This window comes from Trichosurus vulpecula, chromosome 9 (genome assembly GCF_011100635.1).
Source record: "Trichosurus vulpecula isolate mTriVul1 chromosome 9, mTriVul1.pri, whole genome shotgun sequence".
Classification (NCBI taxonomy): Eukaryota; Metazoa; Chordata; class Mammalia; order Diprotodontia; family Phalangeridae; genus Trichosurus; species Trichosurus vulpecula.
Genome location: NC_050581.1, coordinates 44,665,391 through 44,953,748, shown reverse-complemented (window position 1 = coordinate 44,953,748; position 288,358 = coordinate 44,665,391). Strand labels below are relative to the sequence as shown.

General features: G+C 39.4%; 1 protein-coding gene across 1 annotated transcript; it reads right to left on the bottom strand.

The window, feature by feature from the left end:
* Nucleotides 1-160,370: 160,370 nt before the first annotated feature.
* On the bottom strand, nt 160,371-285,373 carry LOC118832094 (protein shisa-9-like). The gene is made up of 3 exons (XM_036739538.1): nt 284,790-285,373; nt 277,273-277,413; nt 160,371-160,614 (listed from the first exon to the last, which is right to left on the bottom strand). Exons 1-3 carry the CDS (start codon nt 285,371-285,373, stop codon nt 160,371-160,373), a joined length of 969 nt encoding a protein of 322 aa, XP_036595433.1.
* Between the last annotated feature and the right edge of the window lie 2,985 nt (nt 285,374-288,358).

Genomic DNA, 288,358 nt, shown 5'->3' with positions numbered 1-288,358 from the left:
ACTCACTATTCCAAACTAGTTACTGCTCCAGCTATTTCCCAACAAAGGATGCTCCATCTCTTTGCATTGGCTGTACCCCATTCCCTAAAGGTACTAGAACCTCACTTCCTCTTTAAGGAGTATCTTATTTCCTTCAAAACTTTGCCCAACACATTTTGAAGCCTTTCTTGATATCCCACAACTGCTAGTGCCCGCCCAATTTACATTGCATATATTTGGCTCATGTTTGTTTATGATACATAATGTTTTCCTACACGTAAACTGTAAGTTTCCTGATGTCAGGATCTTTCATTTTTATCTTTTTATTCCTAATACCTACCATAGGGACTGGCACATAGTAAGCACTTAATGAATGTTTGTTGCTGGATTTCCAGTAAACCTTCTACCATATCACAGGGTAAAATAATTGCCCTACAACACAAGATTTGTCCCTTGTTTGCCCTCTATTCCCTATAGTGCCCCCTATTTTCTTTCTGATACTTCTGATGCAACCTTAGGCAAATTGTCTTTCTTCTCTGGGACCTCTCTCTTCTTCTGCAAGATAAAAAGGTTGGCTTAGACCAGTAGTTCTTAACCTGGAGTCTCTGGATAACTAAAGGATCTGTGGATAGATTTGAGGAAGTCTGTGGATTTGGATGGGAGAACAATTATGTCTTTATTTCAATATAATGGATTTCCTTTGCAATCCTACGTATTTTATTTTATGCAGAGAAAAGGTCCCTAGGCTTGACCAGACTAATCAGTGGGTCCACAGCACAAAAAAATGGTTGAGAACTCCAATTTAGGTGATCCTTAAGGTCCTTTCCAATCCAAACATTCTATGTCTTGAGGAGAATGGCTCTCTCTTTCATAAGTGGAAAACTTACAGGGTTTCAGGGTCATTATTGGTAAACGTATTTATTATGCCAGGTTACAGATGTATAATATACAGGCAACTAGCCTGAATCTATGGTGGTCGCAGGACATTCCTTTGAGTCTATCTTCCAAAAATCAATTAATTTAATAGACATGATATCAGTTAAGGGTTTTTAAAATATGCTTAAAAACCCACAAATGACACAAAAAGTAGCATTAATTGAAAGACAACGGTTGATAGATCTATGTCCAGTTAATTGAGGTTCTTCTGCCAAGTCTGTTGTTTTCCTATGTGCTTTGCCTTTGCTTTAAGGGAAAACCAGCTCCTTGAGCCTTTATACTGATTGGCACTATTTTTCTCAGTGGACCTGAAGAACTCTGCTGTACTGAAAATGCTGCCATTCTTCCTGCCCCTGGTAACAGGAGTTAGTCATCAGAGATAATACCTGAAATTACCCAGGACTGAGCTCAGCACAGCTCAAGCTTCTAACTTCTTGAAATTCACCCTGTGCCATGAATATGTTGGCCTGCTTTGCCCAAGTGAGTGGGATTTGCTGGCCACTGCTGTCTGGCTGCTATCAAATCCAGGAGTGGCATTGCCTGCCACAGAGATGGTGGCAAGCAGCACCCAGGCTATTGCCACAAGAAAGAGTGCTGACAAACTCTCTAGCACATTTTGGAGTTTTTTTATAACTAAGATTTTTTATTTTTAGTTTACGATGCTCAGTTCCATATAATTTTGAGTCCCAGATTTTCTTCCTCCCTACCTCTCCCCCTCCCTCCCCAGGACAGCGTGGAATCTGATATATCTTCTACATATACCTTCACATTAAACTTATTTACACAATAGTCAAGTTGTAAAGAAGAATTATGACCAATGGAATGAATCAGAAGAAAGAAGAAAAAAAACAAAAAAAAACCCAAAAAACAAAAACAAACAAAAGAGAAAAAAACAAAGGGAAAAACGGAGAGCAAACAGTGTGCCTCAATCTGCATTCAGACTTCATAGTTCTTTCTCTGGATGTAGATAGCATTCTCCATCATGAGTCCTTTGGAGTTGTCTTTGCACCTTGTATTGCTGAGAAGAGCGAAGTCTATCAGGGTTAGTCATCACAGAATCCATATGTCTGTGGTTGTGTATAATGTTCTCCTGGTTCTGCTCCGATCACTCAGCATTATATCATCTAGGTTTTTCCAGGTTGTTATGAAGTCTGTATTATCCCCATTTCTTATCGCACAATAGTATTCCATTACCTTCATATACCACAACTTGTTCAGCCATTTCCCAATTGATGGGCATCCCCTTGAATTCCAATTCTTTGCTACTACAAAAAGAGCTGCTATAAATATTTTTGTACATATGGATTCTTTTCCCATTTGTGTGATCTCTTTGGGATACAACCCTAAAAGTGGTATTGCTGGGTCAAAGACATTTTGGAGTTTTAGAGCAGGCTTAGAGGTTGACAACATGACTAAACTTGGGACATTGGTATCAGTCCATTAACACTTCCTGATTTACCCACAAAGTTTCATTTAGGCAAACTGGGGTAGGGAGCTAGCCAACCTTTAACCCAAACCTACACAAAGTTCCTGTCCCCCATCACCTTGAGGGGGTAATTTCCTTTACCACACTCAACTCTAGATCCTTATCACTGGGACAACACAGTACAAGGAAAAGTGCATTAGATACTTTGAGAAAATAAATTACCTTCTCTAAATCTTCCTTCCTTATCCTTAAAATGAAGGGGTTAGGCAATAAGGGAGAGGGAAAGGAAAGAGAGAGAGGAGAGAAGAGGGAGAGAGAAGGAGGGAGAGAGAGAAAAGTAGACTATGACTATCAGGTCCCATGATGAATGACCTTGGTTTGTCCAGGTGAGTTGATCAGTTCATGGTATTTTATTGCTTCTTGTTCTAAGGTCTCTTCCAGCTCTAAATCTATGTGCCTGTGATCATTCCTTATCCGCTTACCTAGGAATGGATGTCACAAGAATGATAAATAGATCTGGAAATAAGCCATTTCTTTCTGAATGTGATGTGTATATCCCATCTTCACGCCTTTCCTTGTGCCATTTCTTTTACCTGGAATGCCCTTCTCCTTTTTCTCTAACTATCCAAACACTGTCTATTCTTCAAGGGCTAAGTCGGGTCACAATTCCATGTAATCTCTGCTCACTCTTCCAATCTAGAGTGAACACGATCTCTTCCAAAAGTCATAGCCCATGTTGTCTGTATCATGCATTTGGCAAAAAGCATTAACTACTTCGTGATGGTTCCTTGCATGCAGTGGAGAGAATGCTGCACTTTGCAGTCAGAAAGACTGGGTTCAAATCCTGCCTCGGTTAATTTCCAGCTACATAAGCCTGGGCAAGTCAATTAGCCTCAGTTTCTCCATTTATAAAATAGGAAGAAGAAGAAGAATGCCTGCTTCCCAACTAGGTGGCCCAGTAGATAAAGCACTGGGCCTGGAGTCTGGAAGACCTGAGTTCAAATTCAGCCTCAGACACTTACCAGCTGTGTGACCATGGGCAAGTCACTCAATGCGGTTTGCCTCAGTCTCTTCCTCTGTAAAATAAGCTGGAGAAGGAAATTGCAAATCACTCCAGTATATTTTCCAAGAAAAGCCCAAAATGGGGTCAGATATGACTGAAACAGTAGATAAAGAGCCCACCTTAAAAGTCAGGAAGACTTGGGTTCAAGTTCTACCTCTGACACATACTACCTGGGTGACCCTGGGCAAGTCACTTAAATTCTTGGAGAATTTCCTGGGGTATGGGGAATGTAAGCACAGGCCTGCATTGGTACAGGGAGTTCCATATACCCATGAAATCACAAGTCTTGTCCAACAATATTTTAATAACTTGGTTAAGAAAATATAGTTAAAAAAGAGTTTCTTCTGAACCTGCTTTAATGAAGAGATTTAGAAAAATATTACTAATTACCCTATCAGTTATTGGGATGTAAATAAGTTTTTCTAATATGCTTGAATATCATTTGTTCCCTTAAATGGGTCAAGCATTCCCCCCTGCAGTCTTGTTTATATTCCTAATTTGCTTAGCAAACGCTTTCTTCTTGATAGTGAAAAGGTGAACTTTCTGAGCCTGAGCCAGAACATCACACACTTCCAATTAGTGGGCTCTGAGTCCCACAGTTTCAACTGTACTTTTTAACTCTTTTGTGGCTCTAGGTAGGCCCAGCTCTACCTGAGTGCCTTGTAATGTCCCTTCCTTTTAGGCCCCTCGGTTCTATTGTGCACCATCAAGTTCTACTCAAATGGGGGATGCATTTTGGCTGCTCTCAGTCAAATACCAAATACACCGATAGTCATCAATCCTTACAATGGTTCCAAAAACCTATTTGTTTCACGTTCTGGGGCTCAAACCACATTGTATTTCCTGTAACACCACCGCTGTGATACTGACTGAATTTGCAGGCCAACATTCTATGCTCTGCTGACTTCCTATGATGTCCATTCCAAGAAACAGATTTCTTACAACTCCACTCAGCAATTTCCAGGATCCCACAGAAGAGCAACAAGGAAGCTGGGATTGAGCTGGTACAACACAGAGGTTCCCCTTCACCTTTGATATGCTTGCAAGTCCATGGAAAGCAAATTGGAGATTTGTCCTGAGATTCATCAGTGTGCTGAAGTGCACTCTAGACAAGTCACCCAGATGTGGGAATTAAGGAATAGCGGTCTTTGTCAACCACTGCAAAGTTGTCTAATTGCCTAATGCCTACCACCCCGTTATCACCCCTCATAATAAGTACCCAACATGACAGATTTAAGTAGTGGGACTTCTTTGTATATTTTACATATACTATGTCGGGCCAATAACGCCCTCTCTTATCCTCTCTGCCTATTTAGAAGCTTCCTCAATATTTTTTAGAATCCAGTTTATGCCATACTCCAGCTCACATGCATTTTCTTTTGCTCTGAAATCACATAGCATTTATGGTCCATACCAACCACCACCAGCCACCATTTGGGTTGCTTTCATGGAGATGCACACTCAATAAATGATCCTAGAATAGCTAATCTAAGGGTATCCCAGAGCCAGGCCTGACACAATTAGAGTACAGAGTCCCTATAATCCAGTTCTTGAACCCTCAAACTGTTAATTGGTTTGTCTCCTTTTCCTAATTAGATGGTTTTAGTTTCAGCATAGTAGATAATAAGATGGCCTTGGAGCATTAAGACCTGGATTCAAGTACTGCCTCTGATGTATATTATACACTGACTCTGTGATTCTGGGGGAGTCACTTAACCATTCTCAGTGCCCCAAGCAACTCTCTAAGCATCTTAAGTTTCACAGCAAGTGCTGCTCTGCAGAGGGAAATTCCTCACAGGGAGTCCCTAAAACCAATATAATCCCCAGTCTGGTCCCTTCCCCCTACATACCACCAAAGAAGAAACAGGGTAATTACACTAACACTACTCGTCCACCAGTTTGTTGTGTTTTGTGAATCTTATAGAAATGAGTTATTATCAATGTTATAATAATCTCACTCCTCAGGTACAGTCACATTGAAAGTCATTTTGGGATCATCGATGAAGAGCTGAAAGGGATCGTTGTGGCCATTTATCCAAATCTCTCACTTTAGAGATGAGGGACTGAGACCAAGGGTAAGTGGTATGACCAAGGCAACACAGTTGATTAATTTCAAAAGAAGAAACTTGACTCCAGGTCAACATTGAGCAACATGGAAGATTCCGATGATATAAATGTACAAGCTAGTTGGGGGGAGAGGGAGCATGACAGGATATACACACACAATAACAAAGAATAATCTCCCTGACTTGTTGAAGAAAGTGAAGATCTGGGTAAAATGGACCTGGAGTTCTGTCCTGAGGTGACCCGGGCATCATCAGTATGAGCGGCAACACGGAATGATGGGAAGTGTACTGAATGGGGAGCCAGGAGAGCTTTTTTCTAATCTTGGCTCTGCAGTTAATTTGCTTTGTGATGCTGAGCAAATCACTTCACATTTCTGGGCCCTATTCCCTCATCTGTTAAAAAGGGTTTTGGATTAAATTATTTCTAAAATTTTCTCCAACTTTGGCTGAGAGATGTGGAAACTTCTACAGAAGCTTCTATGTGACTGAGTTGTCAGAGGTCACAAAAAGAAAAAGAAAAAAAGGACTTGACTCACCAGCACTGATAATGGAGAGTTTTATCACTAATCACTTAAAATTACTATTTAATAATATCTAATGTAAAGCATGACAATTTATCCCTCGACCACTTGTTTTGAGGAAGCTAGATGGCTCAGTAGATAGAGCTTGGGACTTGCAATCAGGAAGATCTGAGGCCAAATGCATCTTCAAACATGATCTGTGTGACTCTAAACAAGTCATTTAATCTCTCTTGGCCTCAGTTTCCTCATCTGTAAAATAGCACCTACCTCCCAGAGTTTTTGAGAATGGGGGAAGTGAAAGGATGAATCCTGCCCAAGGTTACACGGGTATGTGTAAAGGGAGGACTTGAGCCCAGATTTGTCTTTCTCTGAGGCTAGCTCTCTAGACATTATCCTACCCTGCTTGATTTTCCGACCCTGATAGTATCCCTTCACGGTATTATTTAATCAGTGAATTTGTATAGAAGAGCATACAGGGCAGCTAGGTAGGGCAGTTGTATTGGGGATCCTTGAAGAGTTTGACTTTTGTTTCCTTTGATTAATTCTGTGTATTTCATTGAGTCTTAATAGGTGCTAAGCCCCAGTCCCAAACCCCTATTAGGTGCTAAACCTATGTGGGTGTGGATTGGTAACTAAGGTGGGGCCCAAGGTGGGGCTAACTAAGGGAGGCCTGATTAGATCTTTGCTCCTAAGTTTGCCCCAGACCCCTAATGACTAGGTGCTAAGCCGATGTGGGTGTGAAGCTTCCAGGGTTCTAAGGGGAGATGCTAACTCCAGAGCCAATGATAGCAGCCTAAGTTCTGGTCATTCAGATGAGGTTTGGTGACTTCTGAAACGGTAAAGAAGAGAAGACAGAGCTATTTGCTCAGGGCTCTCACTCTTGGTGGTGTGCTGATGTGGAGACTTGGGGCAGCTGTAGTTAAGAGCCCTCCAGCTTGCACCAGATGTCCGGACTTGGTTTTCTTGGTAACTATGATTGTATTTGGTGTGTTTGTAATTTGTTTGTATTTGCTCTGAAGTTCAGCGTCCTGGCTTTTTTCCCTGAACTAGATGAGTGATATTTGTATGCTGGATTAAAGTAAGCTTGTTAACCCCTTAACATTGCTTTCCTTAGTAAAGCAGATCAAAAGAATTTATGCTGGCAGCATTCTTGTTGTTGGGCTTATGTTGGTTTTGTACTCCCACAACAGCTGCTAGCCAGATTGTTGAAACAGCAGTAAATAAAGTGCGGGTCCTGAAATCAGAAAGACTCATCTTCCTGAGGTCAAATCTGGCCTCAGACACTTACTAGCTGTGTGACCCTGGACAAGTCACTTAGTCCTGTTTGCCTCAGTTTCCTCATCTGTAAAATGATCTGGAGAAGGAAATGACAAACTACTCCAGTATCTTTGCCAAGAAAACCCCAAATAAAGACACAAATAGTAGAGCACAACTAATACAAGTGAAATTTTATGAACCTGACATATTGTGAAAAAATAGCTTGCACTACAAGAGGACATATTTATTGGTGAACTCTATCTTCATTTACCATGAACCTTGGAATACAAAGTACCATCCTCCCTTTCCCATTTCCTACCATCAGTCCTGCTTCAGCACCAAAATCTGCTTGGCAGAAAGCGGCAGGGATCCCTCTTTTGCCAACTCATTTTTCTTTCCTGCCTATACCTGTGGCCTTCATCTCCATCCACAAGAAAAGGCACTGATTTATTTCAGAGTCTAACAAAATAGAAGTTGAGAGACTGAAACAAAGTTTTAAAGCCTCATCCTAAGCATTCTGTAAACTTCAAATAAAATGTCACACCATAATTGCCCGCCACCTTAGAGAAGCAATCTCTCTAGTAACACAGGTTGTTATCAGGCTATTATCTCCAGGAAGGAGTATATGCCCCATCACTCCCTCTCTCCCTGTCTCCTGAGCAGTATTGGGTCCCAGTGCATTGAGGAGGGGAGGTGGAGAGAAGAATATTGGTGCTGGTTGCCAAAGCATTGTTTTGCTTAAAGTCATAATATATGCATAGAGCAGGAAGACGTGGATGTAGCCAAATCCCTTCCTACGGTACCTTCAGGAAAGTGCCCTTATTCCCCCACTGAGAAATGCTGGTTTCTTTAATGAGGGCCTCCCCTTCCCTGGGGAACTGGTGATGCCTCAAAGACAAGCAGAAATGAGGATACACAGTCTGAGGAAAGGACTTGGGAGAGGGAGGTGTAAGGAAACCTGTGAGTAGGGGAATGGGGTGCATAACATTGTCCTGCTGACAGCTTCAATCATGACTTTCCTAATTTCCTGAAATTCTACATTGGAGTGAAGGAGAGGAAGTCTGGAAATATTATTTTAACAACTGCTTAATCCACCACTGAAAGCCCAATTATCTTAATGAACTGAGATTTTTGGAAATTCAGATAACATCCATCTCCCGCCTTACACACACACACACACACACACACACACACACACACACACACACACTTTCTTCCTCAAATTCCCCCTTTTTGCTTTTCTCAAGACTTTTTTTTTGCTTTATTTTGGACCATAGCCATGATCCTATTGTCTGAAAGGGAACTCTTATTGAGGAAACTCCTTGTACCAATGCAGATCTGTACCTGGTCCACATATTGTAGCCTTAGAGAACTACCTGGGACACTCAGGGATGGAGTGACTTGCTCAGATTCACACAGTATATGTCAGAGTCAAGAAATGAACTTGACGGATGCTACCTTTCTCTCCAGGATGCCAAGATGCTCATCCTTTTAAGGAATCATTCTCTTGAACATCAAGCTTCCTTTTTCCTCATCAAGGGACAACTCATTTTCAGAAGATGTAAAACACAGTAAGATCACTGTATTGTGTTAGTTTATTGGCTGAGGACAAGTTAGCTGAAATTAAGGCATTGGAGACATGAAATGGACAGAAAATCAGAACTAATAGATGAAATTTCCATCATTGCTGTTTATAATTAAATAGCATTTTAGGACTGCAAAGCATTTAAAATACAGGATATCGCCAAAGTCTTAATCTTACTATTAAATAGTAAAAAACAAAAAAAACAGAAACAAAAAATCCTACTTACACTTATTTAAGCTATTAAAGCTTAAAACTGCACTAAGGCTTTGGGGATACCCTTTACACTATCCCACTATCACGTCGGATTCCCACAATAACCTTGTGAGTGAGGCTTAGAGCGGTGAAATATTTTGCCCACAGTCTCATAAGCAATGGAAACATGGCTTGAATCCAGGCTTTCTGATTCTTTGTCTAGAGTTCTAAGGCCCCACAAAATAAAACCATTCTCCTTTATTATTCTGATTGAGGGCAAGTTGGAGGGGGGAGGGAGGATGAGGAAGGAGGAGGAGAAGCCAAATTCTTTAGTTTAGTGTCCCTGTGTCCTTGGAGAGAGGCCATGGGACAGTGGATAGAGTCAGGAAGATCTGAGTCCAAGTTCTTCACACGTGATTATCCTATGACTGTGGACAAATAAATTAACCTCTCAATAACCCAGGCAAAATCTCTAAGACTACATATTAAAAAAACAGTTACAGATCCAGCTTGTTAATCTATAGTACTGCTGTCACTTGAACTAAGGTAAGTAATTTTAGCATGCCCCTATTTTAGTATGTTGGTCCCTAAGAGGACAAAAAAATGAAATTCCCTCTTCCTGTAGCATGGTGGACTATGGGAGAGCATATGGAGAGGCCATGGAGCATACGTGAGAGAAGAGGTATTAGACTGACTACCAAACTAAAGGTCTACAGAGCCGTAGTACTGACCTCATCATGGTATGCCTGTGAAATCTGGACAGTCTACCAGCGCCATGCCAGGAAACTGAATTGCTTCCATTTGAATTGTCTTAGGAAGATTCTGAAGATCACCTGGCAGGACAAGGGACACTGAGACACTGAGGTCCTTTCTTGAACTAAACTGCCAAGTCTTCAAACACTGCTTCAGAGAACACAACTCTGATGGGCTGGCCATGATGTTTGAATGCAAGATGTACACTTCGTACACTTGCCAAAAAGACTTTTATGGAGAACTCACACAGGTCAAGCATTTATATGGTAGTCAGAAGAAGTGATACAAAGACACTGTCAAGGTCTCTCTCAAGAACTTTGGAATTGATTGTGTGATATGGGAGACATTGGTACAGGACCACGCTCATCATGGCATGCCCACATCAGAAAAGGTGCTGTGCTCCATAAGCAGAGCAGAATTGAAACAGCTCAAAGGAAACGCAGGAGGTACAAATTTAGAGTATCCACCCCAAATGTTCACACAGACTATTTGTGCTCAACCTGTGGTAGAGCACTCCAAGATTGTATTGGTCTGATCAACCACAGTCAGACACATTGAAACTTCACTTTAGTATAGTGACATCATTTTGATCCTCTTTCAGAATGAAGAACAACAAACAACCAAACAACCAGCACAGTGGAGTGGAAGGAGTTATGGACCTGGAGTCAGGGGTTTGAAAACAGGCTCTGCCATTAACTTTGTGGACTTAGGCAAGTTACTTAGCTTCTCCAGCCTCAGTTTCTCCATCTGTAAAATGAAGGGTAATATGCCCTTATAAGTGGAGGATCACTAATATTCCTTCTAGATTAAAATTAATGATATGACCAAAAATAATGATATGACCTCTTTCCACAGGCCAGGACTCTGACCAATTATGTGCTATAAATGTAGGCCATGTGTCAAAGGAAAGAACAACAGATTCTTTGATCAACCTGGTCTCACCAGAAGATGTTGAAGTTTCTGAGCCCCCCAGCAACTGGCTTAGGACACTCATCCCAGTCAAAAGAACAGCCACTTCTCTAGTTCACATTTAGCCCAACTTGTGACCCATCCATTCATGTTTGCTCCTACAACCTTGACCTCAAATCCTCTCCCTTGATGACTACTCAAGGAATGGACAGAGACTGAGGTTTTTTTTCTCCTGGGGAGGATGCCAGTTATTGAAAGACCTAAAGATTTACTCCTATTTATTGAATTAAATTCAATAAACATTTATTAAGTGCTTACAAGGTAGAAGGCACTTCGCTACATCCTGAGTATTCAGTGAGAAAAAGAAGTAATAAGATCTGACCTCAAGGACCTTACATCATACTAAGGAGCTACAACATGTGAAGAAATAAACAAATATAAAGCATACATAAAATAATACCAAGAGAGAGTGATTGCAATTAACTGAGAGAATCAGAAAAGACCTCATGTTGGGTCTCATGAATTAGAAGACAACGGTTAGTCTGGTTAACAGAAAAGCACATTTTAGTCATAAGGAGCCAAAAGGAAGACAAGAAATTTGCAGATATTTTTACACATAGATTGAGGACAGAGATCCAGAGAAAAAAGGGAATAGAAATGACCATAGAGGGAGCATTGCCATGTCTTCAAAGAGAAGACCAGAAGGGGTTCGATATTTAAGGCAGCATAGTATGATGGACAGAGTGCTAGACTTGAATGGGTCATTCTTTGGAATCTACCACAAACTATCTAAAATGGAGCCCATAGGTCTATACCGCAATACTGAGCTGTTGTAAAAATATACCCTAGGAAGTCAAATGCTTGTGAATAGAGACCACTACAGATGCCCCCAATCTTAGGATCATATATTTAGAGCTGGAAGGAACCTACAATGCTGTTGAGGCCAAACTCCTTTTTACAGTTGTAAAAGCTGAAGCCTCAAGAGATTAAGTGAACAAGATCACCCAGGTGGTAGGTCATACAGCTGGGTTTTGAATCCTCTGATTATAAAACAGTGCTCTCGTCTTTTTTCAAGAGATGAAAAATAAGGGATTATGCCAATGCATTTATCGAATACAAGTTGGGAACTGACCATGTTGTGTCCCTGGAAAAGGACATGTATAGAAGAACGAAACATTTTCATGACATATAGAAGACACTCTACTTGACCTGGGGCATTATGGTGAGATTCCTCAAATATTAGCTCTATGACTCTCAGCAAGCCACTTAAACTCTGCTACCTCAGTTTCCACATCTGTATTATTGACATGATACCTCCCAGGTTTGTTGTGAGGCTAAAGTGAGATAAAAATTGTAAAGCACTTTTCAAACATTAAAGCACTATATATTTAAGGAAATGAGTGGGCCCCACACGTTTGAGAGGAGAGGATGCTGTCGCTGTCATTGTGCGTGGCTCAAGGGAGGCAGAATGACATCACTAGCCTCTTCTTCCCTCCATCCTTTTCCAAGGGAGGCTTTCATTTCTGCCAAGAGGCAAAGCCAGAGGTTGAGGCTGGAGGCTACTCTCTGCTCTCCTCAAAGAGGAATAGGATAGAAGTACATCTATCTGCTCCCTTAAATAGTTTTCCTAGGAAGTATGATCAGGTTCAAGCTAATTTTTGAATGCTTTGTCATTTGGGGGGGAAGAGGGACAACAAGCTCTATATCCAAAGCTTGACCCCTTCCCCACTTAATACCAGTTTTCCAATGAAAACACATAGAAAATAGTAAAGAAACTCATTTGTTCAAATCATTGCAAAACAAAAATCAGAGAAGGTATACATAGAAGAATGTATACAAGATAATACAGATGAAGGAGCTCCCTAATTAGGAGTGAGATAGCTAAACTCTATGAAGAAAGAGGATCTAGATCTCACCCAAGAGGGAATTCCCCAAAGTCTCCAGAGCAGCAAGCTGGGAATAGGGACATGATAGAGATTACCAGCTCTTCTCATGTTTTCCCAGAGTTTTTTCTTTCAGAAACTTGAAGTGGGTTTGGCCTCTTCTATCTTTTCTCTTGAAGCTATCAAGCCATTTTAATGCTCAATGAAGACCTTAGCTTGAAAAGTCCCAAGAAGGACTCAAAAGAGACTCTTACTTGTAGAATCTCAAAGAGGGACTGCCTACAAAATGAAGCTCTTGGCTCTTGACAACTCTAACTAACCCCTCAAGCAGGGCAGGACCTTCATCTCCATCAATAAGGATAGAGTGCCATACCAATGAGCTTTGGGACAGTGGTTACATATAAATGCTAACTAATATCATCATCATGGTCGTCGCCATCATCATCACCCACTAAAACCCATAGGTCAGCTAAGTGACATGAATAGAGAGAGCACTGGGTCTGGAATCAGGAAGACCTGAGTTCAAATCTAACCTCAGAGACGTTTTTTACCTGTGTGACCTTAGGCAAGTCACTTTATCCTTATCTGCCTCAGTTTCCTCAACTGTAAAATGGGGGTCTTAATAACAACTACCTCCCAGGATTGTTGTCAGGATAAAATGAGACACTATCTGTAAAGCACATAGCACAGTGCCTGGAACATACTAAGTGTTTAATAAATGCTTGTTCCCTTTCCTGTCAGCTACTTTGCAACCCCTTTCTTCTGATCTTTTAGGCTTTCTGGGTCAATTCATCTTCCAGACAATGAAAAGTCTCTGCTCCTGCCCTCTAGAGAAGTGTTCTTTACCTAGAAAGAGTCTGTGATTTTCCAACCAGGACCTTGCCGGGGATTTGGAACATGTAAACATGGCATATTTGCACTGGTGCAGATGTCTCCTTGTGTCTACAAAGTAATCCCCAACACAGCCTGCTCTCCTTTGTATTTGCTCTATAATTCTGGACCTGCTCTGCTCCGAGCTCTACATAAGTTTTACCTTCACTTTGCTCTGCTCCTGTTCATGGCTTGCATTTTGCCAGCAATGAACCATCGGCAGTCTGCCATCTTGCTTTTCTCCCTGCAGGTGACAGAAGTCCCAATCTGGTTGGGTGCTCAAATCCCTTTCTCTTTCCCTGGCTCTCTGCCTGACTTCAGTTTAACCCTTCTGGAGTTCTGACATGTCATAGATATAATAAGGTGACAACTCCATCACCTGGTCTCAAGTCAACTCCTTAGACCCCTCTTAGTCCTCAACCAGATTCTTGGAAGCATTTGGATGAACTGTTCAAAAGAAATCAACCCAGTGGCTATTTCACTGAATTAGAATTCTGAACACATTGCCAACAGCTGACTTTGTGTGTGACCTTGGGCAATGTACCAAATTAAGGTAGGAAGGTCACCAGTCAGAACTGGAGTCCGCAGTCCAGGGTTCAAATTCTAAATTGATTATTTATTCTTTTGTGACCTTGAGCAAGTCACTTAACCTCTCTAGTAATCAGTTTCCTCATCTGCAAAATGAGGCAAATTGCACAAAATGGTCTTTGAGGTTCCTTCCAGCTTTAAATCTAGGATTCTGACATCCTGTGATCCCTGGGGCTCAGTTGTTCCATTTGTAATGGAAAAGAATCACATGCACTCACTCACCCCATCTGCCTCTGGGGGCTTGGAGGGAGCATAAATGGCATGATATCTATAGCAGGCAATGCACACCTCAGACCCAGTGTGTTAAATGAAGTGGTGGGGTGGTTTCTCTAATTTACAAGCTTCCAATTAAACTTCTGGCAGTGGTGCATTGAGGGTAGAAGCCTGAATATGCAGCATGAAGTAAAAATTTTGATTGCAGCTGGTTTCCAAAGACACAGGCAGAAAAAGGACACTTTTCCCTCTTCAAACGACAGCTTTGGCCAAGATCCCTAAGCTGAACTTTCCAAAGTGATGATACCATTATAATCTTATGTTGGACATCAGCCATCCAACAGTGCCTCCTTCCTTCCCATGGCATCTGCATTCATTACGTCCTGCTGAAAGATACTAAGTGGGCTTTCTGAAGTTTTCTGAAAGCTGACAGGATATTGGGAATCCTAGTGAGTGAGTGGTCACAAGACAGATGATCTGGAGGCTTCGACTATACTACAAGCTTGGTCGCTAACTAGCTATGTAACAAGTCATCATAATATAGGGAAAAGGGATCTGGTTCTGGAGTCAGAAGGTCTGGGGTCAAATCCCAGCAGAGCACTCATTGTCCTCCAGATCCCCTTTTGCTCCTCAAGAAGCTTCCCTGCCATAGAGACTTCCCTCAAGTCCTGGGAATCAGGGAAAGCTTTTATCCAGGGCTGCAAATTGCTGAGCTCTACAGCTGTCTTCTAAACAGTTCAATCTTTTCAGTGTTAAGTGCTTAGAAGGGCTCTCTCCATTTTTTTCCCTGAGTTTCACTCCTTCCAAACTCAACTCATCCCCATGTTGACAGGCACAGTTTTGACTAGATGTGTCTGTTGCTAAATGCTGATTTTGGATCCAGTTGGGGCTGCTCCTGTCACAGAGCCAAAATGTGAATTCTTTTTTTCCTTCCCCCCCCGAACCAAGCCCTCCATCCCCTAACTAAACTGCCACAGAACCAGCAGATCAGAATTTTATGACTGGAAAGGGCTCAGACATTACCTATCCAACTCCCTTGGTTTACAAATGAGGTAACTGAGGCCCAGACTCCCATCCAGTGAAACAGCTGCTTCTTCTGTCCATAAAAATATCAGACCCAGAAATCATGGTCAAATCCTAGCCCAAGTGGCATAATTAACAATTGAGCCCAGTGGCTGAGATCATAGAGGGCAGATAACAAGATCACCCCTGGTTTGTATTCCAAAGTAATGGCCAGCCAGTCTTGGTTTAGTTTCAATTCTAAAGAAAAAAGAGTTAATACCAGCAACTCTCTATTAGCCATTGGCATAGGTGATGAGTTCTTTGGACTAACCGCATCAAATTTTAAAGCCCCAAGCAGGTTTTCCTCTCCCGCCGCGCTTACTTCTAGCCAAATTCTCTCTGCTGCCAATTGGTCTGTGCTCAAGCAGCAAAACTCATTTTAATATTTACTTGGTACTTTGAAAGAGCTGTGATTGTGTTGATGTGGGCACCCACTCCACAAATCAATCAAGAAGCTTTTATTAAGTGCCTGCTATGGAGCTAACACTGTGCCAGGTGGTGAGAATTCAAATACACAAGTAGGACAAACCTTGCCTTCAAAGAGGTGACTTTCTACTAGGGGGACAGGAGACATTTACAGAGAAGTAAATATAGGATCTATACAAAATACATAAATACATAATGGTAGGAGAGACACTATCACTGTGGGAGGAATCAGGACAGGCTTCTTGAAGGAGGTGGTTCTTGAGTTGAGCCTTGAAGAGAGCTAGAGATTCCACAAGATAGAAATGAGAAATCAGAATATTCTAGGCATGGCAGGGAAGCTGGGGGAGGGGGAGGGAGACACAATCTGAGCAAAGACAGAGAGGTAGGAGATGGAATATTGTGTGCCGGGAATTTTATATGTTGCTGTGACCAAAAAAAAAATTCATCACCTGGCAGCCACCTTTAGAAAAAGAGCTTCTCTGAACTGAGCTAAGCTGGTCCATCACTGCGTCCTTCCCAACTTGGTAAGACCTTCCAGCACTCAGCGGCATAGCCCTCAGAAACCCATGGTCACCCCCAAGCTATGACAAAAAATCAGAAGAGTACTTTTGTAGAAGATCTCAATATTAGCCAGAACAAAACGTAATTCAAACCATAAACTTAGCATGCACACAAAACAAAGACAAACATATCCTGTACTCTAAAGCCATATTAAAAGATTTTTTTCATTATTCTGTCATAATATTGGTATAGAGGGTGTCATTAGAGACATATAGGACCAGAAAGAGACAGTGAGTCAGTCACATGGTAAGAGCAAGAGATAACTATTGGTAGTCATTGGCACTCCCCTAGTGACAAGAGAACTAGAAGATATTGAGCAGGTCTCCTCACATGGAATATTTACAGAAATTCAGAGGTAAGAATAGCTCAGGATGACTATTGACAGAAAGGTTGTAATCTTCAGAGTTCAACAGAGTATCCACATCAATGAAATCACACAATGAAATCATTAAAGTATAGAGACAGCCATCATGGCATTACCTATATAATTACAAGTCGACCACAACTGTAATTTAAATTTGGTTACATTTTACAATTTTAAAAAAACATCTAAGTTGTAAAGGACTCAGCATGTTTTCATGTCCTTTATCTCAATCACTCCATACGGAAATCCCAGAGGTGGGTAAGAGGATATGATAATCATGGGTTAGAGGGTGTTTCAAGATTACCTACTCCAAGCATTGCTTTTAGTGGATAATTAGCCATAGAACTAAGGGTTATCAAATGAGTCTTCAAAGGCCAGACCTAATTCAAGCTTTACCAGAACCCAACCTCCATTTGAATCCCTTCTACAACCGACTAAACAAGCGGTCATCCAGTCATTCCTTGAAAAGTCTATTGAAAAAAATCTCACTTTCTCCCCGAGAAAGTCCATAATTTTTAAGAAGTTTTCCTTTGCATTAAACGTAAACTTGCATCTTTGTAGCTTTCACCTGTTGTTCCTAGTTCAACCCTCTGGAACCAAGTAGAACAAGTCTAAATTCTTTTCAATGCAACAGCCCTTCAAATACTTGAAGAAATCAACTTAAATGACATCCGGAGACGCCATTATTTCCCTAGCTTGATGCTCTATAGTTCAGAGTTTCCCAACAAATTTATGTTGCTGTTGGATGAAAATGATGATGGTAAAAACCAGATCTAGAAATAACCACCCACCCAGTTCTACTTTTCGTGTTTTTGTCTTGAAGCAAAATCTACAACTTGAATGAGTTCAGAAAGTAAGGGGGGATTTTAGCCAACGCCTGTGACGTTGCTGTCCAGGGTTATTGGAAAGAGAGTTGTGATCTCTATCTAGATTATAATGTTAGATATATGACCCTTCTCTCTGGGCCTCAAGAACTCCTTTGTAAAATGAGGAAGGTTGGACTAGGTTACTTCTCAGTCCTGCCCTAAAAGTGTTATCTAATGTTCTATGATCCAATTCACTCTTCTCCCACTCAAATAACTTTGAACCACTGTTCACATAGGTTTAGTACCTGACACTCTTCAAAGCTCTTAAAACATGATTAGGAATATTACGAATATTTGACAAACATTGGGTTGCTACCTGATTGAGAATAAAGTCCTCTTAGGTGCAGAATTTCTATAGAACCCCAGGAAGTTTCACTCTTACAAGAAACTACTCACTGGGCTTTCTCTTAGTGGGAAAATCTAACCATTAAGCATGATTAGTCAAGTAGAGCCCCCATCCCTATACTTGAGGTTAGGTTCTGTTGGAGTAGGGACTCAGGCCCAGACAGGGACTCTTTGTTGGTGCACATGTCTTTCCTCAATTATTTTAGAGCAATTAAGTAATTAATCCTCAGCTATTTTTTTAAATAACTAGATCATTTCAAACAGCATAATTAATTAAAAGCAATTTACAGAGCTCAAGTTCAACATGTCCCACTCATTAAAAGCACAACTGTTTTCTCTAAAGCTAAAGCTATTCATGTAAATCCTAAAAAGCGCAGAGAATAATCCGCTCCCCCCTCCACTTCCATTTCAGCAGCCCTCAGCTGCTCTGGATCCATCCCACAGTGTCCTTTCTTAGCCAAGGAAGGGGGAGAAGAGAGGGAGGACCCAGCTCTGTCTCTGGGTATAGCCAGTGATTCCAGGACACTCTTGGATACCACCTGAGCTCAGTTCTACAGGGAATTGAGGGAAGCAGAGCAGGAGCAAAGCATTAATGTCAGTTGAATGCACATTTGGTTCAGCTACTCATGTTTATAAGTTCATAAGCTCCCTGAGGGTAGGTATAGTGCTTCACACTTTGTGTTCTCTAGACCACCTAGCATAGGGCCTTCTACACAGTAAGTGCCCAGTAAATCTTTGCAGAAATGAAGGAGTAAATATTCTCTCCCCAATCCATTCAAACAGAAATCATGCTTACACACCTTCTGTATGCAAAAAAACCTGTCCTGAAGGAAGGCCAGACAAACAGGACAGCTTTAAAAGCTATATGTTAATCTAATTAAATAATTGAACACTAAAGCCAGCTGTACATACATGAAATTTCATATATAATTCTCTTTTACTGTTCTAATATGTATATGCAAAGGCAATTCTATTTGATATTTAAGTTCAGAACAAAAATAAAAATTAAAAACAAAAACAAAAATCCGTGTATTGACTAGGTAGTCGGGGTAGGGTGTTGGCAGCTCATCTACTATACTAGGGGTTCTTAATCATTTTTGGCAGTCCAGTAAAGCCTATGGACTCCTCAGAATAGTGGTTAGTACCTATAGTCATAATTTAAGAAAATGATGAATTTCAGATCAGTGAAAACAGAGATTTATTTTTCCCATGTACCCCCAACTCTGCTTGAAATCTATGTTCAGAACCCCTGTACCATACCATTATGCTTCTGAGATAAGATTTAAATATATGAAATACTCAGAGAACTGTACAGAACAGGTGATCATCATGGTCTTAGGGTAGTAGAAAGCTCTAAACCTTGGAGATAGGAGTTCAAGGCCAGTCTCTGACACTCAGCAGTGATATAACCTCAGGCAAATTTTTTAACCAGTCTGGGTCTTAGTATTCTTATACATCAAAGGTAGGTCATAATACCTGAACTCTCTAACTCATGCAACTGCTATAAGGAAACACTTTAATAAAGCATACAGTCCTATGTAACTATAAATGATGATGGTGATGGTGATGGTGATGACAAAGATGACAATCAGGGAATGAAGGATTATACATTGATACAGAGCTGAATACACAATAGAACTTTATTAGAATTCTGGTCTTGAATAGGCTTCCCCTGTCACAGCATGAAATGTGCCATACATCATCTTGTTTATAAAAGAGACTTGACCTACAGTATATCTCAATCTGCGATATAATGAGATGTCTCCAGTTAGGGATTTATTGATGCGTGCATACTCACTAGATTCATCAACGCAAAAGGGAAAGTCTTCAGTGCCAACTTCTTGGTTCATTTGTATGCAGGATAGAAGTTGGGAAGAAAAAACATGGCTAGTGGGGGTCCATACAAATGTGTGCTTCCCAATACACACACACCTCACACGTGCACACACACACACACACACACACACACACACATACAATGGCACATATCCCTAAAAAGATAAACAGAAGCAGTTCAGATGCAAGTCCACACATAGGAATGTACAAACAGCTACACAAACACAACTACATATGAAAACACACACACTCAGACAAGAGTGTGCACCGAAGAGGAAAAAAACATGGGTAAGGGACCATTTCAGTGTTCTCTCTCTCTCTCTCTCTCTCTCTCTCTCTCTCTCTCTCTCTCTCTCTCTCTCTCTCTCTCTCTCTCTCTCTCATAATATATGTAATACACATGCATATATATCTATATCTGTCATATACACACACATATAGATAGATAGATCTGTCTCTGTCCTTTCTCTGTCTGTGTCTTTTTGTATATGTCTCTGTCTCTCTGTCACATCTACACACACATACAGAGGCACATGCAAAATCTCAGATACGTGTACACATACAGGAGTCAACTAATAGCTACAAACACAATCAAACATGAAAATGCACATGCCCAGATAAGAGGATGCATAAACACACACAAATGGAAACCCACAGATTCATGTACACAAGGCACAAGCCCACACAGATATATCAGAACTCCTTACATTCCTTGTGTGCACATATACCCAAGGAATAGTGTTTCAGGCAAGAGAGATTATAATGGCTCCATGGGAACCAGAGCCACTTAACTGCATTGCACAGTTGGACATCACTCTGTCCTTCTGCCCATCCTCTTTCCTAAGAAGAAAAATAGTCAAGAGAGCAGGCTGTTGCCTGAGCAGACCTCCTGGGGGACCTTGAATTCAGGGAAGGAGCTCAGTGAGGAGGCCAAGCTACAAACTCAGGAACTGTAAATGGAGAGAGACCACAGTATGCCACAGGACCCAAGGAATTCTGCTGCCAGGCTGGGGTCATCAAACCCTTAATATTAATGAAATTCCACTTGAGCATTTAATTGCCTTAATAGTGCAAGGTTCAAAATAGTCCAGCCTGTGAGAAGCACATGAAAGTTCCTATTCAAGGAATCATGAGCCATTAAAGCAGGGAAAATTACTGAATTTAAAGGCATAATAACTGCAATTCTTAGAACAATAAAGGTCAGTGGGCTGTCATGATATGGTGCCTTTTCCTCCCAGTTTCCCCTTTCCTCTCCCTGACTCAGGGCCATGTTCTCTAGGCAACCACTACCAACGGCAGCCTCTTCCACAGGCCAGTGAAAATGATAGCCCCTCCTTTTTCCTTGTGTAAAGCCACCTGAGTTACTGAGAAACCTTTTCCTTTGGCTCTTTCATTCACCTAATACACTCTAGCACCTAGCACAGTGAATTGCATAGAGTCAATGCTTAATCACTATTTGTTGAATTAATGCATGAATTAAAAAAACAGCAAGCGATCCCTCATTTCTTCCTGGAGAAGCTCAGGGACCAGTAGTGAAGGATCATGACTTCTTTTTTCATTTGAATCTCCATCCCTTTCTATCACCCAGCCCAATGTGCTGGTGTTAAGGTCTGTGGATCTGCCTGGAGTGATAGCAAAGCTTTCTCTCCCACCTTACATATCAGGAAACTAGAAATTGGTATATGGTAGGAGCCAGAAGGTCATAGGTCACAGAACTAGAGCTAGAACGGATTGTAGAGGTCATCTAGTTGAACACCCTCATCTTGCCTATGAGAAAATGAAGAATTTTGCTTTGGCAAAAGCAAAAGAAGAAAATGGAATTAGAAGGTAAATGACTTGTCCAAGGTCATACAAATACTGACTGTCCAAGGAAGAATTTGAACTTAGGTGCTCTGCCACAAGAGCCCAGCCCTCTTTCCAATTATTTAGAGGCTCGCCTTCTTGTCCTTTCCATTCTGGAGACATTGATGGGAAGGACACCATGATTGATCCAATTTGACACAATAAGCATTTATTAAGCACACTATGTTCACGTCATTGTGCGAGGTGCTAAGGATAGCATAGTTTATCCATCAAATTAATGTTGACTGTTTAAGTAGAGAGGGTGGCCTGGTGACACAGTGGATAGAGTGCCAGACCTGGAGTTAGGAAGACTCATCTTCCTGAATTCAAATCTGGCCTCAGACACTTATTCGCTGTGTGCCCCTGGGAAAGTCACTTAGCCCTGTTTGCCTCAGTTTCCTCATCTGTAAAATGAGCTGGAGAAGGAAATGGCAAACCACTGCAGTATCTTTGCCAAGAAAACCCCAAATGGGGTTGAAGAGTTGGACACAACTGACAACAACAACAACATTTTAAGTCGATGATTATTTTTTGTTTCGCCAAAACATGTGATTTCCTGGGTACATACATATCCCTCTGCAAAGGAAAATCTACAATTGCTCTACAATTTAGAGTTTAAGTCACCTAGCGACCCTAAGTGTGTAATTAACTAAACCAGGGTCACAAAGCCAGTGTGTGTCAGAATTGGGCCTTGAACCCAGGTCTTTCAGATTGCAAGGCTGGCTTTTTATCAGCTACCCCTTGCTGTCCCCCTCCTTAATAGGTTAACCCTCTATCCTAGTCACAACCAAGATGGACAACCAGCCAAATCAGTAGGTAACTTGAGAGGGACAAAGGGTCAGAGTGACGTAAGTCATCTTACTCACCACGATCCCTACCCGGTATATCCTGGAAAATTCACAGGTATATTCCAAACTCAAATAAGTCGGGAGATACTGCTCCAAATGAGTCATGGGCTTCCAGAAACCTAAAATCTGGCTTTGGATCCCCAGGCTTCACACTCCTCACTCGGCTCAGCCGACTCAGTCGTCATTGTGGTAACCCCTCTCTGAAGTCTTTTTTTCTCTCAGCTTGAAAAAACTCCAATTTGGTTATTGTTCATTATCCCCCCATTTAGACAATTTTCAACACACAGTGGAACCTTTAAACAGTGTGAACAATGTTGTCAATCTTTCTGCACGCTGGCTCCGCAAGACATTAAGAGGTAAATTTACTGCTCAGCGGGAGGGGAATTAGGAACACAGTTTCCATTAATAGTAACCAGAGAAGCAAACTTGTCCCCTGAGTCTGGCCCTGAGAGCATGTACAATAGAGCCCTGCACAGCTGCACCCAAATGTGGCGCTGAGGCTGGGTAAGGCACATGAGGTCACCAAATCTGTCATCTCCCCATCAGGGACTAACAATTGTAAAGTCTTTGTCTTCCCTCAGACCACAGGGATCAAGGAGAATGGTTCACTTCCACATTTCTTGCTGATTTTCTACTTCCTCCCCCAATCAGGGATGGTTTCATTACAGTCAGACCAAGAGTCCCAGCTTCAGAATACTCCATCAGCCAACTGGAAATCATTATCTCTCCAAAGCCAATCTTGCACTAGAGCAAGTCTAGTCTCAGAATATCTATCAAGCATGGAGTAATAATAAGTAATGATAGCTCACTTCCATAACACTTGAGTTTGCGGAGTGAAATCCTCAAAACAACCCTGTGAGGTAAAAAGTGCAAACTTTATTAACCCATTTTAGAGATGGAGAAACTGAGACTCAGATTAAGCACAAAGTTAGTGAGGGGTGGAGCCAAGAGCCAGGACTCAAACCCAGGTCTTCAGACTCCAGATCTTGTGGTCTACTACATGCTAAGTCCCCACTCTAAGCCTTTACTTACAAACGATACTCCCGTTCTCACTTATTGCCTGTTCTTCTTATATAATATTTGCATTATTATTTAACCATTTCATGTCTTATACCTAGAATGTAAGCCTTGGAAGGGCAGGATGCACATCTTTCGCTTCTGTTATATATCCCTTTAGAGGCGGCTCGGCGGAGAAGATAAAGAGCTGACCTTTGACTCAGAAGGACCCAGGAATTGATTCCTGTCTTTGACACATACAGGCCCTGTGACCATGGCCAAGCCACTTAATCTCTTAGGGCCCCAAGCAACTCTCTAAGACCTGCTGAGCTGCCAATCTGCACCAATGAAAGGAATTTCCACACTGGGATTTCCCTACACCAAGAATCTCACCCTGACAACATCACAGGTCTGGACACTCTACTTCCTTTCAACCTCTCCTCTTTACCTCCCTCCATGACTTCACTCTGTAGCATAGCACTACATTATGAAGTCTCCATCAATACTTGGTGAATGAATGGAATTGGTCAATCAAGTGTTTTGGGGTTATCATCTATGACCTAATTTTTTTTTTCCCTTTGCTGTGGTTTAGTCATTTCACAGTTGATTCTGACTCTTTGTGACCCCATTTGAAGTTTTCCTGGCAAAGACACTGGAGTGGTTTTCCATTTCCTTCTCCAGCTCATTTTACAGATGAGGAAACTGAGACAAACAGGGTTAAGTGACTTGCCCAGGGTCACACAGCCAATAAGCTTGTGAGGCCAGCTTTGAACTCAGAACATTAGTCTTCCTGACTCTGGATCTGGCACTCTATGCCCTATGGCGCCACCTCACTGTCCCTTTTTTCCTTTAGGGAAGATCTTTTCAGTTGACCGCTCTAATTTACACATGACCTAGCATGTCTTTTTTTTCCTTTTTTCTTAACAGCATTGACTCCCCATTTGCTAGCCCCTTGTCCCCAATACATATGTAAATGAGCCAGCATGGTTAAGTGGACGGAGAGCTAAAGTGGGAATGGGGATACCTGTGTTCAAGGCCAGGCCCCGACACTCTCTAGCCATTGAACTTTTGATAAGTCAAGTAACTTCTCTGGGGTTCAGATTCCTTAATGCTCACTACTCATCTGCCATGTTCCCCATCCCCCGCCTCACCAGGCAAGAGACACTTGAGGGGGCCAGAAAGAAGGAACGAAAAGAGCAAGTTCCATCATTTACTACCTGTATGACATCACGTGATAGCGGGGAAAGCACAGCCACTCTGGAGTCTGAGGATTTGGGTTCAAATCTCACCTCTGACATTTACTATGCAATTTTGTCATGTTATTTAAACTTCTTGAATCTTCCTAGATGCAACTAGGTGGTTCAGTGCATAGAGCTGGACCTAAAGTCATGAAGACCTGAGTCCAAATCCAGCCTTAGACACTTGCTGTGTGGCCCTGGACAATTCACTTAACCTTTATCTAACTCAGTTTCCTCAGCTTTAAAATTGGAATAAGAATAGCACCGACCTCCCAGCATTGTTGTAAGGATCAAATGAGATGCTATTTGTCAAACGCTTAGCACTATACTTGGTATTTAATAGTTACTTAATAAATATTTGTTTCTTTCTGTCTTTCCAAGCCTTAATTTCCTCATTTGTAAAATAACAGAGTTGTTTTTTTTGTAACCTTGGAGATCAATAAATTTGGGTTTTTTAAAATATTAAATATTTTTTTAAATTTTAAGTATTTCAATATTTTAAATTGATATTTATTCAATATTTATTTCAATATTTTAAATATTTCAATATATTTGAATTTTGCAATATTTCAATATAATTGGCTTCTTTCGTAATTCCATCAATTTCATTTTATGCATTTAAAAACATTATTCTGAGAAAAGGTCTATAGGATTTATCAAACTGCATAAAGGTTCCACCGGCATAAGAAAAGGTTACTAGAGAACTTCCGGGGGTGGAGCCAAGATGGCGGCTGGAAAGCAGGGACTAGCATGAGCTCCCACTGAGTCCCTCCAAAAACCTGGCTCTGAACCAATCCTAGAACTGCAGAGCCAACAAAACAGCAGAGGGAAGCAGGGCTCCAGCCCAGGACAGCCTGGATGGTCTCTGGGTGAGGTCTATCCCACACGGAGCTGGGAGCTGGGAGCTGGAAGCTGGGAAAAGAGCAGAGCAGAGCCCAGCATGAGCGGCTCGGACCAACCAGACCAGGAGCCAGGCGGAGCGGGCACTAGCACCCTGAATCAGTGAGCTGCGGCAGTTACTAGACTTCTCAACCCACAAACACCAAAGACAGCAGAGAAGGTTAGTGGGAAAAGCTGCGAGAGTGGAAGGAGTTTGCAGTTAGGCCACCGCCCCTGGGGCATCGGAGGTGGGGCAGCTACAGCTGCTGTTGCTTCCGGCCCCAGGCCCACCTGGTGGGAGGAATTAAGTGGCAGATCAGAGCATGGGTGCACAACCTGCTGAAGATCTAAGTCCAGCCCAGGTTGGGGGTTCTTGAGGAAGAAGGAGTGCTGCTGTGGAAGAGCTGGCGCATCCCCCCAAACATGGAACATAGAACTCTTTAGTCTACAAGCAGTCATACCCCGCTGAAAAACTCAAGGGTCAAGTTAGTTGGTTGGGAATATGGCCAGGCAACAAAAACAAACCCAGATTCAGTCTCAGACTTTGGATTCTTTCTTTGGTGACAAAGAAGACCAAAACATGCAGCCTAAAGAAGTCAACAAAGTGCAACAGTCTACACCAAAAGCCTCCAAGAAAAACATGAACTGGTCTCAGGCCATGGAAGAACTCAAAAAGGATTTGGAAAAGCAAGTTAGAGAAGTAGAGGAAAAATTGGGAAGAGAAATTGGGAAGGATGGGAGGAAAACCATGAAAAACAAGTCAATGACTTGCTAAAGGAGACCCAAAAAAATACTGAAAAATACACTGAAGAAAACAATACCTTAAAAAATAGACTAACGCAAATGGCAAAAGAGCTCCAAAAAACCAATGAGGAGAAGAATGCCTTGAAAGGCAGAATTAGCCAAATAGAAAAGGAGGTCCATAAGACCACTGAAAAAAATACTACCTTAAAAATTAGATTGCAGCAAGTGGAAGCTAGTGACTTTATGAGAAATCAAGATATTATAAAACAGAACCAAAGGAATGAAAAAATGGAAGACAAAGTGAAATATCTCATTGGAAAAACCACTGACCTGGAAAATAGATCCAGGAGAGATAATTTAAAAATTATTGGACTACCTGAAAGCCATGATCAAAAAAAGAGCCTAGATATCATCTTTCAAGAAATTATCAAGAACTGCCCTGATATTCTAGAGCCACAGGGCAAAATAGAAATTGAAAGAATCCACCAATAGCCTCCTCAAATAGATCCCAAAAAGAAATCTCCTAGGAATATTGTCGCCAAAGTCCAGAGCTCCCAGATCAAGGAGAAAATACTGCAAGCAGCCAGAAAGAAACAATTTAAGTATTGTGGAAACCCAATCAGAATAATCCAAGATCTGGCAGCTTCTACATTAAGAGATCGAAGGCCTGGGAATACGATATTCCGGAGGTCAATGGAGCTAGGATTAAAACCTAGAATCACCTACCCAGCAAAACTGAGTATTATGCTCCAAGGCAAAATATGGACTTTCAATAAAATAGAGGACTTTCAAGCTTTCTCAGTGAAAAGTCCAGAACTGAATAGAAAATTTGACTTTCAAACACAAGAATCAAGAGAAGCATGAAAAGGTAATCAAGAAAGAGAAATCATAAGGGACTTACTAAAGTTGAACTGTTTTGTTTACATTCCTACATAGAAAGATGATGTGTATGATTCATGAGACGTCAGTATCATAGTAGCTGAAAGGAATATGCATATATCTATATGTATATGTATATATATAAGTGAATGTGCACGTATGTATATGTGTATGTGTGTATATATATATATAGAGAGAGAGAGAGAGACAGCAGACACAGGGTGAGTTGAAGATGAAGGGAAGATATCTAAAAGAAATAAAATCAAATTAAGGGATGAGAGAGGAATATATTGAGAGAGGGAGATAGGGAGAGAGAGAATGGGGTGGATTATCTCGAAGAAAGGTGGCAAGAGCAAGCAGTTCTGTGGGAGGAGGGGAGAGGGCAGGTGAGGGGGGAATGAGTGAATCTTGCTCTCATCAGATTTGGCCTGAGGAGGGAATACCATACATACTCAATTGGGTATCTTACCCCACAGGAAAGAAGAGGGAAGAAGATAAAAAAGGGGGGGGGATGATGGAGGGGAGGGCAGATGGGGGTGGAGGCAATCAAAAACAAACACTTTGGAAAGGGGACAGCGTCAAGGGAGAAAATTCAATAAAGGGGGATAGGTTGGGAAGGAGCAAAATATAGTTAGTCTTTCACAACATGAGTATTGTGGAAGAGTTATACATAATGATACGCATGTGGCCTACGTTGAATTGCTTGACTTCCTAGGGAGGGTGGGTGGGAAGGGAAGAGGGGAGAGAATTTGAAACTCAAAGTTTTAAAAATAGATGTTCAAAAACAAAAATAAAAGTTTTAGCATGCAACTAGAAAATAAGATACACAGGTAATGGGACAAAGAAATTTATGTTGCCCTACAAGAAAGGAAGGGAAAAGGGGATGGGAGGGGAGTGGGGTGACAGAAGGGAGGGCTGAATGGGTAACAGGGCAACCAGAATATACGTCATCTTGGAGTGGGGGGAAGGGTAGAAATGGGGAAAAAATTTGTAATTCAAACTCTTGTGAAAACCAATGCTGAAAACTAAATATGTTAAATAAATAAATTTAAAAAAAAAAGAAAGAAAAGGTTACTAACCCCTGGGCTAGCTGATCACCCTAGCTGCTTCCAACTCTGAGAGTCTAAGATTCTATATATTTTCCTGTTTCTTACTTAGAAACTATTACCTTCTCCCCTTCTCTGTTCCATAGATTTGTACAGCTCACTTGTGTTGAAAAGATTTCTCCACCTCCCAGAATTCTAGGAAGGACATTGTTGGCGTGGAATATATACCTAAAGACAATACCTCATCTGAAGCCAGGAACAATTTATGCATGATTTAACAGGAAAGAAGGTTGACCGTAGTTCTTTTTTTCCTAAATTATAATACCCTACCCTTTTAAGGAAAAAATAAAAGAAGTTGGAAAACACTTGGGGACACTAACAATTAGCTAGATACATTCTCAAAAGAATATATCACTCTTTATCATCGGACTGATCATTACATGGTTTAAATTCCCTTCTAACAAGCCCCATGGCAACAATGCAGCAATGGAAAGGCGAGAGAATACAAGACAAGAAGTCAGGGCCCAATACTAGAGGAAGATATGTCACCCAAATTCAGGCCCTTATCACTTCTCACATAGACTATGGCAAGAGCCTCCTAATTTGCTCTCCTTTTATCTGTCGCACAGCTGCCAAAATAATCTTGCTAAGGCACAGACCGGATTATGTTATCCCACATCAAAAACAGTCTTCACTGGCTTCCATTGTCTGTAGGATAAAATACAAACTCCTTAGCCAGGAGCTTTCTACCTGCCTTTCCAGCCTTACTTCATATTATTCTCCCTTAAGTACTCTTTGTTCCAGTCATAATCGGCTATTGTGGCAGGTGAAGGATGAAATGACTGAGGAAACAAAGGTCTGATCTGAGCGGATCAATTTATTAAATAATGCTTCGGGACCAGACACCTTCCTCAGCTTAGGGATTGGCCCAAAATACAGGGAGAGGCCAACTTTTATAGACTAAAAACAATTACTCAAATAAGGCCATTTGATTAAAAGAAAACAATGCAACATGAGGGAATCTGATTTTCCGTTGGATGAAATATTAGGAACTATCCAAGTTTGGGGTGGAGCAAACAGGTGTATTTTATTCCCCAAATTTGAAAACCTATCTTCTTCTTCAATGCCTTTGTGCAAATAAAAGACGGCATGTTGTCTACAGGGAACAGCTTGTAGATAGGTTTGGTCAGACCATGGTATATATGAATAAGAATCATATGGAATAAGCATGGAAAGGTATACTGCAGCCAGATTGTCAAAGGACACCAAAAAGAACAGAAAGACAACACAAGGGAGAGTCTAAAATCTAGGCAAAAATGTGGTGGGGGAAAAAAGAGGCACAGACAACAAGAAGATCTTCATACTGATGACTTTAACCCTGGGCAAGAAGCTTCTCTTAGTGCAGTAAATAAGCCAGAAATGAAGAAAGCTGTAGGGACTAGATCTGCAGCTCCATTATTTAATTAAAAGGAATTCTTCTACCTCGACAAATGCAGGTTGGCACCTTCTCTACAATGTATAGTCATGTTGAACTCAAAGAGGTTAAGCGATCTGTCTAGAGTCACACAGCTCGTATTTGTCCCCGTATTTCTCAGAGGTGAGAACCAAACCTAGAACTTCCTGAATCTGAGTCCATCTCTTCATCATTCTATGGCTTGACACCTCTCTAGCAGAGGAGGTGGGCCTAAAATGCAGCAAGTCTCCAAGCCCAGTAGACCCCGATGACAATGGCTCACCTTGCATACTTTAGCACCGCCCAGGAAAGAAAGTCATCTGAATTGCTTTTAAAACAGAGTTTGATCAAAATTCCAAGATTCCTAAACTGGTTGGCAGAAACAGGTTAAAACAGGGCTGAGCCCAGCCTCCCCGCAGTGAATTAACAAGTGCAAAGAAGTCCTCAAGAGAGAAAGGTGTCATGCACCCACTATCTCCCGGGGCATTTTCTTTCTTCTAGTTCCGGCTTCTTTTGTAGGTTATTTTGCTTTAGTGGGCCATTTGGGAGCTTAAGACAATTTAGCTTGGGTCGTTTCAGGCTGTGTAACGGGATAGATAGTGAAGGGTAATTTCCAATTGATGGCAAGCTAAAAGTACTATACATAGTTCATGGACACTCCCCCTCAGGTTGTGCTCTCTTCTCCTGGCCTACATTGCCACAAAATCCACAAAGAGGATAGCTGCCTCGTAGAGCAAATATCATTACTATCTCGAGTGGGATAACCTATACAGCATGTTGCCAAGAGCTAAGCAGATGCTAATTTGCACATTGTTCCCATCTTATAGATGGGGAAACTGAAGCCCAAAGAGATAGAGTTATCTTCAGTCACCCAGTTAATTCAGGGGCAGGGCTTAATCTTCAATTCAACACCTCTAATATGAGATTCAATTCATTTTTCACTGCACTGCAGCTGCCTTTGACAAGTATATTCTTTCTCCAAAGAGACTGAGTGTTACAAGGATAAAGACAAGAGAAAATACTTCTAGGGTATTCTTCTTCTTACAAAATTTATTGTAACCAGATGAGCAAGAAGCATTTTGGGGGCCTGTGGTGGAAAGAATACTGAGCCTGAAATCAGAAAGAGCTGAGCTCAAAGTCTGACCTGAGTTGAAAGTTTAGGACCATACAGCTAGAAAGTCCCATAGGGGTTATTCAATTGAAGTCCCTCATATGATAGACGAGAAAGTTGAGCCTCAAGAAAGTTAAATGATTTGTCCAAACTCAAACAGGTATTAAATGCCAGAAACAGGATTTGAACTCAGGCCATGTGATTCCGAGTTCAGTGTCATGTGGACTCCTCCATTTTCTCATTGGAAAATGGTGACCAATGCTACCCTTGGCATTTAACTCAAAAGGTTGTTATGAGGAGCAAATGCAATCACGAATGCAAAGGGCTTTGTAAACCTAAGCTATAAACGATTGCTTTATTTTTTTCTGTGGGTCACCTGCTGGGCCACAGAAATCGATTATCTCTGTAGAAATCCTCCTAACAATGGTATAGTGGGGGAGGGATTTTACTTGCATTCAGGCATTTGGCATTTCTAAGCTGACTTACTCTAAGAAGGCCATAGCCAGACCCTACGGGGATTCTCATTTTTTCTCTTCTCTCCTCCACTGTCAGGCCTCCATGGCTCACTCCTGTCCTTCCTCTCAGCATTTTTCTCTCTCATAAATATTTGCAAAAAGTCAGGCTGCTCTGTTTCATTTTATTTTCACGCCTTGTTTTGCCACCTTCTTAGTTGAGCTGATTTGACATAAATATTTATGTGCAGAAATATGTTCTTGCAGTCTCCGGTGTTCTCTTATCCGCAAAATCCCACAGGGAAGTCTTTAGAATCTCCTACTAACATGGCACCAGATCACCCGCCTTCAGGCCTCAATGAAAACTGGGCCACACATACAGTCTTAACAAATGCCTGATGGAGTTGTGCTTATTGAGTACTAAGAAGGGGGCCCAGGCTATGGAAGCTTCCATGGAGAAGCATAACTAGGGGGGAAGTGGTCCTGAGCACAATCCAACAGTCCATCTTTCTTAAGTATTCTTCTTTATATAGAGACAATAGTAATATTTTCATACATGCATATGTCTCAATATATAAACAATGTGCATGGATGCTGTCATTTCCTGATTAATATTAATATTGTTCCAATCGCTACTATTGTTGGCATACATTTGCATAACACTTCCAATTTTTTCAAAGAGCTTCCACATATCTCTCCCTTTTGATCTTTCCATTAATCCCATGGCAACTAGAGTCAGCTAGGTGATGCAGTGGCTGGAGCCCTGGGCCTGGAGTCAGAAAGACCTGAATTCAAATATGGCCTTAGACATTAACTAGCTCTGTGACCCTGGGAAAGTCACTTAAAAAAAATAAACTTCTGTCTTTCCCAGTTTCCTTGACTGCAAAATAGGGATGATAATGGCACCAACCCCACAGGGTTATGGTGATGACAAAATGTGCCAATATTGTGAAGCACCTGGAGCATGTTTGACACAGTAGATGCTTAATAAATGCTTGTTTCCTTCCTTCTGTAAGCATTTATTAAACACCTACTATGTGTCAAGCATTGTGCTAAGTGTTGTTATGTGCTAAACCTATTAAAATAGCTGCCTCATTCCATGTAGCTAGAGAAGGCAGAAGTAGGAGCAATGAGTAGAAGGAATACGGTGAAACGGATTTAGAGTTAGAAGATCCATTTTCAGCCAATTAATAGCTGTGTGGCCTTAAGCAGTTATTTTATTTCTTTAAATCTCAGTTTTCTCAACATAGAAAATGAGGGGGTCAGGCTAGATGACCTCTAAGATCCTTTCCCTAAAAAGTAACAAGGAGATAGACTTTGATTCAATATAAGATTCAATATAGATTAAGATATTCTTTAATCCAATTCTTTAATTATTTAATAATAAAGATAATTTTTTATCAATATAGATATTCTTTAATCTAATTCTTTAATTATTTAATAATAAAGATAATTTTTAATTGAATCAAAGTTAGACTTTGATTTAACATAAGGCTTTATAGCAACTAGGACTGTACAACCACAGAATGGATTGCTTCATGAGGTAATAATGATACTAAGCATTCATGTGGTGCTTTAAGGTATACAAAGTGCTTTACACAGTCTCTCTAATAATCTCACAATAACCTCGGGACAATGGTGCTATTATTACCCCATTTTTACAGATGAGGAAACTGAGGCTGCCAGAGGTTGAGTTGACTTGCCCAGGGTCATGCAGCCAGTGAGTAACTGAGGCTGAATTTGAATTCAGGTCTTCTGGACTCTTAACTCTGTCTCCAACTCCAACAGTGTGTGTTGTGCCACCTAGCAGACTCACGTAGGTAATGAGCTTCCAGTCACAATAGAAAGTGACAGGGATGACCCCTTATCAAGGTGGCTCAGTGAATAGAAAGCTGGGCCTGGAATTAGAAAGACCAGAGTTCAAATCTTGCTTCAAATATTTACTAACTGTGTGATTCTGGGCAAGTCACTTAACCGCTTTCTGCCTCAGTTTCCCTAACTGTAAAATGAAGATAATAATAGCACCTACTTAAATAGTTGTCACAAGGATCAGATGAAATATTTGTAGTGCCTAGAATATTGTAGGCACTTAATAAATGCTTGTTCCCTTCCTTTCCCCCAGAGTCATAAAGCTAGCATACGTCAGAAACAAGACTTGAGTTCATGTCTTCCTGACTCCAGGATCAGACCTCTACCACATCACATTACCACTCACCCTGGAAAAGTTTGATATCCATAATCTACATCCATATCTAAATCTCTGCCTGTCTCTGTCTCTGTCTCTCTTTCTCTGTCTCTTTCTCTCTCTTTATATATATATATATATATATATATATATATATATATATATATATATATATATATATATATATGTATATGCATATATACATATATATAAAAATATGTATGTATGTGTATGTATATTGTGTATATATATGTATATGTATGCATATGTAGATGTATGTGTGTATGCTTTATGTATGCATACGTATACGTATGTGTGTATGTATATATAAAATCATCTACTTAAAACTCTTAATTACTCTTTGAATAAAGGAATAGTGTCTTCTACTTCTTTTGAATAAATCCTTCACCCCCAACATACACACACACACACACACACACACACACACACACACACAAGTGCCTAGCACAGTGATATATATATATATATATATATATATATATATATATTCAATATATGTATTGAAAGTTCTCAATGAATATCCATTACAGTGAGCACTCATTAAAAGGGCCAATACCAGTACGGTCCCCACCCCCACAAAATTCTATTCTCTATCTGGCCTGCATCACCGCCCGTGTGGAGTATTGTTTAAGGAAATGAGTTCTGGCAAGAGTCGCTGTACCAAACTGCAGTATAAGCCAGAGAGAAAACCCCATCAGCTCACACAGACAGTGAATCCTATTAGCTATTCCCAGCCATAGGACTTTATCCGTGCTGTTGGGGATTCCCTGAGAGGATTGCAAAGATGCAGGCGCTCAACCCGACCAATTACTCACCAGCCCAAACCTTTCCATGCTGACAAGCAGGCAGTAGCAGCTTTGGCCCACAGAGAGGTCTGAGGCTGCTGTGTCTTTGCTGCTGAGCTATGCTGGGGAAACCAGAGCCAATGATTAAAAATGCTTTGGGTGCTGATAACAGTAATCACAGTGGTAATAATGGTAATAGCCATACCTTTGAAATTTATTTTCTATTTGTAAAAAGCTCACATATCTAATTTTTCATTTTATCCTCCCTTATATTCTATGTTATATGGTGTAAACATAATTGATTAGTCTCATTTTACAAGAGAGGAAACTGAGGCACAAAGCAGCCAGTAGCCTGACCAAGGCCATACAGTCAAGCGGAGGTGTGAATATAGGTCTCTACACACTTAATCAAGGGTTCTAATCCAAAAATCACAGAATAAATTGGTTGTTCCTTCTTGAAGTATTCAACATTTATCCCAAACCTCAGTCATCTTGGAATCTTCACATCATGTCGCCTTGGCAATATTGTAAACCCTAAAGCCTGATAGGCATTCCTGAACTTAATAAAGAAATTATTAAACTATACAAGCTTAGCAATAACCTTATTTTACATTTCTGTTTTTCTACATAGTAGGTGTTCAGATTTATTTTTACCGGACCTGTGATTTCAATACAATTCAGGGAACTCCCAGAAAGGCATTCTCTCTAGGAATGCAGATCAGCACCTATTCCGTAATTCATTATCTTAGAGAGTTTCCTGGGGGCACTGGGGAGGTTTCCTGATATGCCTAGCATCACTTAACCAGTATATGTCTGAGGTAAGACTTGAATTCAGGTCTTCTAAAGTCAAGGCCAGCTGTCTATCTACTCCATCACATTTCCTTTCATAAAATTCTGGCTAATTAATTGATTCCTGGCCAACCCCATCAGAGGTTTCTGTCCAGAGAAAGGTAGAGGTGTATATGATCTTAAAGGTCATTTAGCTCAACCCTCCCCTATTTTTCATATGAGGAATCTAAGGTAGCTACTCAAATGACTGTCCTTGGAAGTGACCTAGAAGCTCACTGCAATCTCTGTCAATAAAAGGATGCACATTTTTGTTTTGGTGTTAATTTTTTAAAGAGAAAAATCTTAAATAGCACTTATCTCTCCCAAGCTCTTCTTCAAAAATTTATTTTTAACATTCTTTTCTTTTTAAATTTTAAATTATAGATTCCCTTTCCCTTTCCCACCCCTCCCCCAGTCACTGGGAAAGTAAACAAAATTATATTAATTAATGATACATGTAAAATCACATAAAACATATTTCCATATTAGCCATATCAGAAAAAAGTAATGAAGTGAGAAAATCATACTTAAATTTGCACTGAGTCCTTTTTCTGTGGTGGAGAACATTTTTTTCAAGAGTCTTTTGGGATGGTCTTGGATCATTGTACTGATCAGAGTAGCCAAGTCTTTCACTTTTGATCACTATTACAACATTGCTGTTACTGTACGCAATGATCTCCTGGTTCTTCACTTGACATCAGTTCATATAGGTCTTGCTATGCCTGCTTTGTCTGAAATTACTCCCCTCCTTGTCATTTCTTATAGCACAATAGTACTCCATCACAATCGTATGCCACAACTTGTTCAGCCATTCCCTAATTGATAGGCATCCCTTCAATCTCCCTGCCACAAAAAAGAGCTAGTATAAATATTTTTGTACATATAGGTCCTTTTCCTTTTTCTTTGATCACTTTAGGGTACAGACCTAGCGGTGGTATTGATGGGTCAAAGGATATGCAGTTTTATAATCCTTTGAGCATAGTTCCAAATTGTTTTCCAGAATGGTTGAACCAGTTCACAACTCCACCGACAGTTCATTAATGTAACTATTTTTCTCCATCCCCATCAACATTTGTCATTTCTGATGGGTATGAGGTGGTACCTCAGAGTTATTTTAATTTGTATTTCTCTAGTCAATAGTAATTTAGGGGATATTTCATACAACTATAAGTAGGTTTGCTTTCTTCTTCTGAAAAGTGCCTGTTCAAATCCTTTGATCATTCATCAATTGACGAATGCCTCTTATTTTTATAAATGACTGAGCCCTCCATATGTTTGAGAAATGAGGCCTTTATCAGAGAAATCCCCTGCAAAAATGTTTGATATCCTTTTATCATTTATGGTAGTTTTTAGCAAAATGTAATTAACCTGATTATGTCTTTTAATTGGGTCTATCTTTGTTTTTGCTTTGTCTGATATCACAATTGCTACCCCTGCCTTTATTACTTCTGCTGAAGCATAATAGACTTCACCAGCCCTTTATTTTAACTGTGCACGCATCTTTCTGTTTCAAATGTGTCCCTTGTCAATAACATATTGTTGGATTGTGGTTTCTAATCCATTTTGCCATTTTTTTTGTTTCATGGGTGACCTGATCCCATTCAGATTCATGGTTATGATCATTAACTGTGTACTTCCCTCCATCCTATCATCTTCTGTTTATCCTTCTCTCTCTTTTTATTCTGCCCCTCCTTGTTTAACTTCTGACCACTGCCTCCCTTATTCTGCCCTCCCTTTTATCACCTTTGACACCTTTGACACCTCTTTTCCCCTTCCCTTCTTCTTTCCCTTTTCTATATCCAACTGAATGTGTATATATATTCTTTACTCTTTGAACCAATTCCATTGAGAGTAAGGTTCAAGCATTGCCCCCATGCCCATTTTTCACTCCATTATAAGCTCTTCCTTGCAAACCTCTTTTATGTAAGAAAAATTTCCCCATTCTACCTCTCCCTTCCCTCATCTCCCAGTGCATCCCTCTTTCTCACTCCATCACCTTTTTTGCAACCTTTCCAACATAATTGACTCACACTCATGCCTTCTATCTATGTAGACTCCTTCTAAATGTTCTGATAATGATAAAGTTCTTAAGAATTATTTGTATTATCTTCCCATATAGGGAAATAAGCAATTTAACATTATCTTAATTACTCTTTCATGTTTACCTTTTTATTCTTCTTGAGTCTTGTGTTTGAATGTCAAATTTTCTATTCAGTTCTAGTCTTTTCATCAGGAATGCTTAAAAGCCCTCTATTTCATTAAAAATCCATGTTCCCTGAAGGATTATACTTAGTTTTGCTGGGCAGATTATTCTTGGTTGTAACCCCAACTCTTTTGCCTTCTGGAATATCACATTCCAAGTCCTCTGCTCCTTTAACACGGAGGCTGCTAAATTTTGTGTGATCCTGACTGTGGCTATTTGAATTATTTCTTTCTGGCTGCTTGAAATATTTTTCTCCTTGATCTGAGAGCTCTGGAATTTGACTATAATATTCCTAGGAGTTTTCATTTTGGGATCTCTTTCAGGAGGTGATTGATGGATTCTTGCAACTTCTATTTCACCCTTTGGATATAAGATCTCACGGCAGTTTTCCTTGATAATTTATTGAAATCTGATGTCTAGGCTCTTTTTTGATCATGGTTTTCATGTAGTCCAGTAATTCTTAAGTTATTTCTCTTCAATCTGTTTTTCAGGTCAGTTGTTTTTCCAATCAGATATTTCACTTTTTCTTCTATTTTTTTCATTCTTTTGACTTTGTTCTGTTGTTTTTTGATGTCTCGTGGAGTCATTAGCTTCCAGTTGCCCAGTTCTAATTTTAAGGCACTATTTTCTTCACTGAGCTTTTGTACTTCTTTTTCCATTTGGGCAATTATAATTGTTAAGGAGCTCTTTTCTTTGGTGAACTTTTGTGCCTCTTTTGCCATTAAGCCAATTCTGCTTTTTAAGATGTTATTTCCTTCAGTACTTTTTGTGCCTCTTTTACCAATTCTCTTTTCATAATTTTCTTGAATCACTCTGATTTCTTTTCCCAATTTTTCCTCTACCACTCTTATCTAGGTCTTTAACTCTTCCAGGAATTCTTTTTTTATGTACTGGAAAACTTTTTTATTGTAGATGGAGTGGGATAGCAGAACAGTGTTCAGATGATTCCAATTTTGTTGGCAACATCTAAAGCATCACAGTCTGGAGCAAGTCGGACATAGGCCTTCTTCTCTCCATCAGGCCAGATCAGCGTGTTGACCTTGGCCACGTCAATGTCATACAGTTTCTTTATGCTTGTTGGCTTTGATGTCCACAAGGAAGACTGAGGTGTTGTTGTCGTCCATCTTCTTCATAGCAGGCTCAGTGGTCAAGGGGAACTTAATGATGGCATAGTGATCAAGCTTGTTTCTCCGAGGGGCACTTTTCTGAGGATATTTGGGCTGCCTTCGAAGTTTTAGTGTCTTGGGTCACTGAAAGGTGGGGGATATTTGGATCTTCTTCTTTTTGTGGCTATGGACACCCCTCAACACAGCCTTCTTGGCCTTTAAGGCCTTGGACTTGGCTTTTGCTTGGCGGAGACAAGGGCTTCCTTCTTTACCTTCGGCACCATCTTGGGGGAAAAGCTCTTCCAGGAACTCTTGTTGGGCTTGGTTCCACTCAGTATTTTTTTTGAGGTTTTGTCAGCTCTTTTCACGTTGTTTTCTTCTTCGCTGCTACCACAGTAGTTTTTTATAGTTAACATCTTTCGTTGCTGTTGTTGTTGTTTGCTCATTTTCCTAGACTATTTCTTCACCTTGAACTTTATGTTAAAGTTTGTCTTTACTCACTTGGGGGTGAGGAAGTCCTGTGCCAAGCTTCAGGCTTTTTCATGTTGCTGTTTTAAGATCTAGTTTGGGAGGTCTGAAAGGTTTTGGTGCTTACAAGGCAATGCAAACCTAGGAGAGGTGAGGTCACTGCTCTCCTGTTCTGTGCTCTGGTCTTTACCTCTCCTGCAGCCACAAGTGCTAGTGCCCTTCTTGACCCTGAGACTGTGACCAGGAGCCTCACTCTCCTGCAGCCACAAGTGCTATCACTCCTCTTGACCCTGGAACTGTGACCAGGGCCCTTGCTCCCTTCTGACCAATTATGAGCACTCCTCTCTGCCTTGGAACCGCAACCCAGCACTGCTATTGGGCAATAGACTTGCCAGTCAGTGGCAGCTGCACCAAGTGCCAGCAAAGGATAACCTCTTTCTAATCAGTTGTCTTACCTCCTTACTTATCTCTGGGCTGAGAGCTCCTGAAGCTGTTGCCTCCACTGCTGTGGCACCTCCAAGGCCCACTGCTGGTGCTCCTGCCACACTCCAGGTCAGCCCCCACCCTGGTGTCACAGACCCTAACTGGAAACCTCCTAAGTTGTTTTAGCCTTGAAAAATGTCTCACTCTGACCTTTGTTTTGGCTCCATCACTCCAAAATTTGATTTAAGGAATCCTTTTCAAGTTGTTTGGAAGGGAATGTTGAGAGAGTTCAGCTGGGTGCTTCCTGTACCCCACCATCTTGGCTCTGCCTCTACTCTCCATCCTTTTCTTAGGATCAGGTTGAGAGTTTAAAGCATTCTTTTCTCTATAAATTGGAATCACCCTGTGACACTATTTATCATAGAACCTAGACCTACACAAGCAAAGAAGGCAATTTAAGAAATGTAAAAGACATAGTTTCTGCCTTCAAGGGGCTTATAATTTAGTCATATAAACAAAACTGATATACCTAATACTATATGATGGAAAAGACTAGTTTTCATTTTTCTTTACATCTTCAAAACCTAGAATAGTGCCTAAGAAATGTTTGTTGAATTGGTAGGCAGAATATTTGTAAAACATTTCACAGAAGAGAAGGTGGAGATAGAGCTGAACTGGAAAGGTGGATAGGATATAAATAAGTGCAGAAAGGAAGGAAAATTATCCTAGGTTAAAGAAACAGAGGTGGTCACACACATAAGAATTAATAGAATAGACAGAAAGGGAGAAAAAGAGGGAGATGCTTCAATTGAGCTAAGCACCTAGAAGGAAGTTGGAGAAATAGAGTAATTATTCAACACGCCTACTTTGGCTACTTTCAAACTTTCTCTGAAAGGGATGAAGAGCAGACCCAGGAGACTCTTATGGACTTTCAGTGCTTTGATCCTGTGATATAGTTTTATTTCAATCCAACATGGCATGTTGCACATCAACCAATAGTTGCTGCCTAGTGATCAAATCATCTCAAGGTCACTTGGGCCATAGTTACCAAAGATGGCAAGTGTAGCAGGAGTTAGTACTGGTAAAGTCATTCAATCATCAAGGTCTCAATATATCCCTCCCCCAGATATCAGGACTATGTTGAAAAGGTGTAGTCCAAAGTTCTTCAGGGTTCTAGACAAGGATTCTAAAGGACAAAGTCAGGCAAAACTAAAGAAGAAGCATTAAGATTGTAGGATTTTTAGAAGCCAATGGATTTTAGCAACCAGAAGTGGTTCTTGATGTTGGTTCCTCTAACAATTTCTTGAGAAACTTCTGTTGCCTTCTCAGTTTAGGTATGCATTCAGCTCCATAATGATTATCGTATCAAAGGGCTCTCATTTATATCTTTATAATAAGGTAATAGGATCTTAGAGCTTGAAGATCATTGAATCAAAGCATCATAGATTCAGAACTGAAAAGAACCTTAGAGGCCCATCTAGTTTAACACGGTCATTTTACAGATGAAGAAACTGAGTCTCAGAGAGTTTAAAACACTTTCCCAAGATCAAACAGGTAGTACCTGAAAAAAAGAGGGATTTGAATCCAGGACATCTGATCCAAATCCAGTGTTCATTCCAGTGCACACTGCCTCAGTGTTATCTCTGACCAGGAATCTGACTATCTCTGTCATTTGGTAAGACTATGTCCTGGGGCAATTAGGTGGTGCAGTGGATAGAGTGCTGGGACTGGAGTCAGGAAGATGAATCTCCCCGAGTTCAAATCTAGACTAAGACACTTACTAGCTGTGTGACCCCAAGCAAGTCACTTAACTCATTTGCTGCCTCACTTTCCTCATCTGTAAAATGAGTTGGAAAAGGAAATAGCAAACCACTGCAGTACCTCTACCAAGAAAACTCCAAATTGGGTTATGAAGAGTTGGACACAAGTGAAAAAACTGACAAAGAACATCAGTAAAAGTCCACGTCCTTGGGGAAGACCAGGAAACTCAATGAGGAGTCCAAGCCACCTGGAGCTCCAGGCCTCCACTTCTTATGGCTGGGCAGGGACTCATAGACTTTCAATACCTCAGAGGCCAGGGACTCCAACCCCTTCATTTTATAGATGAAGAAACCGAGGCATATTCCAAGTCCAGTGTCCTACCTACTATACCACATTGCCACTTATAGATATATCATTATTAAGAAGGGGAGGAGGCCTGATTCAGTTGCTCCCATGATATACCAGGTTTGAAAAGTGAAAGAAAAACTGGGCTCAGTGGATCCAGTTTCCTCATCTACAAAATGAAAGAATGAACTAGAGGAGAGGTTTTTAATTTTTTCTGTGTCACGGACCCTATGACAGTCCAGTGAAACCCACAGACCCCCTCCCAGAATAAGGTTTTTAAATGCATCATAAGATAATATACATAGGGTTACAAAAGAAGTCAATTATGTTGGAATAGCTATAAAAATATTTTCAAAACAAGTTCACAGACTTCAGTGTATGAACCACTGAACTGCAAAGCAGCCCTGACATTTTATGATATCTCAGTCCACAAGACCTCTCTGGTTTGGGGCTCGGGGGTCTCTCTGAGACCAATAAGTCTAGTTTGTGGTACAGCCTTCCTCATCTATGAACATGCTCACCTGCAATGTTAATGGAATGGGAAGATTTTTCCCTCACGTGGAGCCCATTGGGTAAGGGACTTGCCTTAGGGGGAGGCTTGCTTGTAGGAAGGCTCACACCTTTTGCTAATTTCTAATTGGGCACTGAGTCCAGAGGATTGTGATACCCTCTGGCTCTGAGAAGTGTATATATACTCTGCGGTGAGGTTTTGCTTTGGGGGCTTGCTTATGAGAAGGATCTTGTGATTCACCAGTCGAGACGTTGAGCGGCCATATGTTCTGACCCCCGTCTGCTCAGAGGTAAAGGCTCTCTCGATCCAGTGATGTATGTAAAGTGTATAGCCATATTGCTTTGGTTCAGGCAGTCAGAGGCCTGTCTATTGGTCTTTATTTCTCTGTTTGTATTTTCTCTGAAGTTCAGGATGCTGACTTTTCCCCTGAACCAGTGAATGTAATTAAAGATTGTTGACCCCTTAAACAGCTGTCTTCCCTAGTAAAGCAGATCTAAGAACCTATGCTAGCAGCCATCCTGGGTGTGCCAGTGTGGTTGCCTTTACATCACTTCATCATGCCCCTCTCTGGGAATTTACATAGGCAATGCTTACTTTGGTAATCTCATTTGGTAACCCTAATAGCTTCTTGCCTATGATATCAGAGATGAGAAACTTACCCCTCCCCACTATCAAACCAATGGTCCATGCCTGGTTTTTCAAGTTCCTTTTCATGAAGCTAACAGAACCTCTGTTTTCCCACACATCAACCAGCAGTTGTGATGAAAAGCTGGCAAAACTCCTTCATAAGAACTTAATAAATGCTTTTTCATTCATTCATTCTGGCATCACTGACCATTTTGCCTTTTTTTTCTTCCTTCTTTGGCCTGAAAATTATTACACCCAAGGTTCCAGGTTGTATCTTTGCTGCCCGTGCTCACTCATGGGCAACAAGTTTCATTTCAGGCCTTGGATCTTCCCCTGTGAGAGTTAAAACATGCCAAACTAAAGATCTATTGCTTTATACATCACTGGCCTGTGTCTTTTGTGAGAACTTTCTCTAAGTCCCCAGACCACTGGGATAGACCAGTATATATGTTCTGAAATCTGAAGACCTCACTGGGACCTAATCAAGCTACAGGACAGTCTTACCAAACAAACAAATAAAAACCACATGTTCCTGAGCTTTGAGCTTGAGATGCCAATTTGCATTTTATTTCCAAAACAACTGAGACTCAGAACTTGCCCTTGAGAGCAGCTCTGGAAGAGAATGCCTCCATTCCTGAGCTAGTCAAAGCATTTGTGCGGAACAAAGATTTCTCCTCTTCCAAGGAGGAGTCAGATGGTTTACTTGCATGCAACCCCACAAGAGTTTGCATTTTCAAAGAAGCAGACACGGGCCTAACAGCCAGTTGGCCTACTGCATTATGGTGAAAAAGGGGAGGAGGGGAAGTGGAGGAAGGGACAAACATGGGAAGCTACTGAGCTGCAAGAGCAAATTCCCTAATTCAGACAGAAAAGGGCCCAATAAACTCAACAGCCGTGCAAACAACGGCTGGCCAAGGAAATTGCTTCCCTTAAAAAAGCAATACAACAAAACAAAAAGAAAGCCAACTTGTTCCATTTTGAAAGTGGGTCTGGAAGGCAGAATTGCCCGTGATAGAGCGTTATCTGAATACACTTTAAAGAAATGTCAAGGTCCTTAACTTTTGCAATAGTTCCCTTTGTTTCTTAAAAAAAAGTCACAAGGAACATAGTTATTACATATGCATATATATTATATGATATGTATTATATGTACAAATACACATACATACATATATATTATATATGCATATGTGTGTGTGGAGAGAGGAGCTTTATGATTTGCAAAACATTTTACAAATATTATTTCATTTGATTCTCACAACACTGGGAGGTAGATGCTATTATTATCCCTACTTTACAAATGAGGGAATTTAGGAAAATAGAAGTTAAGTAATGTCTTACTTAACATAGGTAATAAGTGTTTGAAGCTGGATTTGAATGCAGGTCTTCCTAACTCCAGCTCCAGTACTTGAGGTCTAGTGGCCTCATTATGACTTCGGCGACCATGTAACATTCATTCAATAAACATTAATCTGCTATGTGCAAGATATTGGGTAAAGGTGAAAAGTCATGTTTTCTACCACTTGTCTTTTAGTTACTCCTCTATGAAGTTTTCTTTGGAACCCAGACTGAACATCAACTCAGAGGTCCTTTTGTGATCATTCACTGATTTACCCATATTCAGAGAGAGTTGCTTCATATTTTATAGGAAAAAAAAAATGAGGCTGTTTGTCATGAGCTGCCTCCTCTCTCCTCTTCCTTAGCTGTCTTCTGCCACTAACTCTTCCTTCACCCTTGTCTCACACAAAGAGGTGGCCCCACTCATTATCAATACAAACCCCTCTATCTGTGCAAATTATTCCTTCCTTCATGACTCCTCCAACAGATTGCCTCCTTGGTCATCCACATGCAATCCCTCCTTGTCTACTAGCTTCTTCCCTACCACCTACAAACATGTAGGATACCTCCCCCATCTTGAAAAAACCTTCATTTGATTTTTCCATCCTTGCTAGCTGTCTTCCTCTGTCTTGTTAGCCCCTTGTAGCTAAGCTCCTCGAGAAGATCATCTACAACAGATGCCTCCACTTTTTCTCCTCTCACTTTCTTCTTACAGTCTAGCTCCCTTACAATCTATTTCCTAATTTCATTGTTCCACTGAAACTGCTATCTCCAAAATTACCAGTGACCTCCTAATTATCCAATACAATGACTTTTTCTCAATCCTCGTTTTCCAAACTTGCCCTACTTTTGAGGACACCACCATCTACCCAACCCCTGGGGCTTACACTCTGGGCATCATCCTCAATACTTCACTATCTCTCAGCACCTATATCCAATCTGTCACCAAGGCCTATCAATTTCACCTTTGCAACATCCCTCAAATATGCCCCCTTCTCTCTTCTGATGCTGCTAGTTGTAATGGCAAGCAAAGTGGAACTTTTTGCTGTTTTTTGTTTTGGGGTGCTTCTCAGCACTACTGCAATAAAGGGCCTTTGATTGAGTCTTGCCTTTGTTTGAATCAAGAGTCTTTGATTGAATCAAGAGTCCTTGATTGGAAGCAGTATATATATACTCTGAGGTTAGCATTTTGCTTTGGGGCTCATGCATTGGAAGAGTTTTGGAGTGATTTGACCAAGGGAGACTCTGGGTAGCCATTAAGGAGCCCCCCAACTTTGAAAACCCAGATGCTGGTGCTTCTTTCTCTGGTAACTATGTATGTACTGTCTTTATCAGAGAGTTAGAAGCCCTGTCTGTTGATTTGTGTTATTTTCTCTGTTTGTAATTTCTGTTTGTATTTGTATTCTGTTTATATTCAGGGTGCTGGCTTTTCCCCCTAAACTAAGCGAATGATACATGTATGTTTAATTAAAGTAAGATTGTTAACCCCTTAAAGTTGCTTTCCTTTAGAAAAGCAGATCTGGGGCAGGTAGATGGCACAGTAAGTAGAGTACCAGCCCTGAAGTCAGGAGGACCTGAGTTCAAATCCAGCCTCAGATACTTGGCACCTTGACCAGCTGTGTGACCTTGGACAAGTCACTTAACCCCAATTGCCCTACCTTCCCCCCTAAAAAAAAACTTAGAAAAGCAGATCAAAGAACCTGTGCTAGCAGCCCTCCTGTGTGCTGGTGTTATTGGCCTTATACCTCCACAGTAGCTGCAAGTAACATTGTTGTTGCACTACTACTCTAGCGCAGGCCCTGAATTACCTGATGCTTAGACCACTGCCATAGCCTACTGGTGGGTCAGTCTGCCTCAAGTCTCTCCCCACTTCAATTCATCCTCCGTTCAGCCACCAAAGTGATTTTCCTGAACCACAAGTCTGACTATGGTCCTCCCTACTCAATAAATTCCAGTGACTCCATATCACCTACGGGATCAAATATAAAATATTCTCTTTGGCATTCAAAGCCCTTCATTACCTATCTCCCCCATGGCCCCACACACACACACACACGTTTCCAGTCTTCTTATACCTTACTCCCTAGCAAGTACTTTAATCCAGTGACACTAGTCTCCTTCCACAAAGAAGACATTCCATTTCTCAGCTCCAGGTATTTTATCTAGCTGTCCCCAACACGTAGAATGCTCTTCTTCCTCATCTCTACTACCTGGTTTTCTCTCAAGTCCCAGGAAACATGTTTATGCAACATGCTTGTTTGTAAACATTCATTTGCTTGCTGTCTCTCCTATTAGATTGTGAAGTCATTGAGGGCAGAGACTATCTTTTGCCTCTTTTTGTATCCCCAGTGCTTAGTACAGTGACTGGCACATAGTAAGTGCCTCATTAATGCTTGTTGCCTGACTAACTCATTCATTCAGGGAGGATTTGTGTACCACTATTACAGGGCTAGCCTTGTGCCTAGGAATTGTGCAGAACACAGAGAAATGGGAGGCAGCATGGTGAGGTAGGAAGAGCTGGGCTGGGGTGAGAAGACCTGGGCATGAGTCCCAGCTCTGCCACTTACTCCCTAGGTGACCTTGAATGAGTTATTTAACATCTCTATACTTCACATTGGCAAAATGAAAGAATTAGACCAGAAGATGTCTAATGCCCCCTCCTATTCTAAATAGATAATCCTATGTTCCCGAGTACAAGCCAAGTTTGGGAAATAAGACATGAACACGTGTAGCAGCAAGCTCCCTAGTGTATCCAGGATGGCCTGCTAGCACAGGTTCTCTGATCTGCTTTTCTAGGAAAGACTGCTCCAAAAGGGGTTAACAATCCTACTTTTAATTACATTCACCAGTTCAAAGGAAGGGTCAGCACCCTGGATGTCAGAGAAAACACAAGCAGAGAAATTAGCATGAAGACCAACAGATAGGACTCTTAACTGCCTGAACCAAGGCAATATTGCTATGCACTTCACACACACCACTGGATCAAGAGAGCCTTTACATCTGAGCAGCCAGGGGTCTGAACATACTCAGAGTCTCAACCAGAGAATCACAAGGTCCTTCTCATAAGCAAACCCCCAAAGCAAAATGCCAACTCAGAGTATATATACCCTTCTCAGAGCCAGAAGGCAACACAACCCTCATGACTCAGTGCCTAATCAATTTAGTACCAAAAGGTGTGAAAGCCTTCCTACAAGCAAGCCTCCCCTAAGCACACTTCCCTTAATGGGCTCCACATGAGGCTTATTAATGGGCAGAGAAGATCTTCATATCCCATTAACATTACAACATATGAAATGGTTCTGTAACAACACAAAATGATAAATACAAGAATTGCTACAAGTCATGACAAGCCATATTAATTTATTATCAATCAGGACAGTGAGTTCCAAGGATGGGAAAAGGCCATTTTTATGAGCTGGAAAAGTCAGGGAAGATTTCAGGGAGGAGGGAGGATTTTAGCTGGACCCCTTAAATGCTAGAAAGTAGACTTGTGCAGTGAATCAAGAGCTGGAATTAGAGACCTGGTTTTAAATCCGAGCTCTGACATTTACCAGCTATTTACTTAAAGGAAAGTCTTTTGGCCTTGCTTTGACCTCAGTTTGCTCATCTACAGAAGAAGGATGATAATATCAGGACTCTGAGGAAAGAATCTTAAAGTAGAACATGAATGTCAGATTTTATTTTGATTGTATCATATCTTATAATTTATGGCTGGGGAAGGAGGGGCTAGACACAATGAGTTGACTCGGAGTCCTCACCTTCTTCATTGGAGCCAATTTTAAACACATAGCTCACTAGCTGATTGTTAAGTCTGCGCCTGTGGGTCTTTGTAGTTTGTAGGACAGTTGTGTACCAAAAATGGGTGGGGATGGGGGAGAGTGTTAGCATTTCTCTAAAATATCTGTCATAAAATTAAAGATCTAAAGGGAAAATCAGAAGCTACCTAGTCCAACCCCCTCATTTTAGAGGTGAGGAAACCAAGGCCAGACAAAATAAAGCTCCTTGCCCAAAGTCACACAAGTACTAATATCAGGGGACCAAGGTTTTGAACCCAGGTACCTTGAACCCAAAGCCAGTGCTCTTTTTTTCCTGTACCATGCCATTATGTGTGTGTGCGTGCGCATGTGCGTGTGCGCGCGCGTGCGTGTGTGTGTGTGTGTGTGTGTGTGTGATCATTATCCAAAAGATAATACACAGTTCTCTGACAGAGGAAAATAAAGACAATTGCCTCTTCAAGAAAACCTTCCCTGAGGAATACACCCTGATTTTGCCCTGATCACTTCCTTTCTCTTTAAATATTTGCATGTTCAATTGTTTGGATCTTTGTTGTCCTTGTTAAGTCCTAACTCTTGGTGACAGCTATTGAGGTTTTCTTGACAAAGATACTGGAGTGGTTTGACATTTTCTTCTCCAGCTCCTTTTACAGATGAGAAACTGAGATAAGCAGGATTAAGTGATTGGGCCAATGTCACACAGCTAGTACGTATCTGAGACCAGATTTGAAATGAGTCTTACTGACTTCAGGCCTGACACTCTGTCCACTTCATCACCTAGATGCCCAATGGGTTCTTTCAGCAGGATTCAGACCTGTGATTTCAGTGGTCTAATAATCTTAAGTAAATCGCCTCTACCAATGCAGATTAAAAAGTGTTCTTCAATTTAGGGTTTTAGAGACAGGTTAAGTGACTTGCCTATGGAGACACAGCTACTAGATGTCAAGAAACATGATTTGAACCCAGACCTTCCTGACACCAATGCCAACTCTATCCACTACATGAGGTTTGGCTCACTTCTTAAACAGCCCTAGTTGCTGAATGGGTGTTGTCTCAGTCAAAGTGAGAAGTCAGAAAGACATTAGCTGAAAAAGGCCAAGTTCTCCCACTGCATCCTGGGCCATCTCCAGTTCTCCTGATCTATATCTGACCACTGGACCCAGATGGCTCTGGAGGAGAAAGTGAGACTTGTGACTTTGCATAGTCCTCCCTCACTGTAATCCAATTCACTTGCAAGTCATGGCATCATCCTCCTGATGTCATGGTCCTCTTTGAGAAGGAAGGACAAACCACACACAACACCAGGTTATTCCCTGTCCCCAGTCTATACAATCCTGTTCTTAGGTGAACTTCCTTTGGATGTATCCACGGGTAGTGGATGGCCGACCCATGGCTTATGAACTACCTACGACTCTTCAGAGCGTCATGCTCAGCCCTTGAAAAAGGCATGAAGAAAAAAGAATTGTCACTATGAGTTGTATTGATGTTATGATTAGATATAATACCAAATCTTTTGAAAGAACTAAACATTATAATGTAGACACACAGAAACATGCTTATCCATCAGCATGGCATTCTGTATCATCAGTGGTTTAAATTTTCAAATGCTGGTGGGAAAGAATCAGGGGCGGGATTACAAGTTATTTTTCAATAACACTGGTGAATTCTGGCTCTTGACATCTGTCAGGCTTGTCATGCTTGATACTTACAGTTAAGGAAACAGAGATGATCCCTGAAGGTGACCTGGCCTGGCCCCCTCCCATATGTCAGGGCTCTGTAACTCATCGATCTTTCACCAGAAGCTCTCCTACCGTTGGTGCCCATTCTGCTGCCACTGTCTTCTAGCCCTGTAAGCCATCTTTGGTCTTTTTCATCACCATCCTTTGCTCCTGGTACATACTGTGGCTGCTGCCCTCATCTCTGCTTCACTGTTCCCTGCTGTTTAGTTATCTTAGAGCAGCTGGACCATGGAACAATTATGCTAGAGCTTCATTTGAAAGTGTTATTGCTTTTTCCTTCCTCGGGGTCATCAAATGCCTCCTATTTAAATCTTCCACTGTTTTCAATGTTCACTGTAGGTCCCACAACACTGCCCTCTGCACAAAAGTTCTCTTCAGGTGGCTCTGGCTACATCTTTTTCACCCACCACTCAAATAGGACTATTTTTGACACTACAGTGGTTCATAGCAAGTCCATAACTAATTATGTCCTTTTCCCTCAGTAGCTGGAGAGTGATTCTCTCCCTCACATTAGCCCCAACCCTAAGTTGTTTTTTGGGGGGGGTGTTAAAAAAGGCACTTTTGCTCAGTCTCCACTTACCTTTCTGTCTTTCATGCTCCATGGCTGCTGAGCCAGTTTATGTAAGTTACCCAAGATTACTTCTCAGAAGGGATGGTGCAAACAGTATATAAGGCTGGTTTTCTGGGAAAGGGAAAATTCTTCCTCCATTATAATATACATACACATATGTATATATGCATGCACATATGTAAATACACACAGGCATACATACACGCACACACACAAACATATATCCATACTATACCAGCATCCTAATGAGGAGCCTTTCCAAACATAGTTAGACTGGTTCATATATGCTAGATATGCTGCTCATTACTAGACCCATACTCAAAACCTTTCCCGTTTGATGCTACCTGCCAGAGTTTGTTGTTGTTGTGTTTGTCCTTCGTTCTCAAAGAGGATCATGACATCAGGGAAATGATGACATGACTTGCATTTGACTTTGATTTGAGTGAGGGAGGGCTGTGCAAAGTCACCAGCCTCAATTTCTCCTCCAGAGCCATCTGGGTCCAGACCAGAGTTTGTATTCCACTGACATAGACTTTAAGGAACCAGCCACCTTCATTCCATGATTAAGCTTCAGAGTAGAAATACAGTGGAGGAAGAATTATATAATCAGTTGCAGATCACACAGAGGAATAAAAGAGAAGAGGCTGGACTCAAGATTATCTCAGTTTACACTTGTGATCCATGTGGACACACCATTCAGTAAGAGGAAGGACATGTACCATTGTCTATTTTCTCTATCCACAGTACTTTTTCAAGTTAGTCTCTTGCTATAGAACTTAAAAGTCCTCTATTGCCTACTGGATCAAATCCAAAATCTTGACTTTACCCTTTAACCTTGACTTTAGGGCTCCACTTTATTAGTCCAAATTTAATTCCAACAATTCTTCAGAATAGAATCTCTACTGCAATCAGGCCTATCAAGTTATCTCATTCCTACCTCCACACCTTTGCTTATATTATTCTGCCCACCTGAAATACCCCTCCCACTCCTTTCTGCTAGTTCAAATCCAACACATCATTTATTCAATTATGTGCTGCCTTCTGGTAACATTCTTCAGCACTTTCATTTACATATAAATATCTTGAATCTCCAGTAAGCTCCACTGGGACCAAGCGTTACAGTTATACAGTCCCTAGTCTCCCTCACACTACTGCCAAAATGCCAAGGATGTTATTATTTCACGGATGCATCAAGCATTCAGTGAATGTCTGTGGAATGAAGGGATTATTCCCTGGTGCCAACTTAGAACACAGGTCTTTTGAATACCAGTCATCTAAGAAGGAGATTATCCTCTCACCAAAGATGATTAAAATGTAAGTGGACTACAATAAGATGGTATCAACTACTTTGGAAATCAAGATCCATTCTAATAGGAACTGTCCCAATGGAAGTACCTCCTTAAAATCTAAAAATAACTTAATGATCCTCCCTTCCCCCTGCCAAATCCTCTGACCTAGCTTCCTTCTCTTCTGTCTCAAATTCATAGCCCTGTTATTTTTCAAGGACACTGGGCTCCATTTTGAGGGAAGTAATTATTTCCAGGAAATTCTAACACAAGCAATCTAATCCCTTTGATTTAACTTCTCTGCTGTGCTTGGTGTCTCTCTATGTGGGTTTGTATTGAGAATAGAAGTAGAGAAAGGGAGCTCATTCATCTCATCCAATATGAGGTAGTATGGGTGACGATGATGATGCTAAACATTTATATAGTACCATAAATTTTACAAAGTTTCCAACATATTATCTGATTTCATTCCCATAAGCAACCTTATAAGGTAAGTAATATTATTATCCCAATTTTACATCTTGAAAAGCTGAGGCCCAGTCATGTTAAATGTCTTATGCAGGATCGTAGAACTATTAGGTGTCTAAGACAGGATTGGAACTCAGGTCTTCCAGACTCCAACTCCAGCACCCCATCCATTATGCCACTCAACTGCTTCATCTGCCACATAAAAGAATAATTCTCATTTCATAGGATCAAAAACTTAAGAGTTAGAAGGGACTTTGTTATTATTGTTGTTCAGTTGTGTCTGACTCTTTGTGACCCTATTTGAGGTTTTCTTTGTAAAGATACTGGAGTAGTTTGCCATTTCCTTCTCCAGCTCATTTTACAGATGAGGAAACTGAGGCAAACAAGGTTAAGTGACTTTCCCAGGGTCACACAGCTAGTAAGTGTCTGAGGCCTGATTTGAACTCAGGAAGATGAGTCTTCCTGATTCCAGGCCTGGCATTCTATCCATTGTAACACTTAGCTATCCAGAAGGGACCTTAGAAACTATCTAGCCTAAGGCCCTTATTTTACAGATTAAGAACTAAAACAAGAGGGTTTAAGAGATTTGCCTAGGGTCAAACAGCTAGTAAAATGAGTCAAGATAAGAACCCATATCTTTTTGATTCCAAGTCCAACCTTCTAACATGTTGCTTCATGATTAGAGGGCAGATTGTGGGTTCAGGCTTATGGGGAGTCAGCTGTATAGACCAAGTGAACACTTTAGGGAGAAGGATATAACTAACCTGATTTACAAAAATCATTTTTCCCACTTTGAAAGCTAGGTCTTGTTCTGACTCTCATGGTGTTTATACACTTCTAGGTCTTGTTCTGACTCTCATGGTGTTTATACACTTCTATGCCCTAAAACTTATGGGTCTTAAAAATAAAATGAGAACAGCAAAGATAATAGCCAAAGACAAAGCCACTGAATTTCAGGGTGTTCCTAGAGCAACAGCATATTAACTCTGACCTTCTTAGGGCAGCAATTAAATAGTTTCTCTAGACCTTCCTGAAGAGACACTTTCATATAGTTCCAACCTCCCATTCCCGCCCAATTAGTCCACGCCTCTAGGTCATCTGGAAAGTTGGCTGGCTGTTGTTCACCCACGACATCAAGCAGAGCCTGGATTCTCTCCCTCTTGGCAGTGAAAAGGGCAAATCAAGCATCCACATCAATGCTTCCTCATGGATGGGTGATCCCTAAAAGAAAACTCAGGCTCAGTCAAGAAGACCCACAGACCCCCTTTCTCAAATGCCTCCAACCACTCTCACTTCCCTAGGTCTCTCCATCCATAGCAGGACAGCATCTGAACTGAGGGAGAACACAAAATAGAGCCAAACAGAGTTCAGTTCAAATTGGAACCAAGAGTTGAGAAGCCATGCATCTTACATTTGCAGGTGGAGTCCAGGAGTGCAAATAGAAATTGTTGGATCTGTTTTTTTGATTTTGGGTTTGTTGGTTTGTTTTGGGGTTTTTTTGGCATGACTTCCAAAAGGGCTATAGGTGTGTGAAAAGGAGAAATATTAACAATTGTTTTGGTTTTCCTGTAAAGGAAAGGGAGGGAGGGAAGAATTCTGGAGACCAAGAGCTATGGGGCTCCAGGGAAGGCTTTGATTTTTCTCCAGATGGAATTGTACAGCTCTACCAGGTTGTAAATCACTGGGTACTATCCAAATCAAGGATTTGAAGCAACCAAACTGTGAACCAAAAACTAGAACAAACCCACAGTGATTTACCGAACCCCAAATATGTTGTTCTCTTCTGCTTTTAAACTGAATTACACACTGCACCAAACATTTTTTAAGTCAAGAGTACAATGGATTTAGGGTCAGAGAGTCTGGTGCTAAATTCCAACTCTGCTATTTACTACTGTGTGGTCATGATCAAGACCCTTAAGCCCTGTAGACATCAGTAGGTAAAATGAAGGAATGGTATAAGATAATTTATATGGTGTCTTCTGGCCCTAAATCCTATGACTCAGGGCACAACCTTTATTTTCACTAAAACTAAGCTAGCCCACCAACATGTTTTCTACCCTGGACCAAAATTTAATTTGGTTTTGATTCTCTAGCTTTCTATACCAAAACACACAGGTTATATGTAAGTATGATATAAATGAAAAAAAATACTTTCCCTCTCTTGAACTCATTTTCTTCATTTATAAAATAAGAAGGTTGAATTAAATCCTTGCTAGCTTTAATTACTTTGACACTTACTACCTAGGTGACCTTGGGCAAGTCACTTAATCTCCCTGGGCTGGAGTTTACTCAACTATAAAGTGAATGATCTCTGAGGTTGCTCCCAGTTCTATATTTATAATCCTATGATTTCTTCATCCCATTATTTTCCTAATATTCATATGTATACTTATATATACATATACATATAAGTACATATGCATATGCATACCTTTATTAATATGCATATAAAATGCTTTTCAAACTTTAAAGAAATTAGCTATCATAATTAATATTATTTGAGCCACATGCAAATGTTAGAGCTCTGCTTGAAGTATGAAGTAGGACAGTATTTCAAGCAGGGCTTCTTAACAAGGTATCCATGGATAGATTTCACTGAGTTTGTGAACCATGTTTCCTACATTTGCAGGTGAAGTCCAGGAGCACAACTTGGATGAGGGAAAGAAAATCAACATTATATTCATTGACTTCTAACTGGAAATTAGCATTTACTTCAATTATTTAAAAACATTATTCTGAAAGAGAATCCATAGGTTTCACCATACTGCCAAAGGGGACCATGTTACCAAAAGGAAAAGAACTCTTGTTTTAGAGGCTGCTAATATAATTCTAATTCTCCTGCATAAGTGAAAAATCACTTACTATTGCCTTCTACAGATTCCTCTACTCTTTCATCCTCCTTCACATCCTGCTCTCTCCCTTTTTTCTCTCTTCTCTTCTTTTCCCTCACCAATTTAGACCTAATACTGTATCTTGGAATGGAGGGAACATAGTCAGAGTTGACAACGGATCAAGAGGAGGAAAAGAAACTTTTTTCCCTCCATGTTTTGGACCGTGATTAATGTGTCATTCATTTAATTTGTGTAATTGTACAACATTAGCCTTGTCACCTGTAATGTGACAAGAAGGTCCTCCAAGGTGGGATGGGGTCTGTGCAGCTGCTATGCCTAGCCCAGCACTAGGCCAGGAAAGAAGCTTCATCAGGGCTCTTTGGTTAATTGGCCAATTGATAGGACTCATTTCCCAGTCAAACTGTCAGGAAATCCATTTCCATTTCTCTCGCAAATTTCTCATTCAGAGGTTCAGGACTTCACTATCTGGGCTTTAAGGATTAAAATGTATCCCAGGAAAAAGGTTGGTGTTTAGAAGGATTGTTTCTTGAATTTGTCCAGAAAAAAAGAAGTAAACATCTGATGCTTTTCATAAGGAAGTTCACCTTTTTAGCATTAGATACATCTTCTTATCTCTGGGATGAAAAACCTTTTCAATGGGAAAACATCATCACTGCTTTCATAACCCCTGTCAGGTGCCCATCTGGTGGAAGAGATGAGCTTAGACAATTGAATTCTTCTATAACTACCCCTTTTTTCTTACAATTTGCCGGTGAGGGTGAGTGTTCCTTCCAGAGAGAGCCTGGTGGCTCTCACGAATGCATAGTCCCTGGCAGTGGAAAAACCTAAACAAGATTATGTGGTTTTAGGCTACATTAAGTATAGGGTTCTGAACGAGGGAGATGATGGTGATAGGAAATGGACCTTCGATTTCACCAGTGAGGTTACTACTCCCTCTACCAATGCAAGTTGGCAGCTTCTCTCCAATTTACGGCCTTAGCTCAACTGCAATAAAATAAGGTAATATTTGTAAAGCATTTAGCACAGTACCTAGCACATGGTGGGAGCTACATAAATGTGTATTCCCTTCCCCGCTTAGCAGCCTAGAAGGCTGAGAGGTTAAGTGATTTGTCCAAGGTCACATGACCAGTATATGACAAAAGTGGGAATCAATCCCAGGTCATCTTGGCTCTCAGGCCAGTAATAATGATTTGCCTCTAAGGGGAGATGATACCTTGACCTTACCAGACCACACCTAAAGCACAGCATCCAATCCTGAAAGTCACATTTTACCAGGGAAACAAACAAAGGAGTATTAACAAGGGTAACTAGATCATAGAGGCATTTGAACATCATGGCATACGTGAGAAGCATCATGGTAAAATAGAAAGAGAAATGGACTACCTGTATGACCTTAGATGAGAGCCTTCTCTGGGCCTCATTTTCCTCCATAAAATGAGAGTAGAAGTAGATAGCCTCTAAGGTTTCTTCTGGGTCTACACCTATGACTCATCTGGGCATGGACTATGCTTGTTCTGGCAAAGAAGAGATTTGGAGGGGTTAAAAGTATTGTCTTCAAGTACTGGAAGGGCTGTCCTGGAAGATCAATTAGTTCTGCTTGGCCCCTGAGAACAGAATAAGGAATAAGGAATGGGGAGTATAGAGCTAGATTTAGGCTCTGTGTCAGAAAAAAAATAAGAAAGTACTCTGCAAACATTTGGTTGCAAAAAACAAAATGCAATATTAATGTGAAGGGTGTTTTTTGGTCTGTTTTAGTCCAAATCTATACCTTGCTCGTGGTAGGGAACTCCTAGTGAGGAAAATCCTTCCACCAATGTGGATACCAACTGTTCAGCAACTTACAATCTTAGTTGCCTGGGGTGGTGAGAGCTTAAGTGATGTTAACACAGTCAGAATAGGTCAGAGAGCAGCTCGGTGGATAAAGTGCTGGGCCAGGAGTCAGGAAGACTCATCTTCCTGAGTTCAGATCTGGCCTCAGACACTTACTAGATGTGTGACCCTGGGCAATTCACTTAACCCTGTTTGCCCCAGTTTCCTGATCTGTAAAATAAGCTGGAGAAAGAAATGGCAAACCACTCCAGCATCTTTGCCAAGAAAACCTCAAATGGGGTCATAAGAGTCAGATGTGACTGAAAAACGACTGAAAATGTGTAAGAGGACAAACACGAATTCTGGAATCTATCCATTATGCCATATTGCCTCTCAAATGCACATTATATAATTATAACACTTTGATCTGTAGACTGGGCTCCTTCACTGGAGATATTCAAATAAAGACCACTGACCACTTGTCTGTAACACTGTAGAAGGGGTATTAATCCAGTGTAAATTGAACCAGATGGTCTCTGAGGTAGGTCCATTACAGTCCTGAAATTCTGTGATTCTATAAAATATTTGGAGAGTTGTAACAACATAAGGAGTGGACTTTTGCTGTATTATTCCAGATGTCAGAATTAGCAGCAATAGATTGAAGTTATTAGGAAGTTTTTGTTTGTTCGTTCGTTTGTTTTTGAGGTCACAACTTTAAAAAGGCCTTTCTAACAAAACAATCTGTTCAAAAATAGAACAACTTCTATCAGGAAGTAATGAGTTCCCCATCACTGGAGGTACTCAAGGGCTAGCTATGTATCAAGGATGATATAAAGAGGGCTTCTACACTGCATGGTGGGTCAGATTAAGTGACCTCAATTTTCCATTCCAATTCTGGTCATCCAGATTCTTTGGATCTATACCTTCTGGGTTCTCAACAAATATTAGATCTTGTCAGTATGTGACAAAATGCTGAGAAAATGCAACTCCCTAGCCAGTACCTTCTCAGGAGATTAAGGTCACATCACAGATTTCAAGGTGGAAGGAAACTTAGAGATCAAGTGAGGCCAAGAAAGGCTAAGTGACCAGTTTCCAGCATCACCTAGATAGTAAGTAGCAAAGTCAGAATTCAAATCCACATCCTTTGGACTATACACCCTTTCTACTGAACAATAATACAAGGTTGCGACAAGGCCCCTGTTTTCAATACTCTGAACAATTTTAAAGCTGCCTCCTCCTAAGTTTGTTTAATTTAATAACACACCCCAAGGGCTGTAGGACAGGTATTTATTTTTAAAGCTTAGATAGAAATAAAATGAATGCTGCTTTGAGAATGCTCTTAAAATAACAAGAGATACCCTGGGATGATGAAAGACCATTGTGGAGAGTCATAGAACATTTATAGATGGAAAGGACTGCAGAGATCATCTAATTCTTTTTTTATATGACAAACTGAGACATGGAGAAGGGAAGCCACTTTTCCTGAGGCCACATAGCTACTTAGATGGAGCCTTGGATTTAAACCAAATTCTCCAAATCAGTACACTTCACTGATTATTACTGAGCCTTGTTGAGTGTTTCTTCCAGGTAAAATACAGTAATGAACATAGTACCAGGTCCTACCTGGTCCCTGTTATTATAGGGTTAATATGTGGTCAAAAGTACTTATCGTATAGGGAACACCTGACTCAGCTGGCAGGATCAATCAATAAAAATGTATTAAGTACCTACTATGTGCCAGGCACAATTCTATGCATCAGGGATGCAAAGAAAAAGCAAAAATAGCCCCTACCTTGCATTCTAGTAGGGGAGAGAACCTATACGTAAATAGATACATAAAAAATACATCCAGAGCAGATACCTTAGAGAAGAAGAAGGAGCTAGTAGCTAGGGGGATGGGGAGGAGGGCTAAGAAAGGTATCTTCAGCAGAAGGTGCTGAATTTTGAAGGAAGCCAAGGAATGCTAAGAGCATCCTTGAGGTGAGAGGTGACAATGGAAAGTATTCCAGCCATGATTGCCAGATATTGAAAGGCATGGAGATGAAATATAGGGCATCATGGATGAGGAAGGGCAAGCAGGCCGGTACTACTGGGCAGTAGAGGAATATGTAAGAAGACTGATATTCTAAGCCAGGTTTAATCTAGGCCAGCCAAATGATTCAGGTTTGAGGACTAAAATTCAGTGAAACACTGGAAGACCACTCCGACTCTAATCCTAAATGAAAAATCACTTTACTAATTTAGAGATTAAAATATTCAACTTTGAAGTTAAGAAATACAAAATGCAAAGGTTATTTACTGCACTCTACCAATTTAGGACCTCAGGAAAATGTTCTTAGAAAGCTGCAGGAACTTAAGGTGTATCATCTGAGGCAGGTAGGTTCGGTGTTCGGCAGATATAGTGCTGGGCCTGGAGTCAGGAAAGCCTGAGTTCAAATTTGGCCTCAGACATTTACTAGCTATGCCACCCTGGTCAAGTCCCTTAACATCTGTCTGCCTTAGTTTTCTTAACTGTAAAATCAGAATCGTAATATCTACTTCCCAGGGTTTTTGTAAGGATCAAAAGAGAAAATATTTACTTAGCACAGTGGCTGTCACATAGTAGGCCCTTAATAAATGCTTGTTCAACCAGAACTCCATATTTTCCTGTCCCCATCCCCCCATTTGCTTGTAAAGACAGTTATGCCTCGGAAGGTTCCTTCAGTTATATAAAATCCTGTTTGTGAAATGACATCATTGCGCCATTCATAATTCTTGTCTTGTTAGAGTTCTTCCAGTTGATAGGCTGAACTTTCAGTGCCCCTGCTCTTGAAAAGTAGAAGAATCTCAATTTTGGATAAAGTCATGTTTTCACCATTTTATTTTATTGGGATTTTTTGCGGAGCTTGTCTTTTTTGTTTGTTTTTATTTTTTTTTAATATATTTTATTCTTTTTTAATTTAAATTTATTTATTTAACATATTTGGTTTTCAGCATTGATTTTCACAACAGTTTGAATTACAAATTTTCTCCCCATTTCTACCCTTCCCCCCACTCCAAGATGGCATATAATCTGGTTGCCCTGTTCCCCAGTCAGCCCGCCCCTCTATCACTCCCCGCCCCTCTCATCCCCTTTTCCCTTCCTTTCTTGTAGGGCAAGATAAATTTCTACGCCCCATTGCCTGTGTATCTTATTTTTTAGTTGCATGCAAAAACTTTTTTTTTTGAACATCCGATTTTAAAACTTTGAGTTCCAAATTCTCTCCCCTCTTCCCTTCCCACCCACCCTCCCTAAGAAGTCGAGCAATTCAACCTAGGCCACACATGTATCATTATGTATAACCCTTCCACAATACTCATGTTGTGAAAGGCTAACTGCATTTTACTCCTTCCCAACCCATCCCGCTTTATTGAATTTTCTTCCTTGACCCTGTCCCCTTTCCAAAGTGTTTGTTTTGATTACCTCCACCCCCATCTGCCCTCCCCTCCATCATCCCCCCCTTTTTATTTTTTTTTTCTATCTTCCTCCCTCTTCTTTCCTGTGGGGTAAGATACCCAAATGAGTATGTATGGTATTCCCCCTCAGGCCAAATCTGAGAGCAAGGTTCACTCATTCCCCCCTCACCTGCCCTCTCCCCTCCTCCCACAGAACTGCTTCCTCTTGCCACCTTTATGTGAGATAATCCACCCCATTCTGTCTCTCCCTATCTCCCTCTCTCAGTATGTTGCTCTCTCATCCCTTAATTTCATTTTATTTCTTTTAGATATCTTCCCTTCATCTTCAACCCACCCTGTGTCTGCTCTCTCTCTCTTTTACATATATATATATATACACACACACATACAAACACATATATATGTATATACACATACATACACATACACATATATATATAGATATATACATACATACACATTCACCTATATATATACATAAACATATATATATATATGCATATTCCCTTCAACTACCCTAATACTGAGGTCTCATGAATCATACACATCATCTTTCCATGTAGGAATGTAAACAAAACAGTTCAACTTTAGTAAGTCCCTTGCAATTTCCATTTCTTGATTACCTTTTCATGCTTCTCTTGATTCTTGTGTTTGAAAGTCAAATTTTCTATTCAGTTCTGGTCTTTTCACTGAGAAACCTTGAAAGTCCTCTATTTTATTAAAAATCCATATTTTGCCTTGGAACATGATACTCAGTTTTGCTGGGTAGGTGATTCTTGGTTTTAATCCTAGCTCCATTGACCTCCGGAATATCGCATTCCATGCCCTTCGATCTCTTAATGTAGAAGCTGCCAGATCTTGGGTTATTCTGATTGGGTTTCCACAATACTCAAATTGTTTCTTTCTGGCTGCTTGCCAAATTTTCTCCTTGATCTGGGAGCTCTGGAATTTGGCGACAATATTCCTAGGAGATTTCTTTTTGGGATCTATTTGAGGAGGCGATCGGTGGATTCTTTCAATTTCTATTTTGCCCTGTGGCTCTAGAATATCAGGGCAGTTCTCCTTGATAATTTCTTGAAAGATGGTATCTAGGCTCTTTTTTTGATCATGGCTTTCAGGTAGTCCAATAATTTTTAAATTATCTCTCCTGGATCTATTTTCCAGGTCAGTGGTTTTTCCAAGGAGATATTTCACATTGTCTTCCATTTTTTCATTCCTTTGGTTCTGTTTTATAATATCCTGATTTCTCATAAAGTCACTAGCTTCCACTTGCTCCAATCTAATTTTTAAAGTAGTATTTTCTTCAGTGGTCTTTTGGACCTCCTTTTCCATTTGGCTAATTCTGCCTTTCAAGGCATTCTTCTCCTCATTGGCTTTTTGGAGCTCTTTTGCCATTTGAGTTAGTCTATTTTTTAAGGTATTGTTTTCTTCAGTGTATTTTTCAGTATTTTTTTGGGTCTCCTTTAGCAAGTCATTGACTTGTTTTTCATGGTTTTCTCCCATCCTTCCCAATTTCTCTTCCCATCCTTCCCAATTTCTCTTCCCAATTTTTCCTCTACTTCTCTAACTTGCTTTTCCAACTCCTTTTTGAGTTCTTCTATGGCCTGGGGCCAGTTCATGTTTTTCTTGGAGGCTTTTGTTGTAGGCTCTATGACTTTGTTGTCTTCTTTAGGCTGTATGTTTTGGTCTTCTTTGTCACCAAAAAAGAATCCAAAGTCTGAGACTGAATCTGGGTGCATTTTCGCTGCCTAGCCATATTCCCAACCAACTAACTTGACCCTTGAGTTTTTCAGTGGGGTATGACTGCTTGTAGACTAAGGAGTTCTATGTTCCATGTTTGGGGGGGGAGGTGCCAGCTCTGTCAGACCCTGCACTACTCCTTCCCCAAGAACCCCCAGCCAGGGCTGGGCTTAGATCTTCAGCAGGCTTTGCACTCCTGCTCTGATCGCCACTTAATTCCTCCCACCAGGTAGGCCTGGGGCCAGAAGCAGCAGTAACTGTAGCTGCCCCACCTCCGCTGCCCCCGGGGCTGGAAGCCGAACCGCGAACTCCTTCCACTCCCGCAGCTTTTCCCACTAACCTTCTCCGCAGTCTTTGGTGTTTGTGGGTCGAGGGGTCTGGTAACTGCTGCAGCTCACATATCCAGGGCGCTAGGGGCCCCATCCGCCCGACTCCAAGTTTGGTTGTTCCATGCCGCTCAGGCTGGGCTCTGCTCCACTCCGTACCCAGCTCCCAGCTCCCAGCTCTGTGTAGAATAGACCTCACCCAGAGACCATCCAGGCTGTCCTGGGCTAGAGCCCTGCTTCCCTCTGCTGTTCTGTGGGTTCTGCCGTTCTAGAATTGGTTCAGAGCCATTTTTTTATAGGTTTTTGGAGCGACTCTGTACGGAGCTCATTCTAGTCCCTGCTTACCAGCCGCCATCTTGGCTCCGCCCCTTTTGTTTGTTTTTAAATAAAGCTATATAAAGCTTGTGGATTAAACAAAATAAATTTCTAAATTTAAAAAAATAAATAAATGCTCATTCATCTTTTTTCCCCCATGTCACCCCAGACAGACCTCTAAGCAGCCTCTGCCCTCATTAAACAACCAGCCTAGCTCACCTGAAGAAGGCACAACTGACCAGTATATAGAATGCTGAACAAAGTGACCTATAGAAAAAGAGAGAAGAGGAGGGAGAACAGAAGCAAAAGGGAAAGGAAAGAGAAGAGGCAACTAGTGTACACCTGGTGGGGTGTGCAAACACAGCCCTGCCATCTGCAACAGGCAAGCATGGGAGCCTGGTTGCTTCTCTTCAATGACAGCCACCAATGTCCCATTCATCATCCACACAAAACCAGCACAGCTCTTACCACACCTGGAAAGATAGGAAGGGATCAGCTTGTAAAAGACATTCAATACCAAATAGGGGCATTAATAATGTTTGAAAAAATAGGAAGCCACTGGACTTTATTGAATATGGTGGTGACATGCTCAGACCTAGGTTTTAAGAAAATCATTTTGGCAGCTGTGTGGAGGGTGGATTGGACTGGGGAGAGAAGAGACATGGAGACCAACTAGTAAGTCAGTGCACTATTTGGTGCTTTGGAATGCAAGGAACACTGGTTGGGGGGTATGTAATTAGTGATAACTAGAAGGAAGGTAAAAAGAACAATGGTGAACCAGCTCGACTGCTTGGAGGATAGAGCACTTGACATAAGAGTTGGGAAGAGCTGAATTTGGATACTCCCTCTAAGACTTAGCTGTGTAACTTTGAGCAAGTTAATTAACTTCTCTCAGCATCAGCTTCCTCATCTGCAAAATAAAAAAATAATAGCCCTTACCTCCAAGGGTTTTTGTGAGAACCAAATTGTCTCTTTACATCTCACGGCCACAGACAAAAAAGCAGCCTTTGGCCCTGATCCTTGGGGACCAAAAGCCCCAAAGTCATGTAGTTATAGTGACTGACTCCTTACCAGGCTGGGGGATATATGTAATACATACATATATATGTAGCAGGTACACATATATGTGTGTATATACACATATATAAAGTGCTTTTTAAATCTTAAAGCGCTGTAAGTGTATACATAGATGTGTGTATGTATATATGTATGTATGTATGTATATATGTATATATATTCCTGTGCTCCTTAAACTGGATGTCCTAGAAGAAAACACTCTCTAGATGCCTATATAATCTCCTATAGCAGGGAAAGCAAAGAAACTATATCTATATCTATATATATATATATATATATATATATATGTGTGTGTGTGTGTATGTATGTATGTATGTGTGTATATGTACATATATATATACACATATATACACATACATACATGTATGGGTGTATATGTGTGTGTGTGTGTATGTATCCCCCAGGCTGGGAAGGAGTCAGTCACCAGAACTAGGTGTATTTGGGGATTTTGGTTCCCAGGTATTAGGACCAAAGGCTGTTTTTGTTGTGGCTGTAAGTTATAAAGAGACAAACCATGCATATCTCTTCTCATCAGAAATGCTGATGAGAGTGATTTTTTCCCTAGAAATGCATCTATTGTTGGAGTAATTCACACCATCAGAAAATTTCTGCAGCCAAAGTAACTTCATTCAGCTTTCATATAAGACACATTGTCCATGATCTTAAGTGAACGTGCCTATCAGGATCTGCCTGTCAGAAGCTGCTGCCTTCTGCCTCCTCTCTGTCTCACACCCTTTTTACCTCATCAAGATACTATGCTTACTCACATCCACAGGACTCAGATCAGCCAGGCTAGGATTGATTTTGCTTCAATGGCCACTGTCTATAAAAAGCTGCCTCAAATAGTAAAGTTCTGCTTACTGCAAGTGGCCTATGTCTACTCTATGGTGACTCTAACAAGTCCCTTAATCTCCCTGAGCCTCAGTTTCTTAATCTGAAAAATAAAGGATTTGGATTAGATGACTTTCTTCAAGCTGTCAATCTGAGGTTTCTTCCAGCTCTCAATCTATGATCCTATGAACCTAAGATCCAATGATCTTCTGATGTAATGGATTCAAAAAAGGTTGCCTACTCTGATCTTCAGTAGCATCCAGATGTTTTAAGTCTTCTCTGGTGGTACTGCCTACTTGGACTTGCTTCCTTGACTCTGGATCCATGACTACCATTTAACCAGCAGCCTCTGTGCCCATCCCCAGGCCTGAGCCTCTCCTATGCCTGCCTATTGTCCTTACCTTCCAACAAAGGATGATACCAGAAAGCTGCCTCTTTGGCCATCCTTGGCAATATCCTAAGTTATCAACTGACACCCAGTTGCCGTCTAGCTGTGTGGAATCATGATAGTTTGCTCTTCCTCTCACTTGGCTCCAGCCCCTCAGTCAATAAACATTTATTAAGCACCTTCTACATGCCAGATGCTGTGCTAAATGCTGGGGGGGTGGAGAATGGTCCTAATAAGTCATGCTAAATTGATTTCATGAGGTGGGGGGAGGGGAAGCTTTCTGTCCTGAATAGGACAAGAATTCCTTGATTCATAACTGATTTTTTAGTGGAAAAAGAATATCACTCTCCTGACCTTCAGAGCTGGCAGGATTTTGAATATAGAAGATATACTCCAATCCTTGAGAAGGCCAATCTTAGCTGGCAAATATTCTAGCAAGGAGCAATATAATTATGACTTCGACTAGGTAGAAGCAGTAAGTGTGTTGTCTTCAAGACATAGGTCTTGTGGGAGAGGGGTCTTTCACTTGACTTTGCTCTCTTTCCTTCTGGTGGACTAGGTGAACAAAAACTTGGCTCTATTCTTCTCTCTTTTCTCTACTTCATAGATAAGGGAAGAGAATCTTTTAGGTTCTACCTGCTCAGTCTTAGCTCTCTCCTTTTCTGGACCACAGAGTAATAGAGAGAACGTCATGGCTCCTCATCTGCTCAGTGAATAGGATAGAATGTTGCTCTTCTAATGGGCAGAAAATTGACTAGCAGTCATTTTCTCATCCTCCCCTCCTTTCCCTTTTTTGTGCCATTTTTTCTCTCCCAGTGTTCCCTTTTCATTTCCCTCTTTTGCTGTCTCTGCTTAGAAATGGAATGCCTATGTGGCCTCATGTCAAGGAATGCCCAGCTTGGCTGAGGATAAGTATCTGTTGCCATCCTCCTTTCAGAAATAATTGTGTGGGATGAATATTTACAAAAATGTAAATTGCTCAGATAAACAGAATACTTAAACAAACCTATCTTAGAAAAAGAAATTAAGCCATAAATGAGCTCCCTAAGAAAAATCCCCAAGACCAGATGGATTCACTAGTGAATCTTACCAAACACTTAAAGAACAATCAAGTCTACTACTATATAGACTATTTAGGAAAACAGGCAAAAAAGGAGTCCTACAAAATTTCTTTTATGACACAAATATGGTGCTGATACCTAAACCTGTAAGGGCAAAAACAGAGAACAACAAATATAGATCAATTTTCAAAATAAATAAATAAAATGCCAGCAAGGAGATTACAGCAATATATCACAAAGATAATAACACTATGAGAAGGTGGAATTTATGCCAGGAATGCAGGGTTGGTTCAATATAAGGAAAACTAACAACATAAATGACCATAGCAATAAAAAACAACAAAAACCATATGATCATATCAATAGATGCAGAAAAAGCTTTTGACAAAATACAACACTTATTCTTACTTAAAAAAAAACAGTAGAAAGCATAGGAATAAATGGAGTTTTCCTTAAAATGATAAATAGTATCTTTCTAAAAACCATCAGCAAATATTATCTGTAATGGAGATAAGCTAGGTGCCTGCCCAATAAGATCAGAGGTGAAGCAAGGATACCCATTACACTTTTATTTATTCGATATTGTATTAGAAATGCTAGCTATAGCAATAACAGAAGAAAAAATAAATAGAGGAAATGAGGAATCAAAACAATCACTCTTTGCAGATGATATGGTGGTATATTTAGAGAATCCTAGAGAATTAACTAAAAGAACTAGTTGAAATAATTAACAACTTCAGCAAAGTTGCAATATATAAAATAAACTCATGTAAATCATCAGCATTTCTATATATTACCAACAAAGTCCAGCAGGAAGATATAGAAAGAGAAGTTCCATTTAAAATAACTACAGACAATATAAAATTCTTGTGAATCTACCTGCCAAGACAAACCCAGAAACCATATAAACACAATTACAAAACACTTGTCATACAAATGATTTAAGACCTAAATAAAGAAATACTAATTGCTCATGGATAAGCCAAGGTAACATAATAAAAATGACAATTCTACCTAAATTAATTTATTTGGTGCCATACCAAACAACCAAAAAGTTATTTTAAAAGCTAGGAAAAAATAATAACAGAATTAATCTGGAAGCATAAGAGGGCAAGAATATGAAATTAATCAATGAAAAAAATTGAAGAATTGTAGACTAGCATTATCAGGTCTCAAACTGTATTACAAGATGGTAATCATCAAAAGAATCTGTTACTGGCTAAGAAATAGAGTGAACATGATGGAATATGATTATGATGGAATGCTATTGTGCTATGTAACAAATTACATGTAGGATGGTTTCAGAATAAGCTGGAAAGACTTAAATGAACTGATGCAAAGTGAAGTGAACAGAACCAGAAGAACATTGTACATGGTAACAGCAATATATTACAATGATCAACCATGAATGACCTAGCCATTCTCAACAATACAATGATCCAAGACAATTCCAAAGGACTCATAGTGAAAAATTCTATCCATCTCCAAAGAAAGAACTGATAGTGTCTGAATGCAGATTGAAGCATACTATTTTTAACTTTTTCTTGGGGTTTTTTGTCTATTTTCTTTTGCAACATAGCTAATGTGGAAATATGTTTTGCATGACTTCACATGTATAATCTATATCAAATTGCTTGCCTTCTCAAGGGGGAGAGGTAGGGATTTTTCAAGACAAAATTTAAAAAAACTAATTTTAAAATGTTTACATGTGACTGAGAAAAATAAAATAAAAAAAGAAATAACTATGTGCCTCATATCTTTAGGATTATTGTTTAAAACTCCAGTCTCATTAAATAGGACTGATTTTTTATATGTTAGTACTGAGGTAGAAATTTCCCCTGTTCTTAGTGGTTCTCATCAAATACCTTTCTCTATTTCTTGAGCAAAATTGTATAGATTTAGTCAGTGCAATTCAACCCACCAGGTGCTCTGGTGGCCACTGCTGGCAATGATTCCTAGGGGAAAAGAGTATTGGTTCTTAGAAGATTTAACATGCTGGGTCATCATTAACAGATAATTCATGGAAGGATGAGAGTATTCAGATAATTGGTGGGGAAAACCAGTCAACCTCATTACCATTTAGATTCTCTGGTCCCACATCCTTTCTCTGAATATACAACCTGCTGTTGTCATGCCCTAATATGAAAATATCTATCCAACTAAATTAGAAAATGAAGAAACTGAGGTACATGAATGGGGATGCGACTTACCTAAGGTCACATAAGCAAGAGGTAACAGATATGAAATTAGGATTTAGTGCTGTTTCCCCAGGGCTACCTTGTGTTGTATCACCCAAATTTGATAAAGCAGTGTATTGAAAGTCAGGAGACATGTACTAATTCCTAGCTCTATATCTTGGTAGCTGACCCTCATTTTCCCCACCCTTTAAAATGAAGAATTCAATTGAACTCTGAGGTATCTTTCAACTCTAATATTCTGATTCCATAATACTAAGTTTCCCCACTTTGCCAAACTGGAAATTAAGAAAACACTAAATTCAAGCCCACAAAGTACTTTTTTTTAACAGTCTTACTACACACCTAGCGCTATGCTAGGCACTCTAGAAGGATACTAAAGAAACAAAAGATATGATCTCTCTGTTCAGTTGTTTCCAGTCATTCTGATTCTCCATAACCCCATTTGAGGTTTTCTTGGCAGAAATACTGGAGTGGTTTGCCATTTCCTTCTTCATCTCATCTTACATATGAGGAAACTAAGGCAAACAGGGTTGAGTGACTTGCCCAGGGTCACACAGCTAGCAAATGACTGAGGCCAGATTTGCACTCACGAATATGAGTCTTCCTAACTCTAGGCCCAGTGCTCTATCCACTGTGCATCTGAGTTGGAAAACAAAACAATCATTAAATTGACATTCGTATCAGTTCAAATGGATCTATGACCTCATGGACTTGGAGAGTCCCTCTAAAGGTATATATCAAAGCCCATCCATATCTGCCTATTCTATACAACTCTTATCTTGTCCTCCCATTAATTCATCACAGAAAGTCCACCCAATGTGCTGAGGGCTTTGTCGTTTTTTTGACACTATACGAATCTCAATGATACAAAGCTCTAATACTTTTATCTTTCACTCTTACTGCTTGATTAGTTCATTTTCTTTTGTTCATAAGGTCTTTGATGGCATCCTTTCCTTCACTGCTCCTTTATAATTCATTGTCTCTAGGGAATTGTAGCCTACTTGTACCCGTCACATGTCTCCTCATTGCCTTTTGGGTGAGTTTCAATTTCAGTTTTCGGGAGATTGTCACTTTCTCCAACTTTCAGCCCAACAACAACAAGGGTGAAATAGTGGTCTTAAAAAGATGAATCTTTGTTTCAGGAAGAAGCTTTGGCTCCTTAAAAAAAAAAACTTCTCTATTTCTCAAAGAAAATCCTGCCTTCTCTTCTTCTTCAAGGCTATCTCAACCCCAAACAATCGCTATTAAGAGAAATATAAAGAGCCAGTATATAATTCAGTATTAAGATATGTTATAGATTATAAATTCCATTGGAATTCAGAGAAAGGAATGAGTAGTAAGAACCAGAGTAGTTATGGAAGGTATAATGGAAGTGTAAGCCAGGATCAAGCCAACCTATTGCATCAGCTTGGCATGAGAGAAAGCCTCTCCCTGAAGAAAGCCTAGAACCCTGTATGCCCTCCTTCAATGCACTTAGCCAGAAGATAATGACATCTCTTCTCCCAAGTTCTCAACAATTCTGCTCCTCACACAGATGAGGAATATTCAGTAATCATTCTCCAACATTGAAGAGAGTCATATGTAAACAAGCTGAAGCACCAGAGTATAGAAGGGTTAGGCTTTGAAAAATAAATTCAGAGCAAAGGCAAGATTTGGTGAGCATGATTTGGAAAATGGGAAGTCATGAAGCATAACTTACTAAATTGAAAAGTTTGTGAAAGGGAGTCCTTAAGTATCAAATGTCAGTTAATCACAAGGAGAAGCTGGACTGTTGGTCTCCACATGAACTGGTATCTCTCACTCAGAGAACTGAGTTCCAGTGCTCTTGTGTCCTATCTCTTCAGCATATCCAACTTGCCTCAAGATCTAACCCTCCTCCCTTACTATAAAGCCCTGAAAAGCCAGGTCTGCAGAAGGTATTTTGCTGCCAGATTTTGCAAAGAGCAGTTTTGTTATTGTAAGCTCTCCTATGGAGGGGTGAGTGTTATTTTTCCTGACAGCAAAAACAACTGCTATGCACAAAAGGAAACTGGCTGCTTAGCTAAGTTTTGCTCCATTTTCTTGCTCCATATTTTTTTCCTTCCCAATTCAGAATGGCCATCCCCACTGGCACTCACCCAGACCTCCAGAATTGCCATGATTAGTCTAATTGGGAGCCAACAGGACTTCCCCTAGTTACTTCTCTTTCTTTCTTCTTCCAAGCCCTCCCAATATGATGAACTTTAGTCAAAAAGGAAAAAAAAAGCTGAGGAAGAGAGAGAGAGACTTGTTGCATGAAAAAAAAGCAGAGAAAGTCTGAGTCTCTGAAACACATATCTTTTAAAAATGCTTCTTACTCTCTCGGGAATGAATATTAGCTCAGAGTTGATTCTCTCCTTCCCATTTTTTGTCAGCTATGCAGAATTCTTATTCCCTGCTTTGCTTCCCATCATTCTCTGTTCTTGCCATTCACTCTCCCACAGACATTTAAAAGGTTATATGGGCAAGTTGCACACTATATAATTCACTCCAAGTCACAATCATTTCCCTTTTATATAACCAAGGTCCCATAAATCAGTTAAGCCAAAGGGTGATAAATCATCAGTCTCCCACCCAGAGCCCAGTGCTATTGTAAAAGAGGACTTTGTCCCATTTCTCAAGCTAAACAAGGACACAAGGCAGAATGCCTGGTCTTAGGCAGCCACCCTCCCTGGCTGCGATAAACCAGCAAGACTGGAGTAAGCCACACTAAACAGGCTATGATCCAGAAATTCAGCTCTGATTGAAAAGCAACAAGTGGCCAACAGTACCTGTCCATGGTGCTGGATGATCAGGGCCTCTTAATTTAGCAGATGACTGAGATCTTCAGGGGCATTACTATTTGGCTTTGAATGAAAGTTTCTTGCTATTTTGAAGGAATAGAGATCTGTGTGGGAGACACTGAGGAGGTTAGCCTAATAGGACAGAGAGAGTAATAGAAGGGAAGCTGGATAGGCAGGTTATGATGAAGTATGAAAGAAAACACAAGATTCAGTATTCTTTCCACTATTTAAAAACAATTATCATTTTCTACTAGCTAAACATTCCCATTTCTTTCAATCAATTCCAGCATCATTTTAAGTCCCTTTACAATTTGGGTTGCCATCCTCTAGTCTTGCTAGACTTGTCCATGTACTTCCTGAAATGTGAGTTCCAAAATTGACCCTGATGTTCCAGATGTGGCCTTCATCATCACCTCCTTTATGCACGCCATGTTTCTTTTAATGCAATCTAAGATAGCTCTTCTGGTTTTAATGTCGCACAGTCCACTCATTGAAATCGCCATCCACTAAGACCTAAAGTTCAGTAACCCAGAGGGAAGCCAGATGAGGAGAAGGGCTCAGGGAGAAATCAAGCAACTTAATTGGTTCATTTACAAACTTGGGAGGCTCATCAGGCCACTCAATTCCCCAGCCCTGTAAATATTATAAGCTTACCTGGGCACAGTTGAAAATGGAAAGGGCTTCTTTGTTATACCCTAATTGGCCAAGGGGGAAGAAAGAGCTTTCAGTTGAAAAATCCCCAGCTAACAACTGCCTCTTCAGGGTATTTTTATTTTTATGATGTACATGGTACACATTGTTATGCAGGGCCTGATGAGGCATTGTAGAGAGAGCTGGAAGCATGACAGAGAGCTTGCCTCAGCCTTTACAGAGAGAGCCAGGAAATTCAGGAGCCTGAATTCTTCATTCTGTTGTTCATGGGAAACAAAACTGGGAGGGCCACCACGCTTGTACTGAGGACATGGATGAGGCTAAGGGCCACTGTCCTTCTGGCAAAGCCAAGCTCCAGAAATTAAGCCCAAAAATGCTTCTGCAAAAAACTTCAATAATTGAAAAATTCACAGAGGCAGCTGATGTACAGGGACACCCTTTTAGTGCCCAGGCTGTTATAGATTTAATCCTTCCTGTTGAATAATTAAAAGCCCTGGATATAAATAATGTCTGGCACTATATGGAGATATTTAAGGAGTAAATTTGTGTCTATTTACCACTGTAAATTCTCCTGAAGGGCAAGCAGTGACCTTTCTGTGTGCTGCTTGGGCCTGGTGAAGAGAGATTTGTAAGCTGTACCAAGGAATCTAGCCCAAAAAGCAGCTACAGATAAAGCAAGAAAGCCACCAGTCCTGAGGATTCATCTTATAGGTATATCCCACATAGGCCCATAGATTTAGAGCTAGAAGGAACCTTGGGAGGTTTATAGTCCAATCCCCTTCTTTTTATGGATGACAAACTGAGGCCCAGAGTGATTAAGTGACTGGCTCAGAGTCACAAAGGTAGTAATTGGCAGAGCTCACATTTGAACTCAAGTCCTACTATTTCCTATATCAATGTTGTTTCACAATGCCATTATGAACTCACTAATATATCCCTAAACCCCACTATGATGTTCAGTCTGAATAAGATGATCCCACTATTGAAACTTCTATCCCCTATAATACTATTTTCCCTAATGTGTTTTCAAGGACACAATGCCACTAGGCAGGGCTGTCCTTCCTCACCTCTAACCTCTTGGAATCTGTTTCCCTCAAAGATTAACTAAAGTTCCACTTTCTGCTTGAAGCCTTTACAGACCCTCCCTGGTTACTAGTTCCTTCCTGCTTAATAAATGCTTATTCATTGATTGATAGCAGAGAATGTAGTAAGTGGGAAGGACACTAGAGACCTGGGTCCTATCCTAGCACTAGTACTGACTCTAGTTAGAACCCACTAGTTGTTTTTTCTGAACTTAAACACTAAGAAAATGGGTATTTCTGAAAAGAGCTTTATACATGAAACTGTAATCTCTTATTCCAGCTTGCTTTTTTTCAATTATAATAATAACTTCAACTTATAGCTTTCATATTTCCAGTTCACTTGTAACTTCCCAGGCTCCCCTGCTTGTCTGTGAGTCTTTCTGGCCTTCCTTTAGTTCTCTTTTAAAAAGATGTTTCAATTACTCTCTCTCTCTCTCTTTCTCTCTCTCTCTCTTTCTGTCTCTCTGTCTCTCTTTGTCTGTCTCTGTCCCCACTCTTTCTCTTTTCTCTTTCCTCTCTGTTTCTTCTTTTTTCACTTTCTCTTTCCCTCATCATCCTTCTCCCCCCTCCTACTCTCTGCTTAGAAAAAAAAATAAAAATAAAGCCCTGATTACAAATATGCATAATCAGGCAAAACAAACTCTATTCCAAAACAAACTCCCCATATTTTTGTACATATAGGTCCTTTTCCTATTTCTTTAATATTACTGGGTAATAGTATTTCTGGGTCAGAGTTGAGTCCCACTAATCTTATCTGTTAAAGAGGGATGATAATGTCTAAACTAACCATTTTCCATTGTTATGAAGATCAACCATGATAATACATGTGACTCACAAAAGTTTAGAATTGGAGGAGATCCTGAAGGCTGACTTACCAGAACCTAAACAAGGATATCCTGAGCAAAATATGTAATAGTAGCCAACAAACCTTTGCTTAAAATCCCTAAGTAAGGAGTAATCTCTATTACCTCCCAAGGCAGCCCATTCTACTTAAGAGATTAATATAATTTTTAGGAAGTTTTTCCTTACATTTGAGTGGAAATCTGCTTCACTACAACTTCTCTCTAAGACCAAGCAGAAGAAATTGAATCCTTTCCTACTTGATAGAATGTCAGACTTGAAATCAAGAAAACCTGGGGTTCAAATACTGCCTCTGACAATCATTAGCTGTATTACCATGGACAAAGCACTTAACCTGTCAGTTTCTTCATCACTAAAAATGGAGATGTTGTTATCTGTAACATCTACCTTATAGAGTAATTATGAGGATCAAATAAGATAAAGTATAAAAAGTGTTTTACAAACACGAAGGTGCTACATAAATGTCAGTTATTATTATTCTATCTGACAACCTTCCAAACCCTTTAAGGTAGTTATCCATTGGGACAACTAGGTCAGGTAGTGAATAGAGCACCAGGCCTGGAGTTAGGAAGATCTGACTTCGAATCTGGCCTTATAAATTTACTGTCTGTGTGACCCTGGACAAGTCACTTAACTTCTCTTTCCCTCAGTTCCTCATTTGTAAAATAGGGACACATTGGGGAAGGAAATGGCAAACCACTCCAGTATCTTTGCCAAGAAAACTCCATAGACAAATTGTCCATGGGATCACATAGAGTCCAACGGAACTGACTGACTGAACAACAAGGAGTTACCCATTAGAATATAAGCCCCTGGAGGGCAGGAAGTGTTTTTTCCTTTCTTTATATCCTCAGTGCATAGCACAGTGCCTGGTACATAGTAAGCACTTAATAAATGTTTTCACTCCTAAAAATGCTCTTCTCCAGAAGGAAGGCAAATAATGAGTTAAAACTCTACAATTTATATTCACACACACACAAGTGTGCACACTTCTTGAAAAGTATTAAGCCCTAATTTACTTACAAGTGTAAGGAATCATTAAACAGTCTCTCCCTCTTGCCAGAGCAGCTCCTTCTTCCCATTCTCCCTCCCCCAATATAGCTAGGATATCATTCTGCGCTAATTTTATGGTTTGTAAAGCTCAAGAGCTTTGTTGATCTTGCTCTCGCAATTGTCCTATAAGGAAAATCTTCAAATGCAGGTATGCATCTTCAGGCAGTTCAGAGGTCACTGCTTCTCCTGGATATTCTGTTCTCATTTCCCTCTTCAGCCATTATTTATTTTTGTGGATTAACCCTACCGCTTTGGTAGCTACTCTGAAGAGGTCTTGGGGATTAATAAAGGCAGATGGGAATTTCAGCCAGGAGACAAAGATGATATTGACTCTGACAGCTTATCTCAGAGACTAAAAGTCTCTAACCTTGCTCATCATGTTGCAAGTCATGGGCATTTTTAAAAGGACCTACAAGTCTGGACTTTGGTTGCCTAGGTGTTCCACCGCCAGCATTGATCAAAACCCAAAATAGTTGGCAGATCCGATGTCCTCTTCTACATGCATAATATTGCATTTTCCCAGGGAGGTGGTTCCAATCTATCTGGCCCTTGGGGGAGCCAAAAACCAATCTGGGCCAGAACCTACTTAGCAGAGTTTCTCTGGTTTGTTGCCTGACATCTCAGGGAGCACAATGGAGCAAGAAGCTGAGATGGGAAATATTAATAGACAGGTCCAGGAGTGGATGGACTGCCAGGGACCATACTTCACATATCTTGACAATGACCCAGGGCTCGTCAAGTTTCTATTTCCTTTGCAATAAATCCACAAGGTTATCATTAAGGTGTGCTCTTAACAAACGCATTGCCTTTAAATAATAAGTGCATTTGTTGTCTCTTGGTCCCTCCTCCTAATTCTTTTCTAAAATCCAGTCCTTATGTCTTTCTATCTCAAATATTTATCATCAGATCTTCTCCAGGGAAATTTTGAGATTTGTATTGGCTGATATGCTACTGAGAACATACACAACACCCCATTCCCAATCCAAAACTATTTCTTGGGTATCACAAATTGGAAGGATCACCCTGAACCCTAAGTTTTGTTGTAGACTCCATTGATGGCTAGATAGTGTCATTTGCATTTAATTAACTCTCCCTGACCTCAGCTCAAAGTAGGATAGAGACAACTAGAGATTTGTCCCTGGGCATTGAAATTTAGAAAGCACTTAGAACTTTAACATAAGAACATAAGAACAATGGATCTTAATTCCTGGTTAGCTAGAAATACAGTGTGAAACTATCAAATAGAATGCTTCTTTCTCCAGGTGAGTTCCCCTGGAGCTTATTGCTTCCCTTTCCCCAACAGCGGCCTTGAGGTGTCCCATAAGGTCTATAACCATAGGAAGTAATCTCTCTTTCCATCAGGAGACAATGTCCTAAACTCTCCCTACCCCACTCCCCCGTCCCCATGGGCCTTGTGTACCAGGTTATCTCAGTCAGTCTACATATATTTATTAAGTACTTACTATGAGTCAGTCATCATGTCAAGGGCTGGGGATACCAAAAAAAAGGCAAAAACAGTCCTTGACTTCAAGATGCTTATATTGTAGTAAGGAAACAATGTGTAAAGAGATATACAAGAGATGTTTAGAGTATGTAGATGGAAAGTAGTCTAAAAGGGGGAGGCACTAGTAGCTTGGAGGACCAGGAAATGTCTCTTGTGGAAGAAAGGAAGGAAGGAAGAAAGAAAGGAAGGAAGAAGGAAGGAAGGAAAGAAAGAAAGATGGGGAGGGAAAAGAGGAAGGAAGGAAAAAAGGAAAGAACAAAAAGGGAAGGAGAAAACAAGTATTTATTAGATGAGATTTGAGCTGAGATTTGAAAGAAGCCAAGAGAACTAAGAAGAATAAATGAAGGGTAGAATATTCCAGGCCTGGAGGACTACCATGCTTCCCCAACAGGATTTTTATTAAAAAGTTGAGTTGAGGGCACATTTTTATTGATAATTTTTAAACTTTTATCTTTGTCTTTTGTTTTTACATTATATTGATTTATGAGTGCCTTTTCCCCTTCTACTATTCAATGAGTGGTCATTTGTAACAAAATTGTTGTTGATTTTTTTTTGATTCAGCAAAACCAACCTCTGCTTTGACTATCAGACAAGATATGTAGCCACAATTCCCCTCTCTTGGTGGAAGGTGCATTTTCTTATCTCTTCTCTGGAGGGAACTAAGCTTGTTCAATATGATTACCTCGTATTCACTTTCATTTTATTGTTCTTTTTATTTATCTTGGTGTAGTCCTTGGGTATATTTTTCCCCAGGTCTGTTTAATTCATTCCATGTCCTCTTACATGAATTTTCAGATTTCTCTAAATTCCCCATATCTGTCATCCTTTGTCATAAAATAATATCCTATTACATTCATGGACCGCAACTTATTTAGTCATTCCTGAATCAATAAGCAACCATTTGGTTTACAACAATAATGATAGCACTATTATGTTGCTTTAAGGTTGGCAAAGGACTTTACACATGTTGTTTCATTAATTCTCACAACAAATTTGTGAGGTAGATGCTATTATTATCCACATTTTACAGTGAGGAGACTGAGGTTCAGAGAAGCTACATGATTTGCCTCTGGTCACACAGCTAGTAAATGTCTGAGACAGGATTTGAACTCAGGTCTCCTTGACCCCAACTCTCTATCAACTGCAAAATCCAGCTGCCTCTTTCTTCTTTGCTACTACCAGAAGTGCTACATTGAACATATTGTTTGTACATGGAGCCTTTTTGTTGTTAATGACCTCTTCTGGGTATATACCTTAAAATGAAATCTCTTAGTCAAAGAATATAGACATATCAGTCAATTTCTTCACATATTTCCAATTGCTTATGCCTTAGTTGAGATTATCTTGGGTTCTTTTATTGAACAGAATGGTTGGATGATTCACATCTCCACCAAGACTTGGGTGGTTACCAATTGACATCATGATGTTGGAGTCAAGGTACAGTATGTCCAACCACAGGTCAGGCACAAATAGTCCACATGAACATTTGGAGTGGAGATGTCTCTAAGTTTGCCCATCTCACCTTTCTTTTGAGCTGCTGCAATTCTGCTTCACTCATAGAGGTCAGGGTATTAGCAGCTAGTTATATATCCACACACACACACACACACACACACACACACCCATTACTGAGGTAAAGCATTGCAATTGTCCCTTCCCCCATCCACAACCCCCTCCCATACACACACACACTCCAAACTGCATATTGACCTTATACGACATTTCTTCTCCCTTCAAGGCTACCCCTGACATTCATTTTAAACTGATTTCACCTGAATAAAAATGAAAAGTGTTGGGGTGGGGGGAAAGGGGTTGACCACACAGAATGATTTGTCCAGGCTTCCTAGGGCATTCCTGTCCAGCACTTTAGAGGTTCCTCTGAAAAAGAGGACCAAAAGTCCATTTGCTGGTTATGGAGTTCTGCCGTCCAGCACTCCTAAGTCCTCAGAAAAGTGATTCCTAAGTTTGATTGTGCTTCCAGGGACAAAGCCTCCTAGCCACTATAGCCTCCTGGTGTCTTCTCCACATTGCCCTCACTGGTAGATCTGCTTCAGGCCCAGGCAAATTTTGCTCTCCCTTCTCTTCAAGATCTCCATTCAGTTCCTAAAAAGTTAATTGTATCATGACAAAGTCATCTGAACCAGAGGAAAATCTACTGCCTCATTTTTCAAATGACCATTCTTATCCCCTACCGTGCATTAGGCCTTGTGATCCCCAATAACTTCAGCTCTCAATTAGAAATAATGAGGTTTTTCACTGGCTGAAAAAAGAAAATTTCCATTTAAATGTGTAGTTAGAAATTTTTAGCCACCCTACCTACCCCCAACCCTTCCTCCTTAAGAATGGTAAGTCTAAAGGTTGAATTAGCAATTCATCTTTTGAATTAAGATTACTTTATGCGCACTGAATTCAGACAGAATAATAATTATTTTGTACTAAACACCAATTATGTTGGATGCAACACATTGATGGAGGATTAACGGCACTAGAACAAGTCATGAGGGTAACAGTTAATTCTGCCCAAACATGAAGGAGAATCAATGAAGCATCATACTAGCAGGGAAAAGAGGAAGGATGGGAAGAAGAGAGAACAGAAGGGAGAACAACAGGAGAAAAAAATCAATTACTATGTCATGGATGAAATGCTTTCTAAGCCCCAGCCCCCAATTCTGAATTTCCTTTGTGAGTAAGAAGTCTGCATTAAGTCATCAGCTAGAGATAAACAGAAAATCATCCTTCTGCCCTCCGTCCTGTCCTACCCCACCCCACTCCCAAAAAGAATATCTTGGAAATGTAATTTCAGAGGGATCCATGCAAAACAAATACACAGGTGAAATATGCTGAGATCTCTCCAATTCTTAACAAGATCATAATTGCCCAGGACGTCAAATATGGCATCTCCTTCCTCTCTCAGTTCTGAGGACTGGGCCTCCATCCTATCCTCCAAGAGGGATCTGGGGTTAATGAAACCAAATCTGCCTCCTCTGGGCCCACAGTGCAGTTCAGACATCCCCCAAAATAGCAGCTTCATGGAATTCCATCTGATTGTTTCTCCTGGCCACTCTATATCGAATGCTTTAACCAGAGACAGACATCATTGGTACTTACAGTGTGTAGGCCAGCAGGAAGGGGATTTTGAAATGACTGGTCAAGTATGGAATAAACAGACCAAGGAAATCCTGGAGCTTTAGCCTTCCTAGGAATGAGTAGGTGATCGAGTAGCAGGCGATATTTTGGAGTCACAGAGCAGTAGCCAGCAATTTTTGTGATTTGATCAATCACCACAGACCCCATCCAAGACAAGCTGGGGAAGTTGCTGCTACATAAGAGAGACTTGAGCAGGGAGGACGTAAGGTCCTACTTGGGGAACTCATCACCTGATCACTTTTTAATTTAATTATTCTTGCTAAGTAATTAATTGTTAGATTAGAAGTTACTGAGAAGATGCCAATCGGCTTTGTTTTTTTGTTTTAGCTTAATATTTTTTCTCCCAATTACATGCGAAAACAATTTTTCCATCTTCTTTGTTAAGAGGAAGTATGGTACCATGGAAGAAGCACTGACTTTGAAGGCTGAGAGCCTGGGTTCAAATTCCAGCTCTGTCACTTACCATTATTGTGTGACCTTGGGTAAGTGATTTCACTGCTCTGACTCTGTTTCCTTATCTGTAAAAGAGGGGTTAGGGCTGGATAACATTTAGGGTCTCCTATAGTTTCTAAGAGTTCCCTATACTGATGAAATCACACCTGGTCAAAACAAAACAAAACATGTGTGTTTGTTCTTGTTTCAAGACTCCTTGTTGAAGGACTACTAGTGTTCTTAGTGACCTTTAAATTTGCCTCTCTGAGGCAAAGTTCTGGTGATATATCTCTAAACATGATACAAGAAGCATGGGATTTATCCATTAGCTCCTGGTCATAACCCTAAGTCAACTCCACATTTGGTTTTAATTTAATTTTCTTGTGAGATGAATGCATACATTGCTGTGAGAGTCACTGTGTCAGGGATATCCAGAATCAGGAGATCCTCCTTTTCTTCTTCTCCTTCTCTGTCTGCCAAAATCTTAATCAATCTTTAAGGTCTGATTCAAGTTCTGCCTCTTCAATGCCCACAGTGACCTCTGCCTCCCCTGGGTCATAGTACTGAAGCCTTCTGGCCCTTCGCGTCTTGACCTTTAATGTAAATATGTAACTAATAATGGTATGTTAGCTTTGCCACCTCAAGTAGAGTAAGCTCCCATAGGCCAAAAACTTAAAACATTATGTTTCTTCTGCGTCCTCCACAGAGCCTTCCACAGAATTAAGCACATACTCTTAGTGCCAACTTGAGCAAATCATTTAAACACACTTGGCCTTAGTTCCCTCATCCATAAAACAGAGATAATACCAGCACCTAATTCACAGGGTTGTTGTCAGGATCAAATGAGATGATTTATGGAAAGCACTTTGCAAATCTTACAGCACTATATAAATATTAGCTATGATTATTATATGGCTATTATTTCAAATATCCATTTCAATACACAGGTGATTCCAAGCTTCTGTCAAAAGCCAAAGGGTTAACTTTCTAATACAAACACCGATGCATGATGATTTTGAATGACACTCTCTTCCCAAGCTGCATTTATAATTTTTCTAAGGCAACATTATTTTATGCCACAACTCTGCATGGCATATTAAAATGATAATATGGTATTTCAGTGGCTCACAACATTTTCATACCATCTTCCCACAAAGGACTTTACTGACTCCTTCCTTCTGAGACTCCTATCCCTCTTCTGCCCCCAAATGTATAGGACATCCTTTCTGATGACTCAGCAAATCTTTTTTTTTAATTTAATAAGTTAATTTATTTATTTTTAGTTTTCAACATTCACTTCCATAAGTTTTAAATTTTCTCCCCCCTCTCTTCCCTCCCCCTCTCCAAGACAGCATGTAATCCAATACAGGCCCTACATATACATGCCTATTAAACATATTTTCACATGGGAGTAACCATGAGAAAGAAAAACATAAAACAAAACAAAACAAAAAAGGAAAATAGTCTGCTTTGATCTGCATTCAGACTTCATATTTTTTTTTCTGGATGTGGATGGCATTTTCTATCATGTGACTCAGCAAATCCTAAAGGGTAAGAGATAGGAAGGGAGGAAAGCAGAGAAAGGGGAAGACCCAGGAGATTAGAGCAAACTGGCCTACCCCATTCACAATACCTGTCCTTTACTAAAATTACTATTAAATAGCTGTTCTGAGCTATGCTCATCTCAGTGGCACCTTGAGGATACCCCCATGGAAATTCTACCCCTCCATTTCTCCAGGAGCTTTAAAGGCCTTTGGGGTTCATTTGCAGACTCTGTTTGCAATGATTTCACTACCTCTGAGCTGCTACCCTTTTCTCTTTTCAACTTGAAAGCAGATCCAGTTTGTCTCTAGTGAACAATGAAAAAGGTCCCACCCCTTACTTTCAGAGAACAAGGTTCAGAAATCTATAAGCCAGATGAAAAGAACCATGATGCCAGGAATTCAAAAGAAAATTAGGATGCTTTGGATGTACTGAGATTTTAATTAATATGTATGTAATACAGTACTGTCAATATTGTGTAGTAATTAAGAAAAAGAATTATTTCATTCTATACCAGGAAGTACACAACTCATACACAGCCTAGAGTTACCTATTAATGAGTGGCTCTTTCATCAAAGTCATAAGGAGGCATCTATTCTCAGGATAGGCCCAAGACAAAATGGTAAAGCAAGACATAATTATCTTTCATGCTCCTTTGTGCCCCTTTCTGCCCTTCCCCCTCCTTTAGGCATTCTCCCATAGCACTAAACTTCTTCATTCTTTCTGTACCCAAGGACACCGAAGATTATTCAAAAATGCAGTCCAGCTGAGCCATCTTCCCTAAACAGTGCTCCATGGATTATAACCTCCTCCCTCTACAACCTGACTCCAAAAGCCTATCGGTGCAGGACTTTCACCTCATTGGTGGAGATCAAGGCCCTGTGCCTGTGTGAAGAGTGGAACAGAATTGGTGAGACTTAGAAAGAGAAGTTCATTCTCTTCATGCTCGGGAATCTTTTCAGTCTCTTCAGGTTTCAGGTACTTCTCTGGCTTCCAGTTTCAAGAATGAAGATGGAAGATGCCAACCCCACTTCAGGTTACTAAAAGAAAAGACTCTGAGAAGAAGTTAACATGAGAGGAGCTGGCCATCTCCATCATGGCCCTGTCCTCAGCTTGGTATCTTATAGACCCTGGGGAACTTCCCTTGAGTAAAATCTAGGACTCTTATTTCATAGACCTGAGTTCCTTGTTTTCAATGGGAGAGTGCCTTTGCTCTCTATTGTCCGGTATATATTCTCCTATGCATACTTCCTCTGGTTTCTGTTTTTTGCTATTCCACTTGGATAAAGGGGTTTTCTTTGCTACCTATGTGTGTGTTCATTGTGGAACTGCTGTTTGGTAGGAAAGGGTCAAACCTTGGATATAAAGCATGTTTCCTCCTCTTTCCTCCATTAATGAAACAGTGATAGGAAGTTAGATTAAACCTGAAAACCACATCCCACAGACTAGTAATATTTAAGGGAGCAGATAAAATTCTAGGTGAGCATTTCTCTCTCTGAGAAGAGTGGCAACCTCTGATCCCAATTTCCTACTTCCTCTCTGTAAGGTCAATGGGGAATAAGATCTTTCCCATCCATCAGTAGGCCTCATGTGGCGCCCATTAAAGGAAGCTTGCTTGCTTGTAGGAAGGCTTACATACTTTTTCTTCATTTCGAATTAGGCACTGAGTCAGGAGGATTCTGGCTCTGAGTGTATTAGCTGAAAGAGTAAATATTCTGAGAGGTGAGCTTTTTGCTTTGGGGGATCCCTCACAAGAAGGACCTTGTGATTCCCTGGTCAAGACTGTGTGTGGCCATATGTTCAGAGCTCCCCGACTGCTCAGAGGTAAAGGCTCTCTACATCCAGTGGTGTATGTAAAGTATACATAGCAATATTGTTTTGATTCAGGCAGTAGAGCCCTGCCTGTTGGTCTTTATTTCTCTTCTCTGTATTTTTTGTTTAATTAAAGAAGGCCATTGACCCCTGAAACAGCTATCTTTCCTAGTAAAGCGGATAAAAGAACCGGCATTAGCAGCCAGGATTTAAAGTCTCCCCTGTAGAAGGCTGGGAGAGAGAAGAAGCTAAAGATGCCTACTCTCCCTTTAAGCAAAAAAATGATGCCTTCATGCTATATATGGGGAACAGGCCTTGCTATACCTCCATCACAGCTTTTCTGCCCTATGTCTCATTCTCTCATGATAGCAAGGACAAGGAGAGACAGTGCCAAGTTGACAAAGACTAATAATGTTTTATATGTTGTCCACTGATTCATCTATAGAGATCAACCAGGCCAACCTCCTCGTTTTATGGATAAGGAAATTCCAAATAGAGGGGAAGCAACTTGCTTGAGATCACACAACAAATTAATGGCAAAATTAAGTCTACAACTGAGGTTTCCTGACTCCCAATTCAATTCTTTCCATTATGTTCATTCATTCATCAATAATACATTATTAGAAACAAAGCAGTAGGTGCTAGATACTCAAAGAGATACAAAAATAATTAAGACATAGCTCCTGCTCTCATGGAGCTTGTAGTATAGAAGAGCAGGATGCCACAAATATAAAAATGAAATATTATTCAAGAAATGCAGTGATAATAAAAATTAAAGAGGAAAAAACTGAAAAGTTCTATATTTTCCTAGTAAGAAAGTAAATTTTCAATAGAGGAAACAGAAAGGACTTCTTGGCAGAGTTGATATTTAAGCTAAATTTTGAAGAATGAGTATTATTTCAAAGGAGGAGGCTGGGGCATTTGGAATACAGAAAATGATGAAAGCAAAGGATGGTAGAACAGAAAGCACTGGCCATGACAGGGGGAGTAAATAATCCAGTTTGGATGTAAAAGAGTGTACGTGGAAGGGGTTAATATGAGATATTATTACAGGGGAGGTAGGAAAGTTCTGGGTTGTAGGTCTTAAAGAACATGATGAGAAAGTTAACCTTTATATGCTGGGAAATACGTAGTCATGAAAAGGTTAAGCAGCAGAGGAGTGGCATGGTCATCTCTGTGCCTAGGGAACATTAATCAAAGGAGGGAATGAAGGATGGAATCAAGATAGTGACAGACTGGAATGGACAAAGCCCCAGATTTAAAGACAGGAAGACCCAAGTTTAAAGCTCACCTCTAACACTTACTAGCTGCAAGCTACCTTGAGCAAATCACTTAACCTCTCTAACCTTCAGGTTCCTTATCTGAAAAATGGAAATGCCAACAGCCTTATCTTACAAGGTCATTGTGAGGGTCGAATGACAATGTATATATTGCACTTGGATAAATGGGTTTTCTTTACTACCTATGTGTATGTTCATTGTAGAACTTTGTAGGCTTTGCAAACCTTAAAGTGTTCTATACATGCCAATTATTAGTTTTATTATTGGTTATATTTGAATTTCTACAAGTACCTTTAATGTATTCTAAAGGGCTAAATAATTTGAGAACTTCAGGCACTTGGGAACTTCATGGTGATGAAATAGCTGGAGGCTGGAGATATTTGGACCTTGCTCCACTTTGTTTATGACCATTCATACAGTTGGCATAGTTAGGCAAACCCACAAAAGAAACTGAGGGTATAGCTAGTCTCACTTCCTAGGCCATAACATGGGACATTTGGGTCTTGGTCAGAATTGTTTTGGTTATCAACCAACCACCATGCTACGAAGAGGCGATCAGGTCAAATAATATGATGATAAATGAGATATTTGTCCCCCATAAAGTCACCTCCTGGGAACTGCCTAGACTGGAAAAGGAGACAAAGAAGAAAGGAGGTAGGCCAAATGAAGTCATGATCCCTTGGGCAAATAAATATTCCTTTATTAATTCCAATGGTCTTCACTTTTTTATTTTTGTATTCCTATCTGTAAAAAAATTTTTAGAGCAGGTACACCCAATGTGTGTATATTTAATTATAAATTACATACATGAACCATTGGACTAATATTTATGTAACTATAAAATATGAAAAATGGAAATTAAAGAAAGATAAAACAGTTGATACTAAAGTCAATGGATAGCTTCTCAAATTCATTGAGTAGAGAAATGACCTGGTAAGACCTTTGCTTTAGGAAAATCACCTTGGCAATTGTGTGGAGAATGGAATGGAGAGAGGTGAGACTTGAGGCAGAGAGACCAATTAGGAGACTATTTCAATAGACCAGATGAGAAGTGAGGAGAGCCTGAACCAGGATGGTGACTATATTAAGTGGAAAGAAATCAACAGATGTGAGAGAGCTATAGAAGTGAAAATGAAAAGGTCTGTAGCTAATTGGATATGTGCACTGGGATAGAATAAAGACTAAGAGATGGCACTAAGCTTCTGAACCTTGGTGACTACCTGGAAAGATGGCAGTGAGAAATGTGGAAGATAGAAGGGCTCAAGGGGGAAAATAATGCGATAAGATATGCAGTGTCAATCACAATCCATCCATATGTGTTCCTCCTGAGTGAGTTCATTCTGTCCTACCCAAAAGGAAAAGGAGTGAGAAGAGGTTCTTATTCACTGGTCACTGGTCCAAGGGATGACTAAGGTGGGGAGAATATCCCAGGGAAGGAAAAGACAGGAACATTCACAAAGGCACTAGCACAACCCTGTTGTGAGCACCCAGATAGCGGTTAGGTAAACTGAGCGTCCACTGAGGTACCAGTTCCTGGCTCATAAGGGGGGATGTTGTGACTATACACAGTAGAGGGAAGGAGTGTGGTAGGGGAATTTGGGGAGATAAAGGTAAGTGTCATTGTATCAGATACAAACTTCATTGGATGAGACCCATCTTCCTTACTGATTGATCAACCCTTGAAGTAGGACCCTGTCCCTCACTTTGGACACAACTACATTATTTGATACAGTAGATGTCAGCATAAAGAGTTAAGAAAATCTGGTCCCCTCTAAAGAAGCTCTAGGTCTTTCATTTACTCTAGGTCCTCTACTTACACTAAGCCTTAACGGATGGGTCTATTTTGCTCATTTATTCAGGGCAAGTCTATTTTATAGCTGAATGCTCCTAAGTTTTATGATTTGGTGTTGCTTGGATGAGGACAGGGCTCAGTGATAAATTGTTGATTCTTAGGGTATGGGGGCAGGCTTGGATGGAGAAGATTCTATTGGGGCTGGACTTTTCTATAGGCATATTTTCCAGAAAAGATTCAACATAGATCCCTGCAGAAAGGGAAATTGGTTCCAATCAGATTGATCATGGAATCGCAGATTCCATGACCTAGAAGGCCCTAGAGAGGTTATCTTTGTTGTTCAGTCTTTTCAGTCATGTCTGACTCTTCATAACCCCATTTGGGGTTTTCTGGGCAAAGATAATGGCGTGGTTTACCATTTCTTTCTCCCCCTCATTTTACAGATGTGGAAACTGAGGCAAACAGGGTTAAGTGACTTGCCCAGGGTCGCACAGCTAGTAAGTGTGTGCAGCCAGATTTGAACTCAGGAAGAGGAGTCTTCCTGACTCCAGGTCCAGCACTCTATCCACTGTGACCCTTAGCTGCCCCAGAGAGGTTATCTAGACCAATCCAAAACAGAAACTCAGAAAGTTTAAATAACTGACTCACATCCATCTCATAGCTTCCCTAGCTTTCTTCAAATTTCAGCTAAAGCTCCACCTTCTACAAGAAGGTTTTCCTGCTTGACTTTAATTCTACTGCCTTCCCTCTGAAATAGTTATTTGCATGTTATCTTTTCCACCGGCCTATGAACTCCTTGAGAGCAGGGATGATATTTTTTTTTCTTTCTTTATATATCTTTCTTAAGGTCTTATGGGACATGGTAGGCACTTAATAAATGTTACTTGATCAACAAACCAACTTACAAGGTCACCCAGGTTGTAAAATGATAAAGCCTGGATTTGAATCCAGGTACTTTCATCCCAAATACAATCATCTTTCTACTGTACTAGTATTCCTAAAAACAAAATATCCCTCAAATAAATATTCAAGTGGACAACCTAGTATATAGGTATTCAACAGATGTTGAAGACAAACGTTAAAGCTAAGAAGCTCCTTTGAGAACATTTGGTCCAAATCCCTCATTTTACAGATGAGTAAACGGAGACCCAGAGAAGTGACAGAACTTGTCCAAAGTCACCCAGCTAACTATGGGCAGTCACGGGACTTTAACCTGGGTCTTTTAGTTCCTAAATGTTTTTTTTCCTCTACACCAGGTTTCCCTACTTCACAAAAAACCCATGACAGAGGCCCTGCAGTCATAATTCCTGTTTTCTCCAGGGACTATAGAAGTGTGGCTGGAATAACAATCAGAAATGTGGGTGCTTCAGGGTAGACCTAAAAGACTGATAAGAATGTTGGTGGCTTCTTTGACATTTTTCTTCAAGAAATGCCAAACTTTGGAAGTATCTGAGATACTATTATATCCAGAATCTTTGTTAATATAATAAATTAAATAATCAGAATGAATTTACCCCCCTAAAAAATAAACAAACTCTAGCCAATGGGTCATGAACCTGCCTCCCCTGCACATACAGTTACATATAAAAAACAGAATTCACTCTCCAGATCACAAAAACATTCGCTTGATATGAAATGCAAGTGTTAGGGATCTTGAGGTTAAGTTCAATTAAATACTTTCCTCCTCATATTGTTAGACTCCATTGGAAAGATTTTTTTTCTATTTTAGCTATAGTTACAGCCAGAACAGTCAAAGTGAATTCATTTGTTTTTTTTATTTTTACTTTTATTTTTTGCCTAGTCATCTGTAAACAAGATCTATTAAAATAATTAAATGCAAATTCTGTAATTTCCGCAACATTTAACTCAAAAATAGCAGATTTTGTAAGAATGAGTATATTTAGCACTAATTTGGCTCTTAGCTTACTTTTGTCTAATGGCATATTTTAGAGTCATCTTCTGTGGATTGGGAGTTGTGCTACATATTTTGTAAACTACTTCCTGGAGCTTTTTTAAATAGTCCTTTTTTTTGAACACAACCTGTGAAGTGTGTAAAACATCTTATTCCCTTCTCCCTCAAGAAGGCAGTATTTCTTTTTCAAACATCCCATTTGTTGTCCAGGTGGAAAGAAGACAGAGAAGAGAGAGTTCACACTCTGAGGGAACTACCAAGTTTGTGTTCCTAGTGATCAAAAAATGGCAGTGGTTCAACTCACTTCAAATTCAGTATATTTCTTCTCCTGAACCCAACCAGGAAGGAGACAGAAGACCAGAAAGAACAGATGAAACATAGGAGTGTTGGGGACAGGCAGAGAAAGACTGGGAGAGAGACAGAGACAGAGAGAGGCTAGAGACCAGTGATACTTACTTAGACCTCTATGATAAGAGACTGGACATCTGAGTCAGTGCCAATTTTATCTGAACTAGCTTTCCCTCTTCATCTCCATCTTTTTCTCATTCCCTCCTTCCTTCTTAATAGATAGGAAGGAAAGAAGGAAGGAAGGAAGGAAGGAAGAGAAAGAGAGATACATACACACATGCACACCTTGGCTGCCACTATAATGTCCACACCAGGACACTTTGTATGATATATATTTAGAGATATAAAAACAGAAGGAGGAGGAGGGGAGGGAAGAAAAATACCACACTTAGACTTCCCAGGAAGTTTTCAAAAGTGTGCCTGCAGCCTCCAGAGTCACACATGGAAAAAAAAAATCTAGTGCTGAATTTAAATAAGGTTTGGACCAAGGAAAGAAGGACTCTAAAAACAGGTTATTGCAGTTCCCAAGGGTCATATGACCTGAAACTTTCTCATCCCCTCAGGTATACTTTAGAAGGGCCCATTCTTCCCTATAAGTACATAAAAGTATAACCTCACCTAACCTCATTGATTGGTTCCATGAAAATACAACCTTAGATATGGTGTAAGAAATCATTTAGTCTACAGCAACAAGGTTAAAATAAATGGAAAGTATACGTCTACATATGGATAAGAAGCATCATGATATGGCGCCAAAAGAAAATAGATTTTGAATCAGAGGACCCAAATTCAAATTCCACCTCTGTCACTTATCTGTATAACCTTGGGCAAGTAAGTCACTTAAGCCTTCTAGGCCTCAGATTCCTCCTATGTAGATGGAAGGACCAGAATAGATGGCTTGCAAGGTTCCTTCTAGCTCTAAATCTATTATCAATAAACTAAGAGGCCAAAAGAAAGACTATAAAAGCTTAAAATCTATTGAGAGAGACAATATGTATGTACATATTCACATTTTATATATGTATACATATATGTATGTATACATACATAAATATGTATGTGTATATATACAGATGTATGTATAGGCATGTATGCATGTGTCTACAGAATAAATAGAGGGTAGTTTAGGGAAAGAAGTAAGTTCTAATCTTTTCAAAGACCTAAGAGAATTGTAAGGTGTCTCTGCTCTTAGGTTGGACTGAGTTGGATGGGAATACCTGGATGAACTAATAGCCCCAAGGGTCCTGACATCTATGAATTATCAGAGGGATCCCTGGGGTTTGCAACTGGTAGGCATCCTAGTGGAGAAGAAATTGGGGTTTCACCAGAGAATGAAGACAAAAGATCAGGGACCAACAAGTATCTGGGAAATTGGCAAGTAGAGTCCAACCGCTCAAGATTCATAGGTTTTAGATTGGAAAACCTTAGAGATCAACTAGGTAAGTGCCTAGGTTTTGCAGACGAGGAGACTGAAGCCCTAACAGGAAACAGGCCTTGCCAGAAATTAAACAAATAGTGAGGAGGAGGGAGCTAAGATTTGAACCCAGGTCCTAGGGCAAGTGTTAACAGGCTCTAAATTAGGAGGTAAAGAATACAATGATGTCCTATAAGGAGTATGTTAAAATGGAACTAACTCTTTCTTTTCAAAAATCCCCAAACCCAAAATTTAACTAAGCAATAAAGACTCTCAGATGAGTTCAGACAATTCTTCTCAAAACAACAAGCTATGATACGTAACTGGGGAACAAAGCAAAAGCAAAATACTGAGCACCAATGTAGCACATGGAAGAGAAAAAGATAATTGATTAGAGTTTGGTCCTGGTTGGGAAATTTAGGAGCCAAATCTTTCTTAGTCCATATAAGAGACTAGAGAAGGAGTAGAATCCAGTGACCGAACTCAGAAAAGTTGACTCAAAACTAGAGATTTGGGAGCTCAGCACAAGAAAATGCTGTTTAGATATTTTAAAAATCCTAAAATTTGGAAGAACAAAAGGTCAAGAATTTCAAGGGAATTAATGAAAATAAATGTGAAGGAAGGTGGTCCAGTTATACCAGATCTCAAACTGTATAATAAAGCAGCAATTATCAAAACTATCTGGGACTGGCTAAGAAATGAGTGGTAGATCAGCAGACTAGATTAGGTACACAGGACTGGGCAGTAAATGACTATAGTAATCCAGTGTTTGATAAACCCAAAGATCCCAGCTTTTGGGACAAGAACTCACACTTTGAGAAAAAGTCCTGTTTTGCAGGGTTATCGTGAGGACCATGTGAGACAATATATGTCAGTGAGATAATATATATAAAATGCTTAGCACAGTACCTGGTACATAATGGATGTTTAATAAATGTTTGTTCCCTTCCCTCCTTTCTCTTTTGTTGTTGTTCAGCTGTTTTCACTCATGTCAAACTCTTTTTGACTCCATTAAAGGTGGTCTTGGCAAAGATACTGGAGTGGTTTGCCATTTCCTTCTCATTTTACAGATGAGGAACTGAGGCAAACAGGGTTAAGTGACTTGCCCAGGGTCACACAGCTAGCAAGGGTCTGAGGCCAGATTTGAACTCAGAAAGATGAGTCTTCCTGACTCCAGGCTGGGCACTCTATGCACTGGACTGAATGCTTGCTGGTGGATTGGGGAAAGGATTCAGGGAGGATTGTTGCTTGCTCAAGGTAGCTCAACTAGTTGGGAGGAGGATGAGTCAAGACTTAAACCCAGTGACAGTTGTATCTGAATTCATTTGCCTAGATCTACACAGACACTTGGGCTTTTACAGTAAGGAATGCACAAAAGCTCATCCAGGCTAAAATATCAGGTCTGCTGTGTGTGATCCTAGGCAAGTCACTTCTGACTCTAACACAACCATGAAAACTGTGCCTCCTAGGCCATTGGTTTTCCCGTAACACCATACTGGCTTTCTTATACTATATACTCTCAAAGTCCCTTCATTGTCATCCATTTATACAAAGGCTGCAAGGCAGGGTTCTAATATGTTTGGATCCTGTTCCCCTTCAGATTGGCAAGCCCTTGAGGACTCTGTAGCCCCTCCATTCTGAAGAGACAGGAATGAGATACTGAAAGAGAAATACCATTTGCTCCTTCTCTGATTGCGGCTTTGACAGCCGTTTAGAAGCCCAATTGTTGGCTGCCAGCCCCTGAATCCTCTTGGGACCGTGAAATGCTGGGCCACCTCACACATCTGCTCTTCTTTGGGGGTCTCTGTAAGGTATGAGCAACTGCCAGCAGATTGGCTTCAGAGAAATAAAATGGCCTGGAGAGGGGCTGGTAGAGAATTCCTGGTTAAGACAGGTTAAGACAATAGAAGTCTCCCACACACACACACACACACACACACACACACACACATACACACACTCCTATGGAGTTCTTCCCATCTAAATATCTAATGCACTAATTAATTGCAATATATTAAAAATTACAAATAATCACAATTAATTAATAAATATAAGTCCCATGTCTTCTTCCTCTTCAGTGGTTACCTTAGTTGTTGATATTGGTGGGGGGAGGGGGGGGCGCCAAAATTTTTTTTTTATTTTTTAAGTGATAGGCTGACTACAATAACATATATTTTTAGCCTTTAGGTTATGTTTCTGTGCTTCCAAGGTAAGCTAAAAACAAAGCAAAACAAGTAGCCAATATATTACAGCTGCCTCTTGGAATGTAACGCTGAGCTTCTCCAACTATGTCTTCCATTATCCTGGTTCTAAGAGCTGCCTGCTGATCCTCAGCTTGGAGTTCTGAGAGCCTATTCATCCTAGTTCAATTCATTCAAAAAGCTTTTATTAAGCAGGGGAAGGTGCTGGATTAAGGGGACATAAAAATAGATAAGTCATAGGCCTCATTTTCAAGAAGTTTACAATCTAATGGGGAGGAAAAGAGTCCAATAATACAAGGAAAATGAGATAAATGGGAAAGAAAGGTCCAGACAAAGTGTTAAGAGAAAACCAAGGAGGGATAAATCAGTTTCATCCAAGGAATGAGGAGGAAGAAGAAGAGATAGCTAGGAGAAAGGCTTCTGGGAGGAGGTGGTACCTGAGTTGGGCCTTGACAGCAGGGAGAGAATTCAACAAGTTTCAAGGGATGTTTAATAACAATAATCAGGAAATAAGTTGCATTCACACCTCACTTGGATGTTTGAATAGACACAGTACATTAAACAGTATCCAGTCTGGTTCTTGCATATTATTTAGGAAATTTACCATAGGTCTCCCTGAGGGAGATTTGTTAAATTGGCACAATTTGTCTTCAGCATCCCTACTCTTTCTTTGCTGTACTTTTCGCTCAGAAGCAACTCTTCTTTCTACCTTGGGTATCTAATCCCTTCTCTATTGTCTCCCTGACCAAAACAAAACAAAACAGTTTTTAGGAAAGGATCCAATAACTTATTTGTGGTAAAAGAAATCTCTCTTGAGGGGAAAAAAGAGGCAATTCATGACTTAGTACATAAGTCCTTGAGCAGGATTTTTTGACCTAAAGTCTGTGAACTTGATTATTTAAAAAATATTGATAACTATTTTTTAGTTTCCTTTGTAATCTATGTAAGGTTTTATGCATTTAAAAACATTATTCTGAGAAGAGGTCCATAAGCTTCACATGGGTGTCAAAGTAAAGTCAGCAAGCATCTACTAAGCATTGGGAATACAAGCAGAAAGAAAGACAGTCCCTGCCCTCAAGGAGCTTACATTCTAGTGGGGAGAGATAGCACAAAAGGGAACTGAAAGTGAGTAAGTGGGAGTAGGAACAAAAGTGCCTTTTAAAAAGTTTAGGGGCACGATAGAGAAAGTCTGGTGGATATGAATCAGGAGTGTGGCCTGGAGAGGAATGAGGACATGGTTGGCCTGGGCCTCCTCCTTAAAACAGAGCTATATGATCCACACAAATAAAAAAATCAATGAATGAATGAATGAATGAATGGATAGATAAATAAATGAATAAATAAGTGAATGAATGAATGAACAAATAGATAAATAAATGAATAAATAAATAAATAAATGATTAAATAAATAAATGAATGAATAGATAAATGAATGAATAAACAAATAAGTAAATGAATGAACAAATAAATAGATAAATAAATGGATGAATGAATAAATAAACAAACAGATAAACAGATAAATAAGTGAATGAATAGATGGATAAACAAATAAATAAAGAGATGAATAAACAAATGATTAAGTAAATAAATGGATAAATGAATGAATGAATGAATGGATAGACAGATAGATGGAAAAGGTTATACAACCCTGTCTTAAAAGTTGCTTCAGAAGCACAAAGGTTAAGTGACTTGCCCAGGGTCATATAACTGGCAAGTATGTTAGTTAGGATTTAACTCCATCCACTTCAGACTAAAGCCAAGGTCTCTTTTCATGACACTTAGCTGTTTCTAATTTCTTTCTTTTATTTAAATGACCAGTGAATCTAGAAGTATAGTTATCCCTTCCACATCATGATTTTCCCCATCATGGTTTCACTATATCATGGGTTGGCATAAGAAATTAAACGGGAATTTGGGGAAGTTTTGTGGAAGCTGCAGATGACACATGAAGGCCAGCAGAAGACACAGAGAATATTTAGAAACTCAGAAATGCAGAAAATATATGTATAATATTGCATAACATCAACATATTTTATCTTTTAATACCATAATAATTCAGATTTCTTCTCTGGTACGAAAGGAGGGCCAAAACTTTTTACCTGGATTTTCTAGATCATGGGGACACTTTTACCAAAACCATGTATCTCTGAACCAAAAGTATCATCTGTAATTGTGTAACTGAGGTACCAGTTAGCCAGTGAAGAAGATCTTTTTTTTGGTGGATGAAATCCAAATGCCCATGAAATCACATGATTAAGACTTATATTCTACCTATTTATTGGGCTGGCCTGCCATTTATATATAGTAAGTACATCACTGCCATGTGTAAGTTAATCCAGCAGGACTTCTTCAGCTCCTCTCCTGTGAAGGGGAGAGGGGCTGAAGAGTTATTGATGTCCAGGTTCACACAACAAACCATGTGAATAAAGTAGAGCAAAATAAAGCATGGTCCTATGCTCAAGGAATTTACAATTAATTTTAGAATCATAAAATCTTAGCACATGAAGGGAACTTCATGTCAATCTCATTTCCAACCTTCTACCTTATATAGGAATTCCCTCTACCACGTATCTGACCAGTAGTAAACCCACATTCTGCTTAAATTTCTCCAGTGATGGGGATCTTATAATGTCACAAAATAGCTGATTTGTAGGCAGCTCTAATTATTAGGAATTTCTTACACTGAGCTAAAATGGGTTCCTCTGTAACTGCCCACAATTGATGCTAATTCTGTTCCCTTCTCAAAGAATCAAGCCTACTCCTTCCATATGACAAACCTTCACATATGTGTAAACAGCAATTATGACCCCTAGACTAAATATTTTCTTCTCTAATCTAAACATTCCCAGTTTCCTTCAAGGAACCTCATATCACCTGATTTCTATATTCCTCACCATATAGTTAAGAGAGATAATTGTAAAAATAAGAGTTGATATGTCCATAACACTTTAGGGCTTGTAAAATACTATTCATAATCAGTCAGTCAACTTATTAAACAGCAAGCACTGGATCAGCTACCAGTTACAAAAGCAAAAATGAAACAATCCTTGCCCTCGAGGAGATTACAGTCTATAGAGGGTATATATGGGTGTATATGATGGTATAACAGGATTGTGAAAGATAAAGGAAGCAGATCAAGAGAAGTCAGAAAAAAAAATTAAAATCATGGCATCCAACCTGGAGGCATCAGTGAAGCTTTCAGAAACTGAGCCCAAAGTATATCAATAGAACAAGAAAGAGGGAAAATTCATGGGCTTTTGCCTTCCAGACTAGTATTTCTTTTCATGTATGAGATTTACTGTTTAAAAGCACATATACGCACAAGTATTCGCAAGTGTTCATATGTACACACACATACATTTTGAAATGAGAAAATTAATTAGAAACAAATAAACAACAAAAGCATTCTTCTTATTTGAGAAATCTCTACTCTTAGGCCCTCATCACTCCGTATCATAAAATGTTTCCTGGGAGATACCACGCTAGTTTTAAGGTCAATAAAAAATTCCCCATCATCATTACCATCCACAATGATGTAAGATATTTCTTTACTAGAGCTTTTCTTTTTGTCAAAGGTGAAAATCCTATAAACAGATTCTCTTCTTTTCTTCTAGTCCCATGCTGGAAGTTTGATCTTTAGGTTTTGTCTGGGAATTAAGGCCTATTTCTATGTTCATCCAGAACCTGATCCAGAACCCAAACCATCAACCACTTTAGAAAAGAACCTTGGCCTTTCATAGCTACCTCCAGAAAAATGTTCTCCCTTCTGTTCTCAATCCAATGTCTTATCACATTTATTGCTCACAACAACCCTGTGAGAGAGGTATTGTAAGCATTATCATCCCAATTTTACAGAAAAGGGAACCAAGTCCCAGAGATGGTAGCACGACTTTGCCATAGTCACACAGCTAGGAAGTGCCAGAAGGGAAAGGAAATATCTTCTGGCTCCCAAACCAGCTCTCTTTTCGCTCTACTGTGCCCCTTCTCTCTATGAGAAAAGGCACAAAACATGCAACATGTTAAATAATACCAGAACTAAAAAAAAATAGTGTAGGACAATAATAGAAGATCTGTGACAAGGCAGTGTCTGATTAATTGCCAAATGAATAATGCAAACAATAAGTGATATGGGGGTTCAGAGAGAGAAGAGAGAGAGCACTGTGGGCTGGAGTAGTCATTGTAGACTTTTTGGAAGAGCTAAAATCTAAGGTGGATCTTGGAAGATGACTGGGAACTGAACAGGCAGAATGCAGAAAAGATAGGGTTCTAGGTTGGTTCTAGATTCTATATTTCTAGGTTCTAGACTTTGCAAGCAAAGGTCTGGAAGATGTACTCAAAGGGATATTTAGTTGATCAATCTGGCTAGAAGGGCATGTTCATTTAGGGAAGTGGTGGGACAGAAGGAGAAGGGGAATGAAAGTGAATGAGGATAGCCCTGTAGATGAATCTTCTCAAGGGCAACCCAGATGTGAAAGAGGCAGGAGGAGGTATTTTTCCAGCTGGCCCAGTTATTACCCAACTGAACTTTGAAGGCATCTTTAAACGTGTACTTCCACAACTCTCAGATAAGTTTGTATTCTACTTTTATGCATTTGCTAATACAGAACAAAAATGTTTAACCATTTCTAGTTTAACCAGAGCTCTCTATTAACTGGCCCTTCCACAAAAAGGAACAATATTCTTTTGTTCAGCAGAATAAAAAAGAGTTTAAAACCTTACATTTGCATTCTGCTTTTCACTTTTCAATGTGTTCTCATATGGTATCTCATTTAACTTCCACAGCCTTGGAAGTAGGTATGATGCAGGGGTAAGGAACCTGCGGCCTCCAGGCCACATGTGTCCCTCTAGGTCCTCAAGTGTGGCCCTTTGATGGAATCCAAACTTCAAAGAACAAATCCCCTTAATAAAAGAATTTGTTCTGTAAATCTTGGATGCAGTCCAAATGCTGCAACCAGGGACCTAGAAGGTCACATGTGGCCTCAAGGCCAAAGGTTTCCCACCCCTGGGGTGGATATTATCTCTGCTTTACATATAAGGAATTTGACTATTGTGCTGCCTCTGTGAAGCCCCAAAACACTGCAGGGACTCCTCAATAAAATCTATGATTACTAAAAAGAGATCAGCCTAGCAAAATATACAGGGAAAACTAAATGGATGAAAAAGACTTTTGTTCAAACAGTGATATACAGTTAAGAGGTCAGTCCATTTAGTTCATCCATACACATGTCTAGAACAAACAGTGCGAATGGGCAATGAACTGAGCCCAGAAATGAATAGGAAGAAGAAAGAGGGATAGATTTCATTTGAAAATTGCATTGTGACTTTAATGATTCTAATCTACTACTTGGCACAAAACCCATCTTTTTAATAGAAATATTCTCCTATTATGATTATGAATCATGAAACATTATAGTTTCAAAAGAATCAAAGTGGCAGGGGACCCAAACACCAAGAGTGGGAACAGAGAGCCACTGTACATTTCCAGTGATGGCATGTGTTTAAAAAAGGTGGGGGGAACAGTGAGGGATTATCATTCATGATATGAATAATCAGAAAAGGGGGTTTGTTAGTCATGCAGTGAGATCATGGGATAACAGAATGGACAGCCCATATAATGCATTGGTACCTGTCAGATAGAAAATGACCTAGAGGAAGGGCTATAGAGAACATAAATAATCTGTGGAGAATTTATAGACAATTATGACTGAGAATCATATAGGATAAGAAGATATAGGTATCAATTTGTGCTAAAAGAGGGAATATCCACATTGATGAGATAAAGTCTGCTTGAGGCATTACTCTCTTGAGGCCAAGAGAGATTAAGTGATTTGTCCAGGTTCACACAGCAAGCTGCAGCCAGAGCTGCAACTACGTCTCTGGGCCCAATTTCGAGTCTAGTGCATTTTCCAATTATCATGCCATCCGCACTGTAACATAATATTCTAATTAGCCCAATTTTTAAATAGTTATCCATATGTAGTACACATATATGGTTATTGTCATCACCATAAAATCTGAATAACCAGAACATCTCAACTTTAACAGATAATAGTGTTTATGCTATGATGTTTGACATTTCTGTAATGCTTTTAACCTCTCGAAGCACTTCCCCATCCACGTATTGTATCATTTGATTCTCGCAACTGCTTTTTGAGTTAAAAAAAAAGTGGGGAAGATTATACAGATTAATAGCTAGAAGAGACCTCAAATATACCTTTTCTTTTTTTTTCTTCCTTTTTTTTGCAGGGGGGAAGGCAGGGCAATTGGGGTTAAGTGACTTGCCCAACGTCCCACAGCTAGTAAGTGTGTCAAGTGTCTGAGGTCATATTTGAACTCAGGTCCTCCTGACTCGAGGGCCAGTGCTCTACTCACTGCACCACCTAGCTGCCCCCAAATATACCTTTACAATGTGTTCTCATATGGTATCTCATTTAACTTCTACAACCTTGGAGGCAGGTATGATGCAGGTGTGGGGAGCCTGCGGCCTCAAGGCCGCATGTGGCCCTCTAGGTCCTCAAGTGCAGCCCTTTGACTGAATCCAAACTTCACAAAACAAATCTCCTTAATAAAAGGATTTGTTCTCTAAGACTTGGACTCAGTCTAAAGGCCATACCCAAGGACCTAGAAGGTCACATGTGGCTTCAAGGCTGCAGGTTTCCCAACCCCTTTCATTTTACAAATGAAGGAATCAACACTCCTGGATGTTGTGATGAGTCTAAGTAATCTGCTGCCCAGGTAGCAGAAGTCATCCCAGAGGTAGAACTGGGACTGGGGCCCATATTCTATGGTTCCATCATACCATGAAGCCTCTTTTCTAAATATATATTCAGGGCAGCTAGGTGTTGCAGTGGATAGAACACTGGGAATGGAGTCAGGAAGACCTGAGTTCAAATATAGCCTTGGACATTTCCTAGCTGTATGACCCTGGGCAAGTCACTCAAACTTGTTTGCCTCAGTTTCCTTTTCTGTAAAATTGTGTAGGATCAAATGAGATAATAATTGTTAAATACTTAGCAGTGTCTGGCACATCGCAACCACTATATTAATGTTGGCTATTATCATTATCATATCATCACAACTTTACAGACAACGAAACTGGGATTCAGAAAGGGGGAAACTTACTTGAGATTGTGTAGTTAACGAATGAACATGAGCTAGAAAATTCAAGTATCTTGAATCCCAGACCTTGTCTCTGTCCACTAGACCATACATTATATATTCCCTTTTGCCATTTTATGGCTACACGTGTAATTTCTGCTTAAGTTTAAAATGGTCCAGGACCAGGAATCATATTTCCAGGTCTTTCAGCATTCTTCAGCAGTTCTAGGTAGAAGGCTCGGCATGTGGTTAGCACTTATATGGTCAATGTTATTGATGGTGAGACAAAGAAAGTGAAAAGCCAATTCTAAAAACAAAGTCAAGCTTACTTTCCAAATCTCAGAGAAGAATGAAAGGTTCAGTTTCAAGTTTAGACCAACATACAGATGATAGGTTTGGACCTAACCTTACCAACTTCCTACTTCCATGCACAAATCAAATAAATCCATTGAAATACTAACTTCTACCAAGGAGCCAAGGAAAGTTTGAAGTAACTTTTGTGATGCTGATCACATGTCTAATTAAGCTCACACAAATTAGCCCAAGAATACAAATAACGTCAAAATGAACGAACAGTGACAGGGGAAAATGGATCTTCTAGAAGAAATGTATTGTTTACAAGGAGGTTTGATTGGCATAAAAGTCCTGTTCTTGTTAGGTACTTTTGCAATAAATTGAGTGTAATTTGTTAATTACGCAGTAGATCATTTAACTATGGAACATTTTTGTGTTTGACTTGTTTGGGGTTTTTTTAATGATGTAAGTTTTCCCTTTTCACTATTACTTTGTTTTGCCAGACCAGAAAGACAGTTAAAGAGGTGTTTGTTAATACTGAGTAATAATAATAGCTAACACATAGTGCTTTCTATGTGCTAAGTACTTTACAATTATTATCTCACTTGATTCTCACAACAACCCTGAGATGTAGGTGCCGTTATTATCCCCATTTTACAGATGAGAGCATTGAGGCAAACAGTGATTAAGTGACTTGTCCAGGGTCACACAGTAAATGTCTGAGGCTAAATTTAAACTCATGCCTCCCTGACTACAGGCATGGTGCTCTATTCCCTGTACCACCAAGCTGCCTATAATGAGCATCAGCAAAGAACCCAGATAATTTACAGGCAGACCCCATCCCTTCCGACATAAAGGTACAACCAGGGGGCACAGATAAGGTAAGCACTAAGTGGGCCATCAGTTCGACTACCAGCATCAACCACCACAATGTTCACTCTGCCCATTGTATTTGTCCAAATTACCATAGTACTCCATGTTACCAATGGTAGAAATAAGAGACCGCAGAAAAAAAAGCTGGAGATTAATCTAGACCCAAACAGGATCTATTATTGGTGTTGTAGCAGATAAGAGGCTGAGTCATTGATTGAGAGAAATAACATGGATTGAGGGAGGAACTGATTACCAAAGTAGAACCTTGGAGGGAAGTGACCACTCTATCTTAGATTCTGTGGTAGAGAAATAGAGGGGAGCCAAGAATAGTCAAAGGCGGTGCACTTTCTATTTGAGAAGAACAAATTCCAAAGGTTCTAAGAAAGAATAGGTCAGATCTCATGGTCTAAAATTCTCCTAGGGAAGTCAGGACAGCAGGAATGAAAAGCACTAAAAAATGAAATCCTGAGGACATAACAGAAAAGTAATTCCAAAGAAGAGTAAAAGAGCCAGTGTCTAAAAATACTGGTATGGATGCAGAGAGAACTCACCATACCAAATGGGGTTTTTCAAAGACATCTACAGAAGAAGAAGCAAGGACCTATAACAGAGATTGAATATAAGTGAGCAGCACCGTCCCCTAAGAAGAGTGTCAGGAATGCTAAAGCTCAGAATGAGCTGAGGCTCTTGAGGAAAGCTAGGACGGTAACAAAAAAAAGACGACAACACAGGTATTTTTAGCTATATTGATGAAAAGAAGAAACCAACAATAATTGCTAGCATTTATATAGCGCTCTAAGGCTTACAAAGTACTTTATGTGTTCTATCATTCAGTTCTCTCAACAACTCTGCGAAGTGGTTGCTATCCTTATCCCATTTCACAGATGAGGATACCGAGACAGAAAGAGGTTAAGTGAATTGCTCAGTCACACAACTTAATCTGAAGCTAGATTCAAACTCAGGTTTTCCTGACTCCACATCAAACATCCTTCCACTGCACCATCTAGCTACTTTACAGTCAAAGAAAGCATTGGATGGTGTTTTGGAAGGACAGGATGATGGTAAAAAATAGTAGAAAGAAGGAAAAGGTGCTTAATTCTTATATTGTTAATGTTTTCTCTGTCAAAGGTAACAATTATAGTGAATAGGTAGGTGATATTGATGGGGTGCTTGTGTGCTTGTGCTTGGACCCCAATTCCAAGATCACATTTCTCCCTAGCTTCAAAACACTATCCCTGATAATTTTCCTCCCAGCCCAAGGACACTATGCCTAGCAATAACTCATGAGTGGGTCCCAGTAAAACAAAGTATCTTTCCCCATCACAAGAACAAGCTGACCTCTGAAGAAATTCTCTTGTATAAACAGGACTATCTCGTAACCACGGAATTATCATGTATTGATTCCCAAAATTATCATACACAATCCAGAGGTCAAGCTATAGACATCAACTCTCAAAGCTATCTTGCTACAGACATAACAGACCAAAGGTACACCCCTGAGAAACCCTTTCCCCTGGTTTCCAGTAGTGAATGATGCCTGTGACTAGGTTGTAAGTTATCACCTAACTAGCATATCTGCCAGATAATGCGCTACTTTTCCTATATAAGCTTTAGCATCATTCCTGTTAGGTTACAGGTTCCTTAAGAACTCTTTCCCACTGAAAAGTATAACAGTAAATCTTTGCCACCTTGATTTAAAGAATGCTTGAGTCTGTGAATTCAGTCCAGACATCCCTATCTAGTACTTTGGTCCTCGAGGGGTCCCTGAACCTCTCAAACCCCCCTCAAACCTCATCAATATCCAAGATAAGAAAACAGATAGGTAAGAATACTTGATAAGTTCAAGTCAGCTGACTCAAATGAATGACATTCTTGGATATTGAAAGAACCAATAAATGTAATTGCTATACAATTATCTGTGATCTTAAAGGTCATGGAGAACAGAAAAGGTACTGTAGGACCAGAGAAAGAGGAGTTTCCAAAAAAGGAAAGGAAATGATATATGCAAACTATAGGCCAATGAATTTGACTTTAATTGCTAGCAGAATTCTAGAACATATTTTTAATATTTTAGATGGTTAGTGAACATCTAGGGAAAGAAAGCAGGGGTTGCAAGGAGCCAATGAAACTTCATCACAATCCAGTCATGCCAGATTAATTTAATTTCATTTTTATTTGTCAAGTTACTAAACTGGTAAGTTAGGGGAGTTCTATGAATATAGATTACATAGATTTTAGAAAAACACTTGAGGAAGTATCTTGTGCTAATTCTTTTGGGGAAAATGGAGGGATAAAGGCATGGAGAAGAGAAGACTTAGGGAGGACGAGAAAGCCATCAAAAGAGGGATTGGATTTGTTCTGCTTAGCCCCAGAGGCAAATCAAGGAACAATGAGCAAAGTTGTAAAGAGGAGGATTTTGGCTTGATGAAGTCAGGAATGCCAGAGTTCATATCCAGGATGGGACATTCACTAGCTGTATGACCCTGGGCAAGTCACCTAACCTCCATTTGCCTCAGTTTCCTTGACTGTAAAATCAGAATAAGAACAGCACCACCTCCCAGGATTGTTGTGAGAATCAAATGAGATGATATTTGGAAAGCACTTAGCATGGTGCTTGGCTCATGGTGAGTACTATTTAAAATGCTTGGGTTTGCTTTGCTGCTGTTTTTTAATCAGTGACCTAAAATTTACCTTAAAGGTAGTAAATTTTCCTTCATTAGAGGGTTCTAAAGGAAGACCAGACACTTTTAAGGCATATTATAGAGGACGCTATCAAATGGGGGTTGCATTAGGTGGCTACTGAAGTCCCTTCCTGCTCTAAAATGCTTTGATTCTGCTGTAAAGACCCACTGGGTGCAAAGCACAGTACTTGATAACTGTACAGGATACAATAAAATAGGGTAGCCAGTCCCTGACCTCAAGGAGCTAGTGTCAAGGTTATATCAATCTGCATTAAGCCTCATTAATTTAGATTCTCCATCAATTATGAATTCTTGTTAAGTCAGACAAGGGTCACAGCTGGTATATCTGAAAAATATAATGTACCTTATCCTGTAGTATATCTGTGGGAAAAGCTGAACAAACTGTGTATAAACAGAATTTCAAAGCGCATATTTAACCTATTAAAAAGGGGGGAGGAGGATTCTATTTTCAAGCACATTATAATCATCCATGTACATTCAAAGAACTGATATTTTGATTAATAATAATTTGTATCCATTGATTAAAGTAGATCTTCCAAAACATCTCTGTCCAAATGTCATTAACACAATTCAAGTTATCATCTCACCTTAAAAGTAACAAAAGCATATTTTGGAAAAAAAAGAATTTCAGACTTTTAATTCATTTATACTAGTCTTTTCCCCAAATTAGGGAAAATCATTGCTATTTCACTGGAGTTTGAATTAGCAATGTTGATCATAGGAAGGGTGATGTAACCAGACCTCCTTTCAGGGCACAATTACAAGCCCTCTTCTCCACTTGAGCCAAGTGCACCAGCAAGCCATGGTTGAGCGATTGTCCCTTTGATTGGAGAAAGTGAATGCCACCCCACCCACCAGACATGGTATTAATATTCACAAACTGTAATAAATTCAGGAAAATCTTTCAAAGAAAACTAAAAGTAATTGGAATGTAAGGTAAAGAATATTTAAAACCATCCCTTGCAAAACATTGCTTGTGTATTTGTATGAAGAATAGGGAACTCATATGTAAGAGCCAACAAAGACAGTAAGAGTGTGTCACTTACTGGAAATGGGGATGCCAACATGGGCTACATGCAGTCAAGCCTTCCTATTTCTCAGATTTGAGCTAAGTAGAAGCAGAGATTTAAAGTTTGAGAGGAGAGAGTCCCTAGAATCATCCATGGTGCCCATCTTTACCAAAATGTCTCTATCCATCCCATACTCCCATATTGACCTGGGAAGCCCTCATCCATCAGGCTAGGGCTCATTAATAAAGAGCCTCAAGTTTCTAAAAACCTCTCAGAGTATTTAGTTAGGAGGTGCTTATGAAACAATATCTTTCAAGGCCAAACAAGCCAATGATTGTTCCCAGCTGGAATGGGAAGATTTATTCCTCTTCTCTGGCCTTCTGTTTGGGGAACGACACCCTACTATACATTGAAAGAGAAGAACATGGCAAATAATGGAAACTTCTCAAGTATGTAATTATGTTGCATGTTGACTTCATTATACCATCCAAGCAGCTTATTAGGAAATTTTCATGCACCACTCTCCCTAATCAGTGGTTCTGCCTTGCAGATGTGGGTCAGGGAGTCTAGCCTAATGTGCCTCAGCTGTTCTCTTACTAGTGCGGTCTCCTGACTGGGGCCCAGCACACAGAGGTGCACCTGTTGGACCTTTAAACATATGCATGTGTCTAGGTGTCTGTATATAGATGTGTACAGATAGATCAAATATGTATTTCATTACTCTGCCAACTATGGTAAAGGAAAAATGTTAATAGGCAATTAGCAATAAAAACTATTCCTTTTTAAGTACAGGAGCCAAAACTAATCCCAGATCCTGGCTTCCTCTCAGGAGTATGGACTTGGTTGGGTATGTTTTCTGTCTCACTTGGCGTGATAGACAGGAGTGTATGTGTGAGAGCTTTGCCTACAATGAACTGCTGGCCCTCTTGGCACACTCTGTGTAGCAAGGTGATTTTTTTTAAGCCCATGGGATTGGCAGAGCAGGGGATATTGAAATACAGTGTTCACAAGGTGGTTTCTTTTACCTTGGAACTTCCTCCCCAGATCCATCAAAGCCCTGCATTCCGCCACACCTGCCAACCTGCCGCAATTGCTCCAGAACTGATGATGACAGGTAATCACACTAGACGTTTCCTGACTTCCTTGTATTTCCTGAGGATGTGCCTCATTAGCTTTGATCTGGCAAGCTTTCCAGCCCTGGATCATGGGTTTATTTCCAGGCTATCCTTCTCAGCATCGCTGGAACAGACTTTGACACTTTGAGGACACTGGGAGCTGGCTTGGGAGGGCAAACTGCCCCCACATTGGGAAATGGTTGGGACTTGAGCCTCGGTGAGCAGGTGAATCAGCTGTGAGATGGGAGGATCTGTCTCTCAACTCTAGGGAAAAACAGGATCCTCTCTTCATTAGCTTATCCACTTCTCTGGCACTGTAGATATTCTAATGAAATGAAATTAGCTGTTCCAGGGTGAAGTGCCTTTAGATAAATCTGTATCTCCCCTCCAAAAATAGCCCAAGAAATAAATTAAAAGGTTTAGAGACACCATACCCTGTTCAGGACATCCAATTTCTTCCAGAAGCTAAAATTGGAGCTCTTTAAGATGCCAAAGGCTGGAGGAATGAATGAAACATTTGCTCTTCCCTTCGTAAAAGATTTGTAAAATTTGATCTGTTAGGCACTATTTTTGTCTGCAGTTTCAGTACTTCCAGTATCACACAGTAGGTCCCAGCCCTTTGAAGGTCCCTAACAGAACTCAGGTTCTCTCTGAGCTGGATGCCAATTCACTTCGGTCAATGCCACCCCCACTGGCATGCATGTCTTGACTCCTGATAGAAGTGATAAATAATGCCAGCACCAGACTGGAGTGTTGAACAGGGTAGAGAGAATGTTGGGGGGTCATTTCCTCTATACCCCTACCCCAAAGTGTCATAATAGTCACATCTATTAATTCTTTCCTTGGGAAACCCCAGAGAAAACAATTCCATAGACTCCTTGGTGGAAAGCTTTATGGACTCCAGGCCTCAGAACATATGCCATTTTTTTTGCTAATTTGTTGGTTCAGACTCACACACTCCCTTCCCTCCTCATCATATGAACTCCTTCCCCTCCTGAGAGTCTGTACACCTCCCCTAGAGCCTGAATCCTGGCCAGGAAAGAGCAACCTGCCAGACTGGGAAGAGTTCTTTTCAAGTTCCAAACAAAGGCCCCTGTACAAGGGAACCAAAGATCGTTCTGAATCTCCTGCAGGCCCATCGATCACCCAAAAACTCTGCCCTCCACCTGACAGTCAGTCACCCAGCTTGGCCAATCACAATCCACCATCCAGCAGTGGTTTCCTAGGTAACCAACACACTGCTTCTGGCACACAGAGGGTGAGGGAAGCCAACAGGAAGACAAAGGTACTATGGCAGGAAGGAAGGAAGGAAGGAAGGAAGGAAGGAAGGAAGGAAGGAAGGGAGAGAGGGAGGGATGGAGGGAAGAAGGGAGGGAGGGAGAGAGAGAAGGAAGAAAGGAAGGAAGGAAGGAAGGGAGAGAGGTAGGGATGGAGGGAAGTAAGGAGGGAGGGAGAGAGGGAGAGAGAGAAGGAAGGAAGGAAGGAAGGAAAAAAGGAGAAGAAAGGAAGGACGAGGGAGTGAAGAGGGAGGAAAATTGTAGACTTAGGTCCAAAGGGAACCTTTGTGGTCATTAAGTCTATCCTTTTGTTTTACAGATGAAGAATCTGGGAACCAGAGAGCTTAAAGTTATCATTTGTCCAAGTCAAACAATCAGTTATCCATTGTCTGAGGCAGGATACAACCCAGGTCTTCCTGACTCCAAATCCAGTGCTAAATACCCTTACTTTTATAAATTAGGAAACAGAGGTCCAGAGTTAAGTGACAAGCCCAAAGTCACACACAAGTAAGTACCACGGCAGGGATTCGAGTTCAAGTACTCTGAAAGTGTGATACAGTGGAAAGCATGCTGTCTGTGGAGTCAGAGTCCCTGGGTTCAAATCCTACTTCTGATATTTACTACTGTATGACCTTAGGCAAGTCACTTAACCCTTACAGGCCTCAGTTTCCTCATCTGTAAAATAAGGGGTTTTGACTAAATTATCTTTGAGGTCCTTTTCAACTATAATCTTTTATTTTCTTTCCACCACGACATGCTACCTCACGCTGACGACGAGACTTTGTTTTAGGGTTGAACACTTCTCCCTTCCAAAATAAAACGAAACTCCCATTCTGCATGTTCTATTTCCTAATTGCTATATGCTCTGAGGCTTTTTTAAAAGGGACGGTAGCAGTAGCTTGTTGTCAGTGATCTTTGGGACAGGTATAAGATAGACTAACAAAGTTATTCCTCAGAAAGAAAAATCACAGTAGACCTTCCAGTCTGTCTCCAGGAATTGCTAAACCATCCAAACAATCCAGACCCCATGGACTTCTTGCAAATATCTCAGGGAAACGTTCCACAAACTCCCTTAGTATGTGAAGAGACAGAAACGGAAAGAGCTTTTTGCACACGCACAAATTTTAGATTTACAAAACAGTCTGGTCACCTGCCAGCCTTTGAAGTAGAGTGAAAACAGATCTTTATCCATTTTTTATCCCTACTCACCTACAAGTCTTTCCCCTAGCCCCTAAAGCATCCTGACATTTTTTCTGCTGCACCTCCTTCCCCTCAATGCTGGTGGCTCTCGAAGTAGTGCCCGAGCTAGAGCTTAGCCATGGGTGTGTTTCCACACATGTGCCTGTGTGTCTGGATTCAGGTTTGACATGCAGTAAAAGTGGGGTGAGGCAATTATAACTAGTCACTCAATAGGCTTGCCTCCTTTGTATGCCGGCAATTTACATTTCAATGCCTTGTATTTGGGGCACCTGTCATTTCTAACAGGGAATTGTTAGTGGAAGGGAAAAGGGGGCCTTTTCTTTCACCGGAATGGTCTACTCTGTACACCCATTGGCTCCACGCTGACCCCGCTGGCAATGAGGACGTTCTCAATTGCTGTGATTAGTTCTATAGAATCTGTCATTGCAAACATAGTGTTTGCTGAAAAGCCATCAGGTTCTGGAACAGGTAATGATGAGGGAGGCAGCAGCCTCTAGGAGAGTCAGCCCTGTGGTGGAAATCAGGAGTTCTTGTCACAGCTCTGCTTACTGAGAAACCTAGGGAAGAAAAAACTCAGCATTTCCATCTCAGTCGAGGGTAAAACAGGGGTGATAATAATAGAATCCATGGTTTCAAAGCACATAGTTAAAGAGGCTCATAAAGGAGTCTGAGCTGTTAATCCTAATGCAACCTTTTATAATCCCTTATTTCCAGAAGGCCTGAAATGAAGTGAGAAAAAGTCTAGCTCATTGATTCCATGATGAATCTCAAAGTAATTGATGGTTTGCTTGGACAGCTCTCTTTAAAATGTCAGGGTTCTCTCCAAGGCTTGCCTATTTTTCTAATCCACTCTGAAGCGAGCATTTGTGGAGTACCAACTACAGACAAGTCAATGTGGTAAGTGCTCAAAGACTAAAGGTAAAAGAGACCTTGTCCTCAAGTGGCTTCCATTCTACAGGGTCAGTCAACAAGCATTTATCACTCATTTATTATGACTCAGGCACTGTGCTGTGTTGGGGATGCAAAGGAAGGCAAAAACACAGATCCCTGTCCTCAAAAGCTTACTTTCTAAGGGAGGAATCAAGCATGCAAAAAGTATATATACAAAGTATATGGAATGTTATCTCAAAGGAGAGGAATAAAGAAATCTCCCTGCATAAAGTAGGATTTGAGATGTCTTTAAGGAAGCCAGATAAGCCATGATGTAGAGATGAGATGGAGAGCATTCCAGGTATGGGGGACAACCAATACAAAAGCATGAACTCAGGAGTTGGAGTGTCAAGTGTGAGAAACAGCATGCAGGTAAGTGTAGCTTAATTGAAGAGGGTATAGAGTGGGTAAAGTGTGAGATTTGAAAAGTACTAATAGATCAAATTGTAAAATGTTTTAAAAACCAAACTGAGAATTTTATATTTGATCCTGGAGGAAACAGGGAGTCTCTAGAGTTTATTGAGTGGAAGAGTGGGGAATGATATGTTCAGATCTGTGATTTAGGGAAAAAGTACTTTGGAAGCTGAATGGAGGATGAGTTGGAGCAAGGGAGATGAGGCAGGAAGACCATTTAGAAGGCTATTGCAATAGTCCAGGGGACAGAGGGATGACTTCCTACACCAGGGTAACTGTCATCTGAGTGAAGAGCAGAGGAATGTATTTATAGTGGTGGGATTCAGCCAGTTTGCACTGGTTCGGTAGAACCAGTACCTAACTTTAGGTTTAGTTCCTTGAACTGGTTGTTAGCGAGGGTGGGGCCTGGGCCCCCCATGTCAGTGGCAGGAGCGGCACCTTGGCTAGTTCTGTGCAGAACCAGTTGTTCATTTGAATCCCACCACTGGATATATACATCAAATACTGTGAAGGTAAAAGTGACAAAATTTGACAACAGATTGGATATGTGAGATGAGTGTGAGTGAGGAGTTAAGGATGATACTGAAGTTAAAAGTGTCTGGATGACTAGGAGGATGACAGTGCCCTGGAGAGTAACGGGTAAATTAGGAAAAGAGGAATGTTTGGGGGAAAAGATAATGAGCTCTGTTTTAGACACATTGTTTAAAACATCTATGGGCATCAGATTCATCATTCCAACAGATAATTATATGTGTAATAATTTGTGAGATAGAAAAAAGTACTAACAACTAAAAGGATAAAAATGATTTCTGGTAGGTGGGTCTTAGTACCTAAGGGGAGCATTGAAGGAAACTAGGGATTCTAAGAGGTATGAATAAAGAGGGAGTGAATTCCAAACAGGGACTGATAGCCTGTAGGAAGATATGGGGAAAGGATACGAAGTTTAAGAAGGAGCAAGTAGTCATACTGAGTATGACTGAAAAGTAAAGTACATTAAGCCTGGTAAGGTGAGCTAAAGCCAGATTGTGAAATGCTTTAAATGTCCTGCTGAGAAGTTTGCAGTTTATCATGAACAAGGAGACACTTAAGGATCTTTGAGCTGTGCTTGAAAGAGGGATGGGAAAATTGAGGTATGATGTTTTCCTCCACGTTTTTGGAAGATAATTTAAAATTACACTGCTCTTTTCTATAGACTTCAAAAAGGATTAAAACTGTGGGTAAACTATTCCCCTTCCTTACTTCTTCTATCTCAACACACGCGCGCGCACACACACACACACACACACACACACACACACACACACACACATACACACTGTAACTGAAATACCTGCCCTTTAATAGCATAGCAACTTAACAGAGAGTCTAGATTTGTCCTGTGTTTAAATAGAGATAGAGAGAGAGAGAGAGAGAGAGAGAGAGAGAGAGAGAGAGAGAGAAAATTGTCCATATCCTTTAACTCAATGATACCACTTTACCACTTTTTGACATATGTTCCCCAGAAAGTTTTTTTTTTAAAAGTCCAAAGACATTTGATAGAAAAGAACTAGAAACAAAATGGATATCCAGCCAAGGCTGGACAGAGCTGAAAAAATCATGGTATAGGAATGTAATAGAATAATATTTTGTAGCAATAAATGAGGAATGTGAGGAATTCCAAAAACCATGGGAAGATTTATATGAACTGATGCAATATAAAATAAGCAAAAGCAAGAGAACAATATATACAAAACTACAATGTATAAATAAAAGATAAGGGAACTGAACACTGCATAACTAGAATCCAACAAAAGAGCTAGAAAAAGGAATATGAAACCCTACCTCCCACCTCTTGGCAGAAAGGCAGAAGACTACTAGAAGAGAATACTGTATATATCATCAGATGCAATCACCAAATTGAAAGTTTTTGCCTAACTTTTTCTTTGTCGCAAGGGAGGATTCCAGCTGAACGGGGTAGAGATAAAAAGTACTGTGATGGGGCAGCTAGGTGGCGCAGTCAGTAGAGCACCGGCCCTGGAGTCAGGAGGACCTGAGTTCAAATCCGGCCTCAGACACTTGACACAAGTACTAGCTGTGTGACCTTGGGCAAGTCACTTAACCCCAATTGCCCTGCCAAAAAGCAAAAAAATAAAAAATAAAAAAAAATTACTGTGATATAAAGTCATCAATAAAACTTTTTTTAAGTTACAGATTAGGATTTCAAATTCCTGGAGAGCAGACTGTATACTTTACACAGGATCCAAGACCATTCCATGTAGATGTTAAGTACATAAGAGTTGATTACGCCCATCATCTTCTTAGGTACCACTAAACACCTCCATAAGTACATAGTTCAACTGAACTGTAAGCCTTGAGGCTAGGGGCTGTGTCTTCCATTTATGCATGTTTCCATCACACAAACACACACACACACACACACACACAGCCTAGGATAGTCTCTTCATAGAATATCAGTCGATAGGTTTTAATTGATTATTTGCTCAGACAGAAGCACATGGGTGAAGAAACAGCACATGTCACCTTGGGTTTTGCCATTTCTCTTCCACAACAGAGACCTTCTACTGGTAACTGAATTACTCTGAGGTTTCATGAGAAGAAAATAAATGCCAATTTTCCCCTTAAAATATGTGTGTATACTCTAAAAACCTGTGAGAGATAAATAATAGTAATGTAAGAAGAAAGCAAATTAAAAGACCATTGGAAAATTTCCAAAAAGCTGCAAATATGTAACTTTATTATGAGTTAAAATGTGGTTTTCACACATTCCTTTCTCTCTGTTAATATAATTAGTGTTGGCTTTGCTAACATAGTTTTTGTCTTTCCCAGGCTGCAAAGAGAAGGGAAGAAGTGGCATGAAACTATAATGAAAAAAGCAAATAGCAAAAGCGGCTCTGAGAGGAATAGGACAAGAAGCCTGGTTCAAAAACGCCAAGGCTTCTTTTAAGTCTCCTCAGTATATAGCCTCCTCATAGGACAAATCTAGATTCTCTGTTAAGTTGCTATTCTATTAAAGGGCAGGTAGTTCAGTTACAGGGCCCTGACAGTCCAGCCACTGCTGCTTGGAGCCCAACTTATAAAGAGTAATCATCTTCTGCTGTGATTTGAGAAGTGCTAAGAGAATAACCAAAACAAACAAACAAACAAAAAACTTTAATCACAGTACCTGAAATTCCACCATTAGAATTCTACTACTTTGCATTAAAGAGTCAGATTATTTCATTTCCAGAAGGCCAGCGTTTAAATATATAGAGAAATGATGCAATATATTTATTCAACATAAATTGAATTTAGAGTTAACAAGACTGATGCACATGAATAGAGAACTCACCGATCAATGTGGATTCCACAAAATGTATAGATGACGGAATCAAAGACAGTTAATGACTGATGAATACAAAAGTGAAACAGTTCTATGCAAAAATGATCATGACTCACTATTTGGAAAGAGCTTTGCGGGACAGGGGGAAGGAAAGAAAGCTCAAGATACAATTACTCTAAATTATTTCCCTTAGAAATCTCATAAGTTTCTATGGACTCAATTATTATATTTATGTAGATGATTTTTAGATTGATTTATCCAATCCAAACTCCTGTGCTGACCTTCAGTCTCACATCTCCAAATATCTGTTGGATATCTCAGACTGTCCTTGTAGACATCCTAAATTCAAAATGTCCAAAACTGAACTCATTATCTCTTCTCTAAAACTTTCCCTACTTCCTAACTTCCCTTCTATTATTGAGGGCAACACCATCTTCCAATCATCCAGGCTCACAACCTAGATGCCATCTTCAACTCCTCACTCTCACCCGCCATATCCAGTCTGTTGCCAAGTTCTATCGATTTTACCTTTGTAACATTTCTCATATATGTCCCTTTCTTTCTTCTGACACTACTACCAACCTGGTACAGGGCCTCATCACTTCACACCTGAACTACTGCAAAATTCTTCTGGTTGGTCTCCCTTACTCAAATCTCTCTCCACCCCAGTCCACCCTCAATTCAGCTGCCAAACTGATTTTCTTAAAGTGCTGATCTGACCATGTGACACCATATTTGATAAACTTCAGTGGCTCCTTATTACCTTCAGGATCAAGCATAAACTCCTTTTTGGCTTTTAAATCCCTTCATAACCTGGCCACCTCCCTACCTTTCCAGTCTTCTTACACCATACTCCCTTTCCATATAATCCAAAATCCAGTGATTTTGACCTCAATACTTCTCCTTGAACATGGTATTTTTACTGTCTGTATCTCGTGTCAGTTCTCTCCCTGCTCATCTCCATCTCTGGCTTCCATGCTGAAAATCTCACCTTCTGCTAATAAGCCTTCCCCAGTCCCCCCTTAATACCAGTGCCTTTATTCTGAGATTTTCTCCAATTTATCACATATATATATATATATATATATATGTATGTATGTATGTTTTATATATATACATATGTATATATATATTACATATATATACACACACATAATTTATATATAGTTGTTGCACATCTCTTCCCTTAGACTATAAGCTCCTTGAGGGTAGGGATTTTTTTTTTTGCCTTTGTAATCTCAGTACATAATGTTGTGTCTAGCACATAGTGGGCCCTTAATAAATGCTTGCTAACTTGTTGACTTCAAGATGAGTAAATAGTGTGGCAGAATAAACAAGAAAAATGTGCTGCATTTAGAGGCATAGTTTATAGCAATAATGCACTGTTAGTCTCAATGTACTCTACCCTGGTTAGACCGTACCTGCAATACTGTGTTTTATTCTGAGCACCATATTTTAGAAAGGATATTGATGGGCTGGAGAGCATCTAGTGGAAGTGACCAGGATGGTGAAAGGACTAGATATTATGCCATATGAGGATCAGTTGAAAGAAGTGGAGGTGCTTTTAATGGAAAAGACTTAGGGGAAATATGTTTGCTCTCTTAAGAGCTATCATGTGGATAGAGACAAGATTTGTTCTGCTTAGCTAAGAGGGAAGGGGGAACTAGGAAAAATGAGCAGAAGATACGGAGAGGAAGATTTAGATTCATGTAATAAAAACTTTCCTAATAATTAGGGCCACCCCAAAGTGGAATGAGCTGCCTCAGGAAGTAGCTGGGTCATGATCCTTCCCTTGCTCGATGTGTTGAAACAAAGGTAGGATAACAACTTGTCTGGTTTGCTGTGAAGGAGCTCCACATTCATATCTTCACCCCTAAGTAGACAGGCTCTGAGGTTTGCTCCAACTCTGGCATTCTATGATTCTCTAATTGATTCAATGGTTTCATTTTTTCACTCATTCATCTTTGTGGAATACATTAATTACAAAGTCTTGTGCCAGCATCTATGTGTACAGGCCAGAGTGGGGCTTACAAGAAAGAGTAAAACAGTCTCTGCTTTTAAAGCCCACTACTAGCTGTGAAACACTTTATTAGAAATTAATTTATCCCAAAAGAACCCTTTAAAAAGGGAAATGACACATAATTTTAATAAGCATGGTGATAGGAATTGGTAAAGAAAAGGAAAAGTTCCACATATAATGAATGCCTAGGGAGAGTAATCTCAGATATAGTCTAACAGTAGGAATCAATCAATAAACATTTATTGAGGGCCTACTATGTACCAGGTTTTGGGCCAAGTGCTGAGGATACAAAAAGAAGCAAAAGACAGTCCCTGCCCTTAAGGAGCTCACAATCTAATGGGAAGACCTAGAAGACTGAGCATTAGCATAAGGGAGAGACCGGGAGGAAAAGAAGAAAAGTCTTAAAATAGTGAGTGGTAGAAAGCCAAAGACATATTTCACAACTTTGTCATAACTTCACAATTTTGTCGAGGGCTAGCCCTAGTTCCATTGTAACTTCCACAAACTGTATTGTAGCCTTTCAACTGGAAAAATGTTGGGCCCATCTCAGACTTTCTCTGAGGAGTTTCAATTACTGATGCTTTCCAAATGATTTCATTATAAGGTAGTTTTGACCCAATTTTCATAGTATGGTCTCTGAGTATAGTGTTAGAATAACCTTCCTGCGTAACATCTTAGCTTATGGGTCTAGATTCTACCCAGACATAGCAACTACCTTTGTACAAGTTAGGTCTCTCTAAGGGCTATAGACACTTTTTCAGTTTATTATAAGACTATTTAGGGAACAGAAGCATTCACTGTTTCCTAAATAAACACATATCTCCAGGGAGTAATTTTCATGTCGGGAAAATATGACTCCAAAACTCTGAAAATTTAAAACTTGCTACAGAGTATTTTAGTGCATATTTTGCACAGAAAATATTGTTGTCTGTGGGTCTCTTTTAACCTGAAAAGAGGACCGCAGTTTCCCAAAGGTTCTCAATCCCAGGCAGTAGCTTTCACACTGTGAGAAGCTGACACAACAAAAGGTATTTTTTTCTTTAAAAAAAATTTCTCTCCTTAAAAAGTAAACTATAAAATCTATAAAATATGGCTCTATGTAATTGGGTCCTTTGGAAAGGGGAGGGATGAAGCAACAAAAAATTTTATAAGAATATACAATTACAAATTTAATTATAATGTACTGAAACTTGATTCTTTATAATATTTTTCTTATATGTCCCTTCCTTTCTACTACTAATGCCATCAACCTAATTCATTCTTTCATCAATTCCATCCTAGACTATTTTAATAGCCTCTTAACCTCTAATCCAATCCAATAATTATTTACTGAGTGCCTGCTATGTGCAAAAAAAAGTTTGTTTTAGGCATTGGAAATACAAAATCAGGACAAAAAAAATTATTCCTGCCCTTAAGAAGTTTACAGTCTACAGCCTGTTTCATATTTTTCCAAGTTCCAGAAAAAGGAGAGCTGTGCACTTGGAACAGAGAGAGAGAGAGAGAGAGAGAGAGAGAGAGAGGTGGGGGGGGTGGAGAGAGGGAGAGAGAAATCTGACCTTCTTCCGGAAGAGGAAGGACCTACTCCAAGGAGGAAGTAGATACTTATCCTCCAAGGAATCATAAGTAGACCCTCAGATCATGTCGATTGACAAATCATCTGGTAGGGGTCATAGGAAGAAGGGAAGAGTAGGAGTGGGTGGCTGATATCTTCCTGCTCAGAGGTACTAAAGTAGCTAGTTATTTGTTGTCTTAAAAGTAAAGCACTATATAAATGCTATTTATCATCATCATAATCATCATCAGGAGCAGTAATGGTAATAATAGTAATAGTAGTCATAGTAGTAGTTATAGTTGTAGTCATACTGATGGGGTGCTTGGGTGCCTGTGCTTGGACCCTAATTCTAACATCACATTTTTCCTTAGCCTCTGTTGGGTGCCTGTGCTTGGAACCCAGTTCCAAAATCACATCCAGTTCTAAAATCACATCTCTCCTTAGCCTCAAAACACTATCCCTAGCAGTTTCTCTCTAGCAAAACAGAATGGCATGCCCTAGCAAAATGCTTATCTCTCCTCCTGATACAGTGGACAGCTACACCTATAGAATTTGTGTGTCCCGCTCCCTATGTATGTGCTAAATTGGCTGTGCACTGGGCCATAACGATATTTACTACTTCCTGACCTCACTGATATGTATCCTAGACATAGTTAAATGTATACTTCCTTAAATTTATCATGTCTAACAAGACATTGATGGAAGCAGCCCGGATATTCCCAGTCACTTTGACTGTTAGTTGACTTAGTGACATTTCAGGCCTAAGACCACACCTCCATGTAACCCCTCCTTGGGCTATTTCCCAGTGAACTCTGGGTAAGATACCTGTGCAGTAGATACAAAAAGTGCATGTTCCTTTAAGAACAGACCACCCCTTAACCACTCCCTAATCCCACTCCAAAATGTCTAATTAACATATTTGGCAGGTTTTACCATCAGATATCCTATAAAAACTTTACCTGCGCCCCTGTACGGTTGCAGGTTCCCTAAAAACTCTTGCCCATTAAAAAGCATAATAAATCTTTGCCACCTTGACTTAAAGAATGCTTGAGTCCTCAAATTCATTCCAGACTACCCTGACCCTCTCCAGTACTTGGGTCCTTGAGGGGTACTCCCCCTCAACTACCCTGTCTGGGAGCTCCAGTCTTGGAGTTCCTGGCCCTCCTCTCCTCAACCCTCAACAATACTATTCCTAGAATACATATCCAAAATGTAACCAAAAAATCATAAGACTGATCAAAATGGATGACCATTACTGCTTTCTGATGATTCACATTGGCATAAAAATGCTATGCCCAGAAACAAAGGGATTAATTATTACTAAGGATGACAAAATTTAGAAATTATAAAAGTGGTATCAAATGGGGGCCACAAAACTGTACATAAGGATCCCTGCAGGCCATATTTTGACTTAGAAAATCACACCTGTTTGTAGTTTGTTTTTTTAATACATTAACATATTTAAATCCCCCAGGCTGCACTTATAGGTCTTTGGACTATGTGCCCTAAGGTCATATGTGTGATACCTCTGCTTAATAACAAAAAGGGCACAGGTTGTATTTTCCTCTCTGTTGCCTACTGGAGGTAAGGTATGTAGAAGAGAAAAATTGACTTGAAATATGAACAGCTGGCCAAGAAGATGGTGTACAAGAAAGAGTTTTGGATTTCTGGACAACAGTTTAAAATATAGGAATGAAAAGCTCCTAGCCAGGGATGAAGTATGCCTGACAAATTCTTGTAAGAATGTGCTTCCTGTGTGGCTTGCAAATCTAACAAAAAAAAAAAGTTATGCAATGAGAAAAATAGGGAGTGAGTGAGAGAAAAAGTTATCTAGGTATAGTGACCATGCTAAATATACTCTAAAATAACTTCCATGAAGAAAGAATATCAGCTGAGATGCTTAGAGGTTCACCTGGCACAAGAATTGAAAAAAGGGAGTAATTAATAAAGTTCTTGGCCTTGAGATCAAATGATCAAAAGGTAAACAAAATAAAAGGAGGCAAATTTGACCTCATAGGTATTACTGAGGCTTGATTGGATGAAAACTATGATTGGAATATTGCTCTGGATGGGTATGTCTTATTTAAAAGAAAAAGAATGGGTAAAAGTGGCACTGTATCTTAAAAAAATATTTTCAAGTGGAGAGATCTGGTAACCAAAGAAAGGAAGTATTGTGGAGAGAATTTGGGTGAAGAACAATAGAGGGAGAAACCAAAGCAATTTTGTCCTCAAAGAATATTACAGGCCACTTACATGGCGCAAAGCCATTACAAAGTTGTGATGAGAGGACTTCAATTATCCAGACAGAGCTCTTATTCTGCCAAAGCAAAGCAACTAATGAATTTTTGACTTGCCTTGATGATGCCATGTGTCAAAAAGTGAAGGAACCAACAAAGAGAAATTCCATTCTGGACCTAACTTTCACTAACAGAGAGAAATTGGTTGCTGGGTTAGAAATGACGGGAACTCACCAACCAACTTGAGAGTTTTAAGAGATGTGTCTGGTAGAAATAAAACAAGGATAACAAAGAATGAATATGGGAATGTGGCAAGGTCCCATAAAAACAGTGTCAGGGGTGCTAATGTGAGCTGAAACCCATGAGCAACTTCAACAAAAAAAAAGATATTTTGAGCTATGTTGAGGGAAAAGAGAGCATCAAAGATGAGAGAAAATTTTGCTTGGGGTGTATGGGATGATGATCAGTTGAAAAGAGAGAGAAGGCAGAGATGCTTAGTTCTTACTTGGATTCTGTTTTCTCTGACCAGAGAAATTAGCTTTGCACTGGGAATGCTTGGACAATAATAACTAACAGGGCATTGATACTCAAGATAAGTAAGGAAATATTCTAAAAGTATCCACTTGCCTTCGATGAATTCAAGTCATAATATGATAGATTAACAAGTAGAAGGGACTTTAAAGACCATCACAACCAAAACCTTAATTTTACAGATGAAAAAACTAAAGGAGAGAGAAGGAGGAAGAAGAGGGAGTGAGAGAGTGACATTAAGTGACTTGCCCAGGGTCACATAGTCACAGAACTAATAAACGTCAGAGATAGGATTCAAACCCAGATCCTGCTGATTCCAAGTTCAAGGGCCAATCCATTACATCATGCTGCCTCTCTTAAATGTTCTGGCCTAGATGAACTATAGCCTGGGTATTGAAACAACCAAACAGTTGGATTGCTGAGCTTTGGTGATATCTGAAAGCTGGTGGAGAGCAAGAGAGATATAGGAGCAAAGAAGAGAAAATGTCCAGGTTATCCAACATGAGAACAGAATAGCAACTGCTAAGTATAGCCAGTGACTTTAATTTCAATTCTTGAGAAATTTTTAGAATAGATCATTAAAGAGATAATGAACATTTAGAAGAGTTGGTTTTAAAGAGCCATCATGGCTTCATCAAGAACAGCTCATGCCAGACTGACCTTATTTCCTTTTTTAATAGGGTTCTTAAACTGCTAGATGAGGAGAATGCTGAAGGTATAGTTTACCTAGATTTTTAGCCTGGCATTTATTAAAGTACTTCATAGTACTTCATTCTTGTGGGAAAAATAGAGAGATGGGGACTATTCAGAAATACAGTTAGATAGAGAGTAGTCTCATCATTAATTGGCAAGAAGTTTCCAAGTGATTGCTTCTCATGATATTTCTACAGTTTTTTGGTTACTAACCCCTCATGTCTCTCCCCACTCCAGTCCAGTCTATACTCAACCATCAAACTGATCTTCCGAAAACACATGCCACTCCCTTATTCAATAAACTCCAATGGTTTCCTGTTACCTACAGGATCAAATATAAAATCCTCTGTTTAGCTTTTAAAGCCCTCCATAACCTATCCCCTTACTACCTGTCCAGTCTTCTTATGTGTTACACCCCATCATGTATAATCCAGTGACATTAGCCCCCTTGGTGTTCCTTCCACATAGCACTCCATATTCTCCACTCCATGCAATTTCACTGGCTGTTCCTCATTCCTGGAATTCTCTCCTTCCTCTTTTCGAAGTCCTTCCAAAAACACAACCCTCCCTCCCTCTGATATATCCTAAGATCTCATTAGCTCTACAGCTGCCATGCCCTTCTCTTGACCCATGCTTAACTTGCAGTATTCTAAAACCACAACATCTTTTTCACATTAATTGTTCTCTAGTCATGCTTCCCTCAAACTGCTTTATGCAATTGATATTTTAATCAAAGTATATATTTTGTCCTATTAAATTTCATTTTATTACATTGGTCTTTTTTTCCTGGCCTATCAAAATCTTTGTGCATCCCTATTTGATTATCCAGTGTTAGCTATTCTTTTATTTTTATGCCATACATAAGCTTGATAAGCATGTTATCTATGCCTTCATCCAAATCCATCAATTAAAGTGTTGACTGCAACACAGGCAATAACAGATATTACACATATTTCTTTAGAGACCTCTCTCCAGGTCCACAGAGATTCACTGTATTGGGTCTCTGAGCAAGGATGTGAGGAACAATTTAATTGGTCCTTACTCTTTGTATCTAGTAACTATGGAATCTTTAAGTGATAAAGAAAGGTTAGCTAAACCTCACTGGAAAAAAGAGATCCTAATTTATTTGAGAGATTTGGAAAAAGAGGAAAATGTTTAATAATTAGCAAGCACAAGAAAATTTGTAGGTCAGTATATCATTAAGGCAGAATTCATGACTTCAAAGATAACCATGAATATGCCTGAATGGTACAGAATCACAGGATATAAGGAATTCTCTAAGTAGAAGGCAGAGGAATTAAAGCATTTATTGAAACTCAAAAGTAGCAGACCCACTGACCAGTGTCCCCAATTCAACATCCTGGCAAAAACCTTCCAAAACCAGTATGCCCATTTCACAATAGTGACCAGGAGGCCACAGAAAAACATTATGGCAGCAAGCCAAGTGATAGTGGTGCTTCCCCACCCCAAAGCCAGGGCCCTGCAGCAAGAAGACCACCCACTGGCCTCAAGCCCCTGCTCAGCACTCTCTGGTCTCCATGAGGGTCAGTCCTGCTTTTTTGTAATGCCTGCCACCGTCGCCACCACTTCTGCCACTTCTGCCTCAATCTCCAAACTGTTCCGGCTAGCTGACTGCTTCCTCTCTCCTTCAGTTCTTAACTGCTCTCACCAACTGCCTCACCAACTGCCTCTCAACTCTGCTCCAACCGTTCAGCAAGCCCCTCCCACCACAGGCTTCATGCCATCACATGGACCAGAACCCAGGCACCTACCATTGGCTCCAGTCCTACCCACTCCCCCCAGGACCCTGCTAGTCCCACCCCCAAAGCCCACTCAAATGAGTGGGGGAAGATCTTCCCATTCACTGATTGCCTTTACAGTCAGTACAACCATGAAAATCCATTAAAAATAACCTATAAACTGAGAATATAATTCTTAACACTAACTCCAATGATGCAAGAAATACAATCATTCCATCAAATACGATTGCATTAAACTAGTCTTTTCCTGGGCCCAACAATAAAATGAGAAGCATTTATTAAGCAGCTACTACATACTAAGCAAGGTGTTATGCACAAGGGATAGATACTAAGACAAAAAGGAAATTGAATCTCTGCCCTTAAGGGGATTACCTTCTATGGAGAGATCTAACACATAAAGAGTTAAGTAAATACAAGACAAAGAATGAGCTCTAACAACTAAAGGGACTAGGGAGCATTTTCAGCAGGAGATAATAGCTGAGCTGAGTTCTGAGGAAGCTAATGATTCTCTACTGGACTCACTGTGACAGGAGACCCACATTTTACCCTGGTTGGTAAAACCAAGGAGGAAGAAATGGAGAAAGGGATAGAGGGAGGGAGTATAGAAGGGTGGAAGAAAGGTGGAAGGAAGGAGAGAACTAGCTGGAGAAAAGAATAAGGGGAAAAGAAGATGAGAGCCCTTAGATTACTCATCTTTCAATTCCATTCATGACTTCCAGTCTAGTTAAATTACATTCAATAACCTTTTTTCTTGCTAGAGTCTTTATAGCCAGCTCCTCTGAACCTTCCAAGGATTTAAGGCAGCATCATACTTTCTGCATTCTAAACTAGGTGCCAGATTTAAAGGCCAATGAAGGGACCATTTTCAAGAAATACTTTTGAATCAAGGAGGTCCAACCTTGTTAACAAAGGAAAGCCACCCCCTCAACCCAGTCACATGATTCATTGCTACCCACTTTTTCCTATTGTTCCAGATGGTGATGAATAAGGGAGGGGCAAATTATTAAATCCTCTCTTTGAAACAGCTGGAAGATAATGAGATGTCAATTGGTAATTATGCTTTTACCAAGGATGATTACTAACTAGTCATTAAGCTAGTCCTGAATCAACCTAAATATACTATCATCCGGCTCACATCTATATCTTATTCACCAGTATATTATAAGAAACTGTCAAATTCCTTGATGAAACTGAGTTATTCTATGTGTATGACAGTCTTCTTTTATTATCTAGTAACTGTGAAAAAAGAAAATTAGGTTAGTCTGTCTCTCCATATGTTAATGAACCCATCCCCCTTCCTCCAGATAAGGTCAATACAAACTATCACATATAAATGAAATCTATGAAAGGCAAACTTGGTATATTATACATTATGTGATCTGTCTTCCCTGATTCTTGCATTAAAAATATATTCCTCTTATATTGTCACTACCCCAAAAATAACATCCTTATGGCACTCTCATGTCAGCAGAAGCTTCAAAGGGACGAATTGTTTCTTTTATTCAAACATTCTTTATTAAAGGGCTTAAACCAGTATTTTCCAACAAAGTCCAAACCCTGTAAATTCTTCACACGAAAGACATTTCACAAACCTCTGTGAAACCTGGGTAGTAAGAGAAGCCCTGACTTTACCACTCCTGAGCAGCTATGTGACCTTAGGCAAATCATTTGACCTCTTTGTCCTTCTTCACCTTTCCCATTTATAGCCTTTTCCCATCTTCAGTTTTTCCATCTATAAAAGCTAGTGATGATCCTTGAATTAAGTTGCAGAGAGAGACCTTATATTAGGTGCTATGAATAAATAGCACAGTGCCTGTGGCATTGCCTGTGTATATATGGGTTTATCTGTTTATCACTGATAATATTTAAGATGCACAGACTAAGGATGTTCAACCATAATCATAAAGGTAAATCCGTGTACAAGCCTCAACCACAGATATAGAAGGAATGTACGGACTATCAGACAAACAAAAGGCAACAGCACAATAAGCAATGTTCATTGAGAAATCTTCTGTAGGGAATAAGACTGCTCTTGTACACAGACCCTTTTCTGCACACTCCCCACACACACTCCACTATCTTTCTGCTTCTACATGTACTTCGATGTAATAAGTGCTATGCGTTTTCTAACTCTGCCATAGCAACATCTTTGAACTAGAGAAGATAAATTAAGGAGGGGAAGAAATTAGCCAAGCACTATTAAGTAAGACGACAACATAGCCTATTTTTCATGTTAACAACCTTAGACTAAATTGATAAATAAATGTGAACTGACCCTCTAGGACTTCAATAACTTCAGTTAAGTATTTACTAGGCAAGCATCTGGCAATTAGCTCCTTCTCTGACTAAAACATATATCTCCTTCACAGCTATTGTCACAAAGTCTAGCCTCAGAAGTACAGACTAATGTGTAATAGGGTGATTACATACAGAACCGTTAGGCAGAATAATAGGATATGGGCAGCGTGTCACAGTGGACCTAGGTTCCAACACCAGATCTGCTAGTTATTTCTTGTATAAATCACTTAACGTCTGGGGGCCCCAGTTCCTCATTCATAAAATGAAAAGTTTGTATTTGATTATCTTTAAAATTCCTTCTATTTCTTAATTTTTTCATCCTATGGGGCTCCTTGCATTTAGGAGATAGAAGCAAAAATATGGTGCATTATAGAAAGAGGAATGGATTTGAAGTTGGAAGACCTGAGTTTAAAGTCTGGCTATTTATGTGAGTGTGGTCAAGTCAATTAATCAATCTGAACCCCATGTCCTCATCTACAAAATGGGCATATTCTTCCAGAGAAAGGACTTTGTACCATTTAAGGAGACACAGAAATGTGTATTATTACTAAAAATAAATGTTTATAGCAGAATCAAAAAGACCCTTTTCAGGAGCAGAAAATAGAAAAGTAAATAGGAAGGTAGGAAGATTGCGGGGGCAGGTAAAGTTATAACAATAAACTCATTGTTATACTGAAGTACAACTGTCAAAAATCTTCCAAAAACCAGACCAAGGGCCAAGAATGAAACAAAAGGGTAGAAAGAAGTCAGTGGAAGGGATGGTCCAGATCCATGAGGTCCATGAAAGCCAAAGATCAAAGCAGCAGTGAAGACATCAGGCCACGGAAACTTACAGAATCTGTAGGGCAAAAGCAATAGTACCCAATCAAGGAGTCAGGAATCAGGGAGAAGTCAAATAATGTGGAAGATGGAGATGTCAAGTTAAAAGTCAGATAATGAGTCAGAAAATAGCAAGAAGCAAGCAGTTGAGAATTATAAATATATAGAATAAAAAATAAGTAGATAGAATGAGGTGGACAGGATGGCCAGATTCAGAAATAAGGTGCCTTAAAAAATGAAACAATTCCTACTTCAGAGAGGAAATTTCTTATATGATTCTTACTATATTTATATTCTTAGTTGGCCCAGAATCTGGTTATAAGAACAATTATTTCCTGTTGACAGGCATCATGGTGTAGTAGAGAATAAGCTTCAGTGTCACAATAACCTGGGTTCAAGTCTTACTCTAATACATACTGACTAGGTGACCTTTGGGGAAGACCTCATGAAGAAGGTGACTTTTGAATTGAGTCTTAAAAGAAGCCAGGAATTCTAAGGGGCAGAGGTGATCACAAGGGCCCCGTTGAGGTTAGGTAGCATAAGTTTGTACTGGACTGAGTTAGTCTGATTCCATGATTTCCTCCAATCAGTGGGAGCAAAGGAGTCACAAAGTAGGAGTAACACAATATCAGGGTTTGGTAAGGAGTGATTAGCAACAAAGCAAATGATTTAAGAATAGAAGAAAGTGTAGAGTTGAGCTGGTTCACCAAAGGGTCAAAATTGGGAAAGGAGGAATATAGAGAGAGAGAGAGCAGAGGTATTAGCTAAGAGATCATTAAGTGGTAGACAGAGTGGAGGGGATGGCAAGGATGAAGAATAGGACCAGGAGAAAAGAGGCATATTGAGAGATATAATGATAAAATATTATAATAAGATATTGGATGTATTTTATTAGATCATCATAGTATAAATACAAAAGAGAGAATCTTAACCTTGGTCCATGAACTTGTGTTTTTAACATTTTGATAACCATATTTAAATATAATTGATTTCCTTTGTGATCCTGTGTACATTATTTTATACACTTAAAAACATTATTCTGAAAAGGGGTCCTTGGACTTCACCAGACTATCAAAGGGGTCCATAACACAAAAAAAGGTTAAGACCCTATGCTATGAAGCAATTAGGGCAGATATCCTTACTTCTCTTTTACAAATAAAAAAAAGTGAGACACAGAGATATAAGGTTTTGCAGAAGTTCTCATAAGCAAGTCAGAAGCTGAGTTTGTCCTGTGTCCTTTTCCATTGCCCCATCCTGATTAAGAGATCAAAAGGAAGACAAAGGAGCTTAAACCTGTAGAGACATTAAAAAGGCAAAAAGAAATCATAATTTTTGTCCACAGTATTTATCTGTGTTTCCCAACTGTCCTAGGTCTGGATAGATTAGTTTCTTCACTGTGTGAGTCACCTTACTGGCCACAAGTAATGACAACAAATGAGTAGCCTTCTTCTTCAACCCAGCCTGAGCTTCCCAAATATTTTCTCCAAAAAGGTCACTATAGACCCCACCTAGGTCCACATTCCATTTAACCCCAAGAGTTAGTAAATCTGAAAAGGTCAGAGGTCCTTTAGAAGCCTTTCCACCTGCTTAGCCCTTCCATCTCACCATCAACCTTCAATTTCCTTCATTCTGCAAAGATGTATTATATAACTCTGGATGGTAGAATAGTCATAAAAAATATTTCCTTGCCTAACATCATCCTGTTATTATTTTGACATCTGTGTAGGCTGTGGAATGATTCTTTTAATGCTGTGTGTGAGGCATATTTATATCTCCTCCTGTAGCATACAGCATATGCAAATCCTTCTGAAACCTGCCCTAGTAGGTTATACTTATACCCGTATCTAGTATGATGTGAAGTCAGAGATGTGCAGCCCTGGTGTTTACTATGTTTACTGCAGGTTAACTCTGTAGACACCGGGTTAAAATGGTGCCTGACATTTCTGCATAGCAACTAATCTCCTTTTCCAGTAAAAATAGAGGTTAATGTTGACGCTTAATTGCTCTCGCCTTTGTTTGCATTATATATATATATATATATATATATATGTATGTATGTATACATATATATATATATACCCAGCCACTTTATGGAAATGGCATTCAAAAGGAATGACAATTTTTCCCTTGCATATCCCTTGCATATCAGTTCTGGTCATATCAACAATTAAGTATGAGCCTACTATGTATGGGCAAGTTACTAAGGGAGACACCAATGTGAGTAAAAGATGAAAAGCTTCCTGACCTGGGGAGCTTACTATCCAGCAAGGGAGAATAAGAAAAGTGTGGTAACAAATAAAATAAAAGAGACAACAGAATAAGTATCCCAGGAGAGGCAAGGATGTAGGGATTCAGAGGAGGGAGAAGCCATATCATATTGGGAAAATAGTAAGGAACAGAAAAACCTATTTGGAAAAGGTGGCACTGGGCTGGGGGCTGGACCTTGAAGGACGGGTAGAATTTCAAAAGCTAAGGACAGGGATTGGCAAATACTAAACAAACCGAACAGCACAGAAGGTGGGGTATCAGAAGGGATATTCCAAGAACAAAGAGTAATCCAACTGGACTAGAGCAGAGGCTACATGTAGGGGATTGGTGAAAGATAAAGCTGGAAAAGGAGAAATGATCACAGCTCTATGAGTCTTAGATGGCAGGGGATAGGGAGCCATGGATAGTTTTTGAACAGAAGGATAAAATAATAGTATTGCTTTTGAAAGCTTGATCTGTCAGTAGGCCAGATTGAGATGGGGGTGGAGAAGGTGAGAACTGGAAGCGATTATAGGATGATAGGAAAAGAAGGATGAAAAATATGGAGTTGGAATCTATAGTTTTTGATGAATGGATGTAAGGTCCAGGAGAGGGGGAAGGGAATAAGCATTTCTATAGTGCTTATTATGTGCCATACTCAGCTGAGTGTTAAATGCTTTAAGAAAAAAAAGTATTAATCTCATTTGATCCTCACAACAATCCTGTGAGGTAGGTACCATTATGATCCCCATTTTACATTGGGGAAACTAAGGCAAACAGAGGTTGAGTGGCTTGCCCAGGGTCACAGAGCTAGGAAGTGTCTGAGGCCAGATTTTATTTCAGGATTTCCTGTCTCTAGGCCTAGCGCTCTATGCTGCATCACCAGCTTCCTCTAGGAGAAGGAAAAAGAAAGGGTCAAAAATCGCCTGAGGAATTCAGACCTGAATGACTGGGAGAATGATGGTGTTGTAAAAGAAGGTGGGAGAGAGGAAGAGAAGAAGAAGGAGGAGGAGGAGGAGAGGGATGGAGAGAAGAGGGAGAGAGGGATAGGGAAAGAAAGAGAGAGACAGAGACAGAGAGACAGAGATAGATTTGAAGTCTGGAGAAAGAACTGGTTGAGAGGAAAATGATGAGTTCAGGAGAGAATCCAGCAAAGGAGAAAGAGGCAGTAGGAGTGCAGTACTACAGCAGCTAAGAATGAAAAGTTTCAAGGAGATAATCAACAGTTTCAAATGCTAGAGAGTTCAAGGAAAATACAGGCTAAAATAAGGTGACTAGGACCATAGATCTAGAATTAAGAAAACATCAGAGGCCATCTAATGCAACCTCTCATTTTACAGATGAGGAAACTGAGGTCCACTTATCTGTGGTCACATAGGTAGAAGGTCATTCATGAATAAGTAGTTTCATTGGAAAGCTCAGAAGAAAATGAGATTTAAAGCAATTAAGAATGAGTGGGGAGGAAGTCATGGACAGTAATTATTCTTTGAAAAAATTTGCTGATAAAGGGAAAGAGAAGTAGAAAAGGGACAATAAGATTGAAAGGAAAGGTTGTTTTGTATAGGTGACATTTTTTAAGGATAGAATTTAGGCAGAAAGGAAAAAGTTAGTAGAAAGGGAAAGTTTCATGAGAAATCAAAAAATTGATGAAGCAAGATTCTGAAAGAAGCAGAACAGAATGGTATCAAGAGTAAAGAAGACGGGCTTAACTTTGGCAAGAAGCAGAGACTTTTCTTCCTTAATGACCAGAGCAGGGGACAAAAAAGGAAATATAAACATACAGATAAATTTCAAGGTAGAAAGGAAGAAAGTTAAAGGAATTCTCTTTAGATGAACATGCCAGTAGGGGGCTGAAGTGGAGAGGAGATAAATATCACTGTAGTTGGAAAGGTCAAGGAACCATGAAGGATCACCAATATGGTTTCCTGGAGGTCAACAGGCAGACGAGGATAAGAAAAGAATTCTCCAAACAGATGGTATGAACTTTTTAAAAAAGAAAAATTATTGAGAGAGATAGAACAGTAATCTAGAAGTAGCATCATGGTACCATAAAACCATGAGAACAGAGGACTAAATAAGCTTCATTCATCCCAAGGACATGGTGTCACTGGTGAAAACCAGGTTTCGATTAATTTAAGGCCGTGAAAGTTAATCTAAAATAAGATAATAATAATAATGCTTTATGCTTTCAGAGTGTTTTATAGTTGACAAAGCACTTTAACAGATTTATCTCCTCTGATTTCCACAACAACCTCCTATGTTAGTGGAGCCAGAATGAACATCCCCCAAAGGTCATATGGTGAGTAAGCAGTGAATTTGGGACTCAAGCCCAGGTCTTTTGACTCCCGGTCCATTGTTCCTTCCATTATAGCATGCCGCCTTCTGCCTTCTAACTAATCTGTCACAACACAATCGAGTACCAAATGTTTTTGGCTGCTTAGCTCAGCTGATTAGTATACAACATTATTAAATGAGGACCAGGTTTCAGATTGGATATTGGGCTGGTTAATTTCATTCTAGCTAGACTAGACCTCAAACAATGGCCAAGAGTCTTACAAATATATGACCTCAAGAGAACCTGTCAAGGACATGCGGGCTGTGTCTCCGTGGATGTATGAACTATTTGTAGAACCAACCACTGACACTATCCCACTAATGGACAAGAATTGATTTTGTTTACAAAAGATAAAATATCATTAAATCCAATAAATATTCTGATATTACATAAAAGGAAGGGAACAAGCATTTATTAATCACTTACTGTGTGCCAGGCACTGTGCTAAGAGCTTAATAAATATTACCTCAGTTGATCTTCACTGAGAATTGGGAGGTAGGTATTATTATTACTACCTCTTCTACAGATGAGGAAACAGGTTAAGTGACTTGGATACAGTTACAAAGTATCTGAAGCAGGATTTGAACTTAGTTCTTCCTGACTCCAGAGCTCTATCCACTGATCCACCTTGTTGCCAATAAAAATTTTTTAAAAATTTTTTGGAATATTACAACTAAAGAAACATTATAATCCTTGTTTACTTGTGATAAAAATATGAGTTAAAGGTGAAGAAATTTAGACTTAAACTCCAAGTGTTGCCACTTACATAGAAAATTTCTTGGAGGGAGAGAGGTTCACAACCATATGCTTATGCCACAATAAGCATGTTCCAACACTATTTTGAATGCAGTTTGTCAGACATGGGCCCTAATTTAGTATAAGCAAAATTGAGCATGCAAAGCTTTATGCGCAGAAAGCATCTGAGAATGCCAGTGGTTGATGTCATCATTCTGAGTTCCCTGTCTAAACAGGTAAGAGTCCATTTGAATGAGCTGCTAGCTCCATCCTGCCCTCAATCTCCACCACTTGCTTAGGAGTGGGAGCCTCCTAAAATTATCTCTCTTAAGTCAGCAGGGATACAAGGGAAAGCTCACTAGGTAGGGAAGATAGGAGGGATCAAGACTGTGATATAAAATCAAGAGGCATCAATTTTAAATAGCTTTGTAAGAGCCAATAAGGAATATAATTTTATTTTTGATCAACTTTTGGCTTCCTCAGAACCAAATCAGATTCCAAAGAATCTGGAAATGAATCGATATTCAAAAATATCAGCCATGCAGTCATGAATGTTGGTTCACCAATCTAGCCAAAGATTTCACCACCACCACCCCAGCCCCTGTTTTCTGTGAATAAACTGGAATGTCCTTGGTCCCAGTACAGACTAATTCTTAGAGCTTTTGATGGGAGGAGGAGGAGGGAGGATGCGAAGCAGCTCCTTATCCAAAGACTTCCTTAGCACACTGATCTCTCCCTACCTTCTCCATTGCAGTAGCTCTCCAGTGCATGGAATGCTACCATTCCTCAAATCTACCTCTTGGAATTCCATGTTTGCTACAAGACTCAGCTCAAGCTGCACGTTCTTAATAAGAGTAAGAATCATAATTGCAATAATAATAATAGCTGACATTTATATGATGCTTTAAGGTTAGCAAAACACTTTCCATTTCTTATTCTCCAGATACTAGTGTACCATCCTCCAAAGTTACCTATATATAGTGCTATCTTCTCCATTAGAATATAATGAATTTCCTGAGGGCAGGGACTGTTCTGACTTTTTTTCTTGTATCCTCAGTACTTGGTCAGTCAGTTAATAAAGATTAAATACATACCATGTGCCAGGCTCTGTGCTAAGTGCTGAGAATACAAATATGAAAAAAGAAAGACGGATTGTGCCATCAAGGAGCTTAGAATTTAATGAATGAAGAGAACACACAAAAGGAAGTTGAAAATGGGGGTGGGGTGGGTGGAGAGAGAAAAGGTACCTGGTACAAGAGCATAATAAAGTCCAGAGGGAGGAGAAAGTGAGGCTGGTGACCTTGCACAGCCCTCCTTCACTCAAATCAGAGTCAACTGCAAGTCATGTTGTCATTTCCCTGAAGTCATGCTCCTCTTTGAGAATGAAGGACAAGCATACGCTGTGAGTAGTTTCTCCTTCCCTCTCCTGTCCTCTCCTCACCTGAGGGGGCTTTGCCCAAAGGAAGGTACATTTCCCTGACTTTACTGGCTAGATTTCTTTCTCAGAAACCAAGCCTTAAACCCACCTCACTCTGGATTGGACAATAGGTCCCTGCCCTCCCAGCACAGAGTGAATGCAAATACTAAATAGAAACTGTTTCTCTTTTGGTCAGGAACCCTGAGGGTCTTCCCTACACAGTTTGAATTTTTTTTTTTGAGTTTTTGATTAAAGGGGCCATCCCTTCATTAACTTCTTAAAGAGGCCTATTCGCTGAATGGGCATTACCTCACTCAGAGTGAGAACCTGAAAAGACCTGGAAATGCCAGGGTCTCCTAATGCATCCTGGGCCACCCCCAGTCATCTTGGTGAGCATCAGGCCACTGGACCCAGATGGCTCTGGAGGAGAAAGTGAGGCTGGGGACCTTGCACAGCCCTCCCTCACTCAAATCAAAGTCAACTGCAAGTCATGTCATCATTTCCCTGATGTCATGGTCCTCTTTGAGAACAAAGGACAAACACAACAACAAGTAAAGTCGAAAGGAGTGTAGCCAAGTGGGATATGAAGAGATGGCCAGCCTGGGTATCCTCCTTAAACAGAGGTTACGGGAAGAAGTCTCCACTCTCCAATCAGAGGGAGGGTGATCAGAGGCAGAGGGTATTGATGAGGTGTGAGTTCCAGGACTAAAGTGGATTGTGTCTGGCACATAGTAGGTACTTAATAAGTGCTTGTAGATTGATTAATTTAATGGACAAGTGGAATTTACACTAATTTACAGACTGGATCATCTATGTGTGTGACTCTCCAAACTTAATCCACTATGCTGTTCAACCTGACCCTTGGCTCATTCATTACATGTGTTTCTTCTTAGGATTTGTTTCCATCTCTCACTTTCCTAATGTTGAAAAAGGAGGGGAGTTTTAAATCCTCCTCATTAATGTATGGTTTTGAGTAATTAAAGAATAATTGTCCAAGAAATGCCCATGTGGCCTGAAAGACAGTATTTCTCTACAACAGCACAACATTACAGAATTTTAAGTCACCTAGTATGACCCTTTCATTTTTACAGATGAGGTAAAGTGAGTTTCTTTGGCAGTCAAGCCTAAGAGCTGGACCTTTGGCCACCTATCCAGGTGCTCTTTCACCTTGTGCTCATAGACTCAGAATGAAATAGAACCATAAAGAGTATGTCCAGTCCAACCTCTTCACTTCAAAGATCAGATGGCTGAGGGCCAAAGAGTTTACATATCTTGCTTGAAGAACAATGGTTAACTATCAGAGTTGGGATTAAAACTGACTCTCCTGACTCTTTCCCAGTTGTCTTCATGTGACACCACATAGCTCCTGACCCTTCCCAGCGATTGGATCAGACCCATTCTTTTATCTTGTTGGTTCTATTTCCCATATAAAGCACTTCTTCACTCTGTTTACTTTTATCAAAATGATTAGATGCTATTTGATTATAAGTTTGTTGAAGGCAAGGACAAGATATGTCCTGTTCATTTTTTAATTTCCAGCACCTTGGGATGAAAATACTATGCCTTGAATGTAATTGGTGCTTAAACAAGATTTGTTAAGTTGAGCTGAAAAAATCAATGCTGGGAAATGCTTACAAGTCAACCCCCTTCAGATCAGCCCCTTTGATCAAAGTCTACATTGCTAAGTATGCCTCCTTTCTGTATGCAAAGTAATTCATGTAAGTGCTAGACTTCAGTTATTAATTATGAACACCTGTGCATGAACATGAAGATATTTGAGTTTAATGTAACATGTGAAAAACAAAAGTTTCCTGTTAGTTCTCCCAAAAGCCAGTACCACCATTAAAATAAACAAGACATAGGACACCACCATTGTGGTAGTATTTTGACTTTTTCAAAAGATGAAACTTCTGTAATGACACATCCAACACGCTGATCTCCAACTTACCCTCCTTACCTAAAGCATCCCTATTTGTGCTTCCCAGGAGCAAGCCCCTGACAACCAAACATTTTACACCCTAAATCAAAAGCGAAAACGGAGCTCTCTGCTCAGCATGAGTAAGGGGTAAGCCAAATGCAACATGGTGTCCTTTGGTATTTGATTATTTGCATTTGACAAGTCCAACTGATTCAGCAGCTCCTGGCTGAGCATGGATTACGATTTCAAAGCAAACTTTGGTTGAAAAAAAATTAAACTTCAAAGGACTTTACTATAGCAGCAACTCAGCTTACCATCTCTATCACCCAAAAATGCGACCCCTCAGCTGTGATCCATTTAATACTAACATTGAAATATCTTAGGCTACAACTGGATTTTGTGGGTGGTGTGTTTAGTTATATTCTTTGTGCATTATTAGGGGGAGACTGCTAGTCCTAGGCCAAGTTTTCTGCTACAGAAACAAAAGATATCAATTTAAATGCTGACTAGGCTACTTGCTAGCTATGGGATCTTGGGCAAGTGACTTAACCAATCGGCATCCGTTGCCACTATAGAATAAGAGGCTTAAATTAGACTTTAAAGTCCCTTCCAACTCTAAATTCTATGAGATTTCATTGAGAGTCTATCTCCTAAGGGCTTCAGTAGATCCAAGGAAGAAGGATGAGGTAGAGGCCCTCCTATCAAGGCAGAGAGGTGTGCCCTTACCTTCTCACCAGATGACCACCCCTGAAGTCAGTCTGATGGGTAACAAACTAAGAGATCGAGAAAACTCTAAGAGTAGCCCCCTACATGCAAAAGATAATACTGTAGCCCAGGTGGAGGCTGTACCTCTGAAGGAGGTATCTGGAAAAAATGCAAGCTGCTGCCGTAAAGCGATAAGCTTTGGGGAGAGAAGCTTAGTCAGACAAATAATCATCTCTTCTGACCTCAATCTAGTAATGTAAGGCGGCTAGGTACTGTAGTGGATAGAGTACCAGTCCTGGAGTCAGGAAGACTCATCTTCCTGAGTTCAAATCCGGCCTCAGACACTTACTAGCTGTGTGACCCTGGGCAAGTCACTTAACCCTGTTTGCCTCAGTTTCCTCATTTGTAAAATGAGCTAGAGAATGAAAATGGTAAACCACTCTAGTATCTTCGCCAAGAAAACCCCAAACAGGGTCACGAAGAATTGGACACAATTGAAAAATGAGTGAATGATAATAATGATCTTCCAGGCTCACTCTACTGCTGTAACGGTTTTGCTGCTTTGCTCAGCCTTCTAGATCCCTATAGAAAAAAATACCCTGGTACTTGATCTAGTCTAGCTTTCTGGTTTACTTTGCTCAGCTCCCAATCCCAGCCTGCCCCCTTCTAGACAGGAACTGCTTTTCCCCCAACCCCAGTGTTTCCTTAAGGACCAGCATACGTCAGATTTGTCCATATGACTGAGATTTCAAAAGGAGTCGTCTATAACCCAGGAATAAACTAGCCAGACTTCCTCAAGCCGACAATATTGCTACCTTTCTATTTCCCTGGCTTAGCTATCCTCCTCGTGCAGCAAAAATATCAACCGCCACCAGCAGGACTAGACAGCAATCATACCAAATATTGAAATGAGTAATAAGAAGAAATAAGGCCACCTGATGTTGTCAGCCAGCCTCCTCACTTGGGGCGGTGTGAATGCGAGCAGGCGACTAACACACCACTAGAATGTACAGGCAACAGGACAGCAAATCACTCTGACAACCCCTCTCCCTGGAAAATAGGCAATATGCTTTGGAAATCTATGTTGCGACGTGATAAGCAAATTGGGGCAAAGGAGCCCAGCCCAAGGGAAGATGGAATAATTTATAATTGCTAGGCTCTTGTCCCAGCCTCGAGCACCCAGGGCCATTCCTATGGAGTTTAGCCCCTCCAGCCCCAAGGGCAAATCATACTATATGTTAATTACCCACCGCCACTCCCTAAAACACATTTTTTTTTTCAAGGACAGCCATGAAGAGGAAAAGAAATAACAAAAAAGTATCTATTGCCTAAAAGAGCTATGTAAAAAAGATACAGGTACAGCCTCCACAGCTCTGCCTCAGTGGATTTTACATGCTGATCATACTATTAGGAGCCCCAGGCCTTCTTACCATCAGCTGGCCACCTCCTTCTCCTCTACCAGGTCCCTCTCAGAATAATAATAGCTCTCATTTGTGAGTTTTTGCCTCATGACCACCCTGTGAGATAAGTAGGGAAGTATTATTTCCTCATTTTATAAATGCGGAAATTGAGATACAGAGAGATTAAGCAATTTGACTGTGGTCTTACAGCTAATAGATACCAGAGCCCAGAACTAAATGCAGGTATCCTGCATCCAGTACTCTCTGTAATACACACACCACATTGTCACTGTCTATGCTAGCAGCAGGACCAAGAACAATCATTCCAACTGATGTCACCCTAAGAACAGCACGGTTTGCAGGGGTTAAATATGTAGGGAGACTTAGGGTACAAATTCTTTTTCCACAAACTTCACATGCCAACACAAATCTGTTGGCTGGCTCAGATAAATCAAGGCCGTATCTTTTCCTCTTGTTTAGGGGCAGTTGGTAATGCAATGTATAGAGCACAGGACCTGGAGCCAGGAAGACTTGCATTCAAATTTGGCCTCCAACACTTCCTAGCTGTGTAACCCTGGGCGAGTCACTTAATTTCTATCTGCCTCAGGTTTCCTCGAATATAAAATGAGATCATAACAGCACCTATTGTCTTGGGTTCTTGTGAGGATCAAATGATGCAGTATTTGTAAAATGCTTAGCATAGTGCATGGCAGACACTAGGTCAGGGGTGGGGAACCTGCAGCCCAGAAGCCACATGTGGCCTTCTAAGTCCTCAAGTGCGGCCCCTTGACTGAATCCAAATTTCACAGAACAAATCCCCTGAATAAAAGGATTTTTTCTTGAAAGTTGGACTCAGTCAAAAGGCCTCACCCAAGGACCTAGAAGGCCACATGTGGCCTCTGGGCTACAGGTTCCCCATCCCTTCACTAGGTGCTTCTTTCTTTCCTTCCTTTCTTCCTTCCTTCTTCGTTGATCATTTCTTTTGGAATCCTGGTTTCTACTGGGGGTAATACAGGAGGAAGAAAGGAGCAGAATGATGTAACAGGTAGAATGTTGGATTGCAGTGAGAAATACCTGTTTTTAAATCCCACTTAAGACATTTACCATGGGCAGCTAGGTGGTACAGTGAATAGAGCGCCAGGTCTGGAGTCAGGAAGACTCATCTTCCTGAATGCACATCCGGCCTCAGATACTTACTAGCTGTGTGACCCTGGGCAAGTCACTTAACTCTGTTTGCCTCAGTTTCCTCATTTGTAAAATGAGCTAGAGAGTGAAAATGGTAAACCACTCTAGTATCTTTGCCAGGAAAATCCCAAATGGGGTCACAAAGTCAGACACAGCTGAAACGACTGAACAATAATAACAAAGACATTTACCACCAGTATGACCCTGAGCTAATCCCTTAACCTTTTGATCCTCAGTTTTCTCATCTGTAAAATGAGGGAATTTGGCTACATGACCTCTAAGGTACCTTTTAGCTATAAATCTATGATCCTACGGCCCTATGAAAACAGTTAAGACTGGGCCTGGATTCTCCAATCCTCCTCTTTTCTAAGGGGATTTTCAATCAAAGCACTGATCATTAAGCAACTGAAGTTAGGAGCTGGGAGCAGGAGACGATATGTTTGTGGCAACATGGCCAAGAAATGACCCCAGTATCCCAATCTTCTTGTGGAAGGATGGAAACCATTTCCCTTAAGAATAAGGGCACCAAGTATCTGAATGGTAGAGAGAAGAAACCATGGGAGGGAGGAGAAGAGCTCAAAAAGGTGGGGGGGGGGCAGGGCTGAGAACACTAAAGACAAATAAGACTTATTTCACAATTTCACTGAGAGCAAATGTTGCTTATCCCGGGGCGGGGCAGGGGAGGCTATTAGTATTTGAATTCATGATTAATTATACTGTGCAGAGTTCCTGAAAAGCTCCAGGACAGAAGGATGGTTTTTAAATGCCATAAATGAGTGAATCAATGAAGAGAATATGGAAAAACATTTATTAAGGACTTACCATGCGCAAAGCACTGGGAACACAACACAAGATCAAAGAGCTCTCGAAGATCTCACATAATAATAAAAGGAGACAACACACATAAACAATATAATACATCGATGTGTAAGAGCAGAAGAGTTTCACCAAAATGCCTCAGTCAGCTACAAATCCCAAGGTTTACTAATCCCCCGTCTGTTGGTTCAACCCCCATGGGAGAAGCAAATGCCACAAACCTATCTTCCATTATTTCACCTGCATCCTAGAAGGGGAAGGGCTGACATCCCACATGCCTCATAGAGGATGAAAGTCCCTACAAATTCATGGGGACTTAGAACTCTTGGGAATGAGCTCTGGACTATAGGTCAAAAGACCACAGGAGTAGGAGAAATACTATCCAGTCAGGCAATTACCCTTCAAAAAAGCGTGGAAAGAGAACAAGGCACATTTTAATGAGCTTTTTTGTTTATGAACACAGAGGAAGCATCCTAGAATGCCAAGAGTCTACGTAGAGCTAGGGGTTGATTGGGAATAAAAGAAACTAGGACTTTCCTGATACTTCCTAATATGTCCTTCCCATCTTCTTGCCTTAAACAGAAAGGTTCCTCACTCCAGTTTCTCTTTCCCTCTCTCCCTGTCTGTCTGTCTCTGTCCCTCTCTCTGTCTCTGTCTCTCTCTGTCTGTGTCTCTCTGTCTCTCTGTCTGTGTCTCTCTCTGTCTCTCTCTCTCTCTGCATATGTCCTGCCCTAATTCAAGAAGTCTCCTGTTCCCAGTTTCCCACTCAGAAGAGGGAAATAGGAAAGGAAAATCTAAAGAATTCACTCCTTAAATATGTAAATATTGGATGAGATTAGAGGTCAAGGTGCTGAAGGGAAAAAAACAACACTAGCTCCCCATATTAAAATGATATTCACCTTAGCAGTGAAGGAAAATCCCCATAGAACCAGGCCACCAGGCAAAACTATATAGCCAATCAAACTTCTGGGCTTCAGAGCTCCTGGTTTGGTGAAAAACCCTATGATGTCATTTGATGGAGTCACAAATGGAATTCCCCATAGGGAAACAATTTGTCACTTTCATTTCTCAACAAACATCCAAAGTCCTTCTGGAGTGTCCTGATTCTGCTAGATCTTAATAATGGGCTTTTACAAGAGGCAGGGGTTCCCCTAGACATGAGATCAAAAGGGACTGACTATCAAATAGAGGTAACTTTTTATGTTATGAAACCTTGTCATTTTACCACCATTCAAATGTATCAGAGCATTGATTATTTTAAACATAATAATATCTTCCAAGTATTTATTAAATTCTCACTATATGTCAGGCACTGAGCTCTGAGCTGGAGATGAAGACAGAAAACAGACTTGTTCTTGCTATCAGGGAGCTTACATTCTATTGAAGGATCCTAGACAATTTTAACAGGGAGGTCAAACAAGCAAAATGATTTGCCCAAGGTCACACAACTAGAAAGTGGCAGAATTCTCTTTCTATACACTTTGACAGCTATTTTTACACTAGTATGGATAGTTTTGTGCTAATACTTTCACTAGCTTTGCCCATTCCTATTGTGAACATATTTATGGTCCAAAGACAACAAAGCCAGCTGCACCATACGGAATCCGTGACCTTGTCCTCATAGGCACAATGCTCTTAACCACTGAGCTAACAAGCCATCGACAATTAGGACAGAAAGCATTAAGATAAACGATCCCATAAGTAACTGGTGTCTTACACACACACACACACACACACACACACACACACATCCTTGATTTCAATTAACATGCTTAAGCCTTTTCTGTCACTTGAAAAGAGCAGCATATGGTTAAAGAAATTTAACTTAATCCAGGAAAACAAAGAAGGCTCCCCAGCAACTTGGGAACATATGGATTTCTTGGTTCAGTGAACTTATTTGAATGCAATTCTTACACAACACTAGCTGGTCGATGGTATTTTTTCATCGATCTACCTGAGATTCCATTATTTCAGTGCTGTTGATAGTCTTCACATATTTAAGAGATTCATTTGAGTAATTACTCATTAATTTGGGAGGGGAACACTCTATTACTAATTAATGTTTGTCAAGCAATTTTCAGACATAAAACGCTATAGGAGAGCTAAGCAGTATTATTTCTCTTCCCCCTCTTGAATCATTTTTATAGCCAAACAGCCCCAATGACATGTTCAAAAGACTTATTACAGAAAAAGTATTTCATTTCTACAGCCTAGGAGTATATTAAGGGTGGGTGGGGAATGACTAAATTACTAATGGAACCATAAAATTTTTTTTCATAGATTGGACTCTAACATAGGCTTTATATTGTATTGCATTTCTGAAATGAATGTTATTTCTTGCTCTCTGTGGTTGGGTTGGATTTATTCTGCCCTTCGTATTATACATCTAACCCAAGTATGTTCAGCTTGGGGTGGGAAGCAATTAAAAAAGAAAACCCATTTAAAAAGTGGAGGAGCAAAATAAGGTGAAATAGCCTTTCATTACCACCTGTTCTTTCTCTAGGAAAATAATAGCCAATGTCCAGCACTCCTTCCCCACACCCCCAAATCACTTCTCCACATTGCCTGAAGTCCAGCCAGCCCACCTAAGAGTAAGAGAATGTGGTATATAAGCAATGAACCACAAGGAGTCAAATGAGACGAGCAGCAATACTGACAGGAAAAAGAATCGAAATGAAGCATCATCACAGAAAAAACTTTTGCCCTCATCGGACATTTGAGAACAAGATTACAAACAGATGTCACCAAACCAAATACTTATAACTTCCAAATTAAGTGGGATGAAAAGCTTTTGAAATATAGAGACCTAGCAGACAAAATCAAAACTGTGGGAATAACACGGAGAATATATCATTCCCATTGTCTTATCTATTATTACAATTACCCTGAAAATGCCTACAAAGGATTAGCTTGCCCTTGTTGCTGTAACTTTAGAAGCCATTAAATCCAACCACTATCCCCATTTAATAGATAAGGAAATTGAGGTCCAGAGAGATTGAGTGGTTTGTCCTTGGGCAAGGCACTAGACCTATCTGGGTCTCAGTTTCGGCACTACAAAATGAAGATTGGTGTGCTTTATATTTAAAGTTCTTAAAAATATGTATAAGGTAAATTATTATTTATGATGTCCAGCTCATTTTAAGGAAGGTCTCCATTATAAGGCTAATGAGCTTGGAATAGAGAGCTATTTTAAAGATGGAATAAATAGGATTTGAACCTGGGTCTTGCGAGCCAGCATAACCAATTAAGCAGTATATACTTATCAAGTACCTACTATGTGCTAAAAGCTGGGAATACAAGAGGCAAAAGATAGGCTTTACCCTCAAGGAGCTTACAGTCTAAAGGGGGGAGACAAGATGTAAACAAAAATATACAAAACAAACTATATACAGGAAAGCAGGAAATAATTAACAGAGGGAAGGCACTAAAATTGAGAGGGCTTAGCAAAGATTTCCTGTTAAATATGGGATTTGAGTTGGGACTTGAGGAAGTCAGGGAAGTCAGTAGGCAGACATGAGGAGGGAGAGTATTCCAGTCATGGGAGACAGCAAGAAAAGATGCCCAGAACCAAAAGATGGAGCATCTTGTTTGTGGAACAGCCAGGAGGCCAGCCATAATACTAACTGTCTTGTGGGACAGTTCTGAGGCTCAAACGAGAAAATATAAATGCCTCATAAATTATAGAAATATCAGACCTTATTACTATGATTAAAGTTCATAGCTAGTGTTTCACTGCAAAGTCCTAAATTGTGCCAGACAGGATCTCAATAAATACCTGTTGTATCCAAGTCAGAATTTTACTCCTTTTGGCCAAAGGAGTATGGCAAGACATAACAGAGCTGGGAGTAGATATAAAGTAGTCCAAAGCCTTGAAAGAAAATGTTAACAAAGAGTTGTTATACAGGAAGTGCTTTGCAAACCTTAAAGTACTATGTAAATGCTCACTAGTATTATTAAAGCTCCAATCAGAGTAAAGTTGGCACAAGTTTGAAGGAAAAAATGGGCTAAAATCTTTAAATTATTATAATGAAAGGAATTATCAGACTAATACGTCACCATGCCATCTGAACTCACGTCTAAAGTTCCTTTAGGGGTCATTTTTGAAGGAGTCAGTAATATAGAAGTTTTAGTAGTTATATAGAGGTCTATTCAACAATAGGTAATTTTTCCTTTATGGAATCATTACTGAATGACTATCAGTTAAAATTATTCCCCCCAAAATCTCTAGGAGTTGCCCCAAATGCAAGAGGTAGATTATGAAGTAACTATAATGGTTCCTATAAGTAGTAACTATAGACATTTGGAGAAGGGGTCAGCATTTTGGGGGGACACAGCATTCACAGACCCTAACTACAGCTTTTCACCTGAGCCTTAAGGCAACTGGATATCACTTCAGGTAAGTTGATTATGTTTGTTTAACCCTTTTGGTTCCATGTTCAAAAGGAAACTTTATTAATGATTTGTTTATATCTTGTAACAACTGGCTTTTAATTATCTTTTTATCTATTTATTATCTTTTAACATCCACTAATACCTTTATTGGCACTTGGGGATTCCTTAAGGGTCTCACTCCATTAAAAGTAGTTGACACTAAATCCCAGATCCAGGAATGCTAATTCTTTCCATTACCATAAGGCAAACTGCACCTTTTCTGCTTCACAAATTCTTGAAGAGATTCATACAGCTAGGTGGCACAGTGAGTAGAGCACCAACCCTGGAGTCAGGAGGACCTCAGTTCAAATTTGGCCTCAGACACTTGACACACTTACTAGCTGTGTGACCTTGGGCAAGTCACTTAACTCCAATTGCCCTGCCTTCCCTGCTGCAAAAAATAAATAAATAAAAATAAAACTGAATCAATATGCCACCCATAGGGACCTTTATGTATAAAAAAACAGAAAAGATTCATACAGTGGGAAGACTACTGGTTTTGAAATCAGAGAATCAAGTTTGAATTCCAACTTTGGCTCTTGGTGCTTTCAGAACCTTGGTCAAAACATTTAGCCTTTCTAGGCATCAGCGTCCTTATCTTTGAAATGATGGGTTGGAACAGAGGATTTCTAAGGGCTTTTAGAGTTCTAACTCTATGATCCCAGAATACACTAACAGAGTCTTTTTTGTTATTCAGTTTTTGTTCAGTCATGTCTGTCTCTTCATGACACTATTTGGGGCTTTCTTGGCAAAGATACTGGAGTGGTTTGCCATTTCCTTCTCCAGCTCATTTTACAGACGGGGAAACTGAAGCAAACAGGGTTAAGTGACTTGTTCAGGGTCATATAGCTAGTAAGTATCTGAGGAAGGATTTGAACTCAGGGACATGAGTCTTCCTGGATTGGCACTCTGTCTACTGTTCCACCTAGCTTCCCCTCTCCTATTCCACTCCCAAATTCTCATGTTTTGGTTTGGTTTGGTTTTTTTCCAGGTCATTCCTCAGTTGTTTTTTGGGTTTTTTTCCCTTTTCTGATCCACATAGCTCATCAAACACCCTTTAAAAGGTACTGTAGCTAGAATTATATGTGTATCATGGACTCATAGTCATAGGATCGTGCTGGGTGATGGTTTGCTTAGTTCTTTAAATATCTTTATTTTTAAAACTACAACTTTTTGACAAAGAATTAAAAATGTTTCTATTTCAAGTCTGAGAGGTTATTTGTTTTGTTTTGCTGTTTTGGCTCATTATTATAAAACATTACGCTCTAGTGCAAAAGAATTCTGAGTTCTCATGTGGATTATGCCACAGACTTACTGTGTGACCTTGAATAAGTCCTTTGGGCAATTCTGCACTGCAGTTGATTCACTTATGAATTAGCCTGATAACACCTATCCTATCTCCCTCACAGGGCAGTTATTAAATGAGATTATATGTAAAAGCAATCTGAAAAGTACAAGGTGACAGGCAAGTGATTTCTGGTATAACAATTGAGCCAGGACTTTCAATTAAGATGGCAATGTGAGGTCCTAGAGGAAACCAAGTCTCCCACAAAAACCTAGCAAAGATATATAAAATAGTAACAGATAGAAAATGATCAAGAGGACCAATCAGAAACAGCAGTAAGAGCTTACATCTAATCCACAACTGCATAAGAAAATGGCCAGGTGCCCGGAGGCCCTCAGAGAAGGGCCTCACCAAGAACAAGCTTTGGTAAGTAGGAATTGAAACCTATGGGATCTCTGAGCAAATAGGGATGTAGAGAGAGTGAAGTCAGTGCCAGGTCATATAAATGAAGGTAGGAAATTCCAGCCCTGGACTATTGGGACAGCATCAGAAGACAGAGCTATTCCTCATTAGGTCACTAGGTCATGTTTCAGAGCACTCAGAACCACAGAAGAAGACAAACCAGCTCAAAAACCAGGTGCACATGCCAGGTATCATTTACAGGAAGCCTGAAACCAGGTTGGTCCCTAATAACTGATTAGGGCCTATCAGGGCCATATCAGGAGAAGAAACCAAGTCCCAAAATGGGGAATATGTGAGGATAAAGAGACAGAAACAGGCCAAAGCCAAGCCCTACAATGGACCACCAAGAGAGGACAACAGAAGCCAGAGATTACAGCGGAGGGTGTGAATCAGCACCAGAGAGGTACTGCAGTTACAACAGCATCTAAATTACAGGGAGGGGTTGGATAGGCAAGACCAAATTCTGCCTGCCTACCCTCTCCAAGAATATTTATCTTCTGTCACCTTCTGATTCTTTGTAAAGGTTAAGGTGGAGAAAAATAAAGGAAAAAGGTGTAAGAAGATATGATGGTGAGAAAAACATAATTAACAATCGTAGAATTTGAGTGGAATGATTTATTAACAAAATGGAGGGGGAAGGAGAAATGAATATAAAACTGAATCCAAAAATAAGTTTCTACAAGAAATATAGTTGAAATATAAAGATTATCAAAGATTAAAATGAGTTGTTGGATCAGAATTTAGTATGCCTGAGGTGAATTCAAATTATAGGTATGGAGATCACAATTTCAGACAAAGCATCAGAAAAAATAAACTTAATCATGTTTAAAGGTACCATTGGTAATGAAATAATATCAGTATTTGACATGTGCACATTAGGTCACATAACATTAAGTAATTTAAAATAAACTAAAAACTGGGAAAGCCTGACAGTAAGACTAAAATACTTGGGGACCTCAATGTGATGCCTTTAGATCTATAGAAATCTAACAAAAACATATGCAAGAAAGAAGTTAAGAACCTCAATAAAATTTTAGGAAAGTTAGATGTCTTTAGGAATTTCTGAACAGGAGATGAAAGGAAAATACATATTTCCCACCTATGTATGGTACCTTTAAAAAAAATTAACTATGTGCTAAAGCTTACAAACCTCATAAATAAATGAAGAAAAGCAAAAAATGTAAAACATCCTTATATTCAATGATCCAATAAAAATTAAAAGCAATATAGGCTTTTTGAAGGGATGATTTATATTTAAATGAAGATTAAATAATTTAATCCTAAAGAATTGGTGAGTCAAAGATTAAGTCATAGAAACAATGGATAATTCCATCAAAAAGGACTACAATGAGGCAACACTCAAAAAATTGGGGGATATAACCCAAGTATTCCTTAGGGGTAAATATGCAGGTCTAATTTATTTCAGCAGCACAAGCTAAAAGTAGTTGATTAATGAACTGGGGGTTCAACCACAAATATCTAGGAAAAACAAATGAAAACTCCAAATTTTAAAAATGTAAATTCTGAAAATAAAGAAGAGATAAAAAAATTTAATTACATTGATCAAATGAGGGGTTGTTTTTATTTCAAAAATCAGTAAAAGAAGGTAAGCTATTCATTTTTTTAGCTAATTTAATTTTAAGAGATAGACAGGAAAATGCAAAAATAAAAAGGGAAATAATAGAAATAATTAGAAACTATTTTGTCCCATTACATGGACAAGAAGACAGAAAAACAAATGGGTCAACTATTTGCCAAAATATGGAGGGAAAAGATATCCTACCAAATTTCTTCTATGATACAAATAGGATCCTAATACATGGTGATGAAGATGATGATGATGATGAGAGAGAACACAGAAAAAAACTACAGACCAAATCTCTAATCAATATTGATATAAATATTTTAAATAAATATTAACGAAAAAGTTACCGCAACATACTAAAAAGATTATGCAATATGATTAGGTTGGATTTATACCAGGAATGCACCATTGGTTCGATATTAGGAAAATTATAAATATCCTAGAAAAGAAAAAGAATATTATTATAGATATCAATAGATTTTAAAAGGTTTTAACAAAATATAACACCTATTTACATTTTTAAAACATTAAAAATCACAGGAATTAATGGATCTTTCCTTAATAGGCAATATTTCATCATCTGTCATATTTTTGTAAATGCTAGAGACCTTTCCAAAAAGAACAGGGTAAAGCAAAGATGGCCATAATCACCACTATTATTTAATACAATTCTAGAAATGCTAGCTATAAAAAAATAGATCAAGAAAAAGAAACTGAAGGAATAAGTACAGGCAAAGAAGAAACAAAATTATAGCTTTTTTGTAGATGATACGATGGATTAGTTAGAGAACCCTAGAGATTCAACTAAAAATTAATTGAAAAACTAATATTAATACAAAAACAATGAATAATCCTTTCTGGTCTTATTCACTAATTCTCAGAGATATCTAACTTTTCTAAAAATTTATTCAGGTTCTTAACTTCTTTCACCTTTACCTTTTTGTTAGATTTGTCTATGGCTTGAAAGGGGCACACTGAAGTCACCAATTATTTTAGTCTTATTGTCTATTTTCCCCTATTTCCAGGTAGTTCAATTTGCAAAATATAAGACACATTCACAAAAATCAGCAGCCTTTATATTATTAGTAAAACTAAGAAGAGAGAGAAAAAGAAATTGTATTCAAAATAACTACAGGATTCATAAAATATCTAAAATCCATTTTCAAGGACACTAGAATTATATGAGTAAAGTTACCAAATATTCTTTATAAAAATAAGGATAGACAAATAATTAGAGGTATATTAGTTGTTCACAGTTGGACCACAATAATGCAATAAAAATTACATTACTAGCTAAATTAATATTGATTTAGTACTATACTAATCAAACTACCAAAAAATTAATCTAAAAGTAGACAAAATAGTAACAAAAAATCATCTGGAAGAACATGAGGTCAAAAATCTCAAAGAAAATAATGAAAACAGTTAAAAAGAAAGGAGGTATAGCAAGTACCAGATTTATAACTACACCACCAAGCAATAATCATTGAAACAATTCGCTGCTGATTTTAAAAAAATAATTGACCAATAAAATAAATTACGTATATGGGATGCAGAATTAATTGATCTTGGTAGCATAGTCTTCAATAAAACCAAGGACATTGACTACTGGTTTAAGGACTAGTACCATTAAGAAAAAAAAAAACAACTTTGGAAAATTGGTTCATATTCTAGGAGAGATTGGGCTTAGACCAGGCCTCTAGCCCCCTGAAAGCAGTACCCTAGCATGTTCCACGTGGTGATACCATATGAGCACATACCAAATCCCCATTATGTAAACTACATGAAATTTTAATTACTTTTTGGAGGCAACATTCCCTTCTTACAATTTACACCCCTTCCCACAAAAAGCGAATTATTTATCAGATGTTTAAAAAAATTTAATTAGAATGGCCACTCTAACGCAGGGATCATCAAATTTCTTACTACCAACCATTAAGGGGTAAGATCCCCATTCTTCTGTCCATGGCCAAAATGGGAATTTTATTGAAGATGCCTTCCATATTTTCAAGATCTCTTCTCACCTGGAAGCCTCCCACCCTTCCCTAAGTAAATCTACTTATTTCTAATGCATATCCTAAAGTCATCCCTTATTAGCTCTAGCAATGGAAATACCAATAATCCAGCTTATACAGTGTTTCAAGGTTTGCGAAGCACTTAATATACATTATTTCATTCGATTCTTACAACTACTCTCTGAAGCAAGTATTATGATCCCCAAAAATGAGGCTCAGAGAGTTTAAAGGATATACTCAAGGTTTTACACACAGCTAATACATACCTGAGGGAGGGAGAATTTAAACCCAGGTATTCTTAACTCTAAGTCCAGGGCTCTATCCCCACATACACATACACATACATACCTACACACCACACACACACACACACACACACACACACACACACACACCAACATCCCTGAATCTTTGTAGTCTCTGAGTCTCTGGGTTATTTAAGGAAAGGCATATCCCTGGGGTAATTTTGCTACCACAAACTATAGCGGGAACAGAATCTAAAACCTACTAGCTGGTCTTAGGTGTCTTCCCTGGCTTCATTCAAGACTTAGCTCAAATCTCCTTTGCCACTAGCACCTTCCCTCTGAGATTACATCACCATCCATTTATATCATATATATCTTGTACATACATTGTTCTTTGCATTTTCATGAGCCCCTTGAGGGCAAGCAAGGACCTTTTTTTGGCCTTTCTTTGTATAGCCAGCACATAGTAAATGCTTAATCAATGTTTGTTTACTGGCCAAATTATAGAGAGAATTCCTCCCCCACCTCAAGACTTAATAAAAATCAATTCTGCAACTATTCCAGATTCCTTTTTTGTAGATTATGGCTGAGACCTGAGGGGCCTTCAAAAGCAAGGCAGGGCTTCCACTTTTTTTATCTTAATTAACTTTTAGAGAGTAAGAAACGTAAAATTAGCCTGGGAGAACACTGAATTCTACCAGAAAATAAGCCAGAGAAGGTTAATTTGTAGACTTTTCTTGAAGTCCTCAGTCAAGTCTCCCAGGAAAGACATGTCCTCACATCAAATGTAAATATTGTTCCCAACTTCCTTTCCTCTTCTAACAAAGCTACGCATCCACCACAAATGCTTCAAAGCCCAGAAATAATGCAGTTCACTGGCTAAACAACACTGACCTGTTAAGCTTGGGTATGTAACAGTCATAAAATTATCATTGCTCAGAGTATTAACATGTAGCAAATTCTACTAAAGTTCAGCTTCTCAGTTTCAGTTCCACTGACAGAGCACTATCTCTAGAGCTAAAGAACCCGGGCTTATATCCCACCTCGAACATATGCTAAACCTTCATGACTTTGGGCAATTAACCTCTCAGCTTCCTCCTCTGAAAAATGAGGGGACTGGACTAGATGGCCTCTGAAATTCTTTCCAGAGCTAGATCTACGATCCTATGAACTGGGGCTGAAATGTAGATTGTTCCAGGAGGCAGCCACATTTGGAATGATGACCCAGGTAGGCTCCTTTCCTCCTAGGAAAGTGAGTGTCCACATCCTCAGCAGAGGTTGGACAGCATAAATGGGCTTCAGAAGCTCAAATAAATTTCCCTTGGTTTGCCAGGGAAAGGATCAAAACCATTTGTAAATTCTGGTACAGAGTCTTAAAAGTTTACTTGCTGTCAGCCAAAGAAAGCAGTCATTATGTGCTCTAGCCTACTATTGATTTCCTTCTATCCTTCAGGTCTTTGGGGGATGTAGTGGAAGCAGCTCCAGCACTGCCTTGTTTCATCTTCCCAGAATGCACCACGCAGGAGTCACCAGAGGCTTCTATTTTCTTGGTTGACTCCAAGGGTTGCATCCTAGGATACACAGTTGAGATCATGTTACTAAAAACAGTTTACAAACTCCCGAACTCTCAGTCTGAGCAAACAGGTCCTACGCCCTAGCAGTCATACCTCCCCCCACTTCATGAATGTCTCACTAACTCCTACATTCTCTCCTCCCCCATTCCCCAAACTGTTCTACCAACAACCCTAGAGCAAGCTGATAGAAGACACTTTGAACTCCTTGTCTTGCTTAAATATGCCCAGTCTTCAAAAATGTATGGCTCCTGCTAAGAGCTAGACCATGTAATGCGTGGATTTGACTCCACTTATCTTTCATATATGCAGCATTTTACCTGTTATTTTTTTTACTCTCCTAGAGTTATAATCCAAACACTATTAACACAATACTATAATGGACTTGGATTGGCCAGCATCAGAAATATATGTACATGTACACATGCTCATGGACTGATCCATTCCAATCATACATTGTCAACTGTTTGGATAATATCTCCTGTAGGCACCTCAAATTCAATATGTCCAAAAAGAAAATTGTCATTTCCCTCTTTAACCTGCTCTCCTCTAAATTTCCCTATTTCTACTTAAGGTACTACCATCATCCCAGTCACTGTGGTTCAAATGCTTAGAGTCATTCTTAATGCTTCCTTCTCCCTTATCCCTCATATCCAATCAACAGCCAAGTCTTGTCAGTTCTATCTCTCACATACATCTCGTCTCCATTCTTACCAGAACCACACTAATTTAGGTCTCACAGCTTTTCGCCTAGATCATTACAACAGTTTCCTAATTGGTCTCCTTGCTTTTAGTCTCTCTCTCCTCTCTCTAATCCATCCTACCTACAGCACCAAAATAATCTTTCTAATGCATCAGTCTACATCACTCTCTCCTGCTCAAAACCTTCAATGGCTCCCCATTCCCAAAGGATAAAATATAAATTCCTTGGGCTGAATTTAAGGCCCTGCACAATTAGTCTCCCACCTTCCTTCTCATACTTATTTCATACTATTCCCTTTTACAGACTCTACATTCTAGCCACGTTGGACCATGAACCATTCTCCAAACTTAATATTCCATGCCCCCTTCCTGGCCATTCTTCCACGTACATCCCCATCTATGGCGTTTACTCCTTCCTCATCTTTACCTCTCAGATATCTTGTCTTTTTACAAAGTTCAACTCAGGTGTCACCTCCTCTGTGAAGTGTCCCATGATGTCCTTGGTGTTAGTGTTCTCTCCCACCTCAGACTTCTTTATGTTTTACTCATCTATGTGTATGTGATAGCACTACCCCTTCAGGAAAATGTAGAGTCCTTGATTACAGGGACCGTTTTATTTTTATATTTTTATTCCCTGAACATAGCACAGTACATTGCACACATTAAAAAAAATTGTGGAATTGGATTGGATTGGATATAAGGACAAAAGTTTCAGGCCTACGATAATAATTGTTCACGTTTACATAGTGTTTTAGGGTTTGCAAAGTGCTTTATGCATCTCATTTTGTCCCATCAACCCTCTGCAGCAGCTATTATCATTACCAATTTTATAAATGATGAAACTGAGCCTCCGAGAGGCTAAGCAACTTGCCCCAGTGTACACAGTTACTAAGTATCTAAGGTAGGATTTAAACTCAGGTATTTCAGATCCAAGTCCAGCACTCTTATCTTTTATACCTCACTGCTTCTCAAAGAGTCTTATGTGGAAGTATTAACAACAACATAAATGATTATTTGAAATCATTAATAATAGGAGAAATACAACAAAACAACTCTGGTTTTCACTCAGGAAATTGGCAAAGATGGCAAAACGTTGGAGGGCTAGAAGAATATAGATGCATATACGCTGTTGTTGACCTGTTGCAGAAAGCTATTTGAAATTTTATTTTTTTAAGTGACTAAAATATCTATCCCCTTTGACCCAGAGATCCCAGTGCTGGGAATATATCTCCAAGAAGATCCAACAGAAAGAAAAAAAACGTTCTAGATACAAGAAAATATTTATAGAAGCACTTTTGTGGAATCAAAGTGGGCAAGTGTAAGGCAATATAGCTGAAGCATAAAAAATAGTGACTATGAATACTTGCAGAAGCATAGGAAGACGCATAGTGAGATAAGAACAAGGAAAATGACATACACAATGACTGCAAACGTAAACAAAAGTATCCAAAAAAAAGAAAAATAAATAAACTGACCATGATGTAACTATAAGACTACACTTAGCCCTAGTGAAAAAATGCACCACCCCCACCTCTTTACAAAGGTGAAGGAGACTAAGGGTATGCAAAAGCCACCTCAAACTGGCTAAATTTTGGATCTAAGCATTTACACCTAGGATATCAGCGAATGCTACAAAACAGGGTTTGATTGCTTATTTTGTTGATTTCTAGACATAAGAAAGTAGTAGGGAAAATGTTAATAATGCAGATTAAACTTCAAAGTATGTCGTGCTACATTTTTGTTTTTTCTGGAGAGCCGGTTGATAATCATTTGCCAGCACACCACTGATAGGCATGCAGACTATTTTATATCCTGTCAGATGTGAAGGATGTGCTGGTTGGTCTTTTTTGCTAAAACTTTTTTTTCTCTCTTTTAAAAAAATCTCTTATAAGAGATGATCCACTAGGTAGGAGGAGGAGAAGGAATAGATTCAAAAATGAATGTAATGTAAAAAGGAAAGGTATTAATGAAAATGACATTTGCAAATGTTCTGGATAGATATTACATCATGAGACTAACCATAATTCCTTATCCCAGACTCCCCTACCTCACCCCACGGTGACATTCTACCACCCTCGACCACAATCTCCCTCCAAACTAAAATAAATAGCAAAAAGGTATGTTTATCAATGAAAAATGAAACTCGGTAAGTCTCTATTCCTACTCATTCAGTTGCTCGTGTTATCTTGGAAACAACTGATCTCTAATAAACATACAATCATAGAAAAAAAACATGCTTCTCTTCAGAAAACAAATAAGACATCTCTTTAGCATCACAGGAGTCTCTGGACAAAGTTCCCTTAATTATGTTTGACCAATATGCCATTGCATTCAAGGAAAATTAATGGACTCTGATGGATATTTAGATCCTGCCTCCTCAATTCCACAGAAAGGTAATCATTTAAATAAACATTGACATATAATATATTCATGTTCTTTCACCTTTTAGAAGGTCTGATTTACTGGGTTGGACTGACCATCCTGAAATTTGAATTGAATTCATTAAAGTGACATGTGCTCTCTTAGGGGGAAATACAAGCTGGCAGCTAGTTAGCAGACACAACACCTTTGCTCCATGTTGCTGTATTGCGTCTGTGACTAGTAAAAATTTGATTCAGCTCACACACCCAAAAAACCCCAAAGATTAGGCTGACAACAGTGTGGATAAGTGCCACATGAGGAGTTTTGTGTCTCATTTTTTTAAAGCATCTACTTTTTTAAAAAGGCTATATCAGTAATCCCAATGAATACTAGGATTATACTCCATATTTGCAGAGATACCGGTAAACTTCAGTTAGAGGAAAAACCAAATACATAAAATATAATGCAATAGTACAAAATTTTTAAAGCAATGACAATGAATTTCCATTCAATAGAGATCTTGAAGAAAAGAGATGATAAACATTTGTCATGGAAGATTTAGACTATTTGGCTAAAGGCAGGGGACTGGATCATATGATCCTTTCTAAGCCCCCTTTTAGAAATCTGATTTTAGTCTGTAAAAGTAAAAAGTTGTGAATGAGTTGTTTTATGCACCACTGGAGGGAGTACCCATTCCTAAGACATCACAGTTTCAATAAAGTATTGAAGAAAAGTACGAAAACTAATGATGTGCTTTAAGAAATTTAGAATCAAGTCTCTCATCTTGAATTTTCTAAATGTTTTGAGCAATGTCTAGGCATGGTGGATTGGTAAATAAACGTCGTCCTCCTTTAACATATAATGTCTAAGTCTTTATATGGAATCTAGGTGTCTCTGAATCAATCCCATATAAGTTTTAAGATATGTCTTGTGGTGTCATACATAATAATCAACACTGTCTAGCTCCTTAGATTTCTGTCTCTTATTTCATGCTTTTTGTTTTTACATCACTTTTGTTTCTGAATATATCTATCTCCATTTCCCTACCCAGCGAGCTATCCCTTATAATAGAGATATAAAAAGAAATGGGGAGGAGTACGGCACAGTGGGAGGGAAACAGTTGTCATGCCTGACAATGTGTACAATATTCCACACCCATAATCCCCCACCTCTGCAATTAACAATAATAATAATAATAACTACCATTTATATCATGCCTATTACATTCCAAGCATTGTGCTAAGTGCTTTACAATTACCTCATTTGGGGGACAGGGTCAAGGGAGAAAATTCAAAAAAGGGGGATAGGTTAGGAAGGAGCAAAATACAGTTAGTCTTTCACAACATGAGTATTGTGGAAGGGTTATACATAATGATACGCATGTGGCCTATGTTGAATTGCTTGACTTCTTAGGGAGGGTGGGTGGGAAGGGAAGAGGGGAGAGAATTTGGAACTCAAAGTTTTAAAAACAGATGTTCAAAAACAAAAAAAAAGTTTTTTCATGCAACTAGAAAATAAGATACACAGGCAATGGGGCGTAGAAATTTATCTTGCCCTACAAGAAAGGAAGGGAAAAGGGGATGGGAGGGGAGTGGGGTGACAGAGGGGAGGGCTGACTGGGGAACAGGGCAACCAGAATATACGCCATCTTGGAATGGGGGGGGAGGGTAGAAATGGGGAGAAAATTTGTAATTCAAACTCTTGTGAAAATCAATGCTGAAAACTAAATATATTAAATAAATAAAATAAAAATTAAAAAAATAAATATTAAAAAAAACAATTACCTCATTTGACCCTCACGACGATTCTGTGAGGTAGAGATTATTATTATGTCCATTTTACAGCTGGGTAACTGAGGCAAATAGAGGTTAACTACTTGCCCATGGTCACACAAATAATAAGTATCTAAGGCTAGCTAAATTAGAACTCGGGTCTTCCTGACTATAGACCTAGAGCTCTACCCACTGTGCCTTATCTCTTATCACTATCATGATTAAGGAAACCAATCATCAGTTATCCATCAACTTAGAATAGTGCCTGGTACATTGTATGTTCTATATAAATGTTAGGCATTAGTTAGATACAAAGATAAATAGACGTATGGATAGATACATACATACATACATACATACATACATACATGCATACATAGATACACAGATAGACAGATCCATAGATAGATAGATACATACATACATACATACATAGAAATAGAGATATAGACCAAATATGCACAAGATGAATTAAGGGGAGCACTAACAGATAAAGGGATTAGGAAAGACTTCACATAGGTGGCCATTCAGCTGAACTTTGGGGGAACCAAGGCATTCTTAAGAGGCTAAAGTAAAGAACACATGCATTCTCAACCTATGGAAGAGTTGCTTTCCTCAAACATGAAAGAATGGGCTTACATTAAGACAGGAGAGAAGATTATGATAGATTTTTATTAGAAAGTAAGCACTTGCCCATGAGATGATTAAAAATGAAACCTCTCAAATCAGCAAAGGCTACCCAGGGAGGCTATGGGGTTTCCTGAGAAGTCAGGCAGACAATTATCTTTCTTAAATGATTTAAATTTTAGACATTCATTTGCCTGGAAAGAAGAAGGGTAATGACCTCTTATGGTCTCTTTCAATTGTATGACATCAGAAACACTCCAGAGCTTTCCTACACTTGGGGTATGGGGTAGATAGGAAGCAACTTTCATCTCTAGACCACCTCAACTACCCAAATCCAATGATTGTCTTCAAACCTCCCTTGCAGAAGGAAATCCCAGCCTTTGTGCCCTTTCTCTTGATTCCAGCACCCAGAAGGAAAAGTTTCCTTATCTAAAATACTTAAGAAAGTGAAATAAGAGATCAAACAAAGTTGCAGGGACAGATTTTCCACAAAGTGGTACAAATAGCTACACTTACCCTCAAGGTAGTCTTTCTCAGCAGACTCCTCTATTCCTTCCTAGCCTCCTCCAAAGTCTTCCTTCTTTATCTGATGTTTTTACTAGTTCTATTTCCCTTCCACCCAAGTTACTTTGTGAATCCCACACAGGGAGAGCCTGATTCCACTCCAAGGATGGGAGGGTCTTCCTTAGATCACTGTCCCCCTTCTCTTTTGGCCAGCAACCCCAAAGATCTTCCCCTCCCAGTTTGATTTCTTCTTTTTTTTTTCTAATTAAAGGGTCCATCCCTTTACTCACTTCTTAAAGAGGCCTATTCACTGAATGGGTGCTGTCCTACTTAAAGTGAGAACCTGAAAAGACCTTAGCTTAAAAGGGCCAAGGTTCCCCACTGCATCCTGGGCCATCTCTAGTCATCCTGATCTATATCTGGCCACTGGACCCAGATGGCTCTGGAGGAGAAAATGAGGCTGGTGACCTTGCACAGCCCTCCCTCACTCAAATCAAAATCAATTGTAAGTCATATCATCATCTCCCTGATGTCATGGTCTTCTTCAAGAGCAAAGAACAACCCAGAACCCTTCTCAGCACCCACCAAAGGGAGAAATGTTTCGGCCTTTTAATTCTTAAAAGTGATCACTGCCTTTTGGCATACCTGGAAGTCACCTGGATTTGTAAAGAGCCAAGGTCTGTGGCTTCAGAGCTGACCTTAGAGGTCCAAATAGGAATCACTGAGCTATAAATGAATCTGTTAGTGTGTGCTCCCATTTCTCCACCTCCCTACCCTTCAACTCAGTCCAATTAAAATGTATTTTGTGATTAGGTTTTGTTATTGAAAGCCTTTGACAACAAAAAAAATGTTCATTCTGAGCCTATTCCAAGGCTAATTTTATGTTTATGTGTTGTGTTGATGGGTTCAACTATCTTTTTTGTCCTTGAAACCCATTCTAGTAATTCCCATTAATTACAGTCAACATCACACTGTCACTTAATTAATCCTACCAGCCCCCAAAAGAGCAAATCCAGTCAATGAGTAAGAAGCATTCTTAACTATTGTTGCTAACTTTACTGAGCTATCTACAAATTTTAAGCCTCTTCTAGAATATAGTAGTCCAATATCAATGACAAATGGTGGTTGGGGGGTGAGGAATGGACCCTTAATTTTTAAGTTAGCCACCTGGAATTCCCCGTTCCCCTTCATGAAAGTAAAAGAAATAAAGAAGTATAATGCTCTCTATGTAATTTAAATTAGAGAAACAAGGAAGTGGGAGAAAGGATAAAGAAATGGAAAGAGTACTGGATTTTGAAGGCAGAGGACCTGGGTTCAGATTCTAGCTCTGCAACTTACTACCTTTGTGAACTTTGGCAAGTCACTTAATCTCTGATTCTGAGTTTCCCCATCTGTAAAATGAAGAGGCTGCATTAGATGATCCAGAAGATCTCTTATAGCTCTAAAACTATCATCTATGATTGCCTAAGTGGAGAAGTTCGCCACACACGCACATCCCCGCCACCAAAATGTTGTTATCTGCTCAAGGTGGGTAGAGTGGTTTCATGTCTTCCTGAAGTAACATAGTACACCACCTCACTTGCTATTGTGCTTTCCTTCAAGCCAATGTTTACCTTACCTCCTGCCCCATGATGGCTGAGAAACCTCAAACCTGGTTCTTTAGTATATCACAACATGTGATTGTTCTAAAACAGTGGTTCTCAAACTCATGACTAGATTCTCTCTGAAATCCTCCTCCTTTTCCTCACCTACCATGTTCTCTGCTCTGGCTCTTTTCTCCTTAGAGGTGATTTCTTCCCTAGGACCACCATTTTAGAAAGGACCCCAGCCTTTCACCTCACTCATACCTGAACTATTTCAGAAATCCTCATCCTTACCTGCCACATTGCCCTTTAAAAGTACTTTTCTTCCTCCTCCCTTTCCATTTCTCCTATTTGTCATCTTCCCCTATTAGAATATAAGTTCCTTGAGGGTAGAGACTGTCTTGTTTTGTTGTTTGTTTTTTTTGTTTGCATTTGTATCCTCAGCACTTAGGACAGTTCTTGTCACATAGTAAGTGTTAAAAACATGCTCCTTCATTCTTTCTTTGTATCTATCTATTTCACAAGAGTCCATGAGTCATTTCCATGGGGCCAATGACCCTGGGGACACCTATGCTGCCGATTCCAGTTTGCTGACACAATAACACCTCTTCTGACTGAATGGGAAGGGTGGTACTGTTGATGAAACACCAGTGAGGTGATGTCTGGCTTTTACCAAGAATCATAGCTATATTATTCACTCCTGTCAGAAACAAATGCCTAGAAGTCATAAGACTTAGATCAACACTAATGATGTCAGAGGCCAGTCCACATACCACCAAGGATTGCCACACTCCTACATTTTGGTCATTGTTCTCCAATATCTGCAGCTAACTAACAAGGTGGTACTTCTGATTTTTCCCCCATATGCCAACTTCTTCCTTATTCAGTGAGGAAAAATGAACCTCCACACCATTTAATTCCATCCCATTTATTGATTTAGTCAAATCCCTGGCAAAGACAATTCATCTTCAGAAGGGTAATATAATAATTGCTGGCATTATAATGCATTCTCAGGGCTCCCTGTGTATCATCTTCTTTATTCTCACAACCTCCCTCATGGGCTCTGTAAATAAATAGAAGAGGGGGGATGATGGATCAGGCACATATCATTTTCCCCAATTAGACAGTAAGAAAGCACGGGCATAGAGGGGAAAGGAATTTTCCAAAAAACACAGAGAGTGGAGACTTCTTTCCATTTGGGTATTCTGTCTTCATCAAGACAACCCCTTCCCTAGCACACTCAGCATACTGCAAAGAGCCCATGGTCCTAATTGCTATTCTGCCAGTAACCTGCACACTTCCTAACCTTTCCTTGGTCATAAGCCTTAGAAAATGCTTCGTGTATTATGTAACACTCTTGTTTCTGTCCTGTGAGAACTGAGAAAAAATCTTCCTGACAAGTAATCTCATATGTAAAAAGCAATCTGCCAGAAACCTCGGTAAATGTACCTGTAGTTCTTTCACACATCCCCACTTACACTAGCTCGAGTGTCGTGAATCATACCTATCTTATGCCCTGGGAGCAGAATATGATTACTCAATAAATACAATGATGCCCTCTCCCCCTGAAGATCCTGATGCTCTAAATTTTATATACCAAATATAGCACTCCAAGTCCTAAGTTTTAAAATTTACTTTTTCTAAGGTTTTTTTTTTAATCTCTGCTTATCTTTTCCCTGAAGCTACTATTTCCCACAACCTAGGGAATCTATTTCTTTTTTTTTTTTTTGGAATGGACCTGTATTTCTCATTAATAGGGAACTCCCACTGAGGAAATTCCCTCTACCAAGCATATCCACTACCACTCTACAACTTAGAGTCATTACCCATTGAAACCCAAGGTGTTCTTTGGAGACATGATTAACACATAAACCCAACAATCTAAAATGGATTAACAACAACACAGAGGCTCACCAGAAATAATCTTCTCTCAGGTTTAAAAGTTCATTCTTGACTTTGTCTTCAAACTTTAATTACTTCACCCCATGAAGAAGCTCAAACCTTTCCCCATAATTTGTCTACAGGTATAGAATAAAAGCCTGCCATAGTCAGGGGTCTCCCACCAGTTGAGCCTCTTGATTTATCTGGGCTCACAGCTTCAAAGACACATTAAGTATCCATCATGTAACAAAGTTATAAGCCTTCCTCAGAGCGATAACTAACACAGGACAAATGGGGCTTGTACCCAGGGTGTTGAAATCTGGGAGGAATGTTTTCTACTCATAATGACAACTGCCCTTTTCCATGATGCCCTCCTACCCCACACACACACACCCACTCCCAACACCTGGCACAACTGCCTCTAGGCGACAAGGACCCAGCTTGTCCTCTGTATCAACATGCCCCTCCCTTCCCCCTACCCCCGCCTACTCAACTAAATTTTTCCTAAGCACAATTTCTAGTTACAGGTCTGGATTTCTGTTCCTAACTATTGCAGCTGGTGTGTTGTTCTGCCTTAGCCAGAGTGCCAAACTATATTTTCAAACCTAAACTTAGGACAAAGAAATTTCGTTTTGCAATATCAGATTGCAAAGTATACTTTTTAGTTATGCCTTTCCCAGAGACTTGTGTGATAATCAAAATGTCAATGTAGTTGCTTTTAGCATGGCTCCTCTACTCAAGCATCTAAAAACATACATAAATGCTCAAAGTCTATAGTATTTGAGACTGCAGCCAATAAGAGGTAAAGCCTTCTGAAATAACCATGGATAACCAAATTACCTACAGCTCCCACAAATCCTAATCATCCCCAGCTTTCCAGTATAAACAACCTACCAGGACTAAGTTTCAGGTTTTTGCTTTGGTGGCCTTTATCCTGTCCCCTCACAGCAGTGAGTGAGTCTAAACCAAATCCAACAACAGATAGAAAACAGCAAGGCTACTCAACAGAAAGGAAGTTCAACTGTGAGGATGATGACCTGATGTTGAAATTCCAGATAGAGAGGAAGGGGTTTCTGTGTTGAAGGAAAGGGAATTATAAACCTGTCTAAAGTTAGTCCTCTCTGTAAAAAGCAGGGAGCCAACTAGACCTTCACAACCCCTAAATGACTGTGACTGAGACTACCCAGATTTGGTGGTTGGCAGAGGAGAAATAAGACTGTGAAGAGAGAGGGGCAAACAACAAGAAAAGAACTTTATATTTGATCCTGGAATTTATAGGAAACTAGAGGAGTTTGTGGAACGAGGTGTGTGGGGAAGGAGTAGACGTGGTCAGATCAATGATTTAGGAAAACCCACTTTGGCAGTTAACGTAAGGTGAAGCAGACTGAGGAAAGACTTGAGCCACAAAGACCAGTTAGAAGGCTACTGAAATTGTCCAGGGGAGAAGTGATGAGATTCCTGAACAGTGGTGGTAACTCTATTAAGAGAAGGGAGTATATACAGCAGATATTGTAGATTCGGAATTGACCAAATTTGGCAATGGTTATATGGGATGAGTGAGAGTGACAGCCAAAGATGACCCTGAGGTTTAAAACCAGGGTGACTGGGAGGAGGGTGGCACACTTGATAGCAATAGGAATGTTCAGAAGAGGGGATAACTTGGGATAAAAAAATAATAAGTCCTGTTTTGGCCATGCTGATTTTGGTCAACATGGCCCTAACCTAACACCTAAACCAAGGAGACACAAAGCTTAGAAAAAGAACTATAGATCAATTTTACTAAATAATATTGATTGGAATGTTTGAAATAAAATTCTAGCAAAAAGACCATAGCAATTTATCAAGAAAAAGAAAAAAGGAAGGAAGGGAAAAAGAAAAAATAAAAAGAAAGACAGAAAGAAAAGCTGATTCACTGTGACTAAGCTGAATTTATGCTAGGAATATAAGGAGGGTTCAATTTTAGGAAAACAACATATAGATATATATGTACATATATATATACATATATATACACACACATATACATACATACATACGTATATAAACAAAAGCAATGAAAAACTTCCATGATCATATAAACACACACATGTAAATACAAATAAATACATAACAAAATACATCACTCATTTTATCCTAAAAATCCTTTTTAAAAATGGCACAGGAAAAAAAGATTTTACCAAGTTTAATTTTAAAAATCTTTGTAACATCTCTCTGATAAAAGTCTGATATTCAAGATATATAGGTATTGGTGAGTGTTCCAGAGAGCACTACACCCGCTCTCTAGAGGAGCGTAATAAAATGCCTTCCTCTGCCCACTCTGGTCTTGAGTTCTTTGGGTGAGAATGGGCAAATCACATGGATCTTCCTAAGGTCAAGTGAAGGGAAGCAATAGGCAGCGGAAGCTCATCCTGGGCTTACTTCCAGACCTTGCCTTGGGATGTCCTGTGATCCCCACTGCAGTGTTAAGAGGTCTACCACTCCTGATTCCCTTGGGGAACCCTGTGGTCTGCACAGCCTTCTTAAGGGGACATCACTCAGGATTTCCAGCCCTGTCTCGGGAGCCTTGTGATCTTACCACCATTCTAAAGGGGCCATCACTTGGGTCCTTCTTAGGTCTGACCCCTAGGAGGCCCTGTGATCCCCACAGATTAAGGGGGGGGGGCTACCACTTGGTCTTCCTCTGGGAGTCCTGTGGTCTGTACAGCCTTCCCTAGGGATTATCACAGGGTTCTTCCTCAGGACTTTGGCCCTGCCTTAGAAGTCCAGTGATCCCCAAAGCCACGTGTTCTCACAATTTGGGGAAGTCCAGTGATCCCCAAAACCACATTTCTCACATTGTCACTTAATTATATAACTCTTAGTGCTTGTTGGTTGAGCTAGCATGAGAAGAGTTGGCTTGCAATGAGGCTGGAAAGGTAGCATGAGGCCAGACTGGAGGGCCTTGAAGTTTGCTGTCTATTTAACTGCATCCTGGCGATGGCTGGAAGTGTGAGCGACCTCAGGGAGCCCAGCGCCGTGCGCAATGACTAGTTCGGCCTCTCCCACTTCAACTGGGCAGTAGAGGGAGCCAACTACCACGTTCTGCACACGGGCTGCTTCCCCTTCATCAAGTACCACTGTTCCAAGGCGCCCTGGCAGGACCTGGACCGGCAGGATCAGTTCTTCATAGCGCTCAAAGTCATCAACCTCGGCATTCCAACTTTATTATATGGACTTGGCTCCTGGTTATTTGCCAGAGTCACAGAGACTGTTCATATCAGTTATGGACCAATAACAGTTTATTTTCTAAATAAAGAAGATGAAGGTGCCATGTACTAAAACTGTGCATTGAAGAGCACAACAGCTAGTTGGTATTTCTCACGTGTATAAAATATTTATTTTTGTTCCTTTAAAATAAAACTTTTTAAAAACAAAAAAAAAGATATATAGGTATCACACAACTATGTAAGATCAAGAGCTATTCCCCAATTCACAAGTACTTAAAGGATATGAAATTTTTCAAAAAAAGAATTACAACCTGTCAACAACCATAAGATGCACCCAAATCATTAATAATAAGAGAAATTTACATTAAAATATTCTGAAGTTTTACCTTGTAACTAGCAAATTGTCAAAGAAGACAATAAACAAAAATCATCAATATTCAAGGGGCTACATGAAGACAGTGATAAAAACACATTATTGGTAGAACTGTGACTTGGTGTAACCATTCTGGTACAAATTCATGGTTGGACTGTGGTGATCAATGCCATATATATCAAAATATTCTGCAGTTGCCAAAAATAAAAAACAAAGTGGTTGCCAAAAATAAGAAACAAAGTTCCCACTGAGTTGGGAATAGCAGAACAAATTGTTGTAGGAATGTAATAAGATGTTATCGTGCCACTAGAAATTACAAATATGGAGAATTCAGGAAAATATGGAAAGATCTGTATGAATTGTTACAGAATAAAGTAAGCCAAACATGGAAGACAATATATTCAACAGTAATAATGTAAATGAAAAAATACTCAATGAATCCAAATATTGAGTAACTGTAATTAATAACCTTGGCCCCCCAAAAAGAGTTGAGGAAGTGGCTCCCTCCTTTCAGTAGAAAAGTAGGAGAGAACAGGTATAGAATACCGCAGACATTGTTAAAGAGGTCAGGGTATTGGTTTTGCTTAACTATGTTTCTTTCTTACAAGAGTGTTACAGAAATGACTGTAACATAAAAACAAAAAGAAAATACAAAGCTTTTTTAAAAGTACACACACACACACACACACATGCACACATACATATATATACATACTTCTTTAAGCTTGCCTTTGTCATGTTACAGCAGAATAACAAATTTTGGGGCAAAGGAAGTCCTGAAGCATGTTGACTAAGTTAGAGAGAACCTGAAACTTGCTTTCATACAGGGAGTGCCCACAATGACAAAAGGGCAAATTACTGAAGTATTGGCTATTTCTAAAAATGGGTAAATGAAAATACATTTATTAAGCTCTAACATTATGCTAAGTGTTGGGGCTAAAAATACAAGTAAAGGAGACTGTCCCTTGCTCTCAAGGAGCTTGCATTCTCATCGAAGACAACAAATATAGAGGAATTAGAGCTGGAGGGGGAGTGGCCAAGGGCATGCAAGATACAACATGATCTGGAGTTAGCCGTGAAGTGGAATGGCAAGATAAAGTGAAGGCTCACTTCTCAGAACTCAAGGTCCCAGAGGTAGGAATCAGAGGAGGAGGAGGAGGAGGAGGAGGAGGGGGTGCAGAACGCAGGCTTGCAATCAGCAATAAACCAGGAATTCCAGGATTCAATAGTCTGTGTATTATTGCCACTTGCCACAGGTTTAGATCTGTCACGGTTATATTTGGAGGGGTCGTGGATAGAACTAATCAATTAGCTGAACTTGACAGGGTTACTGTTTATAGACTGCAGAATATTTGTAAGAGTTTTGTGTTTTTCAAAGAGCAAAGAAGCAGAAACAAGGACAGGATATTCAAGGCAGATTTTCTTTGTTATTTGTAATAATGACCAAGACTTTATTGATGTGCTGCTAATATTAAAAGATTAGAAAGCCTTACAAAGTGGCAGTCAGCAGTGTGGCTCAGCCTAAGAGGTTCTCCAGGAGGACTTGGCATTCATTCTGAATTAGCTGGAATGCTCATTAGTTTCAAATCTCAGCCTATACTTGTTTTTAATAGCAATAATAATAATAAAGTATATTTATACATTGGTTAAAGTTTACAAAACATTTCCTAACTCCAGGTCTGTCACTCCAAAATTGGAGACTGCCTTTCTGTACTCCTACCACAAATGGACTTGAAGCAATGACAACAAATGAAGCCCAAACTACATTCAGGTCTTGTTTCTCAGTTATTCTGGAATAAACCTGGGATTTATCCTCATCTTCTTCTTCCCTTCTTCCCCCTTCTCCAAAGTAAAAAAAAAATCTTAACATCCAACTACCTGCCTTCTGCAAGACATGAGTCAGCCTCACTGCTCATTAGCAAGTCTGGCAAGGGACAGAAGGTGAAGTCAGAAACTGAGATGTTGGGTCATCTGGACTGATGTGTTAACTGTGCTCACCCTCCCCTTCTCCTTCACTCCTATAAGAGGGAACTGGCTGTATTAGAAATCATAGCTAAGCAACAAGCTGTCCTATTCGTTGAGATGGGAATGAAACCTTGGAAATCCAGGGGGTGCTATTCAGATAGAGTTTGCTGAGTATTTTTTTAACATCAAGATGAAATCTCTCTGTCATTTCCATTTGTTGATACTAATTCTATCTCTTAAGACCAAATAGAACAAATGTAACCCTTCTTCAACATGGCAATCCATACAATACCTGAAAGTGGCTATTATGTCTCCCATAAGCTTTCTCTTTCTCAGATTGAACAATCAGCACTTTTGCAAGAAGAAGAGATTACACAGTAAACCCCTATTATGAAACAGGTCATCTCTGTTAAAACAGATTCAATTATATGCCAGGCCAAATCATCCATGCAATTCCCAACTTCCCATTGCCCACCATTCTCTCAATACAAGTTTCAGATAAATCCGACGTGATTAGTCTACAAGGAACTGGTCTGGTCCACTAATACTAATGTAAAGGCATTCTGCACATATACATGCTAAATCTCATCATGAAACATTAAGGAAAGAGAACAATGAGAAGAGTGCTCTCCCTGAAGAGGCACAGTTTAATTATTTAATCGATTAATAAATACTGAGCAGGTACTCTAAAGTATGCAAGAAATTACAGTCCTACGGGGGACACAAAATACACACGAAACATTGTGGGCTTTTTTATTGCTTTTCCTAAAGTTGTCACTTCTCTATTCAATGAACTCCAGTGACATCCTCTTACTTCTAGGACCAAATAGAAACTCCTCTGTTTGGCATTTTAAAGCTCTTCATAGCCTGGCCCCTCCTTATCTTTCCCATGTCCTTGAATATTTCCCCTTGCACATAATCTACAATCCAGCCATACTGGCCTATTTGCTGTTCTCACACAATATTCCATCTGTCAAAGGCATGGGCCTTTGTACTAGCTGGTTCCACTCCTAGAATGCTGTCTCCTCACCTCCAGGACACCTCTTAGAATTCCTGGCTTCCTGTTAGGCTCAGCCCAGAACTTTCTCATTCCTGATCCTGCTCTTGCAAGATTCCCTTTCACCTACTATATATGGATCCTGCAAGTTTTCTCCCCCATTGAGGGCAGAGACTGCTTTTTGTAACATCCTGTGCTTTTTCTTTGTAGTACCAGAGCTTAAGATAGTCTACTGGAAGCAAGTAGGAGTTACAATGGATGGAGCATTGTGCCTGGAATCAGGAAGACTGGAGTTTAAATACAGCCTCAGACTGGCTATGTGACCCTGGACAAGTCACTTAATCTGTCTGTCTCAGTTTCCTCAACTGTAAAGTGAGGATAATTGTAGCACCTTCTTCACAGGGTTGTTGTGAAAATCAAATAAGATTTTTTAAAGCACTTAGCACAATGTCTGGCATATAGTAGGTGCTTAATAAATGCTTGTCCTCTTCTTAAGAAATATTTATTCATTAATTGGTTAATTAATTGTTAGGTAGTTTTTCACTATACCAAACCAATTTCTCACTCTTTGCAATTTCTATCCATTGCTACTCATTCTGCCTTCTGAGGTCAAAAAAAAAACAAGCATAATTCCTCTTCCTGAAATTAACCCTTCAAAAACATATCAATATTAATCATGTCCTTTAAGTCTGTCTTTAAGCTAAAATTTCCCAGGTCTTTCACCCAATCTTCCTATGATATAATCTCAATAGGTTAGTCACAGACAGGGGTAGTCGTATCTTAACTCTCATCATGCATAACTCTACTACCTTCATAATCTTGAATGCTGACACTCCCCTCTAACTTTCTGTCCTTATATCTCTCCCTCTGATCCATTCCTGCTAACCCTATTATCTGTCCTCACTAAGATCTCCAGTCTTCCCATTCATCTCTGTTCTCCCAGTACTTTACCTCTGTTCTACACTCACTTTCCTTTTATCAGTCTTAAACAGACAGTTGGCTAATCAAAATAAGCACTGTCCTTCCTTCTTGAATCCTTAGCCCCATGCCCTGTCACTAAGCTCCTATAAACAAAGCCTGTCAATTCCCACTCTAAATACCCAAAAATGATACTGTATCCAGCAGGGAAAAGTATTTTCCCTCCCCAGCTCTTGGGAAGGATAATTCCATCTTGGATTCAGCACTACCTTGCCCAGACATCCCTGCCCTGAGAGCCGTCCCCTCTCATCAGTGATGATGCTCACCATCTTCTCATCAAACAGAAGGTGGCTTACAATCTGGTGGCTGGTTCCACAGATGCTACTTTGGAGCAGCCAAAAGATGTGCCCTACAGAGCGATTCCTACTCAGGCTGGGTCAGCTCCTGAATCTCCCACAGATTTTGCCAAAAATCACAAAAGGTAAGAGTAAACTGATACTAAGCCATTCGAATTGAGAAATACAAACCATCATTTGTTGATAAAACTGGCCCCTCTGCATCACAAAACCCATGGTAATGCCAGGAAGGACTGTCTCAGTGGAGGCAGCTCAGCTTCCAGAACTATATGCACCTGCTGCCAAAAGAAAGGACACCCCTCTAAATTAAGAGACGGCCAGCCCAAGATGCATCAGGAGAGACTGCAGGCATACTGACCCAGCTTCTCTGCAGACAACTTGTGAATAAATATTCTGGGCATTCTCCTCTCTAGCAGCTACTAGCAAGGGAGTATTAATTAACTTCTTCATGCTTAGAAAATACACTGGGAAACACTTTCAGTGGGTCAGTTCTTTCTCTTTTGAAGCCTGTGAATGGTAATTTCAAGGGATACGAGTGGACATGGATAAGCAGAAATACCAAAATGCAGGAGAAAATCTCTATCTTGTATACCACCCTATGACATGCTAGGGGCTCCGAAGACATGAGAAAAAAGCCACTGGCACAATCTTTCACCAAAAAAGTTCCATTTTTAGGTATGGCAAACTTAGAAATAACTGTATTTTATATTTGCATAGCATTTTAATGGTTTCAGAGCTCTGTGAGGCCACAGGCAAATCACTTAATCATATCATATAATCATAGGTTTATAAATGGAATTAACCTTAAAGATCAAGTTCACGACATCTCCCCTTATTTTACAGAAATGGAAACTGAGGTCCACAGAAGTTTGGCCAGTCTCACACAGTTAAGTGTCTAGGGTAAGATCTGAACATAGGTCTTCCTGACCTGACATCGTGGAAGTGCATCGGAAACTTACTAGCTGCATGACCCTTGGTAAGTCACTTAACCTTTCTGTGCCTAGGTTTTCTCATCTTTAAAATGATAAGGTTGAACTTGACAGCCTCTAAAATCCCTGCTACCTCTAAACGTAAGATTTGATGACTCCAGATCCAGCATTCCATCCACTACACATGCTGCCTCAGGTTAACTTCTATGGGCCTCTATAAAATGAAGGTACTGGAATAGATGACCTTTAAGTACCCTTTCAGTTCAAGCAAACTGTAAGTCTGCATCTCCTTTCATTTGTTCTTCACAACAACCCTTCGAAGGTGGTAAATGCCTCCCTCCCTCACCTTCTCTGTCTCTATCTGTTTCTCTGTCTCTGTCTTCCTATGTCTTTGTTTCTGTCTCTCTGTGTCTCTCTGTCTCTGTTTCTCTCTCTCTCTCTCTCTCTCTCTCTCTCTCTCTCTCTCTCTCTCTCTCTCTTTCTCTCTCTCTCTCTCTCTCTCTCTCTCTCTCTCTCTCTTTCTCTCTCTCTCTCTCTCTCTCTCTCTCTCTCTCTCTCTCTCACACACACACACACACACACACACACACACACACACTTCCCATTGCCTAGATGGGAAACTGAAGTCCAAGCATGTAAAGAATTTGAGCAAGGCCAAGACTAGAACTCAGAGTTTTCATAACTTTTAGCCCACTGCCCTTTCTACTCTACAATTCTAAAATCATAGAATCATAGATATCCTCAACTGCAAGGGACCTATGCTGCCATCCCTTTCATCTTATAGATGATGAAACCAAGATCCAGAGAAATTAGGTGATGTTGTTCCTTAAGTGGTAGAACCATAGGACTTCACCTGCAGTTTTTTCTTAAGTCTATTGATCCTTCTATCATATCGCCTTGCTTCCCTCATTCCTCTTCCAGGGAATGGAGCTGATAGACCCCTTTTCTTGCTCCACACTCAATGGTACACCTTCTCATTTTCTGAACCCTGATGTGGGAAGAGGTATGGTAAGAGTTTGTCTAGTGCAAAGACTGAATCTTTCTTGGGCTATAAATCACTCATGCAGTTTAGTGAAGCCTATGGAACCCTTCTCAGAATAAAGTTTTGTTGCCTATGTTCACAATTGAAGGAAATGCTAAATTTCAGATAGAAGTAAGTGGAAATGAAGGAATAATTTTTCCATTCAAGTTCATAAGACATCGCCAAAAATATGACCATGGACCCCAGGGGGGAGGGATGAGTCTGTGGACCCTAAGTTTGAAACCCTTGATCTAGTTGGAAGGAAATGAGAGCTACCTGGTGAGCAGAAGCTGGGCACCTACCTGGACTTCCCCAGGGAGGTATAAAGCAGCGAGGAAGAGAACAGAGTTTAGTTGAGAATGGAGAGACTATCCTTAGAATGGGTTCACTGATCTTAGGAAGGAGGATGTGAAGGACAGGTGATATGACAGGGAGTGGAAAGTTTTAGGCGCTGGCCAGGAAAGTAGCTGCTCAGTGAAAACAAGATGAAAGGAAATAATCCAACAGACGGAGAATAGCTAGGAAAAACAAGCTCTGTGTGAAAAAGAAGCTGAACTCAATATTGAGTCATGCCTCAGCTCAGTAAGCTCAAAAGTGCCCTTCTTCATATTTCTAGATCTGGAGACCACTTCAGCAGGGCAAGAAGTTCCATGAACCAAGTCCTGGTGCCTGTTAATCATCACCAAATAAAAAAAAATGATTTGTTGGTGATTATCTAAATGAATGCTACTGTTTTAAGAAGAGAGAGAGAGAGAGAGAGAGAGAGAGAGAGAGAGAGAGAGAGAGAGAGAGAGAGAGAGAGAAATCATGCTTATTATGAGGTAGATTCTAGTATAGATTCAAATATTAGGAATTAAGCAAGTATTGGTTAAATTGAGTTGAATATTTGAATGACAACTAGCTTTTTGCTTTCACCAACAGACTTTTCTGTCACTTGTCAATTTTATCATGGGCTATTCCATATGTGACCCAGAAACTTCACTCTAAATTCACCCTTCTTTTTAGTCAACTCTATACCTTAGCTCAACCTAAATCCTTTGCTTGAAGAGATCTCCCATTCATTTCTGTAGGTCATCATTCAAATGCCATTTCCCACCCACTACCACCTGATTCTTCATTACCAATCCCTCTAACCTTCCACCCTAAAGTTTCAACCAAACACCACCCAGCACTTCCACTGTGCCTAATGGAATGTCTCTTCCATAGGCAACAAACTTGCCTTCATCAAAAATCTTTTTTCTCTCCCACTCCTTACATCTATTAGCTCTTATTGAAACCTGGCTTCCCACTGATGACATAGCCTCCCCAGTCACTGGCTGTCCCTTCATTCTTTCTCCTCAGCTCACTCATAAGGCAAGAAGGTGGAATACTCCTTGCTCCCCATTGCCATTTCCAGGTTCTCTCCCTACCTTCATCACTCAATAACCTCTCTTCCTGTGAGGTTCATGCTATTCATATCAAGCACCCACTAAAATCCTGATAGTTGTTGTCTACAAACACTCAGGTAATTCCCCTTCCTTCCTCAATGAATTCAGTAATTGGCTTACAGTCCTGCCCTCATACTAGAGGACTTCAATATACATTTTGACTCTTCCTCACACACCCTAACTATTCAATTCCTCAACCTATTTACCTCCTATTTACTTCCTATTTACTACCTCCACCCCATCTCAGCCACAGAAAAAGATGTCTATAACTTTGTTCTTGTCAACTCCCATAAATGTACCCCCTCTATGTTCAAGAACTCTGAAATCCCCTTATCTGACTATAATCTATTGGCCCTTTATTTCTTCCTCTGCCTTCCATTACAAAACCCTCCTCTTCATCTATACTTTTGCTTCCGATCCCTTCACCTTTCAATTCTTTCCCAGGCCATCTTGCCTGTACTACTCATTCTCTCCTCTTTCCTCCATCTTGACCCCTCAGTGAACTAATTCAACTCTATACTGTTTCTCCTCTCTTAAATTCCTAGCCCCCTTATTGTATTGCTCATTATGCCCAGTCAAGCCTTAGCCTTGGATCAATCCCACCATTCACCATTCCTACACACTTCACTCCTACACACATGCTGTTGAATGAAGATGGAGCAAATGATGCAACTTTTCTGACTCGGTCCACTAGAAATTTATGTTACACAATCTCAACTGAACCTTTGCTGTTGCTATATTATGTGGAAAAGTACAAATAATATCGATGCTAAACACATTTGCAACAAATGCTATAGCAAACTTTTAAAGCAAAAGGGAAATGATATATAGATGAAAATAGATAGCAAAACTATAATAGTGGGGAATTTTGACCTTTCTCAGAATTAGATAAATCTAACCAAAAAATAAATAAAAAAGAAGTCAAGGAGATGAATAAAATCCTAAATAAACTAGATATGAGAGATACCTGGAAAGAACTAAATGGGAATAGAAAGGAATATGCCTTTTTCTCAGCAGTACATGGCATCTTTAGAAAAATTAACTATAGAGTACAGTATAAAAACCTTTATAGTTAAATGCAGACAATCAGAAATATTAAATGCATCCTTTTCAAATCACAAAACAATAAAAATTATGTTTGTTAAAGGACCATGGAAACATTGATTAAAAATTAATTGGAAACTAAATGATCTAATCCTAAAGAATGAGTGAATCAAAAAACAAATAATAGAAACAATAAATAATCTCATTAAAAAGAATGACAACAATGAAACAACACATCAAAATTTATAGGATGCAGCAAAAACAGTAAACAGAGGAAAATTTATATCTCTAAATGCTTACACCAATAAAATAGAGAAAGAATAGTTCAATGAATTGGGTATGCAATTTAAAAAAAAGTTTTAAAAAAGAACATATTAAAAATCCCCAATTCAAAACCAAATTGGAAATCCTAAAAATTAAAGATGAGATTAATTGAATATAAGAAAACCATTGAATTAATAAATAAAACTACAAGTTGGTTTTATGAAGAAAAACAATATGATAGATAAAACATTGGTTAATATGATCTTTATGAAGAGAAGAAAACTAAATCACTAACATCAAAAATGAAAATGATAGATATACCATTATGAAGATGAAATCAAAGCAATTATTAGGAGTTATTTTGCTTTATTACATGCCAATAAAATTAACAATCTAAGTGAAATGGAAGAAAACTCACAAAAATATAAACTGCCTAAGCAGAATATCTAAATAAACCTATTTTAGAAAAAGAAATTGAACAGGTCATAAATGAGCTTCCTAAGAAAAAAGCATCAGGACTAGCTGGATTTAAGAGTGAATTCTGTCAAATATTTAAAGATTAACTAATTCCAATATTAAATAAGTTATTTGGAATAGTAAGTAAAGAAGGAGTTCTACCAAACTCCCTTTATGAAAGAAATATGGTGCTGATACTTAAACCAGGAAAAACGAAAACAGAGAAAGAAAATTATAGACCAATTTTGCTAATGAATGTTGATGCAAAAATCCTAAATAAAATACTATCTAGTGCAATAACATATCTCAAATATTATACATTGTGAACAAGTAGGATTCGTACCAGGAATGCAGGGCTGATTGAAAACTACTAACATAAGTGATTAAATCAATAACAAAAGTAACAAAAATCATATGATGGCAGAGAAAGCTTTTAATAAAATACAACTCCCATTCTTATTTTAAAAAAAAGATGAAAACATAAGTATAAATGGATTTTTCTTTAAAACAATAAGAACTATCTACCTAAAACCATCAGCAAGCATTTTCTGTAACCAGGTTAAGCTAGAAGCCTTCCAAATAAGATCAAGAATGAAACAAGACTGCCAGTTATCACTAATATTATTCAATATTATACTAGAAATGCTAGCAATTGCAATAAGAGAAGAAAAAGAAATTGAAGGAAGAATGGCCAATGAGGTAATAAAATTATCTCTTTTTGTAGATATGATGGCATACTTGGAAAAATCCTAGAGATTCAACTAAAACTGAAAAATGAAACAATGAATAATTTTAGCAAAGTAGCAGGATAAAAAATAAGTCCACATAAATCACAATTTCTATATATCACCAACAAAGCCCTGCAAGAAGAGATAGTAAGAGATATTGCATTTAAAATAACCATAGACAATATAAATACCTGGCTGTATGCCTGCTATGACAAACCAAGGAACTATATGAACAAAATGATAAAACACTTTTTATACAAATAAAGTCAGATTTAAATAATTTTAAAATGTCAGTTGTTCATGGGTGGGTCAAGCCAATGGAATAAAAATGACAATTCTCTCTAAATTAATCTACTTATTCAATGCCATCCCAATTGAATTACCAAAAAATGATTTTGTTGAGGTGGAAAAAATAACAACAAATTTATTTGGAAGAACAAAAGGTCAAGAATATCAAAGGAAATAATGAAAAAAAATGTAAAGGCTTTCTAGCAGTACCAGATCTTAAACTGTATTATAAGGCATCAATTATCAAAACTATCTGGTACTGGCTAAGAAATAGAATGGTAGGGAAAGCTAGGTGGTACAGTGAGCCCTGGAGTCAGGAGGGCCTGAGTTCTAATCCAGCCTCAGACACTTGACACACTTACTGGCTATGTGACCTTGGGCAAGTCACTTAACCCCAGTTGCCTGCCTTCCACCATCCAAAAAAAAAAAGAAATATAATGGTGGATCAGTGGAATAGAGTAGATACACAATATACAGTAGTAAATGATTATAGTAACCTGCGTATGATAAATGTAAAGATTTAAGCTTTGGGGATAAGAATTCACTATTTGGTTAAAAAAAATTGTTGGGAAAATTGGAAAGCAGTCTTTCAAGAACTAGGTATAGACCAGTATCTTACACCATTTACCAAGGTAAGGTCAAAATGGATATATGACTTAGTCATAAAAGGAGATATCATAAGAAAATTAGAAGAACATGAAACATATTACCTATCAGATTTATGGATAAGAGAAAATTTACAAATAAACAAAAAGATAGAGAGCATTGTGAATGGATAATTTTGACTAAAAAGAAAAAGGTTTGTACAAATAAAACCAATGTAGCCAAAATCAGAAGGAAAGCAGAAAACTGAGTGGAAAGATTTTATAGACAGTTTCTTGGATAAAGGCTTCATATCTCAGAAACATAGAGAACTTTGTCAAATTAATAAGAATGAGTCATTTCCCAATTGATAACTGTTCAAAGGATATGAACATGCACTTTTTGGAAGAAGAAATCAAAGCTATGTATAATCATATTAAAATGTCCTAAACAATTGTTGATTAGAGAAATGCAAATTAAAACAACTTTGAGATATCATCTCACACCTATCAGATTGGCTAAAATGATATAAGGAGAAAATAACAAATGTTAGAGGGGATGTGGAAAAATGGGGACATTAATGGAACTTTGAACTGATCCAATCATCTTGGAGGGCAATTTGGAATTATGCCCAAAGATTTATAAAAACTGTGTATACCCTTTGACCCAGCAATATGACTATTAGGTGTATTTCCCAAGGTGATTGGGGGAGAAAGAATAAGAACTTGCATATTCTAAAATATAGCAGCTCTCTTTGCGGTGTCAAAGAATTGCAAACTGAGGGGATGTCCATCAACTGGGAAATGGCTGAATAAGTGGTGGAATATGATGGTGATGGATTACTACTATGCTGTAAGAAATGATGAGCAAGTCTATTTTAGAAAAACATGGAAAGACTTGCATGAAATAATGAAGAGTGAAAGAAGCAGAACCAAGAGAATGTTGTATACAGTAACAAGAATATTGTTCCAAGAGAAAACTGTGAAGGACTGAGCTATTCTGAGTAACATGAATATTTAAACCAACTACAAAGGACCTATGAGGAAAGATGCTATCCACCTCCAGAGAAAGAACTGGTATATGGAAGTATGTATTATATGGTTTCACAAATATATCTGTGTCAAATGTTGGCCTTCTCTAGTGTGGGTTTGGGAGGGAGTGAGGGAAACAGCTTGAAATTTAAAATGTAACAAAAATAAATAAAGGTATTGAAACAAAAAAAAACCAGAAAGGAAAAAATGACACCAGACTTCAAAGGTTGGTAAATCAGCTGCTCAAGACACCTTTGATCTCCAGGAAGCAATTTGTGTATACATGGATAGAAACATGACAGCCTGCCAGCTGCAGGCTGTCCAGAGCTCCTGGAAACCAATTCTAGGATAATCTAATGTTTGCAGCGACTTTTGTGGTCCCTAGCTCCCAACCTGGAAAAATGAACATATCTAGACTGAAATACTGCCACTTCTTGATAATCTACCCTAAGAAGGAGACAATAAACCAATAAAATCATCCTTGCCCTCATCTAAAAAATAGTGGAGTTAGACTCTATAATCTCTAAGGTCTCTTCTGGTTCTAAATCTAGTTCTTGTGGTCCAAAGTATTTATTGAGTGGCTACTAATGTCCCCACAGTGAGAGAGACACAGGAAACACAAGACATAACCTCCACCTTTTAAATTTTGTTGGAAGATAAGGTCAACACATAGGAAACAATCAGAAAGTAATTTAGTTCTGACTATGAAAATAATTGCTCAATGGTGTACATTTGATGTCCTCAAAATTTACACTTCAAGCTAAGGAATAGACAGACAATATTGGATGAGGGAAGAGAATGACCTAATCCAGGTGGACCTATAGGGGTCCTGCTGTCCTATCTTGTCATCAGGTTGAGAACTGTTTCCCAATTGCGTTCTAGTGGTAGATTATGTCTCCTTTCAGGCTCTGCAAAATAATCCCCTTCTTATCTCTGAGAGGAAGTAAAGTATAAGGAATAGAACACTGAGCTTTGAAAAAGGAGGACCTGAGCTCATAGATTTAGAGTTGGAACAGACCTCAGCAGCCAAATAACCTAATCTGATCATATTACAGTTGAGGAACTGAGGTCCAGAAGAATTAAGTCATTTGCCCAAGGTAAAAGAAGTTATATGTCACAAAATCAGATTCAAATTCAGGCCCTTCCGACTCCAAATCCACCTCTAGATACGTTCAACAGGTTCACAACATAGCAACCAGGATGAAAAGACATTGTCCCATGGCCCCCTCTTCAGGTTCAAGACTTGTTTCAGTTCTATGCACTGTCTCATCAAACACTTGGCAGCAGGTTTACAGAAAACAACCAAGACACACACCCCCCCCCCTTCAATGTGAACCTTCTTCCAAAGATATTCTGTGGCTGACAGCCCCAATAGAAGGCAAGTGGTGCCTACAGTTCCAATGTTTTAGGTCAAATCTCTTGGCTTGGGCACACAGTACTACTGGAACTTTGGAGAGCTGCCAAGGATGGCATCTTTGGTATTACACATAAGACTCATCTTTTTGCCAAAAAATCTCCCTTTGATCTCCAGTGGGAGAGCTCAAGGAAAGATACTCCTACTTACCCATTGCTTAATCAATACTGGCTTCAGGGAGAGAGAAAGCAAGGAAAACAGATCCCTTATCTTTTCCTCCCTGGCCCTATCCCCCTTCCCCCCAGCACCCCAAAGATGCTGAAAATAGCCTAATTAGATTGTCCCGATGCCTGGGTGCCATGGAGATAGCGAGGCACAGATGCTGTCACAGCAGCCGCTCTCTCACTCTCTCTCTCTCTCTCTCTCTCTCTCTCTCTCTCTCACACACACACACACACACACACACACACACACACGAAAAAGTTGTCACTTCGTGTTGTCTAGGCTCCTCCGATAACACGGGCACCACTCACTGCCATGTGCTGACAGATCACTTAGAGAGACCAAGTCAGAAGGAGGCAAATAACAGAAGTGGACCCAACTGCTGCCTGTAACTCAAGGTGTGGAGGAAAATATTTGTAAAACCAAGTGAGGTGGTATGGGGTGGCTCAGTGGAAAGGGTCCTGACTCTAGAATCAAAGGTCTAGGTTCAAATTGCAACTCTGCTATTTACTGTGTGTTTGACCTTGAACAAGCTGTTCTGCTTCTCTTGGCCTCCATTTATTCACCTATAAAATGAAACAGGGGAAATAGATCATAAATTTTAGAGGTGGAAGGGACATCAGAGATAATTTAATCCAACCTCCTTATATTAAATATGAGGACATGAGGCCCCAGGGAAGTTAAATGATTTGCCAGTGGTCACAGAGCTGCTGTCTCAGGCAGGATGTGAACCTAGGACTTCTTGACTCTGAGTTCAGTACTCAATTCACTGCACCATGCCCTAAATTTAAATCTATGATTCCACAACCTAGGAATTTCCTCGGTAGAAAACCCTTTATAAGGAATGGGGAGAAGGGAAAGGAGAAATATCCACCAATAAGTTGGATAACATTAGGCTGCTTTTGTAGGGCAGTCCCATTCACTGCGACATGTGGTTGTTCCTCATCAACAAATATTTATTAAGCAACTGGGTTAGGCAATGGGCTGGCCAAAATTATCTGTTCACTTTAAGGGCTCTTAATCTGCATCCATGTACTCCTAGGAAGTCCCCTGTGGAGAGATCAGAGGGTCTAAGAATTTGGATAGGAAAAAACAATTGTGTCTTTATTTTCACTAACCTCTAACTACAATTTAGCATGACTTTCAATTATTTGAAAACACAATTCTGAGAAGTCCATAGTCTTCGCCAGACTTCCAAAGATGTCCATGACAGAAAAAAATGGATTAAGAATCCCAGGATTATTTATTTCATAAGAAAAGTAGAAATATTCTAAGACCATAAATGTTATGTTCTGCCATAAAACCTACCCTTATCTCCATATAGGATAATTTTTCAAAGGTTCTGCTACTAAATAAAATAATTTGATTCCTACTGTTGTCCAGAGACCCTGCCTTCTGGCTTAGCTAGGGCCAATTGGCCTTCAGTTCAACTACAGGTGCTTAAAATAGGGGGAAGGGGAGGGCAGTGAGGAGACAGAATTTCAACTCCTCTTTGATTGAAGGAACTGGGATAATTAGTTTCAAAGGGGGTGGGGGTTGAGTTGGGGTTTGGGAGAGACATTGAAGAGAAGATCTGTGTCTTCAGGTAATTCAAAGGATGTCACTTAGAAAAAGGGTTAGATTCGTGCTGACTCCAGGGAGCAAAACTAGGAGAAGTAAGTAGAAGTCACAAAGCAAAATTAGGCTCAATAGAAGGAAAAGCATAAGTTAGATGATTCCCTGTGGCAAACCTATAGGTGGGCATGGAGATGGGTCACACGAGATGGACAAATATGGATGGGTTGTGATCTGCACCATTGGAAGGAACCTCCAAATCCATCTGGGTAACAGATTCAGGGTACTGAGGAAAACTTTGCAATTAGAGCTATCTCCAAGTAGAATGGCGGGAAGGGGAAGGGGGGGAGAGAGAGAGAGAGACAGAGAGAGAGAGACAGAGACAGGGAGACAGAGAGACAGAGAGAGATAGAGAGACAGAGACAGAGGGAGGGAGAAAGGGGGGAAGGGAAAGAGAGAAACAGAGACAAAGAGAGAGAAAATGGTAGGAGGTAGAGGAGTGGGTTCTCTTTCACTACATTAAACTTCAATTAGCTTTTAGGGCCCTAAACAACCTAGCATCAATCTATTTTCCAGCCTTATTAGTTCCTGCATTTTGAGATCCAAACTGGCCTTCTCTCTCTTCATCATGACACTCTATGTCACAACCCTGTGACTTTGCACTGGCTGTCCCCAGTACCCAGAATGCAGTCTCTCCATACCTTTACCTCATAGAGTTCTTCTCTTCTTATAAGATGCAACTTAAGCACCATCTTCTACATGAAACCTCCTGATCCCTCCAGTTGCACTACCTCCCTCTCAAATTACTTTAGTTTTAACTAGTCCATATGTATTTATATTTAACAACTTTATATTTTGGCTGTATATATTTTCATATAGATATTTCTTCTCTCTAGGGACATAAGCATAGTGCTTGGCATGTAGTAGATACTTGACAAATACTTGTTGATTGATTGATATCCTCAAAGGAAAGCTGGCTGACCACACGGTATTTTAAAGGCAGAGTGAAACAGGTTGGACTAGCTGGCCTCTGAGATCTTTTCCAGTTTTGACATTCTGTGATTGTGTGAAGACATCCTCATTGTCCATGAATATAATTTGCTTATTCTCTCCTCCATCTTTCCATATGTTATATCCCTCGCCTAAAATAGCTTTTCCCTTTCCATCCACCCATCCAAATCTTCTCTATGTTGTAAGTATTTATCCAGGGCAAGTTCAGCATATATTGTGAAGCTTTCTCTCATTGCTTCAGCCATCATCGAGCTTCTCCTCTGCCCCAAATTACTACAGTGCTTAAAATCAGTACAACACTATTTGCATAGCCATCTTCAGTCATCCTGATCAATATCTTACCACTGGACCCAGATGGCTGTGGAGGAGAGAGTGAGACTGGTGACTTTGCACAGCCCTCTCTCCCTTAAATCCAATTCATTTGCAAGTCATGGCATCACCTTCCTGATGTCGTGGTCCTCTTCAAGAACAAAGGACAAAAACAACATAGTTTAGCACTTAATTATAAACTACCTTATGTTATTCAGAAATTGTTTTATGTGTATGAATCTTGACTCCCATAAGTAGATTGTAAGTTGCATAAAGGCAGATTATGCATTACATCCCCTAACTTTCCTCTTCATGTATCTCTATTTCCTCTGGCCCCCATCACACTATTACACACTAAATGGGGCCTCAATAAATACTTGTCAACCAGTGGGCTGTTTGAGGGCTACCCTCCATCCAGCTCTCTCCCTCACCTGATATTTTCTCTTGGCTTCAACATGTTCCCATCCTCTCCAAATACTATTTTTCAGATTCAGAAAACCAAGCCAGGGGCCAGGTGGCTGAAGCAAGCACATCCACCTAGACTTCCAGGGGTCTTACCTGGCACTTCTAGCCTGCCTTTCATGAGAAAATGATGAGTTTGGCAGGCAGCTTTCTCCCAAGTCATGCAAATGCTCAGATGTGAGTCAGTTCCTTTTGCAGATGATATGTTAGCTAATAAAAGCTCATCTGAAATCAGAGTCTCAGAGTATTTTTTTTCACTGCCCATCTGTAGCTTATACTGCAGTGAAACATGTGCCTTTGTTAGTGACTTTGCAAAGCAAAATTACTCTAGGATTCTGCGCTCTCCTTCTTGAGAATGAGAGCCTTATATGGCCTCATGCCTTTTCCTGTTCACAAGGAAAGAACCCATGAGAACTACAACATGGCTACAGCCACACTTCCAAGCAAATAACAATTGAAATTTGGTGGACGTTATGACCAAAAAAGTGATATATTTACCCATCTAAGACAGATGATGTTGGGAGCCATCCTGGCAGGAAGCAAAAGAATGGCTTTGATAACCTCCAGAGGTCATTTTTGGTTCTATAAATTTCTACTTTTCTGCAGAGATAGTCACATTCAAATCATCAGACAAAACAGTCCAAGCAGGGAGTTGACACATAGGATAATGGGCCAAATGTGTCCCCAAAGAAAGAAACTGGCACTAGAAGCATGCTGAAAATAGGTCAGTGTGGATAGCCATGGGCATATCCATCCTGGAGGTGGAGAGGATGCCAAATTCTTATCAATGACCTGACACCAGCACCACCTGGAAGAGGGCAAATGTCATCCCCAGCATGATAATAGCTGACTTTCACATCAGTAGCAAGGCCAAAGCTCTTGCTCTGCATTCTCTGCCCCTGACTCCCAGCATCTCTCTGACTTCTTCCTCCTCTTCCTCTTCCTCCTCCCAGCACAGGATCAGACTGCTTGGGCCTTTACTGGGATAGGCATGGGGTAGGTCAGGGTTGGCTTCAAGAGAAGTTATATGCTGTAGATGCCTTGATTCCACAGATCTTTTGGGTCTGTCTTTGAAATATGAAGTAATTGGTTTGTTGTTGGGGTCCCTTACCCTTCTACATTTGGATGGACAAGGTGTTTACCAGGCAAAAGACATGCCTTATCTCTCCATAAAGGAGAAAAAGAAAAGCACCATATATTTATGCATATTATATTATATGTGTGTATATGTGTGCATAAAATAAAACTTATGAGACAGAAAAAAGGAGTTCCCAAGATAAGAGAAGCATTCCTTTGAGCTGAAATTCCCCTCAAGTCAGCTCACAGCCATGCCCAGATCTAAAGCTGACTCCTTTAGAGTCAGTCTTAGATCTCTCACATTTAAGCAGAAAATTCAAGACATCTTTAAAAAAGGAGAAGAAGAAAAACCACTAGAAGCTCAAACTCAGAGTCTGGGCATTTATCATTTATTTATTTAAAAAAAATTATTGCATACTCTAAGCAGAGTACTAGGCTAGGTGGTTGGGAAGAAGGGGAAATAGACAAGATATACAAGGTCCTCACCCTCAAGGAATTTAGAGTCTCATAAGGAAGCTAAGCTATGGACTAGGCTGGACCCGTGATTTAATTGGCAGAGGGGCTCCCTTGAGCACATCCCCTGCCAATACAAGTCTGCACTTTCTCTGCAGTTTTTAGTGTTATAACAAGGGTCCTTAACCTTGCTTGTGTCATAGACCCCACTGGCAGTCTGGTGAAGCATATGGATCCCTTCTCAGAATGCTATTTTAAAATGAATAAAATGTGTAGGGTTGCAAAGGAAACAAATATTATCAAAATAATTAGCAAAAAAAAACATTTTTAATACAGGTTCATGGGCCCTAGATTAAGAATTCAAGTCTTAGAGAGCTTCCTTGAGCAATAAAAAGTTAAGTTAACTTGCCTAGGGTCACACAGCCCGTATGGGTCGTAGATGAAATTTGAACCTAGGTCTTTATGGCTTAGGGTCAGCTAGCACAGCTCTCTGCTGATAGAACATAAGAGGTATAAACAAAGAGACAGATTTAAAAAGGCTCAATTCACCCCACTCCTACTCTTGCCTGTCTTCCCCTTCCCCACCACCACCAAATAAATGTTTTTCTTCAAGGCAGCTGGAGATATGAAGGCAGCTAGCGAGGGGTCAGATGAACAACAGTCCACTTTTTTTAAATCTCTTCACAAGAAACTTGCCCTTTCTCCAGGGGGTGGCTAAGAATCCAGCTACACTCATAAACAAAGGCTGCAAGAATGGGAGCACAGCAGGCTCCCAGGAATTTCCCTCCTTCTCTTCCAGGCAACCCAAGGCAGTTTCTGTGGCCTGATTCACCTCCAGGTTAGAATGTCTCTTTTTGTCAAGATAAAGGAGACTTGGCTAAAAGAGAGAATCTGCCCTGGGTCTCAGGTGACGACAACAAATAGTCCTCCAAGGATAAAGCACCTGCTCCAGTCCAACCTCCAGACTTTCAAAATCCTCCAAACAACTGATGAATTACAAAGAGTTGGTTATTCGGATGGAGGTGGACTGGGGAGAGAGAAATAAAAGGGGAGAGAAGGGGGTGGGGAGAAGGGAGGAAAGTTATCTCAATCATGTGGAAGAATTCTGTTCCGTTTAGACCAGAGGAGAGAAAAGCAAGCCTCAACAACAGAAATCCTAAGAAGTTACAATATCCACAATATTCTTTGTGGCTGTACTAATTAATGGGCTTTAAAAAAATCCCTTCATGCAGATCATGAATTTTTTATGAATTCTATTATATAGGTGCATCTGGGAAGCAACGTGTTCGCTCCTGGTAGGAAATAAGGCAGAGATGAGAGAGAAAGCTTGAGAATTTCTCCCACACCTGAGGCACCTCTATCATTATTGCAATATTTAACATTCATATCGCAGTTTTCATATGCATAGGATATTGTTTATACATAGCAAATCGTCTGTGAGTTGGGCTCCTATGGTTTGGTCCATTGTATTTAAGAGAACAATAAGGGATAGTGTCAAAATTAATGAAGCTGTTTAAAATGTGAAGAGCTCTGAATCTTCAGGAGAGGAGCTTCATTTTCAACAAGTTAATATCAAGGGGTAAATCAAGTCATTCTACTTAAAAGGGCAGGAGAACCTCTTCAGTCCTTGATTCAATAGCCCCTCTTTGTTGTCATTTTTCAGTCATGCCAGACTCTGTATGACCCCATTTGAAGTTTTCTTGGTAAAGATACTAGAGTGGTTTGCCATTACCCTTCTCCAGCTCATTTTATAGATGAGGAAACTGAGGCAAAGAGGGACAAGTGACTTGCCCAGGGTCGCACAGCTAGTTAAGTGTCCGAGGTCAGATCTGAACTCACAAAGATGAATCTTTCTGACTCTGGACCTAGCCCTCTATCCACTGCAACATCCACCCAAGAGCCCCTCTGGTGGTCTTTAAAAAAGTAAACCTGCTTTCTTATGTCCCTAGAAAGCATCTACACCTGACCCACCCCCAGGCTACTTGCCACCATTCCTAGATCCCATCCAGATTTTCCCACAGTCTTTCTGTATAAAAATACCATCCTAATGCCTGCTTGACTGGTACCAATGCAGGAAGGAGTACTCAATTCAGAGTCATGAACATGAGTTCAAATGCATACTCTGGCATTTACTACCTTTGTGAATGATAGGGCTGATGGAGCAATAGGACCACTAAAAAAGGCATCCTTGAACTTTCCCACAAATTTCAGCAACCAAGTCCCCGGTATTTCCTTGAGGTATCTGGCCCATCTCAGTACAATCCTTCTAACTGTCCTTTCATTGTGGCCCTCATTGTCCCGCACCTGGTCCACCCCAGGCTACTTGCCACCACTCCTGGATCCCATCCAGATCTTCCCACTGTCTTTCTGTATAAAATATCAATCTTACTCCCATTAAATTGTTCAGATTCTTAGAATCTGGCCCGCTTGTATTGGGGTCACAAATATGGCAGACTCACTAGGAGTCTCACCCACCCAACCAGTGTCATAATAAACTCACTACTTGGACTGAAAGGAAGCTTGAGTGGTTGTATTCTTTCGAGGCAGACCCCTGCCCTATATCCTTGCATTTTGGGGTTCCTAGCACCCCTAGACCATATCATGACCTTGGACAACTCACTTGCCCTCTACCTAGTCATCATTTCCTCATCTGTAAAATAAAAGGCTCAAATAGATGAGCTCTATAAGACCCCTTCCAGCTCTAGGTCTCTGATCCTATGGCTGGCTCCTCTAGGAACGGGGAATTAAATTCTTGGTGGGTATCAGATATGCAGCCTTGGGCTGAATCTATGACATATATCATTGTGATGAAGATAGGGATGATAGTGTACACTTGGTACACTTCGGTAATCCAAGACCTATCCTCAGACCCACATATTAACACTTGGGGAACACAGACACACTAAAAGTGCTCCTGGCCTACTGGAATTGATATCCATGGCTATAAAAAACAAACACAGAGTGGAATGAGGAGCACTAAACCCTCCCAATGACCCTGCTACCCTCCACCTCCCACCTCATCTCATAGAGGTCTCAGGAGCCCCAGAACCTAATATGGCTATTCCCACATAATTCAGTAGATGTCTACGAAGATTGGGGCTAACTTAGCATCTCTATACTATAACCATTTGCAGGACAAGCAGACCCCACCTAATATTGCCTCAATAAATGGAGGGATGGGCAGAACTTCCAAAGTACACCTGTGGTGGTCAAAGCTAGCTTTCTTTCTTTACTTCAGTTAGTCAGTCAAGAAACACTTATTAAGCACCTACTATGTGCTGGGCACCGTGCTAAACACTAAGCCTACAAATTTATACATTGCTAACACTGCCATAAAGGGATCTGAGGCATTGAGTACAAGTGACCTCCATGCAACAATGCCCTTCCTTCCACTTAAGAAAAATAGGAGTTGGGCAGTCAGGAAATGTAAACTCCTTGAGGCTAGAAACTATCGTTTCTGTCTTGGTATACACATAGTGACTAACATAGACTAAGTATTTTTTTTTCCTTTTTTCTACATTTATTTTATTTTTAATTTATAGAATAAAACAAGCATTTCCATAACAGAGTATAATAAAAAATATAATGGCACATGAATCTGCAGATCTATTATGTACTATTATGCATTATTAGACTAGATACTTTATAAACACTAGTGAAATTGAATTGAAATGGGGAAACAAACTCCCCAGACAGATAGATTCCAGTATGATTATTTCCATTAGGAAAGAATTCTCCATGATCTTAATCCAACATTCTTCACCTGGGTAAAAGAGTCTTCACTGTACAAAAGCATTCACAGCAGGGTGCCTTTAAATAGACACCTCCCCCAGTGCATTGAAAATATGATTTAATTCCCACACAACTTTTCAGGAACAAAGTGAGGTAGACCATACTGTACTTGTGTCTACACTTGTGTCTAATGAATGACCCTGGTACCTTCAATATCATTTTTCTATCCCCCTCAAGTCCTTTTTGACACCCACTCTAGCTTTCCCAGGATTCCCTTGGATTAATACATTCAACAATACTAGAAACAGCCCTACTAGGCCAGAAAATCAAGCTGCATAGTAATGGCAAGAAGTTAACACATACTGCATAGCCTATCAATACCACCCACAGACATCAAGCTGAAAATAGGCCTCTTGTCCCATAACAGCCTCTCAAAAAGAGAAACCCTATATTCAAAGACTGTGTGTGTCTACTGTCCAGGAGTGAACCTGCATAGGGAGGCAAAAGCTCAAACATTTCCCTCTGCTTCTAAACTTAAAATAGCTCAGTGCAGACTTAATTGAAATTAATAAGCTAGAAGTATTACCTAATTAAAATCTTATTGAATGAACTGACGGACTTTTCTTGCTAAATAAATAGAAGTGAACATAAACATGTTTTGATTTTATTTCTTTTTTTAAGCCTTTCTTTTACATAATTGCTGTGATAACTCATTTATGGGCTTTGGACTCCAGGCACAGATCTCTTCTCTAATGGTAGAGGGGGGAAGGGAAGAGAAGGAATATGACAAGAGTCAGAAACGTAAGCTACATCAGTCATTGGGCTGGGTACAGGAGAAAGGCATTCATGAGAAGTTAAGGTGTCAAACTATTGGGGCAAGCAGATCTGATTAATTAATTAACAGATGTTGATATGGGGGCAGCTCATTATGATTCACTTGCCCATGAAAAGAAGGAAAAAAGATTAAGAAGGATACATATGATGAGAGGTGGGCCCCCATCATGGAAGAAGGATGGAAAGACAGCAGGTGAACAGATTGGGTGGCTCTAGGGACCACTATAACAAGAGAAAAGTCTTTAGCATTTTGGGTGGATCCTCTAAGGAAGATTTTTTTTGACAACTCCAAAATCCAAATACTCAAATGGTCTCACAGATATAGATATTTCCTCTGAGGAGATACATCACAGCTTCACCATCACTGCTTATCCTGAGCAACTCTTGTTGCCAGAGGAGGTTCACCACACTTCCTGGGAGTCTTCCTCAATTTCTCTTAACATTGAGAGGACACTAGTTGAACACACAGGCTGTCCCATCACTCAGCCCTCACTCTCAGCATAGATCTATGGGAAAACATGGGGAGGAATTGCACAGAATGAGAAGACAGTGATCTGCAAATATAAACTCCTCTGTTTGGCATTTAAAGCCCTTCACAATCTGTCTCCAGACTATCTTTCCAGGCTGATTACACATTACTCCCCCTCACACTCTTCATGCTCCAACCATACTGGTCTGCTTGCTGTTCCCCAAACACAACATTCCATCTCCTGCTTCAGGCCGCCATGCCTATAATGTTCTCCCCATCCTCCTACTTGCCTCTTAGAATCCCTATAGACCCTCAATGCTTCACTCATGCATCACCTCTTTCAAGAGGTCTTTTCCGATTCACTGACTTATTAGTACTCCCCCTCCAAAAAAAATCTTACTACGTATTTTGTATATATTCTTTATTTACTTTTTTTGTTAGAAATGATGCAACTCTACCTCTCACCCCAAACCCAGAAGGAAAACTTTTGTATCTGTTTCCCCAGAGACTAACACAATGCCTGGAACACAGTAAGAGCTTAATAAATGTTTATTGGTTGATTAATTAATTAAAGGCAGCATGCTACAGAAGAAAGAGTGCTGATTTTGCAATCAGAGAGAGGGTCTGCAATCGAAAATCAACTCTGCCACTCCTACCTGTTTGACTTCTGGCAAGTCCCTTAATACTCTAGCCTCAGATTCCTTTTCTGTCAAATGAGGATGTTGGACCAGATGATCTCGGAGTTCTCTTTGAGTCCTAAAGTTATGATCCCATGATCTAGTTGGGGTGAGAAGATACACATAAAAATGAAAAAATGGTATGGGAGATAAATAATAGGCTTACCCAACAATGGGAGATTTGTCACAGTACAAGATCGAATGTCAATGAATGGTACAGTCACTGCTATAGGAGTTTGGTTAACGTTGTTGTTCCTCAGTTTCCCAATCTATAAAATGAGAATGGGGTGCTATCAAAGAATAAAGAAAATAGCTTTGAACTATCTATAGCCATATGAAAAAATGCTCTAACTCACTACTGATGGGAGAAATGCAAAGTAAAACAATTCTGAGGTACTACTCCATACTTATTAGATTGGCTAATAAGACAAAAGAAAAATGACAAATGTTGGAGGGGATATGGGAAAAAATGAGTTATTAATGCACTGTTAGTGGAATGGTGAACTAATTCAACCATTCTGCAGAGCAATTTGGAACTGTGCCCAAAGGGCTATAAAGTCATGCATACTCTCTGACCTTGTGTTTTGTTCTTTGTTTTTTGTTTTGTTTTGTTTTTTGCAAAGGACATCAGGAAAATAATGACATGACTTGAAGTTGACTTTGATTTGAGTGAGGGAGGGCTGTGCAAGGTCACCAGACTCAGTTTCTCCTTCAGAGCTGTCTGGGTCCAGTGGCCAGATATTCATCTGGATGACTGGAGATGATCCAGTATGCAGTGAGAGACCCTGTCCCTTTTAGGCTAAGGCCTCTTCAGGTTCTCACTTTGAATGAGGTGATACCCACTCAGAGGCCTCTTTAAGAAGTGAGTCAAGGGGCAGCTAGGTGGTTCAGTGAGTAGAGCACTGGCCCTGGAGTCAGGAGGACCTGAGTTCAAATCCGACCTCAGACACTTGACACACTTACTTAGCTGTGTGTCCCTGGGCAAGTCATTTAACCCCAATTGCCCTTCCTTCCCCCCTCCAAAAATAAAAAAAATTAAAAGAAGTGAGTCAAGGCATGGCCCCTTTAATTATAAAAAAGAAATAAAACACAAACTGGGAGGGTAAGACCCTCAGGGTTGCTGGTCAAAAGAGAAACAGTTACCATTGACATTCATTCTGAACCAGGAGGGTCTAAAATATAGCCATTAAGTGGAGTTTGGGCAGGGACCTATTGTGGTCCAATCTATGAGCTTCAGAGTGAAATGGGTTAGGTCTCTATCCCAAAAGAGATAAAAAAAAAAAACAAAAAGGACCTATATGTACAAAAATATTTATAGCAGTTCTTCCTGGTGGCAAAGAACTGGAAATTAAGGGGGTGCCCATCAATTGGGGAAAGGTTGAACAAAGCGTGGTATGTGATTATGATGGAATACGACTATGCTATAAGAAATGATGAGAAGGATGCTCTCCGAAAAACCTGGAAAGACTTACATGAGCGGATGCGAAGTAAAATGTACTATGCACAAAGTAATAGCAATATTGTAAGATATTATAAGCTGTGAATGACCTAGCTATCCTCAGCAATACAATGATCCAAGACAACTCTGAAAGACTTAAGATGAAAAATGCTATCGATCCCCAGAGAAAGAGCTGATGGTGTCTGAATACAGATTGAAGCATACTTTTTTTACTTTCTTTATTTTTCTTGACTTTTTTTGGTCTGTTTTCTTCTACAACATGACTAATATGGAAATGTTTTACAGGACTACACATGTATAACCTATATCAAATTGCTTGCCTTCTCAATGATTGGGGTGGGGAGATTAGGGAGAGAGAAGAAGGGAGATAATTTGGAACTCAAAGTTTTTAAAACAAATGTTAAAAATTATTTTTACATGAAACTGGGGAAAGTAAAATGCTAAATAAATTGAAAAAAAGAGTTAAGGAAAAAAGAAGCAAAAAATTTTAAAAGTAAAAAAAAATAGCTTTGAGCTCCTTGAGAAAAGGGGGCCATTGTAATCTCAGAGGGGCACTCACTAGTAATTATCCAAAGCAAGAGATATAGAGAAAAAAATTGTCATTATAATGGCTAAGAAGGGGATAATTTTAATAATATCATTAAAAACAATCTAATGGTACTATTGAAAGAAGACCAGATTAGAAGTCAGAAGATCCAATGTGTAGTCCAGACTCCCTATGCTCAGGTGACCATAGGCTATATCCCTAGATTTAAGATGAAAGAATCATATATTTAGGGCTAGAAAGGACTTTAGAGATCATTTAGTGTAGACCCCATCATGTTACAGATTATGAAACTGAGAACTAGAAAATTTAAGAGACTTGCCCAAGGTCACAAAAGTAGCAAGTAGAAGAGTTGAAATGTGATCCCAAGTCTCATTACAATAAATGTAATGCTCTTTCTACTGAGACCAACCTGAAAAGATCCTCAGAGGTCATCTAGTCTGACTTCTTTTTACAAATGAGTAAACTGAGGCCTCTGGATATTAAATGATTTGCCCAAGGTCTTTCACACATAATAACTAGCATTTATATAGTGTTTTGAGGTTTGGAAAGCACTTTACATGTGATATCTCTGATGTTTATTGATTTTGGAAATTTCTTAAACTTAATAGTTGCCTTGCTTGTGCCTTCCTGAGCAGCCATTCATTTTCTCACCCTCTCTAGTTACCTACAACTCTACAGCTGTTGGCTTGCCCTGACCTAGGTACCCCTCCCCTCTTCTAGCTACACAAGGATGTCTTGAGAGGTAGAACCCCTGTGGGCAATAACCTTCCTGGATTTATTTTTCAGTGATTATTATACTACTACCCCATCATACCTCTTCTCTTCCCATGGATTCTGAACCCTTAGCTGCCACTGCTCAGACCCTATCCTTAGCCTCCCACAAATCATGTCCTTATTCTAATTCTCTCCAATCCACCTTATGCCCCAGCTCTAAAGCACCCTGCTCCCCCCACCCCCCCCCGCCACTACCTGTGCTCTCTGGAATGCCTGTTTTCAGTACACAATCCAAAATTTGAAAGTGTTAACCTCGTTTATTTTGGTAAAAACGTGTCTTTTGTGGATATCATTGCTGAGTACTTTCCAAAGAATTTCATAAACTTTTAATGACCTTACTGTTTCTGACAGGGGAAAAGCTCTAAGAAGTATATAATGATCCTAGGCTATCAGGCATCTCTTACTAAACAATCTTTTAATGAGTTGTGCATAAATGAGTCAGAAATGTGTGTGCTGGATTTCCTTTGAAATATAGAGCTTTAAAAAATTAAAAGGAAAAGTACCATGTAAAGCATGTTATCTAACCTTTGAGGAGAAGGGAAATTATCTGAAGCCAAGTTGGAGTTGGCTATTGGATGTGTTGGCACCAGGCACAGTTAGGTTCTGTACTGAAGGAAAACAAGACTGGAAAACCTCCTGGCACAGGCTACAACCTCTGAGTAAATGTTGTTTAAAGCTGACTGGGTGATAGTCGGCTTTTTTTAGCGTGCTGAACTGCCAGCTGCAATAAAGACAGCCATAAGAAGATTCCGTTTTTCCTAACCATTCCAGTGAACCTCCTTCAAGTAAAGAGGGAGTATGGGGTAGTAGATGGAGCTCTAGACTTGGAGTCTGAAAGAGTTGTGTTTGACTCATGCTTCAGGTTGTTTCTAGATGTGCAGGGCCAAGTCACTTAGCTTTATCTGTAAAAATGAGGATGATATTTGTACTTATCTAGAAGGGTCATTGTGAGGACCAAATGAGTTGTATTTAAAGTGTGTTCACAAACCTTAAAATTCTATAGAAATGTGGGCTATCATTAAGTTAAACAATAAACAAGAATTTATTAGATACCTACCGTGGGTCTGGCATCAGTAGGCTCTGAGAAATGAGTTGTAGAGAAACTGAAAACGTCATTTAATGTTTCCTGGACACCTGGCTTGAAACAAGTGAATGTAGTAGTGCAGACTAATTGGGGGAGACTTCAAAAGAAGACTGGAAAGAACAGTGAGTGGAGGCAACAGAGATATGGCCAACAGAGCACTAGACAAGGAAGGAATCCAAACATATGGGTTCTTTTCCTAACTTCCAGGAGCCAGCTGTGTGACCTGGAACAAATTGCCTTCCCTCTCTCTCATTTTCTAAAATAAGAGAGTTACCCAGGAAGTCAAAGTAGAAACAAAGCACTAATATGTAGAGAAAGAAAAAAAGAAAGAAAGAAAGAGAGAAAGAGAGAGGGAGAAAGAAAGAGAGGGAGAAAGAGAGAAAGAGAAAGAAAAGAAAGAAGAAAGAAAGAAAGAAAGAAAGAAAGAAAGAAAGAAAGAAAGAAAGAAGAAAGAAAGAAAAAGAAAGAAAGAAGGGAGGAAGGGAGGGAAGGAAGGAAGGAAGGAAGGAAGAGAGGGAGGGAGGAAGGGAGGAAGAAAGAAAAGCACTAATATATAATAAAAATAGATAGTAAAAATGTTATAGTAAAAAAAATTAGAAAAAGATTCCCCTTTGATAAGGTAAGAGCTAAAAAAATTATGATTCATGAATGAGATGGAATATTATTGAAGCATGAGAGATGACATAATTTTGAAGAATTTAGAGAATGTTGGGAAGATTTGTATGAACTGATACAGATGGAAAGATAAAAAATCAAGAGAATATATGTGACTCCAATAATGAAAACAAAAGATTCACTAAAAAGAAGCCCAAACTGAAACTATGTTATTGAAAAAAACTGTGAAGAACCCAGGCTACAGATAAAAAAATACCTCCCTGTTCATGACAAAGAGGCAGAGGACTTTTAGTCCTGATTATTGTAAACACTGTCAGATAAAGCTACTGCATTAAATGTTTTTTTTCCTTAATTCTTTTTCTTGACCACAAAGGAGGGCTCAGTCTGGGGACAAGACTGAAATGACTGTGATATCGTAACAAAATGAATTAACAAATTATATATATTTTTTAAAACTTTTAATGAGATGGTTTGACTAGATATTCTCTCTAAAGTTTCTTCCAGTTCTACGATACAGAAACAGAGAATGTAAGCAACTTGTCCTAAGTCATATAAGCAGTTAAATAAGAGAGCCAGGATAAAAAGAACACAGGGGATCTTTTTGTCACATTTCAAACTCTCTAGTTTTCTCACATGTAGACTAACTTTAGAAGAGAAGGTACTAGCTAAATACTTAGGAATTTGAGGAAAAAGTGTTCCACTGGTATCTTCACGATGTTGGAAGAAAGCAAGAGAGGTCTCTAGTACATTGAGTGACCCACTCTGTGAACTTTAGGGAGAACATGGATGGATAAGAGTTACACTGAATGAACAGGCATAGGTGGGTTCAGATCTGTACAATTGAAGGTTACTCCCAAATCAGAGATCACAGATCAGTTGGAGCATTTGAAACTAAAGGAAGACTAGAAGATTTCTATAGTCTAGATGAGAAGATTTCTGTAGTCCTATCCAAAAGTCCTTGATCCTGTCTTAAGAGCTGTGGTGTAAGGGAGGAATTAGACTTTACTTAGATCTAGAATAGATGGTATAACTAAGAATAATTATGGGAAGGTATAGAGATAGATTTTGACTGGATGAGAAGAAACTTGCTCACATTTAGAAGCATATAAAACTTAGATAAGTGGCTGTGAAAGGCAAATAGATTCCCCATCATAGAAGATCTTCAGAGAGAGGCTAGATGGTCATTTCTCAGTGATGTAGTAAAAGGAATTTTCGCTCGATTATGTGTTAAACTAGATAACCTCTGAAGTCCCGTCCAGCTCTAAATTATGAATGTAATGGAACCAAGGAATAGATACTGAGAGGACACGCCTGTGAAACCTAATCAGATGTGGGGGGCGGGGGATTCTAAGGAGGAAAAAATAGGAACTCATCTTTACATTTCTACTGAATGAGCATTAAATATAACAATTACCTGTAATTTGGGGTTCATACTCCAAAGGCTCTCTCTTGGGCCTTCTCTCTCTACATACATACATACATACACACACACACACACACACACACACACACTCTCTCTCTCTCTCTTTCTCTCTCTGTCTCTCTTTCTCTCTCTCACTGTCTCTCTCTCTCTCTCTCACCTCAATAGTTCTTATGGATGTAATTATGATCTCTATGCAGATGACTCCCAGATCTATAAACTCAGTCTCACTCCTAAGCTCGTCTGTCTTCACACGGACATTTTGAATTAAATGTTCCATAGCTATCTCAAACTCAACATATCCAAAAGAGGACTCATTATTTTCATCCGAAAACCTTTCCTTCTTCCAAACATAATCTGTTTCTGGATTTTTCCACCAGTAAGCCAGGTTCACAATTTAGGAGTCATCCTCAAATCTTGACCCCATATATTTGATATACTCGATAATTTTTTTATCTCTACAATATTTCTCATATCCATCCCCTCATCTATTCACAAAGCCACCTTCATAAATCAAACCCTCTTCACTCAAAGGCACTCCAGGCCTATTTCAATAGCCTCCTAATTTATCTTACTACCTTCAGGCCTCTGCCCTCTCTAACACAACTTCATCACAGCTGCAAAGGAATGTTACTAAAGCACAGATCTGACCACATCATTCTCTTCCCCAATAAACCCCAGAGGCTTCCTATTACTTCTATGATCAAATACAAACTCCTTGTTTATAATTTCAAACCCTTTACAATGTGACTACAACCTACCTCTTCCAGTTTATTATATATTATTCTCTTTCACATACTCTACAATCCAGACAAAATATTTACTGTTACTGACACACAACATGCCATCTTCTGCCTGTCATTCATGTCTAGAATGCTCTCCCTCCTTACCTCCATCTCTTAGCATCTCTAATTTCTTACAAAGCTTAGTTAAAATGCCTCCTGCATGAATGAAGCCTTTCCTAAATTTTCCTTACCCTCTCTGCCCCCCCCAAGCTGCTAATGCTTCCCCTCAAAATATGACCTGGCATTTTTTTGTACATACTTATACATGACCATGTGTTCTCTTTTTGAGAGAAGGGATGACATCATATCTGTCTTTGTCTCCCTAGCACAGTGACTAGCACATAGCAAGTACTTAATAAATGCTTGTGTGTGAATTATGTCACCTTCCCAGTGAGATCCAACCATTTGGGTTTTGTTTATATACATTATTCATGTTCAATATTTCAATTTATTACTCTAGAGATAAATACAGTTATCAATTGTACATTCCAACCTTGGGGCAAGGGGAGGAAATTTGCATAATCTGTATTTGTTGTGGGCTTTGAAAACAAACCCATAGCCATAATATTTGATTTTATCTTGAGTCTGTGGAGTATAATTAAAGTTAGAATATTTCAAATAATATTCTAGCATTGGTTACAAGAAAAAAAATGCATTCCTTAATAGGGTATATAGCTTTCTTTTTTCTCAACAAAGTGAACAAACATAATTAGATAAAATATTTCAACATTTATTAAAATTCTTCTCCAAGTTGTGAGCTGATCCAGCCATTTTGGAGGGCGGTTTGGAACTATGCCCAAAGGGCTATAGAAATGTTCATACCCTTTGACCCAGCAATACCACTTCTAGGGTTGTATCCCAAAGAAATCACGCAAGCGGGAAAAGGACCCATATGTACAAGAATATTTATAGCAGCTCTCTTTGTGGTAGCCAAGAATTGGAAATCAAAGGGATGCCCATCAATTGGGGAATGGCTGAACAAGCTGTGGTATATGAAAGTAATGGAATACTATTGTGCCATAAGAAATGGGGAGGATGCAGACTTCATAACAACCTGGAAAAACCTACACGACATAATGCTGAGTGAGCGGAGCAGAGCCAGGAGAACGTTGTGCACAGCCACAGATATATGGATTCCGTGAGGACCAACCCTGACATACTGCGCTTTTCTCAGCAACCTAAGGGGCAAGGACAACTCCAGGGGACTCACGATGGAGAATGCTATCTTCATCGAGACAAAGAACTGCGAAGTTTGAATACAGACTGAGGCACACTACATGCTCGCCTTTTCTGCTTCTCTTTTGTTTTTGTCTTGGGGTTTTGTTTTGTTTTTTTTTTTTGGTTCTGTTTCTTCTTTCTCATGATTCATTCCATTGGTCAAAATTCTTCTCCACGACTTGACTAGTGCATAAATTAATTCAATGCGATAAATAAATAAATAAATTGAAGATCAGAAGAAAGGTCAAAAAAAAAAAAGTCTTCTCCAAGAGGAAACCATGGTATAATCTTTACAGAATAAATGCGAATCTATCATTAAAAACAACAAAAGTTTGTAGGTGGTATAGAAGAGTGGATGAGAAGCAATCAAGAAGTCAGGAAGATCTGAGTTCAAGCTCTGCCTCTAACTTATACTGGTTATGTGACTCTGAGGGAAGTCACTACTTCTCAGTGCTCTGGGTAACTTTTTTAAAAATAATATAGTTATATGTAAAGACAATTTTTAACATTCATTTAAAAAAAATTTGAGTTCCAAATTTCCTCTCTCCCTCTCTCACCTCCCCCTTCCTGAGACAGTAAGCAATTTGATATAGGTAATATATTTTCAATCATGCAAAACATTGCCACATCAATCATGTTGTGAAAGAAAATACAGATCCAAAGAGAAAAAAACACATGCAAAAAAAATTACAGAAAGTGAAAAATATTATGTTTCAATCTGCATTCAGACCCTATCAGTTCTTTCTCTAGAGATGGATAGCATTTTTCATCATGAGTTCTTTGGAATTGTTTTAGATCATTGTATTACTGAGAATAGCTAAATCATTCAGTTGATTAGCATATACTCTTGCCACTACTGTGTACAATGTTCTCCTGCTTCTGCTTACTTCACTTTGCATCAGTTCATACATGTCTTTCTAGGTATTTCTGAAACCAGCCTGTTCATCATTTCTTATAACATAGTAATATTATGTTATTACATTGTAATAAGGCAATAATGTTATTACATTACAATCATATACCACAACTTGTTCAGCCATTTCCTGGAGCAACTTTTTTTTAAATTTAATTTATTTAATGTATTTAGTTTTCAGCATTGATTTTCCCAAGAGTTTGAATTACAAATTTTTTTCTACCCTCCTGCCCACTTCAAGATGGCACATATTCTGGTTGCCCCATTCCCCAGTCAGCCCTCCCTTCTGTCACCCCACTCCCCTCCCATCACCCTTTCCCTTCTTCTCTTGTAGGGCAAGATAAATTTCTATGCCCCATTGCCTGTGTATCTTATTTCCTAGTTGCATGCAAAAACTTTTGTTGTTGTTGTTGTTTCTGAACGTCTGTTTTTAAAACTTTGAGTTCCAAATTCTCTTCCCCTCTTCCCTCCCCACCCACCTCACTAAGAAGGCAAGCAATTCAACATAGGCCACATGTGTATCATTATGTAAAACCCTTCCACAATACTCATGTTGTGAAAGATTAACTATGTTTTGCTCCTTCCTAACCTGTCCCCCTTTATTGAATTTTCTCCCTTGACCCTGTCCCTTTTGGAAAGTGTTTGTTTTTGATTACCTCCTCCCCCTATCTGCCTTCCCTTCTATCATCCCCCCTTTTTTATCTTCTTCCTCCTTCTTTCCTGTGGGGTAAGATACCCAATTGAGTGTGTATGGTATTCCCTCCTCAGGTCAAATCTGATGAGAGTAAGATTTACTCATTCCTCCTCACCTGCCCCCTCTTCCCTTCCTAGAGAACCGCTTTTTCTTGCCACTTTTATGCGAGATAATTTACCCCATTCTATCTTTCCCTTTCTCCTTCTCTCAATATATTCCTCTCTTATCCCTTAATTTATTCTTTTTTAGATATCATCCCTTCATATTCAACTCACCCTATGCCCTCTGTCTATGTACATATACATACACATACACACACACCCCTACATACATAGACACACATATGTATATATATATATATATATATATATGCATACATATATATATATATATATGCATATTCCTTTCAGCTACTATGATACTGAGGTCTCATGAATCATACACATCATCTTTCTGTGTAGGAATGTAAACAAAACAGTTCAACTTTAGTAAGTCCCTTATGATTTCTCTTTCTTGTTAACCTTTTCATGCTTCTGTTGATTCTTGTGTTTGAAAGTCAAATTTTCTATTCAGCTCTGGCCTTTTCACTGAGAAAGCTTGAAAGTCCTCTATTGTCTTGAAAATCCATATTTTGCCTTGGAGCATGATACTCAGTTTTGCTGGGTAGGTGATTCTTGGTTTTAATCCTAGCTCCATTGACCTCCGGAATATCGTATTCCAAGCCCTTCGGTCCCTTAATGTGGAAGCTGCTAGATCCTGTGTTGTCCTGATTATTTTTCCACAATATTCAAATTGTTTCTTTCTGGCTGCTGAAGTATTTTCTCCTTGACCTGGGAGCTCTGGAATTTGGCAACAATGTTCCTAGGAGTTTTCTTTTTGGGATCTTTTTGAGGAGGCAATCTGTGGATTCTTTCAATTTCTATTTTACCCTCTGGCTCTAGCATATCAGGGCAGTTCTCCTTGATAATTTCTTGAAAGATGATATCTAGGCTCTTTTTTTTGATCATGGCTTTCAGGTAGTCCAATAATTTTTAAATTATCTCTCCTGGATCTATTTTCTAGGTCAGTGGTTTTTCCAATGAGATATTTAACATTGTCTTCCACTTTTTCATTCCTTTGGTTCTGTTTTATAATATCTTGATTTCTCATCAAGTCACTAGCTTCCACTTGCTCCAATCGAATTTTTAAGGTAGTATTTTCTTTAGTGGTCTTTTGGACCTCCTTTTCCATTTGGCTAATTCTTCCTTTCGAGGCATTCTTCTCCTCATTGGCTTTTTGGAGCTCTTTTGCCATTTGAGTTACTCTATTTTTTAAAGTGTTGTTTTCTTCAATATTTTTTCAGTATTTTGGGGGAGTCTCCTTTAGCAAGTCGTTGACTTGTTTTTCATGGTTTTCTTGCATCATTCTCATTTCTCGTCCCAATTTTTCCTCTACTTCTCTAACTTGCTTTTCCAAATCCTTTTTGAGCCCTTCCATGGCCTGAGACCAGTTCATGTTTTTCTTGGAGGCTTTTGGTGTAGGCTCTTTGACTTTGTTGACTTCTTCAGGCTGTATGTTTTGGTCTTCTTTGTCACCCAAGAAGGATTCCAAAGTCTGAGACTGATTCTGAGTGCATTTTCGCTGCCTGGCCACGTTCCCAGCCAACTTACTTGACCCTTGAGTTTTTCATCGGGGTATGACTGCTTGTAGAGCAAAGAGTACTTTGTTCCAAGCTTGAGGGGATGTGCTGTTGTTTTAAGAGCTATTTCTATACAGCCAGCTCTGCCACACCAGCACTCCTCCTTCCTCAAGAACCACCAACCCGGACCTGACGCAAATCTTAAGCAGGCTCTGCACTCCTGCTCTGATCCACCACTTAATTCCTCCCACCAGGTGGGCCTGGGGCCAGAAGTAACTGCAGCTGTAGTTCTGTAGCTGCACTTCCCCCACTGCCCCTGGGGAGGTGGCCAAACCACAAACTCTGTCCCCCGCAGCTTTTCCCACTAACCTTCTCTGTTGTCTTTGGTGTTTGCGGGTTGAGAAGTCTGGTAACTGCCACAGCTCACTGACTTAGGGTGCTAGGGCCTGTTCCGCCTGGCTCCCTGTCTGGTTGGTCCTGCCGCTGCCTATGCTGAACTCTGTTCCCCTCCGCTCCATGCGCGATAGACCTCATCCAGTGACCATTCAGGCTGTCCTGGGCTGGATCCCTGCTTCTGTTTGCTATTTTGTAGGTTCTGCAGTTCTAGAATTTGTTCAGAGCCATTTTTATAGGTTTTTGGAGGGATGTGGTGTGGAGCTCATGCAAGTCCCTGCTTTCCAACCACCATCTTGCCCGGAGCAACTTTTTAAGACTAAAGGTTGCAGAGAATATACCGACCTGCATTAGTTGAGGGAGTTTCTTCACCAGGATTTCCCTGCAATAATAACATCATAGATATGGGCAATAAAAGAGTGAGGGGCCATATCCCATACCAATCCCATTTTAGCATACAATATGTAAGAGATGCAAGCCAATGCTATTCATCCATTTTGGTTTTGTTATTAATTTATTTGTTTGCTTATTTATTTGGTTGTTTACTTTACAAGGTGGAAGGGTTAGCCTTCTGTCATCATTTGAACTTTAATTATAGTATTTTTTCATTCCAATTTTGTATTTTTATCCCATTAATCTCATAGTAAACAAAAAAACAAATTAAAAATGGCCAAAAATGTTCTTTTGCAGGAGCAACACCAATGTCACAGTTTACAAGATTTGCAAAGTTTACTATTAAATTGGGCAATGGAGACACACTCTTGGGGATTTCAAAGTTGTCCCCTGATGGGGCTTCATCACATGCTATAAACAAATTTGTTTACATTTAATAACAGGGAACCAACCTGCACTATCCTATGCAATCTTATTCCAATGACACTTCATGACATTAAGGTGACCTTGAGTTCTGAAAGCCTAAACCAACAGAGTATAAACTCTGAAAAGTCCTACCAAACTAAAAACACTTCAAGCAGAAGCCTGGTGGTAAAGCATCATCCAAGAATCAGCCTGGCTAAATTCAGAGAAGTTCAGCGCTAAAAGATTAGCCATGAGGTAGTGAATTTTTTGGCCACAATAATACATATAAAATCTTCTAGTCTACCCAAAATGGCCTGTTTTCTGTCCCCTGAATATGCTTTGTATTTTTCTCCTTCCTCATCTTTGCCCATGCTATATAATTGCCCTGAAATGTTCTACACTATCTTGTTAACCTATTCTTATTCTACTCATTTGTCAAGATCCAGCTCAAATCAACACAATTTTATTGCACTAACTTTTTAATGAATTCATCAAATGAGTATTAGATGATATTAAGAATATATGTATAATGCACATATATTCATATGTATATATGTATATATAAATATAATGTATGGTGTTCTTTTTTTATTTAATAAACTAACCAAAAAAAGCATTTAAAAGGCCCCTACTATGTACCCAAGATAAACACTGGGATACAAATAGAAAAGTAAATCAAGCTTTGATCTCAAAGAGCTCAGAGTCTAAGAAGGAGAGAAAATATAGTAAATGTGAGGCTACAAGGCAGACAGCAAGGCCAAGGAATGTAGGTGGAAAAGCTTTGTACCTGCAAAGAGTGAGGCAAGGGATGCACAGGGGTCTGGTGGAAAGAGCACTACTATGGGAAAAAAATGTTTTTTTGGAAATGGTTATATTCATTTTTTTATTCTTCAGAAAGTTGTTTTTATTGTATCACTACCATAAAGCAATCATGCCAAAATATTGGCATTAAAAGATGGGGCCTTGCTTCTATGGGAAGTTTGGGGTCATTAAAGGAGTTTGGTGATTTCCCAAAGGAAATATCCTAACACTCTATGGAAGTTCTAAGATCAGTTTTCTTCTGGAGTAACAACTTAACTAGGGCTCCACCAATATCACTTCCTTAACTTTTGGTCTTCCCACAATCAGTAGTTTGGTAACTCTTCTCTCAACAGCATCATTACTATGATCACTTCCCTGATCATCTTTCTTGTATTTATTCTATCTTAATCTTATCTATTGTCTTTCTACTTCAAAAGTTGCTTAAGTATGTCCCTTTCTTCCAATGTGCCACTTGTCAGATCAGAAGATTAGAATGTGATGTCACTGGAAAAAAACTGTGTCTGATGATTTCCATATTGTTCTTTTCTAGTTCTTCTATACCAGAGCTTCTTAATTTTTGTGTGTTATGGACCCCTTCAACAATCTGGTGAAGCCCATGGATCTTTTCTCAGAATGTTTTTAAATAAAAAAACACATAGGATTACAAAGGAAATCAATTGTATTGAAATACTGTTATTAAAATAGTTTATGTAAATTTATTTATTTTCAGTTTTCAACATTCACTTCCACAAGATTCTGAATTCAAAATTTTCTCCCCATCTCTCTCCTCCCTCCACCCCAGGCCAGCTTGCATTTTGATTACACTTTCCTCCAATCTGCCCTCACTTCTATTACCCCCCCACCCCCTTCTCTTATCCCCTTCCTTTCTATTTTCCTGTAGGACAAGATAGATTTCTATACCACATTGCCTGTATATTTTATTTCTCAGTTGCATGTAAAAGCAATTTTTAACATTCATTTTTAAAGCCTTGAGTTCCACATTCTTGCCCTTCCTCCCTCCCCAACCACCCTCATTGAAAAAGCAAGCAATTTGATATAGGTTATACATGTGTAGTTATGCTTACACTTCCGTAAGAGTCATGTTGTGAAAAACTAACTATATTACCTTCTATCCTGTCCCATCCTCCATTTATTCTATTCTCTCGTTTGACCTGTTCCTCCACAAAAGTGCTTGCTTCTGATTGCCCCTTCCCCCAATCTGCTATCCCTTCTATAATCTCCCATTTCTTATCCCTTTCCCCCCCGCTTTCCTGTAGGGTAAGATAGATTTCTATACCCAATTGAGTATGTATGTTATTGCCTCCTTAAGCCAAATCCAATGAGAGTAAGGCTCATTTATTCCCTCTCACCTCCACCCTCTTCCCTTCCATTATAAAAGCTCTTTCTTGCCTCTTTTATGTGATGTGATTTACTACATTTTACCTCTCCCTTTCTCTCTTTCCCCAGTACATTCCTCTCAACACTAAATTTTATTTTTTAGGTATCATCCCTTCATATTCAACTCACCCTGTGCCCTCTGTCTACATACATACACATACATATAAGCATATATGTGCACATATATAATATACATAAACATACATATATACATGCACACATACATATATGTATATACATATATACATATGTATACATGCATGCATGCATATATTCCCTCTAACTACCCTAATACTGAGAAAGGTCTCTTGAGTTGCGAATATCATTTTCCCATGTAGAAATGTAAACAGTTCAGCTTTAACAAGTCCCTTATGGCTTCTCTTTCCTATCTACTTTTTCATGTTTCTCTTGATTCTTGTATTTGAAAGTCAAATTTTCTATTCAGCTCTGGTCTTTTCAACAAGAATGTTTGGAAGTGCTCTATTTCATTGAAATTTCATTTTCCCCTGAAATATTGTATTCAGTTTTGCTGGGTAGGTGATTCTTTGGTTTTAATCCTATTTCCTTTGACCCCTGGAACATCATATTCCAATCCCTCTGATCCTTTAGTGTAGGGGATGCTAAATCTTGTGTTATCCTGATTGTGTTTCCACAATACTTGAATTGTTTCTTTCTGGCCATTTGTAATGTTTTCTCCTTGACCTGGGAACTCTGGAATTTGGCTACAATATTCCTAGGACTTTTCCTTTTGGGATCTCTTTCAGGAGATGATCAGTGGATTCTTTCCATTTCTATTTATCCTCTGGTTCTAGAATAGTAGGGCAGTTTTCCTTGATAATTTCTTGAAAGATGATGTCTAGGCTCTTTTTTGATTATGGTTTTCAGGTAGTCCAATAATTTTTAAATTATCTCTACTGGATCTATTTACCAGGTCAGTTGTTTTTCCAATGAGATATTTCACATTGTCTTCTGTTTTTTTTTTTTGTTCTTCTGGTTTTGTTTTATAATTTCCTGATTTCTCATAAAGTCATTAGCTTCCATTTGCTCCATTCTAATTTTTAACAAATTCTTTTCTTCAGTGAGCTTTTGTACCTCCTTTGCCACTTGACCAATTTCACTTTTCATGGTATTCTTCTTCTTGTTGGCTCTTTGGACCTCTTTTGCCATTTGGGTTAGTCTATTTTTAAAGGTTATTTTCTTCAGCATTCTTTTGGGTCTCCTTTAGTAAGATGTTGACTTGTTTTTCATTATTTTCTTGCATCACCCTCATTTCTCTTTCCAATTTTCCCTCTACTTCTCTTACTTGCTTTTCCAAATCCTTTTTGAACTCTTCTATGGCCTAAAACCATTTCATATTTTTCTTGGAGGCATTGGATGTAGGAGCCTTGACCTTGTTGTCTTCCTCTGGCTGCATGCCTTGAGCTTCCTCTTCGCTAAGTGTGTTAGAAAACATCTTTTCACCAATAAAATAACCTTCTATATTCTTATTCTTTTTTCCCAGCCAATTATTTTACTTTTGAGCTCTTTGTTAAGTGGAGGATGTACTGCCCCAACTTTCAGGGGTTTTGTGCAGCTGTTTTCAGAGCTATCGCTAGGGACCTGTAAATTCTCAGTTCCTCCAAGTGGTATGATCAAAAGAGAGGTGTTTACTCCTCTCCTGGCCTGTGCTCTGGTCTGTGAGCAATGAGAAGTTCTCTTTTCTGCCCTGGAACTGTCAAGAAGGTTCCCTCTCCACAGCTGCCACCTGCTCCACCAGGCCAGCACTCCTCCTCACCTGGAACCCAGAACTGTGACCAAGATCAGCCACTAGGTTCTCCCACCACTGTAGGCCTAGAGCTCCAGAAGCAGATACCACTGCGGCAGTGGCTGCCACCACCCTGGGGCTGGAGCTGGGACTGTAGCCAGACCATGCTCCTATCTCACCCAGGTGAGAGAGCTTTTCCCACTGACCTTTGAAGCCATCTTTGGCATTTGTGAGTTGATAAGTCTGGAAACTGCAGCAACTGCCAGTGATTCAGTGCCCTGAGGCCTTCTCCAGTCCCATCTGTGCCAGCCCAGGTTGAGCTGTACTCCACTATGAGCACAATGCAATAGACCCTTCCTGTCAGCCTTCCAGATTGTCTTGGGCTGGAAATCTGCTTCACTCTGTCATTTTGTGGTTTCTACTGCTCTAGAATTTGTTTAGAGTCATTTTGCAGGTATTTCAAGTGGATTGGGGGAGATCTCAATAAGGTCCCTGCTCCTACTCCACCATCTTGGCTCCACCACCTATCAAAATATTTTTTAAAGAAACAGTTCACAGACCCCAGGTTAAGAACCCCTGACCTAGATGAAAATTGTCAAGTCCTCAATACCCTCTGTAATACTTTGTCCATTAGAATATCAATTTCTTGAGAGCCAGGATTAATTTTGCTTTTTCTTTGAATTCACAAGGTTTCACACAGTGTCTGGCATATAGCAAGTACTTAATAAGTGCTTGTTAATTATTGACTGATTAAATGATTGATTATAAGTTATAGGAAAAGATTAAGTGGCAGACAAAGTTGACAGAGTACCTATCCAATCAGACTAGAAGTCTTCATGCTTTCCAAAATCACCCAGAACTTAAACTGTTCTTAACAATAGCCTTCTCCTTCACATTAGGGATGATACCTTTCCACACAATTACTTTTCTCAATTTAAGAAAAGTAATAGATTCATGAAAATTTCTATAGTCCTAATCATTGCAATATAATGCTACCTGCTGCCTTCTATGACTGCCCCAGTCTATGGTGCCTTCTACCTCCTCTGGAATCCATATTCCCTGTCTGTGCCATTCATACAGCCTTCAACATTTGATCTCTGGTGTATTTAGTTTCCTTTTCAAATGTAGCCCTGTTATTGCCTTATGAAGCTCACTGGGGACAGGAGCCTCATCTTAATATCCCCCTCAGCACCCAGCACAATGCTTTGCTCAGACAAAGCATTCAAAAAGAATGTTTTAAATGACCAACCAATTGAAAATCACCAAAATCCATTTAAAATATCAGAGCAGAAGAGTCATTCATTCATTATTCAACAAATAGTTTTTTTATTCATTCTGCATTTAAGTGCCTACTATGTGTAAGTCATTGTGCTAGGAGCTGGAAATACAATGACAAATAATAATTATTATTATAATAATCCTTGCCCTAAAGGAGTTTACAGTCTATTGGGGGAGTATAGTATGAAGACAAGAAAGTAAATATAATTCACATGCAAAGTAATTTGAAGCAATTTCAAAAGGTAGAAAGTATTATTAACTAGTTATTAACTGAGCTGATCTTTCAAGGAAGTTAGGTATTCCATAAGGCAAAGGTGAAGAATGCAGTCCATACATGAGGGATAACCATGAAAAGGCTCAGAGGTAAAGGGGTGAGTCTTGTGCATGGGGAAGTGCTAACAGGATAGTTTGATCAAAAAGTTTGGGAAGGAAAATAATATTAAATAATACTAGAAAGGTATTAAAGACCTACTATAGGCATTATAGAAGGCAGCTAGATGGCTCAGTGGGTAGAGTGCTGGGTCTGGGGTCAGAAATGCGTAAATTCAAATCTGGCCTCAGACACTTACTAGCTATGTGGCCTTAGGCAAATCACTGAACCTCTGTTTGCCTTAATCCGCTGGAGAAAGACAAGGCAAACCACTCCAATATCTTTGCCAAGAAAATCCATGGACAGTATTGGCATGCTATGGTCCGCAGGATCATGAAGAATGGGAGAGAACTGAAAAATACCAACGATGGGCATAATACAGCAATTGACACTAGAGAAGGGACAAAGGAGAATAGGAAACTGTCCTATACCCAAAGAATTTGTAATTTAGTAAGAGAGCCCACTGTTTTCCCAGAGTTAAGAATTCAATAAATATTTTGATACAGTCCTTTTTTTTGAACCTGTTATAAGTCACACTTGCATTCCATAAAGTATACATCAGTATACATATTATAAAGTAAGTGTTAATTCTTACATTGAATTTAGAAATAAAATAAAGGAATCCTCTCCTGCACCCAGTACTACTTAACCCAACCCAACACCATCACTAACAAAGCTTTTCAAAACCTTCTGTGACTTGAGTGAGTTTTCCAACAATGAAGAACACTCACTATGAAGCATTCAATCCAAAATCTTCAAAGCTCAAAGGTTATACAGTAGGAGGTTCAAAAGGCCAGAAGAAAGTCCTGAAGGTCAACCAACTCAGAAATTAGAAGAAGCAATGGGTTAAAAATCACTAGGGAGCCATTCTGAATAGCTACCTCCATCAAGTGATAGATTTAAAAACATAGAGTGGAAAAACAGCAGAAAATTACAAAAAAAAAAAAAAAAACACAAATTCACCAGAATGTTCAAGGTAGATGGACTCTGGTGAAGTACATCAGGTTTAACCCTTTTTTGCTTGAATCCTTGATTTTAAATTTCATTCTATAATTAGACTAATTTTAGTAAATCTGAAATAATAATCATACCTGCACCTTTGTTGGATACCTGAGAATCTTGCAGGGCTCATCATTTTGAGCATCAGTAGTCATTGTGTAGAACAGTAGATATAAGTGGGGAAGGAATAAAAGATTGGACTTAATCTATGTTTGACTCCTGAAAGCTGCTTTTTCAATAAAAACATCTGATTTGTTAGTATTTAAATTTGCTTCTTTCTCCTCAAAGCTGAATGCCAAAAAGAGCCATTTAAGTTAGTAGAGATAAAATGGTACTGGCTCTGTATTTAGGAGGATTTGATTTGAATCCTGCTTCTGCCACTTATTACCTGTGTGACCCTGAACCAATTACTTAACCTCTTTATGCCTCGTTTTTCTTACCTACATATGAAATGAGGAGTTTGTACTGAATGACTTCTAAAAGTCCCTTCTGGCTCTAAATCCATGACCCTAGGAATTAAGTTCTGGTTAACCGAAGTTATACCTGTAATTAGAAATATCTGATTCTAGTGACAGAGGTAACAAATACACAGCAGTGGGGACAATGTTACAGAGTATAGCCTAAACCAGATTAAAATGTAATTTGGAAATATTTAACAAAATTAATTAATGTTTTTAAATAAATAAAATGACATGTATGATTTTCTAAATCAATATGAAGCCCACAGGAATCATTATGCACAGTTTAGTGACCCCCTACTTCAATTTAAGTTGGACATGACTTCCATAAAATAGTTGAAAAGACCTGGATATGAATCTCCTCTCAAACACTTTGTAGTTGTATAATCAATCAATCAGTATGCATTGATTAAGTGCCTATTATATGTCAAGCACTAGGTATAAAAAGACAACGAACAAAACAAAACTCATTCTCAGGGAACTTCTGAACCTCAACTTCCCTACCTGTAAAATTGGCAGAATAATAGTCGCCTACCTTGCAGGGTTATCCTGAAGGTCAAATGAAATAATGTATATATATATATATACGGTGGTTTGAAAAACATAAAACAAGCACTAATATCATTATAACTGGCTGCAATCCTGTTTTACAGAAATTCTCTTGATATGTACGCTATCATGGAAACACACCTAAAATGTGTCCCTTTTCCCTCGTTCTACACAGGGTTTTGTTTCAGGTGTAGGTTGGAATAGATGGTCTTTCCATCTCTGAGATTCTGTGACCCTGCATCAAGATCACAGGATCATAGACTTCAAGCTTAAAGAAACCTCAGGAGTTATCTACTCCAAACCCCCTCATTTTATTTATAAATGAGAAAATTGGACCTATAGAGGCTGTAGCTGACCCAAGGTTACAAAGAGAGTAAATATCAGAGCCAGGATTTGAACCTGGCTGTTTCCTATACCCGAAACGCTCTGCCTCTTTACTTCTCCCTCTTAGTTTCACTGACTTCCTTCGAAACGCAATTCATATGCCACCTTCAGCAGGAAGCCTTTCCCAGTCCTCCCAAAGGTGAATGACTTCCCTTCTGAGGTCTCCTTCCATCTACTCTGTATATATCTTGTATAGACTACTTAGTTATTTACACATGGTTATCTACCATTCAGATGTGAGCCCCTTGAGGGCAGAGACAGTGTTTTTGCCATTCCTCATATCCCCTATGTTGGGCATAGTGCCTGACATTGTGAGCACTTAAAAAATGTTTTCTTACTAACTGAACCCAAGAAATAGATCATGGGAAAGCAAGAGAGTCACATTTCATATCATGTGTCTCCCAAACCTCTGGGATGCTTCATATATCACACAGGCTTTATTTAGAACATTAAGATTTCTCCAAATTCTGAAAAATCCATTTTCTATCACTTGTTCAAACTGTCATTTTCTGATTGCGATATGTACAAAGCCCTCAATTAGCTTGGGGGAGGGGAGGAAGGCATTATTTTTCCCCTGCACAGGAATCATCTGGAAGCTCCCTGCTATGAAACTAATGAACCACCTCATTTGGCACTAGTCTGTTAACTGTCCAAATTGTAATTGACTGGTTCAGGCTAGAGATTGTATCTTTAAGAGAATCAAGGAAGAGCATCTGAGTATCACTGAAATTGAGCTGTCCCACAAGCCTCAGTGCATGCAGAACCCAAGTTTCTATTTTGAGGAGAAGGGCAGTCAAGTCTGCCACCTAATCCCATAACATTCAGAAGAAACTGATGGAGTTTGAAAGGAAAAGGGAAAAGAAAAAAAAAAGAAAAGAAAAACTTATCTCAGTTATCAGATTTAGTTCCAAGTCAGTCCAATAGAAGGGACTGACAGGATGTCATTATGCCAAGAATCAAATTAATAAGATCACCTTATAATTGTTATTATTAATATTAACGTTATTATTAACAAATTGGTATTTAGTGCTATAATGCTTGCAAAGTGCCTTTTATACATTATGTTAGAAAACCTAACTATTAAGCCCCCCTGAAAGGAATATAACTTGGAAAGAATATGGGAAACTCAACTTGCTTTCACCATTATTTGGATCTTTTTAAATTGAATGCTGCTGTTGTCTGCTATAATTCATTCATTCAATAAATATTTATTAAGTACTTACTATGTTCTAAGCACTGGGGACACAGAAAGAGGCAAGGAAATTAGATCCCCTATCCACCCACCCATACCCATACAGTACAAGATCACGATGAAATGCTTATCTTGAAATCTATGTACATATTCAAAGAATCCACACACAATCTGAAAGAAAGTAGGAAGAACTCATTAATTTTTTAAATGACAGCCTTTCCTGCAGCAGCAAAAGAGTAGGTTTCTCCCCAATTATGCACCAAATCAGGCCATGGTTCCCCCAGGTTGGGAGACTGACTCAGTCTTCAGGGTAAGACCTTTTCCCTTCTAGGGCCAGGCAGTCAGCCAAGAGTTTCTGTTTCTTGGGCTCAGGCAGGCAGTGACTTTGCCACACAGCAATTCATCACCTCCCACCCACCCCCCACCTCAGCTGCCCATTAGAGCTTGGAGGTAGTGCAAGCAACCTGTCTTTTATGGATATTGACAGAAGGCATCAGGATTTGTTAGCAAAACCTGTGGAACAAGCAAGGCAGGAGGCACTAATTGCCTTTTCTATACAATATAAGTTTGAAATTTAAGGGAGTAATGAGCCAGACTTCTCCCTTCTAATGCTTGCCTGGGGCTTTTATTGCTGGTGAGAGTGCGATACTACTGTTGGACTCACTGTTAGGCTGAAAATTAGTAGCTGTAAACTGTATTAAAGAAGAACCCTCTAAAGCTATCCATGCCTCACTCCCAAGGTAGCAGATTGGATTCTTAGAAGGACATAGGAGTTCTGACTTTCCTTCTACACTTCCAACAACAACTTTCGGAATCCATACCATAAGCATCTTATATGAATATTCAAAGGATCTGTGATTTGGTCAGCTTGTGGGACACCTGGTATGGGAATGCTCATCCCTGAGACAGATTGTTACCTATCTATAGAGAGTCATAAGAGCTAACATTTATATAACCTTTAAAGTTTACAGAGAGCTTTACACATGTTATCTCACCTGTTCTCCTCAAAATCCTGTCAAGTGAAGTTGTTGTTCTTATCAGCTCCATTCGGCGGGTGAGGAAAATTGATGCTGGAGGAACTTAAGTGACTTGTCCCAAAGTCACACAGCTACTAGGTATCTGAGCGTAGAGATTCCATTCTGGGTCTTCCTAACTCCAAATCCACCACGCTATCCTCAACACAATCCTATCCTAGGGAGTTGCCTGAGATACTCAGAGATTAAGTCACTTGCCCAAGGTCACACAAATTAGGAAATTTCACAAGCAGGAATGAAACCAAAAGCCACTGGTTTTGAGTCCAGTACCCCATTCACAAGACCTGACTGTCTCTAGTCTTTAATTTTATCCCAACTTTTACTGCTTTCTAATTATTTCTCAGGTGTCATTTTGAGTTTCCCAACTAGATGACAAACTCTTTGAGGACCGGACATACTCTAATATCCCTTGTTGACATTTATTGGAGCCTACTAGTCATCTAATCTCTATTCGTTAAAAGAAAAACCAAGTTAGCCCTCAGGTGAATTCTTCCCCCACTTTAAACCAGACTGTGCTTATAAAATCATTACCTTGGAACAAACCATGACATTTGACTTCAAATAGGCCTGCAGCATACACACAAGCCTCTTTTGGATATATTCAGGAATGTGTTTGAGAGACAAATAAAATTAGTACTACAACCCATTTATGTGTAATGACATAATTATCAAAGCTAAATTATACCAATTATAACAACTATGTTCAATAAGACAATGAATTACCAAACACACATTTAAGCAATGAATTCTCTAAATCTTTTTATTCAGTTCCTTACTCATCCAACAGGTAAGGGAGAGAAAGGAGGCAGGATAAGAGGGATAAAAGGATCACAGGTTTAGAACTGAGTTTAGAAAGTACTGTAGAGACCATATAATTCATATTCTTCCCTGGTAGATGAGGAAACTGAGGCACAGAGAGATTAATTTGCTCAAGGTCATATAGCAAATACATGACAGCATCAGAATTTGAACCTGTGTCTTCTTTGATTACAGAGCAAGTCTCCTTGCTACAGCCTACAATGAAAAAGCCTGAGTGAGACCCAACCTATTCTTGGTGATCCCCCATCCAAGTACAAATGAATTCTGCTTTGCTTTAAAGATCAAGCAGATGGTGGGCCTGCTTTTGGTTCCAAATTCCTAAAGGAAGCAAGCCTTAAATTCACTATCCAAATTCAGTCTGGCTTTTTTCAATGTATTGATTGGTTTTGTTGGTTTTTTTCTCTTCCTCTTTTTCTTTCTCTTAAAAAAATTTTTCTTTGCTATAAAGAAATGCCTCTCTGGGAGAAGAATAGATAATGGGAGAAATGTAGGTGATTTAAAAACAGATTTTAAAAAACTAAATTCAGTCTGGGCCCTAAAACAGTGAGTGTGCATTCTCTAGGACACTCAGTATAACTCCAACAGTAAGTTTAGCTGTTCATTAGACCTTTTCCAAGAGCTACAGACAAGTTGGCAGTGGCATGGCTCTGGAAACCCTGAAGGACCAGGTGAATAAGTTCAGGGTTATCTGCTTAGAACTAAGCTTTTTATTTTAATCAAAGGCAGATCCAACCATGGCTGTTATTTGTTCCAGTGAAAATGCATGACTAGGGAAGTTTTGTTATATTACACCAAGGTCTTTTAAAGAGTCCCCCATTTGAGGACTGCTTTTAACGCAGGGCTTCTTGACTTCAGGGATAACTCTGTTAAGCATAAAAGCTGTAAAAAAAACTGGTGCCCCAGCAAAAGTAAAAGAAAAAGAGGAGAAAATAAAAGCTCAGCCATTCAAAATAAGTGATTAACTTGTAAATTACCTACCTTATGTAACATCATTCAAAACTAGAAATCAAACACTTATGACTATCCACCTCTAAGTCGCTTTGATTCAGTTACATTGAATCCCACAAATGTGCATCATGTGGTTACATTGCATAGCTATATTTGCCATTAGGAATCCAAAGATAAAAAATAACACAGCCACCATGTTCAGTGTCACCACCTGCTAAGGCCAGTAGAAACAAAATTGTGGAGCTGACAAACTTCAGGAGCCTTGAAAAATAAACTTTATTAAAACAGAACAAAACAAAAAAACTTTATGTACATGATATGAACAGATCTTATTTAAATTGTGTTTTATAGTCACAAAGAAATTGAAACTAAGGGAGTACCCATAAACTGGGAAATGACTGAACCAATCATGTTTTATTAATGTAATAGAATATTATTGTGTTGTTAGAAATGAAGAGAAATAGTTTTGAAGAAACCTGAGAAGACCTATATGAAATGATGCAGAGCGAAGTAAGTAGAACCAGGAGTACAATATTAGAACATCAACATCATAAAAGTCAACAATTCTTAAAGATGATTCTTCTGATCAACACTATAATTCTCAAATGAATCTAAAGGACTGATGAAGAAGAATGATGTGCACCTCATGACACAGATGCTACAAGTTATATTACAGAATAAGAAAGACATTTTTGGACAAGGCCAAAATGGGAATTTGTTTTGCTTGACTATGTATTTGTGACACAAAAGTTATTTTCTTCCTTTCTCTCTTCCTTCTTTCTTTCTTTCCTTCCTTCCTTCACTCTTTCCTTCCTTCCATCCTTCCTTCCTTTCTCTTTCTTTTCAAGGGCTGGGCAAAGGCAGGATGGATAAAAAGAAATTCTTGATATTTGGAAAAAATTAAAAATTATTTTTAAAGAAAAAAGTACTTGTTTTAGTCATAATTCTGTTTTTGTTGACAATTTGGGTTAAGCGACTCATCCAGCTCACACAGCCAGTAAGCGTATGGGTCTGGATTTGAACTCAGGTCCTCCTGTCTCCAGGGCTAGTGTTCTATTCACTGTACCACCTAGCTGCCCCCAATTCTTTGTGTATGTTTTTTTAACATTGGGCAATCAGTTGAATACTTTATTTTTCCAAATTATATGTTAAAAACATGTTTTCTTTAAATTTTGAGATCCAAATTCTTTCTCCCTCCCCTAACCCTTTATTGAGAAAGCAAGCAATTTGTACATGTGCAGTGATGAAAAATATATTTCCATAATAGCCATGTTGTGAAATAAAAGACAGGGAAAAACAAACAAACAAACAAAAGAAGGAAGGAAGGAAGGAAGGAAGGAAGGAAGGAAGGAAGGAAGGAAGGAAGGAAGGAAGGAAGGAAGGAAGGAAGAGAAAGAGAGAAGGAAGGAAGAAGAAGAGAAGAAGAAGGAAGGAAGGAAGGAGGAGGAGGAGGAGGAGGAAGGAAGGAAGGAAGGAAGGAAGGAAGGAAGGAAGGAAGGAAGGAAGAAACGAAGAAAGAAAAACGTCCAGACTCTTATCAGTTTCTTCTCTGGAGATGGATAGCATTTTCATCATAAGTCCTTTGGAATTGTCTTAGATCATTGTATTGCTGAGAATAGCTAAGTAATTTACAGTTGATCATTGTGCAATATTGCTGTTACTAAATACACTGTTCTAGTTCTGCTCACTTCACTTTGTATAGGTTCATGTAGGTCTTTCCAGGTTTTACTAAAAAGATCCTGCAGGTCATTTCTTATAGCACAATACTGTTTCATCATAATCATATACCACAACTTGTTCAGGGATTCCCCAATTGATGGGGAAAATTGAGGGAGTCACCTCAATTTTCAATCCTTTGCCACCACAAAAAGAGTTGCTAGAAATATTCTTACATATAAGTCTTTTCCTTTCACTTTATTTTGTTTTGTTTTTAATCTCTTTGGGATACAGACCGAGTAGTGGTCTTTCTGGGTGAAAAAGTATGCATGGTTTTATAACCATTTAGGAATAGTGCCAAATTGCTTTCTAGAATGGTTGGATCAATTCACAATTCCACCAACAGTGCATTAGTGTCCCAATTTTCCTACATCCCCTCCAACATTTGTCATTTCCCTTTTCTGTCATATTAGCCAATATCAGAATTGTTTTAATGTATTTCTCTAATCAATAGTTATTTATGGCATTTTTTCATATGACTATAGATAAGTTTGATTTCTTCATCTGAAAACTATTTGTTCATATCCTTTGACCGTTTATCAACTGGAGGATGACTTGCATTCTTATAAATATGATTCAGTTCTCTACATATTTGAGAAATGAGGCCTTAATCAGAGAAATTTGCTATAAATTTTTTTCACATTTATACTTACTATATATTTCCCACTATACTACTCTCTCTCTCTGTCTCTCTCTCTGTCTCTCTCTCTCTGTCTCTCTCTCTCTGTCTCTCTCTCTCTCTCTCTCTCTCTCTCTCTCTCTCTTCTTTCACCCTGTCCTTCCTCAAAAGCATTTTGCTTCTAACCACCACTTCCCCCAATCCACCCTCCCTTTTATCAGCCCCCCATCTCTTATCCCATTCCCCTCCTACTTCCTTGTAGGGTAAGATAAATTTCTATACCCAAGTGAGCATGTATGTTATTCCTTCTTTAAGCCGATTCCAATGAGAGTAAGATTCAAACATTGTCCTCCACTCATCTTCCCTCCACTGTAAAATTATTTCATGGCTCTTTTATGTGAGATCATTTACCCCATTCCGCCTCTCACCTCACTCTTCTCCCAGTGCATTTTTCTCATCTCTTATTTTTATTTTTTAGATAACATCCCATCATAATCAACTCATACCCGTGCCCTCTATGTATGTGCTTTCTAACTGCCTTAATAATGATAAAGTTCTTAGGACTTACAAATATCATCTTCCCATGTAGGAATGTACACACAGTTTAACCATATTAAATCCCCCATGAATTCTCTTTTCTGTTTACCTTTTTATGCTTCTCTTGAGTCTTTGTATTTGAAAGTCAAATTTTCTATTTAGCTCTGGTCTTTTCATCAGAAATGTTTGAAAGTCTTCTATTTCATTAAATATTCATTTTTTCCCTGAAGGATTATACTCAAGTTTTGTTGGGTAGGTTATTCTTTCATTGTAATCCTAACTCCTTTGCCCTCCAGAATATCATATTCCAGGCCCTCTGATGCTTTTATGTAGAAGATGCTAAATCTTGTTATCCTGACTGTGGCCAGGCAATATTTGAATTGTTTCTGGCTGCTCACAATATTTTCTCATTGACCTGAGAGCTCTAGGATTAGGCTCATAATATTCCTGGCACTTTTCATTTTGAGATCTCTTTCAGGAGGTGATCAGTGGATTCTTTCAATTTCTACTTCTAGGATATCCAGGCAGTTTTCCATGATAATTTCTTGAAAGATGATATGTAGGCTCTTTTTTTGATCATGGCTTTCAGGTAGTCCAAAAGTTCTTAAATTATCTCTTTTCAATCTATTTTCCAGGTCAGTTGTTTTTCCAATGAGGTATTTTACATTTTCTATTTTTTATTCTTTTGATTTTTGTTGTATTGTTTCTTGACGTCTCATGGAGTTATTAGCTTCTACTTGGCCAATTCTAATTTTTTAGGAATTTTTTTCTTCAGTAAGCTTTTGTGTCTCCTTTTTAATGTGGCCAATTCTGCTTTTTAAGGAGTCTATCTCTTCAGTGAATATTTGTATATCTTTTTCCATTTGGCCAATTCTGCTTTTTAAGGACTTCTCTTCAGTGGATTTTTTGCACCTCTTTTACCATTTGGCCTACTCTGCTTTTAAGGTGTTAAAATTTTCTCCAGCATTTTTTGTGCCTCCTTTATGAAGCTGTTGACTCTTTTTTACATGATTTTCTTGCATCACTCTCATTTGTTTTCCAAATTTTTCCTCTACCTCTCTCATTTGATTTTTAAAATCTTTTTTGAGCTTTCCAGGAATTACTTTTGGGCCTGAGACTAATTCACATTTTTCTTTGTGGCTTTGCATGTAGCTATTTTGATTTTGTTGTCTTCCTCTGAGTTTGTGTTTTGATTTTCCCTGTTATCATAGTAACTTTCTATTATTGGGTTCTTTTTTGTTGTTTGCTCATTTTTTTCAGCCTATTTCTTGACTTTTAACTTTATATTAAAGTTAGGCTATGGAGAGAGCACTGTCCTAAGCTTCACATTTTTTCATGCTGCTGTTTGCATGCCGCTGGGAGTCTGTAAGTTTTCAATTTTTAGAAGGTGGTATAATCTAATCTCTCCTGGCCTGTTCCCTGGTCTGCGAGTCACCACAAACTCTCTTTTTAACCTTGAAATGTGACCAGAGTCCCTGCTCCCCTGCAAGCTCTAGTGTGCTAATGCTCCTCCTTGCCCTGGGACTATGACACAGAATGGCATATGGGCAATGCAACAGAGTCCTGCATGCAGTGCCAGAAAAGAGGTTCCCCATAATCTCCTTCTGATCACTTGGCTGAACCCCTTACCATCTATGGGCTGAGAGTGCTGGAAGCTGTTGATGCTGATTGAGGGACCCCCAAGGCCTGCTGCTGGCTTGCTAGATGTGGCCTACTGTGCTCTACTATCACCCTAGTAAGACAGACATTTCCTTCAGCCTCCTAAGTCATCTTGGGCTAGAAAATTGTTTTATCCCATCTTTTTGTTGGTCCTGCCACTCCAGAATTCATTTTGAGGTGTTATTTTCAAATTGCTTAGAAGGGAATTCGAGAGAGCTCAGGCAAGTTCCTGCCTTTACTCTGCCATCTTGGCTCTGCCAGCTATTTTTAAATCTTGATCCAATAACAATTTAATATTACCACAACTACCTAAAAGTTCTTTTGAGATCTTGCACCTATTGCAGCTTGTTTGAGTGAAGTTTGGTTGCCATCCTGTTCAAAGTACCATAATAATTTCTCAAAGAAAATTTATATCTCCACAGTAAGACTCAAGTTATTGCAGTGCATTTCAGTTTCCATGTATTCAAAGCTTTCAAATACCCCAGAGTTCTACCTAGAAATGCCAGGAAATTAAGCTCTTTTTCGTCTCTGTTGATGAGTCCTCTATTTTCTCAATGCCTAGATCTTAGTTCTTAGGATAAATGGCACTAACTAAACTAATGTTAAAGTGTAAAATTTATGTAAAGTACAGATTAAGAGCTCCTTAATATGCTCACCTTCTCAGGGCCATCTGCATCTGAAAAAAATAATAACAGCTCTTAGATAAATAGTTGTTCATCCAAAGAAATGAATCCCTAAAAACTGGAAAATAGTACAGCAGAAACTATGCATAGACCAATATCTTACACCGTATACCAAAATAAAGTCAAAATGGGTACATGATTTAGATATCAAGGCTGATACTGAGAGAGCAAGGAATAGTTTACCTGTCAGATTTATGGAGAACAGAAGAATTTATGACCAAACAAGAGATAGAGAACATTATGAAATGCAAAATGGATAATTTTGATTACATTAAATTTAAAAGGTTTTGCATAAACAAAACCAATGCAAACAAGATTAAGAAGGAAGTAGAAAACTGGGAAAGAATTTTTACAACCAGCATCTCTTATAAAGGCCTCATTTCTAAAATATATAGAGAACTGAGTCACACTTATAAGAATACAAGTCATTTCCCAATTGATAAATGGTCAAAAGATACAAGCAGGCAGTTTTCAGATGAAGAAATTAAAACTATCTGTAGTCATATAAAAAAATGCTCTAAATCACTACTGATTAGAGAAATGCAAATCAAAACAACTCTGAGGGGCCACATCACACCTATCAGATTGGCTAACATAAAAAACAGGAAAATGATAAATGCTGGAGAAGATGTGGGAAAATTGGAACACTAATGCATTGTTGGTGGGTTGATCCAACCATTCTGGAGAGCAGTTTGGAACTATGCCCAAAGGGCTATAAAAATGTGCATACCTTTGGCCCAGCAATACCACTTCTAGGGCTATATCCCAAAGAGATCAGAAAAGTGGGAAAGGGACCTGTATGTACAAAAATATTCATAGCAGCTCTTTTTGTGGTGGCAATGAATTAGAAATTAAGGAGATGTCCATCAGTTGGAGAATGGCTGAACAAGTTGTGGCATATGAATGTAATGGATTACTATTGTGCTATAAGAAATGGTGAGCAGGAAGACTTCAGGAAAACCTGGAAAGACTTAAATGAACTAAATCTAAGTGAAGTGAGCAGAACCAGGAGAATATTGTACACAGTGACAGCCACATTGTTCAATGACTAACTTGGACAGACTTATCTCGTCTCAGCAATGCAAGTATCCAAGGCAACTCCAAGAGACTCATGATGGAAAATGCCATCCATGTCCAGAAAAAGAACTATAGAGTCTCAATGCAGATCTAAGCATATTCACTTGCTCTCTTTTTCGTTTGTTTGTTTCTTCTTTCTCATGGTTTCTCCCATTGGTTCTAATCCTTCTTTACGACATGACTAATATGAAAATAAGTTTAATATGAATGTATATGTAGAGCCTATATCAAATTACATACCATTTTGGGATCGGGGGAGGGGAGAGATGGGGAGAAAATTTGGAACTCAAAATCTTATGAAAATGAATGTTGAAAACTAAAAATAAATAAATAAATTTAATGATTAAAAAAAAGAAATTAATCCATAAAGAATGAATTTCAGGCAATGTAACTGACCAATGTGGGAAATACTTTTGAGTGGGGTCCATGACCCCTAAAATCACGTTGCCTTCTCTACCTATGCATAAGAGCAGTTCTATGGTGATTAAGCTCCAGCTCCATTTCCTCACAAGCACTAGAAAAGGATAGTCCATTTTCTAATAACTAGTAAAAGTATTAAATGGTGGATTAAGTAGTACACCCAGGCAGCTCACTCAGCACCAAGATCAGGTAACCTTTTGCCAAAAGATGCCCACTTAGATGCATTTCCTCCCTCATGGGACCGTTCTAGGAAATGGCATTGATGTTCAGCTCAGGAGGAACTCCCAGAGGTGCTTGGTTTGCAGGTCTTCTAATTGGACTAAATTCTCTTCTCCCAGCTGCTGGAAAGTGCCAGCTTCCTCAAGGCTATGTGGAATTTGACTTTTGCTCCCTAAATCCCAAGGGCAACTTCTGTTCCTTATCAGAGCTATGGAGTAATGTCTCTCCCTTAACTTTTCGAAAATGAGCACACAGGAATAATGGAAACCTTGGGACAATACTCTTTCCTGTCTAGCCCTGACCCTCTGTCTTTTATGTTCTCTACATCTCCTCAGCACACACACATGCACAAACACACACACACGCACACATACACACACACACATACACATATACATACATATACCCACACATATATACGTGTGTGTATATGTGCATATATATATATAATCCAGTTGATACATAATTATCCTACACTCCTTCATAGATAGTTTGCAATCATTTTATGTTTTTTCAAGCATTTATGTTTTGTATCCATAGTCTTTCAGTTTCTTCATCTATAAAATGAGATAATAACAGAACCTACCTCCAAGGGTTGTGAGGATAAGATGTGATATTTATCAAGCATTTACGAACTTTAAAGTGCTATATAAATGCTAGATATTATTATTATTATTATTTATTATTATTATTATAAGCTTGAAAACAGGGACTAAGTCTTCTACTTTAAGCAATTGATCAACGAGCATTTATCATATTCTAGGTACTGTACTACTCAGTGAAGATACAGAGAAAAAAACAAAAACAATTCTTGCCCTTCAAGGAGCTTATATTTTAATGGGAGGGATGATAGGTACCTAAGTTAGCACATATAAGATACCAAAAGAATATATTGATGCTAACCTTAGAGGGAAAGCCACTATAGCCAGGGAGGGCAGTGAAGGAAAAGAAAGGGAGAATGGAGAATATTCCAAGTATGATATACTGCTCTTGGCTTCTAGTCCCTTTTTACAGTAGCAGGTTGGGTTGCCCCACAAGGGTGGCTGCTACTATTTTCAGTGTTACAAGAGTAACATTGTGGGTAGCTATCCTGCTTAAAACTAGCTTAAAAGCCCCAACTAGTGTGTTTCACCTTAACAATCAGCCAAAGGACAATTCTTTAGCACATTTATTCAAAAGACAGCAAGAACAGTAGTTACAAATCATTGCCTCTCTGCCCCTATCCCACCGCAAACCAGGACAAGGTAAGTAGTATTTATTAAGAGTTTATTATGTGCCAAAGAGTTTACTATATGCTAAGTGCTTATTATAGAAATACCAGCAAAAATCCAGTGCCTGGCCTCAAGAAGTTTCTGTTCTAACGGGGGAAAATATGGCATACAAGGGAAGTAGAAAGGGGGCAAGTAGTACGAATTGATGGCATGGTTTTGGAGTCTAGAAAGTATACCACACAGCTGGGAGGCAAATGAAATTTGGCTGACCTTGGCCTTTCCCCAAAAGATAGGCACCAATAAGAACTCACAGTGGGAAAAGGAGCCAGCACAGAAGACAGATGTTCTAGGCAAAAAGGCCCCAAGACCCGAAGAAGATTCTGGTGCATGACTGCATCTAATGTATGATGCTGAAGTTTCAGCACACTCTCCCACAAATATACTCAGTCTATAGGAAGGGGGGTGGGAGAAAGAGTGGGTATGAACTTAAAGTATAGTGTCAGTAGAACACATGTGACCAGGCAACTCCCCAGCTCACAACTCTGAAATTACAGGGCCTGAGCATTCTTTCTTTTCCTAGAAAGTCCTCTCAAAGTTTACTATGGGGCACAGATGCTTGGCTGCTGGGATCTTTTCTGGGAACGGTGTCTCTGTTGGACAGGTTGATTGAATGGGTTCCTTAGACTTGCTTTTTTATGGGTGATTGGAGTCTTTTCTTCACCTTCAACCACTGGTTTAACTGAGTGGCACTTATTGTGCTCTCTTCAACTAAAGTGTTACAATAATTTTTTTCAGCTGGAGCACAACAGTGCTCTTTCAGCTAGGAGTAACCACCCTTACCTTATGATTGACAGAAGCCTCTCCAGGAGACAGAAGAGTTTAGCCTTCCTAGTTCTGACAATCCCTCCTGGCTCAAAAAACCTCTTCCCCAGGTGGAGCACTCCACCAGTCTCAATTTGGTCACTTCTACTTCTCGTTCTCCTTTGGAGATATTATGCAGATGACTAGCCCAACAAAAGTATGAATCCAACATATGATCTAAAATCAAGTTCATTGTCTTACTGACCTCATCATACGCAGTCGAGTTGGTCAAGCTTCAAACCCTTTAGAGGCTTGGCTCCCTTTACATTTCAATGACTGTCTTTTAGCCCCACCAGACCTCCAGCTTGAAGACTCTGTACTGGCACAGAGGACAACCAGTTACTAACAAAGCAATTGCTAACATTAGATAGTGCTTCTTGTTTACCAAATATTTCCTCCAAAACAACCACTGAGGTATGCGGAGTACTAGTGTCCTCATTTTATACATGGGGATAATGAGACTCAGAGGGAGAAGTGATATTGCAAGTTCATACAACTAGTAAGTGTCAGAGCAGGGATTTCAAACTAGGTCTCCTGACTCCTCACTGCTTCATGCACCGCTTCCTATTATAGAAACTACAGGTTGTAAATAGTAAGTAAAGTTGAATGAGACTCCACAATCTATATTGACAACCAGTGTCATCAAAGGACCATAAATTTAGAGAAGGAAGAGACTTTATGGGTCTTTTCATCCAACCCCCTTATTTTACAGACAAAGAAATTGGGACCCAGGAAGCTTAAATAACTGGCCTAAGGTTACAAGAAGGGCCAGTAGGTGGCACAGTAGATGGAGTGTCAGCTCTGGATTTACGAAGACCTGAGTTCAAATCCAACCTCAGACACTTTCTAGCTCTGTGACCTCAGACAAGTCACTTAACCCTGTTTGTCTCAGTTCTTCCACTGTAAAATGAGCTGGAGAAGGAAATGGCAAACCACTCCAGTCTCTTTGCCAAAAACAAAAAAAACGCAAACTGGGTGATGAGGAGTCAGGCATGATTGAAATGACTAAACAGTAACAAATGGTAACAGGAATAGTAAGTAGCTGAACCTGAAGTTGAACCCTGGTCCTCTGACTTCAGGATCCAGTGCTTTCTTTCAAATATACTATACTGCCTCCCTTTTCATGGGTAAGTTAAAAGACTGTTTTATTTCAGACTTTAAGTTTTTCAAGCATCATTCTATGTCAGAATCTAATTTCCTATGGCCACTTTTGTGCTCTGAAAATTGTGATTTAACAATGTCATTATTGGAGATGTCATGCTACACTGAAGTTTGTGTGATACTGTTTCCTTAAATTAAGTGTTGAAAAACCAAATATTCTCAGAATCAATCAATCAACAAGCTCTTATTAAGTCTTTACTATGCTCTAGACACCATGCTAAGTGCTAGGGAAACAAAGAAAAAACAAAAAACGGTCCTTGCCCTCAAGGATCTCTCATTCTAATGGAGGAGACAGCATGCATAAATCAGTATATAAAAGATAAATGAAGAATAGGTGAAAGGAAGGTCTCACAGAATTTTAGCATCAGAAGAGAGCTTAGAGATCATCTAGTGACCAGGCATAAACAAACCTTTTCCCATTGCCCCCTACCTTCTTTCTGTCCAGCCTGGGAGCTAAAGATAGTTTTTACATTTTTAAATGCAATAAAACTTTATTTTAAAATGTATAAACCATTCTCAGCTCACCAGCCAAACTGACCCAGAGGAAGGGAAAATGACTTGCTTTAAGTCATAAAACTAGCTGTGGGGAGAGCCATAACTCAAACTCAGAACTCCTGTCGGTCTTATACCCTTTCAAACATAACAGGTAGATGATTAATTCGTCTGTCCTTAAGAGAAAGTCCGTGAGGCTTGGCATTATGTTCCTAGCTTAATGAAAGCAATATCCTGAAAGACAATTGTAAAGAACCCCTTATTGTCACCCTAAGAGTTAGTCCTAATGAAAAGGTCCTTTTGCCTGGAGTCTCACTCTAGAAGAGGGTTACAGAGGGCATCTCTCTTTATGGTTAAAACTGTTACTACACTAAATCTTGTCAGCCAAACTCTTTGGTGGCATCCCTTTTCAATATCCATGGTCTGCACTATCTGTAAATGATCAGCATCTGGCATTCAGCTCTAAGCTGTCCCCTCTTCCTAACTAGTAGTCAAGCAGCAGAACCAGGAACTCCTCCTCTCCACCCAATCCAAAGGGTCTTGACTTTTGACTCAGGGCTCTTTTGCCAGCACGCTGAACTGAAAAGAATAACCTAAGGTCAAAGCCTTCTGGACTTTCCTGGCTCTGGGCCTGCTTTGCTCCAGTGTTCAGAGATCTCTTATACCTGAATCTTAATTATATTCCCTCCTACCTTTCTGCTGCTGCTACCATCTGTGGGGTAACCTTTCCTATCACCTGTCTCTATAACTAGGGACCACATGGCTGCTTTTTTTTTTCCTCTAGGACTTATCAGCAAGAGATAAGAGAACTTAGAAATTCAGAAATAATACAACAGGGTAGGATAAGTAGAAGTGCATACACAAGACACTGCTGTAGTCTTTCTAAAATTCATCAACAGTTCTGTTCTAAATTTTTTCCAAAACCAGGGCAAGAATAATGAGGTATAGATCACCAGGTCACAGAGTATAAGATAGCTTGGAACCCATTCTATTGTATATGTTTTTGTCTTTCTCAATAGTATCATTATTTGTTAAAATGATTATGGACTCCAAATCATCGGTCTTCCGAAATTCAAGAATTCTTCCATGTGCCATCATGGTTGGAGTGGGTGAGGAAGAAGACCAACACCAAAGCTGAAATTGAGGCTTCAGCCAAGCCATCTCCTCCCTTATAAATAATTCCTTCTGGAGGGCTAGGCTGAAATGCTTCTACCCCAACTTACCAGACATTTAGTTCCACCAGGATTCTGAACGGGTCTACGGTTTTATAGAAGGCCAACAGAGTGTGACCAAGACCCTTAATCAACAGGAAGAGAATTTCCATTGCACCTAATTGAAATGCCTTTGATTCATTGATATCTATGCATTTTTCATGCTTGGCTCAACCTTCTAATTAGCTGGGTCCAGGATATGTGTTTTCATCTGATAAAGATATCAAAAGCAAAGTGGGTATAGAGTATTTATAGTCCTACCCTTACATGTAGTTATGTGCTATTTATAGAGACTTAAGGCTTTGGGGACAGCTAGGTAGCACAGGGGATAGCACACTGTCCCTGGAGTCAGGAGGACCTGAGTTCAAATCTGGCCTCAAATGCTTGGTAGCTGTGTGACCTTGGGCAAGTCGAGAGAGAGAGAGAGAGAGAGAGAGAGAGAGAGAGAGAGAGAGAGAGAGAAAGAGAGAGAGAAGGAGATTTGATAGGGAATTGGGAAAATAGTTATCAGTGCAACCATAACCACACTGGGATATTTATTACTCCATTTGGTGACAGCTGGACCCCAAATAGAAGGTCCTATGCCATAGTCTCTCCCTACCTAGTAACCTATAAATTAGTGGAGATAGTAATAATTAGAAGTCATAGGATTCAGTAGTATCTGCTACTACTCTGATATTTCCAGAAGACGGGCACATTTTGTGCCCAGATTTTCTTTTAATGCAGCACAAAGGAAGGAGAAAAGGAGGACAGGCTTAACACTCATCATCATTTCTTCATCCCTTGTCACTTGCTGAATGATCTTTTAATCAGCATCAAGTCAGTATAGAAGTAGGAGGAAGAATGGAGAAAATGGAGAAGCAGAAAAAGGAGAAGAAAAAGGAAAGGAAAAGAAATAACTTTCATAGCAATGTATGGGTGAAGGTTGTGAGGCTATAAAAACATTACTGCTTTTTCCTTTTTATGTGTTGTTTATCCAGGTAAACAAATGTAATTAAATTTCCACTCAAAGTTAGCATCTTTTATTCTGTCTTCTTTCTGCCATGGGCCTTGATTGCACTTGGGAACAAATGTACCAGTATTCCATGAGAATGAAAGTATAATTTGAAGATGTTAAAAGAGAATTGCATGCAGAAATAAGATCCTCACATGAACTTAAAATATGAAAAATTTTCCCAAAGCACATCAAATCTAACCTAATTTCACTTGTGAAACACCCCCACAGAACCCTTCCAAATTTCTGTGGAGCCTATAAGATCTGTGATAAGTTTTTTTAGAAACCTTAATAAACGATCTGTAAAGTCCCTTCCTGCTTTAAAATTCCGCGAACCCTCTATGATCTGTTTACCATTTCCCAAAAAGGGATGAAGAGAGAGGAGTAGAAAACTATTTGAGTTAATCAAACGTTATATATCTTTGAATTCCTGCAGTACTGGTTGGAAATAGTAATAATATTAGCAACTGACAGTTATACAATGCTTTGCCATTTCCACATGTTTTTATATATATTATCTTATTTGAGTCTCACAACAACCTTGTAAAAAAGGGAGGATAGTTTAGGTATGTGGAGGTTTGGGGAGGAGAGAGACATATGGTTTTATTGATATGGGGAACTCTCGGGGATGAAATTCCTTCTTCTAGTATAGATGGCCAACTGCTCTATAAATCATTAGACAATTGCCTGAGTCATTGAAAGGTTAAGTGACTTACCCAAGTTCACACAGCTAGTATATAAGAGGGGCAAGACTTGGATCCAGGTTTTCTGACTCTGAGACCAGTTCTTTATCCTCAGTACCTTCTTTCTTCTCTTCATACATATTTTTATCCTCATTTACAGATAAAATAACAATAGCATAAGTGACTTGCCCAAGGTTACACAACTAATAAGTGGGAGATACAGGATTCAAGTTCAGGTCTCCTGATTCCAAACCCAGAGCTCTTTTCACAAGATTATTTGAGCCAGTATCAGAAAAAGTATTGTGGCAACCACCCCCAAGAAGAATTCTCTACCCAAGTGGGCCAAGGCGAAGAATTTCCATCAATAACTAGAAAGCTAAGTATGAGTGCTAGTATTTACTCTATGATTAAGGGAATTTCAGAGAGACAGTACAGAATACTGAATAGATAGGTGGCCTGGAAATTAGGAAGACCTGAGTTCAAGTCTTGCCTTTTACTTTTAGTGCCCCCTGGCAACTCTATATAAGTTTCAGATCTGCTTAGGTCAAAGGAGTTCCCTAAACAAACGAAATCATAAGATTAAGGGAGAATGGTTCACTTTGGCTCAAAATTATGAGGACCAATGTTTGAAGGACAGGCAGAAGTGAATCTGATACTGAAAACTCTAAATTGAGATATGTCAGTCATGGTTATGTGAGTAATATGAATGTGCCTATAAATGAGTTGTATAGTGTTACATTTATGTGCTCCCAGTTCTTCAACACTCTGGACAGCTCTACTTGCCTATCCCATAGGTCTCTCAAACTTAACATTTCCAATTCAGAATTCATTATCTTCCCTTCTAAGCCTTGTCTCCTGGGCACCACCATCCTGCCAGTAACTCAGGTTCAAAACCTCAGAGTCATCTCCTACCTCATCTCTTTCTCCTAGTCACTAGATCCCTTTCCCCAAAAAAATACTTTGTATTTACCTTGGATATATGTACACAAAGTACACAAATTTATACTTACACTTACATAAAATAAATACAAGGCATTTTGTAGTTTACAAAATTTCAATAAAGATCATATGTACACTATTTCCAGCCTCCATGTCTCTGCTTATGCTGTCCTCCATTTCCACAGTACACTTCTGCTTCCAACAATCTTTAACTTCCTTTAATACTAACACTAGTGCCACACTTCTCAAGAAGCCTCCTCTTTCCCTACTCAAATTATCTTGCGTTTGCTTTTCTGAATAAGTGTTGTAATCCCCTGCCCTAAAAGAATGTAAGCTTTTTGAGGGCGAGGGCCATTTTTTATGTTGCCTTAGTAGCCCAGTCCTTAGAGAAGAGCCTGGTACTTAATATGTTGATTATTAAATTGAATTAGGGTGGTCTACAATACTGCACAACTGTGTATGTATGTATGTATGTGTGGTTTGTGTCTGCATCCCATGCCTATAACAGTGCACATTTGGTGTGCGTATGTGTGATGCGTAAATGGCTAATTGAGCTATGACAGGTGGCCCTATAAACACACAGCTGAGGTTGATTTCAAGCTGACTCTTACTAATGAAGGCAGCTTCCTCCAACCTTTTTTTCTTCTGGGAAGAATCTTTACTCTACTATGGAAATAGCTGCAGCAGAAGGGGAATGATTATGTTGTGGCTGCTCCCTCTGAACAAAGGGGCTTTTTTTGCTCTTTTAATTCAATCAGATGTTTCCTCTTTGAAGGAAAAAAAAATATTGTTCTGACCTTGTCACCAATCTGCATGGTGAGACGTACCAGCTAGACAGGAATCATGTGAATGGAGTAAGGAGCAAAAGGAGAGGGACAGATTCTCCCTGAAAACCTCATGTGACACATGAACTAATACAGAGTGAAGGGAGCAAAACAAGGAAAACAGCATTCACAATGACTACAGCAATGGAAATGGAAGAATTCCTCTCCCAAGCCTCCCACAAAAGACCCTGAATGCTGTGTGTCCTCATCCCTTAGCTTGATCCCAGAGAGCAAATGAGAAAGCATCTTCTCCTTTCTTTTGAGAGGTGGAGAATTATGAGTGTGAAACATAGCCTATATGGTCAGACTCAGTAGATGTGAGGGATAGTTTTGTGAAATGACTTCTATTTCCTCTCTTTCTTTTTTTCTTTTTTACAAGGTATAGCTCATTGAAAAGGAGATAATTTTAGAAGCAAATTTGATGTAAAATGTATAAATAATTTTTTTTAAAAACCTTATTTGGGCATACATTGAGATGTTTGCTCCATGACTAGATAGGTGAGCCCCCTTTTGCTATGGGACTCTCCACGGGAATACTATTACAGAATTCTATCAATGTCATCCCACTAGATGTCATCCCACTGTCATCCTACCTAAAGAATCTCCCTATGGCTTAGAATGGATGACAGTGGAAATAGGAGCAACATATAATACCACAGGGGGCTGGAATCTTGCAGATACTGCCAAATAATACACCACATACACACACACACACACACACACACACACACACACAAGAATCTACCATTCCTCAGGTGTATTGTGTCATACTGAGGGAAGGAGAGGAAAGAGGAGAGAAGATTTCTTAGCATTAATAATGGGTCAAGTTCTACAGCCCATAAAGCAGAGACTAGAAACTCATGTAAGGAAACCTTCAATGGACTGATTCTTCTTTTCACACTGAACTTTGACTGAAGTAGCCAATGGAGTTGTCTTCTTCTAAACAGTTTCAGAGAGTGATCTTTCACGCACAAGAACCAAGCTGTATATTAGCTAATGCCTCTGTCTCCAAGTGATTATCTATTATCTCACCTACATATCTTCAGAACATCACTCTGACATGAGGAAAGAGAGTAATCATTCTTCCCATTTCACAGATGGAACAATTGGAACACAAAGTGAACTTAGGTCACACAATGAGACAATGGCTATAATGTATATACTCAGGATGGGGAGGTTGATTTCCCTTCCCTACCACTTGTATTCAGATCTCCTGATTGCTAATTCACTGTTCTTTCCACTTGGCCATGCTGCCTATCAATTCATCAGGGAGTCAGCTGAGTTGCTGCCTGGATGACATGTAGTTAGGCAGCACTTCCTCCACTTGCTTCTAATGATAGGAATAAAAGAAAGAGACTATGTCTCAGGAAATTGACCTGAGTCAGGACTGTAAGGCCCTGGCCTGGCAAGGGATCTTCTGACATTCTGACAACACAGTATGGCTCAGTTATCAGGGCAGCACCAGACTGCCTGGTATGAAGACATATCTGTCTCCAGTACTTAAACACATTGCAGAAAACCCACAGACTGTTCAAATTTCCATCCAGCTTGCCAAGCCGGACTGACTTGGGCTTCTGAAGGAAATTTAAGCACTTTGAAAATCAAAAGCAACTCAACTCAACCTAGAAAACTGAAAGCTCAGCAGCTTCAGAGCAGTAGATGATCACAGGGGCTGCAAACACTTCCCATGTACAAATATGAATAGAAAAGTGCATGGCAAAATTTTTGCCAATGTCCTCATCAGGCTAAGCATTACCACACAATCTCTGCCAGGGTGTCCCAGCAGGAACAATAAGTACCAATCTAGGAAGAGAATAACAGAGACAAAAAGGTCACCTTTCAAGAGGACCCAGGAGCAAGTAGTTAAATGATCTGAGGAGAAGGAAAGTGACTTTGCACCACCAAGCTGGTGCCTGCTCTCCAGATCTGAGCCTCACACTCTCATTGGCTGACATCCATTCCAGGAATACTTGTGGCAACACTGAATGCTTGAAAAGCTAATTGATAAAACTCAAAACCAGAGTGGGAAGCAAATGGAAAGCAAATACATTAACAGAGAATGGTGATGGAGACTTAGAGAGTGAATTTTTGAAAAAAAAAAACACAGAAACCCACACCCCTTCTCAACACCACTTCAAACTTCTCAACATCGAACTAAGCAGTGTGATATAAAGAAAAGAGCACAAGATTTGGAGGAAGAAGAAGACCTCCTGGCCTCCGCCTGGTTTCATAGCCATGTAGGAGTAAGCTTTTTTAACTTCTTTGGCCTCCAATTTCTTCATTTATCAAATGTACACCATGATATTTTCAGAGTGGTAGAGTAGATGGGAAACCAACCTGAGGGTCAGAAAGACCCAGGTTTAATCTCCATCTCAAGTAACACATACTATTTGATCCTGGGCAAGTCCCTTAACCTATCAGTGACCCAGGCAACTCCCTAAGACTCTTAAGTTATAGAACAATTGCTGATATGTATTGATTATGTTTCCTCACTGGGAATTTTCTATGTGAATGAAATCACAGATCCAGACATTAATAATAGTAATTCACAAAGCCTACTTCACAGGGCTCTCGTTATGATCAAACTAGGTAATATGTATAAATTAGGTAATATGTATAATGTGCATAGAGACCCATATACACATTTATAATTAGTTTTCTTTATATCTGAGGAAAAATTCAATTAAAACAAGCTTATGACCCAAAATTGCTGGGGAGTACTCACTTATGAGGAGAAATTGCAAATGCTAATATCTATCCCAATTTACCACTAACTTATAGCATAGAGTAGAAACACACTAAGCTAGTAAGGGTAACCCCACATACTTCCAAACAATTAAGGGTATCACAGACCTGTTATTACTTAATCTGGGTGGGTAAGATACTACTTGTCTCTCTAAGAATTTTGGATACTGACCATTCAGGAATCGCATAGCTAGCTAACATGCCAAAGTCTTGTTCATGACTGAAATTAATCACATAAATTGAACCACCAAATAAGGATGCTCATGTACCCCAACCCTTCAATCAAGTGGTAGGATGGAGGGATAACCAATGAACAGGCCCAGTACTCCACTAGTATCTATACAATGTCAAGAGCACTAAAGGAACACATCTTGTGCAAACACACAGGCACACATACACACACATATTTGGATGGAAGGTATACCAAAAGACATGGATAAGAGTTGAACAGGATGAGAAAGTGTGAATGATCCGTGATCAGGACTCTGGGGGGTGGGGGGAGTGGATATCCACATTGGTGAGATCGTAGCTTCACTGAAGTATAGAAGCATCCAAATAAAATCAGCCTCTCTCTTACCTAGATCTAGTACTGGAGGGACCTCAGAGGCTAACTAATCCAAATCTGTCATTTTACTGATAAGGAAATTGAGGACCAAGGAAGTAAAATTACTTGACCAAGGTCACACAAGTAGTTTATGTCTGAAGTTGGTTTTGAACCTAGGTCCTCTGACTCCTGAGTCAGTTGATCCTAATTCTGCCCTCTAGGGTCAAGTAGAACAAGTTTAAAGCCTCTTCTGACCACCTTTCAAATACTTGAAGATAACTAATAATTCCCTAAGTCATCTATTCTTAGTTCCTTCAACTGAATTTCATATGACTGTTCTCAAGTTCCTTCATCATCCTCAACACCCTCTTCCAGATGACCTCCAGCTAATGAACGTCCTTATTGAAATGTGGTATCCAGAACAGAACACAATATTCCATGTGAGGGTTCTCAACAGAGCAGAGCATAGGGAGGCTATCCTTACAAGTTAATTCAGCCCAAGATATCATTAGGCCATCATTTTATTATCATTGCAATTAAAAACTGAGTGTTTCTATAAGGAATAAGGGTACAATTGGATTCTAACCTCTCATTTTTTTTTCCTAAGCTGGTCCACCATTTATTTTACTCACCTGAAATGTTCTTCCTCCTTATGTCTGCCTCCTGGCTTCCTATAAGTCTCAGCAAAAATCCTACCTTCTGCAAAAAAATCTTTCCAGTTCCATTCAATTCTGGTGCCTCATGCTTTTCCAAAGATCACTTCCATTTTATCCTGTATGTATTTTGTATGTACATAGTTGCATGCTGCCTCCCCCATTAGAATGTCAGTTCCATGAAGGCAGAGACAACAACAAACTTTCTTTGTACCCCCAGAACTTAGCACAGTGCTTGGCACACAGTAAGTGTTTAATAAATGCTTATTGACTTGACTCAACCTGATTTAACCTTGTTACATATGACATGGCATACTTAGACTAGAAGGAACTCTGAGATGGCATAGGTTTATATGTCATAAGATTTAGACCTGGATGAGACATTACAGATTGTTTTATATTGAAATACAATTACAAATTAAAACGACAATGACCAGTTCACAGTCCCCCTGGACTAGATCCCTGAAGGAAAGTAGTGAAATCCCCAATCATTTCATTACACATAGTACATGTTATAGGCTTACCAGAACAGTTATGTTTATATCAGCCTAAACAGATAAATTTTGAAATCAGTCAACACGTTCTTCAAGTTACATACTTATTTCAGGATTCCACACTGGGCTTATTCTCCTAGTGAACCAAAAAGAGCTAAGACTGCTAAAGTCTACATACAGGAGGATATGCCCCAGCATCATCAGAAATAATAATTTCCCCCAACAATCAATCAGAAGGTTATTGAACACTTGCTGTGTACAAAGCCATGGTGAGAGGGGAGATTTGTTGTTATTGTTTGGTTATTTCAGCTCTCTCCAACTCTTTGTGACCCCATTGGGGTTTTCTTCACAAAGATACTGGAGTGGTTTGCCATTTCCTTCTCCAACTCATTTTACAGATGAGGAAACTGAGGCAAATAGCATTAAGTGACTTGCCCAGGGTCACACAACTAGTAAGTATCCAAGGCCAGATTTGAATGCAAGAAGATGAGTCTTTATGACTCCAGGCCCAGTACTCTATGTACTATGACACATAGCTGCCCCAAGAGAGGGGAGATTAAAGGAAGTATAACATGTGATCTATGACTCTGAGAAATTTATAACTTGGGAAGATAAGATATATAGAGATACAAAGGTTATGTGTGTATACACATGTAAATTAGGTGATAGGATCCTAGATTTAGAGTTGAAAGTCAAGTCAACAAGCATGTATTAAGCTTTTATTACGTGTGAGGCACTGTGTTTGAATTTTGGGTTTGTGGCAGCTAAGTGCTGGCAATACAAAGCAAAAACTGTCCCTGACCTGAAGCAACTCCAATCCCAATGGGAAAGACAATATGCTAATAACTACATACATATAAAATATATACAGGATAAAATGGAGATAACAGAGGGAAATCATGGCTCTAGAGTTAAGAAGGACCAAGAAAGGCTACTTACAGAAGTTGGGATTTTAGATGAGACTTGAAGGAAGCCAAGAGCTGGAGAAGGGGAGGGAGAAAATTCTAGGCTTAGATGACAGCCAGTGAAAATGCACAGAAGTGAGAGATGGAATGTCTTGTGTTAGGAACAGCAAACAGGCTAGAATCACTGAACCACAGAGTATGTGAAAGACAGCAAAGTATAAGAAGCCTGGAAAGGTGGGGGAGGGGGTCCTAGAAGTAATAGGAGGTACAAGAGTATATTGAATGCAGCGGGGTGGGGGTGATATGGTTAGACCATCAGTTTAGGAAAGTAGCATTGTCAGAGGAGGAAAAGGGGGGATAAGGAAGGAACCTTAGCTACCAGCTATTCCAACCCCCTCATTTCACAGATGAGGAAACTCAGACCCAAAGCACAGGAGAATGATTAAAGGAAGTATACATGATAGCTCTGAACCCCATAAGCTTACAATCTGGATGGAAGGTAACATGTAGATATAGATAAGACTATGGTGTCATCAGTTTAAAACTGGAAGAACCTTTAGAGGACATATAGTCCAAACTGCTCATTTTATAGATTCGGAGTCTCAGGCCCAAAGAGTTTAAGTTACTTGCTCAAGCTAGTAAATGCCAAAACCAGGATTCAAATCCAGGCCTTCTAATATCGTTCACATTCTTTGAACTTTCCTGTTGCATCATCATACCTGCTCCATAAAGTCTTCCTCAACTGCACTACCCTAGACCACTCTTGTTGTCATTTTTAGAATTCCTGCATAGGAATTTCTTTGGTAATTAATCAGTAACTGACTTATCAGTTCTCTTCTGTTGCCTTAAATTGTAATTTGAAACTTTTCATTTTCATTTACTTTGTAAGTGTGTTGGTTTTAATCTCCTGAACTAGACTGTAAGGTCCCTGAGGATAGGGACCCATTTACTATATTGTGCGTGCGTGCGTGTGTGTGTGTGTGTGTGTGTGTGTGTGTGTGTGTATGTATGTGAGAGAGAGAGAGAGAGTCTTGCACTCAGTAGCTACTTGACATGTTTTGGTTCAATAGATTTGGTTTAAGGCAAAATAAAAATTAATAATAAGAACCAACATTTATATATAATACTTTAAAGTTTCCAAAGCATTTCACAAGTATTATCTTATTTGATCCTGACAATTATGATTTTATTATCCCCATTTTACAGATGAGGAAACAGAGGCAGACAGAGGTTAAGTGAGCTGCCTAGGGTCATATAGCTTGTAAGGATCTGAGACCATATTTGAAGTCACATTTGCCTGACTTGGGTCAGTCCAGTATTCTAGCCACTGTTTCATCTAGGCTGCCTTGGTGGTCATTTTCCTCTCTTAGAGACTGTCCAGGAGCCCAATTCCTTCTCCAGCAATTTGGGGGTCTTCCTAGCTCCTCATCTGAATACTGAGGAGAGTAGGGGGAGACAAGGACTTAGGGACTCTCAAAAGTGCCTCCAAAACAATAAAGGACTGTGCTCTATTCCCACATGCCCAGAAAACCTGCTAGCAATTTGTGCTTTGGGCCAATCCACAAAAACCTAACAAACCATCATTTCCCAAAGGTACACTATAGTTCTAGACTAATAGAACCTAAGCATCTGGTATAACATTGTTTCTCTATAAAAATGCATTAAAAGTTTCGATTTGAGATTCAGGAATACGTCTTCTCCAATCAACTGAAGGTAGTTTTCTCTACCTTTTTCTTCCTTTACATGCTGGGCAATAAGAGTCTGTTTTCTCCATAGCTCCAAGTCATTAGTAATGAATGTTTCATGGACTAAGGGCAGAAACTAAAGCAAAGCAGAAGGTAGGGAGAGTTGGGAATGATGGCTCAAACCTGATGGGACTGCGGAGGGAATAAAGAACTGTAAGAGGTAAGGACCTTTTTATGGAATAAGAAACCAGAGATTCTTCTCAGGTCTAGCTGAGTCTCCTGATACCCCTTTTCTTTTTCAAGGTAGTAAATGCCAAAACCAGGACTCAAATCCAGGCCTTCTAAGATCATTCACATTCTTTGAACTTTCCTGCTGCATCATTGTGCCTGCTCCATAGAGATCCCAGAGATCAGATAACCCATATCCTTTTCAACTGCCAACACCCCTTGTTTCCAATTATGGTTTCCCTCGTCCTTTGGCCAGATGTAAGACAGCGTATACAGTCTCACTGCTTATCTCAAACACTCTAGTCCCGGAACAAGCGGGCACATAGCCCTTCTGTGTTTCCTAAAGGCTTGTATTGGTAATGAGAAACTAAATATTCAGGGAATTAAAAGTCTCCTTCCTCTGTCCTCCCTTTCTTTCTTTCTTTTTCTTAAGACTTTGAAGGGATAAAGTCTCACAAAGGTCCTAGTGATGGGTCTTTGAAATAATATTAATAATAATTATCAAGAAATCAATACAACAATAATAATAAATACCCCTCATTTGCATAGCAATTTGTTGCACTTTACAAAACAATTTCATGTATATTATTTCAGTTGTTCCTCACAGCAACCCCAGGAGTAAGGCAAAGTAAATAATAACCCCATATTTTGCAGCTAACAAAACTGGCACTCTGAGAAGTTAAAAAATGGTTTGCCCACATGGTTCATGCCTAGTAAGGAGTACAGAGAAGGCTAGAATGAATGTCTTCAGACTCCTAGCCCAATGCATTTTCTCATTTGCGTTTCACAAAATTGGGAGGGAGATCTCCACCCTGGATTGCAGTCCCACTTTTACTGCTTACTTGCAGCATGACCTTGGACAAATCACTTAACCTCTCTGACTTTCACTCCCCTCATTTGTAAGTTGGGTTTAAGTTCCTACCTACCTCACAGACTTGTTATGAGAAAAGCACTCTGCAAACCATAAACACTATATTACTATGAAGTATGATTATTACCAATGCTTTTTTATCCTTAAAACATGTTTGCTGGTACTCTAATTGAAAAAAGAAAAATAATAATCAGCAGGCCTTTTGAAAGACTTGAAATAATTTGTTTTAAATTGCCTTAGGGGCTGAGAAAGCTGAGGAAGAAAACAAGTTGCTTTATGGTTCGTAATGGTTAGCTACACGATACTAGGTAAGACATTAAATCAAATTGAGCTTCAAACATATAAGGTACAATTTATCATCATAAAACTGAACTAGAACCTATTATTGAGATGTGTGCCTTTTCAATGATGAAAGAAATTGGGAAGGTTGTAGGTCAGGGTGGGGGGAGGGTAGTGTTAAAGGAGATACTCCATGACATGGGGAAGAGCAGAAGAAAAGGAGACTGCACATCCCAACTCGTTGAGATATGTTGTTCCTCCATACTTCATGCTCATCTTTAACCTCCTATTTGAAAAATATAATATACCAGTAGATAAAAGGAGGAATATATTCCTGGAATGAAGGACAGCTTGTGAATAGGTACAAAGACAGGAAATGGAATTTCATGTGATTGGAACACAGCAAGAAGGCCAGTTTGGTTAAATCATATAGTCCTTAAAAGAGAGTGATGCATAATAACCCTGGAAAAGTAGGTTGGAGTCAGATTGTGAAATGCTTTAAATAAGGGTTTGTATTTGATGCTAGTTGCAATAGAAAACCACCAGAGTTTTTTGAGCGGTTATCAAACCCGGGTTAAATAGGGTCAGACCCTAACTTTAGGTCAGACCTGCACAACTTTGCAGTAGGTAGGAGCCAAAATTAAAACAGGCCAAACTTCTTCAGGCCACAGATAAGTTTTTAGTGGCTCACTTTCCAAGTAAAGGTATAATTAATGATAAAACTATTTTCAAATAAACCATATTTTTAAAAATGGAAATTTCAATTAATATCAATTAATTATATTCACTACTTAAGATTTTTATCATGAAATTGCTTCTCTCAGACTACAGACAGATTGATGACAGTTGTTTGCCATGGGACACATGACAAACAGGAGAGAAAGCAGTGGCAGCCCACCCTCCAAGTTACATGGCAGGGCATGGACAAAGCACTTGTTACATCTTTATTTTCTTTTACATCCTCTAGATTTTTCATGGGCTGCCCAAAATCCTTTGGCAGGCTGTATGTAGTGCAGGCCTGCTTTAGGTACATACATCACTTTGGCATATGTATTAAAGATGGACTGGAAAAGTGGAGAGACTTTAGGCAGGGAGGCTCATAAGAAGTGTCCCTGCAATTGATTGGTTGTGCAAGGCGAAGGACGATGAGAAGTCAAGAATGACTCCAAGGTTTCAAATTTGGATGATCAGAAGGATGGTGACACCCTCAGTCAATACAGGGGAAGTTCAAGAAAAGGATGGGATTGGGAAAGAAGATGGGGGGTTCCACTTTGAACATACTGAGCTTAACATGACTATGAAACATAAAGTTTAAAAATGTCCAATACAGAATTGGTGATTAACTGGAGTTTAGGTGAGAGATCACCTGAATACTGTACTGATATATATCAGCTCTCAAAAATCACTATTATTATGATTATGATTATTGTTAGTATTATCCATGAATAAAAGCTAGTCCCCAGCATGATTCTGCCAAAAGAGGAAGTTACAAAGTAGCCGAAAACTTAAGTTTCTTGCCATCAATGGTCAATTAGATAATAAACTCCTTTGAAGACAAAGCAGTAACTTGGATGAATAAAAACCAAATTGGAAAACTATAGTTAAGGAACCTGCTTTCATTTCTGTATGTAAATTGGAAAAGTAGAGAGACTTGGGGCAGGAAAACTAACAAAGAAACTATTGCAACAGTCCAAAGGAGAGGTGATGAGACACTGAACTAGGGTGCCACGAAGAGAAAGAAAGGAACAAGTTTTGAGAGATGGTCATGGAATCAACAAGTCTTAGCAATGACTATTTCTTGACATACAGTGTCATTTCCAGTATAAAGATTCTACCTCGACCATGTCTTCTGAATCTTCTCCTCTCTGCTCACATGGCACCACTCTGCTTCAAAACCCAAGTCATATTTCTCCAAAGCTAGTCCAATAACCTCCTAATTGGTTTCCCTCATTTTAATCTATTCCCTTTCCAATTTTCCTTCCACACAGATGATAAATTGTTATTCCAAAAGCACCAACATGACCTTATCATATCTCTATTTAAGATGCTTCAGTGGCTATTTGTTGTCTCTAGGTTAAAATAAAGACATTCACAATCTGGCTCCAACCTCTCTTTCCAGACTGATTTCATATTATTCCCTATCACATACTCTATGTCCTTGGCTGTTTACTGTTCCTATCCACAACATTGCATCTCCCATTTTCATGCCTTTGCATAGACTATCACCCATAATTAGAATATTCTTTCTCTTCACTTCTCTCTCTATCTTATGGAATCACTAGCTTCTTTTAAGGCTCAATTTGGGTGCCATCTGAGCCCTACACAAGGCTTTTCCTACTCTCTACAACCTGCTAGCATCCTCCCCACCAACCAAGTTACTTTTCTTTATCTTCTGTATCTCTAGGACTTAGCATAATGACTAATGCATATTAAGTACTTAATAATTGTATCTATTTATATATCAATCCATTTTATTGGCATGCATATTGCATTCCACTATTAGAACATAAGCTTCTCTAGGGAAGAGATGTTTTTTTTATTTTTTATTTGTTGTCTTTGTACCCCCAGCTCCTAGAATGGTGCCTTACATATAATAAGCATCTGGAAATGCTGAATTGGGTTGAAAGCATCAATTCCTCACTCAGCTGAATGGTTGTCTGTTTTCCATTCTAGGACTGACTAAAGTTGTCTACATGATATGATATGTATGTGTGATGCAGGGGAAGGAATGAGGAGGAGTCATCATATGTCATCATCATCAAAACACTCCTATGACTAAGTGAACATGGAACATAGCTTCTGCCCTTTGGGTTGAATCTATTTACATGGTCTTTTTGATTAGCAGGCATCATGTTAAAATACCACTTTAAGTTACATTAGTTTCTTCCAAGAGAGAGCGGATGGAGCATCCTCTGTGAAATCAAGAAGAGGTTCAAATTGCACCTCAGACCCTAACAGCTGTGTGACCCTGAGCAAGTCATATAACTTCTCTGTTCCTTGGTGCCTCAGCTATAAAATGAGCAGATTGGATTCACTAGCCTCTAAATCTACGATCTTTTGGTTCATTCCCAGTTTTGGAGGAGTTTCATTGTCAAAGCTCCTCAAAGGAAAAACAGGCTAAATAATTTCCCCCATTATGGTTAAAATATTGGAAAGGACAGGGACAAGAAGAAGGTGAGGAGGATGGTTCCTTCAATTCAATAATCATTTAGTATTTATTAGACACTCTGCTGACATCTGGGGATAAATATAAAGACAAAAATTAAAGCAAGTCCCTGACTTCAAAAAATTTCCATTCTTCTGTCACATATAGATGTGACTAAATGTGGCGCTTGTCATACATGACCTGTTAATTTGGCTGATTAGAATAGTGATTCTGAATCCAAACTCTAAAGAGCTTGGGAGTCATGAAGTTCAAGTATCTGCTAATGAAGATACTATTTCTACTATAAGTAAATGGATGGCCACAAACTTTACCACTAACCATGGTCAGCCATGTTATAAATGCAAGGGGAAAAAAAGAACTGTTTAAGAAGCTATATGTGGTTCAGGGCAAATCTATTACCACTGCTGGGCAAAAAGTATCTGCCTGATGTTTTTTATGAGCAACGATTATCATTTTATTAATCTGAAGGATGGAACATTATCTCATACTTAACAGTACTAGAATAACCATCATCTTCATCTCACATTAACTTATATAGTACTTTAAAATTTGCAAAATCCTTTTCTTTTAGAAACACCGTCCCCATTTTACAGATGAGGAAACTAAGGTATGTATGACTTGCCTAAGGTCACAAAGGTAGTCAGTGTCAGAGCCAGTATTTTAGCCTAGTCCCCAATCCAATCCAATAAGCATTTAAGTGCCTCCTATGGGTAAGGTTCTCTGTTAGGTGGGGGTGATACAAAGGAAAAAATAAAAAACACTCATTGCCTTTGAGGTATTTACATTCTGTTGGAGGAAGTACACCATGCAAACAGTCTCCTGATTCCACGTTTATTGCTCTTTCAGTTATACTCTACTACTTCAAAAGACACAAAAGAACTAAGAGTAGGATTCTTGAGATTGAGGTAAAATGCTATAGGGTTTCCTGTACAAAACAATTTGGTCTATCATTCATTATAAAATGGTGTACCTCTATTATTCAAGGATCAAACAAGATAATGTATGTAAAACACTTTACAAACCTTAAAGCACTATTGTTAGCTATGACAGAGGCTCTTGCTGGTCAAAAATATATGAAGGGATTAGATTGGATGATTTCTAAAGCTTCTTCCAACTCTTAAATACTACAAACTATGAACGATGTCAGGTCGATCATTTAAAGTTCATATGTCTTCAGCAGAAGTTTGTACAATAGAACTTTGCTCTTCTCCTTCCACATTCTCACACTAAAAAGAAATGTCTACATTGAGTCCTCATGATCTCCTCTTTCCCTGGTCACCTTTTTCATCTCAGATCTGGAGGCAACAGACCCAGTCCATCATTTTGGAATGATAACTTGGGAACCATGATATCCTTTGTTCTGGAGGACCACACACGCTTCATTCTCAGATGTAATTAAACCATTTGTGGTCCATTTCTCAGTGGAACCATGTCTCAGTTTCACAGTTGTATACTAATAGCTTAAAGGAAAAGTGAATTATTTCCTCATCTCTTTTTCATGATTAATGAGATTTAAATTGGTCCTGTGATAGATGAGTATCCTAAAGGCACTCGATATTTGAAACTAAATTCTTCTTTGACAAAAATACTTCATGGATTTCAGGGTATTTTCAAAGACAGTTCCCTGTCCTAGTCTTCCAGTCAATTCATGTTTGTCTCAGTATTGAATGAAGGACTATAAAACTCTGGCCTATAAAGTGCTTACAAATAGTAAGGGCTAAGAAGCATTTTCCTGCTTGACTATTACTATGAAGGCAAAGTATGTGCTTTACATTTTTATCTTAAGTGACCAGACTTGTTTGTTACCACTCCAAATAATTATGCTTTAATGCATTCATTCAGTACACTCTGGACTATCCACTCCTCTGATTAAGGTTTTCTAAATGAAATGTATTTCTGGAAATAAACATTAAGTGGATGTAAACACATACAATGTACCAGAACAGATACCAAGCTCTGCCTTGGAGCACAGCAATCCTGTGCTGGGGCCTAGCCAAAAATCTTTCTACCTATCTTTCCTGAATTCTTTGCCCATTGGTGTGTGTGTGTGTGTGTGTGTGTGTGTGTGTGTGTGTGTGTGTCCCCTATCCACTAGATCACAATGCCTTAAAGGTCCTCCTCTCTCCTTCCCACCTAGTCAAATCTAAGCCATGCTTTGGTCCAGCAGCATAGTACAATGTATAGAGCATCGACTTCGAAATCCATAACCTATGTTCAAATCCTGGCTCTGTCACTTACTTCTCTATGTGACTTTGGACAAGTCACTTAGCCTCTTTGGGTCTCAGTTTACTCATCTGTAAAATGAGAAGGTTGGACCAGATATGGCTTCTAAGGTCCCTTCCACTTCCAAACAGTGGATGCTATGATCCCTTTCCTACACAAGGATAAACAACTCTAACCTACACTGAGCTCTCCCTTCTCAGTATTCTCTAGCATAGATAGCGGTTCTCTAAGTGTAATCCAGGGGTTCCCAAGGTCCTTTCAGGGGATCTAAAAAGTCAGAATTATTTTCATAATACCACTAAGATGTTTTAATTTCTTATAAGGTAAATTCAAAAGGATAATTAATAATAAATACAAACAGATAAGTAAACAAAAGCTCTGGGGGTAGGCAAGGCAGTCCTCAGTAACAATATAAAAGGGTCATGAGACCAAAAAGTTTTTTATAATCACTGTTCTTGCACTTAAAATCTTTCTCAAGTAATGTGTTAAGTACTCTCTCAAGTTATTTTCTAGTTCTTTTAAGTGCTGGCATTTTGTTCTACTTTTACCCACCTCCCCCACATAGGATTGTAAGCTTCTTCAGGACAAGGGCTTTGTCTATTTCTTTTAGATAGTCCTATTATGTAGCTGACACTCCATAAATATTTGTTGACTTTATTTTATCCTCTTCTAAACCAACCCCTCACCATTCTGTCTATAGACATTTAATCTGTTCTCTGGGACATTCATTGTTTTGTTTTGTTTTCCCATTCATTCTCAGAGTTCAGTTTGCTTTTAGTGGATTATTTCATTTGTTGTCATCTTTGTGTATATTGATTCTGCTAATTTTATTTTGTATCAGTTCATACAAATCTTCCTATGTTTCTCCAAAATCCTCACATTCATAATTTTTACTATACAATAATATACCACTACATTTGTATACCATAGTGCTTTTTTTTTCAGTGTCTCCAATTTACAAACATCTGCTTTGTTTCTAGCTTTTTACTACCACAAAGAAGTCTGCTATTAAAATTTTTTGTATATTTTGGATTTTTTATCTTCAATTTCTTAGGGTATATGCCCAGTAATGGTATTGCTCAATCAAAGGGTATGAACAGTTTATTTACTTTTATTGAAGAGCTACAAATTGATATCCAGAATGATTGGACAAATTCATATCTTCACCAACAGTGTATTAGTATGCCTCCTGTACATAACTTGATAGATATGTTTTCTAATCTCTCCTCTAGGGTCATTATAGTTTTGTTTTATTGTTCTTTCTACTACATTATTGTAGGCATTATATACATTATTCTCCTGGTTCTCCTTAGTTATTTGCTCTCTGAGTCATTTCATATATGTCTTTCCATGTTTCTCTGAATTTCTCATATTTTAACTTCTTTCAGTGAAAAATTATTCCATTACATTCATATACCACAATTTTTAGCCATTACTCAATATTTTGAGAAATTTTGGTACATGAATGTAATTTTCAGTTATTTGATATCATAAAAAATGCTGCTATAAATATTTTGCTTTGTATGGGGAGTAAGGTGAAGCTAAAAACTCCAAGAATGCCTTCTCTCCTACTTCCTAGAAATCAAGCTCAAGTTACAGAATCCTTTAAAATAATAACTGGTAATCCTCCTGTGTCCACACTCAACTGGTATTTGTTTTAATTTTAAAAATTAATTTTAAAACACAGCTTACTCCATGTGCTAGCAGAATATTGCAGGCAGCAAGCTAAAGCTTAGTACTTGAACACCCTGACCATCCATACCTTTTGTGGTGAAGCACATAGGCAGACACAAGGATGCTGGTTAGTCCTGACAAAAACAAAAGTACAGAGGTTGGCAACAAAATGTGCACTGATTGCTCAATATTAGGGGATTTGAATAGCTTGATGCTTCTGGTACCTGAGGAATGGAAGGATTTTCTGAGAAAGAAAAAACTCAAGGGCTATGTTTTTATTGCATGAGTGAAAGATAGACTAAGCTCAGGTAGCGACTCACACAATCCACCTTCACAATTCCCAATCATTTTGAAAGCAATTCTGGAAAATTATTCCTTCTGAGATGGAGGGAAAGTCATCATTATGGAGTCCTGAAAATCACATGCCTTACCCATAATGGTAATATGGAGAAAAACTGGGAAGATTTGGATTATTAAACCTTGATTAAGAAAACTAAAATGGACCAGTATACCATCCCACAAGTACAAGATGCCCTGGACCATTTTATCTACTAGCTAGTCAGTAGTTCTCAGTCTAAGAAATATACAGCACAAACTAATAGAGGAAGTTAAAGATAAAGCAAAGGCAGCTTTCTTCTATCCTGTGGAATTCTAGCAACTCTAATGAATGACCCAAGGGATTGGGGGCGGGGAGCTGCCACTTTTCAGTGGTCCTTGGAAAGTGGTATCATGAACTATGTATTAGTGTTGGTTGTTCAAGGATTCCTAACCTGGGGTCTTTAAACTTGTTATACAAATGTGTGTGTGTACACACAATACATATGTACATATACATACGCATATATACATACATATTTGCTTTGTAATCCTTTGCATTTTGTTTTATGCATTTAAAATTATTTATTCTAAAAGGGAATCCAAAAACTTCACCAGATTGCCAACGGAGTCCATGATACCCCCCTCATCAAGATAATCTAATTATATTGGGAAAGATGTTAGACAAGTTCAAGGAAAGGATATTGAAAGGAGTGGAGCATCTGAACACAGTTAGCTCAAGCTGTCAGTTGACAATTGTCATTTCTGCTCATCCTCTGTCAACAATGTAGGTCACACATAGGGTCTCAGCAGGGAGTGAACACTTACTCCAAAAAAACTAGAAGCTGTCATCACCTGGTCATATATAATGAATTATCATGAACTGAAGACGTTTCTGGATTTAGTGGCTTGTATTGGAGATGGGTGAAAAGCTACACCTTCACTGCAAAGTCTCTCAAAGGTTTCTAATTTAATCCAACCCAATTTGACAAACATTTATTAAGCCCTTAGTCACTAACTTCAAGGAACCTACAACCTACAGACCTGGAATGTCACTGGAAAAAACTACAATCAATAGAAGGTAGAAAACAAATTCTGACACATGATGCCCAGTAGAAAGGAATAGATTGTCTGGCCCCTTCTAGAGATTTGTGGGATGAGAAATGTGACCAATGAATTTTTTATTTTAAGGACGTGATTAACCTTTCTCCCTCACCCTCTCTCTGCCTCCCCGCCTGCCTCTCTCCCTCTCCCACTCCTCCCACACACTATTGGCTTTTGTGAATCCAAGCAAGTCTTTTGTATTACACAAGAATATCAGACTAGACGGCCTAGGGACAAGTTTATACCAAGGGAACAATTATTCTAACAGCCTATTGCGTTTTCCTATAGCAGATTCACTGAACTTTTGTCTCATCAGCAACTTGGAATTCTGGGCCTTGAATGGGGTTTTTAACTGAATAGTTTTGAGACTATGTTTATGAAGTTCAATTTTAGATATTGATAACTGATGATTGCTAATAACCTCTTGTCCTACGTTTGACAAGTGCTAAGTTGAAACTACCAGCCTGAAATCGGTAGCTACTGATGGGGTACTAATGATGGACCCTTAAAAGGCCCTAGACTTTCCAACATGGCCCAGGTCCCTGGCATTCCCCTGGGCACCCAGCTCTTCCCAGTTAATCCTTTCAATTGCCCTTTCATTGTGGCCCTCATTGTCTGCACCTGATCCCACCCAAGATCACCACTCCTTGATTCCCTCTAGACCCCTTCTCTGTTACCTCCCAGTCACCCCAGGCTACTTGGCCACTCCTAGATCACATCCAGATCTTCCCACAGTCTTACTGTTTAAAGGTACATCTTGCCTCCATTAAATTGCTCAGATACAATCTGGTCCACTTGTCAATACAAGTGTCACAAATGCTCAGATTCTTAAAACCTGGCCAATAACGCAGATTCTTAAAATCTCATCCACACCAACTGGTGTTTTAATAAACCTTGTCTCTGACTGAAAGAAGGCTTGGGTCAAATTCATTCAAGGCAGGACCCATGTCGTTTGCCCTTGAATTATGGGGTTCCAAACACCCCTAGACCACAACTGCTACTGTGGTTAAACATGAATTCCAGGCTATAGTGATTTAGAGGATATAAATGTACAACCTCACAGGTCCTTTTTGTTATGATGAAACCATTAATGAAAGTTTCAAGTCAATCCTCCATATCTGTGTTGAACATGAACAACTGCAGCAAAGTTCCCTGCAAGATGAGTAGTAATATTAGCCAAAAAATGTGTCTTAACTTTTAAGGAATTAGGTATAGCTCTCCTGAAAACACACAACTGTTGCAGGAGTGATAAAGTTGGCAGACAACCATGGAGTAGTGTATCAGGCTATAAAAGACCCTTAAATAAGATGTGAGGAGGCAATAAATACCTACAAAAATCTACCAATCCAAGACTACAAAAATGTTCCATGATAATTTTAGGCACATTGTTGAAGAGAAAACTGTATTTGGTGAAAAGCAGATTTTACTGGCCATGAATGGCAGGATATACATATCCAAGAAGTGCAGGTCCTTGTCTATTTATTTATATTTGGTATATTTTATATTTATATATATATATATGCACACACACACATGTTTATTTATATCATGTACAAACACATATATATACATATATAATATGTTATTTATAGTATATATACTATATATATGCTGAAGGGTTAATGAAATATAAAGATCTTCCCTGTACATTTATAGGCCTACGCGACTACATATGTTGTCCTTTCTCTGCGGAACAGGGGCCGTGTTTCCAGGACTAAAGGTAAGAGTATACCTGGCTGATTCCTCTTCCTTGAAGGGTTGGCCACCTTTCTAGGAATATATGGAATCAATCCTGTGTCCTTTAGACCACAGACATTTTGACTTATCAGTCGTGGATGTCTTGCTCCTTTGAACCCTGGCCCAGTCCACAGCCTCAACACAGTCCTGTGTTGAGTCAGGTAGAGCCTTGGTGCTGAGCCAATCAGGTACTGAGTCACATGGCTGTGATGCCTTATGGCGATGAGCCTATCAGTTGCTAAAACACACCTCACCAATTTGTCCTTTGTTTGAAACTGTATATATTCTGGGAAATTGATATTTTTTCTTTCATGGTTCACTCCTGAGAGGACACTCTGCTCAAGACATTCTGTCCCAGACAGGACTCCAGGAGCTGAAATCAAGGGGCCCCACCCCCCAGCATGTGAACCCAGATGTTGGTGCTTCCCTGGTTTGGTGATGTATGTAAATTTTTATATTACTCTGTTAAGCTTTATTTATCTTTATTTATTTATCTTTATATCTTTATTTATCTTTCTATATTTTTTTAATATTGCTTTATATTGTTCTTATGTGCAGAATAAATGTTATGCTGATTCCAATTTGGTGTGGAGAATGGTCATAATACTGCACAATCTGCTCCTCAAAAAATAGTTTAAAGCAGTTGTACATATCTCCTTAACAACACATATACTCTATATAGTAGAGTCAATATACTGTATTTTACATATTATATATATGTACGTGTATATATATATATATATATATATATATATATATAGTGTATTTAAAGGATGGTACTGCTATCTTATGGGCCAGCTAAGTGGGGCAGTAGATACAGCACTGAACCTGGAGTCAGGACAATCTGACCTCAGACACTTACTAGCTAGGTGACCCTGGGCAAGTCACTTAACTCCTATTTTCCTCAGCTCCTCTTCTGTAAAATGAGGACATGCTGGAGAAGGAAATGGCAAATCACTCCAGTATCTTTCCAAGAAAACCCCATGGACTAAGTCCACGGGACCACCTAGAATTGGACGTGACTAGACGAATGAACGACAACAACTGCCACTTAAAATATTTACCTAGGAAACATTAAGTAGCAGCAAACCTTGGGAGCTGAGATTCATAAGCGTCTTGACACTCTGGAAGGGATACATGAATGTGGCGATCACATACCACTTCAACCATCTTGTTCAGGCCCACCCAACCAGCAACTAGAAGTCATCAATAGTGAACAACCTGTTATGGGCAAAGTATTTCTCATTGTACACCTTAGCTACTAGGATTCAATCTAATCAGGGTTTGATTTTGATGTCAAGTTATTTAAGAAGGTGCTTTACCAGAGAGGAATTAAGAAGTCTATAACTGTGGTACTCCATATGCAAGGAGATCTGTTAATTGCACCCTACTGAAAATTTTTGAGATCCTGAGGTCCAAGCAAAATGCCCTATAGAGTTGAGAGGTAGGGTTTTCGTTGCATAATTGTATATATATATATACATGAACATATATATATATATATATATATAGTGTATTTAAAGGATGGTACTGCTATCTTATGGGCCAGCTAAGTGGGGCAGTAGATACAGCACTGAACCTGGAGTCAGGACAATCTGACCTCAGACACTTACTAGCTAGGTGACCCTGGGCAAGTCACTTAACTCCTATTTTCCTCAGCTCCTCTTCTGTAAAATGAGGACATGCTGGAGAAGGAAATGGCAAATCACTCCAGTATCTTTCCAAGAAAACCCCATGGACTAAGTCCACGGGACCACCTAGAATTGGACGTGACTAGACGAATGAACGACAACAACTGCCACTTAAAATATTTACCTAGGAAACATTAAGTAGCAGCAAACCTTGGGAGCTGAGATTCATAAGCGTCTTGACACTCTGGAAGGGATACATGAATGTGGCGATCACATACCACTTCAACCATCTTGTTCAGGCCCACCCAACCAGCAACTAGAAGTCATCAATAGTGAACAACCTGTTATGGGCAAAGTATTTCTCATTGTACACCTTAGCTACTAGGATTCAATCTAATCAGGGTTTGATTTTGATGTCAAGTTATTTAAGAAGGTGCTTTACCAGAGAGGAATTAAGAAGTCTATAACTGTGGTACTCCATATGCAAGGAGATCTGTTAATTGCACCCTACTGAAAATTTTTGAGATCCTGAGGTCCAAGCAAAATGCCCTATAGAGTTGAGAGGTAGGGTTTTCGTTGCATAATTGTAATCCGCAAGGGAAATCAAAAGCTTCACTCCACACAAGTCAATATTTGCACAAAACACCTAGCTGCTTGTAATTTGGAATCTCTAAGTCTAAGGAAGATCTAGAGACTCACAACCTACATATACAACTGAGTCCAAAGAGGCCTCAGTATAGAGGATTAGAGAGAAGAGGAAGCATCAATATGATGCTCAAATTCGATATCGGTTATTCCAACCAGGAAGTAGAGTCTTGTCCAAACCTTGGTGTCCCTGGAAAGCAGAAGATAGCAAACCAAAGTAAATCTATGCCAGGTGATTGAAAGACAGCCTGCAAAATAACCCTAGTTATTGACTAAGTCTCCAGAAATATGGATTATTGATTTTTGGGGTACCAATGGACTGTGAAGAGGGTACTAAAGATATGACTCTGAAAACTGCTGTGGACTTTTTGGTGGAGAGCAGATCCAGCTCCTCTGACGTTCTACTTGCCATGAATGGCATGGCATATGGTCCTGCAATTGAGGGATTTTCCACTATATTTTTATAATTCGTATCTATATAGCACTTTTACAATTCACAAAGTGTTTTCCATCATTAAATTTTAAGTCCTGTAAGGCAGGGGTGATCATTTCTCTAGCACTCACATGCCTTACAGCGAGTATTTGTTTATTAATTTGAATAAGCTCCTGAAGCAAAGCACATATTAACCCCCATTTTATGGATGATGAAACTGAGGCTCAGACCAGTTATATGATTTGCCCATACAAGACTTGGGACAAACAACTAGTGTGGGCGGTCATAATATTTCCAGTCAGAAGCAAAACTAAAGCCCAGATCTCATGACTCTAAGTCTAATGCTTTTTCCAATCAATCATAATGCCTCTGAAAGAGACCAAAATCTAACCAATCACACCCAATTGCTCCTAATCACAAGTAGTCTTCTTTGCCCTCTGACCTCTAGACCTGTGACCAGCTTTTGACCCAGCAACCTAAAAATGCTTTTTCTCCAGCTATTTCAGCCCTATTGCCAATGGTTCTCTTTTTAAGTTCAAAGGGCCAACAAATGATTTTTAATTCAGCATATGAGGAAATATGCACTGAGGAAAAAATCAATCAATAAGAGGCCTTGGGCTTGCTAATTTTCAAGAAAGGAAAGAACTGGGTCACTTAGAAGACAGTATAAATAAAAGAGAGCCTTCAAAACGTCGTTGACTTTACCTTCAGTATGCACCCTCACTTATACAATCTGCAAAATAGATCTAAGATACTATTCATTTCTCATCAATTTGCACAGCCCTAAGATCTTAAATAGCTATAAAACTCTAGAACTCTAAGATCCTCAGTATCACTTCACAAAATAAGACTATGACTTCTTGACTTCTAAGATTCTAAGTGTGTTTACATTATCACAAAATCTCAGAGTTGGAAAGGATTTTAGAGGTTATATGACAAGAATCCCCTCCTTCCTCTGTATGAATATTTTTTTCCCTTTCACATTCAAAAAAATAGTGAAGGATTTTTTTAAGTTGGGTTTTATTTTTTCAGTTATCTAATCATGTTATTAAGTTTACTAAACATCCTCTCTAATGTCACTCTAACTAACCTTCTTTAAAAGACATAATGCTAATACGTTTATCCCTGAGTCACTTTGGATTCTTCAATATTCCATGACTTGAGTTCAAAGACATTTTAACCTGATAACTCCTGGTTCATCATATATTCCTCTTTTCTCATAAATGAGCTTCTAATTAGCACTGATTGTTGAAGCTTTTCCTCTCTCCAGGGTTTGTCCTAGTAATCCTGTTCCTAAGGAACTTCCAGGAGATTGGAATCTCTCCTAGGACTGTGAGCTGTCCAGGTTACTGACACATGTAAGAAGCTGTCCTCTGAGAACATTCTCCATTCTGCCACTTTCATCTTTATTATCAATTTGGCTGCTGGAATATCATGTTCACTTCAAGATGTCACTGCACCTAAGATTTTAAATGGCACTAGTCCAAGTACTAGATTGTTAGAGGCATCCTGTCCTTATAAAACAAGAAATGCAATTTGGTCGACAAACTTTCATTTTTATGACACTACACTGGAGGGACTCATACAACCTCATTCGATATGCAATATACTGATGTGATTTTATAGCAATGTTTTCTCAGTGGTTTAACTATGAATCCAGACAGGGATATTAATTGCCTTATGTATTGTAAATGCTGGTACTATTCCCCTTATGGTTCACAAGCTAAGCCAATGAGAAGAATTTTCAGGAGGTAGATTGTGTAAAAAAAAACCATAATCATTGCACATTCAGTCTAGCTCTACAGGAAGCGCTCTTTCATTTGGTGTTACTATCCTTGAGATCTACATCACTCTGAAGCTCTCTAGACCTCCCTGCCTTCTCCACCTAACCAGGTTGGGAACACACACAAAGCCACTGTGTCACTTTGAGGCTGGAGAGCTGAGAAAGGATGCACTTCTTAAAAGAGATCCTTCTGGATAAAGAGAGAATGTCAAACTTAAATTTGATTGACCTTGTGTAAAAACAGACTACTGCTTTTGAGTTGAAGGATATCAGCCCTGTTTATGTTACAAAACAATGCACATGATTCATTCCTTTGTGTCAAGTACCTCATGAGCCATCCTTAAAATGCAGAAATTACCTGGAAGGCAAAGTACATTAAGTCACTATCAGCTGTTGACACCTTAGCAAAAAAATAGTTTCTTAGAACAGGGAATCAGTTATCTAGCAGGGACCTCAGGAAATGTCACAGATGAAGCACTTCAGAAGAGAAGGAAGAATGGAAAGATTTGGAGGTTGGGACTCATTTATTAAGTGGGGAGTCTCAGGAAGATGCCAGGTAACATGAGAACACAGCACTTGGAAGAGGTTTGAGGAATAAAAGAGAAGGGGAATTCAGAATGAGAATTGGAGGGACATCCAAATTTCACCCATTTCATAGTAAAGGTTACCTTCTGGGGTGGTGGTAGGAGTCATGGACCATGAATCAGATGATCTAGACCCTAGGCCTGACTCCATTATTTACTAACCATGAGACCTTAGATAAATTACTTAACTTCAAAGCACCTCAGTTTCCTTACCTGTCAGATGGAGATAATAATATCTTCCTAGCATGCCTTACTGGAATATTATAAAAATCAAATGGTATAATGTATTTGACAACATTTTAGAGATTTTAAAGCATCATGCAAAGAATAGGCATAGAGAGGCAGCATAGCATGGTCACTAGAAGGCCAGCCTTGGAGTCATAGAGACCTGAGCTCAAGTACTTCCTCTGAAACCTACTCAATTTGTTTTCAAGGGGAAAACCACTTAACCACTCAGTACCCGGGCTATGAGACTATAATCCCTAACTTCTCTTGGCCTATCCCCTCCCCTACAAAGTGAGATGGGATGGACTGTCTGATTTCTAAAATCTCTTCCATCTCTAAATCTGAAATCTCATTATTTTAAATTGTAGATCTGTATCAGTGAAAGAAATTTCTATACCAGTTTTTTTCCACTGATGAAAATTCAGATACTTCCCCAAAATATGCATTAATAACTTTACATAACACTAATCTTTATAATCTGAAAATGCAAGAGAACCTACCCTCGGTTTCTAGGATTCCCAGCATTACATCGGGGAGAGATCAATAGAATAAGGAGACCCAGTATGGTTGAGTCTACCAGGAGATCCCTACAGAAGATATGCTATCCACTCTTATTTCTCAATATTCAAAAGAAGGAGCCTTCTAGGCCACTGTTCATTATTCTTGTGGGGTTTTGTGTGCCTGAGGTTATCTCAGTTAAAAATGAAAGAAAATGTTCCCAGAAATGTGTTTTTGACTCAGTATGAAATCCATCTAAAGATCGAAACAGTGGTTCAGGTTCAGTTCCTATTAAGTTTGAGTTGAATATTCTACCATTAATTAGCTTTGGTAATAAAATCAATACACATTAACATGGGTTTTAAGATTCACAAAGCACCTTTTTCACAATAAATCTTGGAGGTAGGTAGAACAGTTATCATACCAGCTTTACAGATGAGAAAATTGAGGCTCAGAAAGACTAAGTAATTCACTCAGGGTTGCACAACTCACAGAACTGAGGTTTGAATTCATGTTTCTCTTGACTCTAACTTTAGTTCTCCTTCAGACTCCAAGTCCAGAGTCTCCAGTTTCTAAGTGTTCTTTTACATAACCAAACAACTCTTCCAATGGACTTAATGTCCTCCAAAGTTATCAGTAGGTACAGTAAGAACAGTGGCCCAAAATGCAGTTCTGAGAGAGGTACACAGGAAAAAAAGAAATGGGAGTATAGATATGATAGGCACTAAATGTTGTTAGTGAGTAAATAATTAAATGTCTGTTATGTCCAGAACACTAGCTAGATATTGAAGTGACAGTTCCTACCCTCAATGATCTTACAATGAGGTAGAAGTTATGGAAGTGCTTTGAAAGTACAGCTCTATAGGGACAATATGAATTGTTATGGTTGTTGATTTTTTTATAACTTAATAACCTTATCAGTGGCTGATCAAAGTATACGTAACACAGATTCTAGCCTATTGTTGGGAGGTTTATTGTAAACTAAGGGAAGTTTGGTAAAGCCAGAGGAAAAAAACAGTGTTTAAAATCTCAAAAGTTGGAAGATATTTGTGACAATATATAGTAGGATTTGCTATGAATTTTGAAAGATTTATAATTACAAAACCATGAGTACTCTCTCCAATGATGTAGATTCTGACTTCTCCACAGCAGAAAAATGATGGCCAATCTTCTGATGGTGATAAGCTATCTAAATTTAGCTTGATTCATCCTCAGAAGAGAGGCACACGGGTTTTAGATGGAAGCATGTTCAAATCTTTCCAATTTGATGACACCTAACAAAAATTGTTGCTTTGTTACATAGCCTCTGACAACACCAAGGCCACTTGTCGCAGTAGCATGAGACATCGAAGTAGGATTATAGTCTTACTTGTTAATAAAATAATAAATATTTATTGTCTTCCTACTCTGTCCAACCTTTTGCTACCTGCTATTTGTTAGGTGATAAAAATAGAAGTCTAGCCATTATGGATATGTTTTGCATGATTACACATGTATAACCTATACCAAACTGCTTGCCTTCTCAATGGGAGGAGGGGCAGGGTAGGGAGGAAGGAAGGGAGAAAATTTGGAACTCAAAGTTTTAAAGATGAATGTTAAAAATTGTTTTGACATGTAACTGGGGAAAAAAGTTTAAATAAGTAAATAAAAATACTTTTTTAAAAAAAGAATATTAATGCAGTGGCCGTGTAGAGAATGGACTGAAGTAGAGAAAGACCTGAAGCAAAGAGATTAATTAGGAAGCTACTGTAATATTCCACCTGAAAGATCATGAGGGTCTGAATTAGCTTGGTGGTCATGTGAATGGAGAGAAGAGGGCAGGTGTAAGATAGAGATAGACTCAACCAAAAAAATAGAAGTCTAAGAAATAGTCTCTGTCTTTAAGAAATTTACAATCAACTGGAAATACCATATCCAAACTTAGGAAATGAGAAAAATTAATTGCTATCCTGTAGCAATGATTAAAGACAATGGGATTTTGAAGAAGTTATGAGAACTCAACATCACCATTTCCAGATTCCCCAAGTTCTGCTAAGACTATATAATCTTCCTGTCCATAGACAGAATACTCAGGGACTACTGATGTTACCACATGCCCAGAGGCCCTTAGATTGTTTCACTCTCCTCCATTTTTTCTCTCCAGAAATACTTCATATATCAAATATGTTGGGTTGCTGTACCAATTCAGTCAATTAGAAAATCCCATGGGCCACTACTTCTAGTTATTCCTTCATGCCACTCCCCCTCCCCTGCCACTCAAAATCACAAAATAGCTTCCCAGATTGGAAAAAAAAAGTAGTGATGCTTTTGTTGAGGGATTTTAGTCTTCAAAAGGTATCTTAAGGAAATCATTCTTCTATATGAAGCCTTTCTTCAACCCCCTAAATTCTAGTGCCTTCTCTCATTGAGTATTTCCAATTTATCCTGAATATAGCTTGATTGGACACAGCTCTTTGGTTTTTGTTTTGGTTTTTTGGGGGGGTGGGGGTTGTTGTTTGTTTCTTTTTGGAGGGGAGAAGGAAAGGCAATTGGGGTTAAGTGACTTGCCCAAGGTCACACAGCTAGTAAGTATGTCAAGTGTCTGAAGTCAGATTTGAACTCAGGTACTCCTGACTCCAGGGCCGGTGCTCTACTCACTGTACCATCTAGCTGCCTCTGGACATAGCTCTTTGCATATTGTCTCCCCCATTAGACTTTCAGTTCCTTAAGAGGAGGGACTATCTTTTACCGTTGTATGTGCAGTGTTTAGTACTGTGTCTGGGACATAGTAGGTATTTAACTAGATAGTAGGTATTTGACTGGAGGAAGCCTTTCCTCGTTCTCCCTGTATCTCCCCACTACTAATGACTTCCCTCCATGATTACCTCCTATCTATTCTGTATGTATCTTATATGCATAGAGTTGTTTATTCATTGTCTCCCTCATTAGAGTATATGCTCCTTGAGGGCATGCAGTATGCACGAGGGTAGAGAAATCAAAGTGCCTCACTTGAGGACCTAGAGGGCCACATGTGGCCTCAAGGCTACAGGTTCCCCACCCTTGGACTATGCTTTCACCTTTCTGGGTATCTCCCACGTTTAGCGCAGTGCTGGCACATAATAAATATCTAATAAATGCTTATTGACTGAAGAACTAATGATAACAAAGCATAGGACCTTTGCATACCACATTTTGAGGATTATTGTTCTACATTTATTTCTGTTCTTTTCTCCTATTTCCTTTTATTATATCTTCTTAATTGTTATAGCATCCTTGATAGGAATCCAGATTCTGAAGAATCATAGAATTTGATAGTTGGAAGGCACCTCAGTAGCCAGTTAGTCCAATCCACAAATGAAAGGAATCCTCATCATAATATATCCAACATGCAGCTGCCTGGCACCATCTCCCTAAGAAACTCATTCTACTTTTGAGTCTCTCTAACTGTTAGGAAGTTTTTCACTAGCATGAGCCTAAATTGTCCTCTTTGAAACCTCTACCCCATTGCTCTTAGTTCTGTCCTCTGGCTCCAAGTGGAATAGGCCTAGTCCTTCCTCCAAATGTCAGCTCAAACTCTGGTAAGATATGACCCTTCTCAATTCCACCTACAGATCTCTAAGGTCTTCCATCTCAATATGTCATTTAAGTAAGATCTGATGAAGTAAGAAAATATATGCCAATTGCTCAAGAAAACAAGATCAAACTTCAATCTCTACTCTCTCCCATAATCATGAGTTGTTTTAAGTCCTGTGTGCCTCTCAGCTCCCAGCCTCTCTAGGTTTTGCTGGATGCCTGGTGCTTTAAGTAATTTAATCCCTTTAAGACAGACAAGCAAGGCAGTGTAGCATAGCAGATAGAGACCAGCTTCAAAGTCCAGAAGAACTGGCTTCAAGTCCTGACTATGACACATGCAATCTATGTGACTACAAGCAACTTAACCTCTCAGGTCCTCCAGACAGTTCTTTAAGAATGTAAATTATCAAGGAGTTGGTGGAGGAAGTATCCACACTGAAAGGTAGCTGCACAGATAAAATCATAGGTCCAGAATAATCAGGGAAATCTGCAGCCTCAAGGCCACATATAGCTCTCTAGGTCCTCAAGTGGGGCCCTTTGATGGAATCCAAACTTCACAGAACAAATTCCCTTCTGTAAAGTTTGGATTCGATCAAAGGGCTCCACTTGAGGACCTAGAGGGCCATAGGAGGATTTGTTCTGTGAAGTTTGGATTCAGTTAAAGGGCCACCCTTGAGGACCCACAGGGCCATATGTGGCCTCGAGGCTGCAGGTTCCCCACCCCGGGTCCAGATCAAAACAAACAAAACATCCACAAGCACTAAAAGTTCTAGATATTAAAAACAAGATTAAGTGAACAGAGGGAAGGGATCTCCACCATCCATTAAAATGCCAAGACAAAAACAACCCACTAATTTCCTAATGATATAATATTGTCTTACATGTGACCTAGTTCTTAAAATATGAATGATGAACAAAAAAGGAAAAAATAAGCACATTGCTAGGGTTAACTGAGTTCTTTTGAAAGTTGGCTCTTTTCTTAAGAGCTAGTCTATATAACACCAGGAAACATCACAGTCAGGAAATTCAATGTCCCTGGTGTGCCAGCTCCACGACAGAATGGCAGCAAAAGGAGACACTAGTGAGCATGCCTTTTCTCATCATGAAAGAAAAATAACTATTCCCAAGAACTAATTTAAATGAAATAAAGCACTTAGAAGGTATCTCATTCACTTTGAGGAGTTTGCGCTCGAAGGCTGAGAACACTGAGGAATAAAATGCTGCTGATTAGGCAATTTTTTGGACTGAAGGAATGGCAATTTTCTGCTGTGGTTTCAGCTCAGCTTCTGGAAAGCCCACTCAGCAAAGGAATTCTGAAAAATTCACCAAAACTTCAGAGTCTTAAGGAGCTACTGTAAAAGTACATCCAGGTGCCTCCCTGAAAGCTTAGCTACCTAAGGGAAAATAGACTGGAAGACTGGACAGAGTTTTTGGTAGGCAAAATATAGCCTGTTTTCTTGTGGTACTTTTTTTTTCCCAAAATGAGCTTGTAGTCTTCTGAAAATTCCCTCTCAAGAGAAACCTCTTAAATTAATATGCTGAAAGTGGAAACAAGGATCAAACTCCAACAGTACATACTCTACTTTAGATCTCCTGCCCCGCCTGGTTTCAACTCCATAGATCAAGATGTCCCTCCCAGGTAAAGCTCAACACTTCAAACTAACCAGCCTGCTGCTAACTCAAGCCTTGATTGAAATCACCTTCCTCAGCCTCCTCTCCCCTCCGAGTGGAAGGCTATAAGGCAGAGTACCAAACTCCTCCCAATGCCTTTCTTTATAGAGGGAAGAAACTGGATTTAGAGCTCGCTCCGTTTTGCATCTGCTGCCTGCCTGGTTTCAACACCATGTAACAAGATGCCCCGCTGGTGCTGAGTACCCCCTGGTGTCCTATACCCCCACCCCACTTTCCTGCCTCCTTTTGTGTATTGTCCTTCCTTTTAGATTGCAAGCTCCTGTAGAGCAAGGACTCTTTCTTTTCATTCATCATATCCCCAGCACTTAGAACAATGCCTGGCACATTGCTTAATAAATATTTGTGGGATTGATTGGGTTGGAACTGGTTTCTATCAAAGTAGGCTCTGCTTTAAGAAAACCTCATATTTAAAAACAGTTGTTCTAGTATATTTAAAATGTGATTAAATTTTTAGAAAGATATTTCAGGGAAAATATTATATGACATAACACTTGTAACTGTATTCACCATAATGATTTGTGCATGTCAGATGCATGTGTTTTTTTTTAACCCCCAAAGACCATGACCAAAAATATAGGTAGGTTTGGAAACTTAGCAGGAAGTTTTTATCATAGTAGCATTTTTCCAGGAGATTCCCAAAATAGTAACTAAATTCAATCATTTGTTCATTAAATTAACAAATATGTACTGAGTACCTAATATATCTATAACATATACTAGGTACTGTAAGGATTGTAAATAATATTTGGGCTCCATCATCAAGGTGCCTCAACTAGGAGACAAGGTGCTCCCAAATAAAAAGCAAAATAATAGTGCAGAAGTGAAATAGAAATTGTTGTTTTCAGTTGTTTTAAACTCTTTATGACACTATGGACTATAGCACACCAATACCATCCATGGGACTCTCTTGGCAAAGATACCGAAGTGGTTTACCATGTCCTTCTAAAGTGGATTAGGACAAACAGGGGTCAAATGACTTGCTCAGGGTCACCCAGCTACTAAGTGTCTGAGGCCAGATTAGAATTCAGGTCCTCCTGACCCCAGCCCAGCACTCTATCAACTGAGCAACCTAGCTGCCTCTAAATAGTAACACCAAACAATACAAGGGCCACCACAAGGTAGCGTTTCAATAAGCAGGGTCCTGTCTCCCTGTCTATACACATGCTATTCCTCTCAGTTTGAAATGTCTCCCCCCTCAGTTCCCATCTTTGCCTGTTGACATACTACCAAAACTTCTTTGGACTTTTCTCTGATCTTCCTGGTGGGAAGTAATATTTCCCACCTCTGAATGCCAGCATCTCTTTGGACACTAACCTTAAAATATAATTATTTATGACCTGTCCTATCTCACTTGGGGAGAGGCAGTATGGAATAGTGGATAGAGAGTCTTCCTTGGAGCCATTGACCTTGGATAAGTCACTTAACCTCTCAGTGCTCTAGACATCTCTCTAAGACTATGAGTTACAGAAAAAGTGCTGACCTGCATTGGTAGATGGAGTTTCCTCACCAGAGAGTTCCCTTTGCCAAGAAAATCACAGGTCTAATCTCTATCCTTATTCTTCAAATCCTTTTCCCCTTTACTATACTCTAATCTCTTTTACAGCAAGGAATGTTTCCTATTCCTCTTTCAAAATCAACAGTTATTTGTTAGGCATGGACAGTATGTAGAGCAACATAATAGGGTCTGTGTAAGATACAGAGCTTAGCTAAAACATGGTCCCTGATTCACGGAGCTTACATCCCTAGTATCATAGTAAATGCTCAATAAACATTTATGAATGAAGGAAAGGTGATAATAGTCTTGGCAGCATCACTTTGAATTCAAGTAGGACTTTTCCTAACCTATCTCAATTCATTCTCACATCATCACCCCTAAATGCATGCCAGTATTCCTGTGAGATAAAGCCATCTAAGTTAAGATATATAGACACAGACATAGAGATGGTTGGTGAAGAGATGTAGATATAGTTAATGAAGAGATATAGAAATGAATGTAGACATACAGATGGATATGGATGTTTTCATGAACGTTAGCATCATAGGACCAGGGGTTTGAAACTGGAGTCACTGAATCTCAGACCTGCTCAGAGGCTATCCAATCCAACCCATATATGAAAAAAGAACAAAAGTTCCCAACAAATGGTCATCCATCCTCTGCTAGGAAAATCTCTAGTGACGGGGATCCCACTACCTCTCAAGGGATCTGTTCCACTTTGCCATAGCTCTGTTAGGAAATTTTTTCTTACATCCAGCTGAAGTCTGTCTCTCATCAGTTTTCACATGTTATTTCTGGTTTTGCCCTCTGGGTCAAGCACCAAATGTCTAAATTTCTTTTCTACATTATCAACCTTAAATGCTAAAAGATAACTATAAAATCCATCTACTAATTAATTCTTCTCTAGGATGGACTTCAACTTTGAATAGGCTCATAAGAACAGAGATTTAGAGTTGGAAGAAACCTTAGAGATCATCTGGTCTAACCCCTTCCTTTTAACAGATAAAGAAAACCAGAGAGGGACCATATCTTGCCTATGGTCACAGAGGTATAAAATAGCAGAATCAGAAGTCATTGGACTTCATCTTGATCCTAGAATCATAAGACTTTATAGTTGGAAAGGTCCTTAGAAGTCATGTTGTGCAATCCCTCATTTTACAAATGGTCAAACAGATTAAGTGAGGTAACTTGCAGATAGTTATACATATCACAAGTGGCAGAGCTGAGATGTGAAATTAGGTCTTGGAGCTCTGAATGCAATATCATTTCCTACCATTGCTTTCAGTTACATCCTATTTTCAAATCAACCTGAAGCTCTTTAGTCTGATGTTTCAGGCCTTACATCAACCTAAGCAATCTTGTTGTGCCCTATTGTAACTCCTCCCGCTCCATCTGGCTCAATTCCTTTTCTTTGCTTGTCCTTGCCTTTTTAACTTTGCTTCTGATGGTCTCCCACCGGGAACTTCTTAATCTTTCTACAAATCCATGGTAGTCACTTCCTTCTAGATACTACTCAATGCTCACCTATCTACCTAAATTCATCTTACACTAATTAGTCCTATGTTTAGCCTTATTCAGCATGCAGTATCTTACAAATAGCATCTTTAACTTATTGATATGCTCAAGTGGTGTTTCATCTTCTCATACTGTCTCCTTAACTAGATTATAAGTACATAGGTTAAAGGAAGTACCATCTATTTCTTTTACATACTGAGGGTGACTCAAATAGTTCTGTCTAGTAAAATAGTGGACAAGTAGCCAAATTGAACTTAATTGTGTGATTCATGCTACATGAAAACATTTTGGCAAATTATTTAAGGATTTGGGGAAACTACTATCTTTCATTTCATTCTACAGATGAGTCTTCTGAGTTCCTAACTTTCCTGATCCCTTTCAGTAAAATTAAAGTTTTTATTATTTTTGTCATTTTTTAAAATTTTGTTCATTTTTATGCTAGTACATAAGAATTTTTTTAAAACCATATGAGTTTATGAGACTGAAAAATAACAGTTAACAACTCAAGAAATTTTGTTCATAATTCACCTTTCACTTAGTTGAGGTAACAGTCTCAACTTTATGCCGGGCTCTTCCATGCCTACCATGGAAAAGGAAGCCCCTAGTAATCTGATGTTTTGGGCTTTTGTCCATAAAGATGACATTATAGACAACGGAACCAAAGATATCTTAGAGTAAATAGTTTAGGGCAAGCAGGTAGCACAGTGGATAGAGGACTGGGCTAGAAATCAGGATGACTCACCTTCCTGAGTTCAAATCTGGCCTCAGATACTTACTACCTGTGTGATCCTGGGGACATGACTTAACCCTGTTTGCCTCAGTTTCTCATCTATAAAATGAGCTAGAGAAGGAAATGGCAAATTGCTGTAGTATCTATACCAAGAAAACCCTGAATGAGGTCATGAAGAGTCAGACATGACTGAAAACTACTCAATTCACCTATTCAAATTACACTCAGAACTAAATTTGCCTTCTACATTTTTAGTGACTCAGAACCAAAATGTTCATTTTTAAAATGGGGCTAATATTCCATTGTACTATTGAAATATATTTAAAGTTCCTTTTGTTTTTATTTGACGAGCTAGTCTATAATCCAAACAGGGAATTAAATCATGTCTAGGTCACATAAAATCCAAGAAACCCAGGTGAAGGCACAAGAACATAAAACTTCAGGCTAGGCAATACTCCACAAGACCTCATTCCTCACCTATAGCCCCATCAAAATAGAGGCCAAATTTAAACACAAGGATTGATGAGAGTTTTTCTCTTTAACCTACACAGAAGTAGTATAATTATTTTCTTTTATGCTTTAACTAGGCTAGATTTGGTTCCAAAGATGAGGATCTCGTGACTTTCTGGTACATCTGAGGGTATTTCAGAATTCATAGTTCAAGTATAGGTAAAGTTTTGGTTTTAACCACTGATACAACTGTCTTTTGAGTGTAGAACTGGAGAATTCCTTGATTGGAAGGACAAACTCTTGTAGCAGCACCACCCCTATCCCCAGTTTTAAAAAACTATGGCAAAGCATAATAATTAAACGTGAACCATAGCTGTTAGTAGTTTAATACTATACTTGGCAATGCATTAAAATCAATATTGTGATCATAAGTGCATGATTATTTAAGTTGTTTTGCATCACCAGAATCACAGTGCCATTACATTTTGTATTATTCATTTCAGCAACATTGTCAGTTCATAAATATTAATCACACCCAATTCCTTCCTTGGTTTTCTTTTATGATGATGAAATTGAGAATCAGTATGGATGGTGACATTGCAAGGCAAATTATGCTGCAGAAAAGCCAAAATAAATTAAATGGAATAAAGCTATTGAAAAAATCATTTGTGAATTAATCTATAGGCTGGACTTTGGAAAACATTACCTTTGACTATGGAATGTTTTATAATTGTCTGATAATGCTAGAATGTGTATTTATAAGGTTTTTAATACAGGCAACTAAACTCAGAACTTTATTGGGCATTCACTCAATTCATATAAACATCTATGCCTGCTACATAAGAATAAAAAACCAGATAAGTTTATGAAGCATAGAAAAATGACAGGAAGTACTCAAGATATTTTGTTCATAATTCACCTTTCATTTAGTTAAGGTGAGAGTCCCAACTTTATTCCAGACTCTTCTTTGCCCGCCATAGAAAAGTAAGCCCCTAGTAACTTGACATTATAGACAATGGAACCAAAGCTATCATAGAGTGAACAATTCACCTGCTTAAATTACATTCAGAACCAAAGTTTCTGAGTTATATGTTGCTTTCTACATTTTTGGTGATTCAGAACCAAAATGTTCATAAAAGAACAGTGGGATTGATACTCTTTTAGACAGTTGAAACATGCTTGAAATCCCTAAATGATGGTTTTAATAAAAAATTAATTTTTTAATTTCCTGATTATTACTTTGCAATGAATACATCAAATTATTCCTGTAGTGTTCCCATGAAATGACTTTGGGGCTGTTAAATATTTTGTTTAAAATTTCAAGTACATCTAAACAACTTATAAGATTTGATTTAGAGGATGTGGGAGACATCAAACTCAAAATAATAGTGCCACACTATGTCTTACCTCCCTTTTTCTTTGCTCTTAAATCTTTTTTTTTAGGAATGGCTAGATTCAATTTAATTCAACACTTCTTAAGCTCTTTGTGCTGGACAATGTTAATCAACTGACTAACAAATGAACGTGATGGTTTGATGTTTACTAACAGTTAATAATAACATTAACAATTTTCACCAACCTCAAATGTTAGGAGAGTGCATCATCTTACTCACTAGGTCTGATAGGTGACAATATCAGAAAGAAAGTGTTTCAGGACAAAAGGCAGATCCAAAACAAGTGGCCAGGTTGCAGGATTGATTTTAAAATTCCATCATCTGACAAGGATAAAAGGTAAGCAATCTTACCAAATACATGCAACTCAGTCCTAAGATTTAAATGGATAAACTTAAGTATGAATTTAATGAAATAATCAGAATATGAGTATTCTTTATTTCAACATCAGTGTGTTCCTAAAATTATGTGATTGGATTTCTTTTTAAATATCTAATTAACTTCTTGAGGAATGTTTATTGGGTTTTTTTTGAAGCTTTATAAAATCTCATTATAGATTATTATAATATGAATTATAGTATTAAATGTGTTGCTTAATTTCATATAAGCCATTAGGAGAAACAGTAAACATAACTTCAAAATGAATTAATTCAAGCCAGGGATTAAAAAAAAGATTGAATTTCAAAGAAGGTCTGAAAATGTCACATTCATTTCCTGACATTTGATTCTGAAATATTGTTTTCTTTTATTCAATTTTTTTTAGTTAACAAGCATTTATTTTCTCTCCTTCTCAAGCAGTAAGAAATAAAAAGAGAAATAGAAAGCCCTCATAACAAATATGCATAATCAAGCAAAACAAATTCCCACATTGGCCCTATTTTTTTAAAATGTGTCTTATTCTGGATACTGTCTTTCAACTCTCTACCAGTCAGTGGGTAGCAGTTGTTATTGATCCTCTGAAATTTTGGTTAATGATTACACTGATCAGGGTTCTTAAGGAAAAGACTGGTGTCCCACACATCAGTTCTGGCACTACCATGTTTCCATACTCAAATAACATCATCTAAAATGAAATCCCAGGAAATTTTCTCTAGTCCTTGAAGTTCTTTCCAACAAGTCTGAAAACAAGTTAGCCTTCCAAACTGATTTTATTTGTGAAAACCTTATTGCCTTCATCTCAACCAGGAACATCAGAAGACAGAGTCAGAATTCAATGGAGGAGGACAATAAGTGTAAGTTTTTCCTACTTCACAATTTAGTCTCAACAAGTCCTGATAGGGGAGATATGAGTCACTAAGTTTTGCCATATACACATACCTTGGTTGGATTCCTGAGCTATGACTTCCTGAATTGGGACACATTGTTCATAAAATTAAGTACCCCATTTCTCTGGAGCCTTCTATTTTTCCTAACTGTGGTGGCTCAGGTGGATTACAATGGTAACATGGTAATTGTAGTATCTTCCATTAACTTAGAATTTTACATTTATAATATATTTTACACTTATTATACATTTTTGGGAGGAGGTTATTTAGCTCATCAGTGTTGAGAACTCTCCATGTGGGAATTCACTCCCCTGATGCAAACTGATACCTTATCTGTAACTTATAGTCTTAGAGGACACTAAGAGATTAAGCAACTTGCTGAAGGCCACAAAGCCAATACGTGTTAGAAGAAGAACTTGGATACAGAACTTCATGACTTCAAGCTAAGTCTTGTATGCATGCTGCCTCTAAATACATTAGGAAAACATAAAATGATGATGATGATCATGATGATAACAATGATAACCTGCCTAGAATTATAGATTAAAGGTTTGCTATCTTTCCTGAACCAACAGAAAGCAAATCCCCATGCTATAAACATAGACCTCAAGATCTCCTTGAGAACTCAACCAATAAACTGTACTGGAACTAGAGCATCAGCATGGACCAAACCATTGCCTATAGCTACCCTGATATAATATTAATACATAAAAATTTAGGAACTGTCTTTTAAATAAATGGCATCATACTGAATGAGATAATATTTATAAAGTACTTAGCTCAGGGTCTAGTACATAGCAGGTGCTTAATAAATGTTTGTTCCCTCCAGCACCACCCCAAAACAATCAAAATCTATATGTAACAAAAATCTTTCAAGATATGGATACATAGAAGAAGAAATAAATATTGTATTAGAACAAGATGAGGTACATGTTAATAATAAAAAATAATAGCGTTTATATAGTACTATTTGCCAGACACTGAGCTAAGTGCTTTATAAATGTTATCTCATTTTATCTTAACAACAACCCTATGGTATCAATGTTACCATTATCCCCAATTTACAATTCAGGAAATTGAGGCGAACAGAGATTAAGTGACTTGCCCAGGGATTTACAGCTACTATGCCCCTGAGGCTGAATTTGAACTCAAGCCTTCCTGATTCCAGGCCCAGCATTCTTTTCGACTGTACAACCTATGTGCCTGCCATCACTCTCATCCTATTTGCAGCAGGGGTTGTACCAAACATACTTTCAGGGAACCTAAAGATAATTAGCTTAAATCCAAATACTCATTCAACTACAGAAAACAATTACTATATACACCTATCTAACAGTCTGGAAAACATTTAATATTAAAAAAAATACCAGCAAGATGGTTGCCTTTCCCATGCATGTTTCTATCTGACCTCTAGGACAAACAAGATGAGAATTTTTTTCTATCATGATAATAAAAGATACTAACTAGATAACAATAATAATAATAAATCATTTTAGTACAATTTCATATGTTACACAGTGCTATACATATATAGTACTTTGTTAACTATGTATTCACACACACACATATTTCTGAAATCACTCAGGAAGATGAACAGTATAAATCCAGACAATCGATGCATCAGCTTTTTTGCTTAACCATACTGCTCCTTAGAAGAGAGAGAGGTCTGTTGAGGACAGGAGAGGTATCTGAGAAATGAGTGATGATTTTAAAAAGCAATGATACAGTATAAAATAATGGATAAAGTGCTGGCCTTGGAGTCAGGAATATTTGGGTTCAAGTCCCACTTTAAAAAAAAACAACATATTAGCTGTGCAACCATGGACAAGTCACTTAACTCTCATCCATAAAATGAGAGGGTTGAACTAGCTAGCTTCTACAATCTTTTAAATCTACCTTTAATTTGATAATAAAATAAAAAATAATAATAAATAAAAATAATAAAAATAAATATCCTTAAATCTATGAGCATTAAGAAAACATTTTTTAACAACTGAAAATAATATTTTTAAATGTAGGCTGGAAAAAATAGTTATCTCTGCTGGTACAGGTAAGAAAAATGTGACTGAGGGAGGTTAAGCCAGCAGCTACCTGTGGGTTACAATTTGTCCAAGTTCACGCAGGTCATCTGGAGCTGTGACGGGATTAAATATTCAAAATTCTAACTCTCGATCCAGTGCTTTTTCTGTGACACCACAAAATGGTATCATTTGAGCCTCATAACTACTCCATGATGTGAGAAATACAAGCATCGGATTATTAGAGGAGTTTGGAAAAGAGACCCATGGTCTAGGCCACCAGAAATGGAGCTTTTTAAATGGGGAGTATTGGTATAAAAGTAAAATCAGGGATTAGACAAAGAAAACAGAGAAATGGATCAAACTTAAGAATTAAATGATAGTCTTATAATACATATGCTTTGTCATTTGAAAAGTTATGAAAGAAGAAGAAGCTCTTTGGATAAATGCTAAAGCAAAAAGCAATGAATCCTAGACCAAGAAAATAAAGGGCCTTGTTTCAGAGGAGGAGGGGGAGGAAGAGGAAGGGGAGCAGAAGGAGGAGGAGGAGGAGGAGGTGGAGAAAAGAAAAAAAAAGAAATATAAACATTCTTATCCTCATTTCCTAGACAACTTGGTGGCTCAGTGAATAGAGTACCACACCTGGAGTCAGGAAGATTCATCTTTGTGAGTTCAATTCTGGCCTCAGACACTTACTAGCTATGTGACCCTGGGCAATTCACTTAACCCTGTTTGCCTCACTTTCCTCATCTGTAAAATGATCTGGAGAAGGAAATGGCAAACTACTCCAGTATCTTTGCCAAGAAAACCCCAAATGGGTTACAAAGAGTTAAACATGACTGAACAATGAAAACAACACCCATTTTGTGAATAAGAAAATTGAGACTCAGAAAGACCAAGTGTCACGCCCAAAATCACACTGCCAGTGCATGGTAAAAAGCAAAACTCAACCCTAGATCTTTGAACTCCAAGGCCATTTCTTTCTCCATTTTATCATGGTGCTTATAATTTGAAAGCTGAATTTCAGGGTGTACACTTTTCTATGAAGCATAAAAAATAATGCACAAGTTTACTCTCTTTTTTTTGCTTTTCAGAAAGCAAATTTACTTTATATTCATGTGTACATTATAATAATACCCAGGTCTGAGTTAGTAATATATTTATAAGCATGATTTTCCTTACAGAGATCTTGATTGCAACTTTCAGTTCTGTTTCTTATCCTTAAGATGCTGAAAGGGAAAGAAATCATTTTTAAGAGAATCAGATAAATAAGACAAATGAAAAATCACCCTAAGGTACACAAAATCTGTAGTCGTATAAAACCAGCTATCCATTATGATTCCAAATCTAAGCCCCCAAATTTATCCCTAGATCTTGCCAGTGCAGAAACTTCATTTCCCTAGGGTTTCTTATGTTTTCACCCTTCAAGTACATCAGTTACCATAGTTTGATGTAAAGTATACAAAGGAAAAAATGGAGGCCTTTGGCTTATACAACTGTTCAAAGTTTACATGAAATTCGAATATATGGAGGGTACCACCATTCTCCAAGTTTCCCAGGCTTGCACCCTAAATGTCATCCTTAATTCCTCATTATCTCTCACCTTCATAACCATATCTCTGTTGCCACAGCCTGTTGGTCTCATCTTTGCAACATCTCACCAATGTACCCCCTTCAAACTTCTAATACTACCACCACCCTGGTATAGGCCCTTATCTCACTCCTGGACTTTTGCAATAGCTGACAGGTTAATCTGCCTGCCACAAGTCTCTCTCCACTCCAGTCCATCATCCATTTAGCTGTCAAAGTAATTTTTCTAAAGAACAATTCCTGTCACACACACACACACACACACACACACAAACACACACCTCCCAGTCAATAAACTCCAGCTTCTCCCTATCATCTCAGAGACATCAAGTATAAAATTCTAAGATAAAATAAAAAATTCTCTGCCTGGCATTTAAAGCCCTTCATAATCTATCCCCCCACCATAAATCCAGTGTTCTTGTACCTTCCCCCCTACCCAAGACCCCAACCACATACCCTGTGATCCAGTGACACTGGTTTCCTCATAATTATTTGCACAAGATACTCCACCTCCCAACTTTAGGCACTTTTACTGGCTCTCTCTCATACCAGGAATTCTCTCCCTCCTCTTCTCCTGCTCCCAGTTTTCCTGGCTTCCTTCAATTTTCAACTAATACCTCATCATCTACAGTAAGTCTCTTGCAATTCCTCTTAATTCTAGTGATTTCCTCCTGTTGACTACTTCCAATTTATCTTGTATATAGTTTTATTGTTCATAGTTGCTTTCACGTTGCCTACCCCATTAGTTTGTGAATTCCTCAAAGGAAAGAACTGTCTTTTGGTTTTCTTTGCATCTCCAGCACTTAGCACAGTGCCTGGTACACAGTAGATGCTTAATGTCTATTGACTGACGGCCCAAAATAATTTTGGAGCTCCATTTGAAAGTAATTTCTTATTTACCAAGTGCCAACTAAAGATACAAGAAGAGAAAGCCATGTACAGATCATTATTCATGTGAAATAGGGGTTACTCTTGCCCATAGTAGAGCTCTTCAGTGCAATTTCAAACGCCCACAGTGAAGAGGCAAGGAAGTTGGCATACGTAAAAGGAAGGTTCATGACATCAGAATACCTCAAAACAAGTGACTGAATGAAGCATTGCATCGGGAGGTATAAACTTAGAGGGGGAAAAAAGATAAAAGTTTGACAATAGAGAAAGACACATAAAAAAAGAAGTCTGGGAGTGTTTTTAAATTGTGTTGGGAAGAGAAACAAACTGGGGCAGTCTGAAATTTTAGAACATGTTCTACTGAGCAAGAGATGATGCATTCAGTACACTCAGGTTGTGAAGAATGTAGAAAAGGGGAATCCAAGAGATTGACCCCATGTGGAAGAAATTGGAAGCCCAGAATTGGAGCTAAGATTCCAATCCTGAGGGCTTCAGGAGAACTCTGTGCTAGTTGCCAAAGGCATGTTGAGAGTTGACAAAGGAATGAGTGACTCTCTCTTTATCTCATTCAGCTACACACAGATAGAATTATGTTTCCCCCACCCAATGGGTAACTCTATCTCTTTCTTTGAAAGGGGTAGGAAACTGTATCCATTCGTGTACAGGGGTTTCTTAAGGAAGATTCTGTATTCCATTTATTTTCTGTGGGGAATTATCTCAATATTTTGTCTTCATTAAATACTTGGCTATTTGATTTGTGGCTTTTAACTGTAGTAGGGGTTCCAGCTGCAATTGACATAATTAATTGGGGAAAACATCTCATACCAAATCTTCAGAAAAGTAATTGGAAGGTCTAGGGCTAGATTTCTCAGAGGGATTTATGGGACCCAGTGCTATACTGAGGTGACTAGACTAAATGTCCCCACTAAGAACATTTCAAACTGGGTGTCCTAGAGACATTTCAAATTCAGCATGTCTAAAACAGAGCTCATTATCTTTCCTCCCAAACCCATACTTCTTCCAAACTTTCTTATTTCCATCAAAGACATCACCACTCTTCCAGTCTCAAAGGTTTATAACTTGAATGTCATCCTCAACTCTTCATTCTCCCTTACCCCATATATACCATCAGTTACCAAATCTTGCTATTTCTGCCTCCACAGCATCTCCTCTATCTGATACCTTCTCAAGCTGTCACCAACTAAGACCCCAATAACCTCTTGCCAAGATTATTACAACAGCCTCCTAATTGGTCTCTCTCCCTTAAGTCTTCCCCCTTTCTAGGTGATTCTGTAAACTGCAACATGATTTTCCTTAAGTTAAAATCTTATTATGTGACTCCCCTCAACCAGCTCTAGTGACTTCTGAATGACTCTAATTAAAACTATAAATGCCTATCTTTCACTTTTAAAGCCCTTTTCAACCTGTCCCCAACATATCTTTCCAGCCTCTTGGCACATAATTGCCTCTCCCACATGCTTCAATCCAGGGAAGCTATAATTCTATCTGTTCCTCATATGCATGATGTCACATGGACATCCATCTTCCCTCTCCCTGACTTTGCTCTGGCTATTGCTCACACCCAGAATGTACTCAGTCCTTACTCTGCCTCACAGAATCCCTCCTTTTCTTCCAGATGTATTTAAGCGGCACCTTTTGCATGATGCCTTTTCTAACCCACCACTGCCCCAGCCAATGCTAGTGCCTTCACTTCCAATTTATCTTGTATTTAGCTGCTTCATATTTATTCTCTTTATATCTGCTGATTTTTGCAGGTAATATGATTCAGTAGAAAAGGCACTGGACTTGGAATTAGAGGACCTAAATTCAAATCCTGGCCCTTTCACTTAGCCAAGTAATTTAATTTTTCTGAGACTCAGATTTCTCCCCTGTAAAATGAGGGGTCTGAACTAGATGACCTTGAGCTATATGTCCCTTCAAATTCTAGACAAATGATCCTATATACTTCTATTTATGATCTGTATCTCCCATTAGAATGTTAGCTCCTTAAGAGTAGGGATGGTTTCATCCTTTTTTTAAAAAAAAGTTTTTTAAATTTATTTTTGAATTTTTAGTTTACAACACTCAGTTCCATAAGTTTTTGAGTTCCAGATTTTCTCCCCCTTCTCTCTCCTCCCCCCTTCCCCACCAAGGCGGCATGTAATCTGATATAGGTTCTACATATACTTTCACATTAAACTTATTTACACAATAGTCAAGTTGTAAAGAAGAATTATAACCAATGGAGTGAATCATGAGAAAGAAGAAACAAAACCAAAAAAGAAGAAAGAAAAAAAAAAGAGAGAGCAAATATTTTGCCTCAATCTGCATTCAGACTTCATAATTCTTTCTCTGGACATGGATAGCTTTTTCCATCCTGAGTCTTTTGGAACTGTCTTTGAACCTTATATTGCTGAGAAGGACCAAGTCTATCAAAGTTAGTCATCACAGGTACCATGTGTCTGTAATCGTGTAGGTTTCATCCTATATATTTTAGTTCCTGGTGCCTAGCGCAGTGCTTGGCACATAGTAAGCACTTAATTAATATGTTGATTAATTGAGCCTTGGATCCCAAAGTAATTGAGGAAGATTTTCAATGGATTTCAGCATTCTTCAGTTTGTTTGTGGGGCTATTTTATAATATGAATATAGCACTCATTCTACTCATGTCAAAAGAAGTTTTTTTTTCATTTTCTAACTCAGAAAATAAGAGACAGCATACAGAGCTGGCCTTAGAATTGAAAGACCTGCCTTTCATATGTACTAGCTATGCTACTATGAGCAAGTCACTTAACCTCTCAATGACTCAAGAAACCCTCTAAACTATAAGCTAAAACTGAGCTGTCCATCTGCACTGGTGGAGGGAGTTTCCACACTGAAAGTTCCTTACATGGGTGAAATGACAGATCCTGACTCTCTTCTGAACCAAAAAAGAAAAAAATTAAACCCTCAAGAAATATATTTCAAAAAAAGCAGGGGCCAAGGAAGAAGGACCATATGTATAGGGAGGCTTTTTTATTTTCTCCCTAGGCTGAATGAAAACACAGAACTTAGTGCCTACTTATAAAAACAGGATATTATGTTGCCCACTTAGGCTCTGTTTAGAGAAGAGTAGCCACACATCTGGGTGAGAACACTTTTGAAAAGCCATGCAAATGGAATCAAACAATATCATATGAACAACATTAACAGAAGTTGTTTTTTTTTAAGAGCTCTGGAGATGATTTACAATGTTTTTTTTTCCCCTAGGGTTTGTTCAAATAAAACAAAGTTTATTTTTTTAAAGAACTAAACTAACACAAGACTTATTTAAAATGAAATATCTTTCTGTCATTCTGGCCCATTATGGTGAATAAAATATTAAAATCAATATTTCTAACAGAAGACCAAAGCTCCTATGATATCAATACGAAAGGTATAAAGGGCAAGGAAAATGAAAAGACAAAAACCTCCTTGGTTTTCCTCTGGAAAGGCATTGACAATGTCTTCATTTTCCTTTGGCACCAGAATCGTTTATAAAAATTGGTATTATCAGCTGGCAAGCAACCATGGGGAAAGCATTTTGACTAGGAAAGATAATGGCAGCCTTCAGGATGGAAAAAGTAAGCAGATGCATGACACTGCCCCCTAGTGAACTGAGAGAGTCAGCTTCCATATCTGTGGTCACCCACCCAGGTCTCACTAAGGAAGAAAATCTAGCATCGCAGAGGCAAAATAACAATGCAGGCAATGCTTGACACGTGTATAACCTTTTGCAGTATAAAACATTTAATATACGTTATCTTATTTGAGGATCAGCTGTGAGGATCAACCGAAATACTGGAAGAGAGGGAGTAGGTTGTTATAATTTTCATTTTCACAGATAAAAAAAGCAAAGTTGAAAGTTGTTAAAAATGACTTGCCCAAGGTGAAAAACAGTTAGTGAGCGGCAGAGCTAGAAGAGACCTTAACAGCTCCCTTTCTTACAGATAAGAAAACAGGCCCACAAACCTCATTGCTGCTGATCACAATTGAGAAGCTCCTTATCTGGGGGGTGGAGTGGACAAAAAGGGGGGGGGGAGGTGTTGACTAGAAAGCCAGAAGGAAAAATGAGTTATTTCTCATGTGCCTCTTCTTCCTCTAAACATCTTTAGCGCTTATTGCCTGTATCACTCATCTAGTACTTATCAAGCAGTTTTTCCCTTGTTTATTTCTTCCCTATCCAGCTAGATTGGAAGCTCTAGGAGGGCAGAAACCCCCACTCATACATTATACAATGTGTTGAGCAGTGCTGTACATTCATCAGGTACTCAACAAATAAGTACCAGAATGTTGGACTGGCATGACACACAGAATTACAACCTGAGATTATAATTCATAAGAATGTAAGTGTAAGATTGATTCTTGTACTATCAGAGATTTAAACTAGAATAAAATTATTTGCCATGTAGAGATGCTTCGTGCTGAGAAGAGGAAAACCCTGCCATGATATCCATGTGCTATATTATTAAAAGCTAAAGTGAAAATCTTAACAACTGGTCTGATCCCATGCTGAACATTTCTGTTGATGTAATGTTTAGTCTTCACTTGTGTCAATGTCAGAGACAATTGGCCAGAGGCCATCTAGGTCCCTCCCAAAAGAAACACTACAAGGGAAACCATTTTGAGTTTTCATGGGCTACTCAACCAATTCCTATTCAACCAACGGATCCTATCCCTTAATATAAATTGTATAGGCATTAATGTCCATATGCAGAGACTCCTCCATTCACAAACAGATGTACCCATCTCTGGATGGAACAACTGACTGCTCAACTGTGGGAGCTCAACATGTAGCCAACATCTAAAATTATTAATATATTTTCCCTGATCCCCAATAAGCAGGATAAGCTCATAGACAGAGCTGGAAGGAATTTTGGAGATGAATTTTGGAAACTGAGGCTCAGAGAAGAGATCTTCCCGAGGCACCAAACCCCCTCATAATTAGTGTGGCTAAAGGAAGAAGATGTCTTCTGAGTGGAAGAAATCAGTGTTTGTGACTTATGTTTATACTCCCCCTGCTAAAGCTATGACCAAAGGCGGAATCTTGCTTTACTGATCAGTTCCATCCAGTTTAGAATGAATGTAAATAACAATTGTTTTTGTTTTGGCCAAAAACTCTAAGAGTCTTCCCTTCCCAGATTTTTTCCCCTGGGTAAAGAGTCCATTTCTTCCCTAGCCTTAATCACTAAATGGATATTGCCTCAGTCAAACTAAGACTTGTTATAGACCTTAGCTTAAAAAGGCCAAACTCTCCTACTGCATCCAGGGCCATCTCCAGTTGTCCTGCTCTATGTCTGGCCACTGGACCCAGATCGCTGTGGAGGAGAAAGTGAGACTGGTGACTATGCACAGCCCTCCCTCACTTAAATCCACTTAAAACCACTTCACTTGCATGTCACAGCATCATGGTCCTCTTCAAGAACGAAGGATGCACAAGTGCTGGTAACTTTACTCTTGCACAGAAACAGGTCCCTTCTGAAGCATTTTGACTTTGAATTTCTATTCATTGAGTCTTTTTTTTTTATTTTGGCCAGTTGGACTGACCTAATTAGCAAGAGAGCTTTGTTTAGATTCAAATGGACCCATTTCTACTCCAGAGAGGTTAACATCCAACCCACCTATAAACTTTCACATAAAGCATGGTGCAGCTGACCTCAAAGCCGGGAATACCTGAGTTCAAGGCCTACCTCTGATACATACCGGTTCTAAAACTCTGAGACTTCATCTCTCTGTGTACAAGACAGCTCTATAAGACCATATATAAGTTACAGAGAAGGTTCTAAGTTCCAATGGTAGAGGGAACTTCCTCACCCAGGAATTCCCTACATGGATTAAATTACAGGTCCACTGGTACCTATAATAATTACTAATAATAACAATAATTATGATGGCGATAATGATTTAAAAAGATCATACAGTACTTTAAGCTATGCAAAGTGCTTTACAAATGGCACTGCATTTTATCATCACAGCAACCCTGGAAAGTAGGAGCTATGATTATCCTCACTTTACAGACGAGGAAATTTAGATTGAGGTACGTTAAGTGACATGCCCAGAGTCACTTAGCTAGTAAACGTCTGCAGCAGGTTTGACTTCCAAGCTAGACGCTACCTATTCTGTCCAACACTCTATGCTGACTTTACTAGCTTACCTCGATGTTAAATTCTTCATAGGAGGTTTTGAGAACCTCCTCCAAGGAATACCAAAGGCCTAGTATGTCCTGTACCCTGTGTTTGCTCAGCAAACATTACCTCAGTTCATTTGAAATCCATCTGATCCTAATTACCACCTCCTTTGGAAAATCAAAAAGAGAGATAAGCCTCTTTACAAGCTTTCCTTCAGGTATGGCTTACATTTGGCAATATGTGACTTAGCCATCATAGCGTAGAATTAAAGCTGGAAAGGGCCTAAGAGATCAACATCTCTAAATCTCTCAGTTTGCAAATGAGGAAGATGAAGTTCAGAGAGGCTTTGGCTTGCCCAAAGTCACACAGATAGTAAGTTGGCAGAGGCAGGATTCAAACCCAGTTCCTGAAACTCTAACTCCTTCACTCATCCCACTGCATCATGCTGCCTCAGTACAAAGCCAACAACTGTCTCCTCATCAGTATGATCTTCATCTTCTTAGCCTTGCCCTTGAAGCTAATGTCTCCTTTATCATCTACCCCTTACCTGAGAGTTTTTATGGCTATGAGGCAGCTAGTAGATAGAACATTGGACCTGAAATCAGGAAGATCTAAATTAGAACCTTGCCTCAGACACTTACTATGTGATCCTTGGAAGGCCTCTGAGCCTCAGTTTCCTCGTCTGTAAAAGGACAATAGTAACGGCACCTACTTCACACAGCCGTGAAGAGTAAATGAGATAACCTGTGTAAGATACTTTGCAAACCTTAACATGTTGTGTTGTCATTGCTACTGCTGCGTCTGACTTTTCATGACTCCATTTAGGAATTTCTTGGCAAAGATACTGGAGTGGTTTGCCATTTTCTTCTCAAGCTAGTTTTCAGATGAAGAAAGTGAGGCAAACAGGGTTAGGTGGCTTGCCCAAGGTCTAACAGTTGGTAAGTGTCTGAGGCTGAACTTGAACTCAGGTCTTCCTGACTCTTGGCTCCACACTCTATTCACTGAGCCACCTAGCTGCCCCCAAATGCTATGTAAGTGCTTGCTAATATTACTATTGGGACAACTAGGTGGCATAGCAGATAGGTGACTAAGCCTGGAATCAGGAATATCCGAGTTCAAATCCAGCCTCAGACATTTACTAGCTATCTGACCTTGGGCAAGTCACCTAAGCCTGTTTGCCTCAGTTTTCTCATCTGTATAATGAGCTGGAGAAGGAAATGGCAAACTACTCCAGTATCTCTGCCAAGAAAACCCCAAATGGGATCACAAAGAGTCAGACATGACTGAAACAACTGAGCAACAATATTATTATAATCATCATGGTACAGATCTCCTTCTTAATTGTTCATTCAGCATTGCCTTACTCTGGCACAAAAGTGTCTGCAAGAGGCCTTCGCCACCCAGATCCCAAAGATTTATTTTCAGGGGTAGAGCATGCATAAAATATTTGGAGACAAAACAGCCCTTTAAATGCAATGGTTTGGGGTGTGGGCAGAAGAGAGGAAGATTTTTAGGGAAAAAAATAACCATTTTATCTGTGTCTATATCCTATTAACCAAAGAGGTCGAGGGCCTTTGAATGATCAGATTAAATATTTTTAGGCAACTTCAGTGAACCTCTGACAGGAATAGGATTAGCATCAACTGAAGAGTAATCCATCTTGGGCTGGAAATCTCAGGTCTCACATATCAGGAACAACATGGTATGATAAATTACATTAAAAGCCTTCATGAACACGTACCGCCAAATGACAATAGCTCCTCCTTGCTGTTATTAGCAGCTGGGGGAGGTTCAATGGATAGAGCACAGAACTTGGAATCAGGAAAACTTGAGGTCAAATACTACTGCCTCAGACCCTCACTAGCTGCATGACTCTGAGGAAGTCACTTAACCTTTCTCATAATCAGTTTCTTCATCTTTAAAAAGAGATGATAATACATACAACACAGGGTTGTTGTGAGGATCCAACGAGATAACACATATAAGCTCTTTGCAAAACTTAGTGTTATATAAATCATAGCAATTTCTATTTATTATTGTTTTTATTCCTTTCCTCACCAGGGCACCGTCTCCCCGTAGCTCATACATGTACTCAGGGTTCTGCACTGATCCATGCTCTCTAATATTTTGCAGAAACATAAGGGAAAGTCTAGGAAGTGATCTAATATTGGTGGCTGAGAGGGAGAAAAGGAAAAATGAATAGCTAGAGAATTTTTGTACTCTCAGACTCAGCTTTTTGAGTTCATATCTGGCCTCAGACACTCACTAGCTGTGTGCACCTGGGCAAGTCACTTAACTGTTAGCTTCAGCTTCCTAATCTGTAAAATGAGCTGGAGAAGGAAATGTCAAACCACTCTAATATTTGCCAAGAAAATCCCAAAAGGGGTCACAAAGAATGGGACACAACTGAAAACAACTGAACAATGGCAACAAATAGAAATATAAAATAGGTGACTGACAAAGGCCAAACATGATATACAAGTGATAGGCATAATGCCTCTAGCCAGATGCAGGAACAGGAAATTTGGAAATAATTTCCCATACAATTGATCTTAATACTATACAAATGTCTGTTAAAAAGTTTTTTGCCTGACAGGTTGGGGGGTGGGAAGAGCAAAAATGGTGGCTTTTAATACAGGGGGATCAAAGTTTGGCCCCAGGAAATAATTGAGAAAATGCGTTTCCATTCCTTCATTGCAAAGGTGGGAGATTATGGGTGTATAGTAATGCGTATGCTGTCAAACACATGATACATGAGTTGGTTTGCTGGAACTACTTTTTTTTCTCTTCCTTTTTTTATGTTTTGTTATAAGAGACAGCTTGATGGGTAAGGGATAAGAAGGGATATATTCAGAAATAAATGTGTCCTAAAAACACATAGCAATAAAAATAAGATTTTTTATGAGATCAAATCTATTGGCTCTCCGAATAAGAATACACATACTACAGGGGAACAACTGAGCCTTTTTCAAAGCCCTGATTCCAAAGTAGGACAATCTCTCCAGAACAGACTGGGAGAATTTCCCCAATGCCAAGTCACTAAGCAGAGCTTCTAGAGGCAGTGAATCACCATCATTCCCTCACCTACTCTAGAAAGGGGCAGTCCAATCCAAAGGTCACCACAGAAATGTCCAATTGTTCTCTGGAACAGTCCGTGCCTAGGCTAAAGTAGAATCCTTGACCTAAAAGGCTATCAGGTACTCAAGTATAGAAGGCACATTCAAATAAGCTGCCCATACCCTCTTGTAGCCTTCTCAAAGAAGCTTTTGCCCCTTCTACATCTCCAAATTTGCCTTTAGTAAAACTTTAAAATACCTGATTTAAACAAGAAACATTAATATTCCCCAATTGCCCCATAGAACAATGAAACCCAAACGATTTCACTAAGGTTGTATATCCACTTAAGCCCCATTTGAAATAATCCTGAAAGTTGTAACTTAAAATGGGAAACCTGTTAATAGTCACTTTTTATAGCTGTAGACTCAATACCATTTTATCTCTTTTATACATTTCGCATAATCAATCACTTATGATATATAACACTCCTATAAATCATGGTTCAACTTATTTCCTGGTGAAAAAAGATCTGAAAGAGAATGTTTTCATTTCTACTGAAGCTGGAATCCAACACAACAATTGTGTTGCCAGAGAGGTTCAAATTTACCATGCTTTTCAAGGAGGTGAGAATCAGTCATAAAACTTTCAACCAAGATGCTTTACCCTGAAAAATGACTGCTACTTACTCACATCTATGTACAGTCCAGCCTGTAAATTAGGTCTACATGTCTACACGATTGATTGTAATGAAATCTAAACCATTCATTCATTCTACTTGTTAACCTATTTAGAAAAATTGCACAAATGTTTATTTCCATAATATATGGAAAGAGTTTCCAAAGTTAGCGCAGCCTATGTGGCAATGAAAAATCTTTACAATGTATAATTAATGAGTTTACATTACTTATTCACTTGTTCCCACCAATTTTTTCCTCTGCCTATTAAACATTATAGCAAAAAGATTTTTTTATTTTTTATAATGGGTATAGTGGGCATTTATACCCACTAGCCCAAACCCAGAAATCATTAAAACTGTGATGCGGCTAATGAAATTCCATATAATTATGAAGCTAAGTTTCAGTTAAAGAAACAGAGACTATGAAACATGTGAAACTTCCATTTGGTTTCAGTACCCAGAGACAGAGTTAGATGCATCTCTTGAGTTTTCTGACCTCTAGTATTTTAAACCAATCCTTGAGCATTACTTTGATGTGGGGATTACTTAAAAACAGAATAGCTAAGTTTTTCAGACAATTTAGTTTTTTGACATGGTTTCCAAGAATGCATAGCATCTAAAGCAAGCTCTTTTATGACCTAACATCAAGAATTGCCCATGGCATTCCTGGAAAACTGTTGAAGTAACAATAGAAACTCCCAAATGGTAAAATATAGTGTACCTATGTTATCCAGGACAAGATACTACTCCTAATGTGAACCTCTACACAGTACCAGGTTGGCACAGGTGGGTGTCAGAACATATTCCTTCTATGGGGTGCTAACATAAACAGACACACACAATGCAACATTGAATGTCACTTTGTGATATCTCACAATATAGCACATGGTAACTAGTCAGGAAATTCCAGCCTTAGTGGTGGAGGGAGAACTGAAATACATTCTCTGAACCCAGAGACACAGTTAAATGCATCTCTTGAGTTATCGGGCTTTTAGTATTTTAAACCAATCCTTGAGCATTACTTTAATGTGGGGGTTGCTTAAAAACAGAATGCTATGAATGCCCACAATAATAGAATATTGTCAGAAGCTAAACAATCTTGTTTTTCCTCAGCTCCCATTAGTCAATGTCTCTAGTCAATAGTATTTGTTAGATAGATGGAGAATAGAAAGCGCCTTTGGAACTGTCCAAGACGTACAAGTAGTACTGCTCATCTGCGGAACAATGATGCCGACACGAAACCAGATGTAACTCCTTTGGCTTGAGAGTGCAATTAAATTCCCTTTGGATGATTCATTACCTGTGACTACCACTGCTTAAAAATCAGAGTATTAAAGAATCTAAAATTCTTCCTTAATCATGACACTGTCTGTTAATCAACCACTACCCTACCCTAAAAACTTTAGAGAGGAAATAACCTGATCCACTCAGGGAAATAGAGTCATCAGACAAGGAACCTCTAACAAAACACAATCACTCCAAACTCAACTTTGTCCATAGCCCTCTGCTTTAACAATGAGGAGCACTGATCACCTAATTCAACAGAGGAAGACCTTTTCCAACTCAAATATGTAATTTGTGATTTTTAAAAGCAGTTGCTACATACATTGCATGACCTACAATGGACTGTACCAGCTGTACTTACGTAAATTATTTACAGGGGCTCTTGTATCCATGTTTTCGTAATGCTGGACATGAACGACAATGTTAAGGTCTCTTTCCATGTGGTCTGTTGTGCAGTGGCCCTGTGGTCTCATAACATCAGCAAGAGCCCTAAGAAAAATGAAGAACACAGATATAATCAATGACCCCCCCATAAAAAACAATCACCTTCTACTAGCTGTAATAGATGTTACACATCCTTCTCTTCTAAAATATTTTATATAATATATAACACACACATGCCAGACATATATATATATATATGTATATCTACATTCATATGTAGATATAAATATATCTGCATATATGTGTATATGTATATAGCTATCAATTTATGAACCTCTTCCGTGAAAACTCTCTCCAGTAACGCAAATTGCAACTTCGCATAGGGTTGCTGAGGGCACTGAGTGGCTAAGTGATTTGCTCATGGTCACACAACTAGGACAACCTAACTTCAAAGGTCTCCCTACTATCCACTATGCCATACTGACTTCTAAAGTACTCTATAACTGTGAGATGTTGTCTTCATTATCCTCATCATCATTACTCAAGCCCCCATAGTTCCATCCAACAAAAAGGAACACTGCCATAATCTTAGGTATATATGCAATATACTCTGCTGTTCAGAGCCTCAAACTAATTTTCATGCCAAATATGTTATACAAAGATGGGGGAAGAGAGAAGGACAGAGAGAAGCATAAGAAATGGCTTGTTAATTCACAAATGATAATAAAGAGATGTATTTCAGTCCTCCCTCCACCACTAAGGCTGGAATTTCCTGACTAGTTACCATATGCTATATTGTGAGATATCACAAAGTGACATTCACTGTTGCATTGTGTATGTGTCTGTTTACATCAGCACCCCATAGAAGGAATATGTTCTGACACCCACCTGTGCCAACCTGGTACTGTGTAGAGGTTCACATTAGGAGTAGTATCTTGTCCTGGATAACATAGGTACACTATATTTTACCATTTGGGAGTTTCTATTGTTACTTCAACAGTTTTCCAGGAATGCCATGGGCAATTCTTGATGTTAGGTCATAAAAGAGCTTGCTTTAGATGCTATGCATTCTTGGAAATCATGTCAAAAAACTAAATTGTCTGAAAGCAGACTAAGCTCATAGTGTTGTATATGTCTGTTATGTCTAGCATAATTGGTAGAAGCTATCAAATGAGTGGGTAAAGGTAAAGAAGTAACGTATAGATACATGTTTATTAGTCAGTATTGAATGAGCAACGACAAAATTCAGACAGACAAAACATGAAACACTAAAGAGGGCCTTGGCTTATCAAATTCCCTTTCAATGTTGTTCTATGGACCCAGTGGAACAACCTGGTCAGGTTGTATCAGTCAGAGTCAGAAATAGGCAACAGGCAAAATGGGCCTGGGAAATTTACAATGTAGAATGGGAAGAAAGTATGTAGAACTAGAAAAAAAGTATGACATGAAGCCAATGAAGAGATATTCCATTAGACTGGTGGGAATATTAGTAATCTATATTGTTCTCTATAATCACAGAACCTAAGTATAGAAGTAGTTAGCAGGAGAGGATTCAAATCGAGCTTATTATTAATATCAAACATGTCCTACTTTGCATATTTACACTTCCAATTTAGGACAGCAACCATCCCATAAGCCTTCCTTAGGTATTGTAGGAAAAAATATATTTGCAAGTTGTTCTTTGAAAGTTGAATCTGCATTGGAAAAAACCTTTTTTTCCCGAGATAGCTTGCTTGTACTCTATTTAAAAAATACTAGCCATTGAAATTTCACAGATGACAATGATTCACAATCGGTAAGGAATACATTATAATACATAATTCTATTAATGGTGATGGATTTGTGTTGTTCTATCCATGTTCTCCTGCTTCCTCTCTCTCATGCCTCATTGTGACCAACTGTATATGCTTTCGAGAGCACTGATAAAAGAGCACCAAGGGCACCTTGGAAAAGAGCTAAGCTAACAGGTCCATATAGGAATGAGATGCATCACCTTGGCCTCTATCTAACCAATTGAGCTAACAAGGCTACTCCTATCTTTGAGAATCTTTTTTGATTCTCTTGATACAAATGATAAAAATGACACAGAAAAAGTAATCAAGATAGATGAGAATAATATATTTATAAACTTACAGACCCAGTCATCTGGCAAAATATTTTATAGTTCTGAACACCACTTCCCCCTGAGTACAGAGGTAGCATGGAGGGTAATAAAAAAACAGCATTGAGACAAAAGAGCCACAATTGTTCCCAAGAAAGTGGTTCAAAATATGGAAGAAGGTCTATGTCACAGTGATTACTCATGTTTGCTGTGACATGAGGCCCTACTCACCTGAAAGTGTTACCAATTCTAGTTAGTTATCAAATTTTGAGTAGGCATTGTACCACAGATACTTTTGCAGAGAGTTTGAAAGGCAGAAACAGGTGAAAAGACAATCTCCAAACCCATTTCCTCTCTAGATTTTCAGGACTTTGAAGAGGAAAATAAATATGTAATAGGGATTATAACCAGGCACTTATAAAAATTGGATTCTAGAAATCACCTAGCCTCAGCTCTAAAATACCTATAAAAAGCAACATAAAAGTCAAAGAATCTTTTGCTAGAGGAACCTCCCTTAATCTAGGTAACATGAGATGCATATGGGCTCTTGGAGAAAATGCTCCCACTGAAACCAGAAAGAACCCAAATGCTTAATGTGATGCTTTAGTAACAAATGCCATGAACTAAGAGCTCCATGCTGAATATCTGCTTATTCATGTAGAGATTTTATAAAGGTAAGTGTAACCAGTACTCCTTTTTTCCTTTGTCAAAAATACATAGAGTAATATTTCCACATTTTTTTCAGTTGGCTACTATGGGTAAGTAATAGACTTCTTTAATTAAGACTTTTCTCCTCTCTTTGGTTTTATATGTCCCAATATTAGTTGCTATGATATGAAGATGCATTCTAACTTTTTGACACAGGAAAGATTTACGGGTATTTTGTTGCTCATAACAAGAACTGGATTTTTTTCTCAAAATATGAAGTGTCAGTGCTTAAACCTGAAGCTAGGAGGTATTCTGCAAGAAAAACAACCTTGACATTCTCCATGTCCATCATTGAATGTATGGGATTCCTGGACTTGGGAAGATGGAAGAGATCCATGGGATTGGATTCTATGTCTTTGTGAAAGAAGGAAAGGGAGAAGACTTTGGGAGAAGAATTGAAAAAAAGAGAGGAAGGTCAAGTAAAAAAAATTACATTAATGATTGGTTGCCATTTCTCCATATGTCTAGGGACTCCAGTTCCTCTGAAGAGTGTTTTAAAAAATACCCAGGACACACTGCTATTTAGTTTGCCACTTGGATTTCTGATTCTGTTTGAAGGTTTGCAAAACAATGACACATGCTCCCTACTGGCTACAAGTCTAAAGAGCCTTCAACACATGTTACTCCCCCAAAGATCACTTATAATGGATGCCTCTAGAATAAAGTCCAATCCTGCTTGGGGCAAGTACAGAAAACATTAGTGGCTTTGATCATTTTGTGGATCTTTGAACCCACCTTCATATGCAGAAACTAGTGCAGAGCAAAAGAAGCATTTATTCAGGGCATGGGTGGGCTGGGAGTTCTACATTTTCTTTCTCTAAGATTGAAAAGACTTTAGATTAGACATGAGTATCTGTGGGAATGCTTTTCTACTTTCACTGATGGCTCAATTTACAACTCAAAGTGGGTCAGGCAGTCCCCTTCAGCCCAATATTATTGTCAGCACCCAAACCAGATGTAAGATTTGGAGTGATAGAACTGAAGGGGGCCTTAGAGATCATCTAATCCAGTTCCCTGGTTTTACAGATGAAGAAGCTAAGGCTGAGAAAAATAAAGCAAGGCAGAGACAAAGATAGATTTATATAATGACAAAAAAGGCAGTTACCTCAGGGCTCCCCAGGTTTGTCGGACCCCCATAGTTTCATTTAGCCTTACCAATTTCATAGTAAATAATGTCTATTGTCAAAGGGATCTTTGTGGCAGTGTTGACTGAGGGTCTCACTTGCTCTTAATCTATTACAGATTAGAGCTCAAGTCTACAGATTCCTACTTTAGTCAGTCCTCTTCCCACTATTTACTTTCTACCATCAACTTTTCACTATTTTCCATTAAATTAGTTGGGTCTTAATACCACCAATTCCAGTTCTTGCCCTGACTCTAACTTGCTGTGTTACTTAGAAGGAATCAGTTAACCTCTCTGGACCTCAGGAAATTAATGTTGTTCAACAAATGTTAGGGACCTCAAAGTCCTCTGGTGCAGTTGTTCTTTTATTACTTTTATATAGCACAGGGGAAAAATGTACTGCATACCACCATAACTTTCATTGCCACTGGCTTCATTATGTGCAAACAGCATCTGCATTATTTTCCCTGGGAAAATGTGGGTGCTCAAGGCCCCTCAGAAAAAGATTGAAGCATGTTGTTTACCACAGGCAAAGTTTAAAAGCTGAATCAACACTGTTCTTTTTCAGTCAGATTTTCAACCTCTCCCTGAAGAGGAGATGCTTTCAGATGAGATGAGAGCTAATTCAATCTCTGTGTCCCTCTGTCCCAGACAAAACTAATTAACAGGGCTGGGACCATCGAATTAATTTTACACAGAGGCAGCCTTATACAAGGGTTCCTGCAACTAAGCTTGGTGTTTCAGACCAGGCCCAGCAATTCCCTAAGTATCTTCAGATGGACACTAATTAGTAAATTGCCATTGTTAGGAACTGAAATTGTGAGCAGCACAGGAGCTTAGTGAACAGCTGCATAGTAAACTTGGAGCTATCCAGTTCAGCACTGCTCCAGCATTATAAAAGTAAGCATAAAGGTCATACATAGAGTCAGTGTAAAATACTTCAAATGAATGTAAGAAGTATCTTGGCCATGTTCACCTTTTCTGATTAAACATCCTATGCCTTGTAAAAGTGCTCCAAGACATACAACTTTTCTTGAACTACCCCCAAGGACTTGGGGTTTTCAGCTATAGCCTAATAAGGACTATAAGGTATTTTCTTCAGGATTTGAAGGACATTTGCACATTAAAGTACCCCAGATGCCCCCCAGAATTGAGCTCCTTGGGGAAGGGAGGGGAAAGGTTAGCCAAATCTTTTTTCAACTAGAGGAAGGAGGGAAATATAGTCAGAATGAGTTTGCCATTGTAACTCTGGTAGGGTTGGAAAATGATATTAGCATAGTAAAAGAACATTCCTCTACTTTTAGAACATCCAGGCTACAGATCTCCCTGAAATACACATACTCCCTTAGAGTAAGTATATTATTTTGAGGGATATTTGGAAATATTTGGCCTTCAATACCCACAAATATGAGCAAAGCTTGTTTGAGAGTCATGGAGATTGTGTTTCCTCAGAAAAAAAAAGCTTGAGATTTAAAGCAAGTAGGAGAACTATAGGGTTTATCTGTCCCTTTATAATGGTACAGTGGCCTGGGATTCAGGAGACCTGGGTCCTGGTCTAGTATTACCATTCACTCATAGTGTGATAGTGTGACCTTGGGCATGACACTTTATTTCTAGGCCTGTTTCTTCATCTGTAAAATGGGGGGTGGGGGAGGGAGAGTAGAAAAGATTCTCTGAAAGGACCTTTACGGCTATGACATTCTATGATTCTATGAATCATTTAGTTTCAGAGAACTATCCAAAGCTAATCTATATCAGACCTCTCTCTACAAGTTGCCTTAAGAAAAACAAAAATGCAGGAAATTAATGTTACTAAGCAAGTGTCAGAGAGGAGAGTAATTGATCAAGGTTAAGGGGATATACTGTAATGCTCAATGAACTAGACGGTTGTTTTGTGGTTTGAGTGTGTTGGTGGGACTCGGTCTTTTTATTTGTTTAGTAGGTCAGGGCTTCTTGAAACCTCTGGAGAATTATTTTTATATACTACTAACCAATCCCTTTCTTCCAGAGTCCCTCCATCCACTCAAGGTGGCTTGCAGACACCGAGAAGAATCCTCCCCACACACATACAAACACATACACACATGCACACACACTTCTTCCTCCAAAACCCCTCCCTGCCAGGAAAAATTAATCTGATCCCCTCGTGTATAAATAGAAAATAATTGCTAGTGAACTGGTGATGCATTCCTTCGCCTATTTTTGGAGGGGCTCTTTGTTCGGTTCAGGAGAAGCAAAACAGCACACACACACACACACACACACACACACACACACGACCCCGAAATGGGGGCGGGAGGCACGCGAGGATTTCATCTCTAGGTTTCAGCTCCAGGATCAGGGGGAAGCTCTCAGGCGCCGATCATCCAGCTGTTTCCCAGCCGCAATCCAGCCTATACGGCACTCGGGATAGAGACCCTCCGGAAGCCCACGCCACCCATGGCTGATCCCCCAGTAGAAGGCGTTCTTGTCACTGTGTCAGCTCTCAAAAGTTACCGAGACGTAGGGATCAATTTAAACTCTCTTGTTTATTATGTATAGATATAGATGTATATATAAAAGAAAAATAGCTCCATTAATTCTCAAACGTCTTCTTCCATCTGCTCCAACTTCCCCTTGCCTGGGAGTTGCAAAATGAATGAGACAGACTACAAACTTGACAAATGGCTAATGTCTTGAAGGAAAGGGCTCTGTGGGGCTCGAGCTCCTGGGGAGGGGGCTTAGCAGCGGCACTTCTTGATTGCCCTGGCGCAGGGCGCCCAGCTCAGCTCCAGTAGCTCTGAGCACTACTCTAGCTGCTTACTCCGGGCTGTGACCAGAGCTTCCTAGCTTCGAAATTGAGAGAGAAGGGAAAGAAAGGGGGCGGGGGTTGGGGGGAGGAGGGGGGAACAATAGGTTCCTGTCTCTGGTGAACTGTAGTCCCTCTCTGGGAGAATCCGCAGTTGCTTTGGAAAACCGATCGGTTTCCCAAAGGCTTTTGTTCTTTTCCCCACACCCAACGCCTCCTTCGCCTTATTTTCCCAAGTCAGATGAGGTGCAAGCAATACACACACGCGCGCGCGCACACACCACACACACACACACACACACACACACACACACACACACACACACACGCCCTCTCCCCCTTCCCCTTGCAACCCTCCTTGCTTTGCGCCTAGGCTAAGCGCTGTTTATCTAAGGCTACATAAGAAACCCTCATCAATTGGAGGACGTGGTCCTGAATCCCAGAACTCTTAACGGGGACGGGACGGCTCAGTATCTCCGCCACACAAATGCACACCTCCCCTCGACCTCCCATCTCCCCCCACCATACACACACACACACACACACACACACACCTCTGCGGGGGAAGAGGGAGTGTGGCAAGATGGGGAATAGAGAACCTCCCCCACCTGCTCTGAGAAAAGTGTCAGTTCCCTGCACTCCCCAGCCCAAAGTTGGCTTCCCCAGCTCTGCTCCTAGAAGAGTGAGGATCGGGAGGCTGGAGAGGCGTTGCCAGGGGGAGGGGAAAACGGAGGGGGAAAGGGAAAGAAGGGGGAACCCACCTGGACATGTGCTCCCGCTGGGGTCGGTGAGCCTTCTCTAGCCCCAGCTTGGTGAAAATGCCCACTAGCACCATGACAGCCACCACCCCGCAAATGATGTAGACAATAAGGTTAGTCTTGTCCTTGGTTGGGTCATGCAGGGGGTCGTCCTTGCGGGCCGGGGGTTTTCCCGTGTTGAGCCAGAGTGGCGTGTCGTAGTTGGTGCAGGTGCTCTGATTCAGGCGCCTCTTCTTGAACGTGCAGCAAAAGCGAAAGCCACAAGTGCCGCAGCAGAAGATGAAGTCCCCAGAGCTGCAGTTAAACGGAGGGTCCCACTGTCCCATGACATCGAAGTAGCCTCGGCAGGAGTCTGGCGTAGGAGCTTTGGTTGGGGCCGCCTCTGAAGCTCCGGCGGCTTCCCCAGGCTCCCCGGCTCCCGAGCGGTTACCCCCGGACAGAACCACCACGTTGTCCAGGTGTTGATGCTGCTGTTGCTGCTGCTGCTGGTGGAGCTGCCCCTGCCCTGCTCGCTCCTGCGCCCGGCACACGCGGGCGCACAGCTCGGTCAGGCAACAGCCGAGGAGCAAGCGAAGGACACGGCGCATTGTGTCTCCCAGCCTGGGCTCCGCCGCTCTGCAGCCGCCGGAGCCGCTGCCGCCACCGCCGGAGCCGCCGCCGCCGCCGCTGGAGCTGCTGAAGCTGCCGAGGCTGCCGGGGGCTGCGAGCCGCCAGGAGCCGCACATGCAGGGGGCGGCGCGGGGCGCTCTGTCCGCTGCCACTGCGCTCTCAGCCGGCGGCGCTTGGTTCCAGCGCGCGGCCACAAGGGGCTGGGCGCGGCGTTGCGCGTAGGGTCTGAGGGGGGAGGTGGAGGTGTGGGGAGGGGGAGGGGGGAGAGGAGAAGACGGTCAGTTCAGTAGCAGGTGTTTGGGGCTGAGGAGGATGGTTGAGAATGTCAGTCTCTCCTAGGGCCCCTACTGTCCGATGTCCCTGCGGTCCCCCTCCCTCTATTCTTCAGTCTCCTTGCACTCGTTCGCCGGGTCCTTCTCACCTCCCCAGCTCCCGGAGTGCGCGAGTGAAAGGGAAGCGACACTTGTGGAATGAAGGGAGGGAGAGAAAGAGGAAGGAGGAGTGTGTGTGAAGAGAGGAGGGGTGACGAGGAGGAAAGAGGGAGGGAGGAGGGCACGCAGGCTGAGGAGGCGAGAGTGGTAGGAGGGGAAGGATGGAGCTGGAGCAGGGTAGGACTGGGGAGAATAGAGAAGGGTGGCAAGCCGGGGAGCGAGTCGGGGGCAGTGTAGAGCCCCGGGAAAAGAAAGACTGGAAGGCAAGAACAGAGCGCTTCTTAATCTGCCTGCGAGAAGAGATGCCACTTTATCTCCTAGCACTGGAAAGCTTGGCACGTCTCCAGTTCAGGACCTCTCTGACTAGAAGGGACTCACCTTCTCCAAGACAGATGGACCGTATGAGAGGTCAAGGGAAGAATAGCATAGACCCGAACCTGCAGAACTGGCCCTAGTCTCTCTTGGAGCTACAGAATTGGGAGCGCCAGTAACGTTTTCACCCTCGTGAGGAGAAAAAGGAGATGTTGGGGCAGAGCGACGAATTCCCGGACGCTGCGGGCGCAGTAAGGAGGTTTGGAGAGGGCTTGGACTTGGGAACTGGGAAGAGGTCTAGCCCAAGTCCAGAGACCTCTTTCTGCACATGGAGTTGTCCTGCGCTTTCCTAGACTGCGCTCTTGTGTCTGCGCCCTACGGCGCAGAACCCAGGAAGCACGGAAGAAACCGAGAGACACCCCTGATCCCCTACTACCCCGAGTCCAGCGGCAACAGTGTGGAGAAGACGGATCAGGGGGGGTGGGATGGTAGGCACTTCCGAAGCTGGGGAACAGATAGCGCCTGCTTTGGGGAGAGGGTAGTGTGGTGCTGGTGGAGAGGGGCTGCCGGGAGATTAGAGTGGTGCGGAGACCCTCAGGGCCGGAATGAGAAACAGATAGGAGCAATCTTGGGGGGGGGGTGTCCAGGGAGGATTAGGAAATGAGAGGCGGAGGGTGCTGCTGGAACAGAACATTCTTGCTCTAAAAGCTTTGCTGGCTATCCGAGGTTCCATCCCAGCACAGAGCTACAGAAAAAAGGAGGAAGGGCAAAGGAGGACTCGCCATTCTTTTGCCCTTTTGCGGAGGTCGAGGGGACCATCACCCCGCAACCTTCTCCTTCCCTGCGGTCTCTTGCCAGGTTGAACCCGACTGGAGAAAGCACCTCTTCGAGCCACGGATTGGTGGAAGAGGGTTTGAGAAAGGCTAACCTCTCAGTTCCCCTCACTTCAGTCTGCTGCAGAAACAGCTAGCTTCATAATTCCTAATTTTGGTGGCTCAGAGTTACTGTTGCACATACCCCCACACGCACACCCCCACCCCGTGCCATGTGTGCTTCCCCGACTAGGCTGACACACCTGCCTTAAGGTCGGTCTACCCTCTCCTGGGTGAGCTAATCTCGTCGTAGTCTATCATCAGGCCCTATCTTAGACCGAGAACCTTCGTTGTCCCTCAGGGTAGTTCCAGTGATGCTCCCAAGGAACTGGGTCGCTGAATCCTCACCCAAAGCTAGTAAGGGCAAGAAGAGATGCCCTTCCATCTGGCTTCTATTGCTTATAGCCTCCTTTCTGCTTTCACGGTTATTTCCAGGACCCTTTCTTCTCATCTTTCCATCCAATCTCCAAACATTTCCTCCTTCCTATTTCTCCCACTTCTTCCTCTTCTCTGCTCAAATCTGACTTCTTATAGTCCCCTGAATATGGCTTGTACCAACTATGCTGTGCCAAATTTAGATATCTACCCGCGTAGGCATTTTGTTGTTGTTTTAATTGCATTAACTAAGTATACACTTTGCAGGCAGTCTGCTGTCCTATTTGCAATGAACAGGATTTTATGTGGTTCTTTTCGTCATCCAAGACCTGAGTAATTATCTGCAAAAGCCTGTATAGGTTCGGCCTCATGAGGGAGGGTATGCTGGGGTTCCTCAACATTCTAAATGGAATTTTAGTGGCGATGTTTACTGTTATTCTGTTACAATTCTGCCAAAGAAAGAGATTGTGTGATCCTTCCATTATTCCCTAGTAATTTGCTTCTTCCTTAAGATAACTTACCTTTTCCCCTGAAGAGTTGGGAAAGATGAACAACTCATACATTATTTCAAAGCAACAGTAGTTTCTTTGTAGATCACTACTCAGTGAGTATGCCCAGTCCACATGTGGAAGATAGTATTATTTTCACAACTGCAATTGCCACATCAAAAAGGTGTGAAAGTGTCTTCTCCGGACAGATACTATTAATGAAAATTGAACCTACAAAGATTGTGGGTGTGGCATATCTATGTATGACTTACTGCTCTTGTATGACCTCCTAGAATAGAAAATCATAGGAAAGATACATGTTATACAAGAACAGTCTTTAGTCAAAACCATTTACAGTAGAGGTATTTGTGGGGCCCTAGTACACAAGGAGCAAAGGTAAAGAAAAGCGATGGATATAAGGAGGATATCTTTTCAACTCACATTTAAGGAATTTACAATGCACTTCTAGACTGAGCACAAAGACA

Coding starts and splice junctions, on each gene's coding strand:
- LOC118832094 (XM_036739538.1), bottom strand. CDS start 285,373: ATGCGCCGTGTCCTTCGCTTGCTCCTCGGCTGTTGCCTGACCGAGCTG. Junction 277,414..284,789: donor CAGCGGGAGCACATGTCCAG/GTGGGTTCCCCC, acceptor CATTTTTCTTAG/GGCTCTTGCTGATGTTATGA. Junction 160,615..277,272: donor AATTTACGTAAGTACAGCTG/GTACAGTCCATT, acceptor CATATAATAAAG/TTGGAATGCCGAGGTTGATG.